Below are 226,270 nucleotides of genomic sequence, written 5' to 3'. Positions count from 1 at the left end.
CAGCTGGTGTCTTTCCCTGAGTCCTGCCGGGAGCCAGCCTGTTCTTTCCCTTAGTGGCTGACACAGGAGTTTGGAGACGGACCATTGATGGCATTATTCGCCCCTGGGGAGCCAGGCTGCCATGGCCTGACAAAGGCCCCTGGGACCGCTTCTCGGCACCCCTGGGTGAGCCCTAACCACATGACGGTCAGCGCCCAGGTGGGTACAGAGGCCAAGGCCAGTTTTGGCGTGCCATGCTACACCTGGCTGCCACCGAGTCAGGAGCACGGTTTATGGAAGCAGCAGGCCCGGGCCTGCCAGTCTATGTTCTGAGGGAAAGAAAACTGGATTGGGAGCAGAGGGTGTGCAGACACAGGACTCAGCTGAGACCCCGCACATGTCAACTTCTCCAGAGAAACAGAACCTACGTTCAGTTCAGTTCAGTAGCTCAGTCGTGTTCGACTCTTTGCGACCCCATGAACCGCAGCACACCAGGCCTCCCTGTTCATCACCAACTCCCAGAGTTCACCCAAACTCATGTCCATCAAGTCAGTGATGCCATCCAACCATCTCATCCTCTGTTGTCCCCTTCTCCTCCTGCCCCCAATCCCTCCCAGCATCAGAGTCTTTTCCAATGAGTCAACTCTTCACATGAGGTGGCCAAAGTATTGGAGTCTCAGCTTTAGCATCCATCCTTCCAATGAACACCCAGAACTGATCTCCTTTAGGATGGACTGGTTGGATCTCCTTGAAGTCCAAGGGACTCTCAAGAGTCTTCTCCAACACCACAGTTCAAAAGCATCAATTCTTCAGTGCTCAGCTTTCTTCACAGTCCAACTCTCACATCCATACATGACCACTGGAAAAACCATAGGCTTGACTAGATGGACCTTTGCTGGCAAAGTAATGGCTCTGCTTTTGAATATGCTATCTAGATTGGTCATAACTTTCCTTCCAAGGAGTAAGCGTCTTTTAATTTCATGGCTGCAATCACCATCTGCAGTGATTTTGGAGCCCCAAAAAATAAAGTCTGACACTGCTTCCACTGTTTCCCCATCTATTTCCCATGAAGTGATGGGACCAGATGCCATGATCTTAGTTTTCTGAATGTTGAGCTTTAAGCCAACTTTTTCACTCTCCTCTTTCACTTTCATCAAGAGGCTTTTGAGTTCCTCTTCACTTTCTGCCATAAGGGTGGTGTCATCTGCATATCTGAGGTTATTGACATTTCTCCCGGCAATCTTGATTCCAGCTTGTGCTTCTCCCAGCCCAGCGTTTCTCATGAAGTACTCTGCGTATAAGTTAAATAAGCAGGGTGATAGTATACAGCCTTGACATACTCCTTTTCCTATTTGGAACCAGTCTATTGTTCCATGTCCAGTTTTAACTGTTGCTTCCTGACCCGCATATAGGTTTCTCAAGAGGCAGGTCAGGTGGTCTGGTATTCCCATCTCTTTCAGAATTTTCCACAGTTTATTGTGATCCACACAGTCAAAGGCTTTGGCATAGTCAATAAAGCAGAAATAGATCTTTTTCTGAAACTCTCTTCCTTTTCCTATGATCCAGTGGATGTTGGCAATTTGATCTCTGGTTCCTCTGCCTTTTCTAAAACCAGCTTGAACATCTGGGAGTTCACGGTTCACATATTGCTGAAGCCTGGCTTGGGGAATTTTGAGCATTACTTTACTAGCGTGTGAGATGAGTGCAATTGTGCAGTAGTTTGAGCATTCTTTGGCATTGCCTTTCTTTGGGATTGGAATGAAAACTGACCTTTTCCAGTCCTGTGGCCACTGCTGAGTTTTCCAAATTTGCTGGCATATTGACTGCAGCACTTTCACAGCATCATCTTTCAGGATTTGAAATATCTCAACTGGAATTCCATCACCTCCACTAGCTTTGTTCGTAGTGATGCTTTCTAAGGCCCACTTGACTTCACATTCCAGGATGTCTGGCTCTAGGTCAGTGATCACACCATCGTGATTATCTTGATCGTGAAGATCTTTTTTGTACAGTTCTTCTGTGTATTCTTGCCACCTCTTCTTAATATCTTCTGCTTCTGTTAGGTCCATACCATTTCTGTCATTTATCGGGCCCATCTTTGCATGAACCTGCATTGGAGAACCTTTACTGGTATTGGCAAGGCGCAAGCCATTCACAGGCAGCACAACATAAAAAGCCGACCTCACCTTCAGAAGTGTAAGGGAAGAGGAGGCATGGTGAGCAAGATGTTCTGAGCTTCCCAGAAAGAATCTCAGATTTCCAAGCAAAGCCTCGCATTTAGGGTCACATTAATAGACTGCCCACAAACGCGCCCGGCGCACTGAGCAAGCGAGGTATGAGGGTTTCTCCGAGGACGGGTGTGTGTCTTTGAGAGGCAGGCTTCTGACTCCAGAGAAGCCGAGAGGTCACGACTGCCCAACAGCAGCTCACGAATCTTCCTCGGAGGCTGAGAAAAACACAGCCAGTAATTAAAGTCATGTTTTCCTTCAATAACACCAGCAACAAGATCCACCACGAAGGCAATTCCACATGCCAGGTTTCATACAAAACTTTCCACATGAGAGGTTTATCCTGGTAAGGGCACCGTTGTGTTTCGTAACAAAGAAAGTTGCCTTTTCATAGCAGACTCACATGAAGGGACCATCTGGGGTTTCAGCCGCCGCGTAAATATGGCTGTAAAGCCGGCCTCCTCCTTTCTTGTTTCTACCTCAGTCACCCAGAACATTTTACAAACCAGAGTCTGAGCTCCGGTGCAGAACATCTGACTGAGCCAGGATCAGCCTGCGAGCTGTGAACTTTGAGGTGGCATGTAGCCCAAAAGGGGCTGGAAAAACAGACCGAGTAACCAACCAACAAATAAACAAACTTAGCTACTTGTTCCTTAAATGCGATCTTCGTACACCTGGGCACCAGGGAACTACCTCTTCCTGGTGACTCAGAAAGAGCCCTGGATTTAGAGTCAAAAGGAGGTGGTTCTGGTTCTGCCTCTGCCCCCGGACAGTCGGAGGGAGGCTGCGAGTCCTCAGGCCTCTCTCCACCCGGCTTCCTCCTGCTCAGGGAGTGAGCTTAACACTGGGTGCTCCGTCAGCCTATTGTGAACAGAGAATGACATAAAGTAGGTCAAAGTGCTTTGGGGCGTTTAAAACAGCACACACACACAGCTCAGAAGATCTGTATTCTGGGAAGACTAGGGAATTCCCTTCCTTTCCTCGCACAGAAAGGAAGACACGAAAAACCCACGCCTGTTTTATCTGAAAGAAAGCAGCAGAATACACCTATTATAATAACACTGGTGATGAGACTCAAGAGTCGAGAGAAAACCTTGGGTGTGTTGCCATCTTTATTAGAAAATTAACCCACTGTTTCCCCATCCAGTAATGTGACTGATTTTTACATAAACACATCTAAATGGGTGTTGTCCCATCCTGAAGAGTGAGTAGTCACCTTGGCAGGCCAAGCACTTATTTAAATTATGTTTCCCATCGTTCCAAAATCTTTTTTTTTGTAAACTCCTTTTTTGGAATCGTTCCAAGTGCCTCTGGCACATTCTTTCGAACATGTCTGAGGGTGACACATTTTTGTCCTCTGTGAAGAACACTGATTTTTGTAAACAGCCCAGAGTTATTTGTCAGAGTCTGGCAAACGAGCTAAGCAGTGCCACTATTTTAAAAAGTGTTAGCTGCTCAGTCGTGTCTGACTCTTTCCAACCCCATGGATTGTAGCCGGCCAGGCTCCTCTGTCCACGGGATTTCCCAGGCAAGAACACTGGACTGGGTTGTCATTTTCTTCTCCAGGGGATCTTCTGGACCCAGGGATCAAACTGGGGTCTCCAGAATTGCAGGCAGATTCTTTACTAACTGAGCCACGAGGGAAGACCACACTTTTTAGAAAACTGTGACTCTAAGATAGGAAACCTGTCTTTCTTTCAGTTCCAACAGAAAGTTACAAATAGGTGGACTGCCCTGGAGGTTCAGCGGTTAGGACTCGGCGCTTCCACCACAGGGAGCATGGGTCCCACCCCAGGCCGGGGAACTAAGACCCCACAAGCTGTGGAGCGGCCAAGGAGGAAAAAAAAAAAGAACAGATAGTAGATTACAGGAATGGACAGTATTGCTAGACAGGGCCTGATCCTTCATACAGTGACCACGGAGAGCAGAAAAGTCGTGTGGAAATGTGTTTCTACGCTGTCAGTCACACCGTGATTATTTATCTAGCAAGACTGTTTGCCACTGGACTTTGAGTTTCCAGTAAGAAGAGAGCCACACGACAACTAATTAACCGCTTACCCGTGCAATCTTTTTATCACAGCTCCTCCTCGGGGTATCTGAACCCTCATCTGCACTTGGATTAACCAGCTAATACAGATGCTTCCGATGGATTCACATCTGTGTCTATCGGAAATACAGTAGCCAGCAGATCCAATTCCAACCAACAGACTCTATATTCCCTTAAAAACTTTAGATTCTATTTTCAGTTATGAAACAATTTGTCTGAAAATTATAATATTCACTAATATCATTATAATGTGACTTGAAACAATAGTTAGAGCAGATTTGCTTCTGGTGCAAATAATTTTAATTGTTCGAGTTACTTTAAACATAACCAGAGAATTCCCTGGCTATCCAGTGGTTAGGACTCAGCTCTTTCACTGCCAAGGGCCTGAGTTCAATCCCTGCTCAGAGAACTAAGACTCCCACAAGCTGCATGGCCAAAAAAGAAAAAAAAAACTCATAATCACAGTTTCATTCACTGAACATTGTATACTGTGGGCCTTCAATGGTAAATGACTCCGGTGAGTTTTGTTTTATGGAAGCTACTGTTTTCCCTACCTCATTTTATTGTGGTGAAATTTACATAACATTAAATTCATCACTTGACCATTTTAAAGTGTATGATTTGGGGCATTTAGTAAATTCCAAGGGGCTTCCCTGATGGCTCAGTGGGTGAAGAATCCGCCTGCAGTGCAAGAGACGTGGTTTCTACCCTGGGATGGGGAAGAACTCCTGGAAAAGGAAATGGCAACCCACTCCAGCATTCTTGCCTGGAGAATCCCATGGACAGAGGAGCCTGGTGGGCTACAGTCCATGGGCAAAGAGTCAGACATGACTGAGCACGCCCTATGCATGTAGGATGTATATAATATACATATATTCGAAAATTCTGTGAATGAACCATCACCGCTATCTCATTCTTAAACATCTTCATCACCCCAAAAGGAAAGCCTATACTCATGAAGCAATCACTCCCTGTTCTTTCTGCCTACTGCTGGCAAGTACTAATCTGCTGTTTCTATGGATTTGTCTATTCTGGACATTTCTTATAAACGGAGCCTTACACCGTGTGGACTTTTATGACCAGCTTTTCCACACAGCGTAACATTTGCAGGGCTTATCCACGTTGTAGCACGTGTCAGCACTTCATTCCTTTTAATGCCTGAATAATTGAACTGCACAGATATACCACACTGTTCATCCATCCATCGATGGATATGAGTTGTTCACCCCTTTGGGCTATTCTGAATAGTGCTGCCATGAACACAGGAGTACAGTTTTTCCTTTGAACACCTGTTTTCAATTCTTTGCAGGTATATACCTAGGAATGAAATTGCTGGGTCATATGGCAATCCTAAGTATAACTTTCTGAGGAACCATCAAACCTCTAGCTCCTTTTTTTTTTTTTTAGATTTTTTTTTTAAATGTGTACCATTTCTTTTAAAGTCTTTGTTACAATAATGTTTCTGATTCATGCTTTGGCTTTTTGGCCAAGAGGCATGTGGGATCCTAGCTCCCCGACCAGGGATTGAACCTGCGTGCACTGCAGTGGGAGGTGAAGTCTTGACCAACAGACTGCCAGAGAAGTCCCTCCAGCTCATTTTAAAAAATAATTCATTTATTTATTTAATTTTAATTGCCCTTGGGTCTTCATTGCGGTGCACGGGCTTTTCTCTACCCTGCATTTCTCACTGCGGCGGCTTCTCACTGCAGAGCACAGGCGCTAGGAGCCCGTGTGCCCACTAGTTGTAGCACACGGGGCTCAGTTGCTCTGCAGCACGTGGGCTCTTCCAGACCCCGGACCAGGAACCGAACCCTGTGGCCCCTGCATCAGCAGGACTCTTATCTACTATACCACCAGCTCATTTTAACGCTCACACTTTCAAGGTGGCTTGACAACCAGACAGAAGCTACTAGACAACTGCAGCCCGACCCCAGGCAGGGCCCAAAGAGGTCTTTTTTCTGAAGCACTGAGGCCAGCAGCGGGGTTTGATATGAGTCAACCTTGTTCAACGCAAGGTTACACGCAGGGCTCTGGACACCTTCCTCTGCTGGTCTACATGTCACAGCATGAACTGGCAGGGCGGGAAAGCCTTCCTGCCTGAAGAGGGATCCTTGGTGCTTCAGTTATGTTGTGAGCACTCCCGGAAAAGGAAGAAAAAGATGCCAGCTATCTAATTGATAGGCTTCCCTCTTCCTGTCTTTGTGGCATTCAGATTAGCATGTGGAGTCCAAGCAGACATGCTGCTTGGGGGCCAGCGCTATATACCCTGTCCTAGGCAGAGGTCTGTCCTTTCAAGGGTGGAGAACCAAGCTTCCCAAACAGTAGCTGAAGCTGCAAAAAGCTCTTCCAACCTGGGTGGACTTTTACTATCTATTTTGCCTAGAGGCACCGCCTAGTGATACCGGAGGCGAACCTACCCTACGGTGTATAGGGCAGCTTGTCCACACGATGGGCTTGGCCAGGACAACAGGAGATAATCCTACCACAGGTATTGCTTACTGCAGCCAATTTACTGAGTCATGGGGCTCCTCAGCCATTAACCCAATCCGGCCAGCAAACTGATTAGCACTTATTTTTTTGTTTAGACGTGTTTTTGAGCCTCTCGGGGCACTGACCTCTTTGCCTGACACACACAAGCTTCTGAGCCTCGGAAGCCCCAGGCAAGGCTCTTGGGAGGAGCTGCACTGCCATACAGACCAGCCCAGAGGGCTTTTTCCACTTGAAACTAGAGCGCTCAGAGAGAAGTTGGCTTCCGGGGTCCTTGTGAGGCGTCCCTCTGCCAGCCCAGGTGTCACGTGTGGCCCCGCAGCCCTGCAGGTGTCCCGGCCCGAGTCTTGGCCGGTCACATCCTCTGCAATCCGGCAGGAAACCTAACCTCCGCCGGCTCCTGTCCTCGGTCTGTCTGCTTATCTGCTTCCTCTGGGGAACAGCCGCGTCGGTGTCCGGTGCGGGGGGGATTTTCGGAGTGACCTCACACGTGCAGACGTCGGCTTCAGCCTGCGTGCGGACCGCGTCCGGGAGGCATCCACAGCCCGTCTCGGTGCCTCCCCGGCCCGTCCTCCCCAAGCAGCATCTTGGCAGGGTCTAGGGTGGGGCTGGGGGGTGGGTCACGCCGGTTCCCGTTCCGGGCTCGGGAGGGCGGGGTGTCAAGGGACCCACTGGAAGAAAATGCATCGAAACCGCAAACGCCCGCTCTCTGTTTGAACAACTTTGGAGCCAAAGGCTTCGGCGGCCGGCGGCGGGGAGTGGGGGTGGGGAGTGGGAGCGGCGGGAGCCGCTGGGAGCCCAAAGAGCAGAGCCTGGGGCCGCTCTTTGAGCCCCTGGACCCCCGAAAGTAGCCGCGCGGCCCAGAGGTGGGTTCGGCTTCTTCCAGGGAAGCAGGAGGCGCAGCCGCGGAGCGGGCCACGTGACCGCCGGGCCCCACCCGCGCGCCCCGCCCCGCGCGCGCCCGGCGCAGCTCGCGGGCTCGCGAGAGAACGCGAGTCTCCGGGCGCGGCGTGCGCGCGCGTCCCCGCGAGGCGGCGTGCGCGCGCACGCCCCGGGGCCGCCGCCCCGCCGGGCCCGCCCTCCCGCCCTCCCTCAGCGGCGTGCCCGGCCCGCCCTGCCCGGCCCGCCCTGCGAGTCAGACCGCCGGCTCCCGCCCTCCGCCGGCGCGCCCGGGCCGCCGCGGCGCCCCCCGCCCTCGAGCCGCCGAGCCGGAGCTGGAGCCGCGCGCCGAGCGGGCGGAGGAGCCGTAGGGCCCCGCCGAGGCGGCAAGATGGCGGACTTCCTGCCGTCGCGGTCCGTGCTGTCCGTGTGCTTCCCGGGCTGCGTGCTGACGAGCGGCGAGGCCGAGCAGCAGCGCAAGTCCAAGGAGATCGACAAGTGTCTGTCGCGGGAGAAGACCTACGTGAAGCGCCTGGTGAAGATCCTGCTGCTGGGCGCGGGCGAGAGCGGCAAGTCCACCTTCCTCAAGCAGATGCGCATCATCCACGGGCAGGATTTCGACCAGCGCGCGCGCGAGGAGTTCCGCCCCACCATCTACAGCAACGTGATCAAAGGTGGGGTGCCGGGGGAGCGGGGGGCCCGGGGCCGGGGAGGTCGGAGGGCCGGGGGATCTGGGGTCGGGAGGCGCCGGGGCCAGGGGCCGGGGCGGCGGCGCCGGGCACCGCCCTCCTCTCCGGAGCCCCCGGCCGGGCGCGCGGGAAGGGGGCGCGGCCGGGGGAGAGGATGGCGGGGGGCGGCCCCGGGCCCGCCACCCCGCCGCTGGCCTCGGCCCCCGCCGGAGGGAAGCGCCCCGGGGTGCAGGCTGGCCTCTTCCCCGGACGCACCAGCCCACCCCGCGCCCGTGCTCTGCTCGCCCAGCCTCGCGCCCCGGGTGGCTGGTGGCCCAGTCACATGGGGTCGGGGCTACTCCCAGCTCCGGGGCCGCGGAGCTCCGGAACCCTGTGCCCGAGACTCTGGTCAAGGGCGAAGGGTGACAGGCTCCTGGCCCTTTGGGGGCAAGGATGTGAAACTCGAGGGTGTCCCGTTTGCTGTGCTGCCGTCAGGAAAGCGCACCATGCCGTCGGTCTAAAAAAGTTTTAGCATCAGTGGTTTTTCGCTCCAGTGTCACGGTCGGGCAGGATGTGTGCCTGTCATCACCGAGCACCTTGCACCCTCCTTCTGCTTCTGACTGCGGTGGGGGAGAGTCTGCTGCTGAAACGGAGTTGTATGTGGGTACAGCGGGTCTAGGGCCGGAGACCGTGCAGGCTGAGTCAGTGAATCAGTGTCGGCTTGGGGCATCGGTTCTGCTGCTCTTGTGGGTGTTTTTAAAACTCGAGTTGATCTTTGTTCTCAAGTGAAAAACGCACAGGAATTTTAGTTCTGGGCTTTCAGACAAATCGGGGGGGGGGGGTTACTTTTGCCATTTGAGCTATAATTAGCACTCCTTTTAGTGTCCAGCTGTTTTCTACTTTATAAAAGGCATTTTGGCAGAATTGAGATACAGAGCCTGGTTCTTCAGGTGCCTGAGGGTGCTCTCTGGCATCTGGGTAGCAGTTTATCTAGGGGTTGGTAATACATGTCAAGCCTTTGCAAGCAGCATTTTTTTTAAGGGGGGATTTTGTTGAGGAAGTACTTAAGTTACTCTTTCGAGTCACTTTTTTTTTTCCCTCTCAGGATTGAGTGTAGGAAAACTGCTTGGGGTGCGGGGAATGGAGAAGGGGGCTTTGTAGGGGTAACGGCGAGGGAGGGGCAGGATAGCAGGAGCTCACAGACCACAGCCAGCCCTAGGGTTTCTGGAGTAAGCGGTAAAAAGAGGTTAAATTTATCCTTTCTTCATGTTGAGTACAAAATTAATCTAAGGTCTCTCTCAAGGCCCAAGACTCTGCAGTCAGCCCTTAACCAAAGGTACCTTTGTATCTGATGCAGCTGATTGTAAGAGGTTCTGTTAATGAGTAGACCAGCTGTTGACTGATAGCTAGGTAGATACTTGGCTCTTGTTTAACACCTGGTTCCTCTTGTACACTGGCTCCTAAGTGTGACCTACTTCGAGCGTTGATAAGATGAAGTCACTAGCCATCTGCATTTTCTGAGTTGACGTGATCAGAAAATTGACAGCCAAACGGTTTTTCAGTTATCTAAACAAATGACCTAATAGTCACGTGACTGTTAGCAGGGCCTAAAGGTAACAGTGAGGTGTTAGAAATAATGGGTTTGAAATAATCTCTGTGAGTTGAAATCTCTGCTTCCACCGCTTTTTTGCAGTTGGTCTTCCTCCTTTTAGGGAAGTCTCACGCCACCCTGAGCCTCACCCGGATTGGAAGCTTGGGAGGGGAGAAGTGTCTGAGCTCTGAGGTCCTGGAGGCCGTGGGTTGGGCTGGGCAGGGTGCTCAGGGACCGGGAGAACGCGGGGCGCTGAGTCTCTTCTTGGCGTCTCATAAAAGTCTCTCTGAGAGACTCAGAGCCTTGTTTGCAGATCTTCAGAGCCTGGACATCAGGTTATGCAGTGGAGTTTCTTCTTCCTTTGCTGGTTTTGGTTGTCTTGTGACTCCCTTCTGCCCAGGAATTATTAATTAGAACATGTTAAAACCCTACAAAAGAAGCACTTGTGTTAATTGTGTTTGCTTTTCAAGGTTCTAATTTTATGACTGAACAACTGGGAGTTTTAATTTTTCTTTTTACACTCTGAGAAGTTACTTCTGTTTGTTTTGATGTTGGTCTCCATTTTTTGGAGGTGCTGGGCCTAGAGTACTCAAGAAGTTTAAGGAAAGAATATGAGAATCGAATCTCTGAGAATATTTAATGACTCCCATCACACTTTTTTTTTTTAAACAAAGGTATGAGGGTGCTGGTAGATGCCCGAGAGAAACTCCACATTCCTTGGGGGGATAACTCAAACCAGCTCAATGGAGACAAGCTGATGGCATTTGATACCCGGACGCCCCTGACCGCCCAGGGAATCGTGGAAACGCAAGTTTTCTTACAGTACCTTCCTGCTATAAGAGCATTATGGGCAGACAGTGGCATACAGAATGCCTACGACCGGCGTCGAGAGTTTCAGCTGGTAAGAGATTTGTTTTTTATGTTGTGATTTTAACGGCATTTATTAACATCTGATTGTAACACATCTTTTTCTCTGCCTTCCACAGTATGATGTATGTATCCACAATTTTAGCCTCAGAAATGTGGATAGTTTTCTAGATGAGCTTTATAAACTAACCAAGGTAAAAATAAGGCAAACCCCCAGTGGGTTTGATGAAGCTGTTATATTGAGTAATTAGTTGGTCATTTTTCTTTTTCGAGGGTAAGATCATAATGAGCTTCTCAGGCACTTTCATCCATTTTTTTCTCGTTTTAAAAGTAATTTCATCTCAGTTATAGCAACAATATTGATCTTTCTAAAAACTGACCTTTTATTTTTGAATTAAGAATTCAGTAACTTAATTGTTCAAGTGTGCTCTTTAGCCTTTAGAGGTATTTATTTCGCAATTCATCAGTATAGGTTAAAATCCTTAATGTTTAACAGTCATTGCACTTTTTGTATATTTGCATGCTATGCTTTTTAAAAGCTTCTAAGCACATTTTACAAAATGTTCCTCCTTAAAATAATATGATGTTTTTTGTACTTTTCTTTTCCATGGGAAACACTTAGAATTTATTTTGCATTTGTTATTTCTACTTTGTCTTACACAAGACTAAAAGTTTGTAGCTATTACACAGCATTGAAGAAAGGGTGGAAAATAAGGTTCTGATCTAGGTTAAAGATAAAAAAATAATAATCGAAATAAATTACAAAGCACTTGATAAAAAAAATCTGATTGTGAATGTGTTGATTGTATCTGGCGTTTTATTTGCCAAAGACCAGAAAGATCCCAGGAATGATAGCCATCTCTCCTGTATGCAGTTTGGAGGGAGTTCAGATGTAAAGTAAGTTTTACTGTAACGTGATCAAAATAAAGTGACAGTTAAAAGTAAAACTGCTTAGAAACTTGTTTGGTGGTGTCACGGTGTTAAGCCAGTTCACATATCTGGGTGTGGCTGCAGAGTGACACGCAGCCAGCAGTCCTTGCTATTACAGTTTGTACTCAGCGGCAGCCTTGGCTACCAGAAGTTCTCGAGAAGTCTTCGTGCCGGCTTCTGATACAGCTGAGACCTGAGTCTCCACTTTGTCTGAGTGGTGGCCTTCGTGTGAGTCATGCAGTGCTTGATGGTGCGCCGTCTGGTTCAGTTCTCTTTGTTGTGTGTATTTTGCTTGTTAACTTAATGCATTAATAAGCGGCAGAGGTGGTCCTACATCCTTGTTAAAGCTGAGAAGCTGGAAGCATTATATGTTGAAAATTATGAATTTGACTTGATGAGTAGCCTCCATTCAGTGCTCAGACTTGGGGTTAATTTTTGTCTTTCACACACCCCTCTTCAACTTCTCTTACCTTTCCTGCTGTTGTTAAGTGCGGATTATTCTCCTTTCTTCTAAATTCGTTTTCTCAACAAGCCGCACATTTTACTATGCACTGTGTCAGGAGCTTGTTCACCTTGCAGGTCAGGGAAGAAACGTCCGTGTGTAATAGCACACCGCATGTTGGTTCAGGGAGTGACCAGCCTGGTGTCCTGCACAGGCCTCTGTGGGTAAGCTCCGCAAGTCCATTTAGGTGAAGATGGCCCTCCCTGACACTTCTTGCTTTTGAACGTTCCCGTCTTACACTCTTGTGGTCATCACTGTTGAGAAGATATTCCTGAGAATTTATTTGCCATTAAGAACAGACTGTTAAACCGCTCAGGCTGAGGACCTGCAGATTGTTGGCTTGAGCCAGCTGATGCTTTCAGAGCAGAGACAGCCTCCGGGACAAGAAGAGGCAAGTTCACGATAAGAAGGAGAGGCGCAAGGAACAGGGAGAGGTCTGGTTTTAAGCTCCTCGGGACAGGGGTCCTTCCTGCCTGCCCTGCATTGTTAATGGTGCCTGGAACAGCTGCTCGGTACTGAGTCATTGCGTAGAATTAATGGCTCCCATACTTTGGGATGCTCCGTGGTGCCTGTCACGTGGCTGACACTGGGAAGTCACCTTGCTTCCTTAAAATTCCCCCCGAGTCCTCTCCGTTCCTTTTGTCGTCTGCACACATAAAGCCCGAGTCCTGTTGTTTCTGGAGGTCTCTTGCCTCCTCCACTCTGCCCCTCCTCCCCACTGGCTGGTGTCTCCTCCCTGGACCTCAGTAACCTTGTCCAGACCTGGCCGGGTTTGCCGGGAAGCTCTGCTCAGCTCCACTGCTTCCGAAACACAGAGCCACTTCTTCCGTGAGCCTGGACGCTGAGGGGCTCGCCCCACGAGCCGGTGATGCCGGTGCCCCATGGCTGCACCTGCTCAGACCCTGCACACTGAGGGCTTCTGCCCACGGCCGCCCTCAGCAGGCCCGCTGCCCGGCTCCTTCACACCCGTACCGTTCATCCGGGCTCCCCTTCACAGAACAGGGTGGACGCAACTCCCTGCAGGCCTGGGCCCTCTCCACGGGTTCAGCTGGAACCCGAAGAACAGAGCGGTTTCCGCAATGACCCCCTCCTCACCTGGGGAGCCTGGGAGGGCGCCTGGTCAGTGCAGTGTCTGTGGCAGGCCCACGCGAGGGTGAGGGGTGGCTTGTCTGGCGTCGAGCACCCCTGTGAGCAGCCTCGCCTGGTCCTCCCACTGGACCCGAGGCGGCCTGGCCTGCCTGCCGGTGACCCGCCTGGGCCGCCCTCCCTCTGGGGTAGGGTCTCCACTGGGCTGCCTTCTGTTTGGGCTCGCGCTTTCACCGCCACAGGGTCTGACACTTACTTGTTTCCTTGTTTTGTTAGGTGATCTGAATTACGATGCTCTCCTTTTCTGGGAAGCACGGGTGTCTCTGTGCCGTCGTGTTAGTCGTCAGTTGTGTCACCTCTGCGACCCCGTGCACTGCGCCTGCCAGGCTTCTCTGTCCGTGGGGTCTGTGTGTGCTAGTTGGTTATTTTCCGGGAGATGGGAAGTTCTTGTATCATGGAATCGATTTTTCTTTTTTGTTGTGTTTAACCGTGTAGTTTCTTGAATCTTGCATAGGAAAAGTAAACATCAGGGGAAATGAGAGGATTTAGCAGCTAAAATAATGAAAATAAGCCTTTTTGTTTTCAACTACCGCTTGATTATTAAGCTTATTAATGCAAATTTAAATGCAAAAAAATGGGGGCAATTTCTAAGCTCTTGACCACTTTTTTGCTAAAGAGGAATGACTGCCCTTGAATCAGTTTTTGGGCCAAGGGTAGCGTAGTGATATCATAGCGTAGGTTTTTAGTTTTTAGCAGGCTGTTTGTTTGTTAGTAATAACTTCGGGTGCAAACATGAATGTTTTCTTTCTCTAGCTTCCAAAGGCAAACATTTCCTTTTCTGGTTCGTATCATTGTGAGTGAGCTAAATAAACGCCTTACTGTGGAAAAGAAAACTCTGAAGGTTCACGTCGCTACGACTTACATTGTCTTTTTCTCCTTCCTCTGAACTTGCACACTGACGACAGTGCGTCCTGAGAGGGGGTCTCTTAGCGTCTCAGTTAAATGTCTGTAACCCTCTGCCTGGGGCATGCCTTTGCCATAGCCTGCCACTGCGCTGGAGAGATACCCTCTCTAGAAAAACAAGGTGACCGTAGCTAGGGAATTTGCTGAGATGGCTCCAGAGATGGGAGTCAGAGGTTGGAGATACGTGTGAGAACTAACAGCATGGCCAGGAGTCATTGGAGTGTGTAATATACAGTTGCTTATTCAGGAGCCTAAGCAAAATGTACAGACCTCCTTACACAGGACAAGAGAGTGTGTGGCCCTGTGGGGCGCACTCCTGGGCCTCTGCACACACTCTGCCGTCGTCAGCAGTAATGCAGCTTCCTGTGATGGCCGGTCTTGGCTTTGCAACTCCCGCAACTGAAACTGCCTCCTGTGTCGTGTGGTGCCTTGAGTTTGACGTGGTTTTCTCTCGCTCCAGGGGTGCAGCTGGTGCTTGAGGACGGCTTCACCTCTCCAGGCTGATGAGCTCGTCTTTCTTAGGACTGAGCTTCCTGCAGTCTGGGTGACAGTAACTGTTTAGCCTCAGGCGGGGGCCTGTGAGGCGCGCAGAGCTCGGTAAAGTAGGCACTTCCTTCAGGCTGGGACGGTGGCTTCTCGTTGGCGCTGCAGGTGGGTTCCAGGTGCTGAGGGGAGAGAGGCCTTCGTTTGCTCCGGAGCCCTGAGGAGGGCTTGCTTGAAAGGGAGACACGCTAGTTTCAGTTGTGAACTGGTCCAGTTTCTTTATGAAATGAATTCAATGAAAGACTCTGACTTCAAGTTGCTAAAAATATGGTAGGCTTAGGGTGAACTATTTCAGTCTGTATTACAAGGATTGTATGTAACATTAGAATTTGTAGAGATTTTTTAAATTTAGGTCTCTGTAGAATTTGTGTTTATTTTTTTGGTGAACTTAAACAGGTGTCAGAATGGTTACATTTTATCTAAGCTTTGGAAACCCAGACCTGTCTGCTGTTTACCTTGAAAACAGAGAGGCTGGTGTGGCACATGCTTATAGTGTTAGTGTGACTTAGTGAGACTGTGTGTGTGTGACAGACATAGGGATCCCTGGTGGCTCAGCTGGTAAAGAATCTGCCCACCATGCAGGAGACCCCCGTTCGGTCCCTGGATTGGGAAGATCCCCCTGGAGAATCCTTCCTGTCTGAAGAATTCCGTGGGCAGAGGAGCCTGGCGGGCTGCAGTCCACGGGGTCTCAGAGTCACACTACGTGTAAGACGCGCACACGCATCCTGGGTGTGTCTCCTGATGTCACATGAAGGGGACGTGCTCGTCTTTAGGTCATGTTACTTTAGGCAGAACCTTGACTTGCTGTGGGGGTGTGAGCTCTGGTGCTGAAGAGCGACGGTAGTGTCCTGTGCTGCTGTGTGTGGTGCCTGCTACCGCTCTTCCTGACTGGAGTGCAGCCTCACTCGGGAGAAGGGCTGGGAGCTGCCTGTAAGCAAAGCGAAGCGGCCCCGGGACCCCGTGCGCCGCGTGCTCCTGCTTCACCTTTGACAGAGAGGCGGCCCGACCACCGGGCCCCGTCTGGCCCTGTTGGCCCATGGCAGGCACTGGTCTCTCTGGAAAACTCAAGTGCTGCTGATTAATTACATGACGTTTTAATTCCTTATGTTTTGCAAAAATTGCCTTGTGCTTTTCAAAGTACATTAATTATTTCTATCACGTGCCTTGTCACTGAATCCTTAAGTGAAAGAACACATGCAGTGTGGGCTCTGGTCCTGGTCTCACAGATGAACAGACTCGGAGGCAGCAGCGCGGTTGTGCCTTCCGATCCCAGGGGTGGTCATGGTGACAGGGTGGGCCTGGAGCTCAGTCTGCGCCTCCTGTCCAGGGGCCACCCAGGCCTCGGGCGCTCTCTGCTCTCGGCCCGGCCTCCCAGCGCCCTGCCCTCGGTCAGCACTCCCCAGGGGCGTCCTGGCGCCTTGCTTTGAGCACATGTTCTCTTAGAGATGGGTGGCACTGCGCTCATAGGCACAGGGCTGCTTTTATGTTCTGAGCTCTCCTAACACTCTGTGCCACTCCTCTGCTCCTTTATTACCTTATGTTTGATGGTGGTGGCGGTAATCCCAGATGTACTGGTAAACTTACTAACTTAGAGATGCACAGTTTATCCCATCTAGCGAGCATCATGGTAAAGGCTGCTGGAACGTTCTCCGCCTTGAAAGCTAGCTTTGGTGATCCTCACCTGACATTTCATCAGTGAACATGGTTTTAATGTACCCTGAAGAGTAGGGCTATTCCAGTTGACCTATTCCAAATCCTGAAAGATGATGCTGTGAAAGTGCTGCCCTCAATATGCCAGCAAATTTTGGAAAACTCAGCAGTGGCCACAGGACTGGAAAAGGTCAGTTTTCATTCCAATCCCAAAGAAAGGCAATGCCAAAGAATGCTCAAACTACGCACAATTGCACTCATCTCACATGCTAGTAAAGTAATGCTCAAAATTCTCCAAGCCAGGCTTCAGCAATACGTGAACCGTGAACTCCCAGATATTCAAGCTGGTTTTAGAAAAGGCAGAGGAACCAGAGATCAAATTGCCGACATCCACTGGATCATGGAAAAAGGAAGAGAGTTTCAGAAAAAGATCTATTTCTGCTTTATTGACTATGCCAAAGCCTTTGACTGTGTGGATCACAATAAACTGTGGAAAATTCTGAAAGAGATGGGAATACCAGACCACCTGACCTGCCTCTGGAGAAACCTATATGCAGGTCAGGAAGCAATTGTTAGAACTGGACATGGAACAATAGACTGGTTCCAAATAGGAAAAAGAGTACATCAAGGCTGTATATTGTCACCCTGCTTATTTAACTTCTACGCAGAATACATCATGAGAAACGCTGGGCTGGAAGAAGCACAAGCTGGAATCAAGATTGCTGGGAGAAATATCAATAACCTCAGATAAGCAAATGACACCACCCTTATGGCAGAAAGTGAAGAGGAACTCAAAAGCCTCTTGATGAAAGTGAAAGAGGAGAGTGAAAAAGTTGGCTTACAGCTCAACATTCAGAAAACTAAGATCATGGCATGTGGTCCCATCACTTCATGGGAAATAGATGGGGAAACAGTGGAAGCAGTGTCAGACTTTATTTTTGGGGGCTCCAAAATCACTGCAGATGGTGATTGCAGCCATGAAATTAAAAGACGCTTACTCCTTGGAAGGAAAGTTATGACCAACCTAGATAGCGTATTCAAAAGCAGAGCCATTACTTTGCCAGCAAAGGTCCATCTAGTCAAGGCTGTGGTTTTTCCAGTGGTCATATATGGATGTGAGAGTTGGACTGTGAAGAAAGCTGAGCACTGAAGAATTGATGATTTTGAACTGTGGTGTTGGAGAAGACTCTTGCGAGTCCCTTGGACTGCAAGGAGATCCAACCAGTCTATCCTAAAGGAGATCAGTCCTGGGTGTTCATTGGAAGGACTGATGCTGAAGCTGAAACTCCAGTATTTTGGCCACCTCATGCGAAGAGTTGACTCATTGGAAAAGTCTGTAATACTGGGAGGGATTGGGGGCAGGAGGAGAAGGGAACAACAGAGGATGAGATGGCTGGATGGCATCACTGACTCGATGGACATGAGTTTGGGTGAACTCTGGGAGTTGGTGATGGACGGGGAGGCCTGGCGAGCTGCGATTCACGGGGTCGCAAAGAGTCGACTGAGACACGACTGAGCGACTGCACTGAAGAGTAGAAGTCTAGTGACAGCCAGTTATCTGAGAGGTAGGCATACATTTTTCTAGGAAAGGGACATTTGGAACTTAGCATGTGTCTTGCACAGTTGCTCGGAGCTGTTCCTGGGGCTGGCGGATGTTGGGGCGTTTTTTTTCTGTTATGTTGTGAACCGCTTTGCCACGTTTCTCATGTAGTTGCCACAGACTGCATTCTGCTTATGAGCATTCCAGATTCAGATTACAGTTTGTTGCAAATTTTTCTTCCAATTATAAAGTACCTATTTCTGGAAATTAATAGTGATTTTTTGTTTCATGGTCTTTTCCTAGCCGTGTGATACAATTCTTCAGTCTGTGTTGTGAACATTTTTTTTTTAAACAAGATGCCTTTTTTGAAGAGGTTTTGTTACATCCACATTATTAGAATGAGCTGATACGGATCAAGGAAATAGTTTTGTTTTGAAACTGGACTTTAGTGGCCTTGGCTAGATTTGCCAGTCCCTTTCAGTGATGGTAGTTGTTTTTCTTAATCTTTCCAATTTAATTTCTCTTCTTTTGGCAAAATGAATAAAAAAGATTTTGAAATCAGTGCAGTGGGTTAACTTTTCCATCCACGGCTCGGAATCCTTCAGTAGAACTACTCTTGTCACGTTTGTTTTGGTTTTGGTCTAAGTCCTAAGACTTACACACTTGGTTTTGGTGTGTGGAACTTTACTTTGTATCTTCCAAACAGATTAGAAAGTCGCGGGTCTGACTTGACTGACTTGTTTTGCATAGTAAAGCGTCTCTACGGGTACTTCACAGTGTGGTGTGGCTTCCTGCTGTGCCGCGGGGCGCAGTGGACCTGAAGGCCACACAAGCTGGTGTCCCGGCTCCGCCTCCTGCGTGAGCCCCGCAAGGCCCCCAGCCTCTCTGACTTCCTCTTCCTTCCACTGTGAAGTAGGTACGATTCTGAGACTGTTATGAGTTGCAGGGATTCCATGAGCTCAGATCACCCACGTAAATAAAGCCTGTGGCCCAGTGCCCGACACCTGCTGATCACGTTACCATCTTAGCTGTTAACAGCCCTGCCACATCCACAGACTGTGAGTCGTTTTCTACAGTATGAAGCACTGTCAGCTTCGGTTTGACTCTCAGAGCTTGATTTCCAGTGTGAAAACCCTGCGTTCTAACCAGTGCAGAAGAGTGCTTCATTCTCATCAGACCCCGTGGTCTCTGGCGGAGGCAGCACCATGGAGGGTGTGAGGCTTTCATTGCCATGTTGCTTCTTGTTTCCTTTGCAGCGTCACTGCACTTGATTTTCAGATCGAGAACTCGCGATGTGGCTCTTGACATTTGCACACACGCGTGCTTGGTCGCTTCAGCCGTGTCTGACTGTTTCCACCCCCAATGGACTGTAGCCGTGGATTCCCAGGCAAGGATACTGGAGTGGGTTGCCGTTCCCTTCTCCAGGGCATCTTCCCAACCCAGGGATCGAACCTGGGTCTCCTGCGTTGCATGAGATGTATAGCCGGAATTGTTTGTTTGGAGAATGTGCTCCTTGAACGGTTCAGGTGTGTGGTCTGAACTGGCCAGAGTGTGAGCTGCCCGCCCTGCGCTTCTCCAGCACCGCCCCCACCCCCAGTGTGCACATGGACCCGCTTTCCCTTTCTGCCATCCCTGGCAGAGATGTTGTCAGCATTCACGTTAAGGAGGGTGTTTGGGGTTTTCCAACCTAGAAAAGTTCGTTATATTCATAAAACACAGAATCTTTATTTTTTTTTCTTTAAGGTTTCATGTCACTTTCTGAGAGATTTTAGAACTCCTGACCGTTTTGTTAAAAAAGATACCAACTAGAAATATTAATAGAGTAATGGAGCAAAATAAACTCCAGATTTGCAAACAGAACTCTCACGTTGTCAGCCCTGCCCCCCCCAGATGGCCTGGTGTCGCAGGTTCTTCCACCCGGGCAGCGGCGTCAGCCTCTTCCTGGGGTGTGTGTCTTCTCTTTTCTAGAAAATTCAGCAAGAGGTGCTGGGCAGTGAGTACTGTCGCAGGCTGAGAGGCTTTCACTTTCCCTTTCAGTATCCTGGTTACCACTTTTTATCCCCAAGTGATCTTTTCAAGATTATTTTCCTGTTACGTGGGATGAACCGCCTCAGTAGAAACCGTGTAGCGAGACTGCACTCTGGTGTCGTGTGGTGTGCGTTGAGGCTTCTTGCCGTGAACTGCTGCTGCTGCTGCTAAGTCACTTCAGTCATGTCTGACTCTGTGCGACCCCAGAGATGGCAGCCCACTGGGCTCCCCTGTCCCTGGGATTCTCCAGGCAAGAACACTGGAGTGGGTTGCCGTGAAGTGCAATGGTTCGCATTTACTGACGTTAAGTAAAGGGAACCTCGGGGCAGCGCTGGCCATGCGCGGTGGTGCCAGCTTCTCCAGTGTCTGGGGAGCGGCTCACGAGCAGTGCCCGGCCGGCGGACCCCACAGGTGAGAGGAGGCGCACGCCGCACCAGGCGGGCACGGAGCTCCTCAGGGGTGAGGTGGCCTCTCAGTTCATTTTCTGTTCATTTTTTTAAACCTTAATAGTTGGATGCTTTATATTTACAAAGCTGCAAATACTATATATTCTCATTGAAATATTTTCATAAAAGGAATGTGATTGGGCTTGTAGAGTTAAAATTCTGCATTGCAAATGGTGTGCCGTTTTCAGATGATACTAACTTGTTTGTCACATCTGCAGTAAAACTGTCTTTGTTAGCTGCAGCTTCAAAAGCGATGGGGACACTGAACTGTTGTCGTATACATTATATACGTTTCAACCCTACGCTAGCGTAAGGAGCATTACACTTAATGTTTTTCTTAACTTTTAAATTGTTATGATCAAATATTGCAATCAATTTTAAGATTCGTGTTACAATCTAGTAAGAAGCCAAGGCCCCCACCTCTTTTATTTTGCACATTTGACCTTAATGTAAGATAGCTTTCTTTTGAAAAAGGAGCTTTATAAAAAAAAAAAAAAAATTCATCCTGTAGAACTTCATTCTTTGTATAGGAATATACATGAACATAGCCATTTGATATTTTTATGTGTAACTGTTTTATACTCTCTGCAAATGTGACTGTTTAGGCATTACTTTTAGAGTATCCGTTTTTCATCATGATAATCTGAATTCTTTTCACATGTGAGAACTGGAGAGCAAGTGTGAGAGGATGAGAAGGCTTATGTAGCACTTTTCAGGAGATGAGTTAAACCTTAAACCGTGTCAGCTGCCAGCTTTCAGCAGCTGTTCAAGGACATAGTCCTGGCCACCCACCAACCAGTCAGGCACTTTTTAGCAGGCTGAGTACTTGCTAGTGAACCGAATGAAAGTAATCTTTGTTTGCATCAATCTTAGATGCTATTCGGAAGAACCCACATTAAAAAGCAAAGAAGTAAATAGCCACACATGTGATAAATGCTGTGGAGGAAAAGGAAAGCGACGAGAGAGCAGGAGGCTGGTCAGAAGAGGTGAGGGTGAGGTTGAGACCCCAGGGATGGAAAATTGAGCCCGACAGGCAGGAGGAGGACCATGTGTGCGGGGCCTGGGGGGTGGGCACCGGGGGAAGGAGCAGCCAGCCAACGTGCGTCTGAAGCCTGTGCGCTGTCCCGGAGGCTGGCACTGCTTACCTGTAAGCATGGCTCACGATCCAGCGGTGGAGTGTGGTGCCTGTCAGCTCCCCTTCCTCACCAGGCGTGTGTGGAACAGCTGCCACGCCGTGTCCTGGGATGGGCAGGCCCTGGGGACCGGGAACCAGCTGCTGGCCCGCCATCACAGAGCTCGGGGTCCAGTGAGGGGCAGCCAGACCCCCCGCAGTGCTGCTGGCCATCCAGTGAACGGCATCGAGCACTGATCTGTAGCCTCCCTGCCACGAGTGTGCGGAATCGGCGCGTTTGCTGGCTGGAAGGACCCAGGCGCACAGGCCCTTTGAGGGTAAGGTCACGGCTAGTTTGGGTGAGTGGGGTCGTGGTGGGATCCTGACTGCGGTGCCCCCTGCCTCCCTTAAGAGCACAGCTAACTGAGCGGTGACTGTGGGCGCTGGGAGCTGTGGCCACACCCAACAGGGTGTGAGGCAGGCCGGCTGCCTGCGTCCGCACCTGGCCTGCCTGACTGGAGCTGGGGGTGGCTCCCTACTGCTCAGGCCGGCTTGTCTGCTGCCCCGAGTGTGGGGCACTGGATTGAACAGCAAACTGGGAGTGGAGTGACCCGGGTTTTTCTCTCACCTGCCGTGCGCTCCTAGGCGTAGAAAGACTTGGTTAGTTAGTGTTGACTGTTGCGTGTGTTGGGCCTGCGGATTGCAAGGGGCAGCGCCACCCACCGGTGCAGAGGCCCCGGGGCCACAGCACGCCCGCCTGTGGGCTCCTCCGTTCAGACGGCGGGGGATTGAAACTTGATTTGGGAAATTATGTCTTATGTTGGAAAACTGCATATTCTTTTTGTTTTGTTTTTCTCAGCAGTCAAGGACGTTCTTTCTGAACTCACAACAGTCCTTTGTATGCTATTGGGGTTGTATATGATTGGTCCTTTTCCAAAAAGTATTTAATTTTGAGGACTTTTTCAGGGTTCAGAACTCTTAAGCGTCTTAGTCTTGTCATTATCTGAAAATAAGGTGGTTGGTTTTTGTTTTTATTTTATTTTCTGAGGGAATTACTTGTAATAGGCTCCAGAATCCAAAATAGCTTTTTTTTTTTTTTCCAATTTAGACTTTAAAGCACGTCTGTGCCCACCGTAGGCACCGTCCGGTCAGCCGCTGAGTCTCTGTCTGTGTTGGTTCGTTGCTGTTTCCTTCCAGTGTCTGGATACAGTGTTGCCTGTTGAGTTAGACTCTCCTATAGTTTCTGTACAGAATTTCATATTCTCTTCATTTAATGTTGTACCATTAGCGTTTGCTGGAAGGAGGTGATTTTCTCAGAGGCCCAGTACGGTGTTCCTCTAGAAAGTGGATGTGGATTTCTGACGTGCAGGGCCAGCTCCTTCCAGCACCCACATGGGAGTGTCTTATGAAGAGTGGTGGTGGTGACGGGTCGTCCTGTCATGACGCTGCTCTGGTGAGAGGGTGGCACACGACGTCCGAGCTCGCCCACCTCTCAGGACTGCCTCCTGCCACACACTGAAAATGTGCGTTTGATTTTTCAGGGAGGAAGGTTTTATAACGAAATACTGTCTGCCACTCTGAAGCCTGCATTTTAAAGAAGGGGCTATAATTCTTTTATAGGCTTTTGAAAATAATTGATACTTTAGAAGTGAAGTTGCTCAGTCGTGTGTGACTCTTTGCAGTCCTTTGGGCATTACCCGCCAGGCTCCTCCGTCCATGGGATTCTCCAGGCAGGAACATTGGAGTGGGTGCCATTCCCTTCTCCAGGGGATCTTCCCGACCCAGGGATCGAACCCAGGTCTCCTGCATTGCAGGCAGACACTTTACCCTCTGAGCCACCAGGTAAGCCCCAGTTGACACTTTAAGATAACAAAACTGAACACCATGTAAGTGTAAGACATGTGCATGTATAAGTATTTATTAAACATACAGCCATACTCTCTTTTTCTGTCTCTCCAGGATGAAGCATTTTAATAAAGTCCTTCGTTTTTTGGTAACATCTATAGTAGAATTATTAAAGTGCATTTACACTTTGTGTTATATGTAAATTGGAGTTTGGTGGGACTACAGCAGTACTGTTAGAAAACTAAGATCATTTAAGTCATTTGGGTGATAAGTCTAATTAGAAAACCTGATATTAAAAGATTGTATTTGTGAGCAGTGGCAAGAAAGTGTTTATAAAATAAAGTGCAACTTCTTCCCCAAAGTCTTGTTACTAGTATTGTGCACTACTTTGTTTTTCTAGCTTATATGCAAGAGAAGTCTTAAAGCTGTTTAGAGGTATTCTTTCCAAAATTCTGCTTAGGCTGTTATAACCTAACTTAGTCTGGAGAGGTATTTAATTTGAAAAAAATGCTTTCAAAAAATGTTTGGGTGCTTTTTAATGTGACTAATTTTGGCTCTTTTGAGTTTTGAGTGGTGCACATAGAAGATGCTAATGAGATATTTGCAAGCGCATTCAGCTGGACTCCACTTAATTTAGACCTATCCACTGAGCAAGGGAAGCGTCCTTATGTTTCTTTGAATGTGAATAAACACGGTCTTTCTCCCTGTGAACCATGCGCCAGGCGTGAGTGGTGGCAATCTGAAGGATGCTTTGGCGGTGAAGGTGAGGCAGCCGCCCGCCCTTACTAAACTCGTGCTGTGCGTCACTGCAGTGCCCGGCGATGTTTTCTCCAGAAAAAAATGAATAAAGTCATTAAAAAAAAAAAAAAGAGTCAGTCATCTTGAAGATAAGGAGCAGTAAAATGGGTCCTTTGTGGAGACCAGGCAGAAGGAGCGCATCTGGAAGGGCAGGTGAAGGAAAGAAGTGAGCTGCGGCGGGGCGGGAGCCGGGCATAGGAGCGTACTGCGCCCGCCGGCGCGGGGAGTTCACCAGCCTCATCACCGCATCTTTCTTTGAAGTAAAAACTACGGGGGAGACAGACCTGGGGCCCATCCAGCAAGAAGTATTGCCTCCTGTCTTTATTACCAGCCGCATCCTTAGAGTGGAATGAGAAGTCGCGATTCACTAACCAGGTTTAACCTCAAACATTTCCATTTTGTTCCTTGTTTATATTTGGCAATTGATTCTTGCTGTAAACCTTACATATAAGTAAATGCCAGATGGAAAGGCTTATATTACACAGAGTCTCTTCATAGACGGTTTAAAGTCTCCTCTAAAGTCTATTTAGATGTGGCTTCACCAGGATATTTGCAGGGCTGAAATTACCAGTGTATACAAATATGAATTACTGATTTAAAAAACAACCTTCTAGGCACTTTTAAAGGCAAGTTAATAAGTTTCCTATTGAATAGATGTTCTTTAAACAAAGATATGGTGAAGCCTACCTAAATGAGTATTCGGGAAACGTGTCCACCTGGCTTAGTTTGAGGATTGTAAGACGGGTGGAAAGTAAAGGCACATTATAGGTGTACAAAAAAAAAAACCGTCCGGAAAAAAAAAAAAAAAAACCGTCCGATGACAGTCGAGGCACCGCCACCTGGCAGGCCAGCTCACAGCTGTGATCAGTGTAAGGAGTCAAGAGGTTTGTCATTTTCTCTCTCACCTCTTGATTCTGTTTCATCTTTGAAATACTCCAGACTTGTGGGTGGAAGGGCTTAACATGCATGGAGCTGTGAGAGCCGCTGCGCCGCTGGACTTGGCTGTTTGGGACACAGACCTCTGTTTTGTAGTTCACTGCTCTTCAGGACGTGTGCGCTGGTCACGGTGCTTGCCTAGTGGCAGCTCCTCTGCGTAAAGAAAAGCTGGATGTCAGCTCGAGTGATATCATTGTTTTCAGAATCACGTGTTTGTTTAGATCTCAGAGGAAAGCTGTCACTGCTTAATTATCCTGATGATACAGATTTTCTTTGAATTTTAGTATTTCTTGTACTACCATATTTATTCTTAAAAAACTATTAACCTATTATTAGGCTTTGCTGGTGACTCAGTGGTAAACAATCCACCTCCCAAAGCAGGAGACAAAGGTTTGATCCCTGGGTCAGGAAGATCCCCTGAAGAAGGAAATGGCAACCCACTGCAGTATTCTTCCCTGGGAAGTTGCATGAACAGAGGAGCCTGGCGGTCTACAGCCCATGGGGTTGCAAAGAGTCACACACGACTCGGTGACTAAACAGCAACAGCAGTCTCGTAACTAGAAGGGCTTCCACACATAGAAATGGGGTGCTTCAGTTAAGAAGCACTTAGGGAGAAGGCAGTGGCACCCCACTCCAGTCCTCTTGCCTGGAAAATCCCATGGACGGAGGAGCCTGGTAGGCTGTAGTCCACGGGGTCGCTAAGAGTTGGACACGACTGAGCAACTTCCCTTTCACTTTTCACTTTCATTCATTGGAGAAGGAAATGGCAACCCACTCCAGTACTCTTGCCTGGAGAATCCCAAGGACGGGGGAGCCTGGTGGGCTTCCGTCTCTGGGGTAACACAGAGTCGGACACGACTGAAGCGACTTAGCAGCAGCAGTAGCAGTATGTTTTTCTAATTGACTTTTATTCACAGTGAATTTTCTGCCATTTATTAGAGATACCTAATCAGCCTGCAGTTAAGTTCTAGGCATTTTACAAAATTAAGCATTTTAGTAACAAGCTAAAATCCGCTGCAGTACTTACAGTTCACATTTGATTGAATTTTATCAGCTCTTTTCTTTCTAAAGTGTAGTTTTTACCTGTTCACCCGGTAAAAAGATAGATTGCTCTTAAACAGTTTGCATTGGTTTATTTACCTGTCATGCAAAGTTCAGGTGTCTGTTGCAGAAGCAAATTAGTTTTATAACAAATTGAGGTTTTCGGTTCCTTAGGGCCCTGCTGCCCTATACATATACATAGCAGTTCTGATAGTTGTTCTCATCTGTGCTTTTTTAGCTGCTTACTCGGTTACAGCTGTAGCATCAGTTTCACTGACTTCTAACCACGGGAGGCTCTGGGAGCTCACCTTTGAAGGCTGTGGGCTATGTGGGACATTTGAAAATGGGCTCTGGGGGTACGGAGAGGAAAGCGGCCGGAGCTGCAGTAACACAGGAAGTAAAGCGCCTCTGAGTCACCACGCCAGTCTTCAAAAAGAGAAAACTCTACTCGCAGGCTTAATTCTGCTCTTCAGGTCACAGTTCAGATACGTCAAAGGAAGGCCCGATGCTTTTCTTGTGAAACCTAGTTCAACTCAAGTAAATGTTGCTTGAAATCTACTTTGGTCATAAGATAAAGCTAAATAAGTTTCTAATACAGATTCTTAATATTCTTCGTGTTTTTACAAAGCTTTTTAAAAACCCTAGCTGGTTTGGTCTGCTGCTGCTGCTAAGTCACTTCAGTCGTGTCCGACTCTGTGCGACCCCATAGACGGCAGCCCACCAGGCTCCCCCGTCCCTGGGATTCTCCAGGCAAGAACACTGGAGTGGGTTGCCATTTCCTTCTCCAAGGCATGCAAGTGAAAAGTGAAAGTGAAGTCGCTCAGTCGTGTCTGACTCCTAGCAACCGCATGGACTGCAGCCCACCAGGCTCCTCCGTCCATGGGATTTTCCAGGCAAGAGTACTGGAGTGGGGTGCCATTGCCTTCTCCGTGGTTTGGTATAATCAATATCAAAAGATAAAATTAATATGAGGGACTTCCTGGTGGTCCAGTAGTTAAAACTGCGCTCCCAGTGCAGGGGCCTGTGTTTGATCCCTGGTCGGGGAATTAGATCCCAGAGGCTGCGTTTAAGATCCAGCATAGCCAAATAAATAAATAAAAATAATTTTTTTTAAAAAGATAATGTGAAATCCAATTTTGAGTAAAAGATTCAGTATGTCCAGACCTGAACTGATGCTGGGATTGGCTCTTCAGAATCACTTCTTGTGGGACTTGTTAAAATTTTGATTTGGTGGAACTGTGCTAGGCCTAGGGAATCTCTGTTTTTAAGGAGCACCGTCTTCAAAAATTCCTGTCACAGGCTCAATGGTATGATATTTTAGCCTTCACATGCCAAAGGACAAAATCAAGGGCATTTTGTAGGTATTTGTGTTAACGAGAGAATTCAAACTTCCACAGCCTTTTTATTGAATAAATCATAATAGTAAGTTGCACACTGTGTTTCTTAGTGCAGGTTTACTGATGGGCGTTAGATTCTTCTGGAAGGGGACAGCGAGTTGCTCACGGGAGGCCTCCGCTGTCACCAGAATCAGGGGCGGATGTGCACCGTTCATGCTGATCTGGAGCGAGGCGGCGCATCCCACCCTGGGGAGAGTCTGCCTGTCATGGACGGTGGTCCTAACAGGAGAGACCTGGGAGAGTTCTGTTGGGTCCTCTCCGTGTTTGCCTCTGGGCCTTTACATTGCAGCTTTGCCGTCACCATAGCTGAGTGGATTTTGAAGTATGGATGCAATTTTTTTTTTAAACACTTGCATTTTGGTCTGAAAGATGTTGCTAGAACTGTGTTTAATTTTAGAAATACCTGCTGCATGTTTGCATGAAATGGAGGCCCACTGTTTTAACTTGACAGCAGAGAACGTGTTTTAAGTGGTTGGACATTGCTTGTAATTCCAGGAATGCTGATTGTCAGTGATTTTTGCGTGCATGTGCATGCCCAGTCATGTCTGACTCTTTACGACCCCATGGACTGTAGCCTGCCAGGCTCCTCTGTCCATGGGATTTTCCAGGCAAGAGTACTGGAGTGGGTTGCCATTTTCTTCTCCAAGGGATCTTCCCCACCCAGGGACTGAACCCGCATCTCCTGCATTGGTGGGTGGATTCTTTACCCCTGAGCCCCCTGGGAAGCCCCTACATAATGTATTTTGCCTTTAGGTTTGGATTGAACTTACTGGAAAGTGTAGTCAAGTCTTCCCCAAAGTTGATTTTGAAAAGCCGTTCACTGTTCTGCTTTAGTGGTTGAAGGTGGGTTCTTGTTGCAGAAAAATTTGGTTTCATCCATTAGTTCAAAAATCTCAGTGAAAATTTACGTCTGCTGAGACATGGGACTGGTGTAATAGGGCAGGCAGGTCAGCACACTCAGCTTTTCTTGCTGACCTAGCCCGTGGGCATGGTGACAGTCCCATTCGTGAGAGCGGATTAAATCTTTCGTTAACAGCGCTGGTTTTGTAAGACAGTGTAGACATCAGGTGTTTCCTGCAGAGTCCGTGCTGGTGAAGAGTCGGGGGGGGGGGGGGGTTTAGTCGCTCAGTCGTCTCTGACTGTTGTGACCCCGTGGACTGCAGCCCTCTGGGCCCCTCTGTCCTTGGGATTCTCCAGACAACATTGGAGTTCCATTCCTTTCTCCAGGGGAATCTTCCCGAAGAATCTGTGGTGTGACCGTTTGCACAGTCTGCAGTGGCCTTTTCTGCGCCACACCCTTTGCCACTGGCTGTCATGCCGCGCTGCGCCCTCGCCTGCAGCTCCTCAGCGCAGACGGCTCGCTCAGGCCCCGTCGTCAGTCGGTTCCCGCTTGGCGCTGCCCCCTTGAGGAAACGACCGCTGAGCGGTGCGGGCAGTCCTCAATTGGCTCGCAAGCCCCAGCTACCGGAGGCTCGTCAGCCCTCAGCTGCAGCCCCCTTTCCATTTCTGCCTCTTGTGAAGGAGTCCTGTGAGGAGCTGTTGCGCATAAAACGCTCACCCTCCCGCCTCGCTCTTGCGTGCTGTGGCCTTCTGTTCCGAGAGCTCGGTCTGGCACCGCAGTGCTCAGCGCAGTCCGCCCGCGGTGCGCGCTGGGCCCTCGCCCACTTGGTCTCTGCCCGCGAAGGCGGTCTTTCTGACACGTGCCCGCTGTCCGGGGCGAAGCTGAGACCGCTCCTCACACAGGCTTGGCTCTGTAAAGCTGGCACGAAGTGTGGTTGATAGAACTAGAATCCAGGTCAGAGGCATGCGGAGCCAGCTGGTCTCACCTGTCAGTCCATCTGCCTCTTGGGGGACGTCGTCAGGCCCGGCTTCGTCAGCCCGGAGCCGCCGTGTGAGGAGGCTGCGGCCCGGCCGCCCTGCCCCGTGGGGGCCGAGCCCGGACGCGCGCAGGGCGAGAAGTGGGCAGGCCGGCCACGGCAGCCTGGGAACTTACCTCCGGACTTAAGAGAAAAGAGTTACGGGGTGACCTCAAACATCTTAAATTTAAAAAGTCGTAAGTGTGAAATGGCTTTCCTCTGGAAGTTTATTAAGAATTCTCTTCAGTAATACACATACTGAGGAGAGTTATAATGGCGCCTTGAGTCATGACCAAAAAGAGTGAGTCCTGAGCCCATGGTGTTGCTTGCCCAGGACCTGAAGTTACTTCTGTGTTAGCTGGGGGACTGAGCAGCACGGCGTGAATGGTGAGCCACAGCAGAAGCGCCCGCCTCGGGGCTCACAGGCGCGTAGTAAAGGAAAGGAGACCATCACTGTCGATCAGCTGCACAAACTGAAGTTGTTGCTGGGCCCCCCTCTGGGGATTATCCGTCGAACCAGGGGCCTTCCTCATTTACCGTTAGATTGAGGCTCAGAGAAGTTCAGGGGCTTGCCAGATGGCTCAGCGTTGAGGAGAGGCCTCGAATCAAAGTTAACGTTAGACAGGAGAGAACTTGCGATCACCTCTGAAGTGGTTAGGGCAAAGGCCTTTGGGAGGCTGGCCCCGGCTCGCCACAGTTCATCCCCGACCCTGGGGGAGTCGAGGGCCCGCCGGCCGTGCTGAGCGAGGCGTTGGGGTTGCACTTGCACTCGGGGCCCTCAGCTCAGACACATTCCTGAGAACAGGGGTGCCGCTGTTCATTTATGTGTCCTTCGTGGTTGAGTTGCAAGCAACACACATTTTATATATATTTTAAGAAATATTTGTTTATTTAGCTGTTCCGGATCTTAGTTGTAGCATTTGAACTTCGGTTGCAGCATGAGGGATCTAGTTCCCTGACCAGGGATCGAACCGGAGTCCCTGCAGAGGGAGCTCGGAGTCTCAGCCATTGGACCACCATCGAGGTCCTTTTTTATCTTTTATCTTTTTTTTTTTTTGATGTTGTGAAAATACAGATTTCTCTCTGTCGTTCCCCCAGTGGAGGTCTTTAAAGCTCCTGTAAGGAATTTCCCGAGTTACCAAATTCAGAAGAGTGTTCACCCTTCTACAGCACGTGTGTTCACACCGCATATGTGTGTTTAACCTGTATTGTCTCAGGGCAGGTTTCAGGGGAAGCTTCACCCCTTAGCAGTCAGCGGCCTCCATTATCACCACACCACGTGCAGTGAAAGATCACCGAGGTTATTCAGATTATCATTCCTCCTTTCAGTCTTCTAACTAATGGAGGCTCAGTCATATCACCTGTGATATAAAAGATAGGTTAACATCACTTTTTTTGACTGAGTTATTTTAAACCAAAACATGTTTTTCATAGGAATAACATTTTAAAGCATTTCTTGTCCTTGAATAGATACTGGCGAAATGTTAGGGGAGAAGGCAAAGGGCACCTTATTTACGACTTAAAATATTAGCAATAATCCACACACTGAAATGTGTGAAAATGAATTAAAACATTTTTACTTAGATTTTGTACAGTGTCAAGCGCACAAAGGACTTTGTAGATGATACTGATGAAACTTACTGCAGTAGAAGTTGAAACTTGTTAACGGAGCACATGCGTGTTTGTATAGTATCATCATGTGATTTTGGTGAGGTTATGAATTCCTAATAAACAAAGGCACATTCTGAAACCACCCCCCGCCCTTAGGGAATGCAGTTAAATCAGGAAGCTTCAGTGAAATTTAAAATGTTTCTTTGTATTTGTATAATAATACCAAGAGGAGACCAAATGGGGATGATTTTCCTGTTTTGAGAAGAGAATCTAGTCACTCAGAACTGCCAAATTACCTTGTCCATATTTTAGATAACGAAAACCAAAACCTGTGTACTGCAGAGCTATTCTCACCATGAAGCCCCGAGTCCACGTTTATGAATGGCATTAGAGTTTTCTGGGTTACAGAGAGACACTGTTGCTGTGTAATCTCCGTCTTGTTTTGCAGCAAAACACTTGAGTAGTTTCGCCCAGTAGGAGAAGTCGAGGCTGCAGAGTCCCTCGCGGCAGCTAGGTCGGCTCTGATGCCGGGGGAGTGCTGGGCCAAGCTCACGGGGAGCTTGTGGTCCTTCGCTTTGCAATCGTCTACCTCAGTTTAGCAGTTAAGTGTTAGTCATGCCCGACTTTCTTTGACTGTAGCCCACCAGGCTCCTCTGTCATGGGATTCTCCAGACAAGAATACCGGAGTGGGTAGCCATTTTCTGCTCCAAGGGATCTTCCCGACTCAGGATTGAACCTGGGTCTCCCGCATTGCAGTTCTCCAGGTGTGGTCCCTGGGCCACAGGGATCCCAGAAAGCCTTTAAAAGGAGGCTTCATGTTCTGCACTCTTTGTGGTGTCCCTGGGACGTCCTCTCCCATCGCCGGGCGGACGCTCGCCAACAGCCCAGAGCGGCATGGCTGCCGATGCTGGAGCCTCCGTGCAAGGTGAGCCCCAGACACGCTACTCAGCGTCCTCAGCTGGAAACACGCACCAGTGAACCAGTGAAGTCGCTCAGTCGTGTCCGACTCTCTCTGCGACCCCCTGGACTATAGCCTGCCAGGCTCCTCTGTCCACAGAATTCTCCAGGCAAGAACACTGGAGTGAGTTGCCATTTCCTTCTCCAGGGGATCCTCCCGACCCAGGGATCGAACCCAGGTCTCCCGCATTGCAGGCAGATGCTTTCCTGTCTGAGCCTCCAGGGAAGCCCCAAGGAAAGCACGCACCAGGCTCCCCTAAGACTGTGCTTGATCGAGCAGTAAAGACTGTTTTGGATCTCCATGGGAAGAGCTCTGGACGCAGCAGGCTCCTGCACAGACCAGTCTCTGGGAAGTGCCTTGGTGACTGGCAGTGTTGTGTTCGAATTCACTGTATTTTTCATGGAACACCATTTTTCCTTGAAACAGACAACCAGCTTACTCACACTTGGGCATTTGATGGGCTTTTTTTTTTTTTAAGAAAATGAATGAAATTATTAGCCCACCAATTTGAGGAAAATAAATTTGTTGCCATTGATAAAACTTGAGCTTTCAGCTAAAAATCAGAATTTAGGAAAGCTTGCGTCTGCTTGCCACTGTGAGCTTGTCGACTTCCCGAGCCATAAGGCTTCTTATGAGATGGTCATGATGACAATGAATATGATTTTCTCCATATTATGTCTTGTACACTTGATTGCCCACTATATTCCAGGGCTTGATGCTACAAAATTGTTGGGGAGTAAAAGACCCATTCAAAGTACGAAGTAGACTTTTAGTAAGCTGTCATTTGTCAAATCCTGGTGTAGAAACAAAAATATCTACAATTGCAGAGGCTATTAAGATACTCCGTTTCCAGTGGGCATTCTGTAGGAGGCCGGACCTGCTTAACTGGCTCCAGCTGAAGTCCTCTTTGGTGACAGGGCGGGTGTAGAAGCAGTTGAGTGTCTCACTGTCTTTACTAAGTTCGCGTGAATGAGTTTATTATTGGTATTTTTAAATGAATTAATGAGTAAAATATTTGTTAAGCTGCCTCCTTTTACTTTCTAACATGGTATTATAGCTGTAATCCATTTAAACAAAGTCTCTTTGGGGTCCTGAAGAATCTTTTTTATTTATTTATTTTTTTGGTCCTGAAGAATCTTAAGTGTATAAAGGGAATCCAGAGACTAAAATTTTGGGATCTGCAGCTTTAAGGCCTCATGACTCAGAGTGTGACCCCAGAAGTCACCTGATTGTAGAAACTCCCTACAGAGAAGACCTTATGGTGACTCTTCTGCATCAGGGAGGCACTGCCTTCTGGAGCCAGACCTGGGGAGCAGCTTCCAGCAGATGAGTGCTGGGGTGCAGAGATCCAGCGGGGTGAGCCCACAGCCTTCTCTGCGTGGGTGCTCCCCGCTCACCTGTCTGTCTGCTGTTCAAGGATTTCCTTGAGGAAGGTGTTCCCATACGCTTGAGGTCTCTGAAACTGCCTGAAATCTAGGCGCAGTGTGGGCCCCGAGAGTGTAGGCATTGGGGCTCGGGGGCGTCCGTTTGGGCTCGCCTGTCCCCTCAGCGGTCCCTGCCTCATCCATGCTTTGCTCCTGTCTCAGAAGACGACCAACTTGAGATAGGAGGATACAGACAGAAGCCATCCCACCGGGACTGTGGTTGTATGTTTATCTCGAAAGCAGTCTGCACCTTTTCATCAGGTCTTCCCTGTGGACTTGCAGCTGTGTGGAAATGCCTGCATGGAACCCTCTTTGAGGGGGTGGTCGAGGGGGACGCTCGTGCAGAGACTGAGAGGCTCCCAGGCTCCGGCGGAGGCGGATGTTTTACACGTTTTTAGCGGGGTCGGCTGCTCCGTCTGAAGGCGGTGACTAAGCAGAGCATGTTTGGGTTAAGTGCACAACCAGACAGTCTAACATAAACTGTGCAGCAAAGTCTTCCATGCCTCAGCGCTAATAACGATTTATCTTCTTCTTGTTTTCAGGGTGAATCTGTAAAGTATTTCCTGGATAACTTGGATAAACTCGGAGAACCAGTAAGTTTTCAGGCAGTGTTTACGTTTATTGTCGTTAGAAAGCAGTAGCCAGGGTGAAGAAATGTGGAGAAATTATGTACTGAGCCATTTCCTTTTTCATCATGGCTGTATTCGGATTGTTCCCGCTTCATTTTTCCCTCTCTCTCCTCTCCTGACCGCTGCCATTTCCACGAGGAATGCCCTGCCCACTGTTTCATGAAAGTACAGCTCTTTGCAGAAAGAAGTTCATGCTTGAAAGAAGACAGCACATGAGCATGTCCACATGCGGTCTCTGCTTTTCTGTAAGCGGAGGCTGAACAGAGCGCTCGCTGAGTTCAGAACTTTCCGACAAACAGTGTTTTCCAGTTCAGGACCCCCATTTGCAGGGTTGGAGGATAGGAGGCTGGATTCTGGAGGCTGTGACGCGGGCAGAGTCACCCTCACCACGGGAGCTGCCGGCTGGACTGTCCGGCGGTGCATCCCCCGTGACCCCAAGCAGCAGAGGCTGGCGCTGGCCGCTCTCCACACGGGGCTCAGGCAGAGGCCTCCCTGGAGGAGGCATCAGGCTGCTGGGAAGGCCCCTGAGGGCCGCTGCCCTGGCGCTGCGCCAGTCCTGACCCTCCCTGTTTAACCCTGAACATAAAACAGAAGGAGAGCAGAATGAGCCCTGCTGTGAGCAGGAAGCAGCCCCTGTGCCAGGCCTTGTGGAGAAGGACCTCCTTGTGCTCTTGCTGGACGCGCTTTGCATTTCCCCTTGTCTGTTGCTTGGTGGCACTTGTCCCCCTGCACTCAGGATGTGTCTCCCCAGACGCAGGTGTCCTCGGGGCGGTCTCTGTGTAGGCCCCTGTGTTTGTCTGTTTTGTCCACTCCATCCACATCAGTGAGACTGTGTGTGAAGACCTACCTCACTGTCACCCTTCCATCAGGTTAGATTGTAGTCAGCCTTAAAGAAAAGTTAAGTACCAGCCAAGTGGAGAGCAGCTTTGGTGGATAGACGCAGTTTTTAAGAGTTATTTCATGTTTTCCAACTGACCTGTTCTTCTGAGCTCGCCTTTCCGTGTAGGCTTCCTTGAGCACACCACTCATGGTCCCTCCTGTTTTAAGACTCCACTGCTTGTGTTACAGTTGTTGATTCCTGTGAGGTTGGCTGGTCTTCCCCCCTCTTTCCCTGAAGGCAGGGACCATGTGACTTGGCTCTGAAGAGCTGAGTTCTTGCTGCTTAGCAACAGGGCCCGGCGCCTCTTCGACACTCAGCAAATGCCCTGCAGCCCGCCAGGCTCCCCTGCCCCCCACCGTCTCCCGGAGTTTGCTCAGATTCACGTGCAGACCAGTTAATGGCACACTCTACTTTCTCATTATTCCTGAATCACTGCAGTATTTCCTCTTTTCCAGGAGTACATTCCGTCCCAGCAAGACATCCTGCTCGCCAGGAGGCCCACCAAGGGCATCCACGAGTACGACTTTGAAATCAAGAACGTGCCTTTCAAGATGGTCGACGTGGGCGGCCAGCGGTCTGAGCGGAAGCGCTGGTTCGAGTGCTTCGACAGCGTGACGTCCATACTGTTCCTCGTCTCCTCCAGCGAGTTCGACCAGGTGCTCATGGAGGACCGCCTGACCAACCGCCTGACCGAGTCGCTGAACATTTTTGAAACCATCGTCAATAACCGGGTTTTCAGCAATGTCTCCATAATTCTGTTCTTGAACAAGACAGATTTGCTTGAGGAGAAAGTGCAAATTGTGAGCATCAAAGACTATTTCTTAGAGTTTGAAGGGGACCCCCACTGCTTAAGAGACGTCCAGAAATTCCTGGTGGAGTGCTTCCGCAGCAAGCGCCGGGACCAGCAGCAGAAGCCCCTATACCACCACTTCACCACCGCCATCAACACGGAGAACATCCGCCTGGTGTTCCGCGACGTCAAGGACACCATCCTGCACGACAACCTCAAGCAGCTGATGCTCCAGTGACGCCCACAGGGCCTGCCGCCTCCCGCCTTCCTGTGTTCTGTTTGTTTTATTTTTAAAATAGAAGTTTACAGCAGGAATTAGAACAGTCTTGATTCTGGGTTTAACTCCTTGGAAATCTCAGTCCTCCTCCTGCGACTCCAGCCCCTGGCGGAGGGCCGCCCATGACCGACGCCCACGGGCTCAGCTCCGGCCTCCCTGGATGGGCCCTCCTCCCGCCAGGCCTCAGATGCGCTGTCCTCCTGGCTTTGACCCTTCCACTTCTCAAACAGTGCTCCTGTGGTGCCAAGCGTGGCAGGTGCCCTGAGCGCCGCAGGGCGGGGCGGAGTGCGCGCAGGCCCTGGACCGCGCGGGGCACCTCGGTCGCCGCACGCGGTAGCCGCGCCTGTGGCCAGCCTCGGTGGACTGTTGGGGAAGGAGGGCCGTCGGGGGAAGTTTGCTCTGAGGGGTGGCCGTCCGTAGAATTCCCCGGCTTTGGCCTTCACATTCTTCTGATTGCTCGTGTCCCCAGCAGCTGTTCTGAGTTTCTGTGGCTCCTGAAGGCAGTGCTCGGCAAGTGTCTTAGTTCACGTACGGTGTCTCATCTGGCGCTGGTGGACGCTCCCGTGTGGTTCCGTGTGCACAGGTGCAGGCCGTTCCCAGGGTTTTGATCAGAAGCCAAAAGAGTGGAGTGCAGGCTGCCTTTCCCATACTTAGATATGTCATCCAGGTGCCATGCAGGAAACCCTGGCCATAGTAGCAGCTAGAATGTGCAACCTCGTAACAGAACTTTCTCAATAAACACAGCCCTTCCCAAGGATGTTTTGTTTTACTCTCAAGACTTTGAGACCCCGTCTCAGACGCAGTAGGGCCCACAGTGGGAATCCCTGTCGCACCATCATGGACGTGGTTCTTTCACGCTCCTGCCTGTTCTGTCGGCTCCAGATGGCAGCATTTATGGGGGTTTTTGGGTTTTTCAGAGCTTGCCAAGGGCAACGTTTTTCTGTCAGACTATCCGGAAAGCCATTGTTTGAGGTTCTCGTTCCTTCTCGGTGTGTCTCTAAGAGGCTGTACGTGTTGGCAGCACTGTTGTTCGTGGGATTCCAGCTCTCCTGAGGTGCATTTCCAAGGATTCTCCCAAGAATGAGGAGTCGTGTTCCAGTTCCTGCTGAAAGATGGTTACATGTGACCTCCCCCACCACGCCCCAAATTAAGGCGCACCCCCCAAGGAGCTTTGCCATTAACAGATGCATCCTCTGTGAGCGCCTCAGAATGGCTGGTTTTCGGCATTGAGAGGCCCGCCCTGTAGGTTACGTGTGGTGTGGCAGTCGGGTAGAGGAACAGTGTACAAGGTGACAGTTTAGAGAGTCTGATGGTTTTCCTCCCTTTCCTGAAAATTGTGATTGACTGTGATACCTGCCCCTTCACTGTACAGCTGACTGTTCTCAGGTATTTTATAGGCAAGCAGTCCTTGAACAACTGGTCGGAATTCTGGATCCCCCAGCCTGCCCCGGTCGGGCTCTGGGTCTGTGTCGTGGTCGGCTTAGGATAGGACTCTGCCAGGTCCTGACCAGGGTTTGACAGGCACCTGACTTTGCTCGCACTTGAAGCTTCTCCATCGTTCCCCCCACAGCTGCCCGTGTGTCCGTGTCCTGGTGATCCTCTGCTGCTGACGTGAGCCCCGCCCTGTGACAGGCGTCCGTGGAGGGGGGCTCGCGCGTGTCTGAGAGTTCTGTGTCCAGTGCTTCTCACCAAACACAAGTGTGTTGTTTAACCCGCAGAGTGAACCATTTCAGGGCATAGCGCGTGCACGCTGCACAGAGACGTTGGTGGAGGTCTGTGCATCGGTTTAGCAGGAGTGGTGGTTCACTCACTCCAGTGAGGGCTAAAGTCAGTTCCCGGTGTGTGCAGTGAGGAGGGATGGTCTCAATCAGGTCCTCGTTCAGATCTCTGATATGAGCCACAAACACTGCCCGACAAAGCAGAAGTCCCCATTTTGACCACCACAGTCAAATGTTAAAGCACCAAAGAGATGGGATACTATTCTGAGCATTTGAGATTCCTTTCCTGATGTGTGTGAAGTCTCAGAGTCAACTTTCTTTTAAAGTAAAACCTCGAGTATATTTTGAGGTAGTAAATTACTCATACAGACTTGCCGGTTCAATCTGAAGGCTTTAGTTCACGTGTTTTATATACTGTATATTTAAACCATGTGAAAGAGTCCTATACCTATATCATGAAAACCAGATCCTTTTAAAATACCACTGTGTGAAGGGGAGGTGGAAATTAGGGACAGAACTGCAAGGGTGCTCGTAGTTTTCCCCGTGCCTGTTCCCCTGCCCCAGTCTCTAAAAATGTAATTTGAATTTAAAATTCTTCAGTGTATTTAATTTTCTAAGTCTTCATGGTTACAATTTGGAGTAAAATGTGCCTAATTCTCCATTACATTCTGTTCTTGGGTCTGAATGTCTTCTTGTTTAATTCTTAAGAAATGTCACACAAGTGTCTTCATTGACCTTGAAGAACCTTACAGTATACAGAGTTGCCTTATAAAGCAAAGAACACCTCAAATTTTTGCCTTTTTTTTTTCTTAAATAGGGAAGCGTTGTCAGATATTTTTCTGAAGATCCAAATAATTTAAAGGCATGCCTCTACCACTTAAATATTATTTTTAACAACCCACATCATTGCTTGCTGCCAAGTGCTGTATTAAACTGGAATCTTTAGTTGTGTTGTCTAGAATGGGCACTTGATAGCTGGGGCACAAGAGCAACCAAAGAAGGCGTCACGGAAGCCGCACCGCGTGTCTGTCACACGGCGAAGGTCCTGGTTAGGCTTTGGTGAGGTTGCCGAGGGGAGTCCTTGTTCAGTGGTTGGTATAAAGCAGGAAGAAGTCGGATTCCCCCAACCCCAGGAGTGATTAGAAGTGTTGATTTACATATACAGAAATCATGGGTTCCATAATTGTTTGTAAGCAGAAATGAGTACATCTTAACTTCCAGCATCTGCCCAAATACTTGGATTTATGCTTTTGGTAGGATGTTATTTTCAGCATTAGTACATACATCCGGTTATGCCTTATTTATATGAAGAATAAAGTTACCAAGTCATGTTCTGCAATGTTCTGAAATTCAAATCACTGTGTGAGAAACCCTCAAATTGGTGCTTTCATTATATAATGAGACATTGCGGCAAAGCCCCAAACCAAGCCATCTGAAACAAGATTTTCTCCATTGCAGTCTGTAGAAGTGTTACTTCTGTGTGTATTGAGAAGGCTGCGTATCAGTGTTAACTCTCCATTTCCTGTTTGAACCCATGAAATCATGCCTGTAAATCTCAGTCACACATTTGTAATAATCTCCCTAATAAACCTAGAGAAAGCCACTCTGTTACCTTTTCATTTCTTTTAATGAAAGAAAGTTTTAATTGAGGGATCAAGAGCACAGATTCTGCATATCTTTTTTTTTTTTTTTCCAGTTGAAAATCTGACTTTATCTTTCACATCATTTCAACATGCAGAGTTACATTACTCACAGGTGATGTGTCCATAGGTCTGTGCTGCTCGACGAAAAGTGCTGCTTTTTGCCTTCCTTCGTTCTCGTGATAGGATCCAGATTGGCTTTTCAGTGTAGTAAACACGAGGAAGGGAGGGAGTGTGTGAGTGTGTCTCCACGTTCCAGATAAACATTAAACATTCCCATTATTTTATGGTACGAGGTTAGGGCTTCATAAATTTATAGAGAGTAAAAAGTGAAGTGAAATGAAGTCGCTCAGTCGTGTCCGACTCTTTGCGACCCCATGGACTGTAGCCCACCAGGCTCCTCAGTCCATGGGATTTTCCAGGCAAGAGGACTGGAGTGGGGTGCCATTTCCTTCTCCAGGGGATCTTCCCGACCCAGGGATCGAACCCGGGCCTCCCCACATTGTAGGTAAATGCTTTACTGTCTGAGCTACCAGGGAAGCCCAGTAGAGAGTAAAGTCAAGTCTAAACCTGGACACTTGTAAACAAGTTGAACTTCGTGGATTTTTCAGATGCCATCAACTTGCTACTAGCCTTAGCAGATAGTGATTGTTAACATGGCTTGCAGTACACCACTGGCATTCTTAGGTCTGTACTTGAATGTATAGTTAGCATATAAAGAACTCATCCTCGCAGCGTCTAGGTCTAAGCATCTGGTTTCCAATGGCAGGGCTTACATGCAACAAAAAATGTTGGTGGTAGGGCAATGATTTCTGGGTTGGTCAGAGATTTTGTGACCTTTCCAAAATGGCATCACCTTTGATAGTGATGAACATTTCCAGATGGATGGAAGCAGGGCCCCAGGAGGCAGTGCGCTGTCAGGCCATGAATCTCCTGATAGAAGGATGCACCTTGCTCAGCCTCTGGTCTGGGCTTGTCTCTGGAAATCCTGTTTGTAGTGCTTCTTGCCACAGTTACGTGGTGTGTTCCTCCTCAGTCATGCCTGTTTAGGGGCTGGTTCCTGGAAAGGACCTGTAATGATGCAGTGGACTATACCGTTTACTCTTTCTTTACCTCTAACTTGAAAGTAGAATTGCGAAATGTTGAAATGGCTTTCTCTGCTACTCCAGCGTGGTGGAACTCATTTACCACAGAAGCCTTATCAAAAAGTCTTATTTTGTAACAACCTGGTAGATACTGTACCTAACAACATGATTTGTATTAGCTCTGTATCAAAGTATTTGCGGCTTCAGATTTTTTAACATCTATCTTTTTATAACTCTGAGAACTGAGCACATTATCTGGTAATTGTTGTACATTTTTTTTTTCTGTCAGTGCTTTAGGATTGGCAATAAATTATTTCTACAGGAGGTCTGAAAGTGGAAAGAATGATTTGATTTGATAAAATGAATTGCTGGTCATCAAGGCTTTTTACTTTTGTACATATTTTGCAAAATTTTTTGCCTCTTGCTATTAATATTTGCTTTGTAAAAATTACTGACGTTTAATAAACATTTATAAACTGTCCCATACTATGATGTTATTTAAACTAACTCTTTGATTAATGTCAAGAGCAAAGCAGAGACTTAAAGTCCCAGTGGCTGGAACCTCAGAAATCTCTCTTTCGGCAGATCTCTGACGATACTTTGACTTAAGTTAGTCTATAAACGTTTCCTCACTGAAGAAGGGATGTGGACTTCAAGGAAGTTCCCAAACACCCGTTTTGATGCAGCAGCCAGAAGCGGGAAACGCCACCTTTTCTCTCTGCTGCTCCTGAAATCACTGAGGTCGAGCACCCGTGTCTGGGTTCACGCTTTGTCCACCTGCCAGTCTAACACGGTTGCGTCTTCTGTAGCTGAAATGGCGTTTTAAGAGCAAACTAACATGATAGCACTCCTTTTATTGCTTCAAGGAACTTTATGATTTACCGAAAAATTGCAAAAATAGCAGTTTCCTAAAACTCCACACTGGGAGATAGTTTCCCCAGGTAGCATCTTGAACTGCCCTTGAACTGCCCTTGAACTGTCCTTGAACTGTCCATCTCTCACATTACGCTCATGTCCCATCCTAGTGCATGTGTTAAAATTAATGAACCAGTGTCGACACTTTATTCTTAACTAAACCTGTTCTTCGTTCCCATCTTGGTTTTTCCCTGCTGCCCCTTTCTATTCCAAGTCCTTCCAGCCAGGACACCATCTTAGGATGACGTGCCCTGTCTGTCTGGGTTCCTCTGGGCCGTCACAGCCTTGCAGACCCCCCTTATCTGGTGGCCTCGGCGGTTTGAGGAGGGGTGCTGGCCGCTGTTTGGTTGGCAGTCCCTGTCGGGAGCAGCCTGGTGTCCTCCTCGTGACTGGACGGGGCTCTGTGTCCGGGACCTCACGTGAAGTAGCACTCGTTCAGTGACGTCAGTCGTCCTTTCCCTTTGCAACTTCAGCTCAATTAGAAGTCGTTCGATGACTCTCCATCTGTGTACACCTTTCCTTAACTGCCGCTGCGGGATTTTTCTTCCCCGGAGCAGAGTGAAGGGGCTTTTCCTACCATAGGGATTCCAAATCAGGTGTGAACAAGCGTTCATGGTGATGGCTGTAATCCAGGGCTGGTTGGTTCCAGGTGTTTCTGGCAAAATAAAAATTGTGCCCAAGAACTCAACATTTACTGTGAGATTTCCCTGTTAACCGCAAGAAAAGTTGAGAAAAATCTGGAGGTACTTCCAAATCTACAAATACCTACCAATCTGTAGACAGCAAACAGGCTTTCTTTGTGAGACTTAAGATCTTTTAAAATCGAAACTAAACTCACTTGTGCATTTGAATTGCCCACAGCAAACCAAGAGGTCTTTAAAAAAAAAAAAATCCCACAACCTTCTTATTCTGTTGTTGGAACAAGAGAATGTTCATTTGTCAACGGACGGCTAAAAACCTGTTGTCCAGGAAAGTGCTGGGCACCGTTGACATAGCTGATTGGCAGTCACGTTGCCCTGGCAAACTGGCCCGCTCCATTGCCCAGAATGTGGGTTTTTGAAAGAGAAAAGAGACTTCTGTCCCTTGAGAATGCAGGAAACTCGCAGTTCATAGGTTAAACCAGAAGTTTGTTTGGGTGACAGGAAATTTGGCAAGCCCTGCAAAAAACAAAAAGACTCGGGCACTGTTTTAAAAGCCATACTATGTAACTTTCCCTCGGGAGCAAGTGGGGCCCCTGGCAGACAGAACTGCAGCTGGAGCAAGGAGGGACACAAACACTGCCACGACCTCCCGAGCGTCCTTGTCTTCATGCCCACCAGGACGACGAGGCTCCCGCGGGGCTCCGTCCGAGGGCACCGCGGGGCAGAGGCCCCAAGGAGGCAGGAGGGAGTTCCCGCCAGGATGAGCGACCATGAGCTGTGTTGCTTGGTCTTCTCCCCATGAAGTTACATGAAGACAAGCAGAGAAGCCTCTCTAAGAGTCGATCGTTCTTTTGTCAGCTGACTTCACGGCCACTTTAGATTTGGGCTGGACTTCCCTCCCGTCAAACGTGGGAGAAGGGAGAGAGCAAACTCCTAAGATGCCAACACTGTCGACCTCGGGAGAAGAGCAGTGTGCGTGCTCTCTTTTCTGTTCTCCGTGGAAAATCCCAGTTCTTGTCAGCTTTGCGAGAATTCACTCGCCGGTTTCATTTGACGCCAGAATGAGTCCACTGAAACTTGATCTTGAGAAAGAGACCATCGCAGCCACCAGGCTCCGCAGACAGGAAAGCGCGTGGTGTCCAGGCCATCCGTGCGTTTCTGTAGCGGGTTGTAGTTCTGGGGGACAAGGCTATGAGTCAGTGTCAGAGGGTGAGGGTCTTCTCGGGTGCTCCAGCAGGGACGATGCCACGCTGCCAACGCGGGGGGCGCGGGTTCCGTCTGCTCGGGTCACTAGAGCCCACGTGCCACCATGAAGACCCTGCACACCACAACTAAGACCTGGCACAGGCAAATGTATATATTTTTGAAAAAGGGGACATTCCAAACCCAGGGTGGCTGCCCGGCTTTACGGCACTAATAACCCTCAGTGTGACACAGGTGCCCTAGACAGCGCCCCTTTCTTCATTTATCCACATTTTATTCTTGGCTGTGCTGGGTCTTTGCTGCTGCGCAGGCTTCTCTCTAGTTGTGAGTGAGGACCACTCTCTGGCTCTGGAGCGCAGGCTCAAAGATAAGCCTGTGGTGGTGCACTGGCTTAGTGCCTCCATGACGGACGACATCTTCCCAGATCAGAGATCAAGCCCGTGTCTCCTGCTTGGGCAGGCAAGTTCTCTACCTCTGAGCCACCAGGGAAGCCCCAGGCACAGCCCTTTCTAAAGCACGGGAAACAAAACTTTGTTCAAACCTCCGCCCAACATTCAAGGCATCAACCTCCCCCTCAAGCCAGCCTGCCCCTCCTGCTTCCTTCACTCCAGCTGAACCACGCGTCCTTTACCGCAACACCTCTCCTCTGGTTCTCTCTGCCACGGGCAAAATCCTGCTAAGGGCTTCCCTAGTGGCTCAGCGGTTAAGAATTCGCCAGGCCTTGCAGGAGACGTGGGTTCCACCCCTAGGTCGAATTTATGCTCTGGAACTGTGATGCTGGAGAAGACTCTTGAGAGTCCCTTGGGCTGCAAGGAGAGCCAACCAGTCCATCCTAAAGGAAATCCACCCTGAATATTCATTGGAAGGACTGCTGCTGAAGCTGAAGCTCCAATACTTTGGCCACCTGATGCAAAGAACTGACTCACTAGAAAAGCCCCTGATGCTGGGGAAGATTGAGGGCAGGAAGAAAAGGGGGACAACAGAGGATGAGGTGGTTGGACGGCATCACCGACTCAATGGACAAGAATTTGAGCAACCTCTGGGACACAGTCAGTGAAAGACAGAGGAGCCTGGCGTGCTGCAGTCCATGGTGTCACAAAGAGTTGGACATGACTTAGCGACTGAACAACAACAAATCTCACCCACCCTTGAGGCTGCGAGAGAGGGAGATGGCAGGATGGCTTCCACCCCAGGCTGCAGCTGTCTCTCAGGGCAGTTCCTGTGGAGCCGCTGACGTCCACACTGAGAGAACCCAACGTTAGTACATGCATGCTTTCGCTGTGCGCCCGTCTGACGTGTCTGACTCCCCAAGAGGCACAACACGGGGTCCCCTTAGAAGACTCGCTGTCCCGTTGGGACGGAGACTGAGGGGAGCCAGCCTGAGGGGTGAAGAGAGCTCAGCCCGCCCTTGGGGACAAGCGGCCTGCGGGTAGACAGCCACCAACTCAGAGTGGCCTGGTTAGACTGATTATTGGGGAAACAAGGAGCTGGAGCTCCAGGGCTCCCATATTTTTCAGATTCTTGAAAGCCTTCCAGAATATTACAACCTGCAACAAAAATAGTTCATAGTGTAATACAGGATTATAGTCTATAATACAAAATTCCTATGATAAGGTCTTCAAGTTTTCCTGGGAAAAAAAAAAAAAAGGATTTTATGGGGAAAATTATAACTACATGTCTCTGAAGACTCTAGGGTAACCCAACAGATTTTTGGAAAATGTACCCCTCCCCGCCCCTGCCACCAGCGTGCTGGTATTTTTTCCTGCCCTCTTTCCTCGTGGAGAATGTCCTTGTAATAAGCCATAGATGTTCCAGTGTGTTGTCTTTCTGAGGTGTTGAAAGTTAGGTTCTGATGTCCTCAAAAACTCACTGGAGCTTTCAGATATATGAAAGTCAGATTCATTCATTTTCTGGTCATTATCTCAGTTCAACCTGCAATAACAAGTCCTCTAGCAGGAACTGAAGTTCGTGCAGCCACTGTGGAAGGCAGGATGGGGGTTCCTCATAAAACTGAAAATGATTCAGCCAGCCTGCTCCTGGGCCTATATCTGGAGAAAACTATGATTCAAAAAGATACATGTATCCCAATATTCATAACAGCACTACTTACCATCGCCAGGACACGGAAACAACCAAAAGATGCATCGACAGAGGAAAGGATAAGAAGTCTGGCACGTGGACACAGTGGAGTATTACTCCGCCATAAAAGAGAACGAAATGATGCCATTTGCGGCAACATGGGTGGAGCTGGAGATGATCATAATAAGTGAACGAAGTCAAAGACAAGGATCACGATATCACTTATATGTGGAATCTAGAATATTACACAGATGACCCCACCTAGGAAACGAACAGACTCACAGACATAGAGACCAGACTTGTGGTGGCCAAGGGGGAGGGGCTGGGGGGCCTGGGGAAGTGCTGGAACGGGATATTAGGGTTAGCAGATGTAAGCTTCTGTATTTATCAACACAATGGATAGTCTACAAGGTCCTAGTGTATAGCATAGGAAAGTATATTCAATATCCTATGTTAAACCATAGTGGAAAAGAATATTTTTAATATTTTTGCATGCATGCTAAGTCCTTTCAGTCATATCTCTTTGTAACCCCACGGACTGTAGCCCACCAGGCTCCTCTGTCCATGGGATTTCCCAGGCGAGAATACTGGAGTGGATTGCCATTTCCTCCTCCAGGGGATCTTCCCGACCCAGGGATTGAACCCAGGTCTCCAGCATTGCAGGCAGATTGTTTACCACTGAGCCACCAGGGAAGCCTGTGATAAGAATCCAGGAGCTCCTGAGAATCTTCTGTTTAACACCTCTTTGTAAAACTTTGTTTATTGTTGTTCAGTCACTAAGTCGTGTCCAGCTCTTTGCAGTCCCATGGACTGCAGCCCTGTAGGCTCTCTTGTCCTTCATTATCTCCTGGAGTTTGCTCAAACTCTTGTCCATCGAGTCAGTGATGCCATCCAACCATCTCATCCTCTGTCGCCCCCTTCTCCTCCTGCCCTCAAACTTTCCCAGGATCAGGGTCTTTTCCAGTAATTTGGCTTTTCACATCAGGTGGCCAAAGTACTGGAGCTTCAACATCAGTCCTTCCAGTGAATATTATATTCTCCACAGAAGACCAAAAACTTTTGGTTTAAAAAACATCACCCCAATTTTACTACTCTACACAACCACTAAAAATAAATTTAGTATTTCTGTCTAGTCCATTTTCTGTATATATGATTCATAACATGTCATTAGCTTAAGTCCCAGTGATAATTAAATAGCCGTATATTTCACTCTGTGCCTGCCTGTATCTTTCTACTTTGACTTCTTGCCAAAGCTAGTGGGGCGAACTGTTCTTACAGTAGCAACTATAGGACTTCCCTAGTGGCCAGTGGTTAGGAACCCTCCTGCGAATGCGGGGAACTCGGGCTCTCTCTCTGGTCCGGGAAGATCCCATATGTCTCGGAGCAGCTAAGCCCGTGCACCACAGTGACTGACCCGGCACTCTGGAGCCCGGGAACCACAGCTGTCGAGCCCACATGCCGCGGCTCCTGAAGCCCGGCCACCTGGGGCCTGCGCTGCACACGGAGAGGCCGCCGCCGTGAGAGGCCTGTGCACACACCCAGAGAGCAGCTCCGAGAGCCCGTGTGCAGCAGTGAGGCCCAGAGCAGACGAAACAACTTAAATAAGTAATACAATTATTTAAAAAATAGCAACAACGATGATTAAATTTGTGTTCACATGCCTGCTTTGTGTTCAACTTTCTGCAAATCAGATGACTTCTGAGTCCGGGCATTTGCTTCTGAAACCATCCTATGTTCTCATAAATCCACCATTTCTATGGTCTTTCAGGTTTCCTGAGCGCTCAACCTCAGATTCTTTGTGGTACCGTTGAGCAGAACTCTTTAGAACTGACCCCGCATTCCATGTATCGCTGGTATTGTGAGAAACATTCTCGCTTTCCGTACGCTACCTCTAGATCTGATAGTAAATAATTTTTCACCCATTTAACAATGAAAAATAATGACTTTTTAAATTTACTTATAATTGAAGGGTAATTGCTTTACTGAATTTTGTTGTTTTCTGCCAGTGTCAACATGAATCAGCCATAGGTATACATATATTTATACCTGTGCATATACATTTTATCCCAACGTCGTAAAATTAAATCTCAGCATCGTTTCATCGCTCTTCTATTGATTTGGGGGCTTGTGGTGGTGGGCGTCATGTGTCCAGCAGCACAGGTTTGTGTCCAAGGAGGTCCTCATGGTTGTTTACAGAAACCAGCTCTAAACTGAGAGGAGAGCTCAGAAGGGTGCTTAGTTACCAAACTTAGGTTTTTATTCACTGGCGACCTGATACTTGTCTTTGGCACAGTAACCAAGATCTTTGTAGCAATGCCCAAATAAGAATTTGAGCTCTCAATAAGCACATGAAAAGATGCTCAAAATCACTTAACCGCCAGGGAAATGCAAATCAAAACCACAAATGAGAAGCGCTTCACACTTACTAGGATGGCTAGAATTTTTAAAAAAGGACCTTAACAAGTGTTGGTGAGATGGAGGGGAATCAGAACCTTCATTCACTGCTGGTGAGATTGTTTGCCTTTAGAATACAGTCAGGGCCTCAAAATGTTAAACACAGAGTCATCATAGTTGCTCAGTCGTGTCCAACTCTGCGACCCTAAGGACTGTGGCCCGCCAGGGTCCTCTTCCATGGGATTTCCCAGGCAAGAAAACTGAAGTGTGTTGCCATATCCTCTTGTAGGGATCTTCCCTACCGAGGGATTGAACTCATATATTTCTTGCATATCCTGCATTGGCGGGTGGATTCTTTACCAGTGAGCCACCTGGGAAGACAGAGTTATCATATCACCCAGCAATTCCCTCCCTAGGTATTTACCCCAAAGAAGTGTGAACACATCCATACAAAAATGTGTACATGAACAGTCAGAGCAGCTTTGTTTATATTAGAGAAAAAATGAGAACCCCAACGTCCAACCACTGACATGTGGATAAAATGGGAAATATCCATACAGTAGAATATTATTCAGTAAAATGAATAAAGTATTGACATGCATTACAACATTGATGAACCTTGAAAACACGATGTTAAGAAGCTGGATGTATCTTTATAATCACATTATATGATTTCATAAATATGAAATATCCCAAACAGGCAAATCTATAGATACAGAACACATGTTAGTGGTGGCCTGGGGCTGTGGGGATGGGAGATGGGGTGTCAGTCTCTTTGGGGTCTGATGGTCTTGTTCTCAAATTAGGGTTTCCTATCAGTCCAGTGGTTAGGACTCTACTCTTTCACTGCTATGCACCCAGGGCGCAATCCCTGGTCAGGGAACTAAGATCCCACATGGCCAAAAAAAAAAATTTTAAGTCTTAGTTCAGCTATACATCATTTAAAAAACAGATTAAAAAGTAATAAAATAGATTAACGCATGGCACAGAGAAAAAAATCAGGTCTAGATCATAGATACGGTTGCCTGTGAATTGACTAAAAACTGTTGAATTGTGTCTTTAAATCTGTGAATTTTATAGTACGTTAATTATATACACGGTAAGACTGTTTTTGCAGGAAAGAATCTGACCATTCAGTCACACACACAAAGACTGAAAATAGACACCAAAATGTTTTTTTTGGAGGGATGGTAATCACAAGACACCTTGTCTCCTCCACACTTTCTAACTTTTCTACAGAGACAAGCAGGACGAAGACATTCTAGGCGGAGGGTACAGCAGGTGCACAGGCCCTGAGGCCTGGGCTCACCCGGGAGGAGGGGGCGGGCTGTGCGGGTGAGAACGGAGCAGCAAGACCTCTCTCCCAGAGACAGAGGGAGACACAGAACAAAGGGCAAAGTCGGAATCTTTCAGGTGGGGCAATGAACTTTCTATCCAAGAACCGTGGCCCAGTTCATCCGTAACTTTGCAGAGAAGGCCCCAGCGCTGGTTAAGTCTGCAGCTACTTACTCAAAGCCTCAGTCGGCTGCATTTGGGGACAAAATGCTGAAAAAGATGATCCATACTGCTCAATAGAAACAGTGACAGACTTTATCTTTTGGGGCTCCAAAATTACTGCAGAGGGTGACTGCAGCCATGAAATTAAAAGACGCTTGTTCCTTGGAAGAAAAGTTATGACCAACCTGGACAGCATACTAAAAAGCAGAGACATTACTTTGCCAACAAAGGTCCGTCTAGTCAAGGCTATGGTTTTTCCAGTAGTCATGTATGGATGTGAGAGTTGGACTAAAAGAAAGCTGAGAGCCGAAGAATTGATGCTTTTGAACTGCAGTGTTGGAGAAGACTCCTGAGAGTCCCTTGGACAGCAAGGAGACCCAACCAGTCCATCCTAAAGGAAATCCACCCTGAATATTCATTGGAAGGACTAATGCTGAAGCTGAAACTCCAATACTTTGGCCACCTGACGCGAAGAACTGACTCACTGGCAAAGACCCTGATCCTGGGAAAGATTGAGGGCAGGAGGAGAAGGGGACGACAGAGAATGAGATGGTTGGATGGCATCACTGACTCAATGGACCGGAGTTTGAGTAAGCTCCGGGAGTTGGTGATGGAGGGAGGCCTGGCGTGCTACAGTTCATGGGGTCGCAAAGAGCCAGACATGACTGAGCGACTGAACTGAATAGTGTTCAAGCCGCTAGCTTCAATCAGCTCCCAGTTAAGGCAGCTCTGCTGGGTGGTTTGGTGACCACTGAGCTGTGGATGTGGTTTCATGGTGGTGAGATCATAGCCAAGTGTGGCATCATTGGTTGTGATGTTTGAAGACCAATATGTAACATGTGATAATGTTTGCTTTCTTATTCGGATGTTCTTGGACCATGTGTGAGGAGCCTGGTATTTGAATAAAATAAGACAACAGGTCAAAAAATACACAGCATTTAAAAGAATAGCACAACGAGGGGCTTCCCTTTATGCTATTCTTTATTTTTTTAAGTTTTTTTCATCAGATCAGATCAGTTGCTCAGTCGTGTCCGACTCTTTGCGACCCCATGAATCACAGCACGCCAGGCCTCCCTGTTCATCACCAACTCCCGGAGTTCACCAAGACTCACGTCCATCGAGTCAGTGATGCCATCCAGCCATCTCATCCTCTGTCGTCCCCTTCTCCTCCTGCCCCCAATCCCTCCCAGCATCAGAGTCTTTTCCAAGGAGTCAACTCTTCGCATGACGTGGCCAAAGTACTGGAGTTTCAGCTTTAGCATCATTCCTTCCAAAGAAATCCCAGGGCTGATCTCCTTCAGAATGGACTGGTTGGATCTCCTTGCAGTCCAAGGGACTCTCAGGAGTCTTCTCCAACACTGCAGTTCAAAAGCATCAATTCTTCGGCACTCAGCCTTCTTCACAGTCCAACTCTCACATCCATACATGACCACAGGGAAAACCATAGCCTTGACTAGATGGACCTTTGTTGGCAAAGTAATGTCTCTGCTTTTGAATATGCTATCTAGGTTGGTCATAACTTTCCTTCCAAGGAGTAAGCGTCTTTTAATTTCATGGCTGCAATCACCACCTGCAGTGATTTTGGAGCCCAGAAAAATAAAGTCTGACACTGTTTCTACTGTTTCCCCATCTATTTCCCATGAAGTGATGGGACCACATGCCATGATCTTCGTTTTCTGAATGTTGAGCTTTAAGCCAACTTTTTCACTCTCCACTTTCACTTTCATCAAGAGGCTTTTGAGTTCCTCTTCACTTTCTGCCATAAGGGTGGTATCATCTGCATATCTGAGGTTATTGATATTTCTCCCGGCAATTTTGATTCCAGCTTGTGTTTCTTCCAGTCCAGTGTTTCTCATGATGTACTCTGCATATAAGTTAAATAAACAGGGTGACAATATACAGCCTTGATGAACTCCTTTTCTTATTCGGAACCAGTCTATTGTTCTATGTCCAGTTCTAACTGTTGCTTCCTGACCTGCATACAAATTTCTCAAGAGTCAGGTCAGGTGGTCTGGTATTCCCATCTCTTGAAGAATTTTCCACAGTTTATTGTGATCCACACAGTCAAAGGCTTTGGCATAGTCAATAAAGATTTTTTCATAATTTTATTTATTCATCAATTTTTGGCTGTGCTGAGTTTTTGTTGCTGAAGGGGCTCCTCTCGAGTTGTGGTGCGCAGGCTTCTCATCGTGGCGCTTCTCGCTGTGGAGCCTGGGCTCCTGGCCGAGTGGGCTCCGGTGGTTTGCAGGCACGGGCTCTAGTGCACAGGCTTATTGCCCCTTGGCCTGTGGGATCTTCCCGGACCAGGGTTCAAACCCATGTCTCCCGCACTGGCAGGTGGGTTCTTTACCACTGAGACACCAAGGAAGCCCCTCGTTGTGCTATTCTTTTAAATGCTGTGTACGTTTGTAAATTGTTCATAGCAGAAGTTAGCAAAAAAATAAATCGTAGTCTTGTGTGCGTAGTGTTGTAAGTGTAAAAACCACCTCAAAGCCGAGCTGGAGGCGTTTGGGGTGGAGTTCCGCCGACCCCCTGACATCAAGACGCTTTCAGCCCCGGTCCGATCCTCACGTGGCCAGGTTACCCTGTGTCCCCAAGGGGGCTGCACTTTTCCCCACCAGGCTCTGTGCACATTGTTTCTTTAATGGTCTCTCTGTTCAATAACACGAGAGGCGCACACGGCCAAGGCCAGCACAGGACAGGCGCGCTAAATGCTTTCCACCCAAGTTTCGACTGAATGATTTTCTGGGGACTCCGCTGCTGCTTCTTTCCTCTGTTTTATAAGATTCTCTAAGGGCTGAGGACAGGGTGCTTCTGCCGTTGATCAACAAGAACATGGGCTTTGAAGCTTTAAGAAAAACATGGATTCAAACCCAGGCTCCTCTGCCGCGTGACTTTAGGCAGATGCCTTGCCTTTCTGGGCGCTGGGCGCCTCACCACGGACATTGTACAGCACGTTGGTTTGTACACCGTCAAGGCAGAAACGGCCCCGGGGCCAGAGGTAGAAACTGAAGGGAGCTATTGGGTCAGCCAAAATGTTTGGGTTTTTTGCAAGATATATTGGAAGAACGCAAACGAACCTTTTGGCCAACCAAAAGTAATATTACAATTGTTATCTTTTTTCTTTTTTATTTCATCTTTTTAATGTTATTCTTTTCACTCACTTGCATTTCTTTGTCTTCCCTGTACCTTGTGGCCTCCTTTCTGTTTCCTTTGTTTTTCACCTCAACAGGTTCCCCCCAGAGAAATCAGAAAGCAACGTGTGAAATTCTCAGTCTGTAATCCCACCTTTGTCACCCAAGGCCATAGTGATTTCACGACCCCATCGTGGATACTGGGGGGAGGGAGTAGGCGGGGAAGGGAGAGCGTCATTGGCCACGGTCACCCTCCTAAGAATGGGATCCCTAAGCACAGTCCAAGAATCCAACCTTTTCTTTTTTTGTATTTTAACATTTAGTCATGAAAACAAATGATCCTCCAGCTTTATTGAGGTAGACTGACAAATAAAATGGTATGAAACCAATCTGTTTTGATTTTAGGCATCCAAATAGAACTCTTGGTAACACAGGATCAGTGCCAAGGCTGAACTACAGACCCAAAGAAACAATATCGACTTGCTCTCAATTATTTTAGAAAAAGAGGCCTACCTTTTCTTCCCCAGATGGTGGGGAGCAGAGTCGCGTACATGTTCACCATTGTTCCAGGTCTTTGAAGACAGTCTTTGGTAACAGTTAGGGGCTGTGCCTAGACAGGGGCTCTGCCTAGACAGGGGCTCAAGTGAAGAGACTTTAGATGAAATGGTGCTAACAGGACACACACCCCAGCCCCTGTGGCCCGCCGAGCTCACAGGTGTAAACCCGGGTCATGTCCATGACCAACAACCAACAGAGCTCAGCTCTCGTCTGATTTTACTACAGAAAAGCACAAAATAGGTGTGTTTTTTTCCAAGTTAGCATTGTGTTCAGGCAGATACTGAACTTTCCTCCATGGGCGAAGGGTTTAACATTCATTTTTCGAGCATTTTTCATTCAGGAACATTGATACAGAAAAAAACGGGGTCCCAGGTTGCCCCATCTCATTCTGGCTCTTAGAGTGTGAAAAAGAGGAACCCGAGGAGGTCTCCGTCTGAAACTGGTTCTGTGAGGGGCCCTCTCGGGACCTGTCTCGGTAGAGAGGGCCCTCTTGCAAATCTGACTTGCCCAGGTGGACTCATTCGCAGGGGTGACAGGCAGCAAAATTAGTTCAGGAAGGCGTTTAAGAACATCACCTCCAAGGGGGAGGGCCTGGAGACGGATGGAGGGGGCGGTGAGCGTTAGTAGATGCAGACTATTGTACACAGGATGGGCAAAGAGCAAGGTCCTCCTGTACAGCACAGGGAACCACAGTAATGTCCTGCGATAAACCAGAATGGAAAAGAATATGAAAAAGAATGTGTGTGTGTGTGTAACTGCGTCACTTCGCTGGACAGCAGAAATTAACACAACATTGTCAATCAGCTGTATGTCAATAAAATAAAATTGAAAAAAGAATATCACCTCAAAAAAGAATTAAAGATGTCGACATCTCGACGCAAAGATGCAAAACAACAATTGGGGCAGACACTGTTACCTGTGTAAGTGTGCCTCGGCTGTGTGTCTGGTGTTCTACACAGGGCGTGGGGCTGGGAGGGGCCCTCAGATCCGCCAGAAGGAATGAGAGTTGCTAGGCTGCCTTAAGGATGCAAGGCAGCTCTGCAATGAGACAGGTCTGTCTCTCATCAATCTTCTCTGCCTTCTCCAGCTTGCTCCGGTGAGCTGCCCTGCTGAATCCGACAGCTCGCCTCATGGGAGGGCACCCTGGTGGGCCACCAGTCAGCCAATGGAGGGACCTGTTTTGGCAAGTGTCTCCCCCCACCACCCACCCAAACTGTGGTCTGCAAAGTGCCCTGTCCTGCTTGCCTTGTACCTCCCGGTGGGGGTGAGCATCACACCTCACATGTGCAGGATGCATGTGTCCAGAGAGTGCATCTGACTTCAGATCCTAGCTCTGGAGCCTGGTCTTGGGACTGCCTTGGATGGCAAGGTCTCATAACCAAGCCAGTATCTCTTTTCATTTTTAAGCTGCTCAGTTGTTTCTAAAATAGACCTGAGGTGCTGGATTGGAACATCTTGAATCCACTCTAACACTGGGGACCAGCTTTAAGGCAGTGAACAAACCACTCCCTCTTAGGGTCCCTGTTTGCTCCCCTGGGACAGAGCAGGTCCCAGGAGACAGACGCTCAAGGTCCCAAGATGGGACGAATGTGCTCTGAGTGCAGTTGTTCTACGTAGTGGCTTCATGACTTGGGCACTGAAAGAAGGCGCCACTCCCATTACCAGGACCTGGAAGCCCGCCCTGTGCTCAGTCGCTCAGTCATGTCCGACTCTTTGTGACCCCCTGGACTGTAGCCCGCCGGGCTCCTCTGTCTGTGGGATTCTCCAGGCAAGGATACTGGAGTGGGCTGCCATTTCCTTCTCTGGAGGATCTTCCTGTACCACGGATTGAACCCACCCCTCCTACACTGGCAAGTTTGAAGGATTAGGACTTGGGTATCTCTTTATTCTCTTGGGCCCGAAAATCACTGCAGATGGTGACTGCAGCCATAAAATTAAAAGAATGCTTGCTGCTTGGAAGAAAAGGTATGACCAACCTAGACAGCATATTAAAAAACAGAGATATTTCTTGGCTGACAAAGTCTGTGTAGTCAAAGCTATGGTTTTTCCAGTAGTCATGTATGGATGTGAGAGTTGGACTACAAAGAAAGCTGAGAGTGGAAGAACTGATGCTTTTGAACTGTGGTGTTGGAGAAGACTCTTGAGAGTCCCTTGGACAGCAAGGACACCCAACCAGTCCATCCTAAAGGAAATCCATCCTGAATATTCATTGGAAGGACTGATGCTGAAGCTGAAACTTCAATACTTTGGCCACCTGATGCGAAGAACTGACTGACTGGAAAAGACCCTGATGGTGAAGCTTTGGGAGTCTGTGCAGTCCCTGGGGTCTTAAAGAGTCTGACATGATAGAGGGACTGACTGAACTCATGTCTGTGGGGCGGGGGAAGCACCGAGGATGTTCTCCTTGACCGTGATCTTCTACTTCCACTGCCCACTTGGAGACACATCCTCATCCCCTTCAAAGTTCCCTAACGGCGAACACGTCAGCTTTCCCACCCAGGGCAGCCCCGTCCTCCTCTCTGACTTCTGGTTTCTGTTGACAGCTGCATCATTTTCTCCGTGAGCCTCCCCAGGGCTGTCTTTGATCCTCCTGGCTTCTACCTTCCTGACACCACCCTATCGCTCTCCACATGAGTCACCAGGCCTCAGAGCCACCAGGTCCCCGAGCAGAAGGAACCTCTCCCCTTCGATTCAGACACAGCTGAGCCCTGCAGAGAGGTGGCTGCTGGCCCGTGTCACCTGGCGCTGGGATGCACAGGCTGGACCAGAGCCTGTGGGCCCGGACACCCCTCCTACCACCGCCCCTCCTGGCCAGGTTCTTCCTGAACACAGTCCCCCCTCCTTTCGCTCTGGCCCCACCACCGCCTGCTCAGGGCCTGGTCCCTCATGTCCCCTTTGGTCGGTCCCCTCAGCAGCCGTTTCACCACCTATTCACCGGTGTCCCTCCACTCACCCCTGTGGAAACAGCGTCAGTGCCTCCCCTTGACCCGGAAGTGAACTCCTCCCCTTGACCCGGAAGTGAACTCCTCTTCAACAAAGTGCTCCGAGCCTGTCTCTGGTGTGAGCTGCAGTGGGTCAACGTCTGGTCCCTCCGTGGCCTCAACCCGGCCGGGTCCTTTCTCAACCTGCCCTCCTGCCCAAGGGACGGCACCTCCACGGCCAGGAGGCCTGCCCTCCTGTTTGTGCACCTTCAGGGGCCTCCCCGGATGCAGAGAACCCTGCCCCTCCCAACCCCGCGGAGTGAGCTCTGCCTGCAGAGGCCCCCCGCGCGTGCCCTGAATTTAGGCCTCTTCTTGGCGGGGTCCCTCCGGCCACTCTCCCTCCTGCTCACTGTCCTGGGGGCACTGAAGGGGCCCCAGGAGCTGCCTTTGCTGCCCAAGGGGGTGACTTCCCGCCTCCATGCCGCCGCCCACCGCCCCGTCTCCTTTAGCTCTTGCTGCCTCATGGAAGGTGGCAGAGACTCAGTGACCTCCTCCCCCACGCCCCCTCCCCACCCCCCGCCTCCAGTGAACACAGCCCCCGAGTCACTGTGTCTGGGGAGGCACAGCTGTAGTTGAACGAGGTCAGGGCGGGTCCCTCAGCCTAGGGTGCTCTGAGAAGCTCCCCTGGGGGCCTGTCACCCCCCAGCCCGGAGCCCAGGAACCCGGGACACAGGGAACGCCTGCTTGGTTCCCAACAGGATATGCTCCGTTAAGTGGTTTAAACTCCGTTCTCCTTTCTTCTGACCCTGAGAAACTTGACCAGCTGGACGGCACAGATTCCTGGCATATTTTGTGGGGAGGGCGGTGTACCTTTCCCGAGAGCATGGGGTTTCATGACCTGTCGTTGGATCTGAAGCGTCAGTGCTGAAAATAGCGGCGATGCTATTTGCTCACAGATCTGGGTCGGGAATTTAAACAAGACCACGAGGTGCCTGGTCTCTGTCTCAAGGGACAGCCGAGGTGCTGTCCCTGCCCCCGGATCAGGTGACTCAGAAGTCAGAGGCAGGGTGGTGGCCGATGGCCTGGCATGGGGCAAACGTCTGGCTGGGTGCTCAGCTCTCCACGGGGTCCAGGGCATCCTTTGCCCTGTGGCCTCTCCATCAGGATTCAGGGCACACGTTTGTGGTGGCTCTGGTCTCCCAAGAGGGCAAAAGCAGGATCCACCGAGCTTCCTTAAGGCGTCGGCTGAGAGCTGGTACAGGGTACCCCCCCTCCCCCGTCCCTTCCTGTTGCTTGAAGCAGAGGGAGTCAAGTGGAGGGAAGGGCTTGGGTACAGAAGGCACGGTCCACTGCAGAGCTGTGCTGGCCACTGTCAGGCGCTCTGCACGCCTTGCCTTTCCAGGTGGTCGATTCTTCAGTGGGTGGAGGGCTGGGCCCCCCTCAGCACCCTTCCTGTGGGCTCCTGGCTCCCAGACCAGCTTCCCCTCCAGCCGCCTTATCCAGAAGGGATGAAGGGAACCACAGGTGCCCTGGGCCCTCCAAGCGGGCCTGTTACCCCCCAACTCCTCCCTCACCGAGAACTTTCCTTTGGGTCAGTTGGAGGGGAATGTAGAGACACAGGCCACACTCTCATTTTACAGATGAGAAAACTGAGTCTAATCTGGGTTTTTAGTCTGATAAGAAATGAGCGAATTAGGTTTGAGAGCCCAGGACTCTCTTTTTTTTTTTTAATTGAAAAATTAGGAAATAGGGCAAGAATAGAGATGCAGACGGAGAGAATGGACTTGTGGCCATGGGGGGGAAGGGGAAGACGGGATGAACTGACAGGGAAGGCTCAACACATATACACGACTGTGTGCAGAACAGATAGCTAGTGGAAGCTGCTGTATGGCACAGGGAGCTCAGCTCCGGGCTCTGTGATGACCCAGAGGGCTGGAATGGGGGGCAGGGACAGGTCCAAGAGGGACGGGTACAGGTATACTTTTAACGGCTTCATGTTGTGCAGCAGAAACCAACACCATTGTAAAGCAATTATACTCCAATAAAAAATTAAATCTGCCAAAAAGAAAAATCGGGAAACATTTTCTTTTCAAAAATTCATTCCCTGGCCGGTTTCTCTGGATGCATCTAACCTGTCAAGCGAGTGATACCTGTGTGGTCTTCCACAGCCACCTTCGCCCAGACGTAGCTGGACCAGACCTGGTTTTCTCTCACAGCGTTCACTGGACCCCAGGAGTGAGTTCATCAGGGGCACCAACTGTGTGCAAACAGAACTACTCTCAGTGGGATGAACCATCTGCTCGGAGGTCGAGCTGGTCCCCGCCACCTCTCGAGTGAACATTTGGGAACAGTTCCATGTTTGATAAGCATGCACACAGACGGTGGGGTGACTCTGGGTTCTTCCCTAGGCCTGTTTTCCATTTGTGCATTTCTTGATCTCACCCCTTTTTCCAGACTCACTTCCCCTTCTTTGCCTCTTCAGGTCATCTCTCTTCTGCCCAGAGGAAGCCACCGAGGACACGTCACTCTTTCCCCTGAGTTTGCATGCGTTCAGGTCACTCCTTCCACCTCGTGACACTGCGGGGCAGCCAGAGGTCGCCCCGGCAAGGAGTCCTTCTTCATCCGGCCCCACCCGGCCAGTGCCATCCCCACCGCTCTGGTCGCGGGAGGCTTGCAGACCTCCTCAGGGCTCTGTGCTCTGCTCTGGCTTGGGTGGATAGATGTACTGTAGGGCTTCCCGGGTGACTCACTCACCTTCCAGCGCAGGAGATGTGGGTTGGATCCCTGGGTGGGGAAGATCCTCTGGAGAAGGAAAGAGCAACCCACTCCAGTATTCTTGCCTGGAGAATCCCATGGACAGAGGAGCCTGGCAGGCTACAGTCCACGGAGTCTCACAGAGTCAGACACTGTAGTCACACAGTATAGTCTACACTGCAAGCCCCCTGGAGATGGAGACTGTGAGCGCCCAGCCTCTTCTCTCCCGGAGCCACCCAGCGCCGCGCCGCGCAGAGGGAGATGTTCTCTGTGTGGATATGTGTTCTTGTGCATAAAGAGTGACCGTGCTTACCTTCCCAGAACTGCGTCTGTGTTACAAAAGCATTCCCAAGGGCACCACCCACTCCAAGAATTTGGAAATAGGGAAATACAATTTTTGTGTTTTATTTTTAATGTTTTAAATTTTTATTTCCTGCTGGGGGGTATCGTTGATTTACCAGGTTGTGTTGATTTCAGGTGGACAGCCAAGTGATTCCGTTTTACACACACATAGATCCACTCTTCTTCAGACTCTTCTTCCGTACAGGTTATTGCAGACTATTGAGCAGAGTTCCCTGCGCTATTGAGTAGATCCTTATTGATTATCTGTTTTACATACAGTGGTATGTCTGTGCTAACCCCACACCCCAATTTACCTCTCTTCCCCACATTTCCCCCTGGGCAGCCACGAGCTTGTTTTCCAAGTCTGTGAATCTGTTTCTGTTTTGTAAATAAATCTTTTTAGATTCCACATACAAGTGATAATATATGATATTTGTTTGTCTGTCTGACTTGCTTCCGTTAGTATGGCCAACTCTAGGTCCATCCATGTGGCTGCAAATGGCAGTATTTCATTCTTTTTATGACTGAGTAAAATTCCATTGTAGATAGAGACCACAACTTCTTTATCCACTCATCTGTCGATCGACATTTTGGTTGTTTCCACATTTTGGCTATTGTAAGTAGTGTTGCTATGAACATCGGGGTGCATGTATCTTTTTGAATTATGGTTTTCTTCAAAGACATGCCCAGGAGTGGGATTGCCTACAGTCATATCGCCCTGAATATGCCCAATCTCCTTGATCTTGGCAGCTACGCAGGGTCAGGCCTGGTTAGTCCTTGGAAGGGGTGAAATAAGATTTCTCATGGACACAGAGTTGCCAGATACAGCAAAGAAAAGAGGATGCCCAGTTTATTAGAATTTCAGATCAACAACAGATACTGTTTTGCTCTAAGTATGTTCCATATAATATTTGGGACATACACGTGAGAAATCATTCACTGTTGACCTGAAATGTAAATGTAACTAAGAACCCTGTCTTGTATCTGGCAGCCCTGCCTGGAGAGTTAAAGTATGACACTAACATGCAGATTAGAGCAAAGTCAGGGTCACCGTAGGGAGTCAGCGTGGGTCCTTCAGCAAGACCTGGCTGTGACTGGAGACTGTAAAAAGAGCACATTGACATAAACACTTCAAACCTTCTCTTGTAACACATCTTAGGAACATGCTGGTCAGAAAGGGGATTGGTCAGTGATGGGAAGTGCAGAGTCAAAGTGACAAGCTTCGGTCACTCCAAGTTTGTCCAAGAAAATCCACTTGGAGGTCAGGAGCAGCTCCCATCCCTCGCGTCTCTGGGGGGCAGGGGTCATGGAGGTCACCTGACAGATCCCCCTGGCTTTCTTCTTTTCTGAGCAGAAGTGTTGTGATTTGTGCCTCCGGGGAGCGAATGTGCTGAACCGGGCGCTACCCTCCGAGGGTGGCACTAAGTGACCCTTGGGTTTCTTCCTCCCCGTCCTCTCTGTGAACTTGACCCTGATCCATCCTCCACGTGCCGCGTCAGCTCAGTGGAGCAGCCAATGGCAGCACCCTCGTCCTCAAGGTCCAGTCAGCAGCACTGAAGGCGTGCTCCCTCTGTGCTGTGTAACCAGCACCCGAGGTCTCCCTCCAGCCTCAGTAAAGCTGCTCAGTCATATGTGACTCTGCGATCCCATGGACTGCAGCCCACCAGGCTCTTCCATCCATGGAATTTTCCAGGCAAAGGTACTGGAGTGGATTGCCATTTCATTCTCCAGGGGATCTTCCCAACCTGGGGATCGAACCCAGGTCTCCCGCATTGCAGGCAGACGCTTTACCGTCTGAGCTACCAGAGAAGCCTCAGCCTCAGAGACAAGGAAACAGAGAGCTTTCATAATCCTCATAAGGGGTGTGGCTAGGACTCAAGCCTGTGGATTCTTCCTATGGAAACTGACTATTAACATTTCCGCCAACATCTTTTTAAAACAATTTAAAAATTGTAATACTGATTTTTAAAGCCCTTTCCATTTACAATATCACAAAATAACTGGCTGGATTCCTCTGTTGTACAACACATCCCTGGAGCCTGTCTCACACCCAGCAGGTTGCACCCCATGCTCCCCGTTACCTTGCTCCTCCCGACCCCACCCGTCACCCCTAGTTTGTTTAGATCTGTGACTCTGCCTTTTTTGTGCCAAAAGTCTTTTAAAACACATGTACACCCCTGTTTTTATATAAGTTTGTTGTTTAGTCACTCTTGTCTGACTCTTTGCGACCCCATGGACTGTAGCCCACCAGGCTACAGTCCCTCTGTCCATAGGATTCTCCAGGCAAGAATACTGGAGTGGGTTGCTATTTCCTTCTCCAAGGGATCTTCCCAACTCAGGGATCGAACCGGCATCTTGTGTATTGGCAAGTGGATTCTTTACCACTGAGCCACCTGGGAAACCCTTTTATATAAATAGGCTCAAGTTACACACACACACACACACATGCGCACACACACCGTTTTGAAACTTTAAAAGAAAATCCAGCCGGATCTTGGGGTTGTCCTTCTCTGTCTGTTCTCCTAATGGCCTGGCCACAGAATCCAGAAGAGAAAAGCCTTCTATGTGATCCAACACCTTGACAATTCAGAAAACAAACTCAGGAAGACTCCAGAGAGGAAATCCAAATATTCAGGAGGCAGAAATATTTGCCCTTGAAAGGAAGGAACGCCATCACGCCCTCTCCCACCCAGGCCTGACCATGGAAGGCTGTTCCCTTCGAGGCCCCTTTACAGAGTCCTCCCCATGAAGTCGACTTTTGTCCTGTGTGTGTCTTACAAGTGGACGGAAGTCATGTGAGTTGCCGTTTGTGATGACTGACTCAGGTGACCAGGCCCGATCCTGAATCAATAGAGCTGTGTATTTAAGTGTGGAGACTCCAGGCAGGAGCAAACGCCAGAGAGGCAAGTTCAGGGGAGTCAGAGCGGGGAGACGCCGGAGGGCTACGTTCACCACCTGCAGTTTCCAAAGCCCATTACTGTCGGGACTGTACACTCACCCTCCCGGATGAAAAGGATTTCAGGTCACCGCTGTCTTCTCATGAGGGACCTTGGCCTTGAGCCTTAACACCCAGTGACTCACGTCAACAGGCTGTGTGTCAGACAGTTTCCACAATTAGAATCTGTGACCCATGCATCCGCCCACGAGGCCGCATCACAAGGGCTTGTCGTGAGCGTGGGTTTTTTAGCAAAAACTGACCTGTTGAAATGTCAGGGCTTTGGGCTTTGGGGTTTTGTGGGACTGTTCTTGCTGGAGTCAACTTCTTTAGATTCTATACAGTTGATTGAAAGGGGTTTTCTCCAAGTCTTTTAAAATATATTTATACATATATATATGGCTCCCCAGGTGGTGCAGTGGTAAAGAATCCTCCTGCCAATGCAGGAGACGCAAGAGACAGAGGTTCGTTCCCTGGGTGGAGAAGATCCCCTGAGTAGGAAATGGCAATTTGCTCCAGTGTTCTCGCCTGGAAAACTCCACGGACAGAGGAGCCTGGCAGGCTACAGTCTATGGGGTCGCAAAGAGTCTCAGACACGACTGAGTGCAGGACAGCAGCATCATTTTATTTATTTCCTTATCTTTGACTGTGCCGGGCCTCGGTTGCTGTGTGGGCTTTCTCTAGTTGTGGCAAGTGGGGGCTCCTCTCCAGCTGGGGCGTGTGGGCTTCTCACTGCTGTGGCTTCTCCTGTTACTGAACGCAGGCTCTAGGGGGCAGGGGCTTGTGGGGTGTTCCCAGACCAGGGATCAAACCTGGGTCTCCTGCATTGGCCAGCAGATTCTTTACCATTGAGCCACCAGGGAAGTCCCTTTCCGAGTCCTCCTTCACCTCCTCAGCAGCCCTCTGGAGCAGAGGTTCTTATGGTCCCATTTTCAGGGATGCAGAGCATCTCCCCTGAGATGCGCGGTAGGGTGGCGGGGAGTGTCTCACCCGAAGCCAAGTTTCCTGATACGGACTCCAGGTTCTCTCTCCTGTGGTCTGGGCCTCCAGGGTACTATGAACGAGGTCGGTTGCATCCTCATGGTCAGTTCAGAGTTCCTGCCGGACACAGCCAAGGTCGCGGTCCTGACCTCATTCTCCACGGCCCCAGTGCCTGCAGGGCTGACCGGAGCCAGTGCAGCCTAGAGAGAAGGTGACCCAGAAAAGCCAGGAGGGAACTTCAGAGGCAGAGGCAGCTCCGTGGTGTCAGATGCGGGACGATAGGCCGACAAACGAACCTGCTTTGTTGTGACTTTGTGCTTTGGGGACGTTTTGTCCCCTCGACCCAGACTGCCTGCAAGGCCCAGGCCTGCTCCTCCAGGACTCAGCCCAAAACATCACCCCCCACCATGGAAATATCATTTCTGACTAAAATATTATAGTCTCATGATGTTTTAAAAAGCCACATACAATAACAAGTTTTTAAATTTGTTTTTATACACACGTGTAAAATGGATAAGTAAATTTCATACTTAACACTAGTAATGTACTTATTTTTGTTCTCATAGATTATATGCATAAAACATGCCAATCTGTATATAGACATGTCAGACATCAAAATGCTATTGTGTATTACCTACAGGTTTTGTATCTCTCATTTTCACTTACTTTATAATGGATATATCTGATATTAAAAGTATGGATTTACATAAAATATTTCTGAAAATGAATAGCTTAAAATATAAAACTAGGAAATGCACCTTGCAAAAAAAAATGTAAACAGTACAAAAATATATTAAAATAGATAGCACAGACAGCCTTCCTTCTGGAGAGTCATTATTAACATTCTGGCAAATACTTTTACACATGTATACACCTATGTTTTTATATGAAAAAAACTCAAGTGATATATATGGTTTTGAAAACTTAAAAAAAAATTTGGCCGGATCTTGGCAACATCTTTCCATGTGGATAGCGTGAGATCAATCTTTTTAAAGACTACATATTCTCCTGTGAGATTATAACTTGCTTTACTTGGCTGAAACAGTAATGATGAACGCTTATTTTTCAGGGTTTTCAAATGATAAATGATGCTGTGAAGAACATCCTTGGAGGCAGAGAATTCTCTCTGGAAAAAGAAAGACATGGATTGACAAGTCTGTCTGTACAAGTTCTCTTTGAAAATGCACAGCATGAAAAAGTCTGCATGTTCAGCCAGTGTTCCCAGGTTATTTCCGGGCGGGATCAGGACCCATTCTGCTCCTTTGCCTACTTTGCCGTCCCTTCCATGTTTCTATCAGAAGCATGTCTCACTGGTGTCTACTGTTACTCGGACTCCAGGAGAAATGCGTTTTTATGCCCAACAAGAAATGAGTGTTTTCTAACCACTCAGGTGCCACCCTGACGATTCGCTCTTTCCTGTTTGCTTCAGCCACCCTCTGCCCTCCAACAGCGTCTCCACATCCGTCCTCCCCTGTCCCTAAGTTAACCCAGCTGCCCCGGGTTTCAGGGGGTGAGGGTGCTGTGTGGCGTGGAGACCGAGCAGGGCTTGAGGTCCAGGGTGGCCCCCCGAGATGGCGCCTCCATGAACACAGGCTGGTATCCCCTTGGCAGGAGCGGACTGGATTCCAGCTCCTGCGAGAAGCCGTGAAGACCACACCCGGGCAGAGAGGCTCCGCCTGCTCAGGTGCGTCTGAACCGCGCCCCCGCCCCGCGGCCCGTGTTTCTCCCCCTCAGGGAGGCGACCGTGATGACCTGGCCAGAGAGAAGCTGGCGGCTTCTGGGCGGCCGCCCCCGCCCCCAGGACGTCCGAGGACACAGCGGTGTCTTCGGCGTTTCCACCGAGGTCACTGGTCTAGTGGGTTGCTGGCTGTTTCGTCTGTGCTGAGACACTTCCTCTTTCATTTGCGTCTCATCCACACCCACCCCCGGCTCCCCAGCCGCCCGCCCGCCTTCCTGGAGACTGAAAAAGGGGAACGTGAGAGAAAACCGTGACTTTCAGATGCAGCTCCAGCGCAGAGAGAGTGCCAGTGATTTCAGGAGGTGGGGGGGGGGGGGGGGGCGGGCGAGGTGGGGGCGCGGTTCATGACGCCCTCCAGGGGCCCCAGGTCACGCCTCCTCACTCAGGTCCCCAGCTCCCACCCAAGGGGTCCTAGATGCCACCCACAGGCGATCCTGGGGACCTGACCCCTGTGTTTCAGGAGTGACATTCTTAAAGTCAAAGCCACAGTCTGCTGTTCCTCATTTCACTGGGTTTGTTCATTTGCAAGACAGAGACACACACACGTGTGTCTGTATACATGTGCAGGCGCACACACACACATGCAGATTGTGGCAGCTTTGGGAAACAGTCTGAGGCTCAGAAAATAACTTGCCTGACAAGACATCAAAGAGCTGCAGAAAGAGGCCGTGGCACCCAAGGCCAGGGTGGCGGGCTTCTCTGCAGTGTGCAGCGGGCTCATGATAAGCATCAGTTTGCTCCAGTCAGTTGAATCAGAACTGTAAGTTTGTTTGTTCCGGGAAACAGTAACTGAAGTCACAAATCATAAATAATGAAAGCTAGAAAAATCCCCTTTTAAACTAATGGACTCAAAGATGTCTTGCTTTTCATTTCTGCTAATGGCTTTGCTGCCTTGGCACCGCCTGAGCTGGTCCACTGCAGGCAAACTGAGCCTCGGATGGGTCCAGAAAGTGATTTCTAAGCTGGGTGTTTGGGACACAGGATGTGTTTCCCTAGCAACTGTCCTTCCCAGCGTGCCTGGGTTCTCAGCTTAACTGCACACATGGTCCAACCCCTACTGAACCTGCGCTCTGGGTCTTGGAGCACAGGTTGTCTGAATTGCAAGAGGGAGAAAAGAAGTCAGCTCCTCCCTCCCCGTGGAGCCCTGGCTCTGAGCACACTGGAAACACAAGTTAACTTTCTTTTCTGTCTTCCCTTCCAGTAATCAGGTAGAGATGTGAGAGCTGGACCATAATTAGGCTGAGGGTGGAAGAATTGATGCTTTTGAACTGTGGTGTTGGAGAAGACTCTTGAGAGTCCCTTGGACTGCAAGGAGATCCAACCAGTCAGTCCTAAAGGAAATCAACCCTGAATATTCATTGGAAGGACTGATGCTGAAGCTGAAACTTCAGTACTTTGGCCACCGGATGTGAAGAGCGACTGATTAGAAAAGACTGATGCTGGGAAAGATTGAGGGCAGGAGAAGGGGACGACAGAGGATGAGACGGTTGGATGGCATCATTGACTCAATGGACATGAGTTTGAGCAAGTTCCGGGAGGTGGTGATGGACAGAGGAGCCTGGTGTGCTGCAGTCCATGGGGTCACAAAGAGTCGGACACGACTGAGCGACTGAACACCACCACCTCCATTGAGGCATCCAGGTCCCAGTGCCCTAGACCCCTGGATCACAGCACCCTCCCTGATCTGCCTTATCTGCTCTGGGCTGCTTTCCTGCTGAGGGACTCTGCAACCTCAAACTACCCACCTTTCCCCACCTCCTGACCCGACTTCCATTTCCTCAGTGATTGATAATCAGAGGAGACCTGGAAGAAAAGCAAACTGAGCAGGGAATGCTTACTAGCAGCTGAATGACTGAGACTCTCTAAACCCCTCACTGTGTTCTCGTGTTAAAATGAGCTGGTTGTGAGAGCCATCGTGGGCAGTAAGGCAGAGGAGTGAAAACTTGGGGTTAAGGATTCAGAACCTTTACGTTGATGGGCCTCTCGTAAATGACTGACGCTGGCAGTCGGTTAGGAAATGACCCTTCCTTGGGAAAAACACGGTTGTCACGGGTTCAGACACTGGGGGATCTCCCCTCAGTGAATCAGCTGGTTCTCTGCCAGTTCACATCCGTGAAACCTCAGTGAATAAGCCACTTTTATGCACACAGAACCTTCAACCAGCTTTTTGTGCCTTACGATAACATGTTAACACACAGCCAAGGATCACAAGCTGTTTGTGGAACATTCGAACATGAAAGCAAAAGACCCGAGTACAGGAAACAGCAGAACAAAACTTCAAAAGTAGTGTAGTTAATATCTGTAGAGAGATAAGAGGCGACCTTTTACCCCTGAAGTGAGAGAAGGTGCAAAATAAACAATAAGAACAAGAAAAGGCTTTGGGCTCTTGAAGAGTAGAATGTCTGAAAATAAATATTCAAAAGAAAGGACAGTTGATGAGAACTTCAGAAAATTGTACAGAAAGATAGATGGGAAAATAGGAAAGAAAAGAAAATTAGGGGATCCATCCTGAAATCCCCATATCCAGGGCGGGGAAAAAAACTGGAGGGAAGAAAATTATAAAGAAATAATACAAGAACATCTCAGGATGGAAGGATAAGCATCTAAAGGTTGAAGGGCCCAGACCTCCCTGCTGGTCCAGTGGTTAGGAATCTACCTGCCACTGCAGGGGACATGGGTTCCATCCCTGGTCAGGGAAAATCCCACACGCCATGGGGCAACTAAGCTGCTGTACCCCAACTACAGAGCCCTCACGCCTAGAGCCTGTGCCTTGCGACAGAGAAGCCATTGCCATGAGTAGCCTGCGCCCTCAAAACTAGAGAGTAGCCCCCACTTGCGGCAACTAGAGAAAACCTTAGTGGTGTCTGACTCTGTGTGATCCCAGGGACTGTAGCCCACCAGGCTCCTCTGTCCATGGGCTTCTCCAGGTAGGAATACTGGAGAGCAGCCATTCACTTCACAGGAAAGCCTGCATGCAGCAGCCCACAGGCAGCGCAGCACACCCCCCGCCCCCCCGCCCCCCACCAAGAAAAAAGATACACAAGGTATTTTTTAAAAAAGAAGACTGAAGGGCCCAATGAGTGAGCCACAAAATGAAGACGGGGCAAACCTCTCAGACTAGGACACATCTTTAAAAACTTAAAAACTTGAGTTCTTCAGCACGCCAAGGATAAAGAGAAAACCGTAAGACGTTCCTCAAAAAAGCAGGTATTATTAATAACATACCAAGGATGAGGAGTCAAAGTGACATTACTGGAATCAAAAAGAAATTGAAGAGTTATTACAGTTCTGAGAGAAACTGATTTCAGCCTAAAATTGCACACCAATCCAGGGAAATACCTCAGTCAGGTATGAGGGTAAAATAAAAACATTTCAGATCTGCAGGATTTCCAAATATATACCTCTATGTGGAAAATTCTGAAAGAGATGGGAATACCAAACTACCTGACCTGCCTCTTGAGAAACCTATATGCAGGTCAGGAAGCAACAGTTAGGACTGGACATGGAATAACAGACTGGTTCCAAATAGGAAAAGGAGTGCGTCAAGGCTGTATACTGTCACCCTGCTTATTTAACTTATATGCAGAGTACCTCATGAGAAACGCTGGGCTGGAGGAAGCACAAGCTGGAATCAAGATGGCTGGGAGAAATATCAAAATATACAGATGACATCACCCTTATGGCAGAAAGTGAGGAGGAACTCAAAAGCCTCTTGATGAAAGTGAAAGAGAGTGAAAAGTTGGCTGAAAGCTCAACATTCAGAAAATGAAGATCATGGCATCTGGTCCCATCACTTCATGGGAAATAGATGGGGAAACAGTGGAAACAGTGTCAGACTTTATTTTGGGGGGCTCCAAAAGCACTGCAGATGGTGACTGCAGCCATGAAATTAAAAGATGTTTACTCCTTGGAAGGAAAGTTATGACCAACCTAGACAGCATATTAAAAAGCAGAGACATTACTTTGCCAACAAAGGTCCGTCTAGTCAAGGCTATGGTTTTTCCTGTGGTCATGTATGGATGTGAGAGTTGGACTGTGAAGAAAGCTGAGCGCCGAAGAATTGATGGTTTTGAACTGTGGTGTTGGAGAAGACTCTTGAGAGTCCCTTGGACTGCAAGGAGATCCAACCAGTCCATTCTAAAGATCAGTCCTGGGTGTTCATTGGAAGGAATGATGCTAAAGCTGAAACTCCAGTACTTTGGCCACCTCATGCGAAGAGTTGACTCACTGGAAAAGATTCTGATGCTGGGAGGGATTGGGGGCAGGAGGACAAGGGAACGACAGAGGATGAGATGGCTGGATGGCATCACCGACTTGATGGACGTGAGTGTGAGTGAACTCCAGGAGTTGGTGATGAACAGGAAGACCTGGCATTCTGCAATTCATGAGGTCGCAAAGAGTCGGACATGACTGAGCGACTGGACTGAACTGAACTTTTATTCCAAAACCCTGCTGGGGGCAATGCCACTGCATTTCTTTATCCTTCTAATTTTGTTACAAATTTTCTTTTTGAACAAGGATGACTGGCACACAGACTCATTTCTAATCAGGAGAACCTCTTCCAAGAGGTTACTTGGCAGTGGCAGGACAGGGGCTTGGAATGAAAACCTGAATGTAGAGGCATTTTTGAGTGAATGCTGGGGCGGGGGAGGAGGTGAAAGTGAAGTGAAAGTCACTCAGTCATGTCCCACTCTTCGAGACCCCATGGGTTAGTCCATGGAATTCTCCAGGCCAGAATACTGGAGTGGGTAGCCTTTCCCTTCTCCAGGGGATCTTTCCAACCCAGGGATCATACCCAGGTCTCCCACATTGCGTGGATTCTTTACCAGCTGAGCCCTAAGGGAAGCCCAAGAATACTGGAGTGGGTAGCCCAGCCCTTCTCCAGCAGATCTTCCCGACCCAGGATCCAGGAATCGAACCGGGGTCTCCTGCATCGCAGGCGGATTCTTTACCAGGGAAGCTGAGCCACCAGGCAAGGTGGGGAGGGAAAAGGGGCAGCAGGGATATCTGGGGTTAGGTGCCGGGAGTCGGGCGCCCCTTTAGGACAGGTATGAAAAAAGGTATGGGGAAACGGTTATAAAGGGTTAGGTGTTCCCTGGGCTTCAGGTAGCTGCCAGGACAGAGGGGCTGCGAGCGCACGAACTGGAGGGAGAGTGAAGGGAGCCGGTCAGAGAGGAGGGAGGAGGAGGCCGACAGGAGACCCCCACGTCGAAGGGGAAGGGCCGTGCGAATGGGCAGCACTGGGCTGGGCCGGGGAGCCTGCACTTTGACCCCGCGCCTTTTCAGCCTGCCCAAGCCCTCGGGATCGGAGCTGCCCCTTCCGTCCTGCACTCTGAGGCTGCGGGGCTCAAGTCCCACCAAGGGGCGCGTCCCGGGGAAGAGAAGCCCGGCCCGGGTCGCGTGCCCTGGACGCCGCCTCCACGCCCAGGCCGCGCGTCCACCCGCGGACTCGCTCCCGCGCCGGGGACTCGTCTCGCCTGGGGCGCCGCTCGCACCCACAGCCAACCCGGCACGCGCACAAACAGCTGACCCCGCGGCGCAGGCGTGGCCGGACAGCGGCGCCCCCGGACGGCAGCGCGGAAAGGGGAGCGTGGGGCGGATCTCGGCGCCTGGTCGCCCCCTCGCGACCGCGCTTCGCTCGACGGCGTAGGGGCAGCAGCGGCCACTAGTACTCGGGCTCCTTGCCTGCGGGACGGCCTCGCGCTGGGCGTGGCGGGCGCGGAGGGGCGGGGCGACGGAGCGTGCGTGCTACGGCATTGCGTGCGGGGAGCGTGTGGGCGTGGCGGGGCGCGCAAAGGGGCGGGGCGACGGAGCGTGCGTGCTACGGCGTGGCGTGGCGGAGCGGGGAGCGCGGGGGCGTGGCAGTGCGCGAAGGGGCGGGGCACGGCGCAGGGCGCGAAGCGCACGCGCTTTGGGCCGCCGCCGGGGTCGGGAGGCGTTGACGCCTTGCGTGGTGAGGATGACGGGAGGGTACGGGGGGCCGGGCCGCCTGCTGGTGGAGGCGGGGGACAGTCGCGTTCGAGGGGCGGGGGAGGGTGTGAGAGGAGCCGCCGCCGCGGCGGACGCGGGGGCGTCTCGGGGGAGCCGGGCCCGGCCGGGCATCCGGAGGCGGCCTCTGACCCCTGATGCCGCCGTTTTCCCCTCAGGGTAGTGGCTCCCGCGCAGGCGCAGACGGGCCGGCCCGCTAAGGCGGGGCCGCGGCGGGAGCCGCCCCGCGGGTGAAGGTGGGCCGACCGGACGGGACTGGGCCCCACAGCAGCGGTGAGGACCCGTCTCAGCTCCTAGGCGAGCCCAGCCAAGAGAGAGCTTCGTTCTGGAGGTGGCCCTGAACCCCGGAGTTCAGCCCTCAACGGGGACACCCATTCGCTAAAAATCCCCCCCCGCACCCCCATCGTTAAACTGCAGAAAACCCGGTTAGGCAGCGCGGCGGGCTCCGCACACTGACGTCCCGTTTCTCTCCTTCCCTCACCCAGACCCCTCGGGGAGCAGCTGTGAGCCGGTCACGCGGAGGGATGACCTATCTAGGCGGGGACGCCGTGTGAGCGGAAGAGATCTGTCAGCGTGAGTCTGGCTCCTGGTCGGTCCCCTGACGGCTTCCCCAGGGTGACACCACCTCAGTGGCCGAGATCCGTTATCAGCCTGCAGCCAAGTTACAGAAACGCAGGACTTAACATGAGTTGCACTTCCCTTTGGTCGGGAACGTCTTTGAGTCACGTGGGAGAGGATGTGTTTCATGTGGCTCTCATGTGTCAGCTCCTAATATCATTATTACCCAAAGGGCGAGGAAATAGGGAATTGGGTCGTGTCTTAGGGTGACCACGAACGTTTATAGTGGGAGCAGGTTCCCTAAGAGGTGGAGGAATGAATCTCATGATTGTCTTTACACTCTTTCAGATACTCTCCCCAAGAAATTGACTTTTTTTTTTTTTTTTAATTTGGCTGCCGTTGGGTTCTAGGTGCATCCCACAATATCTTCCTTGCGACCTGTGAGGTCTTTCACTGGGCCTCATAGACTCTCTAGTTGTGGCTCACAGGCTTAGTTGCCGCGAGGCATGTGGGATCTTAGGCTTGACTCTGTATGGAACCTGCATCTCCTGCGTTGCAGGTCAGATTCTTAACCACTGGACCACCAGGGAAGTCCCCCTAAGAAACTGATTAGAAACGGTGGAAGCGGGCAGTCCTCTGGTGATGACGCCCAGGCGTTAGCAATCAGTCATTTCATTCTAGGAGAAATAAGTGATGTCTGTAAAGACCCCAGTTTGGATATGCATGGTCTGTGTGACCACGTGTGTCCTTCTGGCAGATGCAAACGGTAGGGCACTCTGAACACACCCTGAAGACGGCCCTCATCTCAAAGAACCCAGAGCTTGTGAAGCAGTATGAGCAGTTGGACCCCGGGGAGCAGCGCCTGCTGAACGAGGCCTTCCGGCCCCGCAGCGATCTCTTTGGACCCATTACTTTGCATTCTCCATCGGACTGGATAATCTCCCATCCTGAGGCTCCGCAAGACTTTGAACAGTTTTTCAGTAATCTTCACAGAAAGAGCCCTTCTCCGGGGAAGCAGACTATTTACATACAGTGCATTGGTGCGTCTTGCCAGTATGCTGGGTTTGGTTTGGTTTTGTGATGGTGCTGTTGCCGTGGACAGTTTGCCTTGTCCGTCTCATTCAAGTGGGCAGTTTTTATAATCATTTTTGACATTCGTTCCCACAGTGGAAGTTTGGTAACCAAACTGCCTTGAAAGAGAAGGTTTTGTTTTGTTCAAAAAATTTTATTTATTGACTGTGCTGGTTCTTCGTAGCTGCACATTTGACTTCTCTAGCTGGGGCAAGCAGGGCCTGCTTTGTAGTTGCAGTGCATGGGTTTCTCATTGTGGTGCCCTGTTGGAGAACGCAGGCCTAGGGCGTGCGAGCCTTGGTAGTTGCAACACATGGGCTCAGTAGTCTGTGCTCCCGAGCTATCGAGCACAGGCTCAGTGGTTGTGGCACCTGGGCTTAGTTGCTCCCAGGCCTGGGGGATCTTCCCAGACCAGGGATCCAGCCTGTGTCTCCTGCGTTGGCAGGCAGGTTCCTTACCATTGAGCCACCAGGGAGTCAGGTTTTCTTTCTAATCTGTGTTCACCTTAGTGAACGGTAACTGTGTATTGAAAATCTAGAGTTTGTTTGTTCCTAATTCCACATTTCTAACTGTAGACTGAGGTAAAGACTGTTCTGATCATCTCAAAATCTCTCTTTAAATTTTCTTCTGTATCTGTCATAGGATTGCTGGGAAACACCAGAAGTATCAGTGAAGAATATTTGAAATGGCTCAAGGGCTACTGTGAAGCCTTCTTCTACGGGTTGACAGTCAAACTCCTAGAGCCGATTCCTGTCTCTGCAACCAGATGTTCCTTTAGAATCAACGATAGCACACTGAACCTTCAGATTCATGCAGGTGAACGGGGCAGCCTTACAGCTTGAATTGAGTAAAGTATGTAGGTATATGTACACACACACACACACAAATATATCTTAAACATAATTTTTTTTTTAATAGGGCAGATCCTGACGTTCTTAAAAAAGAAGAAACCCGAAGATGCCTTTTGTGTTGTGGGAGTAACGATGATCGATCTTTACCCAAGAGAATCCTGGAATTTTGTCTTTGGACAGGCTTCTTTGACAGAGGGTATTCCTTTTTGACATTGTTGGTAGAAACTTGCTCAGCTTGAGACTCTTTGTGAAGATTTTGAAAGAGAGAAAAAATTCCAACCAATTACAGTTTTTTCCCCTTCCAATTACAGTTTAGATGTGAAGGCCTTGTAGTATTTCTGGTGCAGCATCCTGCCGTGGTGGAAAGGATGCTCTGGATAGGCCCTGATGATCTGGGTCCGTTCCCCTCCCCCCAGCTTGGCCGTTCACTGCCAGCACCACCTTGGAGCTAATAATACCTGTTTGACTGTGCTGTTTTGAGATCATTTACATAAAATTGCTGATCCATAGAAAATGTGTAGTTATGGCTGGCACATATGTAGACATTCAGTGCAACAGATGGCAAATGGAGATAGTTCAGTGACAAGGTGAATCAAATAAGGATATTTGAACTGTTATTAATGGAAGCAGAAATGGCGCTAATTGTTTTTCAGCTCTTTCTGTAGTTGTCATTAGATGAGGTCGCTGTGCACTGATTTATAAGTGTGCGCTTCACATCCTGTGTCTCAGAACAGACGTTTTGTTATTTATGGTCAGTTTCAGTCTTTGACTTGAAATTAAGCTTAACTGTGACTCACAGGGAACCCTGCCTTTTAACACTGGGGAGGAAAAGGCTCTATAAGGAAGTCATATATTTGCCTATTTGGGTTTTTTTTCTTTTTTTTTTTGCCTTCTCTCCACTTCTCCCACCCTTCCATTTCTGCTCTTGTTTTTCTGCCTACATCCCTCAGGATCTAAGACAGGTTCGAAGGGGAGAAGTCCACTGAGCTGAGGGGCATGGTTGCCCACTGTCGTTCTGGGGGCAGGAACAGATAGCAGGGGCTGGGCTGTGCAAGCTCAGGGTTCACAGACGGACTGTCAGTCTGGAGTGTGTGAGCCCCAGGGTGGCAGGGTAGGGAGCTCTCGCTACCAAGGGCTTCTCCCTGTCAGATCCCCCTCTTCCCCATTTGTCGGATCTGGGGCCCAGGATGCTGTGGGGCCTCTTTTTCTGCCCTTCCTTCATTCTCGTTCTCCATTTGTAGTCTTTATAGTCCCTCAGCCCTACACCCATTAAGGCACGGGGCTTCCCAGTTGACCCTAGCGGTGAAGAATCCGCCTGCCAGTGCAGGACACACAAGAGATGCAGGTTAGATCCCTGGGTCGGGAAGATCCCCTGGAGGAAGAAATGGCTACCCACTCCAGCTTTCTTGCCTGAACAATCCCATGGACAGAGGAGCCTGGCAGGCTGCAGTCTGCGGGGCTGCAAAGAGCTGGACACGGCTGAGCAGCTGAGCACGAGCGAGTGCCCACCCACATCTGCCTGCCCCCCCGCTGTGACCCCCTAGTGCTCTCTGAGAGGCCTGGGTCAGTGCTGTCCTGCTGATGTTTTTTGTACGAGCCTTCTATCAGAAAAAAAAGAGTGAACCAAAAAGTTGTGTGAGACAAATCCTTTATTATTAACCTGAGAGAAACAGAATCATTAAACATTTTTAAACAATTTTTATCTAGATATTGTTAACCAATTTATCTTATGCATTTGAGGAGGTCAGGAAGCATTCTCCCCAAGTGTTTCTGCTGCTTTTTTGTTCCCCAATAAGTTTCTTAAATTTTGCATGACGTGAGAGAAGATGTAATGAGGGAGCAGGGTTGCTGAGCCCTGCGGTGAGGGGGTCTCCTTACTGCAGGTGACTTTGTTCTCGGCAGGTTTATAAAGATCGGTGTTTTAAAATTGAGATATTTAATTACTAAAGGAAATAATGCATTTGTAGGATTACTAGAAAAAAAATTTTCTTGCTCAAGGTATTATGGGCTTCCCTGGTGGCTCAGTTGGTTAAGAATCTGCCTGCAATGCAGGAGACCTGGGTTCGATCCCTAGGTTGGGAAGATCCCCTGGAGAGGGAGCGGCTACCCACTCCAGTATTCTGGCCTAGAGAATTCCATGGACTGTCCATGGGGTCACAAAGAGTCGGACAGGACTGAGCAACTTATACTTTCAAAGGTATTGTAGTGAAATGTGCCAACTTTTGTTTGGTCAAAGGACGTCACTTGGGAGTGAGTAGGTTTAGTTTTTTTTTAACTTCTAGAACGCCCTTTTCTCTATATTTCAAATATGGAGGTGCGGTGAGGCGCATTCTTTTTGGATCAAATTTAGGTTTGACAAACTTACTATGAATTTATTTCCTTAACAAAAAAGTTCTGTATTACTTTCAAACTAGCAACTGAAAGAGAAGCCTGCATGAAAGAGACCATGTAGACCAGCTGGACTGTAAAGCGGTCAGCCCCTGTAGAGTGAGCTGTGTGTGTCTGTTCTCCGAGTACGGAGATGGCCGAAACTAGCTGAAGTGTCGCAGGAAGTCAGTTACAGGCGTGTTTGTTCTGGTCACTGGTGCCAGCCATAGAGAGAGCCGTGCTGTTTACAGATGGGAGGACGGGGGAGGTTCTTCAGTCTGAAAGTGGGGTCCAAGTGTGGTCTTCAAGGTACTGGGGGGCAGCAGCGGGCAGAGGGAAGAGGGAAGGACAGGCGCCTTAGGGGTGTGCCTGCCCGGAGACCCGTTTCCCGCAGTTTTCCAGAGAGAGTGAGAGCGCCCGTGGTCCTGAACCCTGCTGCTCCTTTTGGAATACTTGATTGGGGTGATTTAAGAAAAAAATTTTTTTTTTTGGCTGCCCCACGAGGCTTGCAGGATCTTAGTTCCTCAAGCAGGGATTGAACCCTGGTGGTTAGCAGTGAAAGTGCAGAGTCTAAACCACTGGACTGCCACGGAATTCCTGAGAAAATATTTTATGGGGAAAAAGAAAACAAACTCTGTGGAACTTTCTTTTTCTGAAGAATTGGACCTCAAGACCTCTGAGTTGTACAGAGCAGAGCAGGTTGGACAGCAGAAGGCTCTCAGGAACCTGGGGCAGAAGTCCCCTTGTTGGGCAGACCTCCCTGAGCCCAGGGGGCTGTGGGCATGCCCTGGCCAGGTGCCCAAGCAGGCCCTTAACTGGTAGTTCCCCCAGAGGAGGGAACCTTCATCTCACCATGTGCTGGCTTGTCGTCTTCCCCCAGGTGTGGGAATATTCAGCTTTGCCAGGTACGGCACGGACTTCTACAGCTCACACTACAAAGGCAAGCTGAAGAAGCTGGAGAGGAAGTCTTCGAGTGACTACTCGGTGTTCAATGACTATTACCTTCCTGAGGCCACCAGTGTGCTGCTGCTCCGCTCGTGTAAGGTGGGTGGCTCACGTGATGTGTCAGCAGTGGCTTGTAAGAGATCGGAGTCCTTTGACATTATATACCCCCAGTCCTGAAGGTCACTATATCAGTGACTTGGTGGTGTTTATACACTTTTAGTGGATATCGCTTGACTGAAATTATCCATAAAAACAATGTAAATGGGGATACTCTCACACCGACGTGCACAGCGTCTGGGCCTGCCTTTTGTCCTGTAACACACAGCCTTGGCTGTGCCCGCCTCCTTACTGTTAGCTTGATTCCCGAGTTCATGGTCATCGAGTCAGGCTGCCCCATCGCCAGTCCCCCAAGCCTGCAGGACCCCGCACCCTGGTTTCCCTTCCTGGAGAACAGGCGTCCCTCGGGCCTCTGCTGGCTCCTTCCCCGAGACTTCCCTCCCTGGGGCTCGGGCTCACCTCCTGCAGCCGATGGTCACGCTGCCTGTCCTGACACCTGCCCCGCCCTGCTCTGGAAATCCTGTCTCCTTGTGTCTGTCTGCTTCATGGCTGGAGACACCGGCTTCTCCGCATTCACCAGGGCTGTGAGTTGGGGTCGAGAACACCACCTGATGGAACGATGGTTTCTAAGTAGAGCTGGCCCGTAAGCGGCATGGCTTTTAGCCGTGAGGGTCCCCTCACACAGGTGTCTCTCTGACTCCGTAAGCACCACTACCCGGCATGGCCCGGGGAACCGAGGGTGCAGAGGCTGGCTGGGAAGCTGGAGCAGAGTCTTGACTGTGCGGGTGTGGGGTGGGGCTCAGCTGTGCCTTCCCTGCTTTGACCGCTTGTCATCATGCAGATGGAGCCCCTCCCCTCCCCTGCTGCCCTGGCATCTGGGGGAAGGGCTGCAGAGCTGAGTTTCAGCGGGTCCCCCGTCTAGAACAGTGGTCTCCACCAGGGCGAGTGTGCCACCCAGGGCATGTTGGACAAGTCTGCAGACTTCTGGTGGTCACCGTCGGGGAGGGGCTGCTGCTAGCATCCAGGGGGTAGAGGCGGGGAGGCTAGCGCATAGGACCACCCCCTGACCCCCGGCCCCGCCAAGGTGTGATCTGTGGTGTCCGCGGCGGGGAGGTGGAGAACCTGCCGGGGAAGCAGTGGAGCACACAGAGGAGGGTGGGAGACATGGGCAGGTGAGGGGCCAGCGAGCAGGCCCCCGCGATGAGCGGCGCGGAGCGGGCTCCTGTGGATCTGCTTCTGGAGGAGCTCGCCTTGCTGCTGCTGACTCAGGCGCCTCCGTGTGGCTGTCTTGCAGACTCTGACCCACGAGATCGGACACATCTTTGGCCTCCGGCACTGCCAGTGGCTCGCCTGCCTGATGCAAGGCTCCAACCACCTGGAGGAAGCCGACCGGCGCCCGCTGGACCTCTGCCCCATCTGCTTACGCAAGCTGCAGAGTGCCGTCGGCTTCCGGCTCAGAGACCGGTACAAAGTAAGTGGGGAAGTGGTTACTTAAGGAGCAAGTGACCATTTGCTATTAGGCCCTTCTCTGGAGGTGATTTATCAGAGGAAGTTAGAGCAGAGGTAAGCAGGATGCTGTGGTTTAAAAAAAAATGCAAAGAAAATCTTAACAGCTTTGACTTGCCTTACGCTTGGACCCCAATGAGACCTGGTGAAGAGGTTTCTGCATTTGCTGTTTAGGGCCAGAGCGCTTGCCTTTGCAGAACAGAGTAAAACGCCGAAGAGCAAAGTTCATGTTTAAAAACTAGACTATGTGGAGGTGGTTTATCTGTCCAAATGTGGGGCCGCGGTGTGACACTCGTTAGGAGGGACGGGTGGTATTGAGGAGGCAGGAGTGTCCCTATGACCACAGGTGCCCACAAACACGTCAGCGTGTGCGGCATCCCTGCGTGGGTATGGCCACCCACACAGGGGACGCAGTCCCTGTCTGCACGTGTGTGTGCACGTGTGCGTGCCTGCCAGCCCAGTGTGCACACTTAACTTCAGGTGTGTACACGTCCCCATGCACACCGCAGTGCCTCGTGGAACCCTTGGCAAGCTGAGAAAAGAAGAAAATCGTCCTCCCACCTTCAAACACCCGTGTCATCCTTCTCGTCTCCTGTCCCATGCGTCCTGTGACTGTCCCGTGTGCTCACAGCGGGCATGGCTCTGGTGCACACTCTTTGATGAGCGTGGTCTCTCCTCCACGACCAACTCTTATCGGGTGGAACATCTCCGTGGGTGGCATCAGTCACCCATGCAGATCACATGATTTGGGAGATCCGGTTTTTCTCGTGCCTGAGTCTGTTCTGCTGTGATTTGTTCAAAGATGCGTCTCTTCTCTGATTTTGCAGGCACTGGTCAGGTGGATTGATGCCGAGTCCACTGACACTCCTAGAGTTACTCCAAAACACAGTCGTGAGGAGCTGGTGACTTTGCCAAAACCTGTGGAAGCCTTTAAAGAGTGGAAGGAGTGGGTCACAAGATGCTTGGCTGTTCTCCAGAAATAAGGACCTTCAGTAGGAGTAATTCAAATAAACACGTGCACATCATGCTTTTGTTTGGCTGGAGTACTTCATTGGAATAAACGGATTCTGTGTTGTTTCTGGGCAGTGGAGTGGAGGTTTTTTTTTTTTTAACAGCACCTGAACTTTGAACTATGGCTCATTTAGAATAAAACTCAAAACTCTCTTCTCTCTTAGTCTGGTCTGCGGGAGCAAGCACATCATTTCCATTCTTCAAATATGTTTATGTCTCATGAGAGGCTAGGACCAGCAGAAATTAGTCAGTAAACAGATCCTATGAAAATAGCCATCTCTGACCTAAGAAAGGATTTCCAAGGAACATCATTTCTGGGGGTTGATTTCTGGCTCAGTTTTTAGAAAGAGGTGTCCCTGTCTGCTGACCCGGCCACATCACCCTCCATTCACATTCCTTCTGCTTTTCTGCAATCTCGTCCAGCCTTGGGCCCGCTATGCCTATTTTTTTCCTTTGCTGATGGTTAGCTGATCCCTGAAAGAAGCAACAGCTCACTTCAGTTTTTAGCAGCTCGACATGGGAGCTCCTCCCAGGAGTATTGCCAGGCAGCATTGCCGGTGCCTGTCCTGCCCCGCTGTTGGTGCTTGTGGGGACGCTGGTGTTCACAGCTTTCACAGACGGAGTCCTTTGCCAGGGGTGCAGATATCTTGCAGATAACGTGTCACAATTGTTAGCCAGTCCGAGCTCATACTGCTTGCTGGCACGACAGGCTAGCAAATTGAGAGATGAGTTTTGGGGGCAAGGAATAGTGACTTCAGAATGCCAGCCAGACCAAGAAGGTGGTGGACGCGTGCCCGGCAGAGTTAGAAATCAGGCTGCTTTTGTACTAAAAGGGAAGGGGGTGTGGGTGGTTGTTGCAACTTCTTGGTGTCTGAATCCTTTGCTCTGGTAGCTGTCCACTTAAGTCACGTCACCACCTTCTTACAAACCTCCAACACAACAGATGTTACTTTCTGTTCTGCAGCTTTTCCTCTGTATATGAATAGAAAAGTGTTACACCTTTAAAGGTCAGAGCCTTGAAAACCGGCTCTGCTGTGTATTTCGGGCCACAGGCCCGCACTTGGGGGCATGTGGGATCTGAGCTCCCTCACCAGGGCTGGAGCCTGCGCCCTCTGCAGGGAAGTGTGGTCTCAACCACTGGACTGCTGAGAGGTCCCCAGCATTCTTAGCAGCAACAGCAGCAGAGCACAGAGGTTAAAGGAAAGGAAACCGTTCCGACGTGGACTCAGATTTGCTCTCCCCTTTTACATAATGGTGCTTGCGGTTGTGTGTGTGGCACTGTTTCTTACAGCCTAGAGCAGGAGTTGGGTTTATTCCTGCAGTCATCTCCCACTCCTTTGTGTTAATGTTTACGTGAGTGAGGGGCAGCGTGGGCCCAGTTTCCTGTGCATCTGCCAGAAATGCCCATATCAGGCTGGGAACATGGGCTGGACGTCCACGTGGGGAGCAGGTTAAAAACTTGAGACCAGACGGAGTGCTGGATCCAGGAAATCTAGAAGCTAGAGCAGATCGCGTGACCTGCATGCTGGCAGGTGGAGTTCCCACTTCTCGTTTAAGCTGGAGGGTGAAACTAAAGGTAATTCGTATGTTCTCCCCTTCACGCCTGAATCCGAACATTGTTACTTATGCAGCACGATTTAAAGCACATTTTAGAACCAAATCAATGGCTTCGCCTCCAGTCTCCCGCTCGGTGAACCTATAGTCATTTAGAAAATGGTGGTTTGTCATTAAAACTAATCGGAGGGCAGAGACCAGGTCTTCTAAGAAACACTGCAAAGGGGATCCAGGCAGCATGGACTCTGATGGAGGATTAACTTCTTCCGGAGTTAATGCTTTAGGTCTTCTCCATTCCCTTCAGTTTCCTTTCACTGCCCTGCAGGGTGAGCAGTGTTAGTCCAGTAGGTCAGCTTTAGCCGCAAACCTAAAAGGACTCGGATTCGACTAAATGTGTAAGGGGGCGGGGCTTCAGTTGTTCGTGAAGACGTGTCTGTCTGCACTGATTGCACCGTGAGACCAGCAACAAGGTCTGTTACAGGTCTGCTCCCTCCCTCGCAAGCTGCAGTTTTGGCGTCTACTCTGCGATCGTCACTTGGGTGTTGTGTGTAATGCATTGCATTTACTTTTGGGACACTTAGGGTTAAGTTAAACAATATTATTTGTTTCCTGCAGTTAAAGTTAAAACACTAGGGATAAATGTAGTTTTTAAAAATGATTCTCAATGACAAAAACCTATGCAGTTTTTGCTCTGCAAACGCTGAGCCAACAAGATACCTGAGAGGAAAAAAAGAGTAACTTTCCACCGTGTGGACACCATTCTAGAAAACAGTCCGAAGCGTTCCCGGCGGCGCCAGGGACTTGGCAGGGTCCCTCGGGTCACGGAAGGGGCGGGGTTCAAGTTCAGGCCGCGGGGACTCCGCGCGGAGGCCGAGCGCCGTCCCGACCCCGGCCGCGCCCCCGAGATGCCCGCGCCGCGAGCGCGCGCTCCCGCACCCCGGTCCCGCGCCGCCCCCCGCGGCCCTCGCCTCCCCGCCCCGCGCAGGAAGCGCCCGGCAGCTTCCGCCCAGGGCGCCCGGCCCGTCGCCGCGGCGGGACCGGACCCGACCCAGCGGGACGGCGCGCAGCCGCGAGTGCGTCCGCGCGGGCTCGGCCGGCCGAGGCCAGGCCTCTGTGCGTCAGCCCCCGCTCTTCGGTGCCCGTGGGTGCTCGGAGCGGCCCCGGCCCCTGCGCCGTTCCTGGAGCCCGTGAGCGCGCGCGGACGGAGGCGGTGACATTCTCGCGACGGCGTGGCTCCGGTCCTCAGTTCATCCCGCGTTACCAACAGGTGACCCGCGCGAGCTGCCTGAGGGAGTGTACGTTCCGTGTGTGTTGGGGGGAGGGGGAGAACTGAGGCGGGTCTCTTGCAGGTTTGATGTTCTACGCACGATGTTGTCTGTCATCGCGGTGCCGTGCGCTGCTCTTTGGGGCAGCTTCTCTCCTACCTGCGACTTTGGACCTTGAACCGCGTCGCTCCTGCTGCCCGCGCCCAGCCCTGATAACCACCGTTCTACTCCCTGAGTTTAGCAGCTCTGCTCTCTTCGGTCCCAGACGGATGTGATGTCCCACAGTGCTTGTCTTTCTCCGTCTGACTTACGTCACTTTACATCATATTCTCAGACTAAGGCTTCAAATGCCGTGTGTATTTTGCTGGGACAGTGCGTCTGGGTTCCCAGTGGCCGCATGTCCAGCGCTGGGCAGGCCCGATGGCTCCTGGCTGCTGTGTTGGACAGTGCTGTGCTCAGCTACGACCGGTTTCCGGTCTGCGTGGGAAGGTGTCCCTTTGAAGCTGAGTAACAGGAGAGTGAGGCTTTGGGAAGGAAACGCGGGGTCTTCAGTGTGTGCAAACAGTGTTCACATAGGCTGAAGCTGGGGGGCCCTATGAAGGCTTCTGGAGTCCCCGTGAATGTGCTTTGGGGACCTGCTGTGATTCCCTGGAACAGATGGGTTTTTTTAACTCTCTCTTTCCATTGCCAAGGGCCTCCTGCGTCCTTTTCACTTTTGGAAAGCGAAGTTGCAAAGTGTTGGTAATGTGGAAACAAGCTCAGGCTTGTGTGAACTTGTGTGTAGTTATACCAACAGCCGAGATGACCCCAGAACTCCCTCACTTCCAAGCTCTGCTTTGTCTTCACTATGCTGCGTGACCTCATAAGAAGGACAGCACCACAAGCCGGAGACTGAACTGTTTTTTTTTTCAGACTGTTTATAGAAAAGGTTGTAAGATTAAACTTTCTTTCAACCTCTTTTCAAGCGGGACCATCTGGGGCTGCTCAAAGTCAGAGAAATCCCAGTGCTTTGCTTTAACACCAAAATGAGAGAGACTCAGTACATAGAAAATTACTTGCTCCCAGTTGAACCACACGGGAAAGGAAGCATCCTTGAGGGAATTCCCTGGCTGTCCAGTGGTTAGGACTCCAGCCTTTCACTGTGGAGGGCCCGGGTTCAGTCCCTGGTCTAGAAACTAGGATCCTGCCTGGTGTGGCAAAAAAAAAAAAAAAGCGATAGAGAGACGTCATGAAAGAAAAGGCCTCCTGGAAAATAGCTTGCGCCGTGTCACATCATTTCAGTTGTGTCTGACGCTTTGCGAGTCCCTGGACTGTCGCCCACCAGGCTCCTTTGTCCACGGGATTGATTCTCCGGGCGAGAATACTGGAGTGGGTTGCCATGCCCTCTTCTAGGGGATCTTCTTGACCCAGGGATGGAACCCATGTCTCTTATGTCTTCTGCATTGGCAGGCGGGTTCTTTACCACTAGCGCCACCTGGGAAGCCCCAGGAGAATGGCTTAAGTCCAGCAGGCTACAGTCCATGGGAGTGCAGAGTCAGACACAGCTGCGGTGACTTGGCAAATGCGTGTGCCTGGAGGATCCCAGGGCCGGGGGGCCGGGTGGGCTGCCGTCTATGGGGTCGCACAGAGTCGGACACGACTGAAGCGACTTAGCAGCAGTAGCAGCAGCATGCATGCACAGAGTAAACTCCGCACCAGCGTATGTTCACATTCACAGCCCTCCAAGCATCCGTCTCTCTGCAGGATGACTGGTTCCAGAACCAACCTCCTGCCCCGCCCCACAATACCAAAATCCATGGATGCTCACATCCCTTGTGTAAAATGGTGTAGTATTTGTGTATTTCCTATGCGCACGCTCCCGGATACCTTAGTCACCCTTAGATTACGTATAATACCTAATACAATATAAATAGTTGTAAATACAGCGTAAATGCTATGTAAGTAGTTGCCAGGTGTGTGGGAAATTCAAGTTTTGCTTTTTGGACTTTCTAGAGTGTTTCTTTCTTCCCCCAAATATTTTTGCCGTTTGGTTGGTTAGTTGCCTCCTCAGCTTGGAACCAGCATATACAGAAGACTGATGGTGCCCTCGTGGTGCTTTCTTTCACTGTTTAGTCTCCGGTGGACTTATATTTTCTTCCTCAGAGTGGACCTGCCCATAGTAGGGCCTTACCGGGAGCCCTTTGAGGCTCATTTTTGAAAAAGTCAATGAAAACCGAGAAACCCACTAATTCATCCATTCAGCTGTATGTTTTGAGCATCACCTACTATGTGCCAGACCCTACTCAAAGCCTTGGGAATATATCAGTGAATAAAAAGTGCTACCTTGATTGGGCTTCCCTGATAGCTCAGTTGGTAAAGAATCCACCTGCAATGAGGAGACCTCAGTTCGATTTCTGGGTCGGGAAGATCCCCTGGAGGACGGAGAGGCTACCCACTCCAGTATTCTGGCCTGCAGAATTCCATGGACTGGATAGTCCATGGGGTTGCAAAGAGTTGGCCACGACTGAGTGACTTTCACTTTCACCTTGATTGGGGGTGGGGTGGGAGAGGCTCGGGAGGGAGGGGGTGTATGTGTAGCTGTCCTCCAGTTTAAAAGATCACACCTCCCTTAACGATAAAGAATGAGTAGACGAGTCCTGATGTGGATCCGAGGGGTAGAAACAAGCGCTGTGTCTTTAGTGCTCAGGTGTGCCTCCCGGGGGGATGACATCTGGGCAGGGGCGGGGGGACAGACGGAAGGGTCGGGTCGTGCGCACATGTAAGGGACGAGTGGACCAGGCAAAGGGAGCCACACTCACTGAGGCCTGAGATTTCAAGGAGCAATAACAAAGCCAGTGCTGCCAGCGTGGCAGAACCCAGGCAGAAAATTGTAGCCCCAGGCAGGGCATGGGGAGCCCACATTAAGGATTTGTGGGTTGTGAATGGGATCAGGTATGCCTTGTGCTTTCAAAGGATTGTTGCAAGGCCTCTCTATGGAAAAGGGAGGCCAGGGCGGTCAGGGGTGGAGGTGGGCACACCAGCTAGGAGGTGACCAGTCCTTCAGCTCGGATCACACTGACTGTGGGCTGCTGGCGGACGTGGCAGAGACAGTCTGGCTATGGATATAGTTAGAAAGCAGAGTCAATAGGATCTGTGAAGGAAGGAGCAGGTCTGGGGAGGAGGACCAGGGGCTTTGCTGAGGGCAGGTTAAGCTGGCTGCGGCACGGTCTGGAGGTCAACGCTGGAGAGGGAGTCCCCGGACTTCCCTGGCAGTCCAGGGGTTAAGACTCCATGCTTCCAGGGCAGGGGCCAGGGTTCCATCCTGGGTCAGGGAACTAAGATCCCCCGTGGCTGCACCATGGTCAAGAAATAAAAATAAACGATTATTATTATTTTTTTAAAAAAGGGAGTCCGCACATAGAGAGTAACATCTGGGTCAGATTCTAGTGGGTAAGTTGCTAGTCTCGTTCGTGTGTCTGTCGTCGTCTTGAGTTGCTGCAAAGGTAGATAAATATTAATAATGTAAATTCATGGCCACAATTTGTATTTTTCCCAGTAATCTCAGGTGAGCTGTATTTTATTTCAAGCTTTTTATTTTATACTGGAGCAGCCAATGAACAATGCTGTGATGGTTTCAGGTGGACAGAGAAGGGACTCAGCCATGCATGCCTGTGTACCTATCTTAAAAGCCTTTATAGATAGTGTTCTGGAGTATCAGTTTTCCTATTCCGTTTCCCCTATAGGAGATCCGCAGTCACTGTGGTCACTGTGATTTGGCTGTGAGACTTTTTCTTACATGAAAACTGAAATTTTTTAAGTTCCTGACCTTGACACTTCTTGTTTTGCACCATCAGGCAGTCATGACAGGTGCTGAACACCAGAGGGCGCTAGTTTCCTTATTTATGCAGCAGTCTGCCGTCCACCTGTTGGACTGGACTCGTATTAAAGATACATCTGCAAACCGGGACAGGTTCTTTTTTCCCAACGGATGTATACTCATGGGAGAGACCTTATCGCATGTTTGGTCTGTAGGTCGGGAAGATCCCCTGGAGAAGGAAGTGCAACCCACCCCAGTATTTTTGCCTGGAGAATCCCATGGACAGAGGAGCCTGGTGGGCTACAATCCATGGGGTCGCAAAGAGTCGGACACGACTGAGCATCAGCATGTACCATGTTGGAATTGTCTTTATATGGTGGTTTTAATTAATGCTCGTAACCATTTAGAATTTTAAGGGCAACGACTTCTAAACTAGGTATGCTCATGAGCCCCCGTATCTGACACGACTTCTGACATGACTTAGAGCCTGAACTGAACATATCTGGGAGCTTTTAAAAATAAGGATTTATGATCATTTCTGATTTAGAATATTTGAGGAGTACAGAAGTCTAGGTGTAATAAATATCTCTAGGTGGCCTGAATGGATGGCTGGACCATGAGAACTTTGAGTTAGAATCCATTTTCTGTTTTATCAACAGGTATTAAGCTAAAGGAAGGGGAGATAAATGCACAAAGCTGGGAATTCCCTGGTGGTTTTTTAAAAAGCATAAATGCTACATTTACATAATTGATAACCTTGTTTAAAAGCCTGGAAACACTGATTCAGAGATGCATTTGTCTTAAAAGAGCACATGATCTTAACTCATTTTTACAACTGGATTAATTTTATTTGGGGGAAGGAAATACTCTATATTTGTAGTGAAATTATCTAGTCAGCAAGGTGGAAGCCAGCCCGCCCTAATCACAGGAAATGAAGCTTGATGGCGGGCTGGCGGCTGTTTGGTCTCTCCTGTCTCTGGCGCCTGTGGCCTGAGGGTCACTTTGGCCACGAGGACCTTTCCCCATTGGTCAGGACTGTTGTTGTTCGGTCACTGTGTCGTGTCCGACTCTGCGACTCCAGGGACTGCAGTGCACCAGGCCTTCCTGTCCTTCACCGTCTCCTGGAGTTTGCTCAAACTCATGTCCATGCCATCCAACCACCTCATCCTCTGTCGTCCCCTTCTCCTCCGGCCTTCAGTCTTTCCCACATCAGGGTCTTTTCGAATGAGTCATCTTTTCACATCAGGTGGCCAAAGTATTGGAGCTTCAGCTTCAGCATCAGTCCTTCCAATGAATATTCAAGGTTGATTTCCTTTAGGATGGACTGGTTGGATCTCCTTGCAGTCCAAGGGACTCTCAAGAGTCTTCGCCAACACAATTCAAAAGCATCAATTCTTTGGTGCTCAGCCCTTTTTATGGTCCAACTCTCACATCCATATATTGACTACTGGAAAAATCATAGCGTGACTATACAGACCTTTGCTGGCAAAGTGATGTTTCTACTATTTAATATGCTGTCTAGGTTCGTCACAGCTTTTCTTCCAGGGAGCAAGCACCTTTTAACTTCCTGGCTGCAGTCACAAAATGCAGTGATTTTTGGTGTCCAATAAGGTAAAATCTGTCACTGTTTCCGCATTTCCCCGTCAGGACTGTCGGTATACAGCCTGCCGCTGGTGGTACCTCCGCGATAGTGTAACAGATGCTGTGGAGCGGCCCACAGGCCACGTACAACCCACTGCCGAGTTTCCTTGACAGCCTTCGAACTAAGCATGGTTTTTGTATTTTTATGTCATCAAAAAAAAAAAAAAACCAAAACAGTATTTCATAGTGTGTGGAAAGTTTATGGAATTCAAATTTCAGTATCCATGAATTGAAACGTCTTTAAGAATTTGTTTAATTGGAGGATGGTTACTTACTAATATCGTGGTGTTTCGCCACACATGGACACGGACCTGCCATGGGTGCGCATGTCCCCGCCTCCTGACCCCTCCCACCTCCGTCCCCACCCTTCTCTTTGGGTTTCCCAGAGCACGGGCTTTGAGCGCCCTGCTTCATGCGTCGAACTTGCACTGGTATCTGTTTTACATATGGTAATAAACATGTTTCAGTTGCCATTCTCTCACATCGTCCCACTCTCGCCTTCTCCCCCAGAGTCCAAAAGTCTGTTCCTTACATCTCTATTTTGCTGCTTTGCATATAGGATCGTTGTTACTGATTTTCTAAATTCCATGTATTTGCGTTAATATACTGTATTGGCGTTTCTCTGACTTCACTGTGTAACAGGCTCCAGATTCATCTACCTCATTAGAACTGACTCAGATGCGTTCCTTTTTTATAGCCGAGTAATATTCCACTGTGTACATGTACCACGACTTCCTTATCGTCTGCCCATCTGGGTTGCTTCCACGTCCTAGTTATTGTAAACAGTGCTGTGATGAACACTGGGGTCCACGTGAGGCGGCCGTGCTCATTCATTCACATTGTGTCTGTTGCTCCTCTTGCCCTGCAGAGGCAGAGCTGAACAGCTGTGACTGAGCCTGTGGGGCCCGCAAAGCCTTCAGTAGTTCCTGCCTGGAATTTAACAAACGGTTTCCATGGACCGCTACGTGCAGAGGTCATGCTGTTTCCTGACAGACTAGGCTGGTTCTTAGGCCTGTGCTGTCACTATATATGGTTAGTCTAATCTATTTACAGTTACTACTTCTTTTAAAACATTTATCTGGTTGCACTGGTTCTTAGTTGGGGCATGCAGAATCTTTAGTTCCAACATTCCAATTCTCCGTTGCAGCCTGTGGGATCGAGTTCCCTGACCAGGGATCCAGCCTGGGCCCCTGCACTGGGAGCTCGGAGTCGTAGCCACTGGACCCCCAGGGAAGTCCTGTTTTCACCTGTTGCTTTCGATGGGCTTAGCTCTCATTATGTGGTCACTGGATCACTTCATTCATTCGTCGTTCGTTTACGAAATAATCCCATTCAACAAACACATCTTAGAACTGTTAACGTGTCTCTAGTACAGTTAAAAGATTTTGTAGAAAAGCTTCGGAAAATGTTATTTTAAACGGATCCTCCCTGAGCTTTTAAAACCTTTGCTGGACGCAACGATGCATGCTGAGACGTCAGTGAAAAACAAACCACTCCCTCTAAATAAAAAAGCCATACATTTATTGCAAATCTAGAAGTACCAGAATGTCACAGAATACAGAACAAATCAGCAATCCTGTTCTCATTTTCTTCCAAACATTTAAAAACCTCAATTACTGACATACTGAAATTGGCATACATTTTTTTTTTCCCATGCATTTAACAGAATGGACGTCTTGAGCAGATCGCTCTGAAACCAGTTATAAATATTAAATTGTATCGAACATTCATAGTAAAAACGTAGTAAAGTGCTGAAGTCATGGAGCCTGCAAACGTGCCACAAGCTGCGAGTCCCTCTGGGCAGTGGCATGCGCCCCGCCTGCCCCGTCCCAGCTGTGCCTGCCTCTGACGGACACTCGGTGGTTGCCCCTCCCCGCCCTCCGCAGCGTCTGCAGACTGCCCTGTTTCTCTGGCTGACCCAGCGCCGCACAAAACGCAGCAGGCGCTCAGCTATGCCACTGTCGTGTCCGTGCAGAGAAACGCTCGAGCTTGTGTGTACCTGGAACCAAACTAGGCTTGTTGTAGTTTTTCCCCCTGAGTTGTCAAAAATTAACAGTAAAATGAGTAGAGATGGAGCAGCGGCTCTGACCGTCACCTGCAGATGAGATCCGGACACGTGAGTCCGTAGCCCACCTGTTCCCCTCATAACCTGCCCTTTACAGAAAAAAAAATACTATCCGTGTCGTGTGATGCCAAAAGGAACAGTGACCGGCTTGCCCGGTGACCCTGCGACGCAGGGCGATCAAGGTTCCTAGGACGCAACTCATGACGGCGAATTGAATGTCTGCTGCCCCTTGTGAAATACAGAAACGCTTCAACAGTGAGATGGTAAAAAAAAATCAAATGCTTCAACAATTCAATGAGATATAATTCTGATCAAAGAAGATCCTCAAGTATTCTTAGGCGATAAATCATTTAAAAAAGCTAAGGCGATTTGCTGTTCATCCCCCTGCCCCCTTTCAACCACACACATTGCCATTAAACTGAAGAATCCTTACAACTTGGCCTTTTAGAGAGTAACTTTACAAGTTAAGAGGCATGTCAAGGATTGCAGAAGGGAGGTAAAAATTCTGCTTATGTCTCAGACTTTCTTTTGATTACTTTATTCATTCTAGAATAACTTAATAATAAATAGTGGTTTAAATTAAAGACACTACAATCACATATTTCTGAATAATTAAAAAGCAATAGGAAATTCATTTCTGAATGCCATGCTGTGTGGTCTGTATTGAAATACTGGTAAATGACTGGCCGCACAAAGAAGTGGTCATCTTCACATTTCTGAAGTTCAAGTTAACGTACATTTTTAAGAATCTCCATTTACTGGCCAAAGGTTTGGTCTTAAATTGTACTTTGTTTCCATGGATTATCTGGAAAATTCAGAGGCCCTAATGTGTTCATGGAAACCTCAGAATTTTTCAAAGGTTTTTAAACAATTTGTTCATAGTTCTGAAAATGAGGAATTTTTGCAATGATGTAAGTTGTGTTTTTTTTGAGTGGCTGATTTCATTTCAGTGGCCTGGGCCAGATGTCACTTTCTACGATAGCGGCTTATCACACGTGAGAGCTCTTCAAACCACTTTGCCGATTCATGTCCCCATTTTAAACCCGGAACGTGGCCCCGAGTCCTCCTGTGTGTCTTTGTGTTGCTGCTGAACCCAGCCGGGCTGATGCACAGAAAGGCGCTCCACTGCTTTTGTTTTGGCATAAAAAACAAGCAAAAAAGAAAACTTATAAGAAGAAAACAGGACGGATGTTGGTAGTGGTTCTCACATACATTCCCTTTGAAGTGCAGTCGGAAGGCGGGCGGGTGGTCCGCTGCTCTGCCGCCCGGGCCCCCCGCCCCACGCCCTCCCCGGCCCTGGGGCGCCGCAGTGACGGACGCGGGTGTCAGACGGGCTCCGTTCTTGCAGGAGCTCTGTGCTCGGTCTTCCCCAGGTCCATCTCCAGAAAGTCTTCGGGGATGTCCTGCAACACTTTTTTCCCTCGGGGACCCCCGGCCTTGCCCTCCCGGGCTCGGGGCCGGCAGCACAGTCCCTGCTTGCAGGGTCTCACAAGGGCGAGGCACACGGCGGCCACCAGCATCCCGGCCGCACAGGAGTAGAAGGCTCTGCTGTAGATCCTGCTCTGGTCCACCAGCAGACCTGCGGGGGCAGCAGATGTTAGCCACGCAGACCCCCGCCCCGCCCCAGGCTCCCCCAAACTCGGCCACCTCGCGGGCTCTCTGCCTTCCTGGTTCTGTCTGACTGTTTTAAGGGAAAAAGAGCTTGGAAGGTAGGAGTGTTTTCTAGACGGGAGAGGAGACAGACACCCCCATCCAGCACCTGAGAGACTTCTGTCACTTGCTATGTTCTCTGTGGGCAGGTCTGTCCTGGTCAAGAATGTAAAACATGGGGTCAGGGAGATGCTCATCTCCTTGGAAAGAAAGCTGACATCCTCTCCTGAGAGGAAGGAGCTCTGTGAACTTCACCCTGGTCCACCTCAGGGCACTGGGTAAGATGTGTAATCACAGTAACCCCAAGGACTTATTTCCCATCCAAGATATAAAACGGGGCTTCCCAGGTGGCGCTAGTGGTAAAGAACCCGCCTGCCAATGCAGGAGATGTCAGAGACCTGGGGTTTGATCCCTGGGTTGGGAAGATCCCCTGGAGGAGGAAATGACAACCCACTCCAGTATTCTTGCCTGGAGAGCCCCATGGACAAAGAGGAGCCTGGCGGGCTACAGTCCATGGGGTTGCGAAGAGTCAGACACGACTGAGAGACTTGGCACACCAGAAATGAAACATACACATCCTTCCTGAAGGAAATGTTCCCAAGTGACCAGCGGGGTCTCCGCAGAGTGCTGCCCTGGGTTCAGTTCCCTAAAAGCCATCCCCCGAAGGGACGCTGGCTTACAGAAGCCCCTCAGTCCTGTCTTCCAAAAAGTCAGAGTGTGATGAGGTCAAAAATCCCTGTGTCCCCCGCCGAGCATCTCACAAGGCAACCCGGTAGCAAACGCCCAGGCGGCTCGGGCTGCAGACCCCAGTCCCTCCTGACCCGGGCGCCGATCCCGCCTCAGGCTGGGGGCTGACACACCCCAGGGTTCACGTCCTCACAGGAAGTCAAGAGCAGTGGCTCAGATACTGATCATCCTGACACCTCTAAAATGCTCTGCAAGTATCAAGATCAATAGATGCTGCTTTTCATTCGACTTGAGTAGGAAGCTGGCACGATTCGTAACAGGACGGTAGCCTTGAATGTGGACTCTCAGCTGTGACACAGGGGCAGACTCAGACGGACCCGTGGTAGGGAGGAGGAGGGGCTGGGGGCGGGGCAGCCCGGGAGTCAGCAGGTGCAGACGCGCACTGACACGAGGTCCTGCTGCAGGGCACGGGGGCTGCAGTCAGAGCCCCGGGGTTAAACCACCATGGAAAAGAAAGGGGAAGCTTAGCCCACAAGGGTACTCCTTTCTGTATGCAGCTTACCTGCAAGGGGGGGTCCAGCCAGCCCCGAGATGCTCTGGAAGAAGACATAGACCCCGGCCGCCGACGACATCTTCTGGATGCCCACGACGTCGTCCTCGGCGAGCAGCGGGATGTGGGTGCCCGCCACGGTCCCGATCATGGCCCCCGAGAAGACGCTGCAGGCCATGAGGCCCCAGAAGCCCGCAGCGAAGGTGAAGGTGAACAGGGACAGAGTCAGCAGGATGACACAGATGAGCTCGATGTAGACCTTGCGGATGGGCTCCCGGTTGAGGACCAGCCCTGCCCCGATGCGGCCGAACACCTCGGCCACGGCCATGGCGCACAGCAGCAGGGCCGCGCGGTCGCGGTCCAGGCCAAGGCTGAGCCCCAGCGGGATGATGTACAGGGACGGGGCGAAGAAGCCCAGCGTCACGAAGAGCCCAAAGAGCGTGTAGCAGATGAAGCTCCTCTCCGTCAGCACGGAGAAGTCCAGCAGCGGGGCGCCGGGCTGGCCCCGGGCCTGCAGCTCGGCCGCGGGCTCCACCATGGCCGGGTGGCCAGGCACGTTCTTCGGTGAGGTAGTTAGCTCTACTCCTGAGTCGATGGAGTCGATGGAGGTGCGGGTTTTCTCGTTCTCCAGCATGTACTGCGCTTCCTTCCGGTGCTCGGGGGCGGGGGTCTTGGGGGTCCCTGGCGCGCCGACGATGACGATGGGTCTGAGCAGTGCGCCACAGACCACGAGGTTGAGTTGCAGGAGCCCCACGAACAGCATGCTGTACCTCCAGCCCACTGTCTCCTTCAGGGCTGTGATGGCTGCGGAGGGCAGGGGCGAAGCAGAAAGAAAACCCAGGGTCAGAGGGACGCGGCCGGGGGAGAGCAGAGCAAAGACAGCCGTGCTGGGGGCCCGACGGAACAGTGGTGCCTCAGCTGGGACTCCTGCGGTGGCTCGGGGCAAAGATTCCGCCTGCCAGTGCAGGGGGCCCGGGCTAGAGCCCTGCTCCAGGACGATCCCACACGCCCAGGAATGACTGAAGGCCGTGCAACACGACTGCTGAGCCCACGAGCTGCAACTCATTGAGGCTGAGCGCCTCGGGGCCCGCGCTCGGCAACCAGAAGCCACTGCAGGGAGCAGCCCTCACTCGACACAACTGGAGAAAAGCCAGTGGGGCCGTGAAGACCCAGCACAGCAAAAAAGAAAGCTGACCTGACATGCATTATCCCTGGGGGCCTTTAGGACTTGAGGAGGAGAAAGATGTATCAGGACAAGATGGAACAAACACTTTCAGCTCAGGCTTGCAGGGAGCTTCGGGGGTGCCTTCCTCTAAGCAGAGGCACAAGAAGTGAACGAAGCTTGTGACCCGCATCAGGGTGCACGGACAGCGACCTGCCGGCCAGCCCCAGCCCCAGCCCAGCGTGGGTCATTGACCTCGACTGGAACACAGCTGGGAGCATTCTTCAGCGGCGTCTGAGCTGCTCCTGTGCCGTCACTGCAGAGGTGAGCGGATCTGACAAGGACTTGTGTCCGGGAAGCCTGAAATACTGACTCTCTGGCCTTTTCCAAACTGAACTTCTACCCTTTGAGCTGGATGCTTCTCCAGCCACTCCTCTGGCTCTCAACAGTAGCAGACGAGGGAGAGAACCAACTAAGAATCCGAAAGCTCACAGGATTATCCTGGAATTAACACAGTTACTGCGTGACCGCGGTATAGGCTTGTCAGTAGCTGTGTTGATGCTGTCCTCCGCTTTCTAGCCTGTGGGATGCCCTAACTACCTTCCTGCCAGCCTAGAGGCGTCCTGGAGGCCAGGGCGGGACCCTGGCACGGGGAGGCGGGGTCGGGCCGAAGGAGGCTTCAAGCTCCCCAGTGACGCGAGAATAAACAGGCCCGACAAGATTCCAAGTATCTTTGTCATCATCCCAGGAAGGTGAAATGACGTTCCTGAGAATTTCGTTTCACTCGAGTCTCACTCCGTGAGAGCTGACAGTCAGGTTTAAGAGATGCGGTAACCTGGTTAGTAAAAGATGGGCCTGGTGAGACAGCCCCGTCTTCTGGGCCCGGGGCTCCGTTTACTTCTTCAGCACTTCTTTGCTCCCGCCTCTATTTCCCCCGTTAAAATGGAAAACTCAGAACTGTGAGCTCTTTCGGGCTTGGGTATTTCCAAGTGCGTTTGACCCTCTTCTGGCAACAACTGGTCTCCTTTTCTCCCTCTCACCTTCCTTGGTGCGTACCGGCCAGGTGCCAGGGATGAGCTAGGGAGTAAAGCCGGACCCAGATGAAGTTTCCACCTTCAGGGGGTTCGCAGGCCACTGACTGTCCCTCAAGGTTTTATTCTGAAACATTTCAAACCAACAGAAAAGTGCAAAGACTGACACCCATATGCCTGCCATCACCGAAATTCAACAGTGAACAGTTTTCTGTCTGCATATTTATAGCCAAGCATACATTGATTCTTCTGAACTATTTGGGAAGCTTCAGACATGACGCGTCACCCTGAAACGCCGCATCTCCTTTGAACTCCACTGCCGTTCACTGACACACTCACTGAAGAAGGCAGGTTCCTTTGAACTCCACTGCCGTTCACTGACACACTCACTGAAGAAGGCAGGTAAGAGCTGAGTCCAGCTCTCCAAGGTGACTTCTCTCCATTGGTTAGTGAGAGTCACGAGTGCACAGTCTAGACAGGGAAATAAGCCAGGGATGAAAGTCTCCCCGTGAGATCATCCACATAGCTCATGAGCCTGACTTTACCAGCACAATTTAAATCTGTACAGAATATGGCTCTTTTGACCAATGAGAGAAATAGAATAGTATAAGCAGTCCCCGGATCTATTTAGGAATGGATGGTTCAAGCTTCCTCGCTGAATATATGCTGTGTACCTTTCTATGGGGTTGCAAGGAGTTGGACACAACAGGGCGACCGAGCACACACACGCATGCACACACACACCCCACTTCCTATTTATGTGAACTTGGATGAGTATTAAAATGTTTGAACTCCTACAATGGGGGTAAAGGAGGATAGATCCCGAAAAGCTGCCGGACTGGAGGACACTTAGCCTGTCCTTCTGAGAGAAGACACTTAGCCTGTCCTTCTGCACCATCTAGAGCACCATAAAGGGCCAGCTCACACGAACACGCACGCTCTGGTCGTCCGCTTACCTGGTGCAAAAGCAAACATGGCGAAGCATTCTCCCGTAGAAGCGACCGCCGTGACCACGGAGCGTCTCCTGTCGAAGTACTGTGACAGGATGGTGACCGTCGGCAGAAAGCTGAAGCAGAACCCCAGGCCTGTGACGGACACCAGCGAGACAGTGAGAACCACGCGCCGGCTGACGCCCGAAGGGTGCGTTCAGAGAGCTGGGGTTCGGGCGCTTATTTTAGAAACAATTACATTCAGGGAGCCCAGAAATTCATTCTGGAGCAAAGCAGGTTTCATCAGAGGTCTGGAAAAACTGTAAGAGCTGTTTTGGGAAGCTTGTTGTAGGAAAAAAAAAAAAAGGGAACATAAAAATCTGTTTCGTGGAATTTTTTTTTCCTACTTTTCTGCAGTTTTTTCCCCAGATTTATATAATTCACAGTGCACAGAACCCTTATCAAATATAGTTTTTACATAAGACTTCTATTTGGAAATAAATGAGGTTTTGTATGTGCAGAAATATATGGGAAAAAGTCTGCAAATCTTCACTATGTACACATATATATAGTATAGTTATATATAATCTGAGTAATGTACGGACTCCATTGAAAGGGAAAAAATTTCTGCGTATACATGCATGTCTTTAGTTATATAGAGAGAATTATGTGTGTGTGTGTGTGTTCAGTCACTCAGTCCAACTCTTTTTGACCCCTTGAACTGTAGCCTGCCAGGCGCCTCTGTCCGTGGGATTTCCCAGGCAAGAATACTGGAGCAGGTTGCCATTTCCTTCTCCAGGGGATCTTCCGGACCCAGGGATCAAACCTGTGTGTCCGGCGTCTCCTGCATTGCAGGCAGATTGTTTACCACTGAGCCACTGGGGAAGCCCGTGTGTGTGTGTGTGTGTGTGTGTGTGTGTGTATAGGGATAATTATATATAATCTGTGAGTAATGTGTGGACTCCTCTGAAAGGGAAAAAGTTTTCCAAATATATATACATATGTATGTGTGTATTTAGTTATGTATATAGTTATATACAGAATTACACATATACAGAGTTTTATATATACATAGTTATAGAGAGTTATATAGAGAACGTTATATATAGTTTTATACATAGTTATGATATATATACAGTTATATATATATATATATATATATATATATATATATAAAATCTGTGACTTATGTACAGACTCCTTTGAAAGGAGAAAAATTTCCTCAGACCCCTCGGTCCAGCGCCGGCCCCTCCCCTACAGCTCAGACTTCTCACAACCAGACTTGGGAAGCGCTGGTTAAAGACATTCAAACCTTATTTTGTGAAAAGGACGTCTTGTGCCTGCAAACTCTTGTGAAAGATAAGTTCTCTTTCTCATCGGTAAGTATTAAAACATCAGACACAAAGTCCTGGGTGTTGAGAAGAGGAGGCATCTGGCCCAGTTCAGAGGCACAGATGTGGGCCAGCCCTCATTTTAAAGAGAAAAGTGAACGGGGGAGAGAGACGCGCGATGGGTCCGGGTCCCTCCTTCCCCACGGCTCATTCTCGACACCGAGTCTCCGGGGAAGGTACGAGCCCGGGAGAGACGCTCACCAGAGACGATGCCGATGGCGATGTACATGTGGTAGACCTTCTGCGAGAAGGCAGCCGTCACCATGCCCGCGCTGACCAGCAGGCCACCCAGCATCACCACCAGGCGGTGTCCGAACCGGCTGCTCAGGACGGTGGAGAGCGGGGCTGCAGAGGAGAGCGGGCGGGTCTCAGCCCCCAGGGCGTCAGCCTCAGCCTCAGCCTCCCCCGGAGTCTGTCTTTTTACCTTGTTACCGAAGTGTAGTTGACTTGCAACAAAGTGATTCAGTTACATAAATGCTTTAAAATTTTCTCTCCACTGTTGTTTTTGGCTGCACTACAGTTGGTGGGATCTTAGTTCCCTGATCAGGGATTGAACCCGGGCCCTCGGCAGGGAAGACGGAGTCCTAACACTGGACCACAGGGAGTTCACCCCACTAAGGTTTATCACGAGCCCCTGAATACAGGTCTCTGTGCTGTACAGGAGGCCCTGGGTCTTCATCGGTCCCGCACACGCTGGTTTGCACCAGCTGACCCCACACGGCCTCCTTCCCGCCTTGGCAACCACAAGTCTGTTCTCGTGCCTTAAGTCTGTCTTAAGATCCCATCCTCTAAAATCTCTTTTGGGGGCTCCTCCAAGAGAAAGCCAGAGTCACAGTCTAAAACTTACATCCGTCTTCTTAGATGACGACTCTGACCCAGCAGGAGCCCCTGTGAAACTGGAGATGCATTACATTCATGTTCTTCTGTGATAAACACGGGATTTCCAATGACTCTGTGTTACTTTTTCTGTTTCTATGCTCATTGCTTTGGATTCTTTTGAACAAGACTCCATTTAGGGTCAAATTCCACTTGACTTTTTTGCAAATGGTATGAAAGTATGGTGGGTTGTGTTATGCAAAGCAGAAGCAGGCGAGCCATGGGACAGATGATTCAAAGTGGCTGATGCATTACGGTCGGCATAGCTTCTATGCACTCTGTGCCCCAGGACATTAAAGTCTGGCAAGTAAGTTTCCTAGTTATATGTTACTTAGGCTACCACTGCTACCCCCTCCACGCGCGCCCCCCCCCCCCCCCCCCGCCCCGGGAGTACGAGGAGATAAGGGGACCCTCCAGACTTGGAGGGGGAAGAATGATGTGGCACGTGCTGGACAGAAAGAGCAAAACCACCAAAAAAGGACTCGATGGTGTTGAGGTTGGGCCGTACATCTCTCTCAATGCTGGTAGAGCATCAGCTCATACGTTAATACAGTGAAGAATGAAATCACCAGGGCCATTTTTAGGCAGTGTGCAGACTCAGGCATTAGTGACCAGGATGAAAGCATTCTGTGTAAGTCCATCTGCTCAAAGCTCTGGTTTTTCCAGGAGTCATGTACAAATGTGAGAGCTGGACCATAAAGAAGGCTGAGCGCTAAGGAACTCATGCTTTCAGCTTTCCAATTACGGTTCTGGAGAAGACTTTTGAGAGTCCCTTGGACAATGAGGAGATCAAAGCAGTCAATCCTAAAGGAAATCAACCCTGAATATTCATTGGAAGGACTGAAACTGAAGCTTCAATATTTTGGCCACCTGAAGAGCCTACTCATCGGAAAAGACCCCGATGCTGGGAAAGATTGAAGGCAGGAGGAGAAGGGGGCGACAAAGGATGAGATGGTTGGATGGAATCATCAACTCAATGGATATGAGTTTGAGCAAGCTCCGGGAGATGGTGAAGGACAGAGGAGCCCAGCATGCTGCAGTCCATGGGGTCGCAAAGAGTTGGATATGACTTAGTGACTGAACAATAGCAACAACATAACAGCATTTAGAACAATTATCTTCTGGGACTTCCCCGGCAGTTCAGAGGCTAAGAAACTGCACTCCCAACTTGGGGGGCCCAGGTTTGATCCCTGGTCAGGGAACTGGAACCCACATGCTGCAACTAAGACCCAGCACAGCCGAGCAAATAAGTTAGTGAATTAATTAAAGTTAAAGAAAGAACAGTTGTCTGTGTTACAATAGTATTAGCTGGGTATTTCTGTTGACTATATTATCTTTGGTTAGAAAAGGACTGAAAGTTCAACTCTGCAATTTTCTTACTTCGGTTACCAAATGTAAAATTTTGGTTCTAGTTCATGTAAGTTATCTTTCCAAGAAAGTAAACAGGCCGCCAACTAAGAAAGTATCTTAATCTTCACACCGGAACTAGGAGTGCGTCCATGAAACATGTAGGAGACAGAATCAGGACCAAGGGGATAAAGTCTGACTTCAGCAGAGAACAGTGGAGCTGCCTCTTTCAGGCACTGCAGGGCAGAAACCTGAGTATACTCAGGCAAGCCTGGGCTTCCCCGGGGCTCAGATGGCAGAGAGTCCGCCTGCAGTGCAGGGGACCTGGGTTGGATCCCTGGGTTGGGAAGATCCCCTGGAGAAAGGAATGGCAACCCGCTCCAGTATTCTTGCCTGGAGAATCCCATGGACAGAGGAGCCTGGCGGGTTGTCCATGGGGTCACAGAGAGTCAGATAGAGTGAATGACAGTTCAGAAAACTTTAGAGGTGACGGCTCCATGGCAGGATGCGAACCTAAAGTTAGGGAAGTTGAATGCAGCTCCGTTAACTGTCGGGGGTAAGTTCAACGGCCCTGCTTGCTCAGGAAAGCCTGCTGTAGCCCCGACAGATGGATGAAGCATCGTGAGACCTCACCGCTGTGTCGTGTTGCTAGTGAAAGTGAGTGTGGTAAGAATTACACTACAGTGTATTGTAACTGATGCTGCTGGATTTGGGAGTCCAGACGGGAACTCCTTTAGGGAAGGAGGTGTTTGGAATTCACAACGTCCCCTCTGGACAACATGTATACTTTTTCATGCTCTCCTTTCATGCATTCCATCTCTCTTCTGCCTGTAGCCACACCTGCCGTTTCCACCTGTTTCCTAAGCACGTTTTTACGAGACCAGGGCCCGGGATGCCGAAGACTTTGTGACATTTCTTCTCTAGGAAATGACTAGCTTCCCCGTGAGCCGGAGTTTACCGCTGTCCTCAGGGTACTCTGCGGGATCCTAAGAGCATGCACGGGAGGCTTTTAACACGTGTGCTCTGAGCTGACGGTAGTCAGGTCTGGCAAACAGACGATCTTCCTCAGCCTCTCTTACCTCATTAGGCAAACTGCCAAGACACACATGCTTATCTGGCGTTGAAGCTGAAAGATGTACTAACCTGTGAATGTTAAGACGAACACACAAATGGAGATGATCCACGAGATCCTGCTGTTGGACTCATTGAAACTGTCCATTAAGTCATTGAAGAAGACGCCAAACGACTTGATGATGCCGTAGGTGAAGACTTCAACGAAGAAAAAAGAAACCGCGACCACCCAGCCCCACCCACCGTCAGGCACTTGAGTGTAAACATTGGCTCTGCAACAAAGCTGTGATTTCTTATGGGACATTCTTAATCTGAAAGAAAAAATTAAAACAAAATTAGACCAGCAGTGGCCTGAGGGTAGACGATTCTAATACTGGACATCACGGATAAGAGCTACTTACTACAGTTCTTAGGTCAATGAACATTTAAATCATGTGCAGTTAGGATAACGTCTTTGAAGAGTAATAGTATCTACCCATCTATTTATATCTGTCCATTTATCTATGTATCTGTCATCTGTTATCTATCATCATCTGTCTCTCTCATCTACCTATCCATCCATCCTTCTATCTAGCTAGCTATCACATCATCTGTCTCTCTCATCTACCTATCCATCCATCCTTCTGTCTAGCGAGCTGTCACCTAACGAACTATCGTTGTGTTGTATATGGAGTGCTTGGGGAAGTCAGGTTTCCAAGCTGTGGCAGTTAATGGCAAAACCTAACCAAACAAACATAAAGAACGCGGGCAGGATATTTAGAGGCACTTTGGAGGATGAAGAAAGGCATCCATGCTGACCGTGAACCTGAAGACAAGTTAGGTGACCATAACTGGTCACTGAACTGACCAGAAGACACGTGGATCAGAAAGGATGCCCAGGAAGAGGCACACAGGCCACCCTCCAGGGCCAAGTGCGGGAGACACCTTGCGTCTGCCTGGGGCAGCGGGTCCTTCAGAGCCGCCTGCTTCCCACCCGATCCGGGTCTGGGGTCACGTGCGGATGCACTTGCAGGACCGGAATGGGGCAGATGAAAATGTGGGCACTTGTCTGCTGGGAGCCGGCTCAGCACGACTGAGCCCCTCACAGCGCGTCACCCCGTGGTGTCTGAGGGCTGCACTTCCTCCACACAGGACCAGCACTCTGGGATATAAGGTCCAAGTCAGGGCCCACCAAGTCAGGGGTCTGGGCAGCTCGGGCACGTAAGCCAGCTACCCCCGACTTCACTGGGGTCTGGGCAGCTCGGGCACGTAAGCCAGCTACCCCCGGCTTCACTGTGCTTTTCCATTCAACTCGCAACAAACATCAGGACAGACAGTACCATCACTAAGGGGACACACTCCAGTCAATCCTGGAGGCAGGGACGCTTAAGTCCCTGCAGTTCTGCAGCGGACCGATGGCCATAAACGTGGGCTTTTTCAAACCTCTGCAGTTGCACACACTTTCCAAGTCATGTGTGTTTTTAGCCCAACTAAACTCGTTGACAAGAGTCAATGAGTCTGTGGTCTCTGAGCTCTTAATGGCAACCCACCAGTCAATTCAAAAGGAAATCAACCCTGAATATTCACCGCAAGGACTGATGCTGAAGCTCCGATACTTTGACCACCTGATACGAAGATCTGACTCACTGGAAAAGACCCTGATGCTGGGAAAGACTGAGGGCAGGAGGAGAGGGGGATGACAGAGGATGAGATGCTTGGATGGCATCACTGATGCAATGGATGTGAATTTCCGCAAACTCCAGGAGACAGTGAAGGACAGGGAAGCCTGGTGTGCTGCAGTCCATGGGATTGCAGAGATTCTGACACGACTTAAGGGGCTGAATGACGACACCTTGAGTTTAAGGATCCTCTGCAACTATGCGGCTGTATCCCAGTGGACGTTCAGAGCGTACGGGTAACCTAGCCCTGAGCTGCAGTGTGCATGTGCTAAGGCAGGTTTTACTGCTAACGGAGGGTGAAGGACAAGTAACAGGACAAACTTCCACCGGCTAGTAACTTGTCAGTTTCTGATACAGGGTCCGGTATTCAGAATTTGCTCTAAGAATCTTACAAAGCAACAAATCTGACCTCATTTCATCTTGTTCAGCCTACTGATAGCACGTCAAACCCTACTTTGAAAGGACTATATACGCATTTTTACCCTCTTACTGTTAGCTATTTGGTTGCATAAAATAGGGCACACGACGCTTTAAGAAGCTTATGCTCCCTGCAGCAAAGGCCTCTGTTCTGATGAGTCCGCGTGTCATGCCTGAGAGTGGAGGGGGAAGATGGGACGCAGAGAACTCAGCGGCTCGGGGTGGAGGCCGACGGTCACAGACCAGCTGGCCTGTCACGTTCCCAGCGTGGAAGGCAGCCGCTACCACAGGCAACCCGGAGCCCTCCAGCAGCGGAGGCGTTCCAGGCCTCCTCCTTCCTTAGACTTTCTGAGGCCACCCCCAGGATGAGGCGGCTGGGGCAGAGGCGCGCCAAGAGTAGTGGGCTTACGACTGAGAAGGAAAAAGAAACTGTATTGGGCTGACCAGAAAGTTCGTTCGGGTCTCTCTGTAGGCTGGTAAGGGAAACGTGACCAAGTTTCTTGGCCAACCCGACCCGCGCCAGTGTTGGCTTTGGCACCGTGGTCACCCCTGGGAGGGAAGAAGGGAGTGTCGGGGGCCCACAGCCCAGGTCACCCTCCCTTCTTGTTCCCCGACTCGGCCATTCCTTTGAGCTCCACCTCGGAAGCCCAAGACTCCTTCACTGGTGTCTTAACTGGCTCCACGTGTCTGGTATGATTAATCTTGCTGAAATGCTGCACCGTCATGACATTTTTCTGCTCGGACTTTTTCAGCGCTTTCCTCTTTCTGAAGGACAGAATCCACGGGACCAGCTTGACGTTCCATGTCCTTCCTAGCTGGACACCCAGCCTGACCTGCTGTCCGCGGACCTCTGCAGCCTTACCCGCCTGTTCTAGGACTCCACTAGCCAGGCCACCCTGGACCCCTCCAGGCCTCAGTGCCTCCAGCCCCCTTGCCTGCGGCGGTGCCCCCTCCCCAGGCTGGAGGCCCCCTCCGTATGGCTGGCGCCCACAGGTGTGGCTCCATTTCGTCCTCCTCCTCCGTGAGGCTTCCTCTGATCCGCTCAACCTCAGGGGTCTCTTCCGGGGACAAGCATCCTTGAAAAACAGGGGGCTGTCTACTTGTATGCACTTGTCTTATTTGCTCAGTTAAGTTATAAGCTCATGGAAAACAAGCTGGGGCCTGGGTCCCTACAGACCCCTCGGGTACCTCGCACACAGGACGTACCTGCCAGGCGCCTGGGCCTACAGCCGGGGGCGCGGGGCGGCGACAGCACAGAGGTGGCCTCCACCTCCACGGCGTCAGCGTGTGTTGATGATAATGATAAAAACCCTTAAGGCTGAAATCCCATCACATCTTAAAACCATTCAGCCGTGTCCTTCCGGAACTCAGCACATTTCCGGCCAGCAGTGGCGGCTAAGTCCAAGGCCACATGGGCACGATCTGACCCAGAAGGGGGCCCTGGAAATCCGAGCATTTTAATAGCGGGCTCAGGCCAACCTGAACAAAAACGCATTGGGCTGACATTGATAAAGGCCCCAGGGGGACAAAAGGAATCTCTAGCCTGCTGCAGGACGGAGGCATGATCTTTGGCTGGGTGGTACTTAGCAGAGCACGGCTTCCCTGGAGGCTCAGCTGGTAGAGAAACCGCCTGCAGTGAGGGAAACCTGGGTTCAAACCCTGGGTGGAGAGCATGGCAACCACTCCAGTATTCTCGCCTGGAGAATCCGATGCACAGAGGGGCCTGGCGGGCTGCAGTCCAGGGGGTAGCAAAGAGCCGGACATGACTGAGCGGCTACTGCATTCACTAGAGGAGCAGGAGTGGCCTGCAGTCTCTGCACAAAGCTGAGGCCGCCTCCTCTCAGCAGGCCCTGGGTGAGGCCGGAGCTCAGTCCTGCTCACTGGCCTGTCTCTCTCTCTCACCCCCTTGCTGTGTGGCCTGGAGAAAGCTGCTGCGCCTCTGTGGGCCTGACCACCTCACTAGTCAAATGAGGAGGTTGGCCCTGGGACCCCTTAGAGCTCCACCCAGCTCTGGCAGCTGATCTTTAGTGCCCAATCACCTGAGTCATCGGGTTGAACCTGGTGGCCCAGGGTGCCCGGGGAGCTGGGAGGGAGGCATGAGTGCCAGGTGATGCCCGCGGGCGCGGGTGGACAGGTGGCGACGCCGGCGAGGTCTGCACCGGGCCGGCAGGCTACAGGATGGCGGCCACTGCTTCCCTCCTGTTTCCTCTCTGAGCCCTCCTGGGTGTTCGATGCCTCTGTGTTTTTTCTTCCCAAACTTTGCTCTATATCCAGGCTCCTCCCCTGAAGCCAGATGCAACTGTAACTGTCACCTGCATTCTTAGGGTTGGGGAGGTCATTATTACTGGATCACCCTAAAGGGAAGACGACCCTCCAGGACCCAGAGCCCCCAGTGTTACTCCTGTATCGCGCTAGCGCACCCTGTGCTCTGGTGTAGCGAGCGCTGGAGAGCGTGACACAGAATGGTAACAGAGCAGCCCGGACGCTGTAACACACAGTGGGGCCGCCCTGCACACAGCGGCTGCTGTCCCCAGCCCCAGCCCTGGGCAGTGTGCTCGACACATAGCATGTGCTGGATAGAAGTTCACTGAACGCGGTATGTGTCCTGGGGTGCTCCTGAAGCAGCGCATGGCTCTAGCCCCCCAAAGCCCTGCTGGCAGAATAAACCTTCCCTGGACTCTGCTGCTATGCACTCAGCAGGCCGGCCGGCTTAACGAACGGGTCAGCCTCTACAAACAAAGCCAGAAACCAAGGCCTGCGGCTTAAAAGGCTCTAAGAATTCCAGAACATGGAGATATCTGTTTGCTTTTACGGGTACATGCATTTCTCTGATGGGAAGGGATACTCTTTGACTGTGTGGGGATACAGTCACGCGACTCCGTGGCCTGGGGAGAATCACTCTGCTCCTTGATCTTCAGTCTCAAGAGGTGAACAGGGTCCTTAAACTAGACGGGGATGATCTTCGCTCTCGTCCTGCCCTAGAACCTCCACTCTTGATGGCCTCTGACCCCGACTGACCCTACGTGACCCTTTCATCTTTCTCAATTCGCTTCTAAGCCCTCTGACCCAAGGCCCACAGGTCTGCCTTTGTGAGGCTCGTGTGCATTTGTTGACTTTGTATTTACCATTAACTGGGGAAATGACTTCATCTCTTAAGTTTCACCCTCTAAAAGCAGGGTGAGGTGCGGCTACTCTGGAGGGTAAGATGCTCAGACTCCAAACTGGGGTTCCTGGCAGCCATCCCACCCTCACCCTAACGTTCGTCCAGAGGAAAAGGATGAACAAAACGCGCTGGGCCGTTTGGAGTGATTTCCTATGAGTATTTGGTCATCTAATCTTAAATAAATGACTGTTCTGCCAAGGCTTGGAAAGCTGCTAGAGCTGGGAATCTCTCTGAGATTTGATTTCCTGAGAAAAGCTTTGCCCTGGAGGCATAAAGAACGCAAAATATTGGACTGGGATGGACCATCAGGGTGCTCGTCCAGGGTCAGAGCAGAGCGAAGTCCAAAACGAAGGCTCTGGCGGGCAGAGGTGCTGCTGGTGTGAGCGCAGCCTCCCGCCTCCCTGGCCACTGCCTCCCTCCAACCTTCTTAAAGGCGTAGCCTGGAGAGCAGTTTTCGACAAGTTGTTTCCGGCCCTAGCAGTCAGAACTCGTCTGTCTTAAGGTGAAGTTCACCTCCATAATCTATTAAAAAAAAAAAAAAAAATCCCAAGCCTAACCTGGACAGCCACCCCGACCGCTCTGAATCATTGGCTAAACTGGTTCACCCCTTTTATAAGACAGTGACGCGGACAGCGAGCCCCTAATTTAAATGTCCTCCTCAGGAGTTCCAGCAAGGAAAGTCCTTTTTGGGAAACCACAGAAGGAAAACTCAGGGTTAGCGGTTCTCATGAAGAGAGGAGAGCGTTTCCACTTGGCTGCATTGTTTATTTACATACTGGAACTCTATCTTGGACAGGCTCCCCTTAATTATGAGAGGAAATATTTCTATATCCACCAGGCAGGGTAACTGTTCCCCTCCCCACCACCAGATGCTGAGACTGGAGCTTGGACCCGGGAAGAACCCTCCCTTACAGATCTCTGCACAGCACTTGGGACTATTTTTTGCCAACAAGACCCTGCACCTAATCCACTTACTATGATTTGCAAAATGATGAGATTACAGAGAAATCCCATTCCCAGGGCAGAAACCGTCTCCGTGCAGAAAGAGCTGCCCAGGGGTGTCTAAACTGTGCATACAAACCCAGCTCCCAGGTGGACCAGTCTTCACCGCTCGTTCTGCCCCACTGGGCTCCGGGGAAGTCTTTTTCTGAGACTGACGCACTCCCCCCGCCCTTGCGTTTGCTGACAAGTTACCGTGCCACCTAACACGCTTCTATCACCTGTCTGCTAGGGGAGCGTGGGGCTCTAGTTTAAAAAAGAAGGCAGCAAAGAAAACCAGAAGGAAGTAACCCATTTCCTCCGCTAGACCATCCTCCCTGGCCACGGCTCCGCTCCGCTCCGCTCCCCGGGCGCTTCCCCGTGGTGGGCAGCCCCGGGGACCTTGGAAGTTGAGCGCGACCAGCCGTCCGCAGACAGCCCTGCCGGTCAGGGCAGGCGAGCGGCTGTCGGGGCCCAAGCCTGCCTCCCGGTTGGCCGCCCCGGCGCGTGCGGCGGGTGGGGGGAGGCCGGGACCCCGTCTTTCCCCGGAGCTGCCTCCGGGGCCGCCCTGCGCGCGCGCCAGCCTGGGGACAGTACCTCTGACATTTCGCTCCCATGACGCGCGGACAACTTCATGCGGAAAATGCGTGCGGCGGGCTCAGCGCGGCGCCCCCCGCTGCCGACAGCCCGGAGACCCTCGCCGGAACCGGGGAGGGGGCACCCAAAGGCCAGACCTGCCTTTAGGTGTCTTCCGGACCCCCTGTTCCGGGGCCGCCGACAGGCAACTCTCGGCTGCCTACACCGGCGACAGCGCGCCATCCCGGGGCCCCCAGCGTTACCAACTGTCAGAGAGGATTCCGGGAGCACGGTGTCCAAAACGCTCGGCTTCTCGGTGGTTTCCTCCCCCTCCTTCCAACGCCCCCCCCCCACCACCACACTAGCCCCCCGAAAGCTCCGAACACAGGTTTTCACAAAACCACCCACAGCCCACCATCAAACTTTTAAACACGTAAAATGATAAAAACCAACTCACCAAGTTAGGACGGAGGAGAATAAACCCCAAAGGCTCTCAATTAAGGCGGAGGCCGGGCCGCCCCCTCCTTATAAGCAGTTCGGGAACACGAGAAAGGATTAACCCCTGAGGCGTGGGCCCCAGCCTATGGCAAGTTGGTTCCGGCGGGCGAGCCCCGGGCGCCCGGCCCCCCGCCCGCCCCCGCGCCTCGGGCCCCCGGGCCGCGCCCCCCGCCCCCCGCCCCGCCGCCCGCGCCCGAGCCCGAGCCGAGCCGTGCGTGCGGCCGCCCGCGCCCCGGCCCCGCGCCGCTGCCTATCGCTTATCCTATACCGGCTGCAGCCGGTCTCCGCCGGCCTCGGGGGCGCGCCGCCGACCATGTGCTGCGAGCGCGGAGCGCCGCCAAGGAGGGGGCCGGCCTGGCGTGCGCGCGCCGGCCCACGTGGACGAGGCCGTGTCGGGCGCGCGCCCGCCCGGAGCCGGGGCCGGGGGTCACGGAAGGTAACGGCCTGGCCGTTCCGATCAGCCGCGGGGTCCCGCAGGGCCGCCCCCGCCCCGGCCGCCGGCGTCCTGGACACGCCGCCCCCCGCCCCTCCTAGCCCCGCGCATCCCTGCGCGCCAAGCCTGGCCGGACCCGGGCGCTGGCCGCGCAGAAAGCCGGGACCTCCGGCCGGGCGCGCGGATTCCGCGGGCCACCTTCCTGCCCGCAGGTCCCCGGCGCGCCCCCTGCGCGGCCCTGCCCGCGCCCGCAGGGCTCAGGCTCGCGGCTCCGCGCCCGCCGCGGGCAGAACAGGTTCCTTCCAGGTTGGGTGTGAGCCGCGCGCGCGGCGCCGGGGACCCCGAGTTCTTCCTCCCGCGCCCACTTCCCCAGGTTTCGTCAACTCGCGCATCCCCGCGGTTCCTCTTGGCGGGGGCGACGGGGGCCTCAGGGGCCCCGGGGAGCTCGCGGCCCGGCTGCACGGGAGCCTCGCTTCACCCCCTTTGCTGCAGCGGCGACAGCATCGCGTGGCGCTCCGGGGATGTGAGCGAGCGGCCGGGCTGAGTCAGCATCCCCGGCCCTGGGCGCGCGCGTCCTCCCCTCCGGGCGGGAGGCGGCGTCCTCGCAGGTGCGCGGCCGCCTAACTCCCGGGGGGCTCCGCGGGGACGTGGAGGGGGTGCGCGCCCCCGTCCGGGTGCCCCGACCCCAGGGTCACAGTGCATTCAGCACACGATGCTCGGGAAACCTCAGTTGCGAGCTCAGTTACGAGTGGCCGGGACAAAGCAGTGTGTTTCGGAGCCGCGGGGCCCCAGGCTGGCCCGCCTGGCGTCCACCTCGCGTCCGCGGGGCCTCGTGGAGACCTGCTGGGAAGCAGAGGCCTCCTTCCCCGCACCCGCCGGCCGCTCCCTTGTCTGGGTTCGGAGAACTTGCTCCTTATGTCTGCAACTCGGGAGACCCGAATTTGGCGGTGCGTGTACGGAGGGTCGCCGCCGGGCGGAGTCGGCGGTCCGAGTCCTAATACCCATCTCTGCAGTCACTGCCTGTCTTCTCTGGTGGTTCGGGTCCGGGTCCCGCGGGTCAGGGGCGGGCTATGAGGACGCAGGGCTCCCTTGGGACTCGGACAGTGCGCTGGGGACCGCGGGTGCGCTTTGCAGCCTTGCAGAGGCAGCCTGATTCCTGGAGCGTCAATTTCTAAATCTATGGAGTAGAGGCAGTGGTGGTATTCCCAGAACCGGAGGGCGTGATTGGTGATGTCGGTAAAGTACGGATCCCAGAGACTGCCTTATGGTAAGCCCTCAGTCGCCGTAACCGCTTCTCATCACTGCTACTTCTGACTTATCAGGTCCAACCGCCTGGGGATCCTTTTCGAGTTGTTCTTCTCAGACTTCAATGTAATGATATTTAGACTCTGATTTTAACCACCAGCATGCAAGCACTTAGTGCTGAATCAGGAGTGCCTGGAAACATAATCCTTGAAACTTAGGATGTTACAGTGCGTCAGGGCACAGCCCTGTCGGAGTGTGGAAATGCCACATTCAACATGACACAGCACACACTGTACTGAGACCTGCTTAGGAGCCTAAGGGAGCAAGCAGTCCATTAATGTAGCTGAGTGGACTGCTGGCAAGTCACAGAAGATCTCGGTCCTTCAGCTTCCTGGTTTTAAAAATTAGATAAACAGTGCAGAAAGTCCTGGGGGCGAATGAACCTTTGGGGAAATCACATCTGAGTCTTGGACCAAATGAAATGACTAGCTTTTGGAGGAGCATAAGTATAATAATAATAATATTTTATTGATATTAATTGTATCTGTTAGTGGCGAAAGGAGAAGAGGATGATAGAGGGTGAGGTGGTTGGATAGTGTTGCCGCCTCATTGGACGCGAATTTGAGCAAACTCTGGGAGATGGTGAAGGACAGAGGAGCCTGGCGTGCTGGGGTCCGTGAGGTCACAAGGAGTTGGACACGACTTAGTGACAGAAGACCGCCACCAATTAGTCATTTTTTGTTTCACTTTTGCTTTGTTCCCTGTATTAGGTGCCATTTGCGTGGTCTGATTTTATGCCCATCTGTCTGTGCGCTCAGTCGTGTTGGGCTCTTTGTGACACTATGGATGCAGCCCGCCAGGCTCTGACTGTTGGAGTGGTTTGTTGTGCCCTCCTCCAGGGGATCTTCCCGACCCAGGGATGGAACCAGAGTCTGTTGAGTCTCCTGCACGGGCAATCTAATACTTTACCACTAGCGCCCCCCGGGAAGCCCGTCAGCAGCCTTCTACAGTTGACACGTATCCCCATTTTACAGATGAGAAAGGTTGAGGCACAGAGCACAAGAGGGATTCTGCCCAGGTGCAGATACGCTGGCTTTCTTGCAACGAAAGCCCATCAGGTATGACATTTGCCACCTGTGTTTGGATAGCAGCGGGGTGTCTGGGAACCCAGCCTCTATCCGGTGTTGCCAGCCACAAACCTGTGACCTTTGCCCACCCTGGTTAGCGGCTGGTTTCACCTTGTTCCCTGGATCCTAGTGAGACCAAGGGTGGACATTTTTTCCCTCTTCTCCAGGGAAAGCACTGCATTACCATGCAAATCAATTACCCCACCAACTGCCCCCCAAACAAAACTAACCCTCTTTAGTGCTAGACCTGAACAAAAGGACCTTTGGAATCTGGAGTACAGAACCAGAAAAATCAGGAAATTAAATTCCGAGTTCAGCGCCCCCTTCGCCCCTCCTGTTGTGTCTGTCGTAACCCGGCGGCAGCAGAGCCCTGGGCTTCACTTGCTGGGGCCGAGGCTATCTTGAGGCTCTTAGCCCGTCCCGCAGCACCTCTGGAAGCGGGCTGGCTCCAGAGAGCGGTCCACAGGGCTCTTTTCTACCCTCTGGCTTTGGCTCATTTGCACGAGAACAGATTCCTTTGTGCGCACTTGGCCTGCCTGGTCCCAGCCAAAGGCCGAGTCCTTCTAGTCTTCACGTTGGGTTGCTAGGCAGATATGACCCTGGCTTGCAAATAAGCTCTCTGCATTTACCAGCCCGTGAGAACCTCAACTTGGGGTAAGTAGACTGAAAGGAATCTTGTCTGGAGCTCAGGGAGGCACAGGCCTGCTTTAAGGGCTGGGTCTTCAGAGCAGCCACTGAAGAGGGGACTCTGGAGGGGGCTTGTGGGGAGACCTTGGTGGCCCGCCTGCCGCCCTGTCTCCCCCGTTCCTGTCTCTGCCTCAGGCACCCATGATCCAACCACGTGTGTCCCATGGACGCAATTGTCTTTTTTTTAGACTTTTACAATTTTATTTTAAAAAACATTTATTTCTTACTTATTTGGTTGTGTTGAGTCTTAGTTGCAGTGCGTGGACTTCTCTCTGGTTGTGGCCTGTGGGCTTAGCTGCCTGGCTGCACGCGGGATCTCAGCTCCCCAACCAGGGGTTGGACCCATGTCCCTTGTGTTGCAAGGCAGGTTCTTAACCACTGGACCACCTGGGAAATCCCTTGACGGACACAAATTCTTCCTTTAAAACTTTTAGTATCTGCTTCTGCAGGCAGCAGAGAATGTAACTGATTTTAACCTCTAGAAATCTTAATTTTTCAGGTGGAGGTACTGGGTTTATCTTGAGGTTTATAGGAGTCCCCCAACCCAGACCCATCTGATGGTTTGAAGGAAGGCAGCGACCTTCAAGTGACCAACCTAGACAGCATATTAACAAGCAGAGACATTACTTTGTTGACAAAGGTCCATATAGTCAAATCTATGGTCTTTCCAGTAGTCATATATGGATGTGAGAGTTGAAAGATAAAGAAAGCTGAGCACCAAAGAATTGATGCTTTTGCATTGTGGTGCTGGAGAAGACTCGAGAGTCCCTTGGACTGCAAGGAGATCCAACCAGTCCATCCTAAAGGAAATCAGTCCTGAATATTCATTGGAAGGACTGATGCTAAAGCTGAAGCTCAAATACTTTGGCCACCTGATGCAAAGAACTGACTCACTGGAGGGAAAGATTGAAGGCAGGAGGAGAAGGGGACAACAGAGGATGAGATGCTTGGGTGGCATCACCGACTCAGACATGAGTTTGAGTAAGCTTCGGGAGTTGGTGATGGACAGGGAAACCTGGCGTGCTGCAGTCCATGGGGTCGAAAAGAGTTGGACACAACTGAGCAACTGAACTGAGTGACCTTCAAACAGAAATGCATGTTTTGTGAAAAATCTGAAGATTTGCCAAGGGGAAAACATGTTCCTAGGTGCAGATTTGGGGGGATTGCTTTTCCGAACATCAGCTCTTTTCTAAGTTGATTTGTGTGAGAGCCCACCGCGGCGCAGTGCCGTGTTTCTTTATTCCTGTGCAGTGGGCCTTCTCTCACTTAACCAGAGCCAAGGTCTCACCAGGTTGCGCTGCCCCAGCTGTAAACACCTCTTGGGGGAAGATCAAAATGTTCCGTCAGGGAAGACTCCTCTCTGCAAGTCAGTATGGCCCACCCGCCAAGTGCATCTTGTTAAAGACGTATTTCCAAGAATGTTATCTTGTGCTTAATGATAACCTGTTAAAATTTATAATATATGTTGCTTGATTATAAATGACTTACAGTAATAACGACAGTGGCTTAATCTAGAAGGGATTTGTTGTTTTTTTTTTTTTTTTACACTTGGAGCAAAGCATTAAACAAATTTAAATTTATATACAAAGTCTGGCTTCCCTGGTGAAGAACTCGCCTGTCAATGCAGGAGACCTAAGAGATGAGGGTTTGAGTCCTGGGTCGGGAAGATCCCCCGGAGAAGGGGATGGCAACCCAGGCCAGTATTCTTGCCTGAAGAGTCCTATGGACAGAGGAGCCTGGGAGCCTGTAGTCCCTGGGGTCGCCAAGAGTTGGACACGACTGAAGGGGACTTGGCACAAGCAGCACAAAACAGGACAAGGTAGTTAACTACTTTCGAACATAAAGGTCAAGTGTATTGCGATAAAATGGAAATGCAGTTTTGAAAAAAACGAGAGTGAAATGAAAGAAAATTTCCAACCTGATGAGAACCAAGTGATTTTTAAGTGAATAATGGTGGGAATTCCCTGGCGGTCCAGTGGTTAGGACTGGGCGCTTTCACTGCTGGGGCCGGGTTCAATCCCTGGTCAGGGAAATAAGATCCCACAAGCCACGTGACATGGCCGTAAATAAATAGGTAGATAAAAACGTGAAACGGTGGTTTTCACATTGCTCTGGTGTTTCTGTGATACTGGATACATGACAAGAGTGTTTAATAGTTCAGATAATACTATTAAATACAGTTGAAATGAGATCTTTTGTGCCTATTTAGAGCTGTGATGAAGCATTGAAGGTGCCTTAGAACTATGAGGGTTTTAGGGGCTGAATGTCTGTGCTCTTCCCCTTTCAGGCCCGCCCTCTGGTCCCCACCCCAGGCGATAGTGCCTGGAAATGGAGCCTTTGAGAGGAATTGGCATTAGATTAGATCATACGGTGGGGCCCATACGATGGAATTAGTGGCTTTATAGGAAGCGAGGGGCTTCCCTGGTGGTCCAGTGGTTAAAACTCCATGCTTCCAATGCAGGAGATACGGGTTTAATCCGTGGTCTGAGAACTAAGATCCCACACGCTGAGGGGAATGGCCAAAAAAAGAGGGTTAGAGAAGTCAGAGCGCACACTGAGAAAAGGCCATGGGGAGCTGCGGCGAGGAGACGAGCCGGGAGGACGGCCCTTCCGGGGCTGGGAGCGCCCTGACCGCAGCCCTCCCACTCCCGGGGCTGTGAGGAGACACGTTTCTCATGTACGCCACCTGCGCTTCCCAAGTGTCTCATGGGTAAGGATCCCGCCTTCCACTGCCCGAGACATGGGTCCAGTCGGGAAGACCCCCTGGAAGAGGAAACGGCAAGCCACTCCAGTATTCTTGCCCGGAGAATCCCATGGACCCAGGAGGCTGGTGGGCGACAGTGCACGCGGTCACAAGGAGTTGGACACCACTGAGCTTGCACGCGCGCACGCAGTCTGTGCTATTTTGCTAGGGCAGCTTGAGTTAACGCAGAAGGGGTTTATTGTTTACCCCCAAACATTTTTTGAATTTGTTTTGTGTTTTTGGGCCACACCACACCCTTTGTGGGATCTTCGTTTCCTGACCAAGGATGGAACCCAGGCCCCCAGCAGTGAAAGCGCTGAGTCCTCACCACTGGACCGCCGGGGAAATCCCCTTCCACATTCTTTCAGAGGGTGCTCCATCAGAAACATCTTCAGGCCAATGAATAAGGAGCACATTAATACAAGGACGAGAAAGATGGGATTTCCCGCCCTCACGGATGAGCTCTCCCCACAGAAGACAACGCCGCGTCCCTGGAGTGGACTGTGAGAAGCATGGCAGGGGGCTGTGGACCTGGGAGGTTCGACCCAGGGGTCTCCGCCTCTCTGGCACCTGGGACCAGCTTCATGGAAGACAGTTTTTCCACCGACCCGGGGAGGAGGGATGCTTTGGGGATGATTCGGGTGATTAAACTTATTGTGCACTTTATTTCTGTTACTATTACAGCGGCTCCATCTCAGATCATCAGGCACCAGATCGCAGAGGTTGGGGACCCCTGCTATAAGTGTTGCCATGTGTGTGGACGTGGACTCCAGGGCCTGGCTTGGAATCCTGGGTCTGCCCCCACAGCAGTGTCCCCTTGGGTGGATGACCTGACCCCTCTGTACCTCACTCTGCTTATCCATGGACAGGGAATGATGTGGGCATGCGTGCTCAGTTGCTCCAGTCATGTCTGACTCTGTGACCCCATGGACTGTGCAGCCCACCAGGCTCTTCTGTCCATGGGATTTCCTGGGCAAGAAGACTGGAGTGGGTTGCCATTTCTTTCTCCAGGGGATCTTCCTGACCCAGGGACTGAACCTGGGTCTCTTGCGTTGCAGGTGGATTCTTTACCGTCTGAGCCACCAGGGAAGCTTGGGAATAATAATACGGATAGTACTAATAATGATGGTACCTGCCGCAGCGGGTAGCTGCGTGAGGAACTCAGTGCCGTGTTGCTAGGGTAACTGACTCGGCGTGTGATGGCGGGCGGTCCAGCGCTGTGCTTGAGAGGCTCTCCTGGCTGGGGGCTGAGGAGGCTGGAGCTTGGGGAGCCTGAAACACGTGGCAGAGACCCTGCAAGGACTTCAGGGCGGAGGTGGGGAGGGAGAGAGAAGAGGATGAGAGGCAGGTGCGGGGGGGCGGAGAGTGGACAGGCGGTCGCCTCCCCGCCGGGCACTGGGCCTCTGGGGTCTGAGTTGTCTCAGGCTTGGTTGCCATGCTGGGTGGTGTTGATGTATCCCTGGGTGCGGGTCCATGCTGAGTTTTAACTTGGTTGTCAACACGATGTTTCTCTGAACAAAGTGGTTTCAATCACATCACTTTCAGGATCAAATGCTTGTCATATTAGACTCTGTGACTCAGTGGCGAGTCATGCAATCTCCCTGGAGTTGTTGGAAGGCGCTGGGTGCAGGACCACCCCATCAACTCAGGCTTCTTTTGGATAACCGTTGAAGTTCTCAAGTCTGGGGAATGAAAACCTGCTCCTCTGCTCTGTTCTTGCCTAAAAGGAGATGCTGGCTTTCCCCGTCTCGTCTAAACACGCAGTCTGTCTTGCTGCTCCCGGGAGCAATGCAGGGTTAAGCTGTTGTTTTAACCCTGTCGGAGCAGCGCATCCACGCATTTCCAGATGACTGGCATGCGTGCCTGCTCAGTCACTTCTGTATGTCCGACTCTTTGCCACTCCATGGACTGTAGCCCACCAGGCTGCTCTGTCCCTGGGACTCTCCAGGCAAGAACACTGGGGTGGGTTTCCATTTCCTTCTCCAGGGGATTGTCCTGACCCAGGGATCAAACCTCCGTCTCCTGCATTGGCAGGGGGACTCTGGGCAGTGAGCCAGCAGGGGTGCCGTCCGAAGTTCAGTTCGATGCTGGGTCGGGGTCCAGGGCGGGGCGGGAGCAGGGAACCCACTGCTCCTCCTTCAGCGCAGCCTCTGCCCATCACCCACGCGCACTGGCAAACACAGTAGGTTCCCAGGCCACAAAACCACAGCTCAGAGGATGTGGCCCGCCCTCTCAAAGTGTTTACTCGTTAGTTCAGCAGGGAGGACACATGTGGTCATCACCTTAGGCGGCGCTGCAGCAAGGGCGCTCGTGCAAGTGAGAGTCTGCAGGCCGGGGAAGGTCGGCTGGGTTTAGGGAAGTGCTGAGGTGGAGCTGAGCTTTCAGGGGGCTTGGTCGGAGCTCAGTTTAGACAGAGGCACTCTGGCAAACACAGATTGAATCCACGCTGGGCTGGGGGACCGGCCTGGGCAGTGCCCTCGTGTGGTTCACATCTTAGAGCCGGGCCCTCCTTCGGGAGCGCCTGGCTCTGCGTCGGTGACAGCTAGTCCTTCTGGATGTTTCTGACATTAAAATGTTCAGTTCAGTCACTCAGTCGTGTCTGACTCTTTGCGACCCCATGAACCGCAGCACGCCAGGCCTCCCTGTCCATCACCAACTCCCAGAGTCCACTCACACCCATGTCCATCGAGTCGGTGATGCCATCCAACCATCTCATCCTCTGTTATCCCCTTCTCCTCTGCCCTCAGTCTTTCCCAGCATCAGGGTCTTTTCCAATGAGTCAGCTCTTCGCATGAGGTGGCCAAAGTATTGGAGTTTCAGCTTCAGCATCAGTCCTTCCAATGAACACCCAGGGCTGATCTCCTTTAGATGGACTGGTTGGATCTCCTTGCAGTCCAAGGGACTCTCAAGAGTCTTTTCCAACACCACAGTTCAAAAGCATCAATTCTTCGGTGCTCAGCTTTCTTCACAGTCCAACTCTCATATCCATACATGACCATTAGAAAAACCATAGCCTTAACTAGACAGACCTTTGTTGGCAAAGTAATGTCTCTGCTTTTGAATATGCTATCTAGGTTGGTCATAACTTTCCTTCCAAGGAGTAAGCATCTTAATTTCATGGCTGCAATCACCATATGTAGTGATTTTGGAGCCCAAAAAAATAAACTCAGCCACTGTTTCCCCATCTATTTCCCATGAAGTGATGGGACCGGATACCATGATCTTCGTTTTCTGAATGTTGAGCTTTAAGCCAACTTTTTCACTCTCCACTTTCACTTTCATCAAGAGGCTCTTTAGTTCCTCTTCATTTTCTGTCATAAGGGTGGTGGCATCTGCATATCTGAGGTTATTGATATTTCTCCCGGCAATCTTGATTCCAGCTTGTGTTTCCTCCAGCCCAGTGTTTCTCATGACGTACTCTGCATATAAGTTAAATAAGCAGGATGACAGTATACAGCCTTGAGGTACTCCTTTTCCCACTTAAAAAAATTTTTTATGGGAGTATAGTTGATTCACAGTGTTGTGTTAGTTTCAGGCATACAGCACAGTGAATCGGGTCATTATACACGGACATGTATCTGCTCTCTTTTAGATTCTCTTCCCACATAGGTCATTACAGAGCACTGCATTTCCTGTGCTCTACAGTAGGTCCTTGTAGATGATCTATTTTATACGTGAAAGTCGCTCAGTTGTGTCCGACTCTGCGACCCCATGAACTACACAGTGCATGGAATTCTCCAGGCCAGAATACTGGAGTGGGCGGCCTATCCGTTCTCCAGCAGATCTTCCCGACCCAGGGATCAAACCGGTGTCTCCTGCATTGCAGGCGGATTCTTTACCAGCTGAGCCACCAGGGACGCCCGTCTTATGTGCAGCAGTATGTACATGTCAGTCCCATCTCCTCACCCCTGGTAACCGTGGGCTGGTTTTGTTCTGCTTCGGTTTCACAGTCGAGTTCGTTTGTTCCCTTGATGAAGTCCACTCGGTTTGGCCATGTCAGGGCCTCACTGCTGCGCCGGTTTCTCTGTTGCAGCTAGCAGCAGGCTCTCGGTGTGGAGCTCAGGCACTCGGGCACGGGGGCTTGGGTCGACCTGGCTCCTAGGCTCAGCTCCTGCACAGCACGGGGGATCTTCCCAGACCGGGGATCAAACCCGGGTCCCCTGCACTGGCAGGCAGATTCCTGACCACGGAACCACCCGGGAAGCCCCATGTGTTCCTTTTTTTTTCTTATCCCTTATATAAATGATATCATGTGACATTTGTCCTTCCCTGTCTGACTTCACTCACTGTGATGCTCTCTAGGTGCATCCGTGTTGCTGCAAATGGCATTATGTAATTCCCACTTTCCATTGGCATCAGCAGAGAGTCAGTTCCCCTCACATGCCCTCTGCGTCTTGACTTCACTTCGCGCTGCTCTGCTGTCCAGAGCCGCATGCGTTGGTCGGCCGCCTGCTCCTGAGGCCACGCTGGCTGTCGCCAGAGGCTGCCGGGGGCAGAGGGACCCTCTAGGGTTTCCCAGAATAGACCTGAGAGCCGTAGGACTGTGTGACCAGAACTGCGGTTCAGAGCTTTGAAAATGCCAATCAGCGCGACTGCTTTCCCTGTGTCCTTTACCTTTTCTGGGTTCGGAATCCAGCAGCGGAGTCAGGACAAGGACTCGGCCGGCAGCTGCAGGCATTCTGGATTTCACCATCTGTACTCACAATCGGTTTGCTTAACAGGCGTTGAGGTAACGCCTCGGGTTTGCACGGTGCTTTTTTCAGAATGTTCTCATGTCTGTTATCTCTTTATCCTCAACACAGTTGGGGAGGGCAGAATTACGGCCCACGTCTCTGAGCAGCCCTTGTGTCAGGCTGTTTCATGCTCACCATTGGGTTTGGGGTGCAGGGACTTTTCTGTGGTCCTGTTTTTCAGGCAAGTGGGGAAACTGGAGTCCAGAGAGATTCAGCAACTTATCCAAAGTCACACGGCAAAGGAATGACTCTTCTGGAGCCTGGACACATGTTCTGCAAAGTCAGTCAGTGTCAACACATCCCCAGAGTCAGTTCTACAAAAGGCAGATTTGCCAAGTAACTACTTCACTGAAATGAACTTTTTTTTTTTGCAGGGGGTGGGGCGGGGACGAGCGGCAGGACCACGCAGTTTGCGATCTCAGTTGCCCAATCAGGGATGAAACCCCGGCCCGTGGCAGTGAGCTCCAGGAGATGGTGCAGGGCAGAGGAGCTGGCGTGCTGCAGTCCACGGGGCCTCAGAGAGTCAGGCAGGAGTGGGGACTGAACAGCGACAGATGGCAGTGAAGGCGGGTCCTTAGCCCTGGGCCGCCAGGGGAGTCCCTGAGCTGAGCATTTATTTTTTCCCCTAAGTTTTGGGCTTATCCTTCCTTCTGCCCCGGCTTCAGCCTCAGAGCTTCTCAGATAAAACAGCTGGAGTCTCTGGGTGGGCGGGGGCTGCCACAGTGAACCCCGTGGACCGGGTGACTGAGAAAACAGAGCCTGTCTCTCTCACTTCTGGAGGCTGGGGGTCTAAGAGCGAGGTGCTGGCTGACTTGGCTCTTGTGGAGGGTTCTGGCCATCACACCTTCTTGCTGTGTCTCCATCTGTGAGAGCGAGAGCAAGTTCTCTCCTGACTCTTCCTGCAAGAGCATGAATCCCATCAGGAGGGCTGTGCCCTGTGACCTCATCTAACCTGCCTTGTCTCCCAAAGGCAACTCTGCAAGTTTGTCCTAACGAGGGGAAAGGCGCCAAGACGTGAATTTATCTACCTGACTGCATAAGGTCTTAGTTGCGAAACATGGGCTCTTTTTTTTTAATTTTATTGGCAGCAGGTGGGATCTAGTTCCCCGACCAGGGATTGAACCCGGGCCTCCTGCATGGCGGGCTCAGAACCTTAGCCCCTGGACTCCCAGGGAAGTCCCACCAATAGAAGAACTTTGAAAGGACACAAACATTCAGTCCATAATGAAACCTCACATGTTTCATTGCAGAGGTGCAGCAGATTCGGGGAGAAAATAAATCTACAAAAATAGACAGCCATGGTGGTGGTTGTTCAGTCGCTCGGTCGTGTCCGACTCTTTGTGACCCCATGAACCGCAGCACACCAGGCTTCCCTGTCCATCACCAACTCCCAGAGCTTGCCCAAACTCGTGTCCATCGAGTCGGTGATGCCATCCAACCATCTCATCCTCTGTCGTCCCCTTCTCCTCCTGACTTCAGTCTTTCCCAGCATCAGGGTCTTTTCTAGTAGCATTTAAGAGAAAGTTTTCCCTCTTCTCATGCAAAAATCACACAGGAAAAAAATGAAATTCTGATACATACTCCCTTGATGTCTTACTGGGGGAAACAGAAGTATAAGGGCGGCCTGTGCCTCCCTCCTGCCAAAAAATAAACCTCACCTGAGGGGTTCCCTGGTGGCCCCTTGGTTGAGACTCTGCACTTCCAGACTCGGGGATTCAGGTTCTAACCCTGGTCAGGGAGCTAAGATCCCACAGGGCCCGTGGTGCAGCCAATAAATTAATAAAATATTAACAAGAAATAGAATAAGAAAATAAGTTGAAAACTCACCTGAATCTAGTCTCACTTGTAGATCTACAGATTAACAGAACAGAGTTCCAGGAAACATTTTAAGTGACACCATGGAGGTGAAATCAGCCAGATCCAAAAGTTGAGAAATTTTACAGGACAACCAACCAAATTTATTACAAATCCGTTGTAGGGAAGAGAGAGGAGGAGCATATACACGAGAAGGGACACGTGAGTGCAGCACAGTGCAGAACGGACTCTGTTGGATCACGATTAGAACAAACTGTTCATGCCAAGTCACTTTAGTGTTGACTCTGTGTGACCCCATGGACTGCAGCCCACCAGGCTCCTCTGTCCATGGAATTCTCCAGGCAAGAACACTGGAGTGGGTTGCTATTTCCTTCTCCAGGAGATCTTCCCGACCCAGGGCTCGAACCAAAGGGTCCTGTGGCTCCTGCATCGCAGGCGGATTCTTTACCGCTGAGCCACTGGGGGAGTCCAGAACAAACTGTAGGAAAACCCAGAACCAATGGTGAGACTGAGGACATTGCAGCGTTCCCTGGGTTTTCGATGGTGAACACAAATCACTGCATTACGTTTAAAGGGGGCTTCACTGAGAACTGTAAGTATATGTAAAAACAGTTCTTATAATCTAGAGAAGCATAGAGAAATGACTGTCGATGAGATTACATGATATCTGAGATTTGTTTGCGAATACTGCAGTGTAAGTGGAGAATGAGGGAGGGGGCCTGGGAGAGGAGACGGATGAAGCGGGGCGCCCTTGTGCTGATGGCTGTTGAGTTTAGATGTTGGGCGGGTATGTGTGAGTTTCTCAACTTTTGTATGTTTGACAAGTTCCATTACGAAAAGTTTGATAAGTAATAGATAAACACTGCTTTGTAAAAAGTCCTTAAACATTTGGCAAAGAGGCCTCAAGGGAGTGGATTTCAGGTAATTGACTGTAAGCCCTTTGCTTCTCTTTTTTTAACAAAATATTTTTTTTAAAGTTTATTTTTAATTAGGGGCTGATTGCTTTACAGTATTTTGCTGGTCTCTGCCGTGCATCAGCATGAATCAGCCCTCCGTGTATTTATGTCCCCTCCCTCCTGATGAAAGTCCTTTTCATTGGATCCCACCCCTCATGGTTTTTCTTCCCAGTGGAGGACAGAGTTTTAGGGAAAGGATGTTGTTCAGAGGTCTATCTACTCTCTGTTTTTCTGACCTATGTTCAAGGACCCAGCTATAATTTCTGCGGCCTGCCAAGTGTTCAGAGGTGTGACCTCAGGTCACCTCTGCTCTCCCAGACTGGCTCCTGCCGTGTGGTCTCCTGCTGGGCCGATCCCAGCAGGTGGTTCCAGCCGAACGCCAGGCAGGGTGTCATCTGCCCCCTGGCATTGCTGGGGCCACAGAAGCTGATGTTCCCAGCCACAGGGTCTGGCTGGACATCTTCAAGCTTAAATTTAAAAAAATACTTCTACTTATTTATTTGGCTGCACTGGGGCTGGGGATCTTCAATCTTAGTTGTGGCATTTGAGATCTTAATTCCCCAACTAGGGATTGAACCTGTGCCCTGTGCTTTGGGAGCGTGGAGTCTTACCACTGGAAAGTCCCTTAGTTTTTTTTTTCAATCTTCTAAGTGGAATTACTCTCCCAGTTTGGATGGACAGGGAGGCCTGGCGTGCTGCGATTCATGGGGTTGCAAAGAGTTGGACACGACTGAGTGACTGAACTGAACTGAACTGAATTCAAAGATTTCCTTTGTTCTGGTTAGAAGATGAATGAGTCGTGGGGATGAGGCGGATGACACATGACTGTAGGGAACCCTGCCCTGTGGAATATTTGCAAGTTGTTAGGAGAGAAGACTCTCAAAGTTCTCATTACAAGGAAAAAACCATTTGTTTTTCTTCTCTCTTTTCTTACTTGTATCTATAAGAGATATTGTGGTCATCATTTCACAGAACACGTTTGTCCAGTCCTTACGCTGCCCGCCTTAGACTTCCACAGGGGTGCGTTGTCAGTGATATCTCAGTAAAACAAGAAAAATACAGAACAGAAAACGAAGCTTTTCCTTTGCATCCTCTGTTGAACTGAGACCGCAGCCCCGCCCGCTCAAACACTCCTTTTTTTTTTTCCTCTTAATTTTGGCTGCACTGGGTCTCTGCTTGCAGCGTTCCCCATCAGGGATCCAACCGAGTCCCACTGGCCCACCAGGGCAGCCCCCCCGCCCCCGCCCACCACAGACACTCCTAGGGAGTCGTGGGCCGGCCCCAGAGTGACCGTGTTGGGGTCTCAGGACCAAGGAGGAGCCCTGAGGAGGTTCATCATGCTCAGCGGTAAGGAACCATTTGACGCCGGCCGCCAAGTCAGCTGCATCTTCCCGGCTCTGGGCTTGGCGGAGGGCGAGGCAAAACTGAAGGCAGTGCTCTTGCCAGGGCTTGCGGGCGGGTGCCTGGGCGGGCACGTCCCCGCCGCTAGTGCTGCACCCTGGGCCCCTGGCAGCCTCACCTGGCGGCCAGTCCCACCTGGACTCACCCGGGCTGGCACTCGGCTCCTCAGCCCGTCTTCCCCGCCGCACCGCGTCCCCAGCCAGGCAGCCCGGGGGACCCTGTTCCGACCCCACGCTGGCGCAGGAGAGGCCGTCTCACCCTCGCCCTCCTCGTCCTGCTGTTTGCGTGGGGCTAACCCGCCCCCGCCTTATGCTCTCTCTGGCAGAACCTTCCAGAACCGCGAGTCTTGCGCGCTACTCTCCCGGGGCCGCTGGAAGGGTCCGCTCCTCAGTGGGGCCGCCCTTGACCTTCCGTAACCCACAGCCGCTTGCCTGCCCACTCCTGGTCCCCTCCGGGTTCGTTCTCTCCCTGACTCGCCCCCTGGGATCTTCCCACCCTCTCCCCCGCCCACAGCACGGGGGTGCCAGGCGGGCAGTGGGTTCCATGTTTCATTCACTGCTGAAGCACAGCTCCCGGATCGAGACTGTCCCTCGTTCCACGTCCCCCGATGGGTGATGTCGGATCATTTTGGACACACGTGGGCAGCTGGTGCCCCGGGAGCTCCCGCGTGACTCGCAGCTGCAGCCTGCGCCCCCTCCGCCCGCGTTCCGACCTGCCGGACGAAACCACAGAGCTCTGCAACCAGAGATCACACCCCCCGGGCCTTTGTCTTTCTTGGCCTCAGCTCATCCGAAGCTTTGTCTTTGGAAAACCAACAGAGCCCTCTGCCAGATAGGGCCGCCGGCTGTCTTGTTGTTTCAGCTGTTTGCGAGGCCCTCTCGTGGCCGCTTGGCCGGGGCCCCTCGGGGAGCCAGGCTCAGGTGACGGGCCTCCCGCCGGCGTGTGGACTGAAAGCTCGTCTTCAGGTGGCCTCCTCCGCCGGCTCTCAGCGCTCCCGGCCACAGACTGCATCGTTCCCTTGTCATGAGCACCTTTCCCCATCAGCCCGCCCGGAACCAAAGAGCACCAGGCCTTAGCAGGTCCAGTGCCCTGCTTCCCCGGGGCTCGCGGAGAAGAGCACAGGCCCTCGCAAAACGGATCAGCAGCTAGAGTTCCCTCTCCTGCAGCCTGAGGACACAGGCAGGGTTCTTGCTCTCCCCAGCAAGATCTATCCCAGATGGCCTTTTTTTTTTTGGCCCTGCCGTGAGGCTTTCGGGATCTTAGTTCCCTGACCAGGGATCTTACCTGTACCTCTGTGTTGGGAGGGCAGACTCTAAACCACTGGACCATCAGGGAGCTCTGCTTGGACGGAACAGATGGGCCTTCCTTGCAGCGGTTTGTTGAGTAGGGTGGTCGGGTAACTTCCAACTCAGTGGAAGGAGGGGTGAAGGCTTTATTTGCCAGAGACCCCCTTTCTTTTTTTGCCTTTTTTTGGCCACACCGAGCAGCACGTGGGATCTTTGCTCTTTGACCAGGGACTGAACTCGGGCCCCTTGTGTTGAAAGCGTCAAGTCTTAACTGCTGGGCCACCAGGGAAGTCTCGCCCCCTGTCTTCCTGAGCCCCCAGGAGTGTTCCTTGCCTGTGACCACACCCCCTTCTGAGCTGGGAAATGTGATATATAAGGAAAATTGGGGAAGGTGACCTCAGCTAAGACTCTGAGCTCAAAGTCTCAGCCTGAATATTTATTTTTACATTTTTATGTCTTATTATTATTTTTCGGCCTTGCCACGCACATTGTGGGGCTTCCCTGGTGGCTCAGATGGTGAAGAGTCTGATTGCAATGCAGGAGACCTGGGTTCCAGCCCTGGGTCAGGAGGAGGGCCTGGCAACCCACTCCAGTGTCCTTGCCTGGAGAATCCCATGGACGGAGGAGCCTGGTGGGCTACAGTTCATGGGGTCACAGAGAGTCAGACACGACTGAGCGACCAACACACATGCAGCCTGTAGGGTCTTCGCGCTCACCGACCAGGGTGGAACCCGTGCTCCCTGCATTGGAAGCGCAGAGTCCCAAGCACTGGGCCACCAGAGAGGTACCTCAGCTTGGATATTTAAAAAAGCACGAACAACCCAGCTTTACTGAGGTACAACTGGCAAATGAAAACCGTATTACTTGCCTGTTGTTCAGTCACCGAGTCATGTCCGACGCTCTGCTACCCCGTGGACTGCAGCACACCAGGCTTCTCCGTCCCTCACCACCTCCCGGAGTTTGTCCAAGTCCGTGTCCATCGTCATGAACTGTATTTGTTGTCTGTATTGTTTTGATACATACATACATTATAAAATGACGACCGTAGTCAAGCTAATCAACACATCCGTCATCTCATACGGTCACCTTTAAAACTGTTTTGGTGGTAGAGACACTGAAGGTCTGCTGTTAGTGAATCTGAAGTTTGCGGTGCAGTTTCGTGAACTCTGCTCGGTGTGCTGCACATTAGACGCTCAGAAGTTGATTGCATATAACTGAAGGTTTGTACTTTGACAAGCTCCCTTCCCCCGCCCCCGGCCCCTGGCAGCCACCACCCCCTCTGCTCTGTGTGTTCTGCTTTGTTAGATTCCCCATAGAAGTGAGATCACTATGTGAGATCAGGAGATACTTGTCTTTCTGTGCCTGGCTCTTTTCATTTCGCAGAATATCCTCCAGGTTCATCCAGGTTGCTATAAATGCAGAAGAATTTCCTTCTTAGGGTCCACTCATTCCATTATGTGTGTGTGTGTGATACAGACGGCACATTTTCTCTACCTGTTCACCCGTCACTGGATACTCGGGCTGTTGTGAATAATGCTGTAGTAAAGGTGGGTGTGGGCTTCCCTGGTGGCTCAGAGGTTAAAGTGTCTGCCTGCAATGTGGGAGACCCAGGTTCGATCCCTGGGTCGGGAAGATCCCCTGGAGAAGGAAATGGCAACCCACTCCAGTACTCTTGCCTGGAGAATCCCATGGAGGGAGGAGCCTGGTAGGCTACAGTCCCTGGGGTTGCAAAGAGTCGAACATGACTGAGCGACTTCACTTCACCATGTTCACTTCAAAGGCGGGTGTGCAGGTATTTCTTCAAGATCTCAATCTCATCTTCTCTGGATATACCCTGAGAAGTGGGATTGTGGGATTGTCTGGTCGTTCTATTTTTAATGTTCTGAGGAGCCTCCATACTGTTTTCCATAATGTCAGCCTGGATCTTAATCAAGGTTCGTGGCTTGGAGTCCGTTCTTTGAAAGTCTGACTTGCTTTTTCCCTTTAGTTAAAAACAATAAGTGGGGGAAAGTATTAAATGTCTCCCTGGAGGCGTGGGTGTGGAGGAGAAGGATGGTGTACTGGCTAAATTAGCTTATTTCCATTCTATAAAAATTGTAAGGACTAATGACCCTTTTTGAAAAACCTCAGAGGAATGTTTTATCATAGAATTCTTAAGAAAGACAATCTGTTTACTTCTGTTCCCACCTTAATTTTAACTTCCTTCTTCAGTGGTTTTCCCCCACTCCCTGGGAGGTTTCGTGTTGGGTCATTCTGAAATGGATTATGGATGAAGAACTGGAGCGCTCTAGGGTTCCAAGCTAAGTGACTTTAAGAAGAAAAGCTTCCTCTGACTGTTGCTCATGGTCCGAAGCCAGTACCGTGAGACAAGTCAACAAGTGTTTGTAGGGCGCTCCCTGTGCAGAGGCTTTTTCTTCTAGAAAGGGAGAAGTCTTTGGGGCCTCAAGGTCAACAAAGACCAGTTGAATCTAATTGAGTCTGAAATATTAACTTTCCTTTTGGAAAAAGGAGGAATTTGCATTTCTGAACAATTGATTCATTGCCCTCCAGATGACCATGATTGTTGACTTGGAATTCCTTTTATTTTGATGAAGTGCATATCTGCCTCTCCTGAGTTTATCTGGATCTTCCAGAACTTACATACCTCCAGCCACTCCCATCCAGCCGGTTGGCCGTTGGGTTGGCTGGCTGGATCTGTGGGCTGTTCATTCCTTCCTCAAAGGCAGGGATACAGATGGCATCTCTCAAAACCCCAGCCCTAGTGTGTGCTGTGCTGAGTTGCTTCAGTTGTATCTGACTGTCTGTGACCCCATGGACTGTAGCCCGCCAGGCTCCTCTGTCTATGGGGATTCTCCAGGCAAGAACACTGGCGTGGGTTGCCCCACCCTCCTCCAGGGGACCTTCCCGACCCAGGGATAGAACCCACTCTTTTACGCCTCCTGCGCTGGCAGGCGGGTTCTTTACCGCCAGCGCCACCTGGGAAGTCCCAGCCCTAGTAGCATCTTCATATATTATAATTTGGTTCTCCTTTAATAGCTTGGGTGTTCCATAGAGACTTTTAAAATCTGATCCAGAATTTCAAGTCTATGTGTCCTTACCAACCTAGTCAATTTAGGGCTTTTAGGTGAACTAGGGGTAATATGGTTTTATTCTGTGTTTCCATTTGCAGCCTGCAGTTGAAAGCATAACCTTCCATTTCTGTCTTTCAAAACTCAACCTGATTCATTGCTTTTGTGTTTTTCCACGGAAGCTGAATCATCTCTAGTTATGCTAATCACCTCCAGTTAGGTTTATTTTCTTTTAGGACCAGAATCTTAATTTTTTGTTTGTTTGTTAGTGGCTTCCCTGGTGGCTCAGATGGTAAAGAATCCGCTTGCAGTGCAGGAGACCTGGGTCGGGAAGATCCCCTGGAGGAGGGCATGGCAACCCACTCCAGTATTCTTGCCTGGAGAATCCCATGGACAGAGGAGCCTGGTGGGCTACAGTTCGTGGGGTAGCAAAGAATGAATGGACACGACTGAGTGACTAACATGCTTCCCTTTTTGTCTTGAATTCTTTGGTTTCTTGTGTGTTGTGACTGTGCTGGGTCTTTTGCTGCGGGTGGGCTTTCTCTAGCTGTGGGGAGCGGGGCTGCTCTCTCGCTGCGGAGTGTTGCTTCTTCCTGCAGTTCCTTCTCTTGCTGTGGAGCAGGGGCTGTAGGCTCACGGGCTTCCGTAGTTCAGCACGTGGCTCAGCGGTTGTGGCTCATGGGCACGGCTCACGGTTGTGCCCCACGTCATGTGGGATCTTCGCCGACCAGGGATCGAACCCGTGTCCCCTGCATTGGCAGCTGGATTCTTAACCACTGGACCACCAGGGAAGTCCTTGATTTTTTTTTTTTTCCCTTAATTATCTTGCTACTCAAAATGTGATCCAAAGACTACATTAGAAATATAGTTTCCAGGTACCAGCCTCACCTAATGAACCTGCATTTTAATAAACTCTCCAGTTGATTTGTATGTGCATCAAAATGTGAGAAGCACTGGTTGATTTAAGATTTTCTTTTTACAGATTACATTGTCAATATGTAAAGGGACACATTTCCATTAAGTGCTTTTTGGACATTTTTTCCTAACATTATGAAACATTTCAAATGTACAGCAAAGTGGAAAGGGTCCTACAGTAAGCTCCCTGGACTGTCCACCCAGATTCCACCATTAACTTAGTTATTTTCCTTTCCTTTCCCTCCAGTTACTTTCTATCAAGAACTTCGTACAGAGGGGCTTCCCTGGCAGGCCAGTGGTTCAGACTCTGAGCGCCCGCTGTAGGGGCCTGGGTCTCCCTGGTCTGGGTGCTGCAATCCTGCATGCTGCACAGCGCAACCAAAAAAAAAAAAAAAAAAACCATACTGCTCTTTTATTTGGGAATTCCAAATAAATGCCAGTAAATTCCACGTGGTCAGGACTCGGTGCTGGACGCGGTCAGGTGCTCCATCCCTGGTAGGAGAACTACGGTGCAGCCGAAAAACCAAAACAGCAACAAAAACCCCAAACACACAAAACTCGAACAGCACGACTGTTAGAGAGAAGCATGTCTTGGTAGTAAGGGCCTCACCCCTTCTTCTAGAATCCTTGATGGGTTTGACATGTTTGCACTTGGTTTCTCGTGAGTCAGAGAAACACGATGGGGTGGGAGTCGGGGAGCACTGGTGTTTCACAGAGTGGGGTGCTGGTTCTTGCCCCCCGATCTGGAACACGGGGCCCCAGAATATTCCCCCCTATATGGTGAGCGGGTTCAGACATCATCCCTAATGTTGATTCCAGCCCTGTAATCATCAGTCTATTGCAAATATTATTAGCATCACTAATTCTCAGGTGGAGAAACTGATGAACCCGTTCAATACTCGAATAAGAAGGAAAACATGTGTTGGCATGGGAAAGTGATTATTTCCTAAGCTACTGAGTAAAACACAGCTGCACTGGCAGTTTTAACTCTGTTTTCTTGTCAATTTCTGTTCTTTCAGGAAACCTTACAGACACACGAAGCCTTCCACCATCTGGAACTCAGAAACTCGACTGGGGAGGACTGTGGCTTCTGGACTGTCCAGGTGTTTCACAGATGTGAGCACTTGTCCCACACTTGCCAGCTGGAGCCCCGAACAGCTGCACGGCCTGTGCTCCGGCTCACACAGCCCTGAACCGAGGGGTCGTTTTCCAAGTGGCCGAGAGCAGCTGCTGACACAGCGGTCTGACGGCCACACACTGCCCGCCGCCTCCCGGAGCTGGGCTGGAGAAGGCCTCGTTTGGGGCTGGAGCCTCCTGACTCTTGAATTTTCTCCTGACTCTTGCTCCTGACTCTTGCTCGTTTCTGCAGCCCCCAACATCCCTGTAGGCATCCCCATCACTCCCCGTGTCTTCCCGGCAAACTCCCCCACCGCCTCACTCCACAGGCTTGGAATCCTCCCCGATCACCATGGCCTGGCTTTCCCTAAAGGTCTGGTTGGTGGGGCTGAGTTTCCTGGGATGTCTTTATCCTCTTGTGGATTTTAGCTTCAGTGGGGAGACAAGAGGCCAGAAACCGAATTTCGTGATCATTTTGGCGGATGACATGGGGTGGGGTGACCTGGGAGCCAACTGGGCGGGCACGAAGGACACTGCCAACCTGGACAGGATGGCTGCAGAAGGAACGAGGTGAGTGCTGGGGTGCCAGGCTGGGCCTCTTTGGATGTCCTACCCTGACTCTCTGGGGGAAGGGGGCTGTGTAAAAGCACTTAGAGAGCAATTGCTGGGTCCATGTTGATTTAATTAATTGATTGATGAATTGGTTTTTCAGCCAGTACAGCAGCATGAAGAAATCCATCCATCCATCCATCCACGCCTTCATCCATCCATCCTTTCATCTATCCATCCCTTCATCCATCCATCCATTCATCTATCCATCCATCCATTGCTTCATCTATCCATCCATCCCTCCATCCATCCATCTGTCCATCTATCTATTAATCTATCCATCCATCCATCACTTCATCTGTCCATCCATCCATCCATCCATCCATCCATCTATCCATTCATCCATCCATCTATTCTTTCATCTATCCACCCCTTCATCCATCCATCCATCTATCCACCCATCCATTCATCTATCCATTCATCTACCCCTTAATTCATCCATCCATCTATCTATCCATTCATCTATCCATCCATCCATTGCTTCATCTGTCCATCCATCCATCCCTTCATCCATCTATCCATCCATCTATTCATCTATCCATCCATCCTTCCCTTCATCTATCCATCCATCCTTTCATCCATCCATCCATCTGTCCATCTATCCATTCATCCATCCATCCCTTTCATCTATCCATCCCTTCATCCATCTATCCATCTATCCATCCATCCATCCATCTATCCATTCATCTATCCAACCATCTATCGCTTCATCTGTCCATCCATCCATCCCTTCATCTGTCCATCCATCCATCCCTTCATCCATCCATCCATCTCTTCATCCATCCATCCATCCATCTATCCATTCATCCATCCATTCCTTCATCCATCTATGCATACATCTATCCAATAACACTTTTTTTTTTTTTTTTGGCTGTGCTCCTCAACTTGTTGTGATCTTAGTTCCCTGACCAGAGATCAAACTCAGGGCCCTAGCAGCGAGAACACTGAGCCCTAACCGCTCAGGGAATTCTGATAACACTAACTTTGTGTGTGTGTATATTAGGAAGTGGAAACACAAAGGTGAACAAGATAAAGATCCTTGCCCTTAAGGTCTCTTAGTGGAGACAGGTTGAAAGGAAAGTACAGATTACAATCTAGTCCAGGAGCTTGCATCAGGAGTTTCTGGAGTCTGTGGGGGAGGGTGTGGACCCCAGCCTGGAAGTTTAAGGGAGAAGGTGACCTTTGGAGAGTGGCTGAAAGTCAGTGGGGCACACAAAGGTCAAAGGACTTAACTGTGAGCTGACAGGATTTATGGCCCATTTATGGCGCACTGAACTCTGAAGGCGGCAGAGAGGAAGAGGGGTGTGTATCTGAACCAGTCCAATGGTTTATAAATTTTTTGCTCCAATGCAGCTTTCCTCTCTTTGAAAGTGAGACTGAGAAAAAGTGTCAGGCTTCCAGACTTTGGGTTTTCCTTATTGGGTGGATGTTGCTCTGACTGGCCAGATCCCATCTGTCAAGGTTAAATTCCTCTGGTGGGGAATCACCCCCGCCGGCTTGTTGGGACAGCACACGGGCTTCTCTGGAGTTTCACCCACGAGCATCCTCACGCTTAGAGCTTTCCCCTGAGATAGGGACCCTGCGGTCCCTGCATCTGATGTCGCTCACTCTCATCCATCCGCCTCCCCTTGGCCAAGAGGAAGTTTCTAGAAACGTCTCCCTGTTTCCAACCTTTCAAAGGCGTTTGGTAACCCTAAGGATAAAATCTGAACTCAAAGGAGCAGCGAACAAGCCCAGCCCATCCCCTGCCCTGACCCTCCACAGGGCCCCTCCTGCCCTGGGCCTCGCAGCGCCCCTCCTGTCTGGACCAGCCGTGGTACCCTCTGTGCCCTCAGCTGTTTTCTCCCTCTGTTTAATCCTCATCTGTGTAATTAGTTGTTTCGTTGTTGTTCAGTTGCTCGTCTTGTCCAACTCTTTTTTAAATATAACTTTTATTTTGTATTAGAGTATGGTTGATTTACAATGCGATAGTTTCAGGTAAATAGCAAAGTGATTCAGTTATACATGCACGTATATCCATTCTTTTCCAGATTCTTTTCCCATACAGGTTACTACAGAGTATTGAGCAGAATTCCCTGTGCTGTACAGTAGGTCCTTGTTGGTTATCCATTTTATAGATAATGATTAGTTTTTGGTACACTTTCCACTTGTTTGTTGTTATTCAGTCCCTAAGTTGTGTCCGACTCTGCGACCCCATGAACTGCAGCACACCAGGCTTCCCTGTCCTTTACTATCTCCTGGAGTTTGCTCAAACTCATGTCCATTGAGTCGCAGATGCCATCCAACCATCTCGTCCTCTGTCGTCCCCCTCTCCTCCTGCCTTCAGTCTTTCCCCGCACCAGAGTCTTTTCCAGTGAGTTGGCTCTTCACATCAGGCGGCCAGAGTATCTGAGCTTCAGTTTCAGCATCTGTCCTTCCAATGAATATTAGGGGTTGATCTCCTTTGGGATTGGCTGGTTGGATCTCCTTGCAGTCCAAGGGACTCTCAAGAGTCTTGTCCAGCCCCACAGTTCTTCAGTGCTCAGCCTTCTGCATGGTCCAACTTTATGGTTCAGTCCACTTTCCTCTACTGTTGAACCAGTCTCCACTCACCACCTGGTTCCCGGTTCCCGGTGAGGCCCTCGGGATGCTCACTTGGCTGTCTCCGGTGCGCCCTGTCATCACCTCTGCTGCTCTTCATGGCAACTGCCTAACCAGCTGACCACCTGTGTTGGGTTCAAAACACCAGCCCCAAATTCACGTCTGCCCAGAGCCTCAGAATGTGACCAAATTTGGAAATAGGGTCTTTGCGGATGTCATTAGTTAAGGATCTCTGTGATGTCTTACTTGATTTAGAGTGGCCCTCAACCCAACCACTGCTGTCCTTACAGGAAGAGGAAAGGATGCAGAAGAGAAGGTGAAATGAAGATGGAGGCAGAGGATGGAGTGATCCACCCACAAGGGTTGCCAGGCAACCATCAGAAACCAGGGGGGAGGCCTGGGATGGGCTCTGCTGATGAAGCTGCAGAGGGAATCGACCCTGCGCCACCTCGATTTCAGGCTTCTTGCCTCCCACACTGAATCAGTTTCTGTAATTGCAGGCCCCCCGGTCTGTGGTCATCTGTTGCAGCAGCCACAGGAGACTGTACAGCGCCCTTCTAGCTCTGGGCGTCAGGAGGAGAAAGGCCTCGTCTGTCCTCCTACGCTTGTACTGCTGCACCGAGCCTGGCGCCTAGGAGACAGTTCCTAAATATTTGTTCATCAATAATTGGGCTTCAGGAGTTCCAGGTGCTTTGGAATGTCACCCCAGATTTTTCATGTCAGATTTTTTTCTTTTTCTCCCCGGGGAGAGAGTTAATCCCTAGCATTGACCAGAGCCTCAACGGGAACTGGGTTGCCTAATGCTCAAGGACTTCTGCTTTCCATGTCGAGTGGGTTTGTGGAGAAGTATGTGGCCCCTTGTTTAAACCGAGATTTGTGAGGCCCTGGGCTCTGCTCGCGAGCCGTCCCCACCTGCGTGCTCAGCCCCAGCGGAAAGGGCCTCTCGGGGACCAAAGGCCCGTGCGCCTGGGGGCTCTCCTCCCTTCCTCCTGGTGTCGCAGCCCCGTGGCAGGGCCCTCGGACCGGTGTCGACAGCTTTTCACTCTGCACTTTGTTGACAGGAAAGCGCGCTTCCTGTGAGGCCAGGGCTGATTCACTGCGGGCTTTTCCCTGCCTGCCTGCTCGCCGCTGGTGGGGAACCGTGACTCTCAGAAAGAACACTTATTGCCAAACAGGGGCCAAGGGGGACTTGAGAAACTCTCTCTTCTGTTATCTCCCTTTCTTTCGTGCGCTCGTTTCCTAGGATTGTGGCAACCAGTTACTTTTAGACGAGGTGGCTTCCATGAGAAAGGGTGAAATATCAGGGCCCCCTGGAGGGTCAGTGGTTAAGACCCCTCACTCCCACTGCACGGGGCTAGAGTTTGATCCCGGTCATGGAACCAAGATGCCACAGGCCGAGGGGCGTGGCCAGAAGTAAAGGAACACGTGAAAGGGTGAGATGATGGCATCTCACCGGGCAACGGGGATGGACTCAGACACGATCATACCAGTGAAGTGAGGCAGAGAGAGACAGATGCCACGCGATATCACTTACCCGTGGGATCTGAAAAAACGGTACTGTGAGCTTGTTTACAGAACAGAAACAGATTCACAGATGTAGAAAACAGATTTAGGGTCGCCAAAGGGGAAAGGTGAGGAGGGATGAACTAGGAGTTTGGGACTGGCAGATACACAGCATTGCATGTAAAACAGGTAAATGAGAAGGACCCGCCGTGCAGCACAGAGGATCGCGTTTAGAATCTTGTAATAACCTATAATGGGGAAGAATCTGAAAAAGAGTACCTAAAAGGAAGGGAAGGAATGGAGTTTGGGCACGTAAGCTAGGATATGTAGAATGGATAAACAATAGGACCTGACTGTGGACACACGGAGCCACCTTCAATATCCTGTGTGACAGACCGCAGTGGAAAAGAACACGAAAAGAATCAGTGTGTGTAACTGAGTCGCTTTGTTGACAGCAGAAATTAACAGAACGTTGTAAATCAACTACACGTCAGTAAAATTTACCAAAAAAGATATATATATATATAAAATGGTGGCTCAGCTGGTAAAGAATCCGCCTGCAATGCAGGAGACCTGGGTTCGATCCCTGGGTTGGGAAGATCCCCTGGAGAAGGGCATGGCTGCCCACCCCAGGATTCTTGCCTGGAGAATCCCCATGGACAGAGGAGCCTGGCGGGCTACAGTCCCTGGGGTCTCAAAGAGTCAGACATGGCTAAGTGACTAAGTGCACAGCACGCAATGTAAATGTATGGACTTCGCTGGTGGCTCAGTGGTGAAGAATCTGCATGCCAATGCAGGAGACTCGGGTTCAGTCCCTGGATAGGGAAGATCCCCTGGTGAAAGGAATGGCCACCTACTCGAGCATTCTTGCCTGGGAAGTCCCATGGACAGAGGAGCCTGGTGGGCTACAGTTCATGGGGTCGCAAGGAATCAGACAGAACTTAGCGACTGAACAGCAGCAACAATTGGAGACACGCTCGCTGTGGTTTTTGTTGTTAGAAACAGTACACGTTTGAATTGTCCGTATGAACTGGCTCCTCTGCATGTCGAGAAGTCCAAGAGAGAACTGTGGAGGAGAGCGGACCCGGGGCAGTCCCCAGGGAATCCGTGGACCGTGCATGCCGGACCAGCACCTGCCGTAACAGTCAGTAACCCGTCCCGAGTGCTGCCAGGCCCCCGGCATTGCCCCCTTCGGCTCTTGCCACCACCCGAGGCTGCACTTCTTCCACAGGTGAGGGACTCAAGGTCACATAACTGGCACAGAGTTAGTGAGTGGCGGAATCAACATCCTCCCGTCGAGAGCCTTCTCGTTAAGGGCTGGGTGGGAGAGGGGAGTTTGCCAAGAGTGTCCTTCAAGGCCTGGGCCGGCGTTGCCAGGAAGAGGGAAGGCAGCTGTTGAAGGGGGTGGGGATTGGAATCTCAGTAGTTTTCCTCCGTTTGAAGCTGGCAAAGGATTTGTGTGCTGCGCAGGTGGAAGGGGCGGCTGAGAGATGTGGTTTAGTCGTCAACCATTGTTTTCTGGTTTGGTTTTCTTTTTGGCCTCACTTTGAGGCTTGGACTCTTAGTTCCCCAGCCAAGGATGGAACTCCTCCGGTGCGAGCCTGGAGTCCTAACCACTTGACTACCTGGGAGGCCCCCATTCACTTCTTTTTCAATCTGACTATGGTCCGTACAGTTCCCCTGCTTCCCTGATTAGCAGCTATTTGAATCTGACCTTCAGAGCTTAGGGGCTTCCCTGGTAGCTCAGACGGTAAAGAATTTGCCTGCAATGCAGGAGACCCGGGTTCAATCCCCGTGTTGGGACGATCCCCTGGAGAAGGGAATGGGTACCCACTCCAGCTTCTTCCCTGGAGAATCCCATGGACAGAGGAGCCTGGTGAGCTGTAGTCCATGGGGTCGCAGAGTCGGACACGACTGGGGACTAACAGGGACACGTTCGGAACTCAGGGAAGGTCATAGGGGCTGAGTGAAGCCTATTTTCTACTAACAAGAAATGGCGGACGTGGAAAGGCTTTCGTGCCTGGGAGGCCCCACAGGGCCCTGCTCGGTTTCGTAATTCACCTACAAGACTTGTTATTTCTTGGTGCACAGGCAGTGATTAGCCATTTCTGTCCATAGCCAAATATCATTTTCGTGGTCGTCCGTCGCCATGCGAGGTACGGCATGATCAGTGACTGTATTCACACTGTACATTTCATTCCCACGACGCATTTGTGTTGAAACTGGGAGTATGTCCCTGTTAGTCTTCCTCACCTACTTCCCTCACTCCTTCTCCCCTCGGGCAACAGCATGTTTGTTCTCTATTTTGTTGTCTCGGTTCATTTGCTTTCTGTTTTGCAATCCACATATAAGTGAAATCACACAGCAGTGGTCTTTTTCTGTCTGACTTACTTCACCAAGCATAATATCCATCCGTGTAGCTGCAGATGGTACGCGTTCATGCTTTTTTGCGGCTGTGTAATAGTCCTCTGTGTGCACATACCGCATCTTCTTTGGTCTATCAGGGGACACTCGGGTTGCTTCCCTGTCCTGATGGTTGTAAATAATGCTGCAATGAGCTAGGGGTTTAGGTGACAGTACCTCTTAAATATGTTTGCTTCTTTAAGTTAACTCGTAATCTATTAACTATGCACAGTTGAGTTCTCTTCTTCCCTGTTTTGTGCCTTCTCTGCCCTTAATTTAATTTTGAGGCAAGTCCCTGCTGCTCTGAGAGTTCTAGGCAGTGACTAAGAATCTGAGATCAGCGGTCACCCCTGCAAGGTCAGAGGCCCCCAGGAGCTTGGGGCTGTTTCTAAAAACGGCCCTGGTGAGGAATGAATTGAGCTGTCAGTTTGAAACAGGAGAGAAGGGGGCAGGGCACGACGTTTCAAAGAACGACACAGCCCGACACAGCCCGAGGACAGGACATCAGCTGATCAGAACCAAATGGGCCCAAGATGGCAGACCAGTTGGCTTCCGCTAGCTCTTGTGCCTCAGTATATACTCACTGTAACGCAAGTGAGCTGAATGACACACCCACAGGCGCCATGATAGTTACAAAGCTAACCACAAAAGGTCAGCAAGTGGGTGGTGGCCCAGTTCCTGGAAATCCCCACCCCTTCCCCAAAATAGCTGGCATGTTCCTCCTACTGATTAGCCTGTGAAATTACCCACCTCTATAAATACGACAACCCCCATCCCCTGGAGCCATACTCACCTTCTCCAGGGCCCTCACTCTGTCTGTGGGGTGTGTTTCTCTCTAAATACACCCACTTCTTACCTATCACTTTGTCTCTCACTGAATTCTTCCTGCCATGAGACATCAAGAACCTGAACTTCGTTAATCCTGAGCCCAGGTGTGTTCAAGTCCCAAGCTCGGTCCTGGCCAGTGGGTTCAAGTTTCAGTCTGAGGTACACGGTTTCAAGTTCAGTCCAAAGCCAGGTGTGACTTCTCTTTCCAGAACTGACTTTTTGCAAAAATGCACATGCTCTGCCACCTCTCAGGGCTTTCTCAGCCATTCTGCTGCTTTGGGGATTTTGTAGGACGTGGAGAGGTTCTGAAAACTGCAGGAGAGTGGTCTGATAGACGCCCGAGAGCGAGGGCAGGAAGAACTTTGTGAAGGAGACTTATATCAGCCAGAGAAAGACCCTCCCCTACCAGGGCATCCCCTTCCAGCCTTCTCCACTCTGCCCCTGACCTTATAACTCGGTAATCCAGGTTCTGGGTGGAGGACCCTCCTCAGGGAGAAATCCTCTCCTCCTGTGCACTTCACCTTTAACTCTGAGCTGTTTGCCCTGGGACGTCCCATTCTGTCTTCTCTTTGTAAATCCTCAGCATTGCGGGACAGGGGAGGTTACCTCTTTGTCCTTGAGGCAGTGCGTCAAACAGGCATAAACAACATGTGATGCCTACCTGGCCACTGGGACAACGTGAAGACTGGTTTTATCCTTGTGTAGCAGCGGGGACATGCAGGAACACGCGGATCTTGGTGACAGCCAGTCTCAGAGAAGAGGAACTGAACTGTTCACCAGCCAGCACAGTGGCTACCATTCCGTTCTGCTTTTAAGTCTCCCAGCTGTAGCCGTTCAACAATGAATCTCTACTGAGGACCCATCATGAGTCACACTGGGAGGCTCCGGCCAGCTCTGCCCTTAAGACAGTTTTACAGTCTGGTGGAAAATCGAGACAGGAAAGGCAGCCTTTAGGATGCAGAAGGAAGAACAGGGACTCCAGAAGCATCTCCCACCCCTGAGGCTCTTATCACCTGAGTTGGATGTAATCGGCTTGACATTCTGGGGAAACAGAATTAGCATATCACTGCAGATGGTGATTGCAGCCATGAAATTAAAAGACGCTTACTCTTTGGAACGAAAGTTATGACCAACTTAGATGGCTATTCAAAAGCAGAGACATTACTTTGCCAACAAAGGTCCTTCTAGTCAAGGCTATGGTTTTTCCTGTGATCATGTATGGATGTGAGAGTTGGACTGTGAAGAAGGCTGAGTGCCTAAGAATCGATGCTTTTGAACTGTGGTGTTAGAGAAGACTCTTGAGAGTCCCTTGGACTGCAAGGAGATCCAACCAGTCCATTCTGAAGGAGATCAGCCCTGGGATTTCTTTGGAAGGAATGATGCTAAAGCTGAAACTCCAGTACTTTGGCCACCTCACGTGAAGACCTGACTCATTGGAAAAGACTCTGATGCTGGGAGGGATTGGGGGCAGGAGGAGAAGGGGACGACAGAGGATGACATGGTTGGATGGCATCACTGACTCTATGGACATGAGTCTGAGTGAACTCCGGGAGTTAGTGATGGACAGGGAGGCCTGGCGTGCTGCGATTCATGGGGTCGCAAAGAGTCGGACACGACTGAGCGACTGAACTGAACTGAATACATCTCACAGGCACAAATGAGAAAGGTCACGCTGGGCTTCCCATCTTTCGAACAATAAGGCCCAGGGTGAGAAGCGCATGAAGGATACAGCTGTGGGACCACAGGAAACAAAGGCCGCTTCTCCAGAGGGAAGCTGGGAGGGACTCCCTGGAGCTTATTGGTTAGGACTGTAAAGATGAGTAGGAATTAGCTAGCAAGGGGAGAAAAGAAGTTGGAGGTGGCGGGAGAAGCACGAGCGGAGATCCGGCATTGAAAGATGCCCCTTCTCTCTACGAATATCCAAACAGGCCCTCCCCTGCCCCGGCCCCAGAGCCACTGTCCTCGGTGCTGAGGATCCATCCAGATGATGCGCAGCCGCGCTCTGCTGGTCTGGCTGGCAATCTCATGGTTGAGGACGGCTGCATAGTGAGTGTGAAGGTTGGATGGAGGACCTGTGGATGGAGCAGCTGCTGCAGGGCCCCCCTTCAGATGTTTGAGGGCTCTGAGAACTGAAGTAACCCACGATGTTTGGGATGGACCATTCCAGCTCACCGGCGTGGCACACACTGGTGGCTGGAAGGGCAGGGGCTGTGCCTCCAGGATGGCTCAACCTGTGGTGGTGGCGGCTGGCAGAAGTGCCCATCTAGGAAGCCCTGAGATGCTTGTGTGCCCATCTTTTTTTTTTTTTTTTTTAATTTTTGAAGCTTCAGAAGTTATTTCTATCAACTGTAGAAATGTATGTTTTGCTGTTATCTGACAACTGCAATCCCAAAGAAAGGCAATCAAAGAATGCTCAAACTGCCACACAGTTGCACTCATCTCACATGCTAGTAAAGTAATGCTCAAAATTCTCCAAGCCAGGCTTCAGCAATACGTGAACCGTGAACTTCCAGATGTTCAAGCTGGTTTTAGAAAAGGCAGAGGAACCAGAGATCAAATTCCCAACATCCGCTGGATCATCAAAAAAGCAAGAGAGTTCCAGAAAAACATCTATTTGTGCTTTATTGACTATGCCAAAGCCTTTGACTGTGTGGATCACAATCAACTGTGGAAAATTCTGAAAGAGATGGGAATATCAGACCACCTGACCTGCCTCTTGAGAAATCTGTATGCAGGTCAGGAAGCAACAGTTAGAACTGGACATGGAACAACAGACTGGTTCCAAATAGGAAAAGGAGTATGTCAAGGCTGTATATTGTCACCCTACTTATTTAACTTATATGCAGAGTACATCATGAGAAACGCTCTGCTGGAGGAAGCCCAAGCTGGAATCAAGATTGCCGGGAGAAATATCAATAACCTCAGATATGCAGATGACACCACCCTTATGGTAGAAAGTGAAGAACTAAAGAGCCTCTTAATGAAAGTGAAAGAGGAGAGTGAAAAAGTTGGCTTACAGCTCAACATTCAGAAAATGAAGATCATGGCATCCGGTCCCACCACTTCATGGGAAATAGATGGGGAAACAGTGGAAACAGTGTCAGACTTTATTTTTCCGGGCTCCAAAATCACTGCAGATGGTGACTGCAGCCATGAAATTAAAAGATGCTTACTCCTTGGAAGGAAAGTTATGATCAACCTAGATAGCATATTCAAAAGCAGAGACATTACTTTGCCAACAAAGATCCGTCTAGTCAAGGCTATGGTTTTTCCAGTGGTCATGTATGGATGTGAGAGTTGGACTGTGAAGAAGGCTGAGTGCCGAAGAATTGATGGTTTTGAACTGTGGTGTTGGAGAAGACTCTTGAGAGTCCCTTGGACTGCAAGGAGATCCAACCAGTCCATCCTAAAGGAGATCAGTCCTGGATGTTCATTGGAAGGACTGATGTTGAAACTGAAACTCCAATACTTTGGCCACCTGATGGGAAGAACTGACTCATTGGAAAAGACCCTGATGCTGGGAGTGATTGGGGGCAGGAGGAGAAGGGGACAACAGAGGATGAGATGGCTGGATGGCATCACTGACTCAATGGACATGGGTTTGGGTAAACTCCGGGAGTTGATGCTGGACAGGGAAGCCTGGCGTGCTGTAGTCAATGGGGTCGCAAAGAGTCAGACACGACTGAGTGACTGAACTGAACAACTGCAAAACATACATCTTTCTCAAACGTACATGGAACAGCTGCCAAGATGGGTCACGTTCAGGCCATAAGTTGTGGGCCCATCTTGTTGTCAAGTACCTGGTGGGTGAGTGTGGAAGGGAAATGGGAGACTTGCCAAGGATCATACCAAGCTCAGCTGCCAGGGACATGTTTTTGGAAAAGAATAAGAGTAGGAGTGATGGATGGATGGGTGAGTTAATGGATGGATGAGTGGATGGATGGAGGGGTGGATAATGGATGGATGGAGGGGTGGATGGATGGATGGATGGAGGGGTGGATGGATGGATGGATGGAGGGGTGGATGGATGGAGGGGTGGATGGATGGATGGATGGAGGGGTGGATGGATGGAGGGGTGGATAATGGATGCATGGAGGGGTGGATGGATGGATGGATGGAGGGGTGGATAATGGATGCATGGAGGGGTGGATGGATGGATGGATGGAGGGGTGGATGGATGGAGGGGTGGATAATGGATGCATGGAGGGGTGGATGGATGGATGGATGGAGGGGTGGATGGATGGATGGATGGAGGGGTGGATGGATGGAGGGGTGGGTGGATGGATGGATGGAGGGGTGGATGGATGGATGGATGGAGGGGTGGATGGATGGAGGGGTGGATGGATGGAGGGGTGGATGATGGATGCATGGAGGGGTGGATGGATGGACGCATGGAGGGGTGGATGGATGGAGGGGTGGAGGGGTGGATGGATGGAGGGGTGGATAATGGATGCATGGAGGGGTGGATGGATGGATGGATGGAGGGGTGGATGGATGGAGGGGTGGATAATGGATGCATGGAGGGGTGGATGGATGGATGGATGGAGGGGTGGATGGATGGATGGATAGAGGGGTGGATGGATGGAGGGGTGGATAATGGATGCATGGAGGGGTGGATGGATAGATGGATGGAGGGGTGGATGGATGGAGGGGTGGATGGATGGATGGATGGAGGGGTGGATGGATGGAGGGGTGGAGGGGTGGATGGATGGAGGGGTGGATAATGGATGCATGGAGGGGTGGATGGATGGATGGATGGAGGGGTGGATGGATGGATGGATGGAGGGGTGGATGGATGGATGGATGGAGGGGTGGATGGATGGATGGATGGAGGGGTGGATGGATGGAGGGGTGGATGGATGGATGGATGGAGGGGTGGATGGATGGATGGATGGAGGGGTGGATGGATGGATGGATGGAGGGGTGGATGGATGGATGGATGGAGGGGTGGATGGATGGAGGGGTAGATAATGGATGCATGGAGGGGTGGATGGATGGATGGATGGAGGGGTGGATGGATGGAGGGGTGGATAATGGATGCATGGAGGGGTGGATGGATAGATGGATGGAGGGGTGGATGGATGGAGGGGTGGATGGATGGGTGAGTGGATGAGTCAGCAGAACACACCAAGGGGGCTATTTGCTGCCACATTTCCTTTTAGTTTTTTTTTGGACTGCATGCCTTGTGGGATCTTAGTTCTCCAACCAGGGATTGAACCCGTGCCCCTGAAATAGAAGCACAAAGCCCCAACCTCCGGATCGCCAAGGAAGTCTCTGCTTATAGTTCAAAGGGCCTGCCTATGGTTGCTCAGTGGTCCCACTTAGCATCCTTCTCACTAAACAGCAGCAACGTGGCGGCTGAGCTGACCGAGTCCGTGGACGTCCTGCTCCTGCCTTCTCCCAGGTCCCCTGCCCACCTCTGTCCCTCTGCACGCAGAGGCCAGTCTGCACGCAGATGGTCGTTAAAGCTCGTTTCCACCTCCACACCTTTAAATTATGAATGGAGCCCAGAGAGCTTTTATTCCAGTCACACAGCCATTTAGAGAGTTTAAAGAGCAGGGCTCGTCCTCTATTTAAAATTCCTTATAAATGAAGGCTGGACACGGTTCATTTCGAGATGTTATATCTCTCCGGGGATTTCAAGGCTGCGTTTCCTGTGCTCACGTTCCCTGATTCTAATACAAGTAATTGATGCAATGGTGAGTTGCTTTGGTTTCTGTCTGGCCGTGTCTTAATTTGCGTTGATTTTCCTGTTCACGGGCTGCTGTAACGTCTGGCTCTGTATTTCTGGCTTCGCTTTACAATGTCGATTCAGGCTTTAATTAGGACCCCTGTTGGTGAACTGGCCCAAGCCTGCCCAGAAAGATTTGGGAAAAAACAAAGGAAGCTTTCCAAAGAGCAAGACCATTTTATTGCTTATTAATGAGTCCCTGCCAAACGGAGACAGAGGCTGGGAGGGGGGAGGCGACCTGGAGGTCAGTGCGTCGGGCTGCGTGGGGTGTCGGCAGGTATTTTTTTGTGCAGGGGGAGGTGCGGCCAGGGCTTTCCAAAGACTTGGAAATAAAGGAGATGAGGCTGTTGCTGAGAGTTAAGCTATGAACTTTAACTCTCAGCGGGAAAGGAATTGAACCCTAAAAGCACCCGCTTAAGCGATTATGTGGAAAACGGACTAACGTGCTTTTTCCGATCAAATGACCTGGGTCTCTCTCTTCAAGTTTTGTTCATTTTGCTGGGGCAGCACCATCACTCCAAGGCAGTCTGCTTGGGGCTGGAGTGACCCCTCGAAGCCCCGTCCTAACAGAACCTACAATCCAGGGAGGAACTCAGAGTTCCTTTTTCAAAAATAAATATTCACTTACTTATTTATGTGGCTGCTCTGGGTCTTAGTTGCAGCATGGGGCCAAGATGTTCTCGTTCTGGCACGTGGGATCTAGTGAATCCTTGTGGGAGCTTCCCTGGTGGCGCTTGTGGTAAAGAATCCGCCTGCCAATGCAGGGACACAGGTTCGATCCCTGGGTCAGGAAGATCCCCTGGAGGAGGAAATGGCAACCCACTCCAGTGTTCTTTCCTGGAGAATCCCATGGACAGAAGAGCCTGGCGGGCTACAGTCCATGGGGTCACAAAGAGTCAGACAGGACTGAGTGGGGAATGAAAAAATGTGGGGTCTAGTCTCCTGATCAGAGATGGAACCCCAGCACCCTGCATGGAAGCTCAGAGCCTTAGCCCCTGCACCACCAGGGAAGTCCCGCAGAGCGACATCCTTCCAGAGGAATGTGCTGTAGTGTTTCCAAGAGGATGGTATGAGCGTATTCAAGGAGAGACCACTCTCAGCACAGGTGGTAGGTAAAACCAGGCAGGCAGAGTGGCATCCACCCAGGACAAGTGTTTTGGGCACTGCCTGGGTGTATCAGTCAGTCGGGGCTGCTGTAGCAAATGCAACCGAATGGGCGGCTTAAACAACAGACATTTATTTCCCACGGTTCCAGAAGCCGGGAAGTCCAAGGCCCAGGTGCCGGCCGGGTCAGGCTCTGGGGAGGCCCCTCTTCCGGGCTGGCAGACGGCCGCCTCCTGACTGTGTCTTCACTCAGAGCAGAGGAAGAACTCTTCCTTATCTTGTGCACTTGGTCGCTCAGTCACGTCCAACTCTTTGCAACCCTGTGGACTGTAGCCCACCAGGCTCCTCTGTCCATGGGATTCTCCAGGCAAGAATACTGGAGTGGTTGCCTTTTCCTTCTCCAGGGGATCTTCCCAACCCAGGATCGAACCTGGGTCTCCCTCACCGCAGGCAGATTCTTTACCAGCTGAGCCACAAGGGAAGCCCCCTCATGACCTCACCTAAAGGGAATTACCTCTACAAGGCCCCGCCTCCAGATACAATGACTCTGGGGGAAGGGCTTCCACATGCCTGTTTTTGGAGGACACAAACATTTGGTGCGAGCACCTGGCAAGAAGTATGGTGGTCACTGCCGCCCTGGGGCATTCCAGACGCCATGGCAAAGGCCAGCTCACAATGGGGAAGAGTCCCCTAAGTTTCCCAACTGTTTCCTGTTTAGTTGCTAAGTTGTGTCGTACTCTGTGGCTCCATGGACTGTAGCCCACCAGGGCTGTCCATGGGGATTCTCCACGCAAGAATACTGGAGTGGGTTGCCATTTCCTTCTCCAGGGGATCTTCCCGACCCAGGGATTGAACCCATGTCTCCTGCATTGGCAGGCGGGTTCTCTACCACTAAGCCGCCTGAGTAGCCTAGGTTTAGTGACCAAGGACCCTTGCTGTGGCCCACATGAGCTCTCTGTGCTCCTTAGCTCCACACCCCTCAAGGGAACTCTGGACTGTGGTTTCCCGTGTTCAGGGAGAAGACACACCGATCCTGCTGACACTGGTTCCTCTGTCTGCCCTTGGACGTCGGCTGGGAAATGGGCATCCGGGGGTCGCTCACGTAGGGGGTGTGACTGTGAGTTGGGCTGGCAGGGTGAGTAGCAGCGGGCGTGAGTCTCAGACCAGTGCCTGGTGTCTGAGTGATTTTAGGGCCGTCCCTTCTGTGGACCAGCCCAGCTGCTGGGCTCCTTCTGGGTGGAAAGGGACGTGGGAAGAACGTGGAATTTGGGGTGTGGACAGGCCTGGGTGCAAATTCTAGCTCTGTCCTTTCCCAGGTGTAGGGATCTCCAGTCTTTTTTTTTTTTTTTTTTAATTTAAAAAATTTATTCATTTTTAATTGGAGGATAATTGCTTTACAATGTTGTGTTGGTTTCTGCCAAATGTCAACATGAATCAGCCATCGTTTATGCATATGCCCTCCCTCTGGAGCCTCCCTCCCACATCCAACCCTGTTTATTATTTTTCTTTTTAATGTTTATTTTTATTTATGTGTTTATTTGACTATGCTGGGTCTTGGTTGCGTTGTGGGATCTTGGTTCCCTGACCGGGGATCGAACCCCCTGCACTCTGAGTGCAGAGTCTTAGAAGCCTTTGTTCCTCATTTTATCCAATCAGGACCACCAGGGAGTTCTGGGTCCACAGTCTTTGATATGAAACAGGGATTAGACAGAGCAAGACACATCTGTGTTCATGCCAGCTGCATAGTCTTGGGAAAGTTACTTAGGCTCTCTGCTTTACCCTCCTTATCTGTAAAATGGAATTCTGGTGATTTGAAATGATGCATGTAATATGATTAGGGTAGTAGCCACTTGATAAATGGTAGCTATGTGTTTTGTGGTTTCTTTGCCATGTGTGATCTTACTTCCCCGACCAGGGACTGAACGCGAGCCCCCTGCATTGGAAGCTTGGAGTCTTAACCACTGGGCCACCAGGGAAGTCCCAATGGAGGCTCTTTCTCGTATCATAAGACAAACATACATCAAGTCAGTGGATTATTTATTTTTTAAAATTGGGCTTCCCTGGTGGCTCAGACGATAAAGAATCTTCCTGCAATGCAGGAGATCTGGGCTTGATTCCTGGGTGGGGAAGACCCCCTGGAGAAGGGAATAACTGGCTACCCACTACACTATTCTTGCCTGGAAAATTCCATGGACAGAGGAGCCTGGTGGGTTATGGTCCATGGGGTTGCACAGAGTCGAATGCGACTGAGAGACGAACGCTGGTTGAAGAGCCGGACACGACTTAGCGCGCGCACGCACGCACACACACACACACACACACACACACACACACACACGTGGAACCTAAAATATGGCACAAACGGCCCTATCTGAAAAAACAGCAACAGACTCAGACGTAGAGAACAGGCTGGATATTTACACTCTAGTCTCAGCTTACATGTCACAGTTTTGAGGAGCACTTGCTGGAATTACCCACCTCCGAGTCGGAACCACGTGCAGCCTAGGGGCAGTGACCGACCTTCTGCTGTTACACGCTGTTCTGCAGGGCCCTCTCCCGGGTCATCGCCGTGTGACAGCGGGACTCCCGCAGCCCCAGCACAGAAGGGGCGCCGCTGCGGCTCATGAACCCGACTCTGGAGAGGCCCCGTCTTTGGTTTGGCCTTCTGGGCCATTTAAGCCAATGTTTCAGGCTCCGGGTTACAGTGGGTGGTCAGCCCCTTGCCCTTCTGGGATTAGATCACTGTAGCTTGAGACTCAGGGGGAAGAAAGAACTATTCCTCTCTCTCTGAGTCAGAAAATTCCAGGTTTGGGGGGCTTCGCCGGTGGCTCAGTGGTAAAGAATCCACCTGCCAATTCAGGAGACACGGGTTTGATCCCTGGTCCAGGAAGATCCCACATGCCGCGGAGCAACTCACCCCATGTGCCCCAACCACTGAGCATGAGCTCTCCAGCCCGGGAGCAAAATTACTGAAGCTCATGCCCCCTAGACCCGTGGGCAGGTGGCGATGCTCTGAGAGAAGCTGGTGTCGGGAGTCTGTGCTCCACAAGAGAAGCCACTCCATGAGAAGTCCTCCCACCACAGCTAGAGAAAAAGCTGGTCCTGCAATGAAGACCCAGCAGTGCCCAAAGTAAATAAATAAAATATATATAAAGAGAATACTATATCTGAACAAAATATATTAAGAAAAAGAATTTGGAAAAAAAGGAAAAGAGAAGAAGATTCCAGGTTTGGGTTCTGAATTGCCATGCTTGGGTCATGGGTCGTGGGTCCGACTGTTAGGGAGGGGTCTGTGCTGCTCTGCTGGGCCCAGGTCTGGGTGGGTGGGTGTGGGGGCAGGGAGCAGGTGTCCACGACCCCAGGGAACCCCCGTTAGCAAGTGCCTAGGTGCCGTCAGACCAGGGTCTGCATTTAGGCGCGAGGCAGCTTCCCAAGCCCAGAAGTCAAAGTCAAGATCATCCTTCTGGGGAATAAGAGCCTCTGTGGCAAGGGCTTCCCTGGTGGCTCAGTGTGAAGAACCTGCCCACCAGCTCAGGAGATGCGGGTTCGATCCCTGGGTCGGGAAGATCCCCTGGAGAAGGGAGTGGCAACCCACTCCAGTGTTCTTGCCTGGAGAAGTCCATGGATGGTGGAGCTGGGTGTCCTTGAGGTCCCAGAGAGTGGCACACGACCGAGCGGCTCTCACTGGCTTTTGTGACCGTGGTAGGCTCTGAAGGTTAGGTCGGAAGCCAGGAGGGTGGGAAGCGAGTCCGGGTGTGCAGGCTGAGCTCCAGCCGAGGGAGGTGTCTGCGGTGGAGGGGAGGCAGAGGCGGGGCTGAGAGGTGCCCCGGGACCCCGTCCTGTTGGGTGAACTTCGAGGATCTGTAGTGTGCCGTGTGTGTTGCCGGGAGCCGCGGTAACCAAGCCCCGCAAACCGAGTGGCCTAAAACACCGGAAATGCCTTGTCTCGCGGTTCAGGAGGCTGGACGCTGGGGTGAAGGAGCTGGCGGGGCCTCGCCCCCTGAAGATCCAGAGGATGCCCCTCCTCGCCTCCCCGCCTCCCGGCGGCCGCGGGCGTCCCGAGCAGGTGGCGGCCCAGCCACGACCCGCGGGCAGGTGGCGATGCTCTGAGAGAAGCTGGTGCCTGGGAACCGCTGGGAGCCCAGCGATCAAGGGAGGGCAGGGAGGCAACTTCCAACCACAAGGGACGGAAGGTCAGGAGGGAGGTGCTGGCTGGGTGTGAAGGCAGAGCCGGGGCCCCAGGCCCCCCGGGGGCACAGGGCCGCTGTACCCGGCACACAGACCCCATGGTGTGGGAGCCCCTGCCCTCATTCCGTCAGGTGGAGGCGTCGCTCGCCTGCTTGAAGAGCGTGGCCGCAGGCCCAGGCCAGTGCTTCCAGACGGCGTGGCTGGGGCCTCACGGGCACGTCTGTGCCCCCGGGGGCTGCTGTCCCTTCTTTGCTGTGTGCCCCCATGAAACGTGGTGTCCGGGAACCCCCCCATCTTCCGGGGCTGAGGCCTGGTCTGTCTAGCAAGACTTACCGTGTTCACGAAAGCAGAGAGGGCGGGGACATCGCCCACTCTGCACGCACCAGGTGCTGCCCACTGTGTGCCAGGCTGGGGGCCCAAGGGGGAGGGCCGCTGTCCCGCCATCTCTGCCCGGGTGCTGACCTGCTGAGTCATAGGCCGTCCCCAAGTCAGCGGCTCACAACAGCCACCTGATCGTGGCTCGTGATGCCGGGGGTCAGACGCTCAAGCATCTCTTGAGTGGGCAGTTCTTTTTCGCCTTGTGTTGACTGAGGCCACCCTGGGGAGATTCAGCGGGCAGACGGCTGGGCTGGGAGGTCCAGGCGGCCTCGCTCAAATGAGTGGTGTTTAGACACTGATGACCTCAGCTGGGGTCGTGGACTGCAGCAGCTATGACGGCCCGTCCATCCAGGCAGTCTCGGGGTACTTAATTTCTCAAATGGCAGACAACATTTTCATCACCTGATCAGTACAGAACTTGGTTTTACGTGTGTTTCATCTCATTTAATATATGCGTCAAAGTCACTCAGTCGTATCTGACTCTTTTTGACCCCATGGACTGTAGCCCACCAGGCTTCTCTGTCCATGGGATTCTCCAGGCAAGAATACTGGAGTGGGTTACCATGCCCTCCTTCAGGGGTTCTTCCCAACCCAGGGATTGAACCCAGGTCTCGGGTACTGCAGGCAGATTCTTTACTATCTGAGCCACCAGGGGGCTTCCTTGGTGGCTCAGCTTCCATGGTTACTCAGATGGTGAAGAATCTGCCTGCAGTGCAGGAGACCCGGGTTTGATCCCTGGGTCAGGAAGATCCCCTGATAAAGGGCAGGGCAACCCACTCCAGTATTCTTGCCTGGAGAATTCCATGGACAGAGGAGCCTGACTCTTTCTTCATAGAGGCTGTAGTCCATGAGATTCCAAAGAGTCAGATATGATTGGGTGACTTATTTAATATATATATATATATGTATATTTGATTCATCGACATTGAACTGAAGGTCAACAGCACCATACTTATTGCTGAATGAAGCTTGTCTGACACATGTATTTTCTCCATAAGGCCCATCACAGCCTTCTCAAGCTTAGACACACTGGCCAGACCTTGAGTATCGTGCTTGGGATTGTTTTAAGCAGTAAAATCATCAACATAAAGAAAACAGTTGCAAAAACCATGGCACTGAATTGCCTGTGACAAGGAGGACACTTGCTTGGCGTGTGAGAGCCATGAGTATTGATTTTAGGGTTACAGGTACTTTGAGTAGGCGAATTCAAAATATACAATCTGCAGATAAAGGGGATATGTAGTCCATTCGATATGTTGGATTAAATCTATTTGAATTAGCTATGTGACCTTGGATTAATCGCGTTATCTCTGTGGGCTTCATTTCCTTTTTCGGGGAGGTCATGTTGCAAGGCTTGTAGAGTCTTAGTTCCCAAACCAGGGATGGAACCCATGTTGCTTGCAATGGAAGTAAGGAAGCTTAACCACTGGGCCACCAGGAAAAGACCAGTGGGCTTCATTTTCTTTGTTGTTGTTCAACTGTTAAGTCGTGTCCCACTCTCTGTGACCCCATGGACTGCAGCACACCAGGCTCCTTTGTCCTCTGCTGTCTCCTGGAGCTTGCTCAAATTCATGTCCATTGAGTTGCTGATGCCATCCAACCATCTCTCTTTCCCAGCATGAGGGTCTTTTCCAAGGGGTCAGCTTTTTACATCAGGTGGCCAAAGTATTGGAGTTTCAGCTTCAGCATCAGTCCTTCCAATGAATACCCAGGACTGATCTCCTTTAGGATGGACTGGTTGGATCTCCTTGCAGTCCCAGGGACTCTCAAGAGTCTTCTCCAACACCACAGTTCGAAAGCATCAGTTCTTCAGAGCTCAGCTTTCTTTATAGTCCAACTCTCACATCCATACATGACCACTGGAAAAACCATAGCTTTGACTAAATGGACCTTTGTTGGCAAAGTGATGTCTCTGCTTTTTAATACGCTCTGTAGGTTTGTCGTTTTCTTACCTGCCCCACATCTGATATCTGGGCGCTCCTCTCCAGCACCGGGGCCCTGGGAACTGAGTGGGAGGTGACTGCTGTGGCTCTCTGTGTCTGGACACCCCCATCACTCTCCTCTCCCCCAGGTTTGTGGATTTCCACGCGGCGGCCTCCACCTGCTCGCCCTCCCGGGCGGCCCTGCTCACTGGCCGGCTGGGCCTCCGCAACGGGGTCACTCACAACTTCGCAGTCACGTCCGTGGGGGGCCTTCCACTCAACGAGACCACCTTGGCCGAAGTGCTGCGGGGGGCTGGCTACGTCACGGGGATGATTGGTAAGATGGCCTCCGCCTCCTGGACCCCCGTGCCCTGCGCTCACTGTGGGGGCTGCTTCCTGCACGTCTGCAGAGCCTTCTCTTCTGCTTGAGTCTGCTCGTGTGTTCGTTTCTTGCCGTGGAAGCTAGAAATGCGTTCAGCTCTCAGTATCAATAGCTGAAAAGACCTAACGGTAGACTGGGGCTTCCCGGGTGGTGCCAGTGGTAAACCCCCCCCGTCAGTGCAGGAGACCCAGGAGATGCAGGTTGATCCCTGGTCGGGAGGAGGAGAGGGGAACCCGTTCCAGTGTTCTTGCCTGGAGAATCGCATGCACAGAGGAGCCTGGTGGGCCATAGGCCACGGGGTTGCAAAGAGTTGGACACGAGGTAGCGGCTGAGCCAACAGTGAACTAAACCAGGTACAGAGCTAGTGCCTCTCGCCCCCTCAGCAGCGGCCAGGACGGCCCAGCATCCCAGGGGCATCCTCAGCCCACCTGCGCTTTTTTTTAATTGGAGGACAATTGCTTTACAATGCTGTGGCGGTCTCTACTGTACATGGGCTCGAGTCAGTCACAATTACACATATACCCCTTCCCTCTTGAGCCTCCCCGCCCCCTCATCCCGCCCCTCGAGGTCATCACAGCACCCAGGGGAGCTCCTGAGCTGCACAGTGGCTTCCCACTGGCTCTCTGTTACACGCGGTTGGGTATGTGTCCATTCTGGCTTCTCAGTGGTTCCTCGCCTCCTTCTCCTCCTCTGTCCACCAGTCTGCTCTCCACCTCGGTGTCTCCATTTCTTCTCTCTAAATAGGAACCTCGAGCCTGTCTTACAGAGTGAAGTCAGAAAAATAAATGTCCTTTGTTAACGCCTGTGCTTTTTCTCCTAACTCTCCAAGAGCGGGTCCCTTAGGATTCCCACCGCCCTCCCCGCCTCCGCACAGTGATGTGGCAACGAGGGTCCCGTGGGGATGTCGTTGGGGCCTGCAGGAAGCAGGCGTTTCTGTGTGTCTGCTCGACCCCCGCTCTGGGTCAAGGAGCCTGACATATGCTTCAGACCATCAGACTAGAGTGGGGGTCTTCATTGTCTGTGAGGATGAGCCCCCGTCCGCAGGAGGCGGGACCGTTAAGGTCCCAACCTGCTCTCCTTTCAGCCCCTTGTCTCCAAGCCTGGAGGCACAGTTCCCGATGAGGCTCTCAGTGTGGGCTGAGCATCCTCGTGAGCCGGTCCTTGCATCCGCGGGACTCCCAGCCGGGGGAGGGGCTCTGTCCCTGGGCTCTCTGACCCTAAGAGGGGGTTGGGGGTGGGTGGGTTCTTCTCAAGCTGGATTGGATCTCACTTGCCCCTCCCTCTTCAAGCCTTTCAACCCCAAGAAGGCAACTGATCACAGATCAACTATTCACCCCTCACCATACCTTCTTTTATTTTTTTCTGGGACAAAATACCAAAGCATATCTCTTTGTTGAGACTGTGACTTTACCAGAAGCACACTTACAGGGGAAATTAAAAGCCTGCTGAAGGAATATGGAGTCCACTGACACCACTCTCTCCTTGCTTATAATCTTTTTACTTTCTTTTTTTTTTTAATGTATTTGGCTGTATTGGGTCTTAGTTGCAGCATGCAAGATCTTTAGTTGTGGCATGCAGACTCTTAACTGTGGCCTGTGAGGTCTTAGTTCCCTGACCAGGGATCGACCTGGAGCCCCCTGCACTGGGAGCTTGGAGTCTTAGCCACTGGGCCACCAGGGAAGCCCATTTGCTTCTAACCTTGATCTGTGTTAATGGGTTTTTCCCTAGGTGTGTACCTACCACTCGGTCCTACTTTTCTGCCTTTCCTATTATTTCACATTTCCTGGTGGTATAATTTTACATATTTATTATCATTTTAGAAAGAATTTTAAAATTGTACTATATTTTTATATTTCCACATCATACTGAATCTAAGTAGTCCATCTAATGTTTAATTCACTTCCCTTAATTTCTTATTGCATATTTTTCCCCAAACGTATAGACCAGTTGCAAGAAGGGCCTCCTCCAGCCCCCGCCCCCCCACTCCTCCCCCCCCGCCCCCCCACTCCCCCCGCCCATACACTTTGTGCAGATGGAGCAGGTCTTTATTTGGGCTGCATGCATTCGTCTAAAGAAGATGGGTCGGAAGCGTGTCATGGAGGCCACGTGAGAGCAAGTACTGGCCAGACTCCTGCGGTTGCCTGTTCATTTCCGCCCTTCATGCTGCTTCACACTCTGCCGTTTCGGCCACCGCACCACACCTTCGCTTCGCCCCCTCACCGCCTGGGTTCCTCAGAGCAGGGCGGGCAGGGCAGCGCGTCCCGGGCTTGCCACGCGTCCCCCGTGAGCCCGCTCACAGGGCGGGGAGCCGCCGTGCAGTGCGGCTGAGTTTCGCAATCTGCCGGCCACAGGGCCGCGGGGGGCAGTCCCTGGCCCCTCGCTCAGCCCCTGCAGGCGGCTGCTGCTGGCCAGAGGGGGAGACGATGACACCAGGTGCGAGCAGCAGCTCTGGGGCCACGTGGGTGGTGCGCCTGCTCCCCGGTCCCTGGCAAGGTCCCCAGCGCCAGGGGGCAGAGCGGCCTGTGATGGGGGGGTGCCGTGGGCTCTCCACCCTCACTGCGGGCAGAAGCTCAGCCTTCTCACTCCTCTGGGCTCCTGGTAACCTGTCTTCCCCTTCCCTGGGCATCTCCTGTGAGTCCTGAGTCATCCTGGCTCACTCTCTGTCTCCCTGGGGACCCCTTCTCCACCCCCGAGAGCCAGGCTGGGCGTTGGCACAGCGTGTACAGCCTCTCTGCATGTCCTCAGGGCAGGGCATGGACACCTGAGCGTGTGCTCAGCGCCCCGGTGGGGTGGGCCCTCAGGGACTCCTCTGAGAGCCTCTCTCTCTTGTCTTCCTGCAGGGAAGTGGCATCTTGGGCACCATGGCTCTCACCACCCCAACTTCCGTGGTAAGGATTCCCCGGGGGACTGGTTACCTGGGAAACAGAGGTGTCTGTGTGAAGAGAGTCATCCTGGGCGGCCTCTCTCCTGAGTCAGGACACCCTCGCTCACAGGGTTGCTTGGGGGGGTCTGGGGTACCCGGGGCTGCCTCTCCTCTCACATGCCTCTCGCCTGGTCCCTGTCCTGGCCCCCCTCTTGTCTCCCCTCGGGGCCCTCTCATCGCAAGGCCATCAGCATTTTCCTTGACCCAGTTCTCCCGTGTCGGGGAATACTGGCCCCCGCGAGGTCCCGTGTGGTACGAGGTCAAATTGTCTGAGGGCTTTGCTGAAGCAGGGACTGGGGGGGTTGGGTAGGGAAGGGGTGGGATGAGTGGAGGGGTCTCAGAAAAAAGTCAACACAGGGTTTTCAGGTCTCACTTTGACCCTCACGTCCTCCCCCGTCCCAGGTCCAATCCTGCCAGCCCTCGGCATCCAGCTGAGACGCCAGCTATTTTGAGAAGCATTTTGAGCTTCCCGTCTCAACCCCAGCCCCCCCACCCCCAGCATCCTGGGGTGCCTTCCTCCTCTGATCTCTCTTGCTGGCTTCCTGGGAAGCCAGCTCTTCAAGCTAAATCTCTATTTCTTATCTCCCCTTCAGATGGGAAGTTTCTTGAGGGCAGAATGTCTTCTTTTATCCCTCAAAGTGTTGTGAGGTAGTAGATTTGCCCCAGATATTTCCTGCTGTGTCCAGGACAGCACTGGGCATGGTAGGCGTCCAGGAATTCTCCCCGCTTCCTTCCCTTTCGGGTTAACTCTAATCACAAGATGTTTTGCAAATCTAGTCTTGCGGCCGGGAGCCAGCAACGTGTTTTCCTTGCATACTTACCAAGGGATATTCATCAAATCCTCTTTTAATTACACACTCATAACACTGCAGAATTAAATCACGGAAAATTAAATTTCTGTCCTGGGTGTAAGAATGCAGGCCCCCGGTCTAATCGGTGCTTCTGTTCCAGGCTTTGACTACTACTTTGGGGTCCCGTACAGCCACGACATGGGCTGCACTGACACGCCTGGCTACAACCACCCCCCTTGCCCGGCGTGTCCCCGGGGCGATAGACCATCCAGGTAATTCTGGCCAAGGTGTTGGCTCTGGGCATCAGAGCAAGGGGAAGTGGTCCATCCGGACCCGGGGGTGTGGTCCACCTGGAGGAGATGAGAGAGGCCAAGGAGGACCGGTAACCGCAGCAAAGAAAGGTCGCGTACCTTTAGTGCAAATTTTAAATGCATTATGTGCATGGCGGGCAAGAACGCTTTCTGTGGAGATGAGGGGACAGCACTTTTTTGGTTGGATTTTTCCAGTTTCCTCTGACTGTTGAGCTCAGTGAGGGGAGGGGGTGCTACCAGGTCTCACAGGATGGCCTCCCTCCTCCTGTCCTGGACCACACACCTGTCCCACCAGGGGACATGAGGAGGGAGACGGAGGAAAATTCCGCAGGGCTCCTGGCGCGCCCCACCCCCGCCAGCAACAAGCCGGTGTCCCAGCGTTGGAATGCCACGCAGGCACTCAACAGGATGCTTTCAGAACGTATTCAGTGAAATGGGGAAGTGCTCACAATAGAATAGTAAGTGAAAAAAGCAGGAAACAAATCATCAACACGGATCTGAACTACGTCTGTATTTACACCTCTAATAGCCCCAAAGGAAATACGCCAGAATGGCAACCACGGTTCATTCACTCCGGTTGTGCCATTAAGAAGTTTTCATTTTTTTTTCCTCTCTCATATTTTTCCAATACTCTGTAATGAGCACGCAATACGTTTCCTATCAGAAAAAGGCGATATACCGTAACCAGGTGATAAAGCCGGGTGCTCTGCTTGTTCAGAGCGTGCTCTGCGGTTATTTGCGAGGTTTGCAGGTGTCTGAGCCGCTTGGGGCAAGTGAGTCTCAGGTGGCTTATTAATAACGCAGTAGTTAGTGTAATAATGGCCATTTATTGAGACACTGTTACATTCTAAGCTCCCTGCGCGCTGATCTGTGGTCTGTGTGACCATGGACCGAGGCACGTGTTTCTCCTGATTGTCCAGGGAATGGCGCTAACGTGGTGGCCCAGGTCACGGTGGAGCCATGACGGGGAGCTGGAGAGTCCACCTGGGCCTCTCTGAGTCGGGAGGGCGGGGCCCATGGGAAAGCCGAGGCTGCTGATTGGCTTTGGGCCTCTCTGAGTTGGGAGGGCAGGGCCCATGGGGAAAGTCGAGGCTGCTGATTGGCTTTGGGACTCTGCTTGAGTGTCTCAGGTTGTTTAGACCTCAGTTTCTCTCCCAGCAAAACAGGAATAATAACATCCTAGCTCAAAAAGTCGTTGGGAGCCTCATACAGCGACCAGGCTTGCCCAAGAAGTGCACACTTCTGCTTGAAGGGAGTGGACAGAGGTATTATATCGGTTTTACACTCTGAGGAAGTGGGAGGCTGGAAAAACCATCTGGGCCAGGCTGCTCGGTGTTTTGTGTTTATGGGCATCGCCGCATCAGTGCGTTTTGTCCAACTCCATGACTACCCGGGTCGTGGGAATGAGTGTTCCACCATCTGTGGTTTCCACACAGGAACCTTGAGCGGGACTGCTACTCTGACCTGGCCCTTCCTCTGTACGAAAACCTCAACATCGTGGAGCAGCCCGTGAACTTGAGCGCCCTTGCACAGAAGTACGCCGAGAAGGCTACCCAGTTCATCCAGCAGGCGAGGTGAGGAGCCCTGCATCCACCCCCATGTCTCCTGTGCCCAGGGGGGCTCAGAGCCGTGGCAGAGTCCCATTGCCCAACAGAGATGCACGTGTGTCTCCTGGAAGAGATGCTCCTTGGAAAAGACCCTGACAGTCAGAAAGACTGAGGGCAGGAGGAGAAGAGGGCAACAGAGGATGAGACGGTTGGATGGCATCACTGACTCAGTGGACATGAGTTTGAGCAATCTCCAAGAGTTGGTGAAGGACAGGGGAAGCCTGGCGTGCTGCAGTCCATGGGGTCACAAAGAGTTGGACACAACTGAGCGACTGAACAACAACAAATAAAGCTGGAAAACAGCCTGTCCTGGGGTCTCCTGGGTTACCTGACCAGGCCTGGGTTACCAGGGCCGTAGGTGCGGGTCCCTTCCCAGGGTCCCGCTCAGATCACGCCCTCGTCAGTGTCACGTGTCCTCACTGTGGCGCGTCACCCCTCAAGGCCAGGGCCCATTTACTGCCTTCTATGCATTCAGAGCGTTTGTTGGGCTCATTAGTTGGCAGGGCACGTTCGCTGCTGTCACAAACTTGCCCCCCACTTATTGGCTGAAACAACAGCAGTTTATTCTCCTATAGATCTGGAGACCAGACGTCTGAAATGCGTCTTATGGGGGCTCAAGTCCAGGTGTCGGCAGGACTGTTTCATTCTTAAGTCTCCAGGGAAAATCGTTTCTTTTTCTTTTATTAAAAAATATTCATTTATTTTTTTTGGCTGTGCCGGGCTTAGCTGCAGAACGTGGGATCTAGCTCCCTGACCAGGGATTGAACCTGGGCCCCCTGCATTGGGAGGGTGGAATGTTAGCCCCTGGACCACCTAGGAAGTCCCGAGAATCATTTCTCGTGTCTCCCAGCTTCTGGCAGCTGTTGACATTTCTTGGCTCTGGTTGCATCGTTCTGTCTGTTTTTTTTGGCCACACCAGGGGGCTTGGAGGATCTTAGTTCCCCCACTAGGGATGGAACCCAGACCCTGGGCAGTGGAAGTGTGGCGTGCTGACCACTGGGCCAGCAGGGAATTCCTGGCCCCTTCCTTCTGGTCTCTGTTTCTATGGTCTTCTTCCCCTCTCCTCTTCTGTGGTCAAGGACCCCCCCGCTGCCTCCATCTTAGGAGGACATTTGTGATTATGTTTAGGGTCTACTGGGCTTCTCTGGTGGCTTAGACAGTAAAAAATCTGCCTGCAATGAAGAGACCTGGGTTTGATCTCCGCTTTGACAAGATCCCCTGGAGAAGAGAAAGGCTGCCCACTCCAGTACTCTTGCCTGGAGAATCCCCATGGACAGAGGAGCCTGGCGGGCCACAGTCCATAGAGTTGCAAACAGTCAGACATGACTGAAGTGACTAACACTTTCACACTTAGGGTCTACTAAGACAGTCCAAGAAAAGCCTCTGATCTCAAGACCCTTAGCTTCATTGCATCTACAAAGTGCCCTTGGTTGTACAAAGTAACAGAGGTTCTAGGACTTAGACCCTGGATATCTTTGGGGGCCGGTATTCAATGGGTCTGTTTCGCTTGATCACACCAGCTGCTTGGGACCCAGATTTTGAGAGCAGCACCTTAGGGTTTAGAGGTGCGTCTTCCGAGTTTTTCAGGCCTTTCTGAAAAACATTGTTCCCTGGTCTGCTTGTTTTTGTATTTTTCAGACAGTTGGTATGAAGAGGGAAAAGCCCCTTCTCCCACCCGGGCGCTGGGTTGGTTTCACGGTGCCCTGGGGCGGGCGGCCAGTCCGTGGCTGGTGGGGCTCGTCCCCCGCTGCACTTGCAGGGGGGCCTCGGTGCTCCTGGGGGGGTTCGGGGAAGTGGCGCTGGCTGAGGGCTGACGGATGCCCTGAAGAGGGCGCGGTGCTGTTCAAACCAGTTAACTGACCAGTTGAAACACAAGCACATCAGCAAACAAACTCTTTGTGGCAGGAAAGAGGCGAAGCATTTGTGAGTTTATGAAATCACTATTGAGTGAGAAGTCACATGAATCCTGTTGGCTTTTAACTTGGAGGATAATCCTCAGGCACCTGGTCTCTGTAGGACTCGACCTGCCAGGTCGCCTGTGGCTTCTGAAGAGTCAGCACACACGAGGCCCCATCTGCGTTCCTTTCTCCTCCGTGACCCCAACCCACCTGGACTTGTTTGTCAAAACCACTGGCGGGGGGGGGGCGGTCACTGGACTGTGGCTTGCTGCCTGCGCTCAGCAAGGGCCTCACCCCAGGACTTTGAACGTTTTTCCTTGGGTCTTTACTTGAATTTAGATTCCTGACCTAGCAGGAATGCTGAAGGCTGATTCTTTCTTCTTGTTGTTTTTAAATGAAAGCATCGTTAATGTACAGTGTTGTGTTAATTTTTACTGTGTAGCAAAGTGACCCCGTTATACATCCCTTTTTATACTCTTTTCCATTCTAGTTTATCACACGATGTGGACTACAGGTCCCTATCATCATATGGAACTTACAGTCAGAGCTAATCGGTAGCACCTTCTTGTTATGATGATTTGTATCTGCTAATCCCCAAAGCCCAGGCCCCCTCCTCCACCCCAGCCCCACCAGCCTTGGCCACAGCACGTCTGATGTCTGTTCTCTGTGGACCCGTCTCTGTTTCTTAGATAAGCTCCTGTGGGTCATACTTTAGATTCCACATGGAATTGATGTTCTTTGTTGTTCAGAAGCTACGTCACGTCTAACTCTTTGGGACCCCGCGGAATGTAGCCCGCCAGGCTCCTCTGTCCATGGGATTCTCCAGGCAAGAGTACTGGAGTGGGTTGCCATTTCCTTCTCTGGGAAATCTTAAAAGGCTCCCATTTATTCAGTGCTTACTCTGGGCAGTGAATAGTCACAGCTCTGCCCGGGAGGCTTGGCACTCCCCACTGAGCTGACGACCGAGGTTAAGTGAACGGCCCAGGGTCATCCGTACACCTCTAGAAACTTTTCGTCTTCCCAAACTGAAACCCTGTCCCCATTACACACCAGCCCCCCGTCTTCCCTTCCCCGCAGCCCCCGACAGCCACCATCCTGCTTCCTGTCTGTCTGAAGCCGACCGCTCCGGGTGCCTCCTGTGAGTGGAACCTGGCCACGCTTGTCCTTGGGCGATGGCTCATTTCATACAGCATAATGTCTGCAAGGCTCATCCCTTGCGTGTGAGACACTGCATTCTTTTATTTCATTTTCATGAGTCGAAATAGCCACACATGGTGTGGCTATGCATTGGACAGCGAAACTATAGAAATGTAGCAAGGAAGTTGCTGATTTTTTTTAATTTATTTTTTTCAGAGCATAATTGCTTTACAATATTGTATCCGTTTCTTCTGTACAGCAAAGTGAATCGGCTATACCTACACATATATCCTCTCCTTTTGGGATTTCCTTCCTGTGTAGGTCACCGCAGAATGTCAAGTAGAGTTCCCTGGGCTATACAGCAGGTTCTTGTTAGTTGTCTTTTTTTTTTTTTTTTAAGTATTTATCTCTTGTTAATCACTTAATTGTGTCCGACTCTTTGCGACCCCATGAACTATAGCTTGCCAGGCTCCTCTGTCCATGGAATTATCCAGGCAAGAATATTGGAGTAGGTTGCTATTTCTTTCTCCAGGGGATCTTCCCAACCCAGGGATCGAACCCATTTCTCTTATGTCTCCTGCATTGACAGGTGGGTTCTTTACCTCTAGGGCCACCTGGGAAGTCATCTGTTTTATACATAGCGTGAGAAAGAAACTGTTGATTAAAGTGGGGAGAGGAGGTCCACATCCAGCATGTCTGTTCTTGAGAGAGCTGAGTCCACCCAGTCCCAACTGGGGGCCCCAGGAGTGGGGATGCGGGGGTCTCCAGGTTTGAGGCAGAGCTGCGCCTGATGGGACTCAGAGAACGTGACGTGGTGGGGGGTGTGACCCGAGGTGAGCCGGGAAAGCTCAGGCCTGTTTGAAAGTTAAGTGCCAGGTTCAGTTCAGTTCAGTTGTTCAGTCGTGTCCGAGTCTTTGCGACGCCATGAACCGAGGCACGCCAGGCCTCCCTGTCCATCACCAACTCTCAGAGTTTACTGAAACTCATGTCCATCGCGTCAGTGATGCCATCCAACTGTTGCATCCTCTGTCATCCCCTTCTCTTCCCACCTTCAATCTCTCCCAGCATCAGGGTCTTTTCCAGTGAGTCAGTTCTTTGCATCAGATGGCCAAAATATTGGAGTTTCAGCTTTAGCATCAGTCCTTCCAACGAACACCCAGGACTGATCTCCTTCAGAATGGACTGGTTGGATCTCCTTGCAGTCCAAGGGACTCTCAGGAGTCTTCTCCAACACCACAGTTCAAAAGCATCAATTCTTCGGTGCTCAGCCTCCTTTATGGTCCAACCAGTGGCAGAACACCCAGGCCTCTGTCCCTCTGACAAGCTGCCTGAGGCCTCCCCGCCCCTCGCCGTGTCCTCTGAAAGCCCATCCCTCCACAGTCATGGGCTGTGGGAAGGGCTCCCCGAGGGTCCCTGCTGCTGCCCTTGACCCTGCCCCCCCCAGGAATGCACGTGAGGGTGGGCAGGAAGCAGAGACCCCGAGAATCCTGCAGGATCAGCAGAGGGGCGGCCAGACACCAGGCCTCCAGCAGGACCGTGGTCTGGATGTTCCTGGCTGTGTCCTTGGAATTCCCTGTGGTCACCTTGACTCATCCGTTCACCCCCGAGAAAGCCCCGAGGCTAGGAATGGACACGGTGGCCCGGATGCCCTGACAGAGCAGATAAAGCCTGAAAGCATGTGTGTGTTGGGCGTTCTCATGAGCAGCTCAGGGCCGGGTCTGAGTCTGAACCCGGATGCGGTCGCCTACGAACCTCAGGTCTGTCTCTCAGTCGCCCTAAGCCCCTGACACTTGACCTGAAAAAGGGAACTTGGGCGTTCTCACGAGGGTGAGTCAGTTTTGCAATAAGTGTTAAAGGGCGGTTAGGATGCTGACAGTGACTCGCAGACTTTAACCCGCTAACCCGGTCACTTGCACGTTGTCTTTGTAGGCTGTAGACAGATGTGCGCTTCCTGGGCCGCGGGGGTTCCAGGGTCTCCGCTGGGCCCCGGGGCCCTTCTGGGGGCTCATGGTCCGGCTCTCTCGTTTCAGCACCAGCGGGAGACCCTTCCTGCTGTACGTGGGCCTGGCCCACATGCATGTGCCCCTGGCCGGGACGCCGCCATCAGCAGGACCCAGGGGTCAAAGGCTGTACAGCGCAGGCCTGCGGGAGATGGACCACCTCGTGGGCCGGATCAAGGACACAGTTGACCTCGTGGGGAAAAACAACACGTTCCTCTGGTTTACAGGTGAATAGAAAACCACAGCCAGCCTCCCTCGGGTCTAATGGGTAACCCTGTGCGCGCCCCCAGAGGAGCAGCGTCTCAGCGAGTGACCCTCTGCGCCGCGGCAGAGGGCTTGCCCTGAGCGTGGGGCCCCGCTGGTGTTCACGGGCCTGTGTGTGTGGGTCCCCGAGGCCACACCCACGGACAGGCTTGCACGGAGAGCTCGGCTCCCCTGTGGCCCCTTGGGTGCTGGTCAGCGTCACCTGGGTACTGCTCCTAATTGTTAACAAGTGACTTTGACGTCATGAGCCTGTGTCCCCCCGGGCAGTCCTTGGAACCCCGCTTCACCGCCCTCCCCAGCCCAGAAGTTACCACCGGGCACAGCTCATATCTCCTGGCTGATCAGAGCTGCATGGTGGGCTGTTTCAAGGACCCACTCAGGAACAGTGGGTCAGGGGTCCCTGTCTGGTGCGAGGGTTGTTTGAACCTCTGTGTTGGGAAAGTTCCCTTAGCCCCTCTGAGCCCCTCTGTCCTCCGTGGCAGGGTCGAGCTACCAGTCGAGCCTCTTCCACCGCAGGTTGGAGGGTCAGGAGGTGACGTGTGGGAGGCACTGGGTCATCACAGGTGCTCAGGAGGGAGTTTCTGGGGACTTCCCTGGTGGCCCAGTGGTCAGGACTGCACACTCCCAATGTAGGGGCACAGGTTCGATCCCTGGTCAGGGAACTAAGACCCCACAGGCTGTGTGGCCAAAACAGAAACAGCAAACAGTTGCTGAGTTGAAGACGCTGGTTAGGGGGCTGCTGAGTCCATAGCCAGAGGCCAGAGCTCCAGCGTGGTGCGAGCTCGGGCAGGGACAGCCCACGTCTCTGCGGGCCGTGGGAGGCAGACACCCTCCCCCCAAAGGGTGGCCCCCCCCAAGGGTGGCGGTCACACTTGTTTTCACAAGTCCTTTTCTCCAGTCGGTGCCAGGACAGGGGTGTGGGGCCACAGCGGGCAGTGTCCTGCAGCCCATTGACTCGGTGTTGCCTTTCTTGGTTTCTAGGGGACAATGGCCCGTGGGCTCAGAAGTGTGAGCTGGCCGGGAGTGTGGGGCCCTTCACCGGATCGTGGCAGGCTCGTCGAGGTATGGTCTCCGCTGGGGGTGGGGACGGGAGACACAGCCTCTGGGAGGACCGATTTCTCTCCCAGCCTTGGGGCATCTTTGTGACACAGGAATAGATTACTCACAGCCACCAGCTCCCAGAAAAGAAACAGTTGGGGCGGAGACAGTTGGTGTGCGTTCGGTCATCCCTTCCTTTCCTCCAGGGTGTCAGCCCTGCCCCCAGAGGCCAGGCTGAGGACCGTCCAGCAAACACGCTTGCCTTTGCCTTCGTCCTGGCGACCTTGCTCTTTATCCTTGCTTTCTTTTCTTTTCTTTTTTTTGCTTTCTTTTTTTTTTTTTTGCTTTCTTTTCTTTCCTTGTTTATAGTAATCCCTTCATCCATCCAACCATTACTTCACCAAGAAATGGTTAGTGCACAATTATGCCAGGCTTCCGTATGTATCGTCTCTAAACCTTCATGAGAGGCAGGTAGTAATAACTCCATTTACAGCTGAAGAAAGAGGCTCAGAGAGGCTAAGAAACTTGCCTGGAGTCACACAACTGGGGAGGACAGAGCCAGGCTTGCTACCAAGTTGAGGATGCTGATACGCACTGCCTCTCTTTATTTACCATCCTTCACTCTCAGCTCAGCACCCATCTGCTCCGGGATGGTCTCCCCAGAGGGACCTCACCCTCTGAAAGGACCTCACCCTCTGAAAGGCAGTCCTGCGGGGGATAATTCGACAGTACGGATGAAAGGCTTAAACAACGTGCATGACTGCTGGTGCTTTAATTCCTCCTTAAAGAATTTGTTTTCAAGAAATAGTTAGCCAAGTGCGCAACAATGTATGTAAAAGAACGCTCTTTGCTGTAGATTAAAAACAACAAACAAACACGTAACCCAAGTGTCCAGCAAGACAGGAGCGCTCCAAGAAATTACGGTGCATGCCTCTAAGGAAACATGCAGAACCTCTGACAATGGTGCCTATGACTCACCTGGAAACAGTTACACAAAACAGTTTCTAGTGAATAATTCAGGTCACAGAACCACATGTAAAGTATGATCTTATTGTATCATACTAAGTATACGTGGTCTCAGAAAAGCCTTGACAGGGCAACAAAAGTGAGCCAGTGGTCACCTCTGAGTGGTGGAGGAGGGGTTTCTAAAAAATCGTTTTATGTGTTTGCTTATATTTGTCTGTGCTGGGTCTCCGCTGAGCAGGCTTTCTCTAGCTGCAGTGCGTGACCTTCTCACAACTGGCATCTCTTGTTGCAGAGCGTGGGCTCCAAGTCACGAGGGCTCCAGAGCACAGGCTGGGTAGTTGGGGCGCATGGGCTCCGTTGCTCCAAGGCCTGTGGGATCTTCCCGGACCAGGGATCGAACCCATGTCTCCTGCATTGGCAGGCAGATTCTTTACCACCGAGCCACCTGGGAAGGCCAAGGAAGGGTTTAAGTGTAGTTTTCCCTACCTTCATTTGGCCAATGAATTGGTATTATTTTATAATACCAAATATAATATTTATTAATATTAATATATTATTTATAATGAATATACTTTATAAAATTAAAAACTATAAAATTTTAGAAAGCACCTGTGTCCAAGGGGTTCAGAGGTGGGCTTGGCAAGATTATCCTCTGGGGCTGGGTTCACCCTGTCATCCTATTGGCTGGCTGGCCTGACCTGTGGCCCCCAGCTGTCTCCAGGTCAGAGGACACAAACCCCCTTTCACATTAGTCTGGCAGAAAGTTTATAGCTACCTAGAAGCTGGAACATCCCTGTGTCCCATGGCCAGTGGTGAGAAGGAAGGGCTTTAATCTGGCGTCCCTGGCTCAGATCCCTTGAGAACTTTACAGGTGAGTGGCTGCTGAACCCTGACCATGCCTCCTGTCTGGACATGTGTGATGGGAGTCAGGAGGACTGGGTGCCGCCTCCTCCAGACCTGTTCAGTGACCAGGTGACTTCATGCATGAGTCACGTTGGCCCTGCCTGTTCAAGAGTGCTGTAATTGAGTCCCGGTTCCTGGACAGCTGGACCAGGAAGAGATGCCACACCCAGACTGGTGGAAATGGGTCCGGTAGCTGCAGCCATGGTGTGTGGGTTAGTCGCTCCATCGTGTCCGACTCTGCGACCCCATGGACTGCAGCCCGCCAGGCTCCTCTGTCCATGGGATTCTCCAGGCAAGAATACTGGAGTGGGTTGCTGTTTCCTTCTCCAGCAGGTCTTCCTGACCCGGGGTTTGAACCCAGGCCTCCTACGCTGCAGGCAGATTCTTTAATCTGCAGCCATCACCTAGGGAAATACAGTGCCAGCCGGGAGTGGCAGTTCCTCTTCTCTGCGCCTGCCCTCAGGCCAGGTTCCGTCCTCAGTACTCAGTTAGAGGGGCCTGGGATCACTTTTACTCTCCAGGGTGAAAATTCTGAAGGCATGGAGGCCAAGATTGAGGGGACACAACTGTTCAGGAGGGGGCCCCTCTCTGGGGAGCTTTCTGTTCCCTCAGAAGGTGACCTCTGACCTCCTATCTGAGGACCTGTCTCATCTTGTCTCTTAGGAGGCAGCTTTAAACTAGTGAACCAGGCTTGCAAATATGTTGTAGGGAAGAGAGAGGAGGAACTTACAAATGCAAAGAGAAGAGACGCGTGAGTGCAGTGCAGTGCGGAACGGACTCCGAGTCATCATTGGAACCAACCGTGAGAGCTAAGTCACTTCAGTCGTGTGGCCTCCTCGCAACCCCACGGGCTGTAGCCCACCAGGCCCCTCTGTCCATGGGATTCTCCAGGCAAGAGCACTGGAGTGCATTGCCATGTGTTCCTGCAGGGGATCTTCCCCACGCAGGAATCAAACCCACGTCTCCTGCATTGGCTGGCAAGTTCTTGACCACTGAGCCGCCAGGGAGTGTCCACCCGTCCGTGAATGGATGGGGAAGACGTGGTGTGTATGGATATGTACATTGCCCGGCGCTTGAGTGTGCGGTGGGGCTGGGAGCCTCTGCTTTTCTTGGGGGGTCACGCCGGCGCCCCTGGCCGTGGGCTGAGATCTGCCCCGACCTCGACCTCCACATCGGCTCCCCGCCACCCTGGCGGCAGCTGTCTCCCTCCCCTCTGCCCGGGACACTGCGGGGGGCTCCGGGGGGCCAGGCAGGGCCCAGAGGAGGGGGTGTGGCCGGGGTCCCGCTGGGCAGATCTTCAGGCAGGTGCCTGGTCAGTGGGGGCCTGTGTGTCCTGCTGGGAGCAGGCCTCGCCCGAGAGTCGATGAAACCGAGAAGACAGTCCATGTTTTCACAACGGAGCGGGACAGACAGTACCCGGAGCACCGCCCTGTTCCCCCCGCCGCCAGCCCGGGGCGGCCGGCCACGCGCTGGTGCCCCCTCCCCATCCTCCCTTCCTCTCCTGGCCCGGGCGGCGCTCAGCTGATGGGATGAGGCAGCGTCTCCTGGAGCGGCGTTTCGTCCCGTGCTGGGCGAGGACGCTCCGCGGGGCTTGGCCGGCACCCTGCGGGGGTGAGAGCCTGGGCCGGGGGCAGGGGCACCGCTGGGCGGCCTGGCCTTCCCCCAGGCGGAGGGGCCCGGGCTGCGGGCGGCCACTGAGTCCCCCCACACCCTCCCCGCGTCGCAGCAGCGGCCCTTCCCCGCTCCAGACCTATTTCCTCTTCGGGACAGAACAAGCACCTTGTTTGTCCCCTAACGGACGGCTCCTCTGTCTGGAGAATCTTCCCTGCTTTATGTGAAGAGCAGAGCTGTTCCTTCCTCCCCTGGTGATGAGGAAACATGCTGCTGAGTTTGGCATCCTTGCCTTCTGGGAGACCTTGGTGTAAGGTGATGCTACCCGGCAGTTACGTAACCTTTCCCACTGGGAAGCCGGCTCTGCGGCCCAGCTGTCTGTCCGGGTGGGGGTGCGAGGGGGAGCGGACAGGGGTTGGGGGGGCAGACGGGTGGGGGGAGCAGACAGGGGTCAGAGGGGGTGCAGGGGGTTGGACAGGGGTCGGGGGGGGCGGATGGGGTCAGAGCGGGGCAGACGGGGTTAGAGGGGGCCGACAGGGGTCAGACAGGTTGTTGGGGGCAGTCAGGGGACAGAGGGGTTGCAGGGGGGGCGGACAGGGGTCAGAGAGGGTGCGGGGGGGCGGACAGGGGTCAGAGGTGGTGTAGGGGGGCGGACAGGGGTCAGAGGAGTGCGGGGTGGGGAGGATGCTGGCAGCCGGCCTGCTGGGGGCAGGGTCCTCGATGGGACCAGAGGGAGTCAAGTGATGTCCCTTTTCCGGCCACCGGCCACCAGGCTCGGAGCACCCCCACCCCGCTCACGGCCACCCAGGCCAGCTGGAGTCCTTGGCCTCACTAGAGGCCTGGCTTCCATGTGTTTCTAGAAAACTAGAGTGTGAGCTCTGGGCATCCTTGGCAAAGGCACATATTTATATTTAGAAACGAAGGCTGCTTCTTTAGAAGGTTATAGAATGTGGACTCCTCAGAACAGGCGCGTTCTTCTGCCCCGAGACACTCGTATAATGGCTTGAGGGGCCAAGCAGGTAGTTCAAATGAACACATGCTTGTTTTTGTCTGTTGTGGACAGGACTAGGGATTCGGTCAGTGGGACAGAGGGCTCTTGTCTAATGACATTCAGATTCAGTTTAAAAACAAAGTCTGCTTCGCGCCAAAGCACAGTGTCAGAGGCCTGCGTTCAGCGCACGGGCTGCCAGGCGCGGCGTCTGCCCATTCCTGTCTGTAGGGGATTTTTTTGTGCCTTTGTTTTGTTTGGGTTTTTTCGGGACCGCATTTGTTGGGCACTCCTGTGGCAGGCACCGTGCCCGAGGGCCTTGCTCAGAACTTTATATACATTGTCTGACGTCAACTTTCCAGCGTCCCATGAGACCAGTACAGTCGCTTTCCCCCTTCAAAACTGAGGAGGAGGAGACAGAGGGACGTTAAGATTTCCGCCTGGACGTCCCTGGTGGTCCAGCGGTTAAGACTCTGCACTTGCGATGCAGGGGCCGTGGGTTCAATCCCTGGTGGGAGAACTCAGATCCCGCGTGCTGCCTGAGGTCTCACGACGAGAAGGCCTTCTCCTGTTTACCTTACTGCTTTTTCTGAGCCTCTGGTCCCAGAGACTGCTGTCAGAGTGACCTGGAATGACAGCCCCACCCGAGACTTACAAAACCAGCATCTCCAGGGGTCCTTTGGCAGCTCCATGTGCTGAGAGGCTTGCCAGCCTCTGTGAGCAGCCCCGCCCTTCTGACTCAGGGGGCCGTGGCGTTTGGGAGGGACCCTTTCTGGGAAGCGCCCGTGTGTCTGAACATGGACCGTGGTGGGGCTTCCTCCACGCATCTCAGAACGGCCTCTCCTTGCACAGCCAGGGAGGAAGAAGTAAGCACACTCATGAATCATGCTTCTGTTTATATTTTGGTTGCTGAGGCTAAATATTTATTGCTTTAAGTAAGAGGTTCTGCCTTAATTAGAGTCATAACCAACCACAAGTGCCTCGAAATGCATTCTCATGGCTGTCAGACGTGGTTTCTCAGCAGAAAGCCAAATTCAACGGATGCTTTGGCTCTGCCAGTGCAACTGGTCCAAGTGTGAAGGTTGCTGTCCACAAACAAAGAGCTTTTGAAATTAGAAACTGCACATTTTACTTTATGGGCTGGACTCAACTGTTGCTCTTACTCACTGTAACGGAGAGGGGAGAAGGTCGCATTTGTTCTCTGGGGCGCAAAGGCACAAAGGCCAGATGAAACCTGTCATTAGACACACGCTGGGTAGTTTCGAGACACATCGTGTCCCCTTTCTTACTGCCCTGGAACTGACGCGCTCTACGTGAACTCACCAGGAGAGCTTTACAGGGCTTTCCTGGTGTCTGGACCCCAGCTCAGGTCAATTAACTCACAATTTCTGGGAAATGGACCTTTGCATGAGTATTTCTCCAAAGCTCCCCTAGTGACTCGAGTCTGCGTACAGGGATGGGAACCACATCCTAGAAGGTCCTAGGAGCTCTTAATGACGGAGGGTGCCGGCTGTGTAGTCAGCCTTGGACTCAAATCCCGACTTGACTGTTTCCTTGCTGTGTGACCTTGGGCAAATTATTTAACCTCTCTGAGCTTCGACTTCTGCCTCTGAACAATGAAGAGTCACAGTGCTCAGCTCAGAAAGTTGCCCTGAGGGTTAAGGGAGACCGTTCAGGGAAGTCCTCAACTCTGTGCTTCGGGGAGGCTCAGTTAAGTGGAGGAATTACTGTTCCTAGTGTATATGTCCCAAGTCGCTTCCGTCATCTGCAACTCTGCGACCCCATGGACTGTAGCCCGCCAGGCTCCTCTGTCCATGGGATTCTCCAGGCAAGAACACTGGAGTGGGTTGCCAGGCCCTCCTCCAGGGGACCTTCCCAACCGAGGGACCGAACCCGCGTCTCTTGCGTCTCCTGCCTTGGCAGTGACTTCTTTACCACTATGAGTGTGTTAAGCGCAGGATGAGGGCCCATTAGCAGGAGCAGGAGTTGCTGAAGAGTATCAGGGGACCAGGGCCGGCTACTGTGGATTTCCGTGTTTGCTGGTGCAGATAAAGCACAGCACACACCGGCAGGTGTTTCTGATCATCAGAGGCTTGGCTACCAGGCATCAGCCGCGGGGACCCACAGACAATGCCAGTCGGGCCTTTCAAAGTCAGTCCACTGCCAGCAGTGCTGACCAGACGCTGGACACTGGAATCCGGAGCAAGAAGATGGGGCGTGTACACATGTATATTTATCATTGCTTGCCTGTGCTCTGGGCTCTTGAGATAAGTTCCTTTCAAGGACGAGGCTTGTGGGCATGGCTGGAATATATCAGTGTGTCTCTCTGGTAAAGCCAGAAGCTGGGGCACAGACAGGTATCAGCGGGCTAGTCTTCAAAACATAGATGGGGGTTTGCCCGCCACCCCCCGGCAAGTGTCCACACCAAGAGGCTCCTCCCAGCCAGCCTTCTCCTCTCTTGTACTGACTCCTAATCTTTGCAGGTGGCTGTCCGCTCTGTTGATGTGTACACGTTTTAGAACTGGCCGGATCCCTCCTCACCTCTCCAGCTTTCAACTCTCTGCTGAAATAAGGCAAACACATCGACATATTTTTCTCTGAAAAAGAAGGAGGGAAGTTAATCATCTGAAAAAGAAGAATACAGAAGATTATGACACATGAGCAGAACCCCTAGTAGCGAGGGCCCATTAGCAGATTCACTAATTACAGGCCAGTGTGTGTGTGTGTGTGTGTGTGTGTGTGGTGTGTGCTGTCGTGTCTGACTCTTTGCTGCCCCATGGACTGTAGCCAGGCTCCTCTGTCCATGGGATTCTCCAGGCAAGAACACTGGAGAGGGTTGCCGTGCCCTCCTCCCAGGGATCTTCCCGACCCAGGGGCCGAAACCATGTCTCTTGCATCTCTTGCATTGGCAGACGTGTTCTTTATCACTAGTTCTACCTGGGAGGCCCAGGGGCCTGGGTACCCTTCTGGAAATATCTTGGAGGCAGAGATGCAACTCTGGTGCTGACTCTGGTGCCCACTGTCCCATCAGAGTGCAAATCCCCATCTTGGGCCTTCTGGTTGACCTGCAGAACCATTGACTGGTTTCTTGGAATTGAAGCCTTCACTTTTCCTTAGCATCTGGCCTCAGAGGCTAAGCAAGTTCATCGGGATACTGTGTTCCATGGACTTGCAAATAAATGGACTCCATATTCTCACCCACCTATTTCCCAAGCGTCCCTAGAAACGCCCCTCATGGGTGGGGGGGCGAATGTGTGCAGGGCTTGCGCGCGTGCGATGCTCCCACCCTCTCTTGGCCCAGAGCAGAGGCATAAGTCATGCATTCCACAGCCACGTGGGAGTGTGATTTATGCCCCAGCAGCGCCGGATTCTCTGCTGCATGTGCGTGAATAATGGCAGGGGGCTCTGGGCCCCTCTGGACAGCAGGACTCTGGATGGCGGCCAGATGCTTGAGACACCCCAGGCCAGGCCACAGAGTTTCTCACCCAGCCCACTTGGTTCTGAGAGCCCCACACCCCTACACAGGAACCGTCCACACGGACGTGAGTTGGTGCGTGTTTTGTTTCTTACTTCAACACTTGGGGGGACTCCAGAGCTGGTTATGAGAAAATTCCAAGAATGCTGGGCACTTCCGGTGTTGGGAGCTGGCCCGGGACTTCAAAGGTTGCCTTCGCTGCGGGGTGGCTGCCGCAGAGCGCCGGCAGCCTGGGCTTCTCCCCCCACCCCTGTTCACGGCAGCCAAACATAAGGCCGTCGCATGACCGCGGCCTGTGTGAGGCACACACAGCCTTCGCCTTGGAAGGCCTCTGACACGCTAACCGTGTGGAATTCCTGGCTCAGCTGGGCTGAAGTCGGGGCGTGTGTGGGAGTGGTGGGGATGGTCATGGCTAATTCAACGCGACGTGTATTCAGGATGTTTCCATAAGGCATGACCTCATCCCTTCCAGCCCACTGGTCACCGTTACACTGCTGGTCACTTTTGACTCGGTAGTTACGAAAAGAATTCCTTTAATTACCCCGTGGAAATTCGTAGATTACACATAGATTGTTCTTACCTCCCCGAAAGAGGTAAGAGGTCAGAGTTATTATGAATGCTGTCTCCACAACATTGGAATAGCTCATTCATTCAAAAATAAAGGCAGACAAAAGGGGGGAGAAAAGTGAGGCAAAGGGAAAATACAACAAAATCTATGCCAGGTCAGTTGTTGGCATCAGACAGATCAAATAGCTGGGGGGAGTTTCTGCCTCTAGTCAAATAATTTTATTTCCCATCCTCAACATGACCTGTTGGAGAAGGAAATGGCAACCCACTCCAGTGTTCTTGCCTGGAGAATCCCAGGGACGGGGGAACCTGGTGGGCTGCCGTCTATGGGGTCACACAGAGTCGGACATGACTGAAGCGACTTAGCAGCAACAACAGGACCTGTAGGAAGACACATTCCTTCACGAGTTTGTTTGACAGGTATTTGTTGAGCTTCTACTGTGTCTCACCTGTGTTCCCTGGTGGCTCAGAAGTTAAAGCGTCTGCCTCCAAAGCGGGAGACCCGGGTTCAATCCCTGGGTCGGGCAGATCCCCTGGAGAAGGAAATGGTAACCCACTCCAGTACTCTTGCCTGGAGAATCGCATGGACGGAGAAGCCTGGTGGGCTACAGTCCACGGGCTCGCAAAGAGTCGGACACGACCGAGTGACTTCACTTTCTTTGACTTTACTGTGTCTCAGGCGCACGGGATGTTTGCCGGGTCGTGCTGTGCAGGTGCTCAGGAAGCCAGGCAGTAAAGAAGCCAGGCAAGCTGATGGTCATACGTGGAATGAGGGAATTAGGTGACGTGATTCCATAACGAGGGACAGAGGCAGCGATTTACACCTTTATCCAGTAAAATAAAAGCACGTATTGAAGGAGATTGGACTTCCCAGGTGGCTCAGCGAGTAAAGGATCTGCCTGCCAACGCAGGAGACGTGGGTTTGATCCCTGGGTCGGGAAGGTCCCCTGGAGAAGGAAATGGCCACCCACTCCGGTGTTCTCGCCTGGAGAATCCCGTGCACCAAGTAGCTTGGCGGGCTACAGTTCATGGGGTTGCAAGAGTCAGACACAACTAAGCAACTGAACATACACACATATTGAAAGAGATTAACTAGGTGAATAAAAATGGCTGATTACCAAGGGAAGTCGGGCCTTTGCTGGAACTACTGGGAGCTCTCAGAGCATCCCCGTCAGGAAGGACTGCTCTTCCCAGAGAACCGACTGCCTCCGTGTCTCGCAGGGGGAAGTCCCGCCAAGCAGACCACCTGGGAAGGAGGGCACCGCGTCCCGGCCCTGGCTTACTGGCCCGGCAGGGTCCCCGTCAACGTCACCAGCGCAGCTCTGCTGAGGTATGACCGCCGCCCCCCCCCCCCCCCCCCCCCCCCCAGTTCCTTGAGATGCAAGAAGGCGTGTGCTTGGGTGGCTGGCGACCTCCCCCTCGCCGACCCCGGGCAGGCGTCCACAGGGCCTTCCCAGACTCAGACTGCAGCTGCGCGGAGCTGCGTGCAGGCCAGCCTGTGAGCTCCTTAAAGCACAGAGGGCTCTTCAGGCCCTCCTCCGGGGAGACCGTCTCTGGGAAGAGGGCGCCGGGCGGGCTGCATGGCCATCAGCACTGGCGGCAGTGGCGTCTGCAGCAGTGTCATCACCACTTTCCTTGGGCTAAGCTCCCCTGGTGGCTCAGATGGGAGGGAATCTGCGTGCAATGCGGGAGACCTGGGTTCGATCCCTGGGTCAGGAAGATCCTCTGGAGAAGGAAATGGCAACCCACTCCAGGCTTCTTGCCTAGAGAATCCCATGGACAGAGGAGCCTGGCGGGCTAAGGTCCATGGGGTCGCAAATAGTCGGACGTGACTGAAATGACTTAGCATGTACTCATGCCAGCTGGTGGTAGGGAACGGGGGAGAACAGATCACTGAACCCGGATGATTCCCCCCTTGGGGGTAGGGCAGGTGTCTAAGGGGGGTCACTCAGATGGATAGCCCTGAGAAAGGGGTCTAGGCATTCACGTGCCCTGGAGGGGAGAGAGAGGGAAGGAGGGTCCCCCTGGCTGGGGAGGAAAGGCTGAATCCTTGGCTCAGGACCTTCTTCCTGCCTCTGCCTAAGAAGCTCCAAAAAGAAGTGCCCCTTTCTTCGTAGGACAACTGTCAGCGTGATCACATGTCAGATCACGCCGATCTCCTTATCGAGGCTGACCCAGAGGCCATGTCCTGGCACAGAGCTCGGCCGTGGTGAGCGTCCTGAACGCAACGCCACGCGGCCCTGACTCCTAACTAGGGGGGCGTCCTCCTCATGGTGTGCCCCATGGGCAGGGGTGCCAGGTGCTTGCTTACGTGCTCAGAGGCTTTGTTCTGGTTAAAGACTAATTTTCTAGTTCCAGAGGTCCTTCGCCGTCAACCAGTTGGGTTCTGGACTAGAAAATGCAGCCCAGAGGAGGAGCGCACATCTCACTGGTGTCCTTCGGGGCGGGGCGGGGGGCGGGGGGGGCAGGGCTTGAAGCCAGGGGTCGGAAGGGTAACCAGCCGTGATGCCAGAGCAGCGGGTGGCCAGGCCCTGTCCCTGGGCCCCCAGGAGCCCATGGTCAGCCCAGTACCATTGGGGAGGGTGCTGCCCAGCAGGTGTGACAAGCAACTCGGGCTGGAGTTTGTGACGTCAGGTTGGCCGGGAAGCGGGCCAGGCAGGCTGCTTTTCCTGGGCCTGACTCGCTGCAGTCAGGCCAGGGCTTCACGGGCTGGGCTGGACGTGCACAGGAAACTCAGCCACCCCGCGGGTGACGTCACCAGGAGCCAAGCAGGCTGTTGTCGGTTGAGAATGGCGTCTGTGCCTACCGTCGGTCACCGTGCCGCGATGGAGCGGCATCCCTGTGCTCATTAGTTCAGGCTTCAGAGGTGACAGCTGACTCAGGGGCTCGCTGGTGAGTGTCCCAAGGAAGCCTGTCTTGGGGACCTCCCTGGCGGTCCAGTGGTTAAGCCTTTGCCTTCTAATGCAGGTGGCGCAGGTTCGATCCCTGGTCAGGGAGCTAGGATCCCCCGCGCCCAAAACCAAAGCATAAAATTCTTCAATGAAGATGGATTGTTGTGTCCAGTATGGATCAGGCATGGCTCCAGGGACCGGATGTTGGAACAGGCTCATCAGACCGATGGAGAAGGAAATGGCAACCCACTCCAGTATTTTTGCCTGGAGAATCCCAGGGACAGAGGTCCTGGTGGGCTGCAGTCTGTGGCATCGCACAGAGTCAGACACGGCTGATGCGACTTAGCAGCAGCAGCAGCAGCAGACTGAAAGCTCCTGCTGTTTTGGAGCCGATGTCCCTTCGGGAGTGCAGGGCTTGGCAGCACACGCCGAAAGGGCCCTGTGGTCTGACCCTAAAGCCCTGAAGCAGGGTATCTCGACCTTGGCGCTGTTGACATTTGGGGCCGGACTGTTCTCTATGGTGGAGGGTGTCCCAGGCGTTTGAGGATGTCTCTAGATGCCAACGGCTGCCCCAGCCCCAGCTGTGACGACCGGGACGTCCCGAGGCAGCTCCATGAGCCCCTGGGAGGACAGGCTCATGCTGGTTGAGTCCGAGCTCTCGTGCAATGCCCTGGGTTGTGTGCAGAAAGGGGTGGGTCTGCTCGCACCTGAGCTGGGAGCCACGTCTCCTCTGTCCGGAACCAAGGACCGCTCTCGTGGGGACTCCTGGGCCAAGTCCACAGCGACGATTGGGGCAGGAAGGACGTGAAATAACCTCATGTGAAAAACAGCTAAGGGTCTGTTTTGCCAGGAGAGTGGATAGTCCCTCGGGTGAGGGGGGTGCGGCTCTTTCCCCAGATCGGAAAGGCAGGCTGCTGTGTGCAGGGGCCACAGCTGTCTCCAGGCAGTGGGTCCAGAAGGATCCACAGCAGGCAGTGCCCTTCAGGGGGTCCCATGGGCTAGGCGCCACGCTCCCCCGCAAGGCCCAGCCACGCCTCCCCTTTCAAGGCCCCGTCCCTGTTGCTGTGTCTGGCAGCGGGCTCCGGGGGAATGGGTGGTCCTGACGACCTCACTCCGGGCTGCGTTCTGCTTGGTCATCGACGTGTGCGCTTTGGTGTTGGGTTTTCCTGGCGCTCTGGTCATGCTCTGCTCCCTGGAAGGTGCTGATGGAGCTGCTGGTCTCCCAGGGGGACCTGGGGGTGCTAGGGGAGCTGCAGCCTCTCCAGCCTCCCCCACGGGACCTGGGTCAGGAATGGGGGCACCTAGATTCCCCTGGGGGTAATGCGAGTGAACCCCACGCGGGACAGATGGCAACTAAGAGAGGCTGAAGAGCATGCTCCCCATGCCCTGGGCTGGTTCCCGCTTCTCCACAGTTCAGAGGGGTTCTGCCGGCCCCTCCCTCGCTCTAGACCCAGAGTCAGGCCTGTGCACCCCAACCGACCCACCAGAGCCCCCCACTTCTCACTGCCTGCCTGCAGATCACACCTGCCCCGAGGTCATGTCCTCACTTCTAGGAAGCAGCCTCTCCCATCCCCTCCCTCACCCCCTCCCCACCCCCTACTCTGGACTGGCTTCTGGACTGCTCCGTACTCCACGAGGGCTTGCTGCCCTTCCTGCCTCTGCACGTGTGTGGGGTGCCAGCTCCTGGAAGGAGCATCGCGGGAGATAAGGCGTTGGCCCCGTGGACTCTGGAAGCCAAAGGGAGAGCAGAGACTCTTCCCAGTCAAGGGGGAGGGTCTGCTGTGGGCGGAGCCCTGGGCCAGAGGAGGGGAGGATGTTTGCTGGGAGGATGGCCTGCCAGGTCCCTTCTGAGACCCCTTCCTGGGGGGTGAGGCTCCCCGCAAGACCCTGGGCTGGGGAAGCCGGAGCGCATCCTCTCCCAGGGACGTCCAGCCTCATGTGGCCAGGCCCTTGGGTCTCCATTGAGTCCCTCTGACTCTTGGTGGGCCTGGCCCTCAGAGTCACAGCACTGCTCCTGCTGGAACTTTTTTTTTCTGACCAGAATGCAGGAGGGAGATGTGCCTCGGTATGGAGGCAAATGGTAGCATGTGACTTCAGAGAAACTCAGACTAGGCACACCCGCCGTCGTGGCCGCCTTCGGGTGGAGGGGCTGTGGGCATGGTGCTCCTTCACGTCGCTGGGCGTTACCTTTTCTCCTGCCCTCAGCACAGACCAGGGCTTCCCAGGTGGCCCACGCGATAAAGAAGCCGCCTGCTGATGCAGGAGATGCAAGAGACGTGGGTTCAATTCCTGAGTCGGGAAGATCTTCTGGAGGAAGAAATGGTGACCCGCTCCAGTATTCTTGCCTGCGAAATCCCACGGACAGAGGAGCCTGGCGGGCTACAGTCCATGGGGTCGAAAAGAGTCCAACACGAATGAGCACCTCCCCCCGGCCCCCAAACATGGACTAGTTTGTAAAAGGAATAAAAGGGCTTAATGAAAGGGGCTGGGATGTGTCACCCATGACCGTGTTCTAAACACAAGCGAGCTATCTGCAACATGGAGACCCCGGGAGGGAAATGAAGTGAGTATTCCCCTGCAGATGCTGGTCACACACTGCTCCCGCTCGGTGGGCGGTGGTGGCCTCGGTGGTGACAGGTAGAGCCTCTTAGTTCTCTTTTTATTTATTTTTAAAAATGAATTTTTATTGCAGTCTAATGTTGTGTCAGTTTCTGCCATACAGCAAAGTGACTGGTATACATGCACATCAGTTCAGTTCAGTTCCGCCGCTCAGTCGTGTCCGACTCTTTGCGACCCCGTGGACTGCAGCAACTGGGCCTCCCTGTCCATCACCAACTCCTGGAGTTTACTCAAACTCATGCCCATTGAGTCGGTGATGCCATCCAGCCACCTCGTCCTCTGTCACATGGAGCCCCTCTTTAGAGGCTTTTCCCGTCTGGGCTGTTAAAGAGTATGGAGTAGAGTTCCCTGCTCTGCACTTGCTGTTTAGTCGCTCGGTCGTGTCCGGCTCTTTATGACCCCATGGACTGTAGCCGCCAGGCTCCTCTGTCCATGGGACTCTCCAGGCAAGAAGACTGGAGCGGGTTGCCACTTCCTCCTCCAGGGGATCTTCCTGACCCAGGGACTGAACCCTGGGCAGAGGATGGCCCGTACTGGGGGCCGTCCAGGTGGGTCTGGCCCCAGGATGACCAGGCAGAGGGCCTGGGGACACTGGGGCTGACTCTGCCTGGTCTTCCCGCAGCGTGCTGGACATCTTCCCCACCGTGCTGGCCCTGGCAGGGGCCCCCCTGCCCCAAGGCCGACGCTTTGACGGTCTGGACGTCTCGCAGGTGCTGTTCGGCCGGGCGCAGACGGGACACAGGGTAAGTAGAGGAGGTGCGTGTCCTCTCGGGCTCGTCCGGAGGCTGGCCTGCCGCCCCCAGCGGGGTCTGCCTGCTTCTGTGCAGACAGACCTGTCCTCAGAAGATGCCCGCCAGTGGCCGCTGGAGGTCCAGCGTGTCAGACCCCGGGGAGGGGGACTCCTTTGACAGGAACCTCTTCCCACTCCCTGCTCTGCTTCCTGAGTCAGTCCAGCTCATCACCCAGATTTCTAGGTAGCAGTTTGGCCTAGGGCAGGTGTCCGTGGGTACATATTCCCTGTAACAAATTATTTTTTTTCTCACCATCATTTAATTTTCTGACATGACGTAGGCAGAAGGCACAGGTTTTAGCTGGATGGGATGTGTGAGCAGCGTCTGCGTTGTGCATCCTGGGCTCCCTGCCTCCCCCCTCCACTGACCCCGCCAGAACGAAAGCTCCCTGAGGGCAGGAATCTCATCAGGGAATTCTCAGTGCGCTTAACACAGCGTCTGGCACCCAGCCAGCGTGCAATAAATGAGAATTGAGTGAATGACTGGATGGATGAATGAGTGAGCGGATGCATGGATGATGTCCTGGGGGTCGGGGCCCCTGACCTCTCCCGGCTCCTGGAGTGCTCAGCGCACACAGCCCTTCAGCCCCCAGGCCCCTCTCTGGTGTTCCCGGAAGCATTTGGTGGCTGTCTCTCTCTCTGTTTTACTTTTGCCAAAAGGAAGAGGAAGTGGGAGGAGGGAAGGAGGCGGGTGGGATCCGGGCCTGGCTTCCCAGTTAGGACCTGCACATCAAAGCGTCTATTTCTGGCCTCCCCAGAGTCACAGGGAAGTGAGTCGAGTGTCCTGGGGCAGTTCCTGAAGGTGCCCCGCCCCTCTCCGGTGCACTGGTCAGAGTGGGCCCTGGGCTCCTCCCTGGAGGCCCAGGCTGGCCCCTGGGGCAGAACAGCTCCTCCCAGCCAGTCTGATCCCCGCCACTGCCCCCCACTTCCCGAGCTGCAGACCCTGCCAGGCCCAACCCTGCTCCCCGCCCCCACCCAGGACAGCTACGCTGGAAGGTGGCTTCTGCCCCTGGGCTGGGAGCTGGCGGTACGTGGCCCTGGGGGGTTGTCCACTGCGTCAGCGGAGAGATGCTCCTGAGTGTCCAGGAGGGTGACTGAGGTCACCAGGAAACTTTGACGCTGGCTCCTCAACACGGTCCCAGCGCCCGTGGGAGCCGGCTCCTGGGCGCGGAACTTCCGTCTGCAGCCGGCGGAGACCTGCTTTCTCAGGCTGCCTCTTTCCGCAAACTCACGGGGGCCCCACTTCAGGGCTGCGTGGTGACTGACCTGGGCCCCAGGGACCCGGCAGGACGGCCCGATAAAAGCCACAGCTCCGTTTGGGGTTTTGTGGGGACGTGTGATGGGTGGGGACCCAGCTGGAGTGGGGCTGACGGCACCCCGTGACCCGAGGGAAACAGCCACGCCTTACCGCTCACCAGGAGCTCTGTGGGAACTTTTAGGGTGTGTCTCCCGTGGGCCCGGCCCCACCAAGGACTAGACTCCTGCACTGTTAGTAAAGACACCTGAGAGGTCAGCATAGCTTGCTGCTTCCCTGGATTTGGCCTTGGGCTTTTCCGAGTGTGTGCTAAGTCACTTCAGTCGTGTCTGACTCTTTGCTCTCCCGTGGACTGTAGCCTGCCAGGTTTCTCTGTCCATGGGATTCTCCAGACAAGAACAGTAGAGTGGGCTGCCATGCCCTCCTCCAGGGGATCGAGCCCGAGTCTCTTTTATTTCCTGGGGTGGCAGGAGGGTTCTCACCATGAGCCCCACCTTGGTCTTTCCTAGTCGGCCCCCAGAGAAACGATTGTAAATCCTCTCGAAGTTGCTGATGGAAGACCAGGAGGGAAACATAGGAGTGATTATAAAGACGTGCGTACATATACATGTGTGTTTACACACACACATGCACGTGTGTATTTTTCCGTATTCAGTAATCACTTACTGAGTATCACATGCAAGGCACTGCGCCAGACATTCTGGGACATCCAGTGGCACATGACAGCCTTAAAGGTTAGATTTAAACGTTTCCACCTGTTTGGAACATTCCTTAACATGCAGAATATATTCATTCACTCCCACAGTATACACATGTATGTTTTAATAAACACAATTGTGTTCACCCTCAGCTATATTGTGGGCTTACAAGGTTCTGGTATGGGTTGGTTTAGAAAACCATTCCAGTTTCAAGAAGCTCGAAGGAACCCCTAGATTGTCATCTCAAAACTATGCGAAACGCCTCAGCCGTTGGGTGCTTCTGTTTTGCAAACGGGTAATGGCAACGGCAAGTTAGTGAGCTGAAGCAACGTGGGGCTGTGTGCACCCTGGCCCCGCCCCTTGGGCCCTGCGATGAGAGCAGATGCTGGGCTGTGGGTTTTCCGGCGGAGCGGTCTCACCGCCCACCTCGCGGACAGCCAGGGCCGTCTTGTCTGTGATGTTCAAAACCATGGCTGCTGACTCTATGCTGTGCGTTCCTGCGCACCCTGCAGTCCGGGGGTTGGGGGGGGTCTGTGTCCAGGCACCGAGGGCAGCCACAGCAAGGAAGGGGAGCGGGGAGTTGGGGAGCAGGGAGGTGGGGCGGGCAGGGGGGCGCACAGGTCCCACTCAGGGCTCGCCTGGCTCCTGGCTGGAAGCTGGAGGTTGCAGCATCACAGCTGGTCACATCTTATCCCTGCCCCAGGCTGACATGTCCAAGCCCGAGAACTGTCAGCCAAAGGAAGGCTTCCGTAGCGGCTCTGCACCTGCTCTGCCCTGACCAACCTGGGGCCGTGTGGTCACACAGTGCCCAACCATCCCTGGAGACCACACGTCGGAGAAGCAGTTAAGTCCTTAGCCTCTGGACCGCTGATCATCTCTCTTAAGGAGAAGAGAGGCCCCTAGTGGTCAGAGGTGCTGTCCAGAGCGGCTGGCACAAGGCTGACCACTTTTGGAGATGGGGGTCTGCGCACCCGCACCCGAAGGGCTGGGAGCCCTCCCGGCTTTCTGGGGATGTCACCTAGGCACCGGCCCCCAGGGCTTAAAGTAAGGAGATGCCTCCCACTTGAAAAACGGTGATCGGATAGAATAAACCCAACAGGTAAGAAAAGCCACCAAGAAGATGCATGTGTTTGCAGAAGATAAAGTTATCTTTGAAATTTGGACTGCGTGTCCCCTGCGGAGGAAATGTCTCCAGCTGTGATTCGTGTGTAAATTCGCCAGCCTCCTTCCTCTGTTGATGTAAACAAGAACGCCGTGGTCGGTCGGCTCAGAGGGGAGAGCAGGGCGCGTACAGAGTTCTCCAAACCCATCCACGGGCCTGAGGGTGAGCCATTCCGCTTCCTCCTGGATTTCGGAAGCGGCGCCTGGCAACGCGAGTAAACATCCTGCCCTTGGCAGTCCGCCCTTGCGGGGCTTCTGTTATTGAGAGTCACAGGGTGTCAAGGATTCTAACCCACAGACCAGGGCTCCCATCTCCTGGGTGTCTGAGTAACGTTGCAGCTCCGCTGACAATAGAAAGCTCCACTTTCCAAGCACCCACCCCCCACTTCCTGTCCTCTCCAGAAGGAAACAACACAGCCTCCTGCGGTGAGAGGCTTGGCTTCCTTGGGCTGGAAAGGGTGAGGGTTCTGAGTTATGACCCTCTTCCTGTTTGGACGGGGCCTGTTGTCATCACGCCGCCGGGATCGCGGGCACTGTCACGAGAGCTCGGAAGCGGCAGGTGTTGGGGGGGAGCCACCCTCGTTGGCAGCCGCTCAGGGCCGGGAAACGGGGGGACAGCTGTTTACCGCTCCAACAGATGTTTCTCATTTTTTTTTTAGCTCCATGGAAACTTTGAATCACATAAGCGCCTTTCCAGCGATATATATCGGTCATGATTCATAGCAGGGCGGTCTCACACTTCCAGCCCAAAGCCCCCAGCTTTCCAAGGATGCTGGTCATTTATTTCCTACCAGACCTTGCCCTTGGGAACCCTGAACTCCATTCTGGGTCTCTCCATTCTGGAGGGCGATTCTTTTTTCTTTGGCAGGGTAGGGGGAACCATACCCTGTGGCCTGTGGAATTTAGCCCCCCACCCCACAACCTCGCCCCAGGTATTGAACCCATGCCCCTGGCATGCCCTGGCCACCTTGAAAACTGTAATCTGGGAGCCGGGGGTAGTAAGTAAAATAAAACAGTTATTTTTAAAATTTTATTTTAGGGGACTCCCCTGGTGGAAGAGTGGCTAAGACTCTGCTCCCAGTGCAGGGGGGCCCGGGTTTGATCCCTGGTCAGGGAACTAGATCCCACGTGCCCCAGCTAAGAGCTGGGGCAACCAAATAAATAAAAATGAAATCATAAAAAAATACTGAAGTAGAGTTGGTTACAACACTGTGTTAATTTCTCCTGCATAGCAAAGCGACCCAGTTATACATATGTGTACATTACTTTCATATTCTTCTCCATCGTGGTTTATCACAGGGTAATGAACATAATCCCTTGTGCTGACCATTGAGATTCTTGATTTGGGGACAAGGTTTCTCTCATCCGCATTTTGCACCAGACCCTGCAGATGACCTGGCTAGTTCTGGGCTTGGGATCCAGCCAGACCTGTGACCCACTCGGATGAACTGACCCGGAGAAGCGCCGCCCGCTTAGGCTCCCAGGAGTAGGCCGTGGACCGGAGGCCTGTGTCTGCCGTGTTTGGGGCGGGGTGGGCTCGGTGGTGATGGGGAGCAGGGGCCACGACAAGCACGCTCCTGCTGTCCAGGGAGGGTGTCGGGCGCTTCACCAGGAAGCCCTGTCCCCTCCCCAGGTGCTGTTCCACCCCAACAGTGGGGCTGCCGGAGAGGACGGAGCGCTTCAGACCGTCCGCCTGGAGCAGTACAAAGCCTTCTACGTCACCGGTGAGTGGGGGGCGCCCCGCGGACCCCGCCCAGGCCTCACAGCGAGGGTGCGGCCCTCCTTCAGGGACGCGCTCGGCATCTCTGACGGCATCGCCCCAGATCCGGTCCCAGGGGCCCCGCCACACACACAAATACGCAAGCAACGTCTTTCCACTCTGCCCCAAGCTCCCCGGCCAGCTCGGAGCTGGCCCAGCGCGTCCACGCTGCTCTTTCTCCCGCGAAAAATCGCTTCACCCCGTGGTTCTACTTGTGGGGCCCGTGTGACTGAATGTTCAGTGGAGGCTTGGAGAGACTTTAAAGTGTAATTTGCCTGACAAGAGACTGTTTCAGAAAGTAGTTGTTTGTAGAAGGTCTGTTTAGCAAACTGAGGTTTCCTACTTCTTGGCTCACCCTGTGGGTGTCTTAAATGTTAACGTATTTTAGAAACCTGGTATCAGATCAGGGATGGTTCTCGAACCTTCCAGTGGCTTCTTGCTTCCAACTGAATTCAAATTCCCTCCATCCTGGGTCCCTGAATTTTTTTTTTTTTTTTCTGGCTGCAGAGCATGGGGATCTTAGTTCCCCAACGGGGGATCAAACCCACGCCTCTTTTAGTGGAAGCAAAGAGTCTTAACCCCTGGGCCACCAGGGACGTCCTGTATTTTCGTTTCTTTTTAAAACAGTTTTATTTGTCTGTGGCCGTGCTGGGTCCTCTCTGCGGGCGAGGTCATTCGCAGTTGCGGCAAGCAGGGGCTGCTGTTCGTCGCGGTGTCGGGCTTCTCACCGTGACGGCTTCTCTTGTTCCGGAGCGCGGGCTCTAGGGCACAGGGGCTTCAGTAACTGTGGACACGGTCTTGTTTGCCTCACGGACCAGGGACCAGACCTGTGTCCCCTGCCTTGGCAGGCGGATTCTTATCCCCTGGACCACCAGGGAAGCCTGTCCTGTGCTTGTCTAGTCTTAGCTCCCCAAGAGCAATGACCCTCCTTGGCCTCCAGATTAAAATCCCTCTCAGCTTTTAAGGCCACCTGGATGGCAGAATGCCTTTTCATCTTCCCAGCTGGTAGGATATGGAGAACTCTGATATTTACCACGTTTTACCATATATGCCAGTTATTTAAGTACATCTTTTATTTCTCCTCGTAGTTTTAAGCCCTCTAAACTCAGCTGGCCAGCGGTGCTAGTGGTAAAGAGCCTGCCTGCCAGTGCCGGAGACCGAAGAATCATGGGTTTGATCCTGGATCAGGAACATCCCTGGTGGAGGAAATGGCAATCCACTCCAGTATTCTTGCTGCGAGCCTTGTGGGTTACAGTCCATGGGGTCGCAAGGAGTCGGACACAACTGAGCGTCTAAACACAAGCTCAACTCTGTAAGCTCTTTAATCTTTGTCCTCTTGATGTGCCTCGCACAGAATCTTGGATCTGGTAGGAACTCTAACACCTTTTTGTAATGAATGAAAAACAAGACCTCTCCCCACCCCATGCAAAAAAAAAACGCCCTTTCGAATCCGGGATCTGATATGGATTCCAGTTTGATTCAGTTATTTGAGTTAGAGCTTTCCAAAGAATTATATAATAAAGAACAAACATTGTTTGCCTTGAGCATGAATAAGTGACCCCAAAGAAAATGTGTCATAAAAGCAAAACCAGTTCTTTTGAGTTCATCACTTGAGGAATATTAAAGCTGCCACAGGAATGTTGTACTCTCCGAGACCTAAAATGCAAACCACTCAGATATTTGTTATGCTTTCAGATGGGAAGCTCTAGATTACAGCCCTTACATTACTCTATCGAAGAGGTATGGTTTCTCCAGGCTGAGTTAATTTCAGAAGTCGCAACCCAGCCAGAAAGCCCTTGGCACCACAGTGCCGAGATCATACGACATAATAAGACTGTTGGAAATGATCACAGTCAGAAAGGAATTATGACCCCCAGGGGAGGTCTGCTCTTCTCTACAGTCACCCAGCTCCCGAGAGAGTTAGCAAAGGGAGAAGGGAGATGTCAACAGATGGGGTGAAAACTGTGAACAGGATGAAAGAGGACGCAGCCTGAGGGAGCTCTGATTCCTTCTTCTCTCACTTCCCATCCTTGAAACTCTGCATCCGAATGACTTAAACCTGCTTTGGGCTGAGATGAATTGACACCTGCTTCATTAGACTGGAGAAAGACATATGTGTCCTGTGCTGAGGACGTGATTTTAGATTTTTCGGTGAACTAGGCTGTTGTTTATATTCATTGTTATGTGTGAGTCTGTTCTGTGACCCTGTGGACTTAGCCCACCAGGATTTCCTGTCCATGGGGTTCTCCAAGCAAGAATACTGGGCTGCCATTACCTTCTCCAGACAATCTTCCCCATCCAGGGATCAAACCCGAGTCTTCTGCATTGGAAAGGGGATTCTTTACCCTGAGCCACCAGGGTAGCTCCCTCACGGGCTGTTAATTACCACCTAATCTCCTTAAACTTGAGGAGGCTGGCTTTTATACTTGGTTAGAACTGGGCTCTGTTGAATTTTGTCCTTAATCTTAGGTAAATGTCTCCATCCTGGGACATAGTCTTCGCTCCTAGCATGAACGTTTAAGGACTTCAGTGGAGAACACGAAGTGTTTATCAGGCCTGTCTAGCTTAATAGCATTCACTGTGTGAGCTCCACATCCCCTCCTTGCTGAGCCCTTCAGACTTGTTGTGTGGGTGAACCGGTCTCTCCGCTGCACGCCGGTTCTGGGCTCACTCCAGTTAGCACTCAGAATTCATCGGGGTGCTCTGCACACCTCGGGCCGACGCTGGCTTGACGGGGTCTCTGCCGTCCCCTCCCCAGGCGGAGCCCGAGCCTGCGACGGGAGCGTCGGCCCCGAGCGGCACCACGAGCGCCCCCTCATCTTCGACCTGGAAGCTGACCTCGCGGAGGCCGCGCCACTGGACCGGGGCGGCGCGGAGTACCGGGCGGTGCTGCCCAGGGTCGCGGCGGCTCTCGCGGGCGTCCTCGCCGACATCGCCCGCGACCGCGTCTCGCGGGCGGATTACAGCCAGGATCCTTCCGTGCGCCCCTGCTGCGACCCCCGCCGCCCCGCCTGCCGCTGCCGGGCCGCGTGAGGGACGCACTGTACCAGGACGCCGCGGGTGCCTGCCCCCGCCGCGGCCCCGTGTGCTTTGAAGACGGGGCTCAGAGCTGTTTTGCAGTCACCGCTCTGCGTCCCCGTTTGAGAGCGCGCCGCGCCCGCGCTGTGAGCAAAGACAGCGAGTCAGGAGTCAGACCAGCCTCTGAACTTGGGCGGTTATGTAACTGGACTCGCAGGCGGACGCTGAAGGAGGACCAGGCGAGACGTGAAGGTGCCTGCCTGGAACAGGACGTGACCCCGAGCAGCGCACAATACGCTTTAGTTCCTTTTTCTTTTTTTAAATGTACCCAGTTTTGCCGGTCCTTTGAACGGAGGCCCGTCCCTCTGGCGTCTCCAGCAGCCCCGCCCGCCTTTCCTGCGCCCGCAGACCACCTGGGAGCTTGTGACCGTGCTGAGTGCGGCCAGGAGGCGGGGTGCAGACCGGAGACGCTTCGGGCCGGGAGGCTCCCCCAGGGACGCCGGGGCAAGGTGGACGCAGACGTGACGCAGGCCCGCTTGTCTCCAAGCGGAAGCGCCACAGAAGCCTCCCCACCTCCCTCCATCCCTTCCACAGGCAAATGTCTGTCCTTTGTGGATTTTAGGAATTCTTCCTGCTTCCTCAAACCACAAAGAAGTACAATTTTAAAGCCTCAAAAGTGCATTGCCATGATTTTATTAGTGTCCTAAATGGGACTGAAAGGTCATAAATGATTTATTCTGGTCACTGCAAACACCTTTTGCCTGGCTACAACAGCCTCTCTGAGTCTCATACAAGGAATACAGTTCCGAGAGGTGTTCCTATAGGTACATTTTATACACAGCATACATGTTCAAAAGGATGCCCTTGTTCATTAAAGTTCGGGTTGTCGATGGGTATGGTTCGTTCCGGTGGACGCTGCAGCTGGGACACCCTTTCGAGGGCAGGACATGCGTGCAGGCCGGCCTGACGCCTGTCGCCCCCGCGCCCGCAGGCTGAGATCCACATCCCGGGGCTTCTGTCCCCCGCCCCCGCTGCTCACTCAACCGCCTGCCTTTCGTCCACCTTCCTCGTTTGCTCCAGAACCTCCTGACCCGGGCGGTCCTGCTGCCCGTCAGGACGGCGTGGCTTTGTCCTGCTGATCTCCACGGCACGAAGTGATCTGCCGAAATCAAAACAGAGCGGCCTTACCCTTTCTGGGGGCTGCTGACAGGTGGGCGGCGTGCCTGCAGGTCAGTGTCCACGCGGGGCCAGGGGAGGTTCCCCATCCATCAGTCCACAGACCGGCCCTCGAGTGTGGCCACGGGGGTCACCTGTCTTCTTTGGGTGCAGAAAATACTATTTGTAATATATATGTATATGTGTGTGTGTGTGTGTGCAAGTGTCTGCGTGTTCGGTTGTCTCTCTTTGCGACCCCATAGACTGCAGCCCACCAGGCCCCTCTGTCCATGGGATTCTCCAGGCAAGAACACTGGAGTGGGTTGCCATTTCCTCCCCCAGGGGATCTTTCCAACCCAGGTCTGCACTGCAAGCCGATTTTTTTTTTTACCATCTGAGCCACCAGGGAAGCCCAAAATATATATGCATATTGATATGTATATGTGTATTTTCTTTAAAGGCTCATCTTACTTGTAAACACAGACTGCTAAGTCACTGTGAAAAAGTCAGTAAACACCTTTGGTCCCAATTCCTTCACTCCTGCTCCCAAGAGTAAGATGAACATCAGAAAATATGCAGACTTGCCAAGGTCGACTTGTTACTGACCCAAAGCTGCTCCCTTCACGAATACAGCATCTTTCCCGAATACAGCATCTTTCCAAGGGACCGGAAACGATCAGTCCTCTTTTCTCTCACTGTGCTCAGAGCAAAGTAAATCCCAAGAAGGGAAGCGGGATGCTACCCAGGCGAGTGTCAGTGTGTTTGAAGAGGAAGATCAGCAGTGACTACACAGGGACCCCTCGGGATTATCCAGGCAAACCCCGACTCCTGTCTGTGAGCTGCTAAGACCCCAGGATGCATCAGGATCCCAGAGTACCTTTGGGAATGTGGGTAGAGATGAGACTGCTGGGCCAGTGTTTGTAACGGGCCTGGCACTTCAGGACAGGCACAGAGAGAAGTGTCTAGACTCTCCGGATAGATGATCGCAGCCAGCGAGGGCGTGAATGAGACAGTCCCTCTCATGAGAACGTACCAGGCCTCTGACCCTCATGGCTGAGATGGAGAAGCCCGCTCATTACCCATCGCTGTGCCTGCAGCCTCAGGGCAGGCCTGGGGTCCGATGGCCCCCACGAGTCCTCCTGCCGTCTCTGCACAATTTTGGGGGCTGCTTCAAAATCACTAGGGCCTGACGAGCATTCCAGGGAACCTCTTTCAGTGACGGACACTCCCACTCGTATATAAATAAGAAGCCCCAATGCAATTTAAAGCAGCTTCCACTCATCTGGTGCTGATGCGGGAGACGGGACGACTGGCTCCTCCCAGGCTCCCTTGGCATTGCCTAAGCAGACAGGCATCCCATTCTGTCGCTAATTCTTAAGCATCTCCAGTTTTTTGTTTTTTACTCCGAATGATGTATCAAATAACAGGTACACCAAATAACATGGGGTACCTTTAATTTGATACAGGTTTTCTTTGGCAAGAGATCACCTCTGAATGCCAATATCCAAGGTAACCCGGTTCTGTAAATATAAGAGGTTTCCAGGTCTGCTCTGGTTACAGCTGAGAGTCTCATAATCCAATCATTTTTTACAGCAGCCCCAGACTTCTCTAACTGCTGAAGTGGGATCTGATGACGTGTAGGAAGGTCCCATAAACCACTGCGTCTGACCTGCTCTGGGTTCCAAGGATGCAACTTTAGGACCCAGATGCCAAGTTTTGGGGGACAGAAAAGCTCCCTCTGTAGTGAGGAGGGGCAAGAGAACCCCCAAAGCAAAACAACTGCCCTACTGGGAAGCATCGAGCCAACAAATGTTTTTAAGCGCACAGTTTTAACGACGACTGCTTTCTACCCCTGAAATGCCAACTTCACTTGCTGGCACTGTGTGCGACGAGCTATAAAAAGCCAGAAATGTCCGTCTCACGCAGCACCCCGTGGAGCCTTTTGGGAAATGACGAATGTGGCCTTTCAGCCCCTGCACGAAGGGCCCGTGGCAGCTTTTTGTTTTGTATTTTTTGGCTGTAACATGTGGCATATGAGATCTTAATTCCTCGAACAGAGATCACACCTGCACCAGTGTGAGAAGTGTGGAGTCTTAACCACTGGCCCACCAGGGAGGCCCCCTCCCTTTCTTTCCTCTGCTTAGACTGTCCTACAGATCTATGCAAGAGAGAAGCCAGACTCCCCCTCCATCCTCTTGCAAATGTAATCCACCTGGCATGAAATCAGCACCGAGAGAAAACACTGGTCCCCAAGACCTGTGCCCCAGCGGCTGCCTCTCTCTGCCTCCAGGAGGAACGGTCAGGGAGCCCCCCACGTTTAGGCCTAAACACTGCTTCCATCTCGAGATGATTCCAAGCTGACCGTCCCGGCTGCTCTCTAACTAAAGCTCACTAGAGGGGCTCTCTGCTACCCGGAACAGAAGCTTGAAGGCTCAGAACCAGGGGGACAAGCTTCTCCTCTCCCCAAGCTTCTCCTCTCCCCAAGACGTGCGAAGGAGCCCTGCCCAGCGCCCAGCCCAGCCTGGGGCCGCCTCTGCCGGCAGGGCTGAAGCAGGGGCTGGGTGGCGGGCTGGGCTAGAGGGGTCGGGGGTGGGGGAGGTCCCCGCTGACAAGTGGCTCTGCAGGGTCTGTCTGTCAGAGAAGAGGGGCCGAGGGCCCCGTCCTGTCAGAGCATCACCTGTAGCACGAGGGCGCCAACGTTCTGCTAGGACATGAGGCACCTCGGGAAAAGGAGTTGAGCTGTGAAAACACAGCTAAAGAAGCGGAACTGAGGCCCCGGTCTCTGAACGGGGGAGGCCGCGAGACCGCCTGGGAGAGAACGCGCCGTCCTAACACGCGGGTGGGCTAGTCTGGGCGGAGGCCCACCGCACGCTAAACCCCGCTGGCCTCCCGGGTGTTCGGGCAGGATTAGGTGGTGCGGAGCAGAAAAGGGGAAAGAGGCTCCGCCCGGGCGGAGGGGAGGGCCCTTCCAGGCACAGGGACCGAGCTCTAGGGGCCTCCGGTGCTCACAGGAGGGAACTCGTTCTCGTCGTCCAGACAAACCGGTCCCGTTGCAAACTCGTGTTCGGGAATGACCTCCCCGCGGAGCGCCCCGCCGTCCTCGGAGTAACCTGCAGAACGGCAGTGCGGTGTGAGAAACGCTGGGGGCGCTGATCTCAGGCCTAGGTCGCGGGCCCACCCACCCGGCACGGTGACCACCCAGTAACCCGCGGGCCCACCCGGCACGGTGACCACGCAGGCCCCCTGGGCCCGCTCACCCGGCTCGGTGACCACCCAGGCCCCCCGGGCCCGCTCACCCGGCACGGTGGAGGCTGCGGACGCGCTTGGCCTGGCTACCGTCGCGGCGTAAGACTGAGGTAAGGGCGGTCTGAGGTCATTTTCTTTATTCTCTTCGCTGGTTCCTGAGCCAAGCAAGCTACCGGCAGCGATGGAGGGGGCAGGGAGAGACGAGTGATCACCTCCCGCCCAGGACACCTCCCGAGGAAGAGCCGGGGAGGCCGGGCCTGGCCCCGGGTTCAGGCGCAGCCCCGCGTCGGTTCCCCGGACCAGCACGCCCTCCGACGGCCGGGTCAGTCGTGAACGTCCCATCCCTGGTTCCGGGACCTGCGCCCACCTGTGCGGTCCAGGCGGGGATGCGCAGGCCGGCTCTCCAGGGGGCCCAGGCCAGGGGCGTCCTGCCCGCAGACGGCAGGAGAGGTCTCCGTTCAGTTTGGCAAACACGTCCCAGGGACCCCGGGGAAGGAGGGGCCGGCAGGGATAGCCCGGCATGCCTGCTGCTGAGCCAACGGGAGCCCGACACCCAGCGGGGGCCCCCGCCCCCGCACTCCGGGCCCCCACCGCACCCTGCCCCCGCACCCCGGGCTCCCCGCACCCCGGGGCCCCGCCCCCAGCGCCCCCCAGCACCCCGGCGCCCCCTCTGCACCCGCACCCTTGCATCCTCTCGCACCGCACACACCTGCACCTCACACCCCAGCGCCACCCCCGCACCCAGGGGCCCTGCACCCCACCCCCGCACCCTGGCGCCCCCCCGCCCCCGCCACCCCACACCCCGGCGGCTCCCCCTGCACCACACCCCCGCACCTCGCGCACCCCGTGCCCCCTCTGCTCTGGGCTCAGGGGACGCAACAGCGAGTCCTGAAAGCCCGGCTTTCTGACAACTGGCCTCTTCACCTGTGGGTCTTGATTAGGACACAGTCTCCTCCGTCCTGAGGGTCCAGGTTGTAGACGTAAAGGTGCCCACTGGACGAGACGACCAGGAGCCGCGGCAGCTTCTGGATCCTGAGGGCCGAGAAGACACGCGCTGCGGTGCCCACGTGCGTGTGTGGGCTCAGACCCGTTTCCAGGGGCCAAGCCCCGCCCCCCGCGGCCCCCCCCGCCCCCTCCCCCCCCCACCGCCCCCTCCTGCCCCCTCCCCCCCGCCGCCCCACGCCTACGCCTCCCCAGCGCCGGGTCCCGCCCTCCACACGCCCGAGGCCCGATGGCCGGGAGCCTGGGTTTCTGGGGATCTCCTTGCGGTGTGTCCTACTGATCTCCCTTGACGATGGCTCCTTGTCTTTGAATGTAACTGTGTGGATGAGACATAAGGTCGCTCCTGAACCCTGCACAGCAGGCCGAGTGGGATGCTGCCTCTATCTTTAACAGCGAAGGAAACGGTGGGAAACTGGTCCCCAGCTTTACGGGCTCAGTTCAGTTCAATTCAGTCGCTCAGTCCTGTCCGACTCTTTGCGACCCCATGAATCGCAGCACGCCAGGATTCCCTGTCCATCACCAACTCCCGGAGTTTACCCAAACCCATGTCCATTGAGTTGGTGATGCCATCCAGCCATCTCATCCTCTGTTGTCCCCTTCTCCTCCTGACCCCAATACCTCCCAGCATCAGGATCTTTTCCAATGAGTCAACTCTTCACATGAGGTGGCCAAAGTATTTGAGTTTCAGCTTTAGCATCAGTCCTTCCAATGAACACCCAGGACTGATCTCCTTTAGGATGGACTGGTTGGATCTCCTTGGAGTTCAAGGGACTCTCAAGAGTCTTCTCCAACACCACAGTTCAAAAGCATCAATTCTTCAGCGCTCAGCTTTCTTCACAGTCCAACTCTCACATCCATACATGACCACTGGAAAAACCATAGCCTTGACTAGACGGACCTTTGTTGGCAAAGGAATGACTCTGCTTTTGAATATGCTATCTAGGTTGGTCATAACTTTCCTTCCAAGGAGTAAGCATCTTAATTTCATGGCTGCAATCACCATCTGTAGTGATTTTGGAGCCCCAAAAAATAAACTCAGCCACTGTTTCCACTGTTTCCCCATCTATTTCCCATGAAGTGATGGGACCAGATGCCATGATCTTAGTTTCTGAATGTTGAGCTTTAAGCCAACTTTTTCACTCTCCTCCTTCACTTTCATCAAGAGGCTTTTTAGTTCTTCACTTTCTGCCATAAGAGTGGTGTCATCTGCATATCTGAGATTATGGACGGGCTAGTTTTACAAAAATCTTTCCAATGTTCAGCTTTAACAGGCGCGCTTAAAGGTCTTAGATAAGACGTCTGTCCACCCCACAGGAGTTTGCACCTGGACTTTGGAACTTTATAAATCCATAAAAATGGGAAACTTCTTCGAGACAGTATCACTGGAATGAGGAGGTTAAAACTTCCGTGCCAGCTTGCAGCTGCCCCCGAGGAGAAGAGACCAAGCAGACGGAGACTGGCTGATGGTGGGGGAGGGGTGCTGGATGGCAAGGTGGTGGGGTGGAGTGGAGGGGCACGGGTTTGCCTTTACTTGCCCTTCCTGGCTCCCTTCTCTAGGCTTTCCCTTAAATACGTTTGCATGTTTGGGGCATCCCACACTTTGGGAAATAAATCAGTGAGGGTTTCTGCCTGGCGGGGGCAGGGGGTGGGGTGTGGGGCTGGACATACGTGGCGAGGGTGCAGATGTTCCTGTGGCCGGAGAAGCCCAGACGCCCGGTGGCGAAGGCCCTGTCCTGGTTCATCATGTCGGACACCTGGGTGGGGAGGTAGCTGGATGCAGCCAGGAACATCTTCCCCATGTAGCCGGTCCAGGTTGAGGGCTCCTCGGGTCGGCTGGGGAGCAAGGTGAGCGAGGGTGAGACCGAGCCCCCCCACCCCCCCAGGCCTCCGCACAGGAAGGGGCCGTGCCCTGCTGTGACATCCTGCCCACGGTGGATGGGGACGTGCCCTGCCAGCCGTGCCCCAAGGGCTCGTGTGTTCCAGGGAGGAGCCCTCGCATGGCAGCTGAGCGGCTCCGGGTGCTGCGGCCTCTCTCCATTCAGGAGGTGGAAACTGATCATGGCTCTGATTTCTAGGCTGCTGGGAGGGGGCTGGGGAGAGGGAGACAGAGTCGGTCCCTGGCCGCTGTAACAAGCCCAGGCCTGTTCTGGGCTCACCCAGAAAAGAACAGGCCGATCTCAGAGTCAGACCTCGAGGCCAGACTGTGTGGGCAGCGAACCCCGGGGCGAGAGGCCTGCGCGGTGTAGCCTTACGGTCCGGAGCCACCTGAGTGGGCGCCAGGATGCTCACAGGTGGGGGAGTCCACGGGGCCTGCTGCGCCCTCTGCAGCCGCCACCTGTGCCCCATCCCGGGGTCTCTGCCAGACAGGAGGGTGGGGGACGGGACGGCTCTGCCGTGAGCCGGCAGTGGACAGGACGCACACCTGCCTCCGTGCCGGGCAGGACAGATGCATACCCGGGGCAACCCGCCGAGGCTGCAGGACGGACAGGGGGACACGGGACGGACGGGGAGACGGGGGACAGACGGGGGGACACGGGACGGACGGGGAGACGGGGGACAGACGGGGGGACGCGGGACAGTCGGGGGCGGGATGAAGGGCGGACGGGGAACGCGGGACAAATGGGGGAACGCGGGACAGACGGGAGCAGGGCGGACGGGGTGGACGCGGGACAGACGGGGGCGGGATGAGGGGCGGACTGGCGGCGGGGGGGGGGGCGCGGGACGGGGGGCGGGGTGGACGGGGTGGACGCGAGACAGACGGGAGCGGGATGCGGGGTGGACGGGGGTATGCGGGACGGAAGGGGGGACGCAGGACAGGGGCAGGACGCGGGACGGACAGTGGGGACACGGACAGACGGGGGGAAGCGGCCCCAGCTCAGGGCCCTGGGATTTGCTTCTCGCCATCACCACCTGGACATCCCCTGGCCGTGGGGTCTCGTCCAGAGGCGCCCGGCGCTCCCAGGCCCATGTCCTCCCAGCGTCCTGGCTTCACGGACAGGCCTGCGGTCCCTGGGGCTCTGTGCTGAGGGGCCGGGGTCTACAGAGGCCCCGGCTGCACCCAGGCTCCGCATCTGAGGCGGACGCAACACAGACGTGCGGAGAGAAGACGTGAGCGCGTCCGCAGGGGCGCCCAGCCAGGGGGCCACCGGGAGCACAGCCGGGGTGCTCCTCCCCGGGAGGCGGGGCCTTTGGGTTGCCTGCTCGGAGAACTGAAGCAGCCACACCGCGGGGCGGGCGCACAGCAGGTGCTCTCTCATAATGGGGTCTCTGGGGTTGCAGTGGGCAGGAGGCTTTGGGGGAGTCCCAGGCTGGGCCCTGAGGCAGGTCTGACTCAGAGTCGGGGTGGGGGAGTGGTGGGAAGACAGGTCGGATGCAGAGACAGACGAGCAGCGGGAGTCAGCGCCCCGGTGGACCGGGCAGGGAGGCCTGAGGCAACTAGAGAGGAGTCCCTGTGCTGCCACTGAGCCCAACACGGCCAGAGAAACACAGACACTGTTTTAGATGCCCTGACTGCTGCACGGTGGGCCGCGAGCATGTGCTGCTCCTCGCCATGAAGTCTGTGACACCGACGCGCACGCCCCGGGCTGCAGCCCAGCACAGGCTCTCCCCGCCCAGGGTCAGCCTGGAGCCCTGGAGGCCCAGGCAGGCGCGTGGTGCTGGAGAGGAAGCACTCAGGCAGACCGTGGGGATGCTGCCAGCTCAGATCCAGTCCCAGCAACACAGCGTGTCACACAGCTGTTTTGTTTTTCCCATGTGTGTAATGGTGATGCTCACGCTATCTTGCAGCCTGCTTAGTGTACACTGGCAAGATGTCTAAAAACAGCGTCCATGCCTTCATTTAAAGCATGCCTTGTTGCTATAAGATGCTGACCATCACCTGAGCCCTCAACGAGTCGTACATCCTTTTGCAATCCTCACACCAAAGATCACCGATGACAGCTCACCATGAAAACGGAATAATCACGCCAAAGCTTGAAATATGCTCAGGACAACCGAAATGTGACCCAGAGACAGAAAGCCAGCAGACGCTGGGGGTGGGGAGTCGGCCCGGGTGGCAGAACGGCCACAGATCTTCAGTTTTAAAAGCTCAGCAGGGGCGAAGCAGGTCCACGCTCAAGGCTCTGGCACAAGGCTGGCCTGAGCATGGCCGTATTGACACCGAGAGCCCACCGAGAGCGCTCTGCTGAGTGCTGAGTTGGTTTCCCTCTGAGCCCAGCGCTACGCTACAAGGAACCTGCCAGAGACTTCACACGCACACACGATCGTTGTTGCATCAGGTTCTGCAGACGAGCACACGGGAGTCCAGTCACAGCAGCTCACCTGCCTGCGGCCTCCTGCTTACGGGAGCGCGGCTGCGGGCTCAGGAGGGCAGCCCCTGAGCCCCAGGGGTTGCCCCGAGTCTGCCGCTGACACACTCACCACGTTGGTGGAGACAGCGAGTAACACAGGCTCGCGGCCTTAGCAGAGAAGTCAGGGGGCGCTGGTCAGACCAGGACCCCACTCCTCTCGTTCATCGGTCCCCAGCCTTTTGGGCACCAGGGCCTGGATTCATGGTAGACAGTTCTTCCACGGACTAAGGGGGAGGGGATGGTTTGGGGATGATTCAAGCCCAGGTAGCACTAGTGTGGGTTCGATCCCTGGGTCGGGAAGATGCCCTGGAGGAGAGCATGATAACCCACTCCAGTATTCTGGCCTGGAGAGTCCCATGGACAGAGGAGCCTGGCGGGCTACAGTCCACGGGGTCACACAGAGTCGGACACGACTGAAGCGGCTTAGCATGCACGCACGCAAGCACATCCCACTGATTGTGCACTTCATCTCTGGTTTTACACCGCTGCTGGCCTGACGGGAGGAGCCCGATCCTCGGCCTGCACGTGGGCCCTGCTCTAGTCTCCAGGGGGTTTCCGGTCCTACCTGTTGGCGAGATGCTCCAGCTTGAAGATGTGCACGGTCTCTGTGTTGCTAGAGGCGCAGAGGAACTGCGAGTCCATGCTGAAAGCCAGGGAGCTGATGGTCACGTACCTGCAGACACAGCCACAGGGGGAGGGTGAGCCCGGGAACGAGCGAGGCGAGCGGCCTCCTGCTTGGAATCAGCTTCATAAGAAAAGAGACACATAAACGTATCCCGGAGAGTCCGGGCGCAGGCAGGCCTCGTTGCGTTGGGCTTCACCTCGTGGTGGCTGCAGACTGCGATTTTTACGAACTGGGGGCTCGTGGGGCCCTGCGTGGAGCTTGTCCTCTGGGGCGGTCTTCCCCACAGCATGTGCTCCCTCTGTGTCTCTGGGTCACGTTTCGGTCCCGCTTAACATATTTTAAGCTTTCTCGTGATTATTCTATTTGTCATGGTGATCTGTCATCAGTGGTCCTTGGTGTGACAACTATAAAAGGGTTGACTCGCTGAAGGCTCACGTGATGGTCAGCATTGTTTAACAATGAGGCATATTTTAAACTTCAGGCACGTACACTGGGTTTTAGGGCTTCCCTGGTGGCACTAGTGGTAAAGAACCCGCCTGCCAATGCAGGAGACACAAGAGACTCGGGTTCAATCCCTGGGTCGGGAAGATCCCTTGGAGAAGGGCATGGCAACCCACTCCAGTATTGTTGCCCGGAGAATCCCATGGACAGAGGAGCCTGGTGGCCTACAGTCCTTGGGGCCGTAGAGTCGGACACGACTGAAGCGACTGAGCACGCGCAGACACACACGGTGAACACAGACCTTTTCATCCCTCTCCGGAACTCATAGAGCTTCTGCCCGTCGGGAACGGAGAATACCCGGATGACAGTGCCCTGGAGGAGAGAGCAGGTGGGCGTTTCTTCCTGCAGACCTGCCCCTTTGGAGGGGAGCTCCCTGGATTGGTCTGGACCATCTGACCCCGGAGAGAAAACACGGAGGGCTGTCCACGTGCCGTGTAAGCTGCTCTTGGAAGGTGACTTGAACAGCCTCCGTCTCCCTGTCCTCCCCACCCAAGCCCAAGGCGCTGGCTGCTCCATCCGTCTGCTCTGGCTTCCCAGAACCCCGATCTGTCTGTGAGGACGGGCACGCCGGTTCTTGGTCAGACCGCGAGGCTCTGGGCAGAACTGCTCACGCCCTACACGCGGAGGCCCTGGGTCTGCGGAGATGATAGATGAGGCGGCACACTCGGGGTCGAGGGCCTCCCTCTAAAGTGAGTTCCGAGCGCTGGTGCCACGGTCCCCCCCAGCAGCTCCTTGGCGCCTGGGGCCCTCCGCACCCCTGGCAGAGGGGGGCCCCCAAGGACACGGCCGCGGGCAGCACTCACCTTCTCTGAGGCGCTGGCCAGCCTGGAGCCCGAGGAGTTGAAGGCGATGGCGGCCAGCGTGCCCTCGTGGGCAGCAATGGTGCACACGGGCTTCTGTTGGCGACAGGGCCGGCGGGGTCGATGGCGGGGCGCCGGGGTGCCGTCCACCTCCCGCCCCTCCCCCTTCCTTCCGAGACGCCCTCCCCCCTTTGCCGGGCTGTCCGGGTCTAGGTTCGGCTTCAAGGCCGCTGCGTTTCTGTCCCTTCTCCTGCCCTTGGGGAGACGGTGACCAGCCGTGGGCTGATGCACCTCTGGGGCCCGGCTCCGGGGAGCTCGGTGGGCAGGGGCAGCACAGGCGCAGGCGTCGCAGACCGCACGCGGCCCACAGGACACGCGTCACTCCATTTGACTGCCTCGTGGCGACGTGGACGCGTGGCGACGGGCGCAGAGCGCGTGATGGTCCCGTGCACACCCAGGGCCGCGGCCCTGCCCGCCCCTCACCTCCCGGCTGCAAGCCCGCCGCTCACCCGGAGCTGACCACGCGGCCGCGCGGACTTACCAGGGAGTGTCCATCGTAGAGCACAATCTCGCCTGTGGTCAGGCTCCCGGGGTAGGCCACGTAGGAATTGGAATGGTTGATGGAGAGCGCGCACAGACCTGGAGGAGGAAGCCCAGTGAGCGGCTGGGTCCGCTGGAGCCGGGCGGAGGGTCGGGCCGGGGAGAGCAGCCCCCGAACGGCTGGTTCCCCGGGCCCCGCTGGGGCCCGGCTGAGAGCAGGGACCGCGGGGCGCTGTCCGCACGCTGCAGGGCCGCAGCGCCACCTGCTGGCGAGGGAGGCGCCGGCCCGCACACCCGGACGCGCAGTGACTCTTAGGGCCCCGAGAACTGAGCTCCCAGGGGAGACCTGCTGACCGGACAGCCACCATGTCCAGGCGCAGCTGAGGGATCGGAAGGCAGAATGCTTTCCCTGCTCTTCTCTGAACTGTGCCCCAGGGCCCAGACATGACATCTGCCTCGCTTCCAACTCAGCCTCTGGGCCGTAAGCTCCCCACTGAAATAAAGGTTCCTACTGGGAAGGGATTTCCCAGTAGGAAGAGCCCGCCTGCAGAGCAGGAGACCCGGGTCCAGTCCCCGGGTGGGGAAGAGCCCCTGGAGGAGATGGCAACCACTCCAGTGTTCTTCCCTGGAGAATCCCATGGACAGAGGAGCCTGGTGGGCGGTGGGCTGCAGTCCATGGGGTCACAAAGAGTCGGACTCGACTCAGCGACTCAGCGCCAACAATAACCGCAGCAAAGGGGCAGGTTGCCTTGGCCTTCTGCGGGTGATTAATTCACTTCGGTTGAAGGGGGGAGGCTGGGTGGTGGAGGGGTAGACCTGTTTAGAAATTATTTCTGCGCAAAGGTCCTGCCTTGCTGAGGGGAATGGCCCCCACCCAGGGGAAATTCCCTAGAGGGCGGTGAACCGTTTGTCAGTCATCGGACAAAGTGAAGAAAGGGGACCTTTTGGATTTAAGACGCTTCAGCGATATTTGGAAGCATGAAGACACAATCAAACCACTGAATCAAACCTAAGCCATTTTTGTTTACAAGGGGATTGGAGCAGGGCAAGTTGGGGAGGACCCTAAGGGCATAAACATCGGTTTTGATGAACACAGGTGTTTGTGACAGAAGTGAATTCAGAGAATCCCCAGAACCAAAAGCATCACCATAACAGGAACCTGGAGATCAGACAAGAGAGACATCTTTTTAAATAAAAAAGCTGGCTGATTCTTTGTTACAAGTGAGCCTGTTAAGTGGGTTTCTTATAAAAGCATAAGAGAAACTTTAGATTAGGCTAAAATGGACCTGACCCTAATCTGGGCAGAAGAGCAGAGGTTTTTAAAAAAAGAAAGCAAACGTCGAGAACGGGAACCAAGGTCCTGCCCGGCTCGGGCTTTGCTGGGGACTTGGCCAGTGCTATGTCCTCGTCACCTGCCCCACGGCCGCGGGAGGGACAGACTGAGCCCCGAGCCCTCTCCCGAGGCCCCCTGCAGCCTGCCTGCCTGGTCAGGGACCCCCGGCCTTAGAAGAGACCACCCACACCTTCCCAGTTTTGCTCTGAGAACCCCAATGCTCCATGTTATGTGGGGAATTTGCAATCAAAATGCACTTTCCATAACAGCTAGCCTAAGCAGGCAGAAGGTGTTCTGGCCTCAAGAAAATGGGGAGGGCAGACAGTGAGATCGGTGGCCTGTCTGGTGGATGCCCTCCCAGAGGGGCCCTTAGCAGGGAAGACGCTATGGTTGAACGGGGGCCTCAGCAATGAACCAGAGCAAAGAGTTACGATCTTACAAATGCAGCTGGTAGCTGCCGAAGGGTTCTGAGCACGTGGGTGAAAAAGAAAAAAGCAGTGTTAATCAAAACCACGACGAGATGCCACTTGACACCCACTAGGACATCTCTAATCAAAAAGACAGGCAATTGGAGCCCTCGGACAGCTGCTGGGAGTGTAACGCAGCACGGAGTGGGGCTCTGGAAAACAGCCTGGCAACGCCTCAGAAGGTTAACAGAGGATGATTATATAACCCCCAGCTTCCACTCAAGAGAAATTAAAATGTGCAGCCTCATAGAAACTTACACACGAGCGTTCACAGCAGCGTGATTCATCACAGTCAAAATGCGGAAGCAGTCCAAGTGTCCATCGACTGATGAACCCACAGATTGAGCCTGGTATCTTCTTACGGTAAATGGTATCAGAGACAAGAAACGAAGCCCTGATTACACATGACGTGGATGAGCCTGGAAGATTCCGTGCTGAGTGCAAGAGGCCTGTTCACAAAGACCAGATGCTGAATGACTGCACTGAATTCCACTTACACGGACTGTCCAGAAATAGATAAGTCTACGGAGACAGAAAGATGGTCAGGGGCGCCTAGGACAGGGCACAAGCGGGTGACGGCCATGAGCTAATGGATTCTGGAGGGGACTGATGAGAACGTTCTAATGCTGACTGCAGCGATGGTTACAACTCTCTGCATGTGAAAGCTACTGAACTGTTTGCTTTAAATGGGTGAATGATGTGGCATTTGAAGGCACATGTGAAGCTCTTGGGAAGCTGTTCTAGGAGCATCTGGCTGAGAGAGGCGGCAGATGTGGGTCCAAGACCTGGTGTACTGTCCACCGTGTGACTTGGGCTGGGTTATCCCTGCCCTTTCCAGGGTTGATTCCGACCTCTGAGATGAACGAGTCAGGGAGCTGTGGGTATCCAGCCTTTTTTCTAGCTTTACTGTTCCAAGAATCCCAGTTTTCATTAACCTACTTCCTCCACTAAAAATATCGAGGCCCATCTCTGGCAGGGATGGCTGAGAGGCCTCTGAGCAGAAAGACTTGGACAGACCCTTCAGAGTCTGTTTCTCTTTTTAACTGAGGTGTAATCGACATAGAACATTACATGTTTCAGGAGTCCCACACGATGATATGATACTTATATTACAAAATCATCACCATGATAAGTCCAGTTAACATCCTTCACCACACACAGTTACAAACATTTGTTTTCTGTGATGAGAACTTTGATGGTCTACTCTCTCAGTAACTTTCAAACATGTAGTGCAGGATTATTAACTATCGTTTCCACATCGAAGGGAACACCCCCCATGATTTATTTATTTTTTAACTGGAAGTTAGTATCTTTTGACCCTGTTCACCGATTTCACATCCTCCTTTCCCGAGCCTCTGTACACCAACCTGTACCTGTGAGTCTGTGTCTACGAGTCTGTCTATGAGCTTGTTTGTTTTGTTTGAAAAGGCTGCACGTAGGTGAGATCTTACGGTATTAGTCTTCTGCCTGACTGAATTCACTTAGCATGATGCCCTCAAGCTCCATCCATGTCATTGCACTGGCAGGACCTCGTTTTTTCATGGCTGGTTAGATTCCATTATGGAGAAGGCAGTGGCACCCACTCCAGTGCTCTTGCCTGGAGAATCCCAGGGACGGGGGAGCCTGGTGGGCTGCCGTCTATTGGGTCACACAGAGTCGGACACGACTGAAGCGACTTAGCAGCAGTAGCAGCAGCAGATTCCACTGCATCTATGCCCCACACCTCTTTATCTGTTCATCCACCAATGGACGCTGAGGTGTCCCCATGTCTTGGCTGTTGTAAATAATGCTGCTGTGAACATATGCCTGCAGATACCTTTTGAGTTAGTGTTTCCATTTTCCTTGGATAAATAAACAGACGTGGGATTACTTAGTCATAAGGTAGCTCTAGTTCTAGTTTTTAGAGGACTCTGCATGCTCTTCTCCACAATGGCTGCACGAATTCACACTCCCACCAACCGTGCAAGAGGGCCCCCTTTTCTCCACAGCCGCGCCAACACCTGTTATCTCGTCTTTTCATAAGAGCCATTCTGATAGTGTGAGGTGAACTTCAGAGTTTTATATAAAAATGTAAGCTTCCCAGAAAGGAAGGAAGCTTGAACTTCTTCAGCTAACACGGAACTTTCTGTAACACCTCGTGGAGAGGGAGCAGACACTGGATTCTGACAAGGAGGGGCCAAGGATGGTGGCGAGGGCAGGTAGCCCTCGGTGACCACGAACCAACCCACCTGCCTCTGGCCTGCCCCTCGGCCAGCCCACCTGAACTTAGCCCAGCAGCCTGCACGCTGACCCCCGAAGACTTCAGGAAGGTCCCTGGAAATGCTGAATGCGAGCCGCTTTGTTTGTGTGTGGTCTAGGTCTCAGAAACTGGATGTTGCTACAGGTTTAGGGATTCCTGTTCTGTCACAGGCACCCCCTGGAAACTTTGGTAGGAAGGGAAATGTGCCTTTTCTTTGATATTATTTTATAAGAGAAAAGGGATAGTATAAAAAATTTGTAGAGCCTAGAAATTATAAAGGAAGAGAAGAGAAAGTACACCTAATTCTACAACCCAGAGGCTTCTCACCGTGCTCAATATTTCAGTATATTTTCTTTTGACTTAAAATATATATATATATATATATATATATATATCAGATCAAATCATATCAGTCGCTCAGTCATGTCTGACTCTTTGCGACCCCATGAATTGCAGCACGCCAGGCCTCCCTGTCCATCACCAACTCCCAGAGTTCACTCAGACTCACGTCCATCGAGTCAGTGATGCCATCCAGCCATCTCATCCTCTGCCATCCCCTTCTCCTCTTGCCCCCAATCCCTCCCAGCATCAGGGTCTTCTCCAATGAGTCAATTCTTCGCATGACGTGGCTAAAGTACTGGAGTTTCAGCTTTAGCATCATTCCTTCCAAAGAAATCCCAGGGCTGATCTCCTTCAGAATGGACTGGTTGGATCTCCTTGCAGTCCAAGGGACACTCAAGAGTCTTCTCCAACACCACAGTTCAAAAGCATCAATTCTTCAGCGCTCAGCTTTCTTCACAGTCCAACTCTCACATCCATACATGACCACAGGAAAAACCATAGCCTTGACTAGACGGACCTTTGTTGGCAAAGGAATGTCTCTGCTTTTGAATATGCTATCTAGGTTGGTCATAACTTTCCTTCCAAGGAGTAAGTGTCTCTTAATTTCATGGCTGCAGTCACCATCTGCAGTGATTTTGGAGCCCAGAAAAATAAAGTCTGACACTGTTTCCCCATCTATTTCCCATGAAGTGATGGGACCGGATGCCATGATCTTCGTTTTCTGAATGTTGAGCTTTAAGCCAACTTTTTCACTCTCCACTTTCACTTTCATCAAGAGGCTTTTGAGTTCTTCTTCACTATCTGCCATAAGGGTGGTGTCATCTGCATATCTGAGGTTATTGATATTTCTCCCGGCAATCTTGATTCCAACTTGTGTTTCTTCCAGTCCAGCGTTTCTCATGATGTACTCTGCATATAAGTTAAATAAACAGGGTGACAATATACAGCCTTGACGTACTCCTTTTCCTATTTGGAACCAGTCTGTTGTTCCATGTCCAGTTCTAACTGTTGCTTCCTGACCTGCATACAAGTTTCTCAAGAGGCAGATCAGGTGGTCTGGTATTCCCATCTCTTGAAGAATTTTCCACAGTTGATTGTGATCCACACAGTCAAAGGCTTTGGCATAGTCAAGAAAGCAGAAATAGATGCTTTTCTGGAACTCTCTTGCTTTTTCCATGATCCAGCAGATGTTGGCAATTTGATCTCTGGTTCCTCTGCCTTTTCTAAAACCAGCTTGAACATCAGGAAGTTCACAGTTCACATATTGCTGAAGCCTGGCTTGGAGAATTTTGAGCATTACTTTACTAGCGTGTGAGATGAGTGCAATTGTGCGTAGTTTGAGCATTCTTTGGCATTGCCTTTCTTTGGGATTGGAATGAAAACTGACGTTTTCCAGTCCTGTGGCCACTGCTGAGTTTTCCAAATTTGCTGGCATATTGAGTGCAGCACTTTCACAGCATCATCTTTCAGGATTTGGAACAGCTCAACTAGAATTCCATCACCTCCACTAGCTTTGTTCGTAGTGATGCTTTCTAAGGCCCACTTGACTTCACATTCCAGGATGTCTGGCTCTAGGTGAGTGATCACACCATCGTGATTATCTGGGTCATGAAGATCTTTTTTTGTACAGTTCTTCTGTGTATTCTTGCCATCTCTTCTTAATATCTTCTGCTTCTGTTAGGTCTATACCATTTCTGTCCTTTATCGAGCCCATCTTTGCATGAAATGTTCCTTTGGTATCTCTGATTTTCTTGAAGAGATCCCTAGTCTTTCCCATTCTGTTGTTTTTCTCTATTTCTTTGCAGTGATCGCTGAAGAAGCCTTTCTTATCTCTTCTTGCTATTCTTTGGAACTCTGCATATTTGGGTTTTTATGTGGTTTTGGGACTTTAGGCTTGACACACATTTTCATAGATCACGGTCAGCTATAATTCCACCAGAATGGTCTGGCTGTGAGCCTTCTGCAGCTGGAGAAGAAATGCCTGCTTTTCATTCAAGAACCACTGGCATCATCAGCTGCAATGAGAAGGAGGTCCTGTGATTCTAAGTCATTCTTCACTTGGTATTTACAGCTGTTGTTGTTTAGTTGCTAAGTCATGTCCAACTCTTTGAGACCCCGTGGACTGTAGCCCGCCAGGCTCCTCTGTCCATGGGATTTCCCAGGCAAGAATACTGGAGTGGGTTGCCATTCCCTTCTCCAGGGGATCTTCCAGACTCAGGGCTCGAACCTACGTCTCCTGCAGCGGCAGAAGGATTCTTGACCGCTGAGCCACGAGGGAAGCCCCAGTATTTAGAGTATTATACGTCAAACTTCAAGCAAGTTAACAGTTGTTTATAAAGTGCAGCTGCGTCTGGGTTGATTAATGGGATATGCTTTCCAGTTTTTAAAAAGAGAAAGGAGAGAAGGCATGTCTGGACTCCCAGGTGCTCTGTGCTCGGACCCCACCTGTGGTCCGTCTTCGAAAGAGCTCTCACTGGGGAGCAGCCACCCTACCCGGTTACCCACACCGCCGTGGGGTGCAGGCTGCTCCCCAAATATTCCCTGAAAGCCTGTGAAGCCAACAGTGTCCCCATATTCGGCGGCTGGTGGATTTTTATGGAGATTTCCACGCTCAGCCACTCAGGGCGTAGACTGCTGTGCTGCCAGGAAATTAGCTTGGACTCCATGGGGCAGACCCTTTGGAGGAAGCGGCTGGCCGCCTCTGACACAGGAGGGGCGGGCACCACACGGACGGACAGAAGGAAGGAAATTCACAGCCTCAGCGTGCTGGGCGGGAAGTGGTGGCAGGACGCAAAATGTCCTGTGCCTGAGTGCCCCAAAGCAAAGACACTCAGTCTGTGTGCCTGAGCCTGTTGGCCACGCGGTCCCATCTCCTTCCTGAACCCATGAAATTCATCAGATCCAGAGCCCCAGTTTCCACCTCACAGGTTTTCGTGCAGAAAATCAACAAGAGGCTGGGAACAGACAAAGGAGACTCCTGGCCTCTGATCTTATACTGGTGGTTTCTGCCGCCTCACAGGGTCTGCTGGGGGCTCCTGGGTGACGCACGGTCTTCTCCTTGCAGGGGAGCTCTGACCGTCCGGAGGCTGCTGTCCTGATGAGCCTTGAGGAGCCCTGCCCATAATATCTCCACGAAGGGCTTTTCAACTGAGGTAGAAACACAGCTGGCAAGAAGTCCCGGGGCATGAGACACAGGGCCCTTGTCTCAGGCGGGGGCTCACCTGTGGGGTTTGCGGGAATATCCAGGATGGTTTTCAGAAGCTTCATGTCCTTGATGTTGTGAATGTAAATGGACTCCTCCAGGCAGACCAGCAGCCTCTGAAATCACACGGACCATCGGTTACTAGGGATGGAGAAACACCTGGCCCTCTGAACTCACCCCTCCATCCTGTGGGTCCTAACTTGATTCTGAGCCTAAATGTGCAGGAATTGTGGCCATCGGTTTGAAGATTACCTTACGGACGTGTGCCCACTTTTCCATCACCATCCGTTGGACAGAAGTGCAAAGTGCAGGATTTGGGGAAATTTCATTTAGAAATTGAGATTTCTTTCTTTTTTTCTTGTACTTTGCATGTTCAGTCACTAAGTCATGTCTGACTCTTTGCGACCCCATGGACTGTGGCCCGCCAGGCTCCTCTGTCCATGGGATTCTCCAGGCCAGAATACTGGAGTGGGTTGCCATGCCCTCCTCCGGGGGATCTTCCCGACCCAGGGATCGAACTCGTGTCTCCTGTACTGCAGGCGGATTGTTTCCCATCTGGGAAGGGGCTTTCAGCCTGGGGGCTCCTGCCTCCAGCAGCCCCTGCTCCCCACTCCTGCAGCCTCAGCTTCCTCCAGACCATTGCTTCTTAGGCCCTGATGAGCACCGAGCGTCCCAGGGGCAAAGCCTGGAGACGCTGGTTCAGGGGTTTTTAACACGGACCCTGGGAGTGAGGACCACCACTCCCGGTCCAAACCGTTCATCCCGGGAACAACGCTTGGGAAGGAAGGACCTAAAATTACTCTGAGAAGCAGCAGGCTCTCCTTCTGAGAAAGCCTGATGTTCTCTTCTTCTAGTAAGACTTTCCCCACTCAGAACTTCTCAGGAGACTGCCACTTGAACCAAGCAGGAAAATAACACTGAAACACCTCTCTCAGTTTTATCTGAGGCTCTGCGACCACAGTGCTGGATGCCCAGAGGTGAAAAAGCAGATTCTCGCAGGGTCTCCGACTTGATGGCATGTTTTAGTGTTCCTCTGTAAAACGGACATTCCCTGACTTACCCAGCGCTTTGCCATTTTCCCGCACTTACTATGGCTTGACTAGAGTGTTCTGTGCTCCATTACTAACCAGTGGGCTTCCCTGGTGGTTCTGATGGTAAAGAATCCACCTGCCAGTGCAGGAGACTGGGGTTCAGTCCCTGGGTTGGGAAAATCTCCTGGAGGAGGGCATGGCAACCCTCTCCAGTATTCTTGCCTGGGAAATTCCATGGACAGAGGAGCCTGGAGGGCTACAGTCCATGGGGTCAAAAAAAGACTTGGACATCACTTAGAGCGTCAGACAGGGCTGAGCGACTTTCACTGATTAACCGCGCCGTCTCTGTGGAACCCGGATTAACCGCGCCATCTCTGTGGAACCCGGGGCTGGCCTCCAGCTCAGCTCACTCCCTGCCACCCTTGGCTCTCATCTACTCTCCTAGGTTCTACAAGAAAAGCTCCTTTTATCCTAAATAGTTAGGAAATGATTTGTAGAGCCTGCTCTCAGAAGCATCCATCCAGTCACTCCCCATCTGGACAATGAGGGTCCCTCAGAACAGATGGTCAAAGAAGTGTGGATGTTTACAAACCCAGATATGTCGGGTTTATTGTCTTTATTCCACAGAATACGCTTTCCTCTGTTAGTGTTAGGGGATCAAGAGCCACTAAAAATGAAAAATCACAATTACACAATTTTCTTCCTTTTTACCCAGATTTAGAGGAAAATGGGGGTTTTCTTTCCTCTTAACTCCCTGTACAAATCTTGGACTTTCCCCGTTTTTTTCAGAAAGGAGCTGCACTGCCTGAGGACCCAATGAAACAGCTGAGCAGCCCCTTTTTTTCACATCCTCCGGGGGGTGGGGCGGGACCCCGGCCTGGCAGGGAACAGGCTGAGGCTGCCCCCCTAAGCCAAAAGTGACGTCCCAAACCTGAACGTTGTTCTCAAATTTATCAGTCTTTTATTGATTTTGGCTCTTGTTAGAAAAACTCTTCTCTATACACAGATTAAAGAGGAATTTTATTTATGCTTTCCTTTTTAAAAAAATCTTAAAAAAAAATTTTTTTTTTAAATTTTGTAACCAGTGGGCTTCCCTGGTGGCTCAGTGATAAAGAATCTGCCTGCAATGCAGAGGACCCAGGTTTGGTCCCTGGGTCGGGAAGATGCCCTGGAGGAGGGAATGGCAACCCACTCCAGTGTTCTTGCCTGGAGAATCCCGTGGACAGAGGAGCCTGGAGGGCTACAGTCCATGGGGTCACAGAGAGTTGGCCGTGACTGAGCGACTAACACTCACTTATAGTCGTTTAACAGACTGTTGTGAAAGCATTAGGGACAGCAAAGGGACTCAGCCACACACACATGTGTCCGTTCCCCCCCAAACTCCCCTCCCGTCCAGGCTGCCACGTGACACTGAGCAGAAGCCTCTGTGCTCGAGAGTACGACCACATTTGTTATCCGTTTTAAGTAGAGCCGTGTCTAGAGGTCCATTCCAAACTCCCTAACTATCCTTCCCCCCCAATCTTCCCCCTGGCAACCATAAGTTCGTTCTCTAAGTCTGTGAGTCTGTTTCTGCCAAATCTGGACATTTTTAAGAAAAGCAAACCCTGAAGACTTTCCAGACCTGTTTCAGATCATCTTTTAGGAGCAGAAACATTAAAGGAAGAGAGCCCTGCTCGGCCCGAGGTCCGGTTGGCTTGGCCACGACAGCGCGAAGTTCTAGGCGCCAGGGTGTTCTTTAGGAGGTGGGGGAGGGGAGCTCTGAAGTTAATGAGTGTTTTATTAAGGAGAGGCTGGCAGCAAAGTTTAACAGCCCCATTTGCTGATGAAAATATTGGAGAGTGAGCAAGTGAGACCGTATACAAATAAGCATCGTGGATACCATTTGAGGGTTCTGATCTTGAAGGACATTTGCCTGAACAGTCTTAAGATTTATACCCTGGCTATCAGCATATGCCAAGATAAAATGCTCTGCGAAGAAATTTAATGTGCAACCAGTAGATATCAGAGACAGCACCGGAGCCAAGAATTGTGCTTAAAAGCCTTCAAGTAAAAAAAATAAAAACAAACCCTCAAACTGCCTTTCTCTCCCTTGCCAGGAACCCGGGTTTATCTTTTTAATCTCCTGCTACTCCTCACTTAAAACCCCCATCTTCTATTTCTCAGGCCATTTTCTGCCACCCTGGACTTCAGGGGGTAGTCAGTCCAAAGAAACCATCACTTCCTTCTCACAAACCTGAGACAGCACTTTGTCTCGTTTGTTAAAAGAAAAAAAAAAATTAAGCACTTAATAGTTGAGGTACAAAGGGGAAAACAATGTCTTCGGTGAGGGCAATGGCCTCCAGTGTCCTGGGACCATGTAAGTGAATAGACAGGTGGGAGACAGACATTCACTGAGCGTTTTCCTCCTGAGCACTGTCTTTTTTGCCAGGTCTTACGACAGTGAGCAGAATGGGGACAGGCGTTGTCCCCATCCCGCATGGGATTTACTTATTTATTTTTATTTTTTGGGGGCGCGTTTCCTGCAGCATGTCAGATCAATTCCTGCTGGGTATTGACCCCGTGCCCCTGGCGTTGGAAGTGTAGAGTCTTAATCACTGGATCATCAGGGAAGTCCCCTTATAGGATTTAAAATCTAATAATTCGAGGGAAACTTGACTAATACCCCAAATGCTTATTTAACAAAAACTTGTAATTTGTAAAAGAACGTGCATTGCACATTTGAGACAGCACTAAAGCTTCGTCCAACAGAGAAAGTGGAAGTGTTGATGGTTCACTCATGTCCGACTCTTTGCGACCCTGCGGACTACAGCCCACCAGGCCCCTTTGTCCATTGGATTCTCCAGGCAAAAACAGTGGAGTGGGTTGCCATCCCCTCCTCCAGGGGATCTTCCTGACTCAGGGACTGAACCCAGGTCTCCTGGATTGCAGACAAATTCTCTACCGTCTGAGCCACCAGGGAAGCCCCTAACAAAGAAAACACCACCAGAAACATCTTCAAGGAGTCCTCCTGCCTTGGACTTGATTCCTGGCCCTCAGGAAAGGCCTTGGTCACCGCAAGGCTTCAGCACTAACCGGGAACGGCCACACTTTCTCTGAAAGAACGTACTCTGAGAGGGATGGCGGCCAGCCTGCAAGGACTGCCCTCATCTAGGCCCCAAAGTGGACAGGTGTCCCTCTGGTTTAAGGCCCCTGCAGGGGCTCACGAGATGGTTTCTGAGCCCAGCTTGTTCCCCGGGGGGACAGCGTTCACTCAGCACGTGGACAACATTCAAGAAAGTGCAGCAGGCCGGCGGGCTGGGGAGGTCCCGCCACCGGGAGGAGCACGTGGAGCGGACTCAGCCCGGAGCTGGGGCTTAAACCCGGCAGAGCAGGTGCCTGCGGTCATGAGAGGCGCTCAAGCCCCTCCTGGGTTCCAGCGACCCCAAGAGACGCCCACCCCGCCCGCGGGGCCCCCACCCACCTGCCGGTTCAGCCTGATGGCCAGGATGTTGCCGGAGTAGCTGTAGTTGCAGATCTCCGTGCCCTTCTTGAAGTGGTACACGTTCATCTGGCGCGGCTTCGTGTGGCTCACCACCACCACCAGGCTGCTGGAGAAGAGGCGCTCCACAATGTACACGTCGGGGGTGTCATCTGCGGGGTGGGGCGCGAAGACCTCAGCCCCCTGTCCATGGAGGGGGCGAGGGGAGGGCGGGAGGGGCGCAGACGTCAGGCCCTGACGCGGGGGGGTGCGGCGGGGGCGCCGGGGAAGCAGACGACAGCACGCTGTCCATGAGGGGGCGGAAGGCGGGGCGGTGCAGACGACAGACCCTGCCCCGGGGTGGGGGTGCTGGGGGAGGGCCGGGGGCGCAGACGTCAGCCCCCTGTTTGGGGGGGGGGCAGGGGACACAGATGTCAGGCCCTGACGGGAGTAGGGGGAGGCGGGGGTGGGGGTGGGGGGCGCAGAGGTCAGCGCCCTGCCCTGGGCACCCTCCTGCCCACTGCTGGCCTCCACGGGGCTCGCCTCCCTTGGCACCCTCTTGCAATGACTTCCTTCTCTTGCACCCACAGGGAAGCTCTAACCATTTCCCGAGTCCCCAGGCCCTTTAGGTGGTTGACAGGCAAGTGTTGTCCACTTGTAATCTGAGCACAAAGCAGGCTCTCCCAGCCCCCCTGAGGCTGCAGCGCTGGAGCCTCCTCCTCTCCACCCCCTCCCTACCCGTCAGGGGCCCTGCTCGCTCTGTAGAACATATCTGGGAGGTTTGTTGTTGCTGGTTAGTCCCTCAGTCATGTCTGACTCTTTGCGACCCCATGGACTGTAGCTCGCCAGGCTCCTCTGTCCGTGGGATCCTCCAGGCAAGAATCCTGGAGCGGGTTTCCATTCCCGTCTCCAGAGGATCTTCCCGACCCAGGAATTGAACCTGTGTCTCCAGCACTGGCAGGTGGATTCTTTACCATTGCCACCAGGGAAGCCCCATCTGGGAGGTTTAGACCTTCTCCGTCTATTCTCTCTTTCTTAAAAACCGTTTTAAGTTTGGGTTTTATTTGGCTGCAGGAGGTCTTAGTTGTAGTGCGTGGGCTTAGCCCGGGCTTGTGGGAGTCTTAGTTCCCTGACCCGAATCCTCTGCATTAGAAGGTGGATTCTTAACCACTGGACCATCAGGGAAGTCCCTCTTTTTTAAAAAAAAACAGGTACATTTGGCGTATTTATTTATTTTTTGGCCGTGGGGCCTGTGGGATCTTAGTTCCCCGACCAGGGATTGAACTCGCAGCTCCTGCATTGTGAGCTGGGTGTCCTAACCACTGAGTCACCAGGGAATTCCCTCAGTCTACTCTTTCTCCTCGCCGTTTCCAAGGAGTGACAGCCCTGTTGGAAGTCTTTGCTTCCAGAATTCTTCAGGTCCCCGTTGCTAAGAGCTACAGGTACCTTAACAACGAGGGCAGGAGCACAGTGAGCTGCGCACCCACTCCCCGTCCTTCTGTGCCCCGACTCTTTCTGAGTCGCTTTCCTGTTGAAAATAACCTGGACGTCTGTGTTGTGACCAGCGCAGTCCTGCACCCAGGAGTGAGGCAAACCACTAACAGGAAGCCGTCTGAGCGCCGTGGGGGCCTCTGTGTCTTCCTGGGAACACTCTGCACACAGGCCTCTCCTGGGCTCCATCAAGCCCCACGGGGACAACGCAGGGCAGATACAGAGCATGGTCTTCTCCACAAGTTATAATAATGATGATAACATCTTACGAATAAACTAGGAGCCCAAGACGTCATGTGCCAAGCTGCTTCCTTTCCAGGAAATCCAGAGTGATGGATTTCATCACTATGATGCTGGCAAAAATGGTGATTTCCCTGAGACAATGAGAGAGTCACATGTTTCTAAGCTGGACTTGTTTTTAATATTTGCTGGAAGTACCTCAATGTTTTTGATACGGACTCTGTGATTGGGGCAGTATTGCTTTATTAAAACCAAGAAGTGACTTCCAGGACTGAATGAATGTGACCAATATTCCACAGTGCCAATGAAAGGGCAAAAAAAAAAAAAAAAAAAACACCCTTCAGTCATTTTCTGCTTTGACAATTGTAAAAACTGATGACCATGCATATAAGTATACAGAAAAGTGTCAACAATACAGTTTCAAAGCCTTTCTTAATGTAAAAAGAAAAATGGTACCTAAGCTGTAGTCAAATCTCACTAGTCCTTTATGGTGGTTTTTTCCCCTAAGCAAGTGGAAGCAGTGATTTATGTTTAAACCTGAAAAAATGCTGACTCTGTAGGTGTGACAGCTCACGGGGTTGGAGGGGAACAGAGCGCTCAGGAGCCCGGCTGGGAGTCCCGCAGGAGGACACGATGCTCCGAGAGCCACACACACACTTACTGCTTCCGTGGACGTGGTCCAGCTGTTCCACGGAGCTCAGGGAGAACAGCTTGTACCCGGCCTTGGTTCCGATGGCGAGGGACCTGTGAAGACACGGATGCCCCGGGAGTGACCACGGCGCCGGGTCCGACGGATCTGCCCGCGGACAGACACAGCCGTCCCTCTGGGGTCCCGGGGGACAGGGAAACATACAGCCTTGTGCGTGTGTGTGTGTGTGCGTGTGTGTGTGTGTGTGTGCGTGTGTGTGTGGGTGTGTGTGGTGTGTGCATATGTGCGTGTGCTTAGTTGCTAAGCTTCCCTTGTGGCTCAGCTGGTAAAGAGTCTGCCTGCGATGCAGGAGACCTGGGTTTGATCCCTCGGTTGCGAAGATCCCCTGGGAAAGGGAAAGGCTGCCCACTCCAGTGTTCTGGAGAATTCCATGAACTAGCCCATGGGGTCGCAAAGAGTTGGACACGACTGAGTGACTTTCACTTACTTACTTAGTTGCTAAGTTGTCTCCGATTCCTTATGACCCCATGGACTGTAGCCCGCCAGGCTCCTCTGTCCATGGGCTTCTCCAGGCAAGAATACTGGAGTGGGTTGCCATGCCCTTTCCCAAGGGATCTTCCCGACCCAGGGATCAAACCCAGGTCTCCCGCATTGAAGGTGGATTCTTTAGTGCTGAGCCAGTCCTACCTGGACCTGAAAATGAGTCCAACTCTCTCATTTAAAATAACTATATGAAAAGGTGAGCTTCACTCTTCACAGGGAGGCACAGACTAAAATAAGCTGCTTACTGCTACAAGTCTGGATGCCCAAGGCTCTTGTTTCACTAGCCTGAAAAAGAGAAGGTCATATGATTTTCATGGGAAGTTTTTTTTTTTTCTTTCCCAAACATTTGTTCTTCCCTGGGATGACATTCAACTGTTAGTAAGCAAGGTGGCTCCTTCTGCTGAGGGGCTAACCTGGAAGTCAGAGGTTTGCCTCAGGCAGCAGTGGGCTCAGAACTAGAGCTTGGCTTCTAGAACCACTGCACTAATGACCACAAACAGCAACTGGAAACGCTGGCCAGCAGCATCCTAAACCTTCAAAACATACCTACTCTGTAGCCAGTGCTGTTTTTAAAGCTTCTTCCTACAAAGATTTTTTAGGTAATGGCAACCCACCCCAGTATTCTTGCCTGAAGAGTTCCATGGACAGAGGAGCCTGGCAGGCTGCAGTCCATGGGGTCGCAAAGAGTCTGACGTGACTCAGTGACTACACTTCACTTCCTTTCATATGTGCATTTAGTTGCAAACCAAGGTTTCTAAGGTTTTCAAGTAAGGGGGGGAAAGTTGTAATTAAGAGTCTTAAAATAGTAATCAAAAGATCTGGCAACTTAAAATCATTTTCAAACATATGCTCTGCTCCAGAAGAATTTTAAATATGGGAAATGACACTGTGATCACTACTGTGCTTTCGTTTTTTTTTTTTTTTTTCAATTTATTTCGCTGCGCCAGGTCTTGGTGGCTTGGCAGATCTTTAGTTGCAGCATGCGGGATCTAATTCCCTGACAGGGATCGAGCTGAGCCCTCTGCATCGCAAGCACTGAGCCTTAGCCTCTGGGCCACCAGGCAAATCCCACTACTGTATTTTAAGTGGTTAATCAACGGTCACAGAAAACTCTAACTCAAGGAATTCAGTCTAAAACTTTATTTTATTCATAAGACCTTTTCAGGGAAAAAAAAATTTTTGTCATCACCTCTCATGAAAATGGGATTTGGGACAAATACATATCACAAATGAAATGAGAAAAAATATACCCAAATTGTCTAGCACAGGGCCAAGCATGAAGTATGAGTGAAGCCGACTAGTAAAGCTTAATTGTCATTACTCCCTTATCTTGACATACTGGATCCCAAATTCGGCCTATACTTACAGCTTACACTCCTAAATGTATTCGGTAAGGGTGTGACTTATTTTAAAATCCAATGTCATACCCTCTAAGGCTCAAAGCAACTGACTGTGACAAAAAGTTTTATTTATAGGTGAGATAGAGCTGTCCAGCAGAGCCTTCATCCAAGAAAACAGAACTGGCCGTAGAGACTACGGAAATTAACTTCCTGAGCACCCTATGGTTTTGAAAATAACATGCTTCTACAACTGCTATAGAAAGCTGGGACTCACCTAGAGTAAAAATTAACACCCTTAAAAACATCTAATAAAGAGTGCTGCAAAGCAGAATTGAGAACACTTCCTGCTAAGAAGCGAAAGAACTCTCCTCCTTAGCCTGCTCTCCTCCTGAAGCTGAGTTCAATTGGGAAGGCAAACACCCAGGCATTTCAACAGCCACCCTCTCTTGCAAAATGTTTCTTACAAAACATCAGAATGGTATCTAGACCATCATTTTTGTAAACTGTTGGTCTCAAACCATGAGAAAACAATTCAGTGAGTCATAAGTGGCTTAAAAGAAAAAAAAGAAAAGAAATACAGATTCCAGAAGGTAGCGCACATAGGAAGGGTAAATAGCTGTGAATTGCTTTTCACTGATATTATGTATATAATATTGGAGAAGGAAATGGCAACCCACTCCAGTATTCTTGCCTGGGCAATCCCATGGACAGAGGAGCCTGGTGGGTCCATGGGGTCAAAAAGGGTCAGGGGACACCACTGAGCGACTAAAAAACAATGTATATTATAAATATATCCGTGTGTATGCATATAGATAGATAGATAGATAGATATTGGGTAATGTTGTAACCTGTATTTCTTATTGTGGGCTGTGGTCAAGGAAAGCTTGAAAGTCACTCATGGAACCAAATTGTCTGGCCACCAGCTTACATGATTACACATACAGTTTTTTTTGAACAAAGGCATATTGTTTGGCATGGGGTGTTTTTAAAGAGAAGACAAAGGGCATGGAAGGCCAGGGCTGCTTATGGCACATGACGGCCTTAATGATACCGCTGAATGTTCAGTATTAGCACAGTCCAGGCACAGACGGCCAGCACACCTGCCTGAAGGCAATTCCACGAAGGAGCCCAACAGAAACTGGTACAGCAGGAAATGGGGGACTGGGACCGGTCATCGCTGCCTGATGCTGTGTGGCACATTCCAAAGAGGTTATTCCATATGGTCCCCGGGATGTCTAACAATCCCACGAAAGGAGGAAAGGGAGCAGCCTTCTGCTTCTAAGGGACTGACTCCTCCAGATGTTTCAAACACAGTCCAGCAACCCCTGGCTCACTGGCCAAAGTCCGAATGCGAACATCAAGGTGAGACATTCAAAATCCACTCAAGAAGCAACAGAGTGAAGGTCACGTTCCCCCGGAGGACAGCTTGGGCCGGGGACAGGGTTCCTGGACTCCCAGGAGGAGTTCTGTCTGGCCAAGTGGGCTTCCTGAAGACACACTGGGGGCAATGGGAAGGTTCCTGACAATCCGGCCCGCAGGCAGGCGCCCAGGCTGGGCTGGGCTGGGATCAGGCTGGACTGGCTTCGGGGATAGGTTGCCTCCTGGTCGTTGGCCCTGCCCAGATGCCACGTTGAGATGCTCAAGGACAAATGGGAAAGTTTTTCCTGAACCCCCATCTTCCTGGGCCCTAGCTATTTCGCCCAGGGACAACTTGCAACTTCCCCATCCGCTCCCCTCTCCTTTGTCTTGACCACCGCCCCTCCTGCCCAGACCCTCGCTTTGGTCACTCCCCGGTTCCCCACCTTTCCCAGCCTCCTTCCGCCCCCTCCCTGGGCTCTGTCCCCCCTTCTCCCGGCCGGCCCCTCCTGGCTCCCTGCCGGCAGGGGAACGGGGGAGCTCAGCCCCGCGCCGGAGGAGGGGCGGCCCGAGGACCCGCACCGGCCCGGGCCACGCCGGCCGTCAAGCCCAGGCCCCCGGGGCGCAGGCCGGCGCCCGCTGTCCAAGTCGCCGACTTGGACACCCTCGATCGAGACTTTTCTCCCCCAGCTCCCGGCGGGGCAGGCGGCCCGGCTTACGTGCAGTCCTGGTTGAAGGAGAAGCAGCTAAGCGCTGCCTCCGCCCCGCCCGAGGCGCCGTCCGCGCCTTCGGCCTCCATCGGGGGCTCGACCCGGGAAGCCGCGGCTCCGAGCGGGCGACAGCCACCTCAGCAGCCCGCTGGCGCCGGCCCCGCGGGCCGGTCTCCCGCCCGGCCCCGCCCCGCCCCGCCCCGCCCCGGTCCCGCCCCGGCCCCGCCCCAGCCCTCCAGGCCCCGCCCCGCCAGGCCCCGGCCTGGCCGCCTCATTCCCGCCGGGGCCTGACAGGCCCCGCCCCTTCCCCGCCCACCCGAGCCACCCTACCCCAGCCCGGGCCCACCCAGGCCCCGCCCCGGGCCCGCCAGGCCCCGCCTCCGCCCCGTCAGGCCCCACCTTCGCCCCGCCCCGGCAGGGGCACCTCATCCCCGCCCGGGCCAGCCAGGCCCCGCCCCGGCCGGCGTCGCCCCGCCCCTCCTGGTCCCGCCCCGGCCCTCCGTCGGGTCCAGCTGACTCAGCCACCGAGAGGGCGGAGTCCCACCGCCGGCCTCCATTGGTGGAGAGGCCACAGCGCGGCTCACAATTAGCCAACGGGCGACGGCGGTGGGCGGACCCACCCTGCTGGCGACCCGCCCCCAGCTCCTAGGCACAGCTTGCCATTGGGTGGAGGAGAGTGACGCAACGGCTTCAGGCCACGTGGTGGTGTTTTCATTGCGGGGGCGGCGGGGCGGAGCGCGGGAAGGGAGAGACCCGGTAGCTGGGCTCGGCCTGCGGGCTGAGTCCAGTCCGGCGTCTGCGTCGCGGTTGCGGCGAAGCAGACGGACCGGCGCGCCGGCCTCACTCCACCCGACGCCCGGCTATTAAACTGACAGTTTAGGGGCGCGCGTTGGACGCTAAGGCCCCACCTTCTTCTGGAGTCTTCGAGCTGCTTGGAAACTGTTTCTAGCAAGGTTGCTGAGGCAGGACAGATAAGGGGCTGTCTCATCCCTTTTCCCGCCGTTACAACTCTTACCGCAGGTCCAGAGCTGTGTTAACAATGAGCTTTATCTCGTTGAATTCTTATAAAAGTTTGTGAAGAAAGTATGATTATGCCCAGTTTAGAGAGGCTGTAACAGAAGCAGAGAACTGCTATACAGTTCTGTCTGAAATAACACAGTAAATAGTAAAATGTGGAGTTGCCTGATTTCAAGACCCGTACACCAAACGACTCTGCTAGACACTATTTGGCAAAACCGGTCTGAACTGTAGCTGAAAAAAATCCCGAAAGAAAATGTGTGTAGCCCACTGTTTTTAATGAAAGGGATGGAGTTTTGTAGACAGCACAGTAAAAACTCAGGTAATTGGAGGTGAGTCCTGACAAAGGGTCTCTCTTCCCAACCTAAATACATGTTGCCATTGAATTACCAACACAACTTATGAATCAGCAGGTCTGCTGGTTTTTAGCTTTATATGATTACTGATCAATTTTTAATTCAGGCTTTTCCAGTTTTGAGATGAAATGGTATTTTATTGTTGTCCTGCCACAGCATTCAAACTGGCATAGTTCAATTTTTCTATTATGTGACAAAGCTATATATAGTTTTTGAAACAGTGAACAAAGTGGGCTTCTTCTCTTAAGCTTTTCTGGTTGACTTTTGGTTTTGTTTTTCTGAAATGCAAATATAATAGTTTCTTCTTTCAGTGCTATTATTCTTTCTCTCAGCTGATGTAAAAATAGCTCAGCTCATAGATGGCCAGATGTTGATTGTTCTTTAGTTGAATGTGAGGTGGTGTGTAAATTGTTGTATGGGAGGCAGCTACTGGTTTAACTGAATCATCCTTGTAACCTCTCAGCTCAGAACTGATTTCCAGCTCACCTCCCAGCTCAGGCAAATGCTGCAGCCCTTTTTGTTCTATTTAGAAAACAAAAAATATGGCATACTAGGTGTGAGGTTGTTGGAGAATCACATAATGTGCCCAGTAGGTTTTTAAAGTCTTATTATTACCAAGAATTTGGACTTGATGGAGTAGAGATGGGAGCTGGTGTTAGTTTTTGAGCACGAGTGTTTCATGATAAAAGCAGTGTTTTAGGCAGATAAACTGGGCCAGGGTGTGCAAAATAGATTAGAAAGGGGGAAAAGCCTAGACTGAGGTGAAATTTTAGGAGTGAAAGAGGTGAGAAAGTGGGCTCTAGGATGGTGGCAACGTTAGGACAGACCCAAGAGGTGTCTTTTCCTGTAATATATTTGACATAAAACATTGTGTAAATTTAAGGTTTACAACGTGTTTTAAGGTTTACAACGTGTTGATTTCATACATTTATGTATTGTAATGTGACTGCCATTGTAGATATAATTAGCCCCTCATCACATCACACTAAGGGCTATTTTGAAGCAGTGCTATCCAACAGAAAGAAATGAGAGCCACAGGTGTGAACCCCAAATGTAATTTAAAATTTTTGAGACATATGCCATTTAAATTTTTTGAAACCCCACCTTGTTAAAAAGAGTAAAGAAAAATGGGCAAGTTAGTTTTAATAATATTTAACCCTTTAAATGTTATTAAATTTAACCCAGTATGTCAAAAAGATCATTTTAGTAGGTAACCCATGTAAAATTATTGATCAGTCAGTTAAATTATTGATCAGTCAGTTTAGATTGTCATTGTTTTTTAGCACAAATATTTAAAACCCCATGTTTCTGGGACCTCCCAGGTGGTCTGGCGGCTAAGACTCTGAGATCCCAGGGCAGGGTGCCCAGGTTTGTTCCCTGGTCCGGGAACTAGATCCCAAGTAAGATCCAGCACAGCCAAATATATAAATTTTTTTTTCAAGTCTCAACAGATTTTTTTATTTTTATTTTATTTTTTTTACTTTATTTGATCTTGGTTTTGCCATATATCAACATGAATACACCACAGGTATACACGTGTTCCCCATCCTGAACCCTCCTCCCTCCTCCCTCCCCATACCATCCCTCTGGGTTGTTCCAGTGCACCAGCCCCGAGCATCCAGTATCGTGCATCGAACCTGGACTGGCGACTCGTTTCATATATGCTATTATACATATTTCAATGCCATTCTCCCAAATCATCCCACCCTCTCCCTCTCCCTCAGAGTCCAAAAGACTGTTCTATACATCTGTGTCTCTTTTGCTGTCTCGTATACAGGGTTATTGTTACCATCTTTCTAAATTCCACATATATGCGTTAGTATACTGTATTGGTGTTTTTCTTTCTGGCTTACTTCACTCTGTATAATAGGCTCCAGTTTCATCCACCTCATTAGAACTGATTCAAATGTATTCTTTTTAATGGCTGAGTAATACTCCATTGTGTATATGTACCACAGCTTTCTTATCCATTCATCTGCTGATGGACATCTAGGTTGCTTCCATGTCCTGGCTATTATAAACAGTGCTGCGATGAACATTGGGGTACATGTGTCTCTTTCAATTCTGGTTTCCTCAGTGTGTATGCCCAGCAGTGGGATTGCTGGGTCATAAAGCAGTTCTACTTCCAGTTTTTTAAGGAATCTCCACACTGTTCTCCATAGTGGCTGTACTAGTTTGCATTCCCACCAATAGTGTAAGAGGGTTCCCTTTTCTCCACACCCTCTCCAGCATTTATCGCTTGTAGACTTTTGGATCACAGCCATTCTGACTGGCGTGAAGTGGTACCTCATAGTGGTTTTGATTTGCATTTCTCTGATAATGAGTGATGTTGAGCATCTTTTCATGTATTTGTTAGCCATCTGTATGTCTTCTTTGGAGAAATGTCTGTTTAGTTCTTTGGCCCATTTTTTGATTGGGTCATTTATTTTTCTGGAATTGAGGTGTAGGAGTTGCTTGTATATTTTTGAGATTAGTTGTTTGTCAGTTGCTTCATTTGCTATTATTTTCTCTCATTCTGAAGGCTATCTTTTCACTTTGCTAATGGTTTCCTTTGATGTGCAGAAGCTTTTAAGGTTAATTAGGTCCCATTTGTTTATTTTTGCTTTTATTTCCAATATTCTTGGAGGTGGGTCATAGAGGATCCTGCTGTGATGTATGTCAGAGAGTGTTTTGCCTATGTTCTCCTCTAGGAGTTTTATAGTTTCTGGTCTTATGTTTAGATCTTTAATCCATTTTCAGTTTATTTTTGTGTATGGTGTTAGAAAGTGTTCTCGTTTCATTCTTTAACAAGTGGTTGACCAGTTTTCCCAGCACCACTTGTTAAAGAGATTGTCTTTTCTCCATTGTATATTCTTGCCTCCTTTGTCAAAGATAAGGTGTCCATAGGTTCGTGGATTTATCTCTGGGCTTTCTATTTTGTTCCATCGATCGATATTTCTGTCTTTGTGCCAGTACCATACTGTCTTGCTGACTGTGGCTTTGTAGTAGAGCCTGAAGTCATGCAGGTTGATTCCTCCAGTTCCATTCTTCTTTCTCAAGATTGCTTTGGCTATTTGAGGTTTTTTGTATTTCCATACAAATTGTGAAATTATTTTTTCTAGCTTTGTGAAGAATACTGTTGGTAGCTTGATAGGGATTGCATTGAATCTATAAATTGCTTTGGGTAGTATACTCATTTTCACTATATTGATTCTTCCAATCCATGAACATGGTATATTTCTCCATCTATTAGTGTCCTTTTTGATTTCTTTCACCAGTGTTTTATAGTTTTCTATATATAGGTCTTTAGTTTCTTTAGGTAGATATATTCCTAAGTATTTTATTCTTTTCATTGCAATGGTGAATGGAATTGTTTCCTTAATTTCTCTTTCTATTTTCTCATTACTAGTGTATAGGAATGCAAGGGATTTCTGTGTGTTGATTTTATATCCTGCAACTTTACTATATTCATTGATTAGTTCTAGTAATTTTCTGGTGGAGTCTTTAGGGTTTTCTATGTAGAGGATCATGTCATCTGCAAACAGTGAGAGTTTTACTTCTTCTTTTCCAATTTGGATTCCTTTTATTTCTTTTTCTGCTCTGATTGCTGTGGCCAAAACTTCCAAAACTATGTTGAATAGTAATGGTGAAAGTGGGCACCCTTGTCTTGTTCCTAACTTTAGGGGAAATGCTTTCAATTTTTCACCATTGAGGATGTTTGCTGTGGGTTTGTCATATATAGCTTTTATTATGTTGAGGTATGTTCCTTCTATTCCTGCTTTCTGGAGAGTTTTTATCATAAATGGATGTTGAATTTTGTCAAAGGCTTTCTCTGCATCTATTGAGATAATCATATGGTTTTTATTTTTCAATTTGTTAATGTGGTGTATTACATTGATTGATTTGTGGATATTGAAGAATCCTTGCATCCCTGGGATAAAGCCCACTTGGTCATGATGTATGATCTTTTTAATGTGTTGTTGGATTCTGATTGCTAGAATTTTGTTGAGGATTTTTGCATCTATGTTCATCAGTGATATTGGCCTGTAGTTTTCTTTTTTTGTGGCATCTTTGTCAGGTTTTGGTATTAGGGTGATGGTGGCCTCATAGAATGAGTTTGGAAGTTTACCTTCCTCTGCAATTTTCTGGAAGAGTTTGAGAAGTATAGGTGTTAGCTCTTCTCTAAATTTTTGGTAGAATTCTGCTGTGAAGCCGTCTGGACCTGGGCTTTTGTTTGCTGGAAGATTTCTGATTACAGTTTCAATTTCTGTGCTTGTGATGGGTCTGTTAAGATTTTCTATTTCTTCCTGGTCCAGTTTTGGAAAGTTGTACTTTTCTAAGAATTTGTCCAAAATTCTTAGAAAAATACAAATATATAAATTAATAAATATTAAAAATAAACTAGCAATCTTTTAAAAAAATCCTGTGTGTCCTTCTCACTTCCAGCATCTCTCAATTCACAGCAGCCACATTTTCGGTGCTGTCTCATTGTCCAGGGGACTTTTGAGAGCCTAAGCCTCAGGGCCCAATGGCTGATGGAGAGGTGGGGGTAGTTGGGAAGAAGAGGGAAGATTTAAAGCCAATTCCGTGGCAACCCACTCCAGTATTCTTGCCTGGAGAATCCCACAGGCAGAGGAGCCTGATGGGCTACAGTCCATGGAGTTGCAGGAGTCGGACACGAGTGAGTGACTAAACCACCAACCACCGCCATGGTCAGGGGGCCCACCCTGCTGCCTTCAGAAACCAGACGTCTGGCGGGTGTTTAGGAAGATGCATTCAGTTTCAGACATGCTGGGGAGGTTGACTGGATGCTCGTCAGAATCAAGGTTACGATCTAGAGATGCGGACACAGAAGAAAACTGCTCACCTTCCCGGCTCCACGTTTTCCTGCGGATGGTCTGCCTTGTCTGTTTCCTACCAGGTCACCACCTGTTACCACGTGGGCATAGCCTCCCAGGGCGGCCTCATCTGGGTTTACTTTTCCCAAAATACTACAGAAATCTGTATCTTACGTCAAGGTATATAGAAATATTTGTTTTATAGAAACCTATCAGATCAGATCAGTCGCTCAGTCGTGTCTGACTCTTTGCGACCCCATGAGTCGCCGCACACCAGACCTCCCTGTCCATCACCAACTCCCGGAGTTCACTCAGACTCACGTCCATTGGGTCAGTGATGCCATCCAGCCATCTCATCCTCTGTCGTCCCCTTCTCCTCTTGCCCCCAGTCCCTCCCAGCATCAAAGTCTTCTCCAATGAGTCAACTCTTCGCATGAGGTGGCCAAAGTACTGGAGTTTCAGCTTTAGCATCATTCCTTCCAAAGAAATCCCAGGGCTGATCTCCTTCAGAATGGACTGGTTGGATCTCCTTGCAGTCCAAGGGACTCTCAAGAGTCTTCTCCAACACCACAGTTCAAAAGCATCAATTCTTCGGCACTCAGCCTTCTTCACAGTCCAACTCTCACATCCATACATGACCACAGGAAAAACCATAGCCTTGACTAGATGGACCTTTGTTGACAAAGGAATGTCTCTGCTTTTGAATATGCTATCTAGGTTGGTTATAACTTTCCTTCCAAGGAGTAAGTGTCTTTTAATTTCATGGCTATATTTTTATGTTAAAATTTTAAATGCTGACAATGAATTCTTCTTTTTAAAAAACACTATGTGAGCCAAACTAAATGCATCAGCTGGCTGGATGTGGTCTGTGGACAGCCAGTTTGTGACTTCTGTGAGAGACAGAAGGTGCCACTTTGAGAGGTTCCACCCTCCAATTAAAAAAAAGAATCCCAGAAACCCATTTGGATAAAAAGCCAAGGGAAAGCTTATAAATAAATTCAGAGGTGCTGAATTCATTTACTGTCAGGCTGGTTTTGGTTTTGTTTTTTTTTCAAGCTCCACTTCTTGTGTAGGTTCTATGTGAGTGGAGACTCCTGATTTAGATACTGACTTACGGCATCTTTTTTTTTTTTAAAGAATTATTTTTTGACGTGGACCATTTTTAAAGTCTTTACTGAATTTGTTACAGTATTGTTTCTGTTTTATGTTTTGGTTTTTTGGCCGTGAGGTGTGTGGGGTCTTAGCTCCCTGACCAGGGATAGAACCTGCATCCTTTGCATTGAAAGGTCACGTCTTAACCATGCGACCATCAGGGAAGTCCTCGCTTATGGCATGTTAATCCTTCCATATTCTTGGAACAGAGTTTTCAAGGCCAAGTAACAGAAGCCAAGGAATATTGGAGGAGAGGTGGGGAGAGAACAGACAGTGTCCTGAAATGGGAACAGGAGTCTGACCTTTTCTCTTTTTTCTCCAATTAGAACTCCTATGGTCCATCTTTTCCCAGACAAAACATCCATTCTGTCTAGGGAAACATATATCAGCAGGAGATTGGGAGGACCAAGCCAGGGTCTGAAGGCCTGACATCCTCGGTAAGATAAAACTGCAGGCCACAATTCAGCAAATGGGAAGACTTCCTATTTGTGTAACAATCAGGTTGTAATTGAAAGATGCTGACCAGGGCGTGTGCAGGGCATTAACAGAGGAAGCTGGAAACGAGACATCCTGTCTGATGCAACCCTCCGGACACCCAATATGGTTGCCTGTGACACCCAACTGTCTATAATTAGAGTGATTACTAGGTGAGTAAATACCACTCCTGGCTGCTGCTGCTTTTTATAAAATCCATTCTATTTTTATAAAATCATGTCACGGGAAGCGATATCCCTTTTCTCTTCTGGTTGATGTGTTTCAACACTCTGAACGAGAGCTGGGAAAGAATAGACCCGCGATGTGCATGTGATAGTCTGTGGTTAAAGAGGAGAGGAGGAGCCCTGAGAGCAGGTAAGCCTTGGGGGCGAGGAAAGGGCAGGGTGATGGCTCACAGTGTGGAAGGAACTCAGGAAGTCAGTCCCACAGCTCTCAGTAGCGGAGGACGCGCTGGAATATAGGGTGACTTCTGGGAAAGGAGATGGTCCCGTGGGCTTGGCCATCAGGAAGTCCCCGGTCGGGGCAAAACTGGATTTTTCTGTTACTCAGTGTGGGCCCCATCTGTGCACGAGAGCGTGGCTGCAGCGAGCGAGCGGACCCTGGGATGAGCCTTTGTTCCCCAGATGGTTTTATTGGTCACGTAGAGGGACGGCAAGGGGCAAAATCTAACAACCTAATGTTCCTCGATGTGTGTATTTCCTCTCGAGGGAAAGAAACAATGAACGATACGTCACTGAAGAAGGGTTATCTTTGTCTTCACCTCCCTCCCTGATCTGCCATACTTTGGCTTCCAGAACAATCTTCCTAAAACACCAAAGCACATCACAGGTTCTCCATAAATACTTGCTGATCGACTGACATTCATGAAGTCAGTAGCTTTCTAGGCCTGTGTTTGCAGACAAGACTTGAGCTAATGGTCTATCATTCAAGACAATGCAGGGAGGTTCAGTCACGGAGTTTCTGTTCACTCTGAAGACCAGCCGGGATTACAGACTTGGGTTCATCAGATCAGCCAGTCACCCGGACTTAAGTGTTAGCATACAGATAGAGGTGGTACCTGCAAATGGAAACAAAGCTTTATAGAAAACTTGGCTCGAAGCATCTCAGAAAATGCTCATGACATCCTTCCTGTCCAGGGGTTTACCCGAATCGTGCAGCTGTGTAAACCCAGTGGAGAGATGCTGGATCAACCTCTCAGGGTCCAGGGGCAGGTTGTGCTGGAGACATTCACTCGGTCAGACTTGTTCGCTATGTTTCACCGAGCCTCTCACACGGTCATGACCTGAGGCCAGAACCAGAGTTGGCATCCAGGCCTCTCAGCCATTCTCTAGAGAGGCAGGGTAGAGAGAGAAAGGCAGGCCTGTGCCCGGAAGGCCAGGGGAGGCGGGGGGTCCTGCCGGTTTTCTAAAAGGCCCACAGTTTTGCCTGCCTTCTCTGGGTTACTACTTGACAGACAGCTGGCCCTCCGAATCTGTGGATTCTGCATCCATCCACAGCTTTGCTTGCCTTCGCTGGGTTACCACTCGAAGGACAGCTGGCCCTCCGATCTGTGGATTCCGCATTCATGAATTCAACCATGCTTTGATCGAAAATCTCTAAATAAATAAGTGAATTCCAGTTCTAAAAGGCAAACTTGGAATCTGCCATGCCAGTAAATATTTACATAGCACTTACACCATATCGAGCTTCCCTTGGGGTGCAGACGGTAAAGAATTCACCTGCAGTACAGGAGATGCAGGTTCGATCCCTGGGTCAGGAAGATCCCCTGGAGACGGAAATGGCAACCCACTCCAGTATTCTCACCTGGAAAATCCCATGGACGGAGGAGCCTAGTAGGCTAGGTCCACAGGGTTACAAAGAATCAGACATGACTGAGCATGTCTAACGCTAACACTACATTGTATTAGGTATTACAAGTGATGCAGAGATGATTTAAAGTATGTGGGAGGTGTGCCGAGGTTGTGGGCAAATACCATGCTGTTTTATGTAAGAGATTTGATTTTTTTTCCCCTGCCTTGCACAGAATGTGGGATCATAGTTCTCCAACCAGGGATGGAATCTGTGCCCTCAGCAGGGGAAGCATGGAGTCTTACCTACTGGGCCACCAGTGAAGTCCCTAATGAATTCAATTTTGATATGGGGAAGGTCCCTGGAACCAATTCCTGGGGGTACCCTGGGTCGATTGCACTATAAACATTTTTTGCTCCCATCAAAGGGTTAATCTGTGCTCCGTGGTAGGGGTGGCTAGTTGATAAGGGATGCAGTGGGCCTCTGGGTTTCTGCCTGGTCTAGAGAGATGGCCTAGGGAGTGGTCACTGTTCCTTGGAATTCATCCTCTCCAAGAAGGTGATTTCAGAAGTCTTAGGACGCTAGGGTTTCAGAGTCCAACAATGCCTGGTGAATGGTGCCATCTAGTGGCCCAAAATATTCCATTCCAGGCCGATGGCTGGATTTTGAAGAAAAGACTGACTTGAGTGAGATCTGGAGACTCGATTCTAAAGCTTTGGAAGAAGAGTCCCCGAGGTGCTCCCTGTGTTCTCCCCAAACCTCTTCGTGGGGTATGCATTGAAAACGTGGGCTTCACTGCCTACTCCCTCTGTTGGGAGGGGTTTGTGTAGTCACTCACCTGACAAATTTGCATCACGTGCCTGCCTGTGACTCACCTGCCTCAGGTCCAGCCCTGGGGACGCCCCACGGTTCAGAGTGTTTAAAAACCCCTGACCGAAGACCTAAATAGACATTTCTCCAAGAAATTTGGCCAACAGGAATGTGAAAATACACTCCACGTTGCTAACTATTAATATTAGAGAA

At 51.8% G+C, this 226,270-nt stretch overlaps 5 protein-coding genes across 25 annotated transcripts; 3 read left to right on the top strand and 2 right to left on the bottom strand.

Moving 5' to 3' along the window:
• Positions 1-7,861: 7,861 nt before the first annotated feature.
• Positions 7,862-40,911, top strand: GNA13 (G protein subunit alpha 13). Its single transcript, XM_070774219.1, has 4 exons — positions 7,862-8,294; positions 10,554-10,780; positions 33,954-34,004; positions 35,376-40,911. The coding sequence occupies exons 1-4, from the start codon at positions 8,012-8,014 to the stop codon at positions 35,946-35,948; spliced, it is 1,134 nt and encodes a 377-aa protein (XP_070630320.1). The 5' UTR covers positions 7,862-8,011; the 3' UTR covers positions 35,949-40,911.
• A 29,471-nt stretch (positions 40,912-70,382) lies between these two features.
• Positions 70,383-78,890, top strand: AMZ2 (archaelysin family metallopeptidase 2). 6 transcript variants are annotated; one of them, XM_070774220.1, is made up of 9 exons: positions 70,385-70,475; positions 70,669-70,783; positions 70,996-71,099; positions 71,826-72,108; positions 72,782-72,955; positions 73,058-73,186; positions 76,238-76,401; positions 77,654-77,830; positions 78,693-78,890. In XM_070774220.1, exons 4-9 carry the CDS (start codon positions 71,826-71,828, stop codon positions 78,846-78,848), a joined length of 1,083 nt encoding a protein of 360 aa, XP_070630321.1. In that variant the 5' UTR covers positions 70,385-70,475; positions 70,669-70,783; positions 70,996-71,099; the 3' UTR covers positions 78,849-78,890. The 6 variants fall into 6 exon arrangements, with proteins under 6 accessions (XP_070630322.1, XP_019836107.1, XP_070630321.1 ...); XM_019980547.2 differs by having other exon boundaries at positions 70,386-70,475; positions 70,996-71,083; XM_019980546.2 differs by having other exon boundaries at positions 70,386-70,475; positions 70,669-70,841; positions 70,996-71,083.
• A 2,542-nt stretch (positions 78,891-81,432) lies between these two features.
• ARSG (arylsulfatase G) lies at positions 81,433-185,680 on the top strand. Of its 9 annotated transcripts, none has more exons than XM_070774207.1 (12): positions 81,440-81,697; positions 128,610-129,276; positions 150,102-150,289; positions 153,175-153,222; positions 154,209-154,320; positions 155,796-155,933; positions 161,032-161,228; positions 162,247-162,327; positions 172,035-172,143; positions 176,946-177,066; positions 181,861-181,951; positions 184,745-185,680. In XM_070774207.1, the coding sequence occupies exons 2-12, from the start codon at positions 129,059-129,061 to the stop codon at positions 185,017-185,019; spliced, it is 1,578 nt and encodes a 525-aa protein (XP_070630308.1). In that variant the 5' UTR covers positions 81,440-81,697; positions 128,610-129,058; the 3' UTR covers positions 185,020-185,680. The 9 variants fall into 9 exon arrangements, with proteins under 9 accessions (XP_070630304.1, XP_070630306.1, XP_070630309.1 ...); XM_070774210.1 differs by lacking the exon at positions 184,745-185,680 and adding an exon at positions 183,075-184,720 and having other exon boundaries at positions 81,441-81,697; XM_070774203.1 differs by lacking the exons at positions 181,861-181,951; positions 184,745-185,680 and adding an exon at positions 178,878-179,617 and having other exon boundaries at positions 81,433-81,697.
• Positions 88,633-120,111, bottom strand: SLC16A6 (solute carrier family 16 member 6). Of its 4 annotated transcripts, none has more exons than XM_070774213.1 (6): positions 119,977-120,111; positions 99,964-100,202; positions 96,799-96,942; positions 95,234-95,362; positions 92,097-92,888; positions 88,633-90,776 (listed from the first exon to the last, which is right to left on the bottom strand). In XM_070774213.1, exons 2-6 carry the CDS (start codon positions 100,193-100,195, stop codon positions 90,523-90,525), a joined length of 1,551 nt encoding a protein of 516 aa, XP_070630314.1. In that variant the 5' UTR covers positions 100,196-100,202; positions 119,977-120,111; the 3' UTR covers positions 88,633-90,522. The 4 variants fall into 4 exon arrangements, with proteins under 4 accessions (XP_070630314.1, XP_070630313.1, XP_019836095.2 ...); XM_070774212.1 differs by lacking the exon at positions 119,977-120,111 and adding an exon at positions 107,141-107,279; XM_019980536.2 differs by lacking the exon at positions 119,977-120,111 and adding an exon at positions 103,173-107,007.
• A 1-nt stretch (position 185,681) lies between the features above and the next one.
• Positions 185,682-215,794, bottom strand: WIPI1 (WD repeat domain, phosphoinositide interacting 1). Of its 5 annotated transcripts, none has more exons than XM_070774214.1 (13): positions 215,632-215,794; positions 211,686-211,768; positions 209,297-209,466; positions 204,825-204,921; positions 197,224-197,321; positions 196,686-196,778; positions 196,124-196,194; positions 195,322-195,429; positions 192,076-192,240; positions 190,330-190,437; positions 189,456-189,574; positions 189,169-189,269; positions 185,682-186,163 (listed from the first exon to the last, which is right to left on the bottom strand). In XM_070774214.1, exons 1-13 carry the CDS (start codon positions 215,709-215,711, stop codon positions 186,116-186,118), a joined length of 1,341 nt encoding a protein of 446 aa, XP_070630315.1. In that variant the 5' UTR covers positions 215,712-215,794; the 3' UTR covers positions 185,682-186,115. The 5 variants fall into 5 exon arrangements, with proteins under 5 accessions (XP_070630315.1, XP_070630317.1, XP_070630318.1 ...); XM_070774216.1 differs by lacking the exon at positions 215,632-215,794 and adding an exon at positions 212,361-212,381; XM_070774217.1 differs by lacking the exon at positions 215,632-215,794 and adding an exon at positions 212,165-212,325 and having other exon boundaries at positions 209,297-209,497.
• Between the last annotated feature and the right edge of the window lie 10,476 nt (positions 215,795-226,270).

This window comes from Bos indicus, chromosome 19 (genome assembly GCF_029378745.1).
Source record: "Bos indicus isolate NIAB-ARS_2022 breed Sahiwal x Tharparkar chromosome 19, NIAB-ARS_B.indTharparkar_mat_pri_1.0, whole genome shotgun sequence".
Classification (NCBI taxonomy): Eukaryota; Metazoa; Chordata; class Mammalia; order Artiodactyla; family Bovidae; genus Bos; species Bos indicus.
Note: the sequence above shows the minus strand (reverse complement) of the source record. Positions and strands in the feature narration are given on the sequence as shown.

Bases quoted from the DNA above. Each gene is read 5' to 3' on its own strand.
- SLC16A6 (XM_070774213.1), bottom strand. From the start codon at position 100,195: ATGTCCCATAAGAAATCACAGCTTTGTTGCAGAGCCAATGTTTACACT. The intron at 95,363-96,798 runs GTGAGCGTCTCT...TGTCCGTCACAG, and splicing joins CGCCATCGGCATCGTCTCTG to GCCTGGGGTTCTGCTTCAGC. The intron at 92,889-95,233 runs GTAAGCGGACGA...TGCCCTCCGCAG, and splicing joins CATGTTTGCTTTTGCACCAG to CCATCACAGCCCTGAAGGAG.
- WIPI1 (XM_070774214.1), bottom strand. From the start codon at position 215,711: ATGGAGGCCGAAGGCGCGGACGGCGCCTCGGGCGGGGCGGAGGCAGCG. The intron at 209,467-211,685 runs GTAAGTGTGTGT...CCCACCCCGCAG, and splicing joins GGACCACGTCCACGGAAGCA to ATGACACCCCCGACGTGTAC. The intron at 204,922-209,296 runs GTGGGTGGGGGC...GTGTGATTTCAG, and splicing joins CCATCAGGCTGAACCGGCAG to AGGCTGCTGGTCTGCCTGGA.
- ARSG (XM_070774203.1), top strand. From the start codon at position 129,059: ATGGCCTGGCTTTCCCTAAAGGTCTGGTTGGTGGGGCTGAGTTTCCTG. The intron at 154,321-155,795 runs GTAATTCTGGCC...GTTTCCACACAG, and splicing joins CGGGGCGATAGACCATCCAG to GAACCTTGAGCGGGACTGCT. The intron at 155,934-161,031 runs GTGAGGAGCCCT...CTCTCGTTTCAG, and splicing joins CAGTTCATCCAGCAGGCGAG to CACCAGCGGGAGACCCTTCC.
- GNA13 (XM_070774219.1), top strand. From the start codon at position 8,012: ATGGCGGACTTCCTGCCGTCGCGGTCCGTGCTGTCCGTGTGCTTCCCG. The intron at 8,295-10,553 runs GTGGGGTGCCGG...TTTTAAACAAAG, and splicing joins CTACAGCAACGTGATCAAAG to GTATGAGGGTGCTGGTAGAT. The intron at 10,781-33,953 runs GTAAGAGATTTG...TCTTGTTTTCAG, and splicing joins GGCGTCGAGAGTTTCAGCTG to GGTGAATCTGTAAAGTATTT.
- AMZ2 (XM_070774221.1), top strand. From the start codon at position 71,826: ATGCAAACGGTAGGGCACTCTGAACACACCCTGAAGACGGCCCTCATC. The intron at 72,956-73,057 runs GTGAACGGGGCA...TTTTTTTAATAG, and splicing joins GAACCTTCAGATTCATGCAG to GGCAGATCCTGACGTTCTTA. The intron at 76,402-77,653 runs GTGGGTGGCTCA...GCTGTCTTGCAG, and splicing joins TGCTGCTCCGCTCGTGTAAG to ACTCTGACCCACGAGATCGG.